General features: G+C 42.9%; 3 protein-coding genes and 1 pseudogene across 3 annotated transcripts in view; all 4 read right to left on the bottom strand.

The window, feature by feature from the left end:
- The window catches only part of snx25 (sorting nexin 25), a 128,399-nt gene extending 105,948 nt beyond the window's left edge, over window positions 1-22,451 (bottom strand). The window contains exons 1-3 of the mRNA XM_034092390.1: window positions 22,277-22,451; window positions 21,347-22,028; window positions 14,733-14,817 (exon numbers count right to left, since the gene is read on the bottom strand). Of these exons, the coding sequence (XP_033948281.1) occupies window positions 14,733-14,817; window positions 21,347-21,709 (448 nt within the window). The 5' untranslated portion in view covers window positions 21,710-22,028; window positions 22,277-22,451. The remainder of the gene's footprint in view (window positions 1-14,732; window positions 14,818-21,346; window positions 22,029-22,276) is intronic.
- A 1,683-nt stretch (window positions 22,452-24,134) lies between these two features.
- Window positions 24,135-31,237, bottom strand: fgl1 (fibrinogen-like 1). The gene is made up of 7 exons (XM_034093577.1): window positions 31,175-31,237; window positions 26,608-26,776; window positions 26,307-26,466; window positions 26,128-26,216; window positions 25,918-26,006; window positions 25,169-25,356; window positions 24,135-24,414 (listed from the first exon to the last, which is right to left on the bottom strand). Exons 1-7 carry the CDS (start codon window positions 31,235-31,237, stop codon window positions 24,216-24,218), a joined length of 957 nt encoding a protein of 318 aa, XP_033949468.1. The 3' UTR covers window positions 24,135-24,215.
- Window positions 31,238-59,271: 28,034 nt separating this feature from the next.
- On the bottom strand, window positions 59,272-169,862 carry LOC117453314 (cyclic nucleotide-gated cation channel-like). The gene is made up of 10 exons (XM_034092124.1): window positions 169,771-169,862; window positions 63,515-63,625; window positions 63,167-63,358; window positions 62,957-63,067; window positions 61,906-62,012; window positions 61,296-61,783; window positions 60,913-61,191; window positions 60,561-60,659; window positions 59,533-59,910; window positions 59,272-59,448 (listed from the first exon to the last, which is right to left on the bottom strand). Exons 1-10 carry the CDS (start codon window positions 169,857-169,859, stop codon window positions 59,272-59,274), a joined length of 2,031 nt encoding a protein of 676 aa, XP_033948015.1. The 5' UTR covers window positions 169,860-169,862.
- Window positions 169,863-216,834: 46,972 nt separating this feature from the next.
- On the bottom strand, window positions 216,835-260,238 carry LOC117453324 (plastin-3-like; annotated as a pseudogene).
- Between the last annotated feature and the right edge of the window lie 28,120 nt (window positions 260,239-288,358).

Raw genomic sequence — 288,358 nt, 5'->3', positions numbered from 1 at the left:
TAATAATGTAAATGTTTACACTTATTTCACAATATGCAGTATCATTTTTGTAATATTGTTGTGGTGTTTTTACACAGTACAGTAGACCGAAGTAAATTAACTTATACATTATTATGTATTATAATGTGTTGTATTATTAAGTAATATCATACACTAACCCAGCGTTTCTCAAAGTGTGGGGCGCAGAGATGTGATAGGTGGGTCGCGAATGGACGCGATGAACAGGAGATTATTAGTGTTTGCGGCGGCGGATGCGGCGGCGGATGCGGCGGCGGCGCTGTGAAAGTCCACGGTACACCTATGCCAGAACCAGCGGCCCACCAGCGGCCCACTAACGGCAGCGGCCCAACGGGAAAAGTCCTGAACCTCCTGATGGCCAATCCGAGCCTGCTCACACACACACACAACTGAAACCAAAGTCATTTGCAGACATATGTAAATATCTATCATACACACATGTGAAACGCTCTCACACACAGACACAACAGCGATCAATCAAGTAAGAAATCATCATTCCAATGTGTACTATAGGACAGTAAACGGGTTAAAAGGGGAGTGATTAGTAAAATATGCATAAATAAAAAAGAAAGAATGCTATATAGGTAACATAAGATAAGAATACACAAGTGTAAATTATTTGTTATTGGTTGTGATCATATTCTAAAGATGTTTGGATTATTGAAAAGTATACAGCTCCCTTTCATATGAGTGTTGAGAGATGTATCCATAAATTCATTTTGTGCTCAAAGTGCATGATCAGATTGATGCATTTAACTTCAACATTTTTAAAAAAATCATACATTTTCTTTTCACTGAAAACCGGTCCCACAGATCCAAACAGCACACAAAGGTTAAAGGTAAGCATATAATAATGTTAAAATGTGATAAATATATACACAGCAAAAAACAGAAAAAGAGGAGTAAAAGTAGCTCACGACTTGTTTTATTTTTTTAAAGAAGCTCTCATCCTAAAAAAGATTGGAGACCCCTGTTATAGAACGATATATTTGACAATTTTAAGCTTGGCCTACCATTTTATTGGAGCGGCAAGGAACAGGTGGGGCTTGAAAAGGCCCACCTGTTCAAAGTGGGGAATGCCAGAAAAAGATGGAGAACCACTGCACTAACCCCATTATAGCAGATGCCACATTGAATGGATGAACACATTTATGCATCAATAATTACAACGGAGTATTTCTAAATATAAGTTGTAAAAATACTTATATGTATTTAATACTTATAACATAATGATTAATTTTACTTTCAGATGATAATACTTTTCAATTGGGCAATTGACAATTTTGAATGCAGGACATTTACTTCTAACAAGTATTATTACCTAGGTAAATAATCGGAATACTTCTTCCACCTCTGATTTTGGACACCGTCACTGTTTTTAAAACTTTAATTAAAAGTTTGATATTTCCACAGACCCTTTCAGACCGGCAATGCTGGAGAACAGAGGGGGGATGGGAGAGTTTTGTCCCATTCCGATGGCCCATTACTGTAGATTTGAAACAAAGAGAGTCACAGCCCTGCGTTGATCACCTTAAGGCGAGACACCCCAGGTGAATAGGGTAATTTTTTTAACTTAAAAAGGTATCAGCTAGAATTTTCTCCAGTTAATTACTTAGAATAAGGCAATTGTTTTTTGTATTACAAGTTTTCTGAAATAGCATGTTTAAATATGCCAATTATCAATTATCTCACATTTCAGGAATCGAAATCTGAACTTTGGATAAAGCCAGGTTCAAAACTCTTGTTTCATTTTGTAGTCATATTAGTATCTAAGGCTTACAGAAGGGATATTGGATATCTCTTTTTATCACTCCATAAATCAGAAAATACTGTCAACAGCCCTAAAATATCATTTTTCGCCATGTTTTTAGGTATACAATGTTGTATAATTCAGGCTATGAATGATATATGAACAAACCCTTCTCTAAAAGCCTTCATAATATTGATAGGAATATAACTGGAAGGTTTGGTGTATGGACATGCTACTGAAGTTGAAATTTCAAACTCGGAGTAGGAGAAAAAACTCATTTTGAGAAAACGACCTTAAAAGATTGCAGTGAGGCGCTAGCTAAACCCTCCTGTTCTTTGGATGACAGCTTGCGCATCGACGCACTCCGTGAAGGTATTTCATGTTCTGGGTCATTTGTTTTTTGTATAACCTTGCTTCGTGCAAGTGACAATTGTTGTCGTCTTCTCTGTGAACGTTTTTTTCGCCGTTCTTTTGCCATTTTGAGATTTCAATTTCTAGCGGAAAGCTAACAAGGAAGTGTTTTAGCACACCACGTGACGCATCTGAATGAATCACGTGGTCAGAAATTGACACCAGCCAATGAGATTTCGTTTCTTGGTTTAAGACCCCTTTGTGCTTTCACGATTGGTTGCTGATACAAAGGAAATGACCATATTTGGATCCGATGAGATTGTGCAGGAGAGACGGAGCTTTCCAACGATATTTCTGTTGACATGGTACACACAGCGGTCGCGGTACTTTATGTTACGTTAGAATGCTAACTTTTGGTGAATTTAGGAGAAATCTACAGACGCAAATAGACAAACTATAGTAAAATAAACACTTAAATGTGTATTTTGTACGATTTCCTTCCAAAAGCCTGAAAGAAAACATGTTATAGAATCAAAATAGCACAAATGGAATAAATATAATTAATTATTATGAATACGTTAAGTCTTGTTCATTGTCTGCCTGCCCTTTCCAAATGGCTTCCAATGGAGCTTTCCTAGATGGTTTGGTGAAACAAACCATCTGAGTCAGGTTAGCAGTGGCGGCGCTTTTTTTAAAACGTCTTGTGAGTAATGTGCAGTACCGGAGTCCAACAGAGAGGCAGCCGCTGCGGGACAGTAGCCTGCGTACTGCGTAGCCTTCAGTCCCCTGAAGAAGAAGAAGTGATCCTTTCTAGTGCCTGACAAGTTTTAAGCTAATAGCCTATAAAGTTATGGATAATAGAAAGTTATTTTCATCGAAGCAGGCGCCACAAGCTGCAGCAGCAGCAGTATCAGCAGCTGACAACAATGTCATCACCAGCAGTGAAGAAATGGATGATGTTTCAGGTTTGTGAATCTTATTTGAAATGTTACTTTGCTGGTTTTCTAACGTTAAAGTGAATAACAGGCTAATGGTGATATCTGCACTCTGGCTGACTGAGTAACAAGTGAAAAAGAGTGATGTCACGTTAATGTTATAGCTAGTAAACATGGAGTAACCACACTATGTATGCCCTTATATGTTAGTATGTATACAGAACATGACTCAAAATTATCCTAAAATGTAACGTTAACCCTTCATACCTCAGTCTACTTTTAAGACACTAAAAGAAGAAAACAGGATTAGAAGAACGGAGTGAAGAACAGAGCTGTAAAAGACTGCAGAGGTGCCAGCCAGGATCACATGTAAGAGAATAAGATACATTTCATTTTACATATTAATTATATGGTTAATCTTAATTTTGTTTTATATTTTCTTCTTTCAGTGGATGTGAGGCATGTTCCCTGGATCAGTGATCTGAAGTGACTTCAACCAGCTGCTGACTGTATTTGAGTGTGTTAAGACATTAGTTTGCTTCATTAAAAGGGTGTTAATGAATAAGTGTTCTCCAGTGCCTTTTGTCCGCTTTAAGGTATTATTAAGGTAGGTTTAATTTTGCTCTCAAAGTGCACCAGATTGATGCTTTTAACTTCAATATTAAAAAAAAAAAAAAAAACCTAAAGGATGTTCGGTCCGTCCCCCAAAAATAGCACTTGCAGATGATTACCCCTGCACCAAACCCCCCGCTCAACAACTCCTGGGCTAAGCCCCGGATCTGCTAAATCCTAAATCCGCCACTGCAGGTTAGTAATCCTCCATCACATGTTTCACATCTATTACAGGGTGAATCTTAAACTGAGGCTTGACTTTAACCTGTTGAACACCATTCCCCCACCACCTGGGGGAAAAACACATCATCTGCAGGAAACAGCGTCTGAGGGCTTCTTAATATTTAATAAACTATGAATGTTTCATATCCATGTAACGGGAAGAAACTCAGCTAACTGATCTTTTTTTTTAATTAGCCACGAGCGAAAAAATGCTAACGGCGCTTGCACAGAAAACACAGTAGAACACATTATTACTTATCGTAACTGCAAATCCAACCCATCGATTAGCATCGTGATAGTACACAGAATCGATAGGTATCTATATCATCACTCACTTGGCGCTAGGTAGCCAAAACGGCAATAGGTCTTACCTGTGTTGTTGTCTGATCAAAAGTTGTCTTCAATGGCATTAAAATGATAAAAATGCTGCTGAAGGTTAATCCAATGTGTCTGTGTCACTTTGAAATGACTTCTGATAATCCATAAGCAATAAACCTACTTTTCCGTTTTCAGATTTCAGAGCGTGAGACAGCTTTCGCTCTGGGCAAAACTGCATGCGCATAGCCCCCACTTTTTTTTGGTAACGTTGGTGTGTATGTGGAAATTCCCCTTTGATTCTATTGGCTCTAACGGTTGAAAAGAGATGTCAATCACCAAAATCAACCAATGGGTTCCAGAGAAATGGCAAAAACGCCCATTTCCACCTAAATCACCCCAGAGGTGGAGTTTTTTTTGCTAAACCTCTCTAAAAAGGTCAAATGTCACTGTCATGTTTTGCATCAATCTTGATACAGGGTACTTATTATATGTTGTACTTTGGATTCCTAAGGCTTTTTGTCTACCATCTGATCATTCAAGGGTGGTTTTCACTATAAGTAAAAAATAATTTTTGGACGGACACTATAATTTACAGTTTTTTTACTATGTTCAATCTGAATTTTCTTTAAAATAAAAAACATCTATATTGATTCTGACTCTTCTACATCCAACTCACAGGTTTATCATTACTTTAAGAAAAAAGATTATTAATTGTCCCCTTTTAGAAGTGTAGTTATGGTCATTTGTTTTGGAAATGTCATTTTGAGACCTGAAAACAGGGATGGGGTTTAACAGGTTGCAACCCAACGGAAGTTTCATGTAAGTTTAGTTCTTTCACTCGAAGCTCTGGCTGTGGGGGTGCTAGAGATTTACCCAAGACCTTTTCCCTCTCTAACCTCTTGAGTTTTATTAGAGGGAAACGGTTTGTAGAGTGGCTTAGACAGGCCGGGGAGTGTTACAATTCGTAGACACAGCGTGCCTCCCTATCTCTCATCAATTTCCAACTAAGGCTCCAGTGGGGACTTTGTTCCCTGAGTGTGCCTCTTCACCTATGTTTCTTACTCTCTTACTTGCTACCCTTTGCCCTCAACTTATTCTAAGGGAGTGCTTGTTCGTCTGTCTGTCTGTGTCTGTGTATTCTCTTGTTTCGATTAACCCAGCCACATTTTTTCTTGTTTTGTGTCTATATCTACGCCGGGATCCGGAGTCGAGGCTGATCTTCTTGCTGTGGTCCTGGATCCTCTATCCTGAGTTCTGGATTAAGTCGTGGACTTCGGGTCGTGGCTAAACCTGTCTCTGCGGTCCTGCCTGGGTCTCGTCATGCTGCCTCCCTGAAGGCTCCCACAGGATTATAGTTGACATCTTCGTAGATTCATCTTCTTATTACAGACACATGCATTTCCTAACATTTGGTCTACCTATGCTGCAAAATGTATTATCTCTTCGATTTACACACGGCATCTATTGCATGTCTGTCCGTCCTGGGAGAGGGATCCCTCCTCTGTTGCTCTCCCTGAGGTTTCTCCCATTTTTCCCCTCTAAACTGTGGGTTTTTCTCCGGAAGTTTTTCCTTGTACGATGTGAGGGTCTAAGGATAGAGGGTGTTGTTTTTCTCATACTGATATTCTGAACAATCTGTGCTGTTGTATTTGCTGTAAAGTGTCTCTACTGTAGGCTATTTTTATTATATGTACAGCACTTTGGCTCGACCAAAAATCGTTTATAAATGTGCTATATAAATAAAATTTGATTTGATTTGATTTGATTAGAGATGGGAGCATGTTGATGCGACCTTCCTAGCCGGAGATATGGCCGCATTTTACAATAAACTTCCGTTGGGTCGCTTAAAAACAAATATCGCAAATCGAATCGCAATATTTGTCAGAAAAATCGCAATTCGAAATCGTGCAGCCCTAGTATGTATGGGTTAGTCCTGTGAGACTGGTGATCTGTCTGCTGGGTAGCCTCCAGCCCCGGACAATAAAGGGACCCACACACACACTTCACTAGTGTTGACATGCCTACGGAAGCGATTTGAATTAAGTATCTTGCCCAAGGACACTTATGTCGCTTTTCCACTGCAGTACGTAGGGTGGGGGATATGTGAAATACATTTGTAACTGATGACTCAGACAACATGTTGGGAAATAATCTTCTTTTATTTCCCTCAGGAACTGGGGTCCGAACAGCCCGTCCGAGCTGATCGGAGCGTCCAGCAAAAACCTTCCTGGCTGGCTCTGTAACCGCTGCTTGTTGCAACCAGAGGTGGCGCTGGATCTGAGTCATCCAGGCTGTGATCCTAGCCTGGGAGACTGCCACAGCTGTGCACAGCGTGAGTGCCGTGCTGGCCGCCTTAGCGATCTCCTCTGCCTCCTCTGTAGCTACGGTGGTGGACCGTTCGACCAACGTCACCACCGAGTTGGTCAGCAACGCGATGTTATTCACTGCTGCCGACGCCTGGAACGCACGTCCGGCGACCAAGTTGGCCTGCCTAACCCCGAAGAACGCCGTTAAGCTCGGTTCCAGAGCGGGTTCCATTTCATTTGTTTTTTGAATTCTATTTGAATTCTATATTCCTTGTATCTTTTTAAATTGACAATCATGTTTGTTGATCTGTAAAGCCCTTTGAGACGAATGCATTTTGTCATAATGGGCTTTATAAATAAAGTTTGAATTTAAATGTTGCTCTGAGGTATTAATTTTGGAAATGTTCAAACATGTAAATAAACCTCATCTAAATATTGACCAAAAATAATCATTGTTATAATTGTTGCCATCATCAAACAAGCCTTATGATAGGTATTCTGCTAAGCTAATGCAATGAACTAGGGTGCTTGATGTAAATCCATATATAGAGCACCGATCTAATCGGTTTATCACAATAATTGAAACAGCAGGTGTTGTCTGTGAACCTAATAATATCATGATAAACTGGCACCACACTACAAACAAAGACCTTTATAAAACACACGGGAGGAGCACATGTAATTACACACCCTGGGTGTAAATCCTGGAACCATCTGTCACTTGGCAGCCAGACATTGTGTGTGTGTGTGTGTGTGTGTGTGTGTGTGTGTGTGTGTGTGTGTGTGTGTGTGTGTGTGTGTGTGTGTGTGTGTGTGTGTGTGTGTGTGTGTGTGTGTGTGTGTGTGTGTGTGTGTGTGTGTGTGTGTGTGTGTGTGTTCTATTTCGTATATGGCTTCGCCATCTAAGGCTATCGCTATTGGGGTTATCCCTCTGCGCCCCCGCGCAGCACTGAAACACTTGTAGTCCACGCCCACCCGCTAGGTGGGCCCCACCCTCGGGCCTCCTTCCGGTATAAATAGGAAGGTGGCCCGGCAATCTGCTCCCTCCTTTCTTCAGCAACCAGCAGTACTGAAGCACAAGAAAGAAATCATGAGCAGCAATGATCGTATCCGCATGTGTCCTTCATGCAATACGGGATATATCATGAGCTACGATTTTCACCCGATATACGCATCCTGCCTGGGGCCAGAGCACGCGGACGCGGCTCTCAGCCAGCAGATCGCATGTTCACATTGTGTTCGTCTCCCATCATCCGACAGGAAGCAAAGGGCAGACGCTCTAGCTGCTGCGGGTGCGGAGGACGACTGGCCCATCCAGAACAGGGACAACAGCCTGTTTCTGGAGGCGAGTGGGGGCTGGAGTCGGACGACTCCTACCCTGTCTCCTTCCATGGCTCGCCGTGCGGCTCTCCCCTTCCCCCTCTTCCCCGGACGGGGGAGACGGGGTCGGAGCGAGAGTCAGAGGTGGCGGCCGAGCACGTGGTCCCCTTCTCCGTGGCCACGGCGCTACCGGCGTTGGGTGGCATTATGCTGGAGCTGCCGGAAATAATCGGCAAAGCAGCAGCATGCAGAGGCCTCCCCGTTCCCCGAGGACGGGAGAGGGTGGCTCTGGATGACATGGCTGGAGTATTTTCCCGGGTTCAGACAGGCAGGAGTGACCCGATCTGGCCACGCTTCCCCGCCATTAGGCGATACCAGGAAGGGGCAGCGGCGAACCCGAGGACCTTAAGGGCTCCGGTGGCCACCTTTGTTCCCTTCACTAAGGTGGAGGGGTTCACGGACGAGGTTTTTCCAACCACACCCGCTCTGGAACCGAGCTTAACGGCGTTCTTCGGGGTTAGGCAGGCCAACTTGGTCGCCGGACGTGCGTTCCAGGCGTCGGCAGCAGTGAATAACATCGCGTTGCTGACCAACTCGGTGGTGACGTTGGTCGAACGGTCCACCACCGTAGCTACAGAGGAGGCAGAGGAGATCGCTAAGGCGGCCAGCACGGCACTCACGCTGTGCACATCTGTGGCAGTCTCCCAGGCTAGGATCACAGCCTGGATGACTCGGATCCAGCGCCACCTCTGGTTGCAACAAGCAGCGGTTACAGAGCCAGCCAGGAAGGTTTTTGCTGGACGCTCCGATCAGCTCGGACGGGCTGTTCGGACCCCAGTTCCTGGCCATGGTTGAGTCCATGAAGGCGGCATCGGAGCAAGCGGAGGACATCCGCCAGCACGTTGGCTGGCTCCAGCCAGCGGTGAAGCAGCAACGGCTCCAGCGGCGGCAGCAGCAGCAGCCAACCCAGCGGCAGACGGACAGACACTCGCAGCAGCAACAGCCGAGGCGTCAGACTCGTCCGTCAGCGGCGGCTAGGGCACCGTCCCGCGCCTCCGGGGCACCGTCCCGCGCCTCCGGGGCACCGTCCCGCGCCTCCGGCCCCCCACCAGAGAAGGGGGGTAAGAAGGGAGTGAGGTACTCCCGTTCGGCGTCTGCTCCACGAGAGCCGCCGAAGAAACAAAGCCGGCCTTGACGGTTTGGGGGGGGGGAGCGTGAGGGAAATAAAAGAAGATTATTTCCCAACATGTTGTCTGAGTCATCAGTTACAAATGTATTTCACATATCCCCCACCCTGGGTGAACCAGCTGCCTATGACCTATCGGTTAATAGCCAGCAGGGTTCGTTACAAAAGCCTGCGCTATTTAATCTATCGATTAATAAGCTGCGGAGCACAGTAACTACACCAGCTGCCTCCAATCTGTTGATTAGTATGCAGCAGGATTCGCTGCAGAGGCCTGAGGGTTATGACTTTTCGGCTATTAAACCACAGACCTCGCGGCATTCCTCTGTCCGAGATATGCCACCTACACACGGTCACAATAAGCCCATGAGCGCCGTGGTAACGCCTCATGTGGATATCACTGCACACACCTCCATCCATCCTCTGAGCGTGTACGCGCGTCATGATGAGAGGCGGCGTGAAATGCAGCGTGTGGAGGTTTCCTCACAGCCCTTTCGCTCTAGGCCCATCTTGGGTTGCCTCACGGGCAGCGGCGAGGGCTCTGGCGTGGCTCGTCGTCATGACGACCACAACACATCTCGAGCATGTGCGCCCGCTCTCGGAGTGGCAGCGCGTGTGTCTGATGGACAGATGGATGAGCAGGCTGATCAGCAGAGGGTACACCCTGCAGTTCGCCTCCCCCCCCCACAATTCAACGGGATACAGGCCTGTCATCCCGAGAACAGTGTCTTGCGCTCCAAGCAGAGCTACGGGAAATCCTGTTGAAAGAGGCTATTTCCAGGGTTCCCCAAGAGGCAGAAAATCAGGGGTATTTCTCCCGCTATTTTCCTTTCCCGAAAAAGACGGGGGGAATGAGACCCATCCTCGACCTGTCAGCTTTCAACAAGGCAATAATGAAGAGGCCTTTTCAAATGCTGACGGTCAAAAAGGTGTTAGAGTGTGTTCACCAGGGAGACTGGTTCACCTCTATAGACGTAAAGGATGCATACTTCCATGTACCCATCGTCCCGCAACACAGGAAATTCCTGCGGTTTTCATTCCAAGGAATATCGTACCAGTACAACCGTCTGCCGTTCGGTTATTCCCTGGCTCCTCGCACTTTTTCAAAGTGTGTAGAGACGGCGCTACGGCCGCTACACAGAGGAGGGATGAGTACTATTTTACCTGGACGACCTGCTGCTGCTGGCTCGCTCCAGGGAGGAAGCGGCTTTACAGACGGTACAACTCATATCGCATCTATCAAAGCTGGGTTTCATAATAAACTGGAAAAAGAGCTGTCCTCTTCCCTCCCAGAGTATTGTTTACCTGGGGGTGGAATTGAACTCAGCCCGCATGAGAGCACGACTCTCACGGCAGAGAGTGGAGAAGCTGACAGCTCTCCTTCGACGTGTCACACCCCGCAGCGTGGTGAAGTCACTCTCCGTGATGCGGCTGCTCGGCATGATGGCAGCAGATCACGGGGTGATTCCCCTGGGTCTCCTGCACATGAGGAGACTGCAGAGGTGGTTCATCAGCATGCGCATCGACCCCGTACAACAGAAGAGGCTCATGGTGGTCATCCCTCTGTCCGTGGGTTCAGACTTAACCTACTGGAAAAGTCCCCACGTCCTGTCAGAGGGGGTAGCCCTGGGCAGAGTTACGTCACACACCTCGGTGTTCACAGACGCATCTCTCTCAGGGTGGGGAGGAACGTGCATGACGCAGGCAGAAGGAGGACAGTGGCCGGCTCACATGTCTTTCCACATAAATGTGCTGGAATTGATCTCCGTACGGAGAGTAATTCAACATTTTGCCCCATTGCTGCGGAATCAGCATGTGTTGATTCGCACAGACAACAGAGCCTACATCAATCGCCAGGGAGGTGTACGCTCAGCGCAGCTCCTGAACACAGCCAGGCGGCTGTTGATCTGGGAGCGCGCACACGTGCTCTCCATCAGAGCACTGCATGTGCCCGGAGAACTGAACAGAGGGGCAGACCTCATGTCCAGAGGAGGTCCTCGCCAGGGGGACTGGAGCCTCCATCCCGAGCTGACCGCCCAGGTTTGGAGCCGGGCGGAGGTGGATCTGTTCGCCGCACGCGGGAACGCGCAATGCGCGTTCTGGTTCTCCCTGTCAGCACTGGTTCACCCCCTCTGGGGGTGGATGCGTTCGCACATCGGCCATGGCCCAGGGGACTGCTGTACGCCTTCCCACCAGTCACCCACCATTCACCCACTGACGAAACGGTTTCTGCAAGGGGTACGAAGACTCAGACCGGTGTCACGCGCACTGGCGCCTCAGTGGGATTTGGCTTTGGTGTTACAAGCACTAAGCAAAGCCCCATTTGAACCTTTAGAGCAGGTTCCCCTCAACATGTTATCAGCCAAAGTAGTACTGCTTTTGGCTCTAACATCGGCGAAAAGGGTGAGTGATTTATCGGCTCTCTGTGGCCCCGTCATGCCTCCGGATCCAAGGGGATGGCAATTTCGGCTGTGTTACGCCCTAACCCAGCCTTTATGCCAAAGGTCATCACAAGATCTTTTAGGTCAAGAGTGATCACCCTGGACGGGTTTTTTCCGCCTCCTCATAAATCGGAGGAAGAAGCCACATCTCATCTCCTCTGTCCGGTGCGCGCGCTGGCCTGCTATGTGGCGCGCACGGCGGCATGGCGCCGTTCTCAGCGCCTGTTTGTGCATTATAGAGAGTGCTCGATCGGGCAACCTCTGTCTGCACAACGGCTGTCACACTGGCTGTGTGAGGCGGTGGCGCAGGCATATGTCTCCTCGGGGGTGGATCCCCCGGAGAATATCAAAGCGCACTCCACCAGAGGAATTTCCGCCTCCACGGCGTTGCACGGAGGAATGTCAGTGGAAGATATTTGCACGGCTGCATCTTGGTCTTCCCCCTGTTCATTTATTCAATTTTATTTGAGGGATGTCTCCCTTTCCTCTCTGACGCACCCTGTACTGGGTGTCCTGTCGGAGTGAGTGACGTCAGGGATCCAGCGGTGCGCCTCTCTCCTGCCTCTCGGCACACAGAGAGCGGCCCTTTTTTCCCTCGTATGAGAGGGATGTTCCCTTTACTCTGACACACTTCGTACGAAGTGTCTGGTCAGAGTGAGTGACGTCAGGGATCAAGCGGTGCGCTCTCCTACCTGTCTGACACACAGACAGCTGCTGTTCCCCCTCTATGAACGCAGGATAAGGTGGGACCTTCGTCTCTACTTTCTCACAGCGGCCGGTATGTATTGTTCCCAGCCTTCACCCCGTCGGGAAGATAGGCATGTTTTGCTATGTTCCAGGGACGGTGATGCGCCATTACGCATGGCACAACAGGCAGGGGGGTGTTATTGAGCAGGTGTGTCTGTGCTTCTAGTGCCGGGCGGACCCAGTGGGGCGCAGACTACATCATGCTTCGCCCTTAACCCAATAGCGATAGCCTTAGAGGGCGAAGCCATATACGAAATAGAACTGAGGTTACCTACTGTAACCCAGCTTCTATGAGTAATGGCGCAGCCCTCTAAGCGCTGGGCCCCAATGGCTCTACGAATAGCTGAAGAAAAGTTATATTGTATGGGAGCAGATTGCCGGGCCACCTTCCTATTTATACCGGAAGGAGGCCCGAGGGTGGGGCCCACCTAGCGGGTGGGCGTGGACTACAAGTGTTTCAGTGCTGCGCGGGGGCGCAGAGGGATAACCCAATAGCGATAGCCTTAGAGGGCTGCGCCATTACTCATAGAAGCTGGGTTACAGTAGGTAACCTCAGTTCATTGACCAGGACATTGAACAGTTGTAATCCACTATGAGAGGGATGACTGACACAAACAGAGCTCAATACGTCAGCAGTTTTCCCAAAAAACAGAAGTTAAGAGTCTCCAATAGTTTCACAAACTTTTCATGAAAGTCAGCTAAGACACTTTGAAAGCAAGACTGGTTTATGAGGAAAATAGAAAAACAAAAACTCCATTTGATTTGTATTTTGGTTAGAATATCTGGATTGTATATTTGTTTGTATTTGTATCAATCTTGTGTTATCGCATAAATGTGTATTTATTCAACTTCTTCCTTTTTGAATTCATTTAAGTGCTACACTCACAGATTAATTCATGTATTTCATGTGCTTTTTGTTAATTGACAGATTAATAGATATATTTTTTGTATTGGTGTTTTGTGTATTCAGTTCAAGGTTTAATTTTGTCAATAAAAGAATGTTGTAAAAAATTCCCTTTAATTGTTTTTATTATTCAAAAAGCATACTATTGTGTTTGAGAAGTTTACTAGAGCTGCACAAATGTTTATTTAACACTAGTAGTTGTGTAAATGCAGATGTCAACAACTTTAGCCCATTTAGCATATTCTCCTAATTTCCTGCAGCCCTAAACATTTTTGTATTTCTTTAATTCTATCAAAATGATAGAAAGGAACAACAGTGTAATAGACAGCATAGAAGAAGTGAGTTTCGAAAGACCTAAATTCAAACATTAAACCTTGTACAGAAGAACATATAAAAGGTTGTTTTTTTTAAAAGTGTGAGCAGTACATGTAATTTTACTTAAAGTTTGATTTCTCAAGTGATCTCAAATCGTCACGAGTGGAGTGCACCAGCTGGGCGTAAGACTGGGTGTAACTCTATGTCCGACGTAGAACCAAAGGTTAAGACCAAACTAAAGTTATGCCTAGTGCACCACTTAGATTTACAGTAAGCCCTGTATACGTTGCGCCTGGGTGTAACTTGTACGCCTAGTATGGAGCAGGCGTAAATCAGAACGACAGACTAATATCCATAGTAACGTAAAACAGGCAAGAAGGAAAATAACGATGGCAGTGAGTCTTGTTTACAGGTTTAATAACGAAAGGGCATTAAGACGAGAGAGTCGTCCGTGATCGAACAAACCCACTGGACATCTATTCGGACAGTGAGCTGATAGAGGTTTCGTTTCGGCAGACAAGCCCTTTTAGAATTAATCGAGGAGATCTCCCCTCAACTCCAGCATGGATCAGACAGAAACGCTGCGCTCTCCCCAAACTTGCAGGTGCTGATTACGTGTGCTGCTTGGCAACAATTACTGTTTCACGTGTGTTGACATGGACGCGCATCTTAAGACTAGGCGCAGACACGACCGTATCTAGTCAGGCTTGGAGCACTTGGTGTGAATTCAAATCACTAAGTCGAACGTAGCTAAGCCCGACCGTTAGAGTTAAGACCTACTTGTTTACGCCCAGCTGTTGCACTCCACTCCTGATGCTGGACTCAGTTTAGAAAAAAATAAACAGGAAAAAACTGCACTTTAAAATATAACTTAATAATAATAATAGATTTAATTTGTTAGCGCTTTTACAGGTGCTCAAAGACGCTTTACAGATATAGTGAAGGGAAAAGAAAAGGAAGGAACAACAAATAAATATATAGTTAAAGTTAAAGTCAAATAATACTTATAATACTTATAAAGTTATATCATTCTTTTACTTTTTGTATTGGTGCATCTTTGTTCAGGTCAATTCAGTTAAAGGAGAATGATTGCAAATTATTTCCTTTTTTTTGGAAAGATGTGCAGTAGATGTTTTTATGTTTATATTTCAATTGTTTCTTTAGTGTCCAAAGAATACTTTTATACAATGATTTAAAACCTGTAGCCCCGGAAAAAATCTCATGACAAATGTTCAACTGCATTTGCATTAACATGGCCATAAAATGGTCATAAAACACATAAGAAAAATATCTTTAAAGTGATGAATTACCTTCCTTCAGGGCTTTGTCCACATTGTGTGACACCACCACCCTCCTGCTTTGGCTGGACTCCTGAACCGGCACCAAAAAACGGGCCTGAAATACAACAAGATCACATCAATTATCATATCACAGAAGTTGACTAAAGCAGGGACAAAAAGGAAATATTGGGCAAAGGAGAAAGAGGAGATGGACAGCTGTGTGTCTAATAGAGTGGTGCAGGAATGAGTCCTTAAACCAGGAAATGAGTTAGCATTTTAGTAAGTAAGTATAACTTTATTTATATAGCACCCTTCTCAACACGAATGTACAAAGTGCTTTACATACAGTACACACTACAACTATAAAATGTAGAATAAAAGGCATAAAACACAGCAAGTAAAAGATAGGATAACATTTTTTAGCACTTGCAGTTCCCTTGTTTAGAAGTCAACGTTTCTTTTAAGGTGTTTTTGGTAAGATGCCTGAAATAAGATCTTTGGTTAACAGAAAAGAGATTTTAACGTTTTGTTCTACGACATAAAATACGTCAGTATGTAACCTCTTCGTGAATGTCAGATTCTATGTGTCATAAAAACAACAGTTGCTAACAAGTGGCTAAGAACATTAGCCGCCTTTAGCTTAGCGGTGGTGAAGTGAAGCCATGTGACCGTGTAGTTCTTTTTTAGCCTAACGTTAGCATTTTTATTTACTTTTACAAAATCACAAAGTAGATCCAAATGTGGACATTATCCTGCAGAACAAAATGTGTCTGAGCCTATTTTCTGCAATATTCCAAGATCCAACAGAGAAATACCATTGCTTTTTGTCAAGGAAGTGCTTGTGACGCTAACCGTTTTGGCTTACAAAAATACATCATCACTGCACGACTCTAAAAGCCTTAAAATTCTAAAAAAAGAAGGTAGGCAGCCAAAATGTATCACAGTGTATACTAGGGCTGCTCGATTATGGCAAAAATCATAATCTCGATTATTTGGGTCAATAATTGGGTCACGATTATCCATTTACTTTGAAAACATCCAGTTATTGAAAAGTATGTTTTTAACAGTTGATTACCCTGAACTTTAAGTATAATTCAACTGAAAAACCAACAAAAAAAATGTAATTAAAAAAAAAAAAAAAGAATTATCGTTTTATTTCGATTATGTTGTTTACATAATCGTTGCAAGCCAAATCGTAATTGCGATTAAAATACGATTAATTGAGCAGTCCTAGTGTATAACAACATGTGGACCAGGCGAATGCTTGTGACAATACTCCTCCGCTGTCAACATCAATAACTAATCGAAACTGAAAGGCAGCCTCTGGGTTGTGGCTGCCCATTAAGGCAAGCCACCAACCAGCAAGGACACAACAGCAGAATCAGCCTGAATCTGCGTGCGTCCGTGCGTCCGTCCGTCCGTCCGTCCGTCCGTCCGTCCGTCCGTCCGTCCGTCCGTCCGTCCGTGTGTGTGTGTGTGTGTGTGTGTGTGTGTGTGTGTCTAAATCCAGAAGCATGCATGACTCCATCTCATTTATTATAGAAGAACACAGTGAGGATCCAAAGGGAAGAGAGAAGATGAGGAGGGAGGAGGAGGAGGAGGAGGAGGAGGAGGAGGAGGAGGAGGAGGAGGAGGAGGAGGAGTGTAATCGAGCGGGGAAAGGATGAATCTTTGAGAGCAAAAATGAAAGCAAAATATCAACCTGTGTCTGTAACTGAAGTAAAGGTTTGATGCAGAAGTCTGGCGAGCCCTTGGAACATTATAATTAGCAGCAATTTTGTTTTCACTAGTGGAAATGTCATTTCGACACATCAACAGGTCATTTTGACATGTAGGAATGTTAATGAAAGATGGCTGTAAAACCATTTTGACATGACAAAATGTGTTTGACATTATGAAAACAAATAGTCATAGTTAGTCCTTTTTCATTTGTTAGAAGAATTATTACATATATGTACAATATAATAAATGAGGAAAGAGGGTTGTGACTAGTGAAAAATGTGATTTCCAAATTCCGATATCAACAATTACATTTTGTATACGTAGTCAAAATGACCTACTAATATTGGGTATGTACTTATGTACTGTCATTGTCATTAGTATAGATCAGGGGTTCCCAACCCCCGGTCCACGGACCGGTACCGGGCCGCGGAGGTGTTACTGCAGGGCCGTGAAATAGCTGTGAGTTTATCGTAATATTTGCAGAATTATAAATATATAAAACTATTTTATCATAATATTTTTTTCAAAAAGTGTTTAATGTTCGCACCTAACATTATGTTAGCATGTTCGCAGTCATTTATTTCATCCACTAGCCTAGTTAATCTTTCACCAGAAAACAGTTGAAAATGGCTTTTATGATGTTCCGAGGGATTCGGCGGCTCAGCCAGGTCTCAGCCTCTTGTGCGCACGAGAAAGTTACCGGTGCGCCAAGTAGGAAGAGGAGCGCACAGGAGACAACCGTTTAATTGCAGACTGTTATGTTTATGTGGGGAAATGGCAGTGCATACATTATTTGAGGTATATTTCAAACTCGGACTTCATTTTAAGGACATGTCGGCCAGGGGTGTAGAGCTATTTGTTTATTTTATTAGCTTTTCTTTTTAATGACTGATTTTAAATGCCATTTTCTTAATGTCTTTCATTTTTTTGTAAAGCACTTTGAATTGCCTTGTGTTGAAACGTGCTATATAAATAAACTTGCCTTGCCTTTGTTTAAGCACCGGATTGGCAAAACAGGAGAGTAAACCAGTCTGCCTTGATCTATGAATTCATGTCCGGGACTCTCACGGTATCTGCTGCCCACAGCTGTTTTATAGAAGGAAAACCTCCTTCACTTCATGAAATGGCTGCAGGCAGCATCAGGAGGCAGCAGGACGTGTAACTCCGCCTCTGAGAAGTGCAGCACCAGCGCGCCGAGAGCTGTGCCTTTTTACGCACCGCCTTCGCTGTGTTTACCTTCATCAGAACAGCGAGTGACTGCAGGCTGCTACGTGTTAACCACACACACCTCTACACACATCTCTACACACATCGAACTGCCTGATTACTCTCCCTTTTATTAGTTGTATGAAGGAGATGTCCAATCACCAAGGCGCATGATGTGTGTGTGCTCTGCTCAGCTCTGTGTTTGTGTCTGTCCGACACCGGCATTTGTTTTCAAATGACCATGAACAATAATTTACACACATCTGGCTAACTCCATAGGTAGCCTATATGCGGGTGTTCCCAAAATAAATTAGTTTAATCTTAATCTCGATGTAGTGCTAAATGCTGTCGGACGTGCACCGGAACGAACGTCACAATCATAATATCTTCTGAAAACAAATGCCAGTGTCACACAGACACACACACACACGCGCGCGCACACACACACACCTCCTTTATAATGCGCCTTCTCCTCGTTTTCCCAGCATTCACTGGATTATCTGTAAATCATACAAACAAAACCAAAACGTTGATTTACCTGTTTTCCCGTTTTGGTTTAAAAACTGAATAACGTCGGTTTTTTGGTTTTCCGTTTTTTTTTGGAAAAACCAAAAAACGACACCGGTTCTTTTTTAAACGTTGTTAATATGTTTTGGATGCATATTGTTCAGGGTTTCCCACACATAGACTATACTTGGGCAGGCCGCCCAGGTATATTAACGGCCGCCCAAGTATATTTCACGACTCATTTAGTTTTTTGTTTTTTTTATAATTTTTTAATAATTTTTTTTTTATATATCTTTTTTTTATTCGTCCGTGACCACGACGCCATCTGCGATCGATTAACTTGTGGACAATGATCCCTCGCTCCCTTGCACTGATCTCGCCTCCTTCTGGCCTGTTAAGTGACCTGCCTCACACAGGGTGACTGGCTGTCCACATGATGTGGCCTGCCGACATGGCCACTGTCATACAGATCATAAATCAAAGCCCTTGATTGGTCTCTGTGTGTCATTCAAGCTCGGGATAAGCTCAGCTCAGGTGAGGTAAAGGACTCTCTGAGTGTTTAGATAGTTAACTTAGTCTAAGTTCTCAGTGGGTCTCAAACGGTGTGGTCACCATTTATGTAAACACATATTTCCATTTGAGAGGGTAGTGATTGGTCTAATCGATAGCGAGGTGGGCTGAAGATCGGAAGGCTGTGAGTTCAAATCCCGCGAGGAACACCACCACTAGTGTGCCCTTGAGTAAGGCACTTAGCCCTTAGTTACTCCAGGGAGAATGTCCCTGTAATCGGTCATTATAAGTCGCTTTGGATAAAAGCGTCAGCTAAATGAAATGTAATGTGATTAGTAAAATATGCATGAATAAATAAATAAAAAGTTAACTGGGTGAAAAAAGGTAAGATACACTTTTAAAAGTTGTTGAGAGAAAACTAGTCTTTGCTGCTGCCTCAAAGAGGAGGAGAGGAGGGAGACAGGAGAGGCTGATTCAGGAGCACAGACACACTCACAACTATAAATGAACCAAAAATAAATTAATAAACAAGTTTCAGTGTTTTTTCCATATTGGAAATGGTATGGTATTGGTTATGGCCATGATTTTATGATTATTGAAATGTATACAGTTCTGTTTAATATAGGTGTTTCCATAGATCTAGTCTCTTTATTTTCCCCTCAAAATGCACCAGATTGATGCATTTAACTCCAAAATAAAAAATAAAATCTTACCGGGGGGGCATGCCCCTGGACCCCCCGGTTTTAAAGTAACCCATTTCCATGTGTGGGTAGTAGATTTAAACTATAGGGCTATCATTATGGGCCCTGCCTGTACCTGTTCACTCTGCCATCGCGTGAAGGGTCTGCTAACAAGTGACCAACTGAAAGGTTATAATGTTGTTGCACGTCACCTCACCTTTTCGGGCACCCCCCCCCCCCCCCCGCCCGCTGTCACCACTCGCCCAACTATATTTCAGATCTGTGGGAAACACTGTTGTTCTAGTATTTGTTCAGGCTTACACATACAATTAGCCTCTGTTGCTACCTGCTGGTGAATAAATATTAAAATCAGTTCAAATTGACAACCGGTCCGCGATTTTTTTTTTTAATGTATCTGCCGGTCCTTGGCACAATAAAGGTTGGGAACCCCTGGTATAGATTACATCTTCAGTATTTGCAATTGTATTTTAGATATGTTAAATGCAATTAAAGATCAAAAGGTTATTTTAACATGTCGGTATGTTAATTAAAGATAGCTGGAAAACTATTTTTACAGGTTACAAATATTTTCCCATTTAGAATGACATAAATAATGAAAAGTGATTTACTGATATCTTTAATTCACTTAAAGATATTAGGAGCTTTCTTTTGTATTGGTAAGAATAACAAATGAAGGATATCTACAATTGAATTTCAACATGTTGAAAAAGGGTTGTGACTAGAGGAAATTAGATTTTAGTTTCAGACTAACAATTGCCTTTTGAACATTAAGTTAACCAAGATAGCTTCATTTCAGATTATGTATTTACATCAATGAAGATATCTACAATTCCATATTATGATATCTGATATAACAAAATGAATTAAAGATATCTCAAACATAGTTGCGACTATTACAAAATGATTTCTCCACTAGTTATAATTTTGTTTAAAAAATGTGAAATACTAGATCTCTGTAATTGTATTTGACTAGTAATATTTGTAATGTGGCGCCCTATTTGACCTTTATAATTAGCAGAAATTGTGTTTCCCCTGTGGAAATGTCATTTTGACATCCCGACAGGTTACTTTGACCTGTCGGGATGTTTTTAAATAAAGATACTTTGTTGACATGGCAAGGGTTGTGACTGGTGGAAATGTCCTTTCCCATTTCATATAAACATGTGAATTTCTGATACATAATTAGAATATTAACGATAACTAGAAGGGCTGTTATAAAATGTAAAGTTATCAAAGGAAATGAAGATATCCAAGTCATAATTTGTACTAGTGAGATATTAAGTTAAAATTGTAATTTAATTATCTGAAATGCACTTCTTGATATCTGTTATTACATTCAATCTAGTACCATTTTGAGGCTAAGATTGTCAATACTTTTTTTTTTGTACCAGTCTTAATTGAATGTTATATATCTGGAATTCTATGTATGATAACTGCCAGAAAGAACAATAATAACATGTCACAATGGAAGTAGAGATGGCTGTAATTGCATTTGAATAGTCAATAATAAAAGTTCAATGGTTGTAATTAAAGTTGTAAATTAAATTATCTCTTTTATGGCTTCGAATAACTCTCTAAATCGATGGTTGAAAAGCATTACATCAAAATTGCAATTACTGCTTTGGAGATTGACAGTTTTCCATCCATCAATGGATTCCAGCATTTGGTTATAATTAATAATGCTAATATCTGTTTACAGTCCACATTTGATTAACTATTACAATAAGCAGTATTTAATTCTAACTCATATATTTTGTTGTATCTTATTGTATACATAGTACACTTATTCGAGCATTGTGTCATTTACACTATGTTGTGTCTTTTTGTGTGTGTTTAAAGTATATTGTATGTTTTAGTGTCAGACGAGGCTGGTGGCTATTGTACATATGCCAATAAAGCCTATGAATCTTTGACTCTAATGATATAAGACTGAGCCTAATCGAGAAAGAGTGCATTATCAACAGTTTAATGAATGGGTGTAGACTGCCAGGCTCTTACCATCAGCTTGTCGAAGAACTCCAGCCGTGCAGCAGACTGCCTCCTGCTCCTGTTGAAGCAGCTGACTTTGAGAGGACTCTTCCTGACCAGCAGAACAATACTCCCAGCCAGGAAGCACAGCAGGGCGAAGGACACATAGATGAACAACTTGAGGAAGAAGGAGGTGAGAGACAGGCCTCCCCATGCCAGTTGAAACACTACCGCCGCCACCACGCCCAGGCAGAATGCCGGGACGAACCGGAAAGAGGAGCCGAGAGAAGAAGAGGTGAGGGCGGCCGACATGGGCCCCTCTTCCCCTTCTCCTCCTCCGGTGCTGCTACTCCCTCCAGCCAGTGGTGTAATGGTAGTTGAGGGGGTGGGCATGCTGCGACCCCACCATCCATATATGTGTCACTGTTAGCGAGGCTGAAAAGTTGGAGTCTATACGCGAAGTCAGAGAGGTAGGTATACAGTCAAGATCTCCCTCGACTACAACACTGTGTCCAAGACGAGGCATCCCTGCTCTGACATCTCCTCTCCGACCCACGCCGTTATGTTTTCCACGCTTCTAGCATCGGCACCAGCACAGGCACGGAGCCCTGTCATCCACAACACGGTACCCTGGGCAGAAGAACAGGGCACCGGGAAAAAGGAGGAGGAGGAGGAGGAGACCCGGGGTGATAGCAGCAACATCCACCGTCACCTTGGAGACAAATAGGTGCAAGGGTAGCTTAGTGACTGTAGCTAACCAACTGAGCTAGCAGTAAACTGAACTAAGAAGGCAACATACGTTACTGTTACATGCTTTAAAACAGAACGATATATAAAATACAAGTAAGAAGCCGTGAATATTCTAAAACTGCTGTGCGGTTTGACTTGATATCAAACGCTAGCTACCTAGCTCGCTTGCTAAATAACCAATTGAACATCAGCTAATGTTAGCGTACTTACCTATTGTCGCAAAAGGTGTGCAATAACAACATTACAATCTGGTTGTCCTCTCTGTAATATGATGAATGGGAAGGTTTGCAATGGCAAAAAGTGTTACAATGACAAAATGTGCCAGGTTCAAAATTCCCAACAGATAAAAACAAGCAACTGTTATTCTCTTCGATCCCAACTGACTGACAATCTCTCGAACGTGAAAGGGTGTCAGCCAATCAGCGCGTGTGTTAACCAAGGACGGTGCGCCTGTTTATAAAACAGGACAGCCCGAATGGAAGGGCGGGGATCTAATGAAACGCTTGCTGTGCAGTACTTGAAATACAACCCACCGACTGGGCAACCAGGTATAATAATGAAGCGTACGACGAGATAAAGGATCAACAAGCCTGGTTACTCGATTTTTTTCTGGCAGGCATTAGATTAAATTGCTGTCTAGCATTTATAAAATAGTTTTTTTGTTTCAATGTTTCTTGAATTTTAAAATACTGTTTTTCACAGTAATGAATACGTATTATTCAGACATATTCACCTCAGGTATATTGAGCAGTAATTCTCTGGACATCAATAAAACATTACTTTTTTTACCTATCTCTATTTTGTACAACAATGAAAAAATTAAATATAAAAATATTGGCAAATTCCCTTTGAAGTATTACTTAATGTTCACAGAATGTAAAGGCCAGACAAAGGATTCATATGAAATGTTAAAGAAACTGTTTACTGGTTAACTGCCAAGAATACTACCACAATACTATTCTATTGTTTTATAATCAAATGAATGAATGGATTAAACAATAAGTCATACAATTATTATTTCAACAAATTGCATGACTTTGCTTTCTACACAATTGAAAGATATCAAAAGTCCATTAACATATTCTTAACCCTTTTTTTAAACAGGAATTGTCATTGTGGCATAAATCAGCCCAACTAATTGTTTATGGTAAAATTAGGCTTTTATTTTCATTAAGAAGATTTTGTTCTCCCCAAATCCTAAATAATTTGAGCATTGTATCCAGTCTCCATTTCAGCTTTCCTAAATGGTAACACATAATATGCAATACATAAAGTACACAAAATATTATGATTAATGGTGAGTAATAGTTATTCTTGACATTGTTATATTAACCTTATGTCAATTCTTCAAGGTGCTCATGCAAGCATTTGCGATAATTCACTGGACAAAACGATGTGTTTATTGGTTTTATTATGTGAAATATGGTAAAAATGCAAATGGGATGGATATAGCTGGATGTATGTTCACAATCAACATTGTTTGATAACAAGCACAATGTATACTGCAATTCTAAAAGATAGCTTTACCTGTAACATCGTGAAAAATAACAATACGTTATGTCTACCGTTCTTTGCTTTCATTCATATAATAGCATTCTTTTCATTCAACTGTTTGTGTGAACAACTTATGTATCATAACATTTGGGCCAATTTGCTGCTCCTATTATCATATATTGCTGTATAAAGAGAACACTTAAGTTCTTGTTACAGCCTTTTTCAATGACATGATAATGGTTGCTTTCACTTGCATTCAGTCCAATCATTCTGCCTCAATTTCCCTTTTATCCTGCAAAACAGACAGCTGTGTGTGCAAGTTACTTCCCCCTTACAACATTCATGTCTCTAAAACAGGCACACGGTTTCACAAGTCATCTTACAAGTATGTCGTGATATGAGCAACTATTTTCTATAAAGATGTTAGAATATTGTTAGCACAATGTTTCATTTAAACCATTTCAGAAATTTGTGTAATTGAATCTGTGGTTCATCTTGGCTACATTTACTCTTTTAGTTACAGCTACTCGACTCCATCCAGATAAACCAGGAAGCATATTTGTTAAAGGTGGGATTGTTAAGTACGGATTTGAGAGGTTTGCTTCGCTCCAAAAATAATCAAGCCATGTAGACTTTATATCTCCACATGTCTTATTTAGGAAGTTGGTCTGTGATGTACAGCATTGGGGTCGTCAATGGGATCCATTTTGAAGTCCATGGATCTCAGTTTCATGGAGCTTGTCTTCAGGGAGTACCACCATCCTCTCCAAGTGTACCAAACTACACCGTTGTCTGTCAAAGCACTGTAGTGCCCGTTGGGGTAGTACATTCCATTAAGATGGGCTGAGTGACACCTAGGGATTGATAAATGCAGAGGAAATATGTATATTTTTTTATTGAATGACTGTTATGGTGTTTTAACATCAAGCGTAAAGTGAGGTCCTTGCGCTCTGTCATTACGTGCCAATGCAGTCAATGCAATTATATGAATTTGTGTAAATTGAAAAATTTGCATTTTCACACTCTGACAAAAACTAAGTACATTTGCAATTCTTTGTGTCGGCCACACGGTACGCCTATGACCCTATGAATCAGAAATGGAGTAATACATGATGCCTCATATTGTACAGACGGTACAAAAAATGACCTTCTTTGAGGAAAGTAACCGAGTAAGTTGACTAGATGTTAAGTTTGGAATTTTTTTGTAACTTGATTCCATCTATCTGTTGTACTTCGAAACAGGTTATCAATAGCATAAGCCCACATTAGCCCAACAGATTTCAAAGATTAGATGTCTGGCTTGGTAGCAATTTAGATTCAACAGCCTATGTTTCCATGTGGTTGATAATGTGCTGAAATCCACCGCACAGAAATATGTATATGGCTGTATATATGTATGCTTCTTAATAAAAACATTTGAAACAGATAATGGCGCGAAATCCCGTAAAGAAGCATTGGTATTTACACAGAAGTATTTCCTTCTTCCTTTCTGGCGTGTCTTACACGTTAATTCATAAACTAAAATTGAAACCTGCGATACCAATATGAGGCATACAAACATTTGCTTTGCTTGCTTCATATGTGTATATCATATAATTAATCCCGTACTTGTTGAACCACCAGCCTCCATTGTCTTCCTGTGCGCAGTTTCCTTTGTAGTTATCGTTGTCCTGGTCGTGGGTGCTGAATTTGATACCCTGGTGACTGGCCCACTCTGACGCGCCTACCTGATAACTTCCAGATAAAGCATCTCCAGCTGTACCTACATAGGATCCAAAGGAAAGTCGATAGTGATCCTGCAGAAAGAGACAGATATGAAGATAGCTGGACCACTCGCGAATACAAAAAAAAGATTGACATTTTAGGAAAAAACACTTTAGACTCACGTTAGCTTACATCACAAACGCAATTGACTTCGATTATGTTTGTAACTTAAGTTCCGAAACAAGCGTACCTCCAAACAATTCCCTTTTTCCAAAACCTAACAAAGAAATATTGTTTTAAAACTGCAACCGTTTCACATTGTACGGGTAGGTGCAGTTGACCCCATCTAAAGCATTATAATGGGACTGATTACAACCCATTATGGCCATTTATGGGCTGATAAAAGTCAAAATGAGTGAGAAACTTAAGGAATTGCAATGTGGGCAATTCCTTTAAGCCTGTACGTAAGGGAGAAACAGGGAAACTGTTTTATTTAGCTAGATGAAAACAATGTGATTATATGCATCAAGTAGAAACTATACATGAGATGTAAACTTTCCTGAGCAGTGTCAAATATTTGCAGATTTTTTGCCCAAAAAATATAAATATTCTAACATAATTCTTTCTCTCTAAGTTTAGTGTTCAATCAACACCTTTTCATTGGCCACTTGGAAGTTCTTGTACTCTGCATAGCGCTGGTTACCATCAAAGTCTCCCAGGTTAATCCTCAGTGAATAATTTCCTGTAACAGACAAACGATTATATAAAAAAAAAAATACAATCTGCACAACGCTAATGATTTTTTTCATTGTTTTTGCCTTCAATCTTCAAACATCTTAATGCTTTTAAGAAGTGTAATTTACCTTGTGCGGTAATGTAATGCAGGTTATCATTTCCGAGCCAAAACTCTGCATCCTTGTCTCCAAAACCATCCTTATACTCTGCCCACGATCTGATAGACAGATATATCGACATATAGATACATAGATAGATATACTTTCCTGTGATTTCATTATTGTAGACTAACAGGTTTCAGACACACCTGTTAAAACTCTCTGTTCCATTGATCCGTCGCTGAATGACGGTCCAACCCCCTCTATCACTCATATCACAGTAGACTCTGAAAGGGAAAGGGCTGCCATGGGGTTTGATGGAGTAGAAACCACTGGATTCGCAGCCAGAACTAAAGAGCTGGGAGCAGTCTGACACGCACACAGAAAAACAGAAATATGCACTCAGTTTTTGTTACATCAAGTGAGTCCTGTTTCTGCAATGTGAGACCTGAAACGAGATAATTTAATTTATCAAATTATGTTTTCCAGTCCTGATGCTGTGGCCCTGACCTGTGTACTCGGTGTCCAGGCTTTGGTCCGGTCTGGCTTTGTCCTCTTTGCCAGGCTGGTTCGGCAGTTGCAGTCGGCGTAGGAGGGTTTCCTGTGTCTGAAGTTGGCCCTTCAGAAGCGTCTCTTGTTCCCGCAGACGAGCCACCTCCTCACGGCAACTGTCTGACGCCTACACACACATTTGTATCGCTTCATTTGTGAAGGTCTTCAATATTCATTGCCTAACTCCTAGACAAAATACTCATAAGTCAAAGAGTGAAACATAACTTTTTCTACTTTCTGCTTGTCTAAATCAAGTAACCATTATTTGATCTGTAAAATACTGTTGTTTTTTTGTTGAAAGTTGGATATCTTCACTTGTTAAAAATCGAATTTGGATATACAGCAAGTCAGCTGTTGTAAGCTATCAATCAGCATATAATAAAAGCTGTACATGTATATATATATTACCCTCAGAGCAGCAGCAAGCATTTCATGTTAATAACACTAAAGTGAACCCCAGCACTCTTACCCAAACGTATAAGGTCTAACCGGGTCTAACCCTAGAACATAAACTTTCAAAAATGTTGGTACATTTTGGGAAATATTATTATTTCTTGAAACGATTGACGTCACACTTAAATCTTGCCAGTAAAAAAAAAGTTACAGTGGCAGTTAGTTAGCTTAGTTAGCCAAACAGCTATCCTTTCAACAATGTAAGTTATTTAAGTCTGTATGAAAACCAAAGTGTTAACATTATGCGTCAGAGTCTTTGTTGGTAGCAGTGACTTTCAGTGACGATAAAATAAATTATTTGTTTATTTGTGAATTTAAGAGCTGCTCGGCTGGCAGATTTTAGACCTTTTCCTATAGGCACTACAACCCTGAAATTATGAAGATATTACACAGAGAAGATGTTTGTTAAAACGCAAATGTCCGAATCATTTGGACCGGACATCAAACAGACCTTTTTTTAATACCATCTTTATAGTATAAATACTGTGTGATGTCCGTTTGAGCCCATTAAATGGAAAAAATGTTGGTGATGACATTTCTACTATGGCAGTCACTAAGAAGAAATAGAAGAAAACAAACATCTGAGCTTGAAAAAGAAGGGTCATAAATATGAAGAAGGCAACGAAAATATCTAACCGGAGAGTTGGCAAGATTCCGTAACTTCGGTATGTAAGACCAGAAGTCGCAGTCTTTAGAGAAATTAAAGTACTAGGGACTAGGAACTAGGATGCTTACGACCAAACGATGCTTCCTGTACACTTTATCCGTACTCCTATTCTAAGCCAAAGACCGTGTTTCCAGGAAAGAAGAAGGCTTGTGCTACAGACAATTTAATGTTGTGAACTATGTTAGGGAATAATTTGCTTAGGTATTCAACCTTTGAAACAGTTCATCATTTTCTCCTTTCACTGTCTCTTTTCCCATTGCATAGGTCTACGGCCTTGGGTATTGCTGCTATCTCTCTTAAGGAGGGGCAGCTTGGGCGCATTGTTGTTGGCAGCTTATGACCGAGCACAAGCTGACATGAGATAGTAGAGGCTTCTCAATACTCAAATTTCCCCTCCTCGACTCCTCGACTCCTCGGTCCTCCGGTAGTGACCCGGAAATGAATTTCAGCGCGCCATTTTGAAGGACGTCTCATTTCTCTAAATGCACACCGAGGACCGAGCGTCGAGGAGGCTCTCTGGGGGAGCTATAACCGAGGATACACTGATGGTTCCTCCACGGCTCCTCCGCGGATGCATTTCCGGGAACGGTGAGGCGTGACGCACGGCCGGACTTATCTCAGCCAATGACAGCTCTGCATGCAACCCCTGGATATTATTTTAGAACCTGCTCTCATCGCAACGCGATGTTTACAGTGATAACAGCTGTGAGGTGCAGAAAGCAGAGCAGTGTGTAAAATATATATCACTCAGTATAACATGCCTACTCTCTTTATTTGCTTTAGTTTAGTAGATATCTACAAACAAAGAGTCGATATTTTTCTAAAACCATTTAGTGCTTCACATAATAAAATACACAACGGCTGTAGCCTGATTATGCTTTAGGAGCTGTAGGTGTGTGTGTGGTACAGTGTGTAGGTGTGTGTTGTACAGTGCGTAGATGCGGCGGACAGACGGGTCTCAGTTGGTTTGATGTCCTTACTTTTAATACTTGCAAATACAACTTTTGGCCCGTAATTTCAATTCCCCATTTCAGCGACTAGAGAGAGGGGGGGGGGGGGATATATCCAGTCTCTGATTGTGTTACGTTATTATGAGAGTGCTCTCATACTTTAAATTGCATATATGTATATAAATATATTTGTCTGTGTGTCCGCATCTGTAGCCTGTTATTGTCTCATTATACCGCACTCTCAATGAATTCAAAGTAAATATGTGGGGGAACAATGTTCAGCTGATCTAACAGAGATTATAAAATATGACAAAACACTGACAGCTGATGCAGCTGTTGCCATGTAATCATGAACGGACGTCGCTTTAATATGACCGCTCAGAGGAGAGGAGTTCTCATTTCTTGAAACGTCTGCTGCTTCCCCTCCTCTCTCCTCGGTTCCCCTCCTCGGTCCTCCGCTCGCATCTTCTGTGGGCGGGTCTAAGTATCGAGGAGGGGAGTCGAGGAGGGGAGTCGAGGAGGGGAAATTTGAGTATTGAGAAGCCTCTAGTTTATTGTTCAGGGACATCTAGAGGCCCTTCTTTTCTGGAACGTAGGTTCCCTGGCGCACATTATTTTCTATAGACGACAGCTCTAGTTAGATTCAGGGCCCAAATTAGTTTAGTCTTGCTGATAAAGAATGTTGATTATTACACTCCGAACTAGTTAAAACCTTGAACTACAGAAGAATTCTTCAGAATTGATTTGGCATCTCAACCTGTGTCAACTCGTGGCTCATGACAGGTCTGTTGAATTCTCCGGCCGAAGCTCCAAATAAACCGTCAGTGTTTGCCATCAAAGCTGCAGCTCTCCTCGTGTCTCTCTGAGTCCTGTTTCCAATTGCTTCAGAAGTTTCCCTCACAAACTACATGTGTGAAAGCGAAACTCCAGACAATGTGCAGACCTGAATGACGAATTTACTTTAGTTAAGTTTGGTCCACAGCAGGCTAGCTGTTTCCTGCTCTTTCCACTCTTCAATCTAAGCTAAGCTAGCTTCATGTGAGCTGTATTAATGTTGTCCTCTAACTCCAAGCAAGCAAATACATTTGCAAAATTGTTAAGCTACTCCTACAACCAGTCAAGTTGTTCACAGGTTCAAAATAACAAGAACATCCTGAATAAAACACAAATAAATCACACCTAGCATCAGGGCTAGTTTTTGGCATAGGCGCTCGCCTAGGGTGCATGGGGGGGGCGCTGCGCTGGTAGCTCTGGGAGGGGAAAAAACTATTTTTGACTGTTTGCGCTCATCCTAATTTTCGGCCTTGATGTAACAACATTCATAATTAAGTAAAGGTAACACCCTTTTCATCCCGGTTACACGTTTAATTTGCCCTGTACGATGGACGCTGTAAGTGATGAAAGTGGGGGATGTTGGCTTATCAGGCGCCCGCAGCTCACAGCCAAAGTGCAAGTGGGCATCCGAGAGAGAGAGAGAGAGAGAGAGAGAGAGAGAGAGAGAGAGAGAGAGAGAGAGAGAGAGAGAGAGAGAGAGAGAGAGAGAGAGAACGAACCGGTGCCGGTGCTTATTGTTGTTAGCTAATGGGTATAAGAAGATGTTCTACAAGAAGGTGGAGCGAGTCCTCTCCTGTCAGACTGAGAGGCTTTGATAACTACAGCTGAGTGAGGTAAAGGACTCTGAGTGTTTAGATAGTTATCTTTAGTCTAAGTTATCTCAGTGGGTCTTAAACGTTTTGATCACAATTTATGTAAACAAATATTTCCAAGACACACCTTTACATTTATTGGGATGAATAAAATCTCGCCTAGGGCAGCAAATTGGTCATTGTCAGGATATGGTTAACTACATGTATCACTATTGGAAAATAACAAGGTGAGTATTTAAATAGAAATGTAAATAGAAATGTGGACGAAGCTGGACGAGCTGTTTCCAGCTGTTTCCAATCTTTAGGCTAAGCTAAGCTAACCGACTACTGGTTCTAGCGTTATGTGAGCTGTATTATTTTGTTCTCTAACTCCCTGCAAACAAGCAAAAACATACATTTGCAAAATGTTTAAGCTACTCCTACAGCCAGTCAAGTTTTTCACAGGTTCAGAATAACAAGGACGCCCTGACAAACACAAAGATATCAAATCTACCATTGTCAGGATATGGTTAACTATCCCTAATGGGAAAAAACAGGATGTGCATTTAAATAGAAATTGAGCTTGTACATTGTAGTGTGAAAAGTAACACCATTCTATTAATCACTTTTATTGGAATAAGTCCTTCAACTTTCAAAAGGCTACACACAAATAAAGTAAATTCATGTGTCTCTAAAACGTCTCTTTCGAAATGTACTCAAAGTGATGATTAGACCATTCTGTACAGAGTGTTTTTGAACAATAACACAGATTTTAAAAAACCTGATACACATAACCATAGAAAAACTGATGTAACGTGCAGAGTACTTACAGATAGAGTTTGAGAGCAAGCTGCAATGACTATCAGTCCTGTGAGAAGCAACAAGCCTGCCATCCTTGTCAATATGGTACAGGAGTCAGGACTTCTAACTCAGTTGAATCCAGAGAATTTTTCGTTTTTTAAATGCTCACAGACCTGGTCGAACAGACCTGGTGGAACCCTGTGTCCAAGGGGAATGAAAAACAGACGAAATACCTGATTCTCTATAGTCATAAACTATACAAAATATGCAGGGAGAGTCTAAAACAGATGCACAAAAGGTAGAATCAGTTTGCAGGGATAATAATAATAGAATAAAAAAGAAGAAAGGTTTGGCATTGTTATATTAACAGAATGTAAAAAAACATATTCCTCTACACACATGTATTTGATCAAAGGAAACATTCTCAGCTGTTGCTTAACATCAGCAAATCTTTCTCCTTTTGTCTGTGATCAGCCATCTGTCCTCTCTTTTTCTCATTACTCTCATCTGTTCCCCTGCGGTCAGTTCTTTCATTTCCCTGCTCCTTCACGACCACTTATCCAGCTCTGAGTGTCATTAACAGACTTGAGTAGTCATTTTGTTGATGAGGTGCATTGTGTCTTTTCAAATAAACATCACAAGCAGCTAAATGCCAGTGAAGGTCAGCTCTGTGCAATGCAGGACCCATCTCAAGGGACCACAAAGGAATTTGAGTGAATAATTGTACTGTTGTCAAATAACTAGAAATGAAGAAAAGTTATGTGTCTTGTCAAAGAAAAGAAGACAATGTTTGTGTAGCCAGATATGGTCTGACTGTTTCCAGTCTTTGTATTATGTTAAGCTAAGCAGACCCTGGCTTGATAGTTACAGCACATTCACCTGAGCAGTAATCTAACCCAGCTAGCAGGGAACGTTCTCACAACTTTGGCTAACGTTACCTACAGGGTCTAATAATGTTTTAAAGAAAACGTTTTAATCTAATGTCAAATAACCTTTTGAGGATGTTTATCATTTTAAATAATATTCCTATATGGTTTAAGGTTAACTAAGACATAACGTTGTAACTGCAACATTCAGAGGATGTTTTGAGGATGTTATTGAGGCCTGAGATGACAGAACGTTTTTTATAAAATGTTCCTTTAATGTAATATGTTAACAAAGGTGGAACGTTTTGCCTGCAAAATGTTGAGGATGTTTTTTGGACGTTGTTGGGGTAACACATTACAGATGTTCTTTTATAAAACATTACCTCAATCAGAGTTGGGTGTAACGCGTTACTGTAATAATATTACATTGTCGGTAACGGAGTAGTGTAACGCGTTACTTTTATAATTCAGTAATCACACTACAGTTACTAACATTGCCCCGACACGCGTTACTTCGTTACTTTCTAAAATCAGTCATAATCAAACCTCAACAAACACCTGCAAAGAACACATGCTAAGGTGAAGCTAACGCACATAGCTGTTGTTTATTTATATCACACACGTAGTCTGTTCTTCTTCTCTGTTTTCCGGTTGTTGCCTGTCTTGAATGACGAATACAGACTACCGACGCCTGCTGGTAAGGAGAGTTATTGCCACTCACGCATGTGCAGTTCGTACGTGCTCGGCTGAAGTCTTTGCGGTGTGCTCCAGTCTGGCTCCAGTGCAACACATGGCCAACATGCAGGAGAACACGCTGACGCAACAGCGTGAGCAGAGATAGACTGCGCAAAATATACAGATAGCAGGAGACAGAGGACAGCCATGGTCAGATATGAAAACATTCAGGAGCTATCTGGATTAGTCTTATGGAATCAGTCGATCAATGGATCAGTCGACAATGGAAACTGAACTAAAGAGAACATTTAAAACTTTAGCAGTCTGCGTGATCTGCCTGCAGGGAGGGGCGGGCCGGCCCTGCGAGTAAAGTAACGAGTAAAGTAACGAATTACTTTATGTAGAGAGTAACGAAGTAGTGTAATATATTACTTTTTTTTAAAGTAATATGTAATATGTAATATATTACTTTTTTTTAGTAACTACCCCATCTCTGACCTCAATGTTACATGATAACAAAAGAAGAACATTTTCAAAGCAACATTCAGAAAATGTTTTAAGAGTGTTATTGAGGCTTGAGATGGCAGAACGTTTTTTATAAAACGTTCCTTTAATGTGATATGTTAACAAAGGTGCAACGTTTTGCCTGCAACATTCTAAGGATGTTTTTTGAACGTTGTTGGGGTAACATATTATAGATGTTCTTTTATAAAACATTCCGTCAATGTTACATGATAACAAAAGAAGAACATTTTCAAAGCAACATTCAGAAAATCAGGAGGTTATTGAGGCCTGAGATGACAGAACGTCAGGTAGGTTTTCAGGAGGTTACTCTTTTTTTTATAAAACGTTCCTGTGATGCGAAATATTAACACAGTCATCGTCAATGTCAGATTTATTTGTAGAGCGCAAACAGACCAGGTTTGTGCTTTATAACAAACAGAATTGAGCAGAAGTTGTCATAAAACACAGGTTGTTGCATTTGTTTGAAAAGGGTGTTTAAAAAAATCTGATGTCACCACATTTTCCTTTTGAAAAAAACAAACAAGCATGTAATTCATGATAAGCTGTAAGCAGATATTGCATGTTTGCGGAGGCATGTGTGAGTTCCCAGCTAGACATGTTTGGTTCTAAAAACATTCATTGTTCGAGGAATGTTTTCAGCGCAAGGTTTTATTTTGGTTCCCAGAATGTTCTTCTGAAAGGTCGGATAACAGGATAACTTTCTCTAAAAACCTTCTTAAAATGTTTTTGATAACATTGTTAGAACATTATGCCCTACTATTCTTAAAATGTTTTCAGCGGGACGTTTTATTTTGGTTCCCAGAATGTTCTTCTGAAAGGTAGGATAACGTTCTCTAAAAACATTCTTAAAATGTTTGGTGATAACCTTCTTAAGATGTTTTTGATAACATTGTTAGAACATTATGCCCTACTATTCTTAAAATGTTTTCAGCGGGACGTTTTATTTTGGTTCCCAGAATATTCTTCTGAAAGCCAGGTAGGATAATGTTCTCTAAAAACTTTTAAGATGTTTTTGATAACCTTCTTAAGATGTTTTTGATAACATTGTTAGAACTGTTAGGGAATAATTTTGTCTTTACTTAAGATATTTGACCTTTCGGCCTGTTGACATTTACGACGAAGCCTAAGTCTGTTATCTGTCTTAAGGAATGGGAAGCCTCAGCTATTGCTGACATTACCAGTTTTATGACCGGTCAACTCTCTGTCACAAGAGCCATAGAGTCAGATAAGTGATTCAGTGTCTCCAGGTGTTCACAGATACCTTCCCCCAATATGCTGATTAGCTCTCGGTAAACTAGTTAAAGGGTATACCAAGATGCGTGGCTGATCAGAATTGACATGGCAACCCACCCGTGCAGTCAGAACCTTTGACTGTGTGACATATATGACATATATAGCCTGTCTTTTGCTCTCGGGAGACACCAGCCACACTGCGGAGAAAACCCATCTCGGCCGCTTGTATCCGCGATCTCGTTCTTTTGGTCATGACCCATGACCCATGACCATAGGTGAGGGTAGGAACGAAAATGGCCCGGTAGACAGAGAGCTTTGCCTTCTGGCTCAGCTCCCTTTTCGTCACAACGGTGCGGTAAAGCGACTGCAGTACCGCTCCCGCTGCTCCGATTCTCCGGCCCATCTCACGCTCCAATGTTCCCTCACTCGAGAACAAGACCCCGAGATACTTGAACTCCTTCACTTGGGGTAAGGACTCATTCCCTACTTGGAGTGGACAGTCCATCGGTTTCCTGCTGAGAACCATGGCCTCAGATTTGGAGGTGCTGATCCTCATCCCAGCCGCTTCACACTCGGTTGCGAACCGATCCAGTGAGTGCTGAAGGTCGCAGACCGATGAAGCCATTAGAACCACATCATCTGCAAAAAGCAGTGGTGCAATCCTTAGTCCACCGAACTGCAGACCCCCTCCCCCACGACTACGCCTCGAAATCCGATCCATGTATATTACAAACAGGATTGCTGACAAAGCGCAGCCCTGGCGGAGGCCAACCCTCACTGGAAATGGATCCGACTTACTGCAGAGGACCCGGACACAGCTCTCGCTTTGGGAGTACAGAGATTGGATGGCCCTGAGTAGAGACCCCCTCACCCCATACTCCCGCAGCACCTCCCACAGTAACTCCCTGGGAACTCGGTCATACGCCTTCTCCAAGTCTACAAAACACATGTAGACCAGATAAGCGTACTCCCAGGCCCCCTCCAGGATCCTTGCGAGAGTAAAAAGCTGATCCGTCGTTCCACGACCAGGACGGAATCCGCATTGTTCCTCTTCAATCTGAGGTTCGACAATTGGCCTGACCCTCCTTTCGAGTACCTTAGAGTAAACTTTCCCGGGGAGGCTGAGTAGTGTGATGCTCCTGTAATTGGCACACACCCTCTGATCCCTCTTTTTAAAAAGGGGAACCACCACCCCGGTCTGCCACTCCTTCGGTACTGTTTCCGACTTCCACGCAACGTTGATGAGACGTGTCAACCATGACAGTCCCTCAACACCCAGAGCCTTCAGCATTTCTGGGCGCATCTCATCCACCCCCGGGGCTTTGCCACTGTGGAGTTGTTTGACGACCTCAGTGACCTCCCCCCGGGAGATTGGTGTTGATCCCCCGTCATACTCCAGCTCTGCCTCTAACATAGAGGGCGGAGTTGTCGGGTTCAGGAGTTCCTCAAAGTGTTCCTTCCAACGCCCTAACACTCCATCAGTTGAGGTCAACAACGTCCCATCCTTACTGTACACAGCTTGGATGGTTCCCTGCTTCCCCCTCCTGAGGTGTCGGACAGTTTTCCAGAACAACTTTGGTGCTGCCCGAAAGTCCTTCTCCATGTCTCCAAACTTCTCCCACACCCGCTGCTTTGCCTCGGCCACATATGAGGCTGCTGCCCTTCGGGCCTGTCGGTACCTTGCAACTGCCTCGGGAGTCCCCCGGGATAACAAATCCCTGAAGGCCTCCTTCTTCAGTCGGACGGCTTCCCTGACCACCGGTGTCCACCAGGAGGTTCGAGGGTTACCGCCCCTTGAGGCACCTAGGACCTTGAGACCACAGCTCCCCACCCCGGCTTCGGCAGTAGAGGCTTTGAACACCGACCACTCTGGTTCAATGTCCACAACCTCCACAGGAATGCCCGAAAAGCTCCGCCGGAGGTGTGAGTTGAAGGCCTCCTGAACTTGGGCCTCCTCCAGACGTTCCCAGTTCACCCGAACTACACGTTTGGGCTTACCAGGTCTATCCAGAGGCTTCCCCCGCCACTCGACCCAACTCACCACCAGATGTTGATCAGTTGACAACTCCGCCCCTCTCTTTACCCGAGTGTCCAAAACATACGGCCTCAGGTCCGATGATACGATAACGAAATCGATCATGGACCTTCTGCCTAGGGTGCTCTGGTACCACGTACACTTATGAGCATCCTTATGTTCGAACATGGTGTTTGTTATGGCCAATCCATGACTAGCACAGAAGTCCAGTAACAAACCACCACTCCGGTTCAGATCAGGGGGGCCGTTCCTCCCAATCACGCCCCTCCAAGTGTCTCCATCATTGCCCATATGTGCGTTGAAGTCTCCCAGCAAGATTAAAGAGTCCCCTTCAGGAGCCCCATACAGGACTCTTTCCAGGGTCTCCAAGAAGGCCGTATACTCTGAACTGCTGTTGGATGCATAAGCACACACAACAGTCAGAGTTTTCCCCCCCATAACCCGCAGGCGTAGGGAGGCGACCCTCTCGTCCACTGGGGTAAACTCCAACAACGAAGCACCTAACCGGGGACTTGTGAGTATCCCCACACCCGCCCGGCGCCTCACACCTTGAGAAACTCCGGAGAAGAATAGAGTCCAACCCCTATCCAGAAGTAAGGTTCCAGAGCTGACGCTGTGCGTAGAGGTGAGCCCAACCAGATCCAACTGGTAATGCTCCACCTCCCGCACAAGCTCCGGCTCCTTCCCCCCCAGAGAGGTGACGTTCCACGTCCCCAAAGCCAGCTTCTGTCGCCCGAGTCTGGTCCGTCGAGACCCTCCGCTTTCACTGCCACCCTTCTGGCAGCGCACCCGACCCCATCGCTGTTTCCCGTAGGTGGTGGGCCCGCGGGACGGAGAAGCGGAGGTGTTGCCCACGTTGCCTTTTCGGGCTGGGCCGGGCCAGGCTCCGTGGCAAGCCCGGCCACCAGACGCTCGCAGACGAGTCCTCCTTCTGGGCCTGGCTCCAGAAAGGGACCCCGGGCTTCCTCCGGGCCGGGTATCCTCACTTCTTGTGTCGTCTTTCATGAGGTCTTTTGAACCAATCTTAGTCTGGCCCCTTGCCTGAGACCAATTTGCCATGGGAGACCCTACCAGGAACACAAGGTTCCAGACAACACAGCCCCCAGGTTCATCAGGGCACACAAACCTCTCTATCACGGTAAGGTGCTGGTTCTTCAGATTTATGTCCATGCAAAAACCAAGGCCCAAGCTGCGGCCAAATTAAATGATGCAATGGTTCATGTAAATCAATGGCTTACTGACTCACAGCTATATCTGAATGTTAAGAAGACAGTCTGTATGTTTTTTAGCAATACCAACACTGTATCACACTGTGAACCCAAGGTCTATGTGTCTGGGGAGGTCATTCAAACAGTTACACATTTTAAATATCTAGGCATTATCCTTGACACTACTCTATCCTTCAAAAAACAAGTGAGAAAGGTAATGCAAATAACTAAATACAATTTAGCAAACTTTAGATATATAAGGAACTGTTTGACAACACCTGTAGCAAAACTCTACATGACTGCCATGATCCTTCCCCACCTAACATACTGTATGACCAGCTGGACCCAGGCGAATAGCACAACATTAAGGCCTATCCTGTCACTTCACAAACAAGCTCTCAAAGTGTTGGACAGAAAACCTAAGCTATACCACCATTGCAAAATCTTTTAAAACACACTGATGCATGTCTCATTTTTAAAATTGTAAACGGCAAGGAACCCCCACCACTCTGCACTTTTATACAGCAGAAAAACTCAAACAGCAGAACCACAAGGTCTACCCTAACGGAGCGTCCACACTACAGCTTCAAAAATAGCTTGGAGCTGGGCGTGTCTGGAGCTTGGGGATTTTATTCAAGCAACACGGCCAACAACCAATCACATGAATCTCCCGCCCCCGACATACAAAGCAAAAAACCCCGGGGATTGTATGGGAGCAATATATATATAAACTCCCCAAACAGGCGAAAACCTACCAGTTTCACCCACTGTCTCTGCCACCTCCCTCCATGCCTGGTTGCTCCGGTGTGTATCCCGGTAGGTGAAGAGGGTCTGGTCATACAAAACCGGGTGATTTGCTACAGCGATAGTTAGTTTCTCCTCCGACTTTTTTTGAAATATAGAAATGAACGGCGGGATATCTCTCCCAGCTTAGACGCGGTTTGATTGGCTACGGCTTCAGCTGTCAGATTTTGGGAAACGGGATTTGATTGGCTGGCGCTGGCTACTCCGGCGTCTCAGGCGACAGAAGTTGAACATTGTTCAACTTCTGTCGCCTGAGACGCCTGAGACGGACCGCTCTGCTACCCACAATTCAGTTCGGCGAAAAAGCGCGGCTACGTGACGTCACCCCATTGAAAGTGAATGGGCAGATTGGAGCTTTCGACGCTGTCGACGCTGTCGACGCTGTCGACGCTGTCGTGTATATGGGCCGTAAGAGGGGACTGTGTAGTCCCTCTTAGGTCCATTTCCTTTGGTAAACACTGTTTCTCTGTGAGGGCATCAACACTCTGGAACACAATACCAAAACAGATAAGGAATAACACCTCATACATTTAACCACAATCATAAGAACTGGCTTTTAAACAATCAAAAATGTGAACACTTTTAACTGTATCAAGGTATGATGATATTTCATCTGTTTGCATGTTTGTTTGTTCCTCTCTATTGTTGTACTGCTGTTCCTATTTATTGTTGTACTGCTATTTATTTATTGTTGTACTGATGTTGTCTGCTGTACTCTATTTAATTATGTTTTTATTTTCTAGTCTTGTTGTGGTCATTTAACATCTTGCCAAGGACAACAGTTGAAAATTAGCCTGCTGGCTAATACTGGCTCATTTACAGCAATGTGAATTAATGTGCACTGTCCTTTAAATAAATAAATAAACAAACAAACAAACAAACAAACAAACAAACAAACTAGTACCCAGTACTGGGAGAGAACCAGGCTGCAGCACCTGACTTTTCAACCCAGGAAATGTGTTTGAAAGGCGGGGGAAAGTGGTGTAAATAAAGGCAGAGTGTACCCAGAGAGCAGGCTGTGCAAAACCTGACTTTTTAAGGCAGAAATAAGTGTTTGAAAGGCGGGGAAAAGTTGTTTAAAATAGTATGATACTTCCAGGGCTCATCACCGCACTTTACAAGCCAGGGAAGGTGCCTGAATCCTGGGTAAACATTGTTTAATTGTTTAAGTGTTTTTAAATGTATGGAACATTGTTTTGTCACTTTCAAAACTCTCCCGTCATTGGCCGGATAAATGAGGTTGATTTTGTATTCAATCTGACCGTTAATATTCCAGTGAGACGAAGTAGGCCTACGTCACATGGTCGGAGGGATCACATGTTAATTTTGTCACAAAACCGGAGCATTCTCTTGCTTAAAGTAAGTATGTGGAAACAGAAATTGAAGTGTTAATTGCAGAAAACCTTTCAGTGGATTATGGAGTCTCCGAAAGATATTCAAAGTAAGTAATAGTAGGCTACTACTAATGCACCGCACTAAAGTAGTTGGAATTAGCAAGCTTACCATAACTGTACGGAAGCACAAAGAAGCAAGTACGAACAAATATTCTGGGGATCCATTTTTAAAGTAAGATCTAAATTGTTTTGGTTTTTTGTGTTTATGACTTAAGAACAGGTGATACAAAAGTTGTGTGAGGATAAAAGTTCACTGAGAAAAGAAAAAGAATTGTAGAAAAAAATTTACATTTAAAAAAAATGTAGCATTTTTTATGTTTTATATGTGCTTTCTATGGTTTTTAAAAAAGAACACTACTCTCTTTGTGACATTCATCAACAGACAGAATTCAATTAAAAAAGATATCCGATTAAACGTCTGTGATGCAGCAAACACAGGTGTCACACTGGCTGCCAGCATCAGACCCAACACAACGCTGATCCCCATGTCTGAAACACACACCTACATGCACACACATTCATACATACAGATATATACACATACACATATACGTCCAATATACTGATATATCAAACACAATAAACACAGGATCCTAATGAAGGGCAAAAAAACGAATTACCATTGTGTTCTATCTCTCATGATCTAATTTACAAAGATCAAACTGGGACCGGGAGATAAAGGGCAAACACTGAGAGAAAAGATTATCTACACACACTGTATCACACACTCCTAAAAAAGGGAAATGAGAACTAGATGCTAGGGATAGGGAAATAAACATGCACAATGCGGGGATCAGAGTGGGACATAACACAAAGACGATGTGAAAATAAGAGAAGCAGATTGTTTCTATCTTTTTTACACAGTGATTTAACACACTTTCCACGAGTTCCTTAAAAATCACTTCCTGAATTCTTGTCGTCATGTGATGTTGAACTTTGGTCCCTCGTCACTTACTGACATGGCTGCAGAGCACTAGCCACTAGGGGTGTAACGGTACACGTACCCGTACCGAAATTATTCGGTACGGGCCCTTCGGATCGGTACACGTGTGTACCGAAGTGTACCGAAGTGTACCGAACGAATATAACGTTAAACGTAAAAAATTGAGAACGTGAACAACTTCTTGGAAGTAATCTCAGGTGCTGCGTCGCAGCATTCAGAGTCATTTGCTCCCATTGTGTTCAACGCGTCAGAGCGAGCAAGTCATTTCATTGGACGAGCTGGTCAGAGGGATGCGTTCATATGTAGTCAGTAATTTGAGGAACTGTCGAAAATTAATGGCGAACGCAGATAAAGTTGAGCTCGAAAATCCTCCAGCATCATTGAAGTCTCTGGTTTGGGAACATTTTGGTTTCGCAGTTACGTACAAGGATGACGGACAAAGACAGGTGGACCAAACCAAAGCTGTTTGTCGGCATTGTTCAACTAACATTGGTTACGCGGCTGGCAATACATCAAACTTGCACACTCTTGAAAAGGCATCACCCGAACGTGAATATCACCGGTACCAAAAGAAAAAGACTGAAGTGTAAACCCAACTCCCGCTAGCATTTAGCCTCCACCACTCGCAAAAAGTTCAGACCGAGCCAAAGCTATGACAAACGCCAAATATCCTTATGTTGCCATGTTAGCAAAGCGCTACCTGGCTGTATCTGCTACCTCTGTCCCCAGCGAGAGGGTTTTCTCCACAGCAGGAGACATTGCTAGTGCCAGCTGATCTTCCCTTTCGGCAAGCAATGTGGAAAAGTTCATTTTTCTTTAAACAACATGAAAATACAATGACAAGCAAGTCCTAATGTCAAGCTGGCTGCTTAGGTACTAGTACAGTACAGTTCAAATACAGATAATTTCAGTTCATCGAAATGCTGCACCTTAATGTTCATTTGATTATATTTTGTATTTATTTGAGTGAATATTCACAGTTTAATAATAATTAAAAACCCAAAACTAATAGTTTATGTTTTGTGAGTACTTGTACAGTAAAGTTCAAATACAGATTATTTCAGTTCATCGAAATGCTGCACCTTAATGTTTATTTTATTATATTTTGTATTTATTTGAGTCAATACATTATTCACAGTTTAATAATAATAAAAAAATATATATATATATGTTTTGTTTTGTGAAAAAAAAATTCTGCTGTACCGAAAACGTACCGAACCGAACCGTGACCAAAAAACCGAGGTACGTACCGAACCGAAATGTTTGTGAACCGTTACACCCCTACTAGCCACATTAGAGGGAGTTGTTATGGAAATTCACATGTGTACACACACACACACACACACACACACACACACACACACACACACACACACACACACACACACACACACACACACACACACACACACACACACACACACACACACACACACACACACACACACACACACACACACACACACACACACACACACACACACACACACACACACACACACACACACACACACATACACTGATGTAGCGTTATTCAAAGTAATTAATTAATGCTCAAAATAAATGTTCCATTTAAGAGGTAGTATTTAATAGTATTTTCACGAATCTGCTGATACAGTATATTACTAACAACTAGAAAATGCATTTCCTGCTGAAAATGCGTGCAAATGCTGTAAACTGTGTACATTTGTTGCTGAATTTAGCTGAAAATGCAGAAAAAGCTGAATATGTTATTAGTTGAATGGTCTCTGTAGCTGCTTTTAGCTACAAAAACCAAGTAAGTGTGTTGCTGAACTGAAGCGGAGAAATGCAGAAAAGTGAAATGATTTGAATCAAAATTGTTAAAGCTCAAATGCATTGCAATGACTTTCTTGGAAACTTGAAAGTGAAATGTTAAACTGGAAGAGTAGGAAAAATAGTGAAGAAGTTTAATATTTAAAATAATTTTTTTTTAAAAAGGTATAAACAACTAAATGTATAGCCTCAATGTCCTGAAACAGCTGAATAATGTAATAGTTGAATGGTTTCTGCAGCTGAAAGTAGGCTGAAGGAGTTAGATATTAAATGTCCCATGTCATGGCCATTTCTACTGATCATAATTCCATTGTTGAGATCTACTATAATAGATTTATGCCGTGCAATTTTCCAAAATCACATTGGTTTCTCATACAGCATCTCTGTAAAGTATGTGTATTCACCAGTATTCACTCTCAGTCCTAAATGGCTTGTTGGAGCTCCCCCCCCCCCCTCCCTGTGAGGCCAGTGTGCTCTGATTGGTCGGGCTGCTCCCAGCTGCTGCGAACTGCTGCGAGGAGCATACAGGCTTCCGTGTTGTCGATACAGCGAGAACAAGCTAAACTCATCCTGAGCACACACAAACACTCACAGCCGAAGTAAAAACAATAAGTGTGGCTTGATATTGAGTAAGAAAAAGGTTTATAACGCTGTGAGCATGGGTCTGCGGAGAGCATGGGTCTGCGGAGAGCATTTCTCCGCGATCCAGTGGCGGTTCTACGGGGTGGCACGGGGTGGCAGCTGCCACCTCAGAGAAATGCCTTGCTCATCGGACATTTATGAGAGAAAATCTTTAATGTCCGAGTGCAAGTGAATGCAGCACAAGACAAGAGCCTTGTAACCCCTCCCCCGTCCCTGGCGCGAGCCTGGAAATATGATTGGCGGCGATTTCATTTGAACGGGGGGACAGCGCAAAACGAGAAGCATTTGGGTCCAAGTAGACGGAAGGAATGAGGTATTTGCAGTCTACAATGACAGAGAAGAGCCTGTCAAGTTTGGCTGTAATGCAAGGCAAGTTTATTTATATAGCACTTTTCTATACGCGACAATTCAAAGTGCTTTACAAAACAAATTAAAAGACTTTTTAGTAATACATACAGTAAAACCACATACATAATGGCATTTCACAACAGGCATTACAAAGCAAAGAGTCTACTAAAGATACAAGCATGGACAAGCTTTTCTAAGTCCTGTTGTGAAATTAGTTTTTTAATCCTCGATATGTTCTTCAGGCTGTACTCAGCATTGAATCAAAACGCACCATAGCTTTAAATCTTAATAAGTTTGTGAGGCGTTTTGCTGAACAAGATGGCAATCGCCGCATTCAGCTGTTATAGGCATGCCAACTTGATGCTCTGCTCACGGATGACTCGATGAGCATAATAAACTGTTAAGATGATGACCTTACGTCTGTAAATATATATTTTTTCTGCTCCCAAAAAACAGTTTTAAGTCCAAAGAAAGTCAAAAAACTTCACTGCCCAGCCAAAAGAAAGTAACCACTTTGATTTAACTAGGCCAGTAGGTAAGGGCTTTCCACTGGATTAAAAAATCCAGTGGAAAGCCCTTACCTACCTTACCTACTGATGCAGTTAGTCACTTCTTTAATGTTTGTTCTTTCTGATGTAAAGCCACGGTTGTAACTGTTTGCAATGAAGTTGTGGGGCGCTGAACTGTTCCTTTGAATCTTTTGATGTATGATAGTAATTACTTGTCTTTCAAATTTGAAGGAGGGTGAGCAAGCATCTTGAGGAACATTCATCATTAACTCCTCCAAAAAATATAGTTTATTTAATAATAACCAGTGTTGGGACTAACGCGTTACAAAGTAATGCGTTACTGTAATGCCGTTATTTTGGGCAGTAATTAGTACTCTAACGCATTATTTTTTAAATTCAGTAACTCAGTTACCATTACTACATGGTGCGTTACTCCGTTATTTTTTTTATATAGTCTCGGCTCTCAGACGTTGGTGAGCGGCGCCAACAGCGAGGCGAACAGAGATGAGAACTGTACTTAAGTACAGTACTTGAGAAAATGTACTTAGATACTTCCTTTGTCACATGCGGAGACGCGCTGTGGGCGTGTTTGTGTTTACTAACAAGACTATCATGGCGGCGGCGGAGCTCAAGTCGAGTTTCTCCGCCTGGAGATATTCTCACTATTTCACTTTTGTCGAGCACAAAGAAAAGAACGTTTTAGTTAAATGTAAGTTGTGTCTTGGCGGGTCAAATATTTTATCTACTGCCCAAAACAGCAATTCAAATCTGTTGAAACATCTGCAGAAACAACATGCTGGGACGAAGCTAGTAGCTAATGGCGCGTTTCCACTACACGGCCTCGCTCGTTAGGACTGGCTCGCTCGTTAGGACTGGCTCACTTTATGGCGCGTCTCCATTACAGTTTAGGAACTGGGGTAGTATCTATAGTAACGCAGTGTAAACAATAGCTCTAGCTAATGATATCTGCCTAGCTAGCTAGCATTCGGTGCTCCATACAAGCATGGGTTGTCGAACATAAATGTAAGGATAAAATAGACTTCTTTGTTAGAAGTGAGCTTTAGAACAGATAGGGACACAACAACGCTTTCAAGCAAATAACAGAGTGTTAGCAACAACTTACCATGCAGAGCCTCCAGTAACGCCGTTGCTGAGTCTAGACCTCCCTCCCTCCCAACGCTAGCCGGTCTATGGCCGTAAATGGTGTCCATTAGGTCAAACCACTTCCAGTTTTTCCTACTGGCACCACTCGTGTTGTTGTTGTTGTCCTTCACTACGCGATACTCACTCTTCATCTTTTTCAGTTTTTCCCTACACTGCAAGACAGTCCTCGAGTAACCGCTTCCGCACATCAGTGTAGAGACCTCCTGAAATACTTTCATATTGCGAGTTGTCCCGTCGAGCTCCCGCTGGATCTTGTCATCTGCAATAAAGTGTAGAAACGTCGTAACTTCCTCGGCGGACCACGGTGTGCTTTTCTTTGCCATTTTTGTTGATCCTCTGTTAACGACTTTCTTTATTGGAAGCAATTAGACCAACAAAACAACAGAGCAGTGTCACAGAGAACTTCCATTTTTCCCCGTCATTTTATCCCTTCCACAATCCCACAATCCCACCCAAAGGAGAACACTTCTCAGTACACAACATGTAAACAGTACAAAATACATACAACAAATACATAAGTATGGAAAAAATAAATTAAAATAAAATAAAAAAGGGGGGGGGGGGGGCTCAGTCGTCACAGTCAGGCAGGGATGTCAGAGATTCAATATGATTTAAGAAAGGTTCTCACGTTTTTTCAAAAGAACTTAATGAGCAGTTGAGGGAAAACCTAAGCTTTTCGAGTCTAATGGACAGTAACGTTTCTTTCACCCACCTACTATGAGATGGAGGTTGAGCGTGTTTCCAATTGAGGAGTATAAGTCGCCTGGCTAACAGGGTGGCAAAGGCTAGAACAGTCTGTATAACTTTAGAGGTGACAGGCTGCAGGGGGGCACCAAACAAGACCAAGAAAGGATCTGAAAGGATAGTAGTATTATATGCTGTGCTAAGAGTTTTGAAGACATCGGACCAGAATGTGGTGAGCCTAGGGCAGAGAAAGAACATATGGGAATGGTTGGCTGGGGATTGTTTGCACCTATTACAAGAGTCAGTTACATTGGGGTAAATCCGAGATAGCCTCAAGTTAGTGGAGTGAACTTTGTGCACCACTTTACACTGTAGGAGGCCGTGCCTTGCACAGATTGAAGAGGAGTGAACCAACCGTAAAACTTGTTGCCAATAATCATCGGGCAGTGTGATTCCAAGCTCCTGCTCCCAAGAATCCCTGGGGCTGGTTGCCGGGCTGTCAATAGCAGAACTGATAAGGCTGTAAATGCTAGAAATTAGCCGCTTTTGTTCGGGATCAAGCGCCACTAACAAGTCAACCAGGGTTTCTGGGGGACGACTCGGGAATTTGGGGTTCTGATTCTGGACAAAATGCCTTGTCTAGGCAGGTCGAATTTCTTCGAGAGCTCAGGGAAGGACATAAAAGTACCCTGGTTATAGAGGTCCCTAAATGTGGTTAACCCTTTGTCAAACCAAGTCCGAAAGGCCATATCGGTGCAAGAGGCCAGGAATAGGTGGTTATTTACAATGGGGGAGAGATCTGAGGCCCTATGGAGGCCTAGGCTCTTCCTAAATTGAATCCAAATTATAATGGTGTTAGTTACCACTGGATTTGAGGTGAAGTTGGAGGTAGACAGGGAGTTGGGAGCAAACCAGGGAGTGAAGAGAGAGTTAGACGATGCAAGTTCCATATCCACCCACGTGGGGCGTAAGCCGTCTGCAGCATTGTTAAACCAGTATAAAAGTTTATGAATATTACAGAACCAGTAATAGTGTAGGAGATTGGGCAATGCCAAGCCTCCAAGAGCCCTTGGGAGCTGTAGCACTGATCTTCTGATGCATGGATTTTTTTTGCCCCAGAGGAAAGAGCTTATTAGTTGATCGAGCAATTTGAAAAAAGACTTCTTAATAAGGATGGGGATATGTGAGAAAAGATATAGAAACTTGGGTAAAACAACCATTTTAACCAAATTAACACGACCCACTAGGGATAATGGGAATGCAGACAATCTGACAAAGTCCAGTTTACACCTCTCAAGGAGAGGCGAGAAATGTTTTGAGAAAAGGCGATCAATTGAGTCGGTAATATGCACCCCCAAATATTTAAACCCGTCTGTAGAATATTTGAAAGGGAAAAAAGCTGGGGGTATACTTTTAGCTGTAGAATTGATGGGGAAAACTTCGCTCTTGTCGAGGTTAAGTTTATAGCCTGAATAGGACCCACATTTGTCGAGGATATCTAGAACCACGGGAAGAGAGGCAGCTGGATTAGACATGTATAAAAGGAGGTCGTCGGCGTATAATGATAATTTATGAACTTTCCCAGCTCTGGTGATGCCCTCAAACCCACCCTCCTGACGCAGCCAGATTGCTAAAGGCTCAATAGCTATGGCAAATAAGAGGGGGGAGAGAGGGCAGCCCTGTCTGGTACCTCTATAAAGGGGAAATGGGGCAGACTGGAGACCGTTTGTGTGGACTGAGGCGACTGGGTAGGCATAAAGCAATTTGACCCAAGATATCAATTCTGAATTGAAACCAAATTTCTGCAACACAAAAAAAAGGAAGCTCCATTCCACCCTGTCGAAGGCCTTCCCCGCATCTAGTGAAATAATCAATTCCGGACTGCATGAACTAGAAGCCAATGATATTCAAGAGCCTCCTTGTGTTATGAAACGAGTGTCTTCCAAGTATGAAACCTGTTTGGTCAGTAGATATTATACTTGGTAGGACCCGTTGTAGGCGTTGGGCTAGGATCTTTGACAGGATCTTTAGGTCAACATTTAAGAGGGAGATGGGCCTATAGCTACCACACATAGCTGCCTCCCACCGACAGGGTGGGAGGCAGGCGGCCCTCAGCAAAAGACTCATTATACATTCTCTGGAGGGCTGGTGCAATTGTGCCAGGGAGTAACTTCAAAAATTCAACAGAAAACCCGCCAGGGCCTGGAGTTTTACCGTTCTGAAGTGACATAATTGCCTCCTGTACTTCCTTGATAAAGATCGGACTCCGACTCTCGCCTTTCTGCCTTCCTTAGGTTTGAGACATAGGAGATGATTTGGCCACGCATAAACGCCTTGCATGCTTCCCATAGCGTGCGTCTAGAGATCTCTGGAGAATCATTAGTATCAAAGAACAAGATCTGCTTATGGAGGAATTCTTTAAAGGAAGTGCGGGCTAGTAGGGAGGAGTTAAGTCTCCATTGTCTGGATGAGGGGACCCGACTAGTAAAGCTAATATCAATAGATACGGGGGCATAGTCTGAGATAACAATGCTATGGTAATCACATGAGTGGACCTCTGATCGAAAGTAATTATCCAAGAGAGAAAAATCTATCCGAGAGTACAAATGATGGACGTATGAAAAAAATGAAAAGGCTTCGACTGAATGGGATTTAGCTCTCCATGGGTCGAATTAACCTAAACTAGATTTATATGTGTCAAGGACTTTAGCTGACTTGGATAACGCCAGAGGCTTAGAGGAGGGGTTTTGAGTTAAATTGAAATCGCCGCCGATAATTAAGTAGTGGTCATCAACTTTAGGGAGTGAGGTGAAAAAACGTTTAATAAATGTATCATCATCCCATGTTGGAGCATAAGCACAGGCCATAACCACTGGCATACTACACAGTCTACCAGAAATAATTACAAATTGACCATTTGGGTCCTCAATGGAGTTTGATAACTCAAATGGAACATTCTTGTGTATAAGGATAGCCGCACCTCTTGCCCTAACTGGGAATTTAAAGTGAAATACATCCCTTATCCAAGGTCGCTTGAGAAGGCCAATCTCTGAGGAACGAAGGTGGGTTTCTTGTAAAAACAAAATATCACCCCTAAGTTGCTTTAAATTAGTCATTACCTTATTACGTTTGATGGGCTGGTTGGCACCCTTCAGGTTCCAGGAGATAAAGCGAAGATTCTTACCCTGAGTCATCATATCATAAGGAGACGAGGGGCACTAACTCTCCCATGGCTGATGTGACTCCCGAGCCAAAGGAAAAGGGGAGAAAGCAAAACAAAAACACATAACAAGAAAAACACACATACAAAAAAAAAAAATACAAAAAAAATAACAATAATCAACAACCCTCCCACCCCCATTCCCTTATACAAACCAAGCGCGACCACATCTTCACTCCCAACAGGGTATCCCTTTCTGCTTCCATAACCTACTCTTACTCAGAGGTCAACCAGTTAAACAATATGAAAAAAATAAATAAAAAATATCCGACATTTTAAAGAACATATATGATTACAGTGAAGCAACACCTCACCTTTAAACAAGCCGTCAATAAGTTTGCCTAAACAATTACCTCAAAAAACATCCCACTTAAGAAACTCTACTGCAGGATAGCATATCGCACAGAGATAAAAGCAAACAAAAAGAGGTAATAATAGTAATAATTAAATAAAGTGCCTGATATAGGATAGCCTAACCGTCTCATTGAAACAAACATAACATGTTTACCATCGTAATCAGAACAGAAAAAATGGTGATAAAATCACATGCGGCGACCACACCGTGCAATTGGAAGTAAACAAAGTCCCCATCGTAACAAAGAAAAATACATGGAGTCTATACACGTCGCTCCCGGAACATACTGAGAGTAAGCACAACTCACGCGCCGACCCGTTTCCATGGTCACCACGGCGCTCGTTCAAGGTGACCGCATAGCAGTGAGTCCACGGGGCAGCATGCAGTAGCAGGAGCAGACGGCTTCCTCCAAGCAGACGGAGGAATACAGTTTTTGGAGAAACCCTCAGTAGAGGGTGGCCGCCAGGAACACCATACTGCCCCCTACTCTTTGCCCATCACCCACTCGTTGTAGAATGCGTACGCGTCCTCCGGAGTCTCAAAAGTGAACGTTCCATCCTCAAACGAGACTTGCAAGCGAGCGGGGAAGAGAAGCCTAAATTTCACTCCTTTCTGGTAGAGGGCTTGCTTGATTTTGTTGAAATCAAGCAAGCAATGGTCAGCATTGAGGGGACGCAGGCGTGTTTTTCGCCGCTCTTCATGCCGACTCATAGCTCTTAGCCTCTGCCATCTTGCTATTAGCAAAACGAGCTCACCATCACGCTCTGCTATCAGTATAGTCTCCGTTCCGGATTTCTCCGACTGGGCTCCTCTCTGCCACACTCCCAGGACTATCCACGAACTCTCCCTCAAGTCCGGCCATTCCAACTGGGCTGTTTTTCATCACTGCTGCCGAGGTTCGAGGTCCGGTTTCTGCAGGGCTAATGGTGCTAGCTGCTAGATGGCTCGCCGCTCTTCTCGTGATGCTGCTCCATTACTCCACGCTGGAACTTTGTAACTTTTTCTACCACACTATCCCCGACTGCCTCGCCGTTATCAAATCCCTTGGGCTTCTGCGTCGTCCCCGCTACATACACAGGGCATCCAGATGCAAGTTTTCCTACTCCGAAACTCCTATCCCTGCCGTTGTTTCTGACAGACGGTCTGTCGCACGGCGATATCATCATCACAACAAACGACGTCATCCGACCAAACCTCCCGTTCGCTCTATCTACCTGAGGTCCCTGGCCTGTGCTGACAGTGTGCTGGTTTCTCCCCCCCCCCAGTAGCTATGAACAACTACGTGACATTTATGTTGCAGAATACCCGCTCCCTCAACAACAAAGCACTACTCATCCACGACATTATCACTGACAGAAGCATTGACATCCTATGCTTAACAGAGACATGGCAAAGTCAGCAGGACTTTGTGACACTCAATCAAGCTACACCCCCAGGCTATTTGTACATCCAGAAGCCCCGCTCCCTGGGTCGTGGCGGTGGATTGGCTGTTATCCACCGAGCTGGCATTCTGGTTCAAGAACTCCCAGTACCTACTACCACCTCATTTGAGTGTGTTGTCTTCGAACTGGCCGGGTCTGCTCCGCTCCAGGTTGCCCTCATTTACCGCCCACCTAAAGCTTCCACTACCTTCCTGTCTGAGCTGTCTGAGTTACTCACCTCTCTCTGCTCCATGTCTCCATCAACTTTCCTGCTCGGTGATTTTAACATCCACGTGGACTCCAGTAACTGCACATTCGCTGCTGAATTCCTCTCACTTTTGGACTGCTTTAGCATCAAGCAACATGTCCAGGGCCCCACCCACATCAAAGGCCACACGCTGGATCTGGTGTGCTCTACCGGCTCTCCGCCCCCCGACCTACAGCGCCTCGACCTGGCTGTATCTGACCATCACGCCATCCTCTTCACTGTTCCGGTCTCTCTGCCCAGGCAGCATCCCAAACGTACCATTACGTTTAGGAACATCAAGACTGTGAGTGCACCAGCCCTATCCGACCTGATAGCTACCCACATGGCCTCGGGTCCCTCCGACTCCACTGTGGATGGCCTGGTAGCCCACTACAACACTGCCCTATCCCTCAGTCTCAACGCTCTCGCCCCCATTAAAACACGGACTGTTTCTTTCACCCGCCCTGCCCCCTGGTTCACCACTGAACTCCGCCGTTTGAAGGCCTCTGGACGCCAGCTGGAGAGGCTCTCCAAAAAAACTGGCCTCACAGTCCACCTCCTGGCCTTTCTTGAGCATATAAAAACATACAAGGAAGCTCTCTCCCATGCCAAGACACACTAATACTCCCGTCTCATTGGTACTCAGCAAAGCAACCCCAGAAGACTGTTCTCCACCCTGACGCCCCCCAGCCCTCAGGGGCTCCCGATCTGTGCTCCAAATTTCTCGACTTCTTCCAGGCGAAAGTCGAGGACATCTATCGGCAGCTCCTGGTGACTGGCCCTTCCCCCCTACCTGCACCTCAGGCACCTGGTAACGCACCTCAAGCGCCGCGCCTCTCCCACTCCAACCTCTCCTCCTTCTCCCCTGTGGATGCTCTCCAAGTGGCCAAACTGGTCAGCTCGGCCAAGACCTGCACCTGCTCCCTGGACCCCATGCCCACAGCCCTGGTCAAGGACTGCCTACCCACCCTCTGTCCCTACATGGTGGTCATTATCAACGCTTCTCTGGCTTCTGGTATAGTCCCCACCAGCTTCAAAATGGCCTCAGTCACCCCCATACTCAAAAAACCTGGCCTGGACCCCGACGACCTCCAGAACCACCGGCCGATCTCCAACCTTCCCTTCGTCAGCAAAACTCTGGAAAGAGTGGTCGCCGTACAACTCCATCTGTACATGTCCAACCATGAGCTCTATGAGCCCTTCCAATCCGGCTTCAGACAGCAACACAGCACTGAGACCGCCCTCATCAAGATCACCAACGACCTCCTCATTGCTGCTGACTCTGGCCGCCTCAGCATCCTCATCCTCCTGGACCTCTCTGCAGCGTTTGACACCATCTCTCACAACATCCTCCTCACCCGCCTCTCAGACCTCCTGGGTGTCACTGGCACAGCGCTGTCCTGGTTGACATCCTACCTCCACAACAGGAAACAGTTTGTCTCCATCAGTGGCTCAAACTCACCCCCGGCCCCAGTCCACCACGGTGTACCCCAGGGCTCTGTACTTGGCCCCCTCCTGTTCACCATTTACATGCTCCCCCTCGGCCAGATCATCCGACATCATGGACTCAACTTCCACTGCTACGCTGATGATACCCAACTGTATCTCAGCACCACTCCATCCTCCCAGCTCCCCCCTCAGTCTCTCATCAACTGCCTGCATGACATCAAGACATGGATGTCTTCAAACTATCTGAAGCTGAACAGCAGTAAAACAGAGCTCATGGTTGTGGCACCCAAGGCCCTGCTCCAGAAGGTTGGTGACTTCGTCCTTGAGGTCGACGGCTGCTCCATCTCCCCATCTCCTGAAGCCCGCAACCTGGGTGTGATCCTCGACTCCACCCTTTCCTACCATTCCCATGTCAAATCAGTGACCAAATCGGCTTTCTACCACCTGCGGAACATTGCCAGACTCCGACCGTCACTCTCGGAGTCGGTTGCCGAGACCCTGGTGCATGCATTTGTCACCACCCGCTTGGACTACTGCAATGGTGTCCTGTTCGGGGTTCCCAACAAAACCCCGGACAGGCTCCAGTATGTCCAAAACTGTGCAGCTCGGGTCCTCACACACACAAAGCCGTGGCAGCACATCACTCCCACCCTCATCCACCTCCACTGGTTGCCGGTAAAGTTCCGCATAACTTATAAAGTCCTCCTCCTGACCTACAAGTCCCTCCATGCCCTTGCCCCCCAGTACCTATCGGACATCCTCCACCCACATGCCCCACCCCGGAACCTGCAGTCTTCAGACTCTGGCCTGCTCACCACCCCCCGCACCAAACTGAGAACCTTCGGGGACAGAGCCTTCAGTGTGGCAGCCCCCACCCTCTGGAACGCTCTCCCTGCGGAGATTTGCAACATCCCCACACTGGACACCTTCAAAAGGGCCCTCAAGACCCATCTGTTTATCTAGGCTTTCGGCCCTTAAATCGATCTGTTGTTTTGTCTGTCTGACCTTTGTTTGTTTTGTTTTGTTTGTGCTTGCCCTATTCCTGTAAAGCGACCTTGGGTCCCTTGAAAGGCGCTATAGAAATATCAGTTATTATTATTATTATTATTATTAAAGCAGCTCGTTTCTTTGCAGTGATGGCGCTGACGTCTGGGTACACTCGCAGCGAAGTGTCGCGGTACTTAAGCTCGTGTTGTCTGGTCCAACGAAGCACCTTCTCCCTCTCTTGAAAACGATGAAAGCATATCACCTGGGTCTACCTCCCGGTCCAGGTCTGGGAGCTCGTGAGCGATGTGCTCTCTCGAGCTCCGGGGGTTTGGAGAGGACATCGGGGCCGAGGCTTCCCATCAGCAGGTCGGATATGAACTCGGTCGGGTCCCGGCCTTTTTCACTGCCCTCGGGAATATTTATTATCCGGAGATTGACTCTACGGGACCGGTTCTCCATGTCGTCGAGGCCCGTTGCTTCTCCAGTTCAGAAACCAGCTGGCTCATTGAAAAGGTGTCCGGTATGTCGCTAGCGCCGGAGTTTGCAGCCGCCATTTTAGCAACTTTGCTAGCTAAGAGTCGCACCGCCACGAGTAACTGGGCAGTTCGGCGTATTGCTCGCTTTAGATTTAGAACCACTAATTTCACGACTGAATTGAAGTTATAACTGTAATCCGTCACTTTCCCGAATGAATTGTGGTGTTTACAGAGATATATTAAAGTTAAAGTGCAACCGGGAGACCTCCTCCGTGCGACTTTCTCCTACATCTTCACTTACGGAAGTCACAAAAATGCTGTTTATAAAAATGCTGTAAGCTTCGCTATATATATATATATATATATATGCAATTATACGATTATATTACGATTATATTACGCATATATTGCGACGCGTCACATATATTGCGACGATTCTCTCTGATCAATCAGCAGTCGAGAGTGACGTCACAGCCTGGTTGTTCCTGGCCCTAGAACCCCGATTTTATGGGGCCAGAAAAACTGTGAATTAGGACCCGCTAGCCGGTACTAGGCCAAGTGGAAACGAAACCAAAAGCGGGCCGCTGACGTCACAGCCCTCTTAAACGGGACTCCGCGCTGTAGTGGAAATGCGCCATAATACCACAGACCCAGACTCATCCGATGCCACTCCACCTAAGCAACAGCGGCTGGATTTTAACCGAGGGACTGCTTGCCAGGGAAAAGTTGATAAAGCCATTGCACGGTATGTTGTAGAACACATGCAGGCTATTTCTACTATTGCTATTTCTTGATCAACAGATTGTATTATTCTCCAATGCAATAACAGTACTGAAATTAAGGCTATAAGGGCATTCATGGGAGCCCTTTTTTTAAGTAACTAATGCGTTACTGTTCACAGTAACTGAGTTACTTTTGAAATGAAGTAACGAGTAATGGTAACTAGTTACTGGTTTTCAGTAACTAGCACAACACTGATAATAACACTGAAAATGTGAATCATAACAGTGATTGACAGCTGATAGGAATAATATGATTGTTAATAGTATCATATTAATTTAGACAAACATCGATGAGACAGTTAATTAATGTACTTATTGCAGCAGTCTGCATAGATTTGGTACCCCTTCTGGTCTAAGAGTGAGACAAACTCATTCAGTTATTGTTCAGTTAAAATTCATTAAATTAAGTCTGCCACCTTATATATTTATATTTAAGGCTTTACTGATGTGCCACAATAATGTCACCAAATGTTATTGAGTTAAAAATAAATATTGTGGCATTCCAAGTTAACATTGATTGATATGACTGCATTTAAATCAGCATATACTTCTGCCAGGGGATGCCACCCCTGAAATTCTCCTGCCGCCCTCTTGCCACCCTATGAATATTTTTCTAGATCCGCCCCTGCCACGATCCCAACGAAAAACGTTTACCCATTTAAACAGTCGTGGTAGATACCTTGTCCGACAATGAATACTTACAGGTTGTGTACCCGAATCTCCCGCTGGTCCAAACAAAGTAGGAACAGCATCGTTCTTCAGTGCCCTACGCTGTACGTATCCGGCATGAATCGCTGAAAGGTTTGGGAAGCTTTGTTTCGTGAAAGGCTGGCAGAGGGTGTGGCCTCTGGGTATCCCCACGTCAGAGTACCTAGGAAGAAAATGAGATATCTCCAACGAGGCGTTTTGGGGAGGTCTTTTCTGTGTTAGAGTTTTACTCCCTCCAGGGTGTACTTCGAGGGTTTTTGACTCTGCAGACCGTTTACATGCATACAAACCTTCATAACACACAAGGGGATGGGTAATAACCGGAAAAGCATGACATGGGACCTTTAAATGTAAGTAGCAGTGAATTAATGTTTACAAACACCTGTGTGTGTAAGCCCAGAGATCAAAGGTTACCATGGTGATGACGTTATTAAACACCTGTGTACGTGAGCCCAGAGATCAAAGGTTTCCATGGAGATGTGCAGTGCCCTCAAGAGGCATTTTGTTTAATATTTTTTCTTATTTATTTTTTTCAACGTAGAAGAGGTTTTGGAGTGTAGGGTTTGGGAATTATGGCTGGTTTAAAACATTTTTTTGGGCGAATTTCAAGCACTCCTCCACTCTGTTTTGAGATCAAAGCATTCTAGACTTAACGAGCTGCGCAATACACACTACACACATGTTACAATTTGAAGAAGGCCTCTTTACCAAGGTCTGAACTAATATCTCAAAAAGTATAAAAGATATGAAAATTTGAACAACAAGTTTTATAGCTGAAAGTATGTGTATGGAGTAGCATTTGGCGCACGCTGTAGTTAAAATAGGATTTGAAGGTTCCTCCCATTGAGTTCCATGTTAAAAAAGAGTTTAAAAAGCTGAATATTTCAAAAAGTATAACATATTTTGAAAAAGTTGAAAGTTTCCCATCATGTGTTGAAAAGGCTGAATATTTTTGATATTTGAATGGTTTCTGTAGCTGAAAGTAGGCTGAAGTTATTCGATGGCAAAATATTGGTTGAAATAATAATAATAATAAGAAGTAGATTAAAGATTTGAAGAACTATAGTAAACAGCATTCGCACTAATTCGAACCAATTAATGGTTTTAACAAGAAGTGAAAAGTATATAAAAAGAGACAGAAACCGTTTAAAAATATGAGAAAACTATTCAAATGTTTCCGTTTATATTACCATAATTTACTTGTTAGACATTTGTTCTAGTAGCATGAGACATTCTGATGAATAAATAGAAGAATCCACTGGACTTATGTTGTCAAGTTATAATGCTTTGATGCATCTAAGTACCACTTTTTGCCCGATATTTTGCCCCCTAGTGGAAAAATACATAATTTAAGACACCTGAGGCATGAGAAATTGTGTTCCATATAGGGTGACCAGGTCCCAACAAACCAAATGTGGGACAATGAGTATGCTTGTGTGGGACAATGTGGGACACCCTCTCAACAGCACCCTCCCCCCCCCCCCCCCTCCCCCGGAAAAAAATCTCTATTTCTATTCTGTTTCATTTGGTTTATTCAACAGCATCCAATAAACAATGACAGAAAGTGAAGTCAAAATGCAGTAACAATCTAGTATCTTAATAAAGAAAAGTAATCGAAAGGGATCGAAAGATAATCTTTCTCTCTCCATTGACTTCAATACATCATTTTTTCGAAATAAGGTCTGATGGAGCTCCCCCGGAAGGGGAGTGACTTCGCCACTCTATTGACTGACTTTCGTTGTTGTTGTTTGGCGGGGCCGTGGGGGGGTGTGAGTGAGTTACTCTCATTGGTTAACACTTGACCAGCATGCTTTCTCAACAGCCATTGGATAAATCTGATTTTAGAAAAGCGTTACTTGAAAATGCTGTATGCACATTTATGTACATACATTTTTGCGAATTAACCAGTTTAGCCGGTCACCCTAGTTCCATATAGGGTTGCAAAGGGGCGGAACATTTCCGGTAAATTTCCGGAAAGTTTCCATGGGAAGTTAAGCTGGGGAATTTTGGAAATATTCGATGCAAAATTAAACAAAAAAACATGACATTTCAACAGATATTTTATTTTATTTTTTTTAAGTAGAACAGAACAAGTTTTTATTATTGTATTGAACAATTGAACAGGAATGTTGAGTTAATTACTCATCCCCCCCAACCCCACTCATTAAAAAATTAACAAAAATGCACCCCCATCCAAAAATCCCCACAAAGTTCCATTCAAAATGTTAAATAAAAAGAGCCCTTCTCCCTCCAGTTTAAAAGTTGAGACACAAAGCAGTGATACATTTAGTAGCATTAGAATACATTAAACAGTACACAGATATGTTCTCATACTCCTTTGAAGAAATTGTGTAAACTTGTAAATGTTTGATTTAAAAAAGTTAAGTAACTAACGTAATACGTAAACGCACACAGTTATGTACATACATTTTTGCGAATTAACCAGTTTAGCCCTGAGCCTGTTTTTCAGGTCTCAGGTTCGAAAATGACATTCCCAGAACAAATGACCATATCTTCCCTTCTAAAAGGGTTAAATTAATAATCTTTTTTCTCAAAGTAATGATAAACCTGTGAGTTGGATGTAGAAGAGTCAGAATCAATATAGATGTTTTTTATTTTAAAGAAAATTCAGACATAGTAAAAAACTGTAAATTATAGTGTCCGTCCAAAGATTCTTTTTTACTTATAGTGAAAACTACCCTTGGATGATGGTAAGGTAGACTAAAAGCTTTAGGAATCTAAATTACAACATATAATAAGTACCCTGTATCAGAATTGATGCAAAACAAGTGACATTTGACATTTTTAGAGAGGTTTAGCAAAAAAAACTCCACCTCCGAGGTGATTTAGGTGGAAATGGGGGTTTTACCGTTTCTCTGGAACCCATTGGTCGATTTTGACCGTTAGAGCCAATATAATCAAAGGGGAATCTCCCCACTCACACACATGGTAAAACAAAAAGGTGGGGGCTTCGCACACACAGTTTTGCACCAGAGTGAACCTATCTCTCGCTCTGACATTTGAAAACCGAAAAGCAGGTTTATTGCTCATGGATTCATGGATCAGAAATAATTTCAAAGGGACACAGACACTTTGGATTAACCTATGGATTAACTTCAGCAGCGTTTTTATCGTTGTAATACCATTAAAGACCACTTTTGACCAGACTACGACACAGGTGAGCCATGTTAGCGTTTTTAGCTACCTAGCGCCATATGTTTTGATGTCTGTTCTTGTTATTATCTCCAAGAGTTCGTATAATTGAGTGATAATGAAGGGTACCCCTCGATTCTGTGTCACCTCACGATGTGAAACGATGGGTTGGATGTGCAGCAAAGATAAATAATAAGGTTTTGTGAGTGAATTTCGGTGCAGTCATCTGTTAGCATTTTTCGCTCGTTGCTAATTCAGAGGCTCAGCGTTAGCATTGTGGGGTTTAAAAAAAAAAAAAAAAAAGAAAAGATCAGTTAGATGAGTTACATGGATATAAAACATTCATAGTTTATTAAATGAATATACCCTCAGACACTTTCCTGCAAGATGTTGCAGGAGGGCCCCGGTACCGGGGTCTCTCGGGCTTAACAGGTTAACAAAAAACGCAGTAAGTATTTTGTGACATTCTTTGTTCTATTCCCACATATTTTCATAGTCTCTCTTTCAGAGCCGGATGTTGATTTCACTGCGCACACCGTCACCGAAAACACTCTCGTTTCCGTCTGACAGGAAGCCGCTGCCTGTGCACACTGTGGTGACGTTGGTTTCGAGGTTTGTGATCCGCTGTTTTAGTCGAAGCTGGGAAGAGTTGAACTCACTCTGCAGACGGGCCAAACACGTCTGAAAAACAAGGTAATTGTTAATAATCAGCAGTATTGTAGTGGCTGTAGCGTAGCATTAAACCTGCAGAAGTAGTAAACTGACCTGTAGCCGGTCCAGACTGGTTTCCAGCCTCTCCACCTTCTCTTCAAGCTCCTCCCCTGCAGACACATTCACTTCCTCCAGAAGCCCCTCCTTCTGCAGGATGTCCCGCCCCCTCTGCTCTAGCTGGGCCCTGGCATGGGGGAACTCCTGAAGCGCCTCCATCAGGTCTTGTTTTGAAAGGCAGAAGAGGTCTGAGTATCCCAGACTGCGGATGTTAGCCGTACGACGGTTCCCCATCTTGCTGCCGCTGATGTTCAAGATGCTGATTTCCCCGAAACAGCTTCCTGATGTCAGAACAGCAAACTGGGTGACTCCATCCTCCCCCACCACTGCCAGCTGGCCATCTTTAATGATGTACATCTCCTTACCCACATCACCCTTGGAAGAAAAAAAGGAGTGAGGATATATATCAGGACTTACAATACTGTCCTTTCAACAAAATGGCAGAGTAAGGCTGTTAATACTAGTGCTACACTTAGCACTACCGTATGTATCGCACATATATACATCAAAGAAGGTTGATTGTATAGATGTCTATGAGAAAATTACCCTACTTGTCACTTAATTTATCACGTCAGTAAACATTTTCATAATGAATGTATTGTCCAAAGCACTAGTTTCATGTCTTCTTTAATACAGCATGATGTTCATTTAGTAAGTTATGGTCCCACTTGGAGTTCAATATATGAAAAAGCAGGGTAGCTATCTTGTAATTGACAAGTCACTAACATTGTGTTGCCCAGTCTTGGTGCCCAGTTTTGGTTTTGTCTGTATTATCGTATTGCTTATGTAAACCTTTCACAGTAAGCTAGACAGTCAATCTCGAAAGAGCCCAATGATAAACTGCTCAATTTAACATGTGTACAGTTCAGTATTAAAAAAAAGTTGTGGTCTTTGTAGCAGCAGCTTATTATGGTATGACCACTGTACGGTAAACAGTCAATAGTTTAATACATTCAAGACAGTTCTACAGCAAAAGCAATTCATTGTATCTCTTTAGTACCAGTAGAGGTAAAGTGAATACTAACCTTCCTACAGATGTAGTCTCCAGGACTGAAAACCTGCGGTCGAAGTTTTAAAACAAGTTCTACGAGGAGACCTGCCTCACAGTCTTGGAAAATGCGCACCTTTATTCAAACATACATGGACACAACAATAATGTTGAGGAGCTTACACGTAATGATGGTGCAAAAATTAAAACAAAAATATTTAAATGACACTGTTAACCAATTCCAACAAATGACAATGCAGCATTTAAGACAACGTTGTGTTTTAGCCAAACTCTAAGAATGATACTGTGACCTTTTATGATACTCTCAACAGAAATACTACAGAAAAGAGGCTAATTGGAATTGTGTCACACTATCCAAGTGTCTTTACCTTCTTCAGTGTGTCCAGGTGAACATTAATAGCAATCTCAGCTCTCAGTTTATTGGGCAGGCTGTGCAGCACTTCCTGTTCATCTATTGTCTTTTGATTGGTCCAGAGGTAGTCAAACCAACGAATGACGCGCTGCTCTAGCACCTTGCTTACATGCCTGAATTGCATGTAGTGTTTCAAGGTGTCAACGCGGCTCTGAAAGGCTGCTCTTGTGGCGTTCATATTGGAGATCATGGCTCCAACATTACCCACAATGGAGGCAAAAATCAGAACACCAACCTAGGACAGAAATATTGGTATTAGCTGTATTGATGGACTGGAACAACTGGGATCTTTACAGTAAAAGGAATTTATGAATAATTTAAGGTAAGATATCGACTTACCAGAAAGTCAAAAATCAGAAACAAATATTCCTCATCTCTAACTGGAGGAGGAGTCTCTCCAATGGTGGTCAGCGTCAGAGTGGACCAGTACAGACAGTATATGTAACTTCTGGTCAGGGTGCCAAACTCCGGATCAGATGCATTGGGATAAACCCAAGAGTCAGATCCCAATCCAAGGACCTTGGAAAAGCTGTAGTATCCACAGGCGTTCCAGTGGATGATCACCAGGATGTACAGAACCAGCTTACAGATGCGGAAAGCGTTGGGGTAGCCCGTTCGTGTTTCTGTACGTTCAAACCACTCGAACAGACGTGACAGACGCAGCAGGCGGTTGAATCGAAGAAGAGGAGTATAGCTCATTCCAACAGCCAGGTACAGGAGGTCGGTTGGGAGGATGGAGCAAATGTCAAGCTTACACTGCAAGGTTTGAATGTAGGATTCTCTCAGACGCCGCATGTCTTTTACCATCAAGCCTTGATCCAAGAAACCTTTAAATACATTAGAAACACAAATAAACTAAAGCATTAGGGTATCAGTTAAAACAACAATCCAGAACAGAGTTTCTAATCAAAAATGTTTATGTAGTAATGGAAATTAGTCTTTTCAGTACCTGTGTGGAGACGAACAGCTATATCCAAGATATAGACTCCATCACAGACGTAGTCCAGTACCAGCCACACCATCACATTCCTCATCTGGAGCTCATCAAAACAGGCCCTACAAAAGTACATACATTTAGTGACTCTAGCAAACAAAGTAAATCACAGCAACAAGTACAATATTCACTCTATTCACTGTTTTGGTCCCTACCAATTCCTGTGGGATATACCTGGTTCTTAAGCTGCTGCTATACTATGTTCAATAGTTAGCCGCTAGCATTGTCTCTCGGCTATAAGGCGCCAAGCAGAAACTGTACAGTTATGCTCTTCTCCTAAAAACAAGCTGATCAGAGCATTAAGACTGATCCAAAACCATAGAATTGCAGGTAAGTATAAAAATATAACAAGAAGCTGAAAGAAGGTAAAATGTCCTGCAGAGCTGCGGCAAACTGCAGAGTCTGGGGATAATTATCTCATCAGAGGAGGTTATGTTCTTTGGTTTGGTGTGTCTGTCTGTTTGTTTAATTGACCAAACATTAAATATTTTGGGGCGGAGCCGAAACACCGGGCAATCGCGCACACTCATTTTTACTTGACTTTGGTTCACGTAGCGAGTTAAGACACAGCGGAAGTCTCCTTTGTCGACTATCTCTTTTTTTACGCTTTTATTTACGCAGTCATTTTGTTGATATAAAATATTAATTATTGCACCTTTAAATTATATTTTAGGAGCATGTGTGTGTCAGCCAGTTTGTATCAGAAGTGGTGCTTCTCACAGTTTGTTTTATAGCACTACTGTCTTTGCCAATTCCTCCTTCAAAGCCATACTAATGGATTTCTCACACCACAGACTGGCAAAAAAAAAGCCAACTGTTATCCCAAATTCAAGTGTCTGATCATCTTTTCAGAGATATTGAAATAATGACGTCCATGTTTTTCTGCATTACTGGAACTGTAATAGTTGTTATAGTATTTATAGTCAGTGGAATCTCTAAGAAAGATACACAGTAGTACTAGAACTGTGAAAGGTATCGTTGTATTGGCACGGTAATATTTCCCAACCTGACAACCAGTAGGGTCCAGTTATAAAAAACAGCAGCACCAATCACAATCAGCCAGTGGTAGTAGACGTCATCAGATGGTGATAAGACCTCCACTTTACACTTCCTCCTCCTGGCAGAGAAGAGAAAAAGAAAATTCAAAGGTTTAAGCATGTAAGTTTCAGGTAATGTTTTATTTTTAGGCATTTCAAAATATTTCTTGTTGTCTTACATGCGTCTGGAGCGTCTGATTTCATGATCTGCATCAGAGCCATTTTGGCTGTGGCTGAACCTGCTGGGCGGGGCTTGTTCGTCCGTGTTGGCGGGGCCTCTGAAACGCTCCAAGAAGGAATCGGGACGCTCCGTCTCTTCTGCCAAACTCTTATGGGCCCATTCTCTCAGAGTCATCACCATACTCACTATCCTGAAGACCAAATGTTACATTTATAGTAAATGGCACCAATAATCAAATATTTAACATTATCGCTCACAGGAAATAGATCAGATCTAAATACATCTATTTGAATATTTAAAAGACTGAACTTGTCAAATTCATCTTATGTGCTATCAGCTGTCCTACCTGGATAGAGCACCTCGCCCTTGCAAGGAATTCTGGGAATGAATGTCTCTTCTTTCAATGGCCGCCATTCTCTGAAGCTCCGAAGAAGTGTCATCACACATTGACTGTGCTCTACACATATAACAAACACATAGACATATATTATTTAGTGATAAGTATCTTCTTCTTCTTCTTCGCACAAGTAAACAATAACATAACTCGCCTTTTAGTGCTGCTTTAGTAACCACCGACTGCTTAGAAAATAAAAGTGGCTGCTTAGCGGCTAACTGCTAAGCTTTGTTCATTAGCTAGAGCTAACTTGTCTGTGTGCTGTTTGGTGCGGAGCAAGTAGCATACAGTTGTTTATCTGAGTTTTTTTTTGCTGAAAGCAGCTTCCTGCAGCTGTGGGTTTGATAACAGTTGTGAGACTGAACTAACAAAAGGTTTTGGGGCCATGAAACCAAGACATTGAGTTGAGCTCTGCAGAGCTAACGGAACCGTACATTCTGGTGGTATTCAATAGGTTTTGAAGTAACAACTATCAAATTACACATTTAGTTTTTCCTAATGCTAATATACATGAATTATTGGCATTCAATTTGAGATTAGAAAATGTCACCAGAATATTATAATTAAAAATATTTTACTTGGCTTTCCTACATAAAGCTTTAATTCTCCAAAGGGGAAATTTAAATTTAAAATGACATGTATTTTCTCATAGTAGCATCTCATAAACTTTCATACAATTGTTTTTTTTATCTCAAGTATCTGTAGTTCAGGCAACCCGGTATCACGGCAAGACGTGAACATGTGACGATTTACCATTCTGGGAGACGTGAATATGTCACGGTTTCGTCCCTTCAAACGTGACAGTTACACGATATTGTTAACATGGCCCAACCAGTGGAGAAATACCCAGAAGTGCCAAGCAAATGCTCTACCGCGCCTATTGGTCGGTTTTTATTGTCAAAATTAGATGTTTTTAATTTATCTTTGAATCCTCACACTCGATTTCGCCGATTTTCTTGTGGCCCTAGCTGGTCGACACCTCTTTTAGCAGAAACAAAGGCTACATTAATGTATTACATCGATATGAATCCCCTTCAAACGTGACAGTTACACGGTATTGTTAACATGGAGAAATACCCGGAAGTACCAAGCAAATGCTCTACCGCGCCTATTGGTCGGTTTTTATTGTCAAAATTAGATGTTTTTCATTTATTTTTTAATCGTCTGTGGAAATTGATGTGAGATATTGTACCAAAGAAGTGTGTTACACTTGAAATGGCAGAAAGTCTTGTTGCAATTTCCAGACATTAAAAGAGGTTCTTTGAGTCTCTCTGGTAATTATCAATAGTAGCAGTTAAGTGAATACTGTTCAAACAATACCTGTGTTTGTGTTTTATAGTGATTTCTCTGTTTTATCCTTTCATAAATGTGAGGACTAAAATGGCGATAGACAAAGGGCTGTTAAAAGTAAACTGGGTTTTATTGCCCTGTGGGGGATGTGGAGGTATGCAAGACAGGGTGCTTGGTGGGTAAGACTATATTCTGCTTAGGATCTCAAGCAGGACATGTTTCAGAGAAGTCTATATATCTTGAATAAGTATATGTGTGAGTTTATACATTCCTGTGTGTTAATAGTTGAAGGAACAAAAAGTACATTTTTCCTCTACCATATAGAGAGGTTTTTTATAGATTCCTGAAACAATGTTCCCTTTTTCTTAAAAGTAGATAAGCGCAATAGTCTTTTTCTTTGACTGTTTACCTGTAAAGAGTGTTTTAAGCTATTTGTGAAGAAGGAAGATGCAGAATTAATGGTGATTTCTGTTTTGAGTGTAAAGATTATCCCTGAGAATGTTTTTCTGGGTTAAACCATCGATAGGCTTTGCAAATTGGGAGGGATATTTCCCCTGATTTTTAATGAGGTGCATCCTGCAGGCCTTCCCAACACCTGTGGCTTTCAAAGCTGCCCGCGCAGATTCCCTGTGAGATAGCGTTTTGGTATCTCCCAAATGAAACTCCACCCCTTTGTTGGTTTTGGGACGTGCAACTGGTTGCTTCGTCCTCTCTTCGCACGCGGCCCGGACCGGGAGGTCGGGGCAGCCTGTGAACAAGGCCAGGAGTAGGCATACTCCTGACATTACTCATATGATATGGCTTTGTATGGTAATGTATTATATGGTATTACATTATTACCGTTTATGATTAAAACAGATTTTTGTTTAACCCTCGTCCTGGCTGTTTTGAGTGCTTCTTCTTTTAAAGCAAGCTCATTAGGAACGGCGCGGAGAAAAGTAGTACCAACTCCTTCAAAATGGCGACCCCGACAACGTCATGACGTGGAGACGTAAGGACGTGCCGACGCGGTGACGTCATGAGTGTTTTGTTTTGAGGAACACGGCAGCCAGCGGAAGAAGGGAGATGCCTGGAATAATATTTGACACATTTTAGAGTTGTCAAAGATATTTCCAGGTGTCATTTACGGTAAAGAGTGCAATGTAGATATTTAAATAACATAGGTAGGTAACGAAGGACTGCTTATATTGCATCGGTAGGTAACAAAGGACTACAGTAAAATGATGCAATGCATATATTATAATAGGTAGGTAACGATGGGCTACTGATATTGATAAAGCAACGGTTAGGAACCTCGGGGATATGCTACACGTGAAGCGACGAGAAATGTAAGACGATGGCGCAAGGCCCCGTTGGTTTTAGAGAAATCAAGTCGGCAATTTCAGTCGGGGAAGTCCAGTGGGTTTCATAAGAAATGATATCCACCCAGGACGAATCTGAATAATGCTTCTTCAGCTTCATAGGAAGCTGGAGTGTATTATATGTTATAAATCCAAGGGAGAGATACGCAAATTTCAAAAAGCCATTTTGAAACGAACGGAATCTCGTTCTCTTGTTCTGTGGGGTTATTAATCTAAAAAAGCTCGATAGACTGTACGGGGAATAATTTTCTCTGAATAATTACTAATAAGATAAGGGAGAAAAGTCAGATAAAGACATGCGAAGTCAGGCTGGAGGCGTGGGTTCGAGAAAGCCCCCACTTCACAGCTTTCCTCTGAAAAAGGAGGGAATAACATTGAAGATTAATAGATCAATGTGTCGTAGATATTTAAATAAATAAGAAACATTGCATTGTGAATTTCGTGGTATTTGTCATTTACTGAGAAGTTTACTTATATTTCAGAGGCATTTATTGCATACAGTATCGTTGAGGGAAAGTAATAATAGCTTTTGCTGAGTATATGAAGCAGGTTAAAGTTTGATTCAAATTGAACATAATAGTGGATTATTCCACCTAGTGTTTTTGTAATATCATTAGTAGACATTAATTGTGTTTGTAAGTTTATGAAGAAAGAGTAGAAAGTCAACGGGAGGTTGTTATAAGGTTGTCAGTCAGAATGAATCTGTTAAATGGTTACGCATGGCAGAGGTGTTGCACAAACACACAGGTGATTGATGAGGGGAAACTTGAGCCGGCAGCTGCAGGGCACAGGGAGGAAATAGAAAGACAAGTAGATGTTTTGAAGAGTTCAGAGAGAGTAAAACTTGTTTCTAAATAATGTCATATTGTTTTGTGAGTAAACATGAAATAAAAATATATTTACTAGATATAACAACAACATGCTTAACTAGGTTGACAGAAAACTGCTATTAATCAGTTTCAGCAGCTACTGTCATATCTGTGTTCTAAAGAGAACATATGTTGCATTTACAATTCATATTAAGGAAGTTCACAATTGATACCATTAAAGACCGTTTTGGATTAATAGGGCGTGTCTGTCAGACACTCGTGCTCAGATGGAATAAGGTGTTGAGATGTTCTCAAGAGTGGGAGTTTTCACAACGCTTTTTAGTTTGTATTGAGACAATTAAGTGATAAGGACAGAAAACTGTTCCGTGATGATTTCTTTAGGTTTGAGCTTTAGTAATGGAGATTACATTTTGTGAAGAAACCTTTCCAGCAAGTGTTCAAACATATATATTCATTAGATATGATCAGATTACTTGTTTTTCAATTATAGCGCTAAATACAGTTAGTTTTGTATTTTGTTACAGATCTAACCTGCTTGTAACACAACTTAGATAAACAATTTCAAAAAGAATAGAATAAGCAAGTGGTTAAAGGGGGTTTCCTGTCTGGCTCATTTGATTTAGAACTGAAGTAAGGAAGAATAGTGTTTTATGAGTCATTCATCATGGTTTCTAAAGATAAATCATCAGTTTGTAGGGACTTTGATGTAGAGATAGGATCATGGTGGAGAAGGAAGACCTTTTTTGGTTTCAAATTAAAGGGGATTTTAAAGATGAAGTTTATTTTTTCTGACTAATAATTTTAGAAGCAGGACTTCAACTAAACAAAAAAGATTTTACAAGGTGGTTTTACTATTTTTAATGGAGTAAAGAATCTGGGTAGACTACTGCCATTAATTTGTTTTAACATTCACATGTTTCAGCATTCCTGACCATATAGACACTCAGCCGTTTTATTTTGTAACCCTTTGGGGGAGAGATTTAAATTGAGTTTATCTCCAGTTGCTGATTTATTGTGATTACAGCGGCACTGGAAAGTTGTGCGCCACCTTTGGGTTGTACTCTGAATCAGTGTGTTGGTGAAGAGTTGCTCACTACAGAAACAGAAGAACTGTGCAAAGAACGCATCTGAGGAGGGTTTGACATTTTACGTGTACCTCGTTGCCAAGGCAACAGTGGTGGGAAGAGGAACAGCAGTTTTTGGGGATTCCTGCTGTGCAGAGGACAACGTGTGTCTGCGGATTGTAGCACATTGATCCAGAGGTGCCTTCCCCCTCAGGACATCCCAGTGCAAGAGTTTAATTGATCCTATTGACTACAGCTGCAGAGGACAACGCATCACTGACTGTTCACATTGTGACAAGATCTTGAGACAGGCTGGTCTCAGACGGTTCAGACTCTGAGGAAATTATGCGATGATTTGACAGCATAACTGTGCAAGAGTTTTCCAGAGGGTGGTGTACAACAATAACATTAGTGTTTGAGAGGGGAGGCTGATTGTTTAAACGATGGTCTGGAATACTGAAAAGATTAAAGTTTAATATTATTGGTTAGCAAACAAGACATCTGATTATTAGGTCACACATAATAATCTAGACATATAAACTAACTATGAGTAAAGGGATTAATGGAGTTCATATCCTGGGGAGGGTTAGTTATGTTGCGAATACTTCGCAGGGTATTTGCTAATGTATTTTGAAGAACAAATAACAAGGACAAAAGTCCAATTTTGTTTTGTTTTTAGATTAAATTGTCCATTACCAAAACTGTTCACCTTGTGTCTAGATTTGGAATTTGATGGTAAGGGAGTATTTAGGCTTATTTTTATACATCTGACATTTTAAAATATGTTGGCTAGTCACCAGATAGACATTGGTTAAGAACTTTTCTGAAGATTGAATATTTGTTCCATTTCTACATATTCCTATTTAAAAAGTAATTTTAGAGTAAAGAGGGCTGATGCTGACATGGGAAATAATGTGGGGCCTTCAATCACCCATTGTAAGGGTGCATATTATTGACGACCAATAGGGAGGAGGGGTCACTCGACCCACCCTGCAGTGGGTTTTTAAAATCTTACTTGCAGCTTCACAGGAAGCGCACGGCACCAGATTATGAGTTTAGAGGACTAGCGTCACCACCTCCTAATGGACATTCATTTAGTTAGTAATTAACTGACATTTAGAGATGTTAAAAAGTAAAAACATACCTACCATGAGGGATAATTCCTAAGTTCAGCTACAAACCATTGATGAAATTGCTTCTGTGTTTAGGTCCTTGATAGAGGAAGGAGTGAATGTTACATGTTCAGGACACCCAGTGTTCCACGCACGGTTAAAGACGTTAACATTGTTTTTTTAGGTATACCAGATACATGGGTATAGTGAGAGATGAAGAGCTACACAGGTCGTAGTAGAGGTTTGACTCAAGATAATAATTGTGTGCACAAGTTTCTGAATTACATCTATTAGACGTGTTGATATTGATTAGGTGTTAATGAACTGCAGTAGTAGTACAATAAGGAAGTGACATTTTTTGGCTAACACTTTTCAGGGAATTTGGGAAACCGCTGTTCCAATGAAAAGTTAGAGATATCTTGAACATTATAGTTTTAATTGTGAATTAATAAATGATGGCGCTCCATATATACAGATTTTTATAGACGGAGGATGCTGGCCTGTGCTGGAATATCGGAGTCTCTGCAGAGCACGACACATGGCCAAAAAGACTGAGACCAACTGACCTTTGACCCTGACCGACAGGGTAACTTGGGAAGGCACTCTCAATGACTGACTCTGAGGTGTACCTGACCAAACCTGACTTTACAACCTGACAGTGTGAGTGTGAGTGAGTGTATGTCTGCATCTGATCAGTGCAACTGCATGATTTAAAACAATGACTAATCAAGCATGTTTTTGGACTAACACATTCTTTTTGTGTGATAATAATGTGTGAAATGAGAGGTTTCCTAACATTGCACAAAAGGGGAAACCGTTTCTAATCTGCTTGATGATATTTCACTCCCACAGGAGGTGGCAGTTTGCAGAATGTGAAACTCAAACTATGACATTTGAGGATTCTGTTTCTTTTAGGACTGAAAGATGGAGAGAAACACTTCATTTCACTGAAGTGTTTACTGTGGAAATAATGGATGTCCATTTGGGAAAAATGTTTGGTATTGTCTTATAATCAATTATGACCTGAAGGTTTTCTTCCCATACAGGATTTTATTTACACATGAGTTAATGTGTAAAAAAGGGGGAGTGTAAACTTCACAATGTACATTTTTTTTTCATTTAGGGACTGAAAGGAACCTGCTGCTCCAACTCCATTGTTCAATCTGACCATTGATTGACAGTTTTAGAATTGACCTGCTCCATATTTGGGGATAACATACTGTTTGATGAATGTTGACATGTCTCTAATATTGATTGAGTTATAGCAGGTAACACAGATAAAGAATCAGTGTCCAAGGGGCTGCCAGAGAGATGTAAGTTCAGAATGGAATACTGAAGAAGCTGACCTGTGAGTAATGTGTCAACTAATGTTTCAACAGGTATTAAAGTAACTGAGGTTTGAAATGTAGAAAGAACATATTTACAGTTAAAGTTAAAACATAGTAATGTAATGAGACACAATGTAATTTAGACAACATCATGTAACTAGTCTGGTAAAGAAGTAAAAGCCATAGACTTTATTGTTTAGGTCATTATGGGGATATACATTTCATCTACATTTATAATAGAAAGACATTTGATGACAGTTGGTGGGAATTCTGTATTCATTTTTTCAGCGGGATAATATCTAAGCACTGACGGGTAAAAGCAGTATCACCAGGAAGCCATTCACTTTGTTAGTATCGTGATTTTGGTTGTTTTTGAATCCATAACATTAGTGTGTTTCTTTACCAGAAACATTAGCAGTTCAAATCATATTTAGATTTTTAATGGGATCTCAGGGATTTCATTTAAAGATAAACACAGATGCTTGTCAGAAATTCAGAGCTATTGAAATATGTTATTTAGTTTACCTAAAGATGTTGTGTTATGTTTTGCATGGGGCTTTTGTTGTTTTTGTGTTTAACTTGTTGTGTGCTCCTTTTACCCCTCACTACTCTGTCTTTCTGTCTCTGCAGGGCTGGTGTGTGACAGGGGGGCGTGGCTGGTTACTCCTGGCTGCAGATGAGGCACACCTGTCCCCACTCACTTGATTACCTGCTCTTTAAGAGCCTGACCCTCACCTCACTTCTCTGCCAGAGTATTTTTCATGCTGTCCCACGGTCCGGAGTGCCTTTCTGCAGCCTGGAGTCTGTTGTAGTTGGTTTAGGAGTTCTTTTTGAGTTTTGGTCGGAAACGTTTTTCCGCAGCTTTGTTTTTGGTTTACTACGGCCAGCCAAGCTCCCTGTCGTCAGTACCTGCCTTGGATTACCTTGTCTATTAAACTTTTTGAAACTTTATTTTTGTCAGTCTCTGCTTTGGGGTCCCAGTAGTATCTAAACGTCACAGAATACTCTGGCCAATATGGACCCCGCAGAGAATGAGAGACTCAGGGATGCGCTTGCTGCTCAAGGGGTAATGATAGGGCAACATGACAGAGCTCTGCAGAGAGTTATGGAAACGATTCAGGATTTAACCGCCGGTGTGACCAACATCGGAGGCCGTATGGAACAGGTCGCAGCACATCTCTCCACACTCCCGCCGACTGCCGATGCTCAAGCTACAGACCCTGCTCCTCCACCTCAAGCTGATCCGGAACGACAGCCCTGCAATCCTCGTGAGCCCTTTATCCCCACACCCGTCAGGTATTCAGGAGATTTAGGGTCTTGTAGTCAGTTCTTACACCAGTGTAGTCTTGTGTTTGAGCAACAGCCTTTCACTTATTCCACTGATAGAACTAGGGTTGCTTTCATCATGAGCCTACTGAGTGATAAAGCAGCAGCATGGGCCCTTGCCATATCTAACAGCAACTCGCCTATTAGTCAGTCTCTGTCGTTTTTTACTGCAGAGATGCGTAGAGTGTTTGATCATCCAGTGAGGGGGAAGGAGGCTGGTAAAAGACTCCTTTCACTCCACCAGGGTTCAGGCTCTGTTGCTGATTTTGCTATTGATTTCCGCATTCTTGCAGCTGAGAGCGGTTGGGATGACATGGCTTTGCTGGGAATTTTTTATAAGGGGCTTAATGATGAGTTAAAGGATGAACTAGCTGTTAGGGATGACACCTCCTCCTTAGAGGAGTTGATTTCTCTAGCGATACGACTAGATAACCGCCTCCGCGAGAGGCGTAGGGAGAGATCAGGAAAACATAGCTCCACCTCCTTTTCCCCTCCGTCCAAGTTTCCTAGTCGGCCGGCATTCTCTGGACCTTCTCGCCATCCTCCTGACTCCGGGCCTCCCAGACCTTCTCCAGATACCCAGGTCTCTCCCTTCTTTATGGAGGAGCCCATGTAGCTGGGAAGGATGACGCTTACTCCATCAGAACGTCAACGCCGCCTTCGTCAGAGACTCTGCTTCTACTGTGGCCAGGCTGGTCACGTCAGCGCCGGTTGTCCCTCTCTGCCAAAAGACATGGCTCATCAGCGACAGGGGGAGCACTGATGAGCCACACTTCTATCAACTCAGCCTCCTCCAACCGCATCCCAGTCAAAGGTACTATTTCCTGGTCTCAGAACTCTGTTCCGCTGCAGGTCTTGATTGATTCTGGTGCGGATGACAATTTCATTGACTCTGACTTTGTGATGCAGTCTAAACTTCCTTTTGAGCCTCTTCCAGAACCTAAGGATGTGTTTGCCTTAGATGGGAGACTCCTAGCCCAAGTTACTCACCGTACTGCTCCAGTTTCCCTCAAGATCTCTGGCAACCATCACGAGATAATCTCCCTGTACCTTATCCCCTCACCCATGTCGCCACTCGTTTTAGGTTTTCCGTGGTTGAAGCTCCATAACCCCCACATAGATTGGGCCAACTCGTCTATCATTAACTGGAGTTTATTCTGTCACTCTCATTGCTTACACTCTGCTGTACCCCCCACAGTTACTAGAGCACCAGACCCCCTCAAACCCATTGATCTCACCTCTGTACCCCCTGAATATCACAGTGTCAAGGAGGTTTTCAGCAAGGATCACGCCCTATCCTTGCCGCCTCACCGGCCCTACGATTGTGCCATAGATTTGCTCCCTGGCACCCCCTTTCCGTCTAGTAAACTGTACAATATCTCTAGGCCAGAGAAGGAGGCCATGGAGAGTTACATCTCTGACTCACTCGCTGCTGGGCTTATTCGCCCCTCTTCATCGCCTATGGGCGCAGGTTTCTTTTTTGTGGACAAGAAGGATAAGACCCTACGCCCTTGCATAGACTACAGAGGGCTTAATGAGATCACAGTCAAGAACAAGTACCCCCTTCCACTCATAGACTCAGCCTTTGTTCCCCTTCATGAAGCCACCATCTTCACTAAGTTGGATCTTCGCAATGCGTACCACTTGGTGAGAATAAGGGAGGGGGATGAGTGGAAGACTGCATTCAATACTCCCAGGGGACATTTTGAGTATTTAGTAATGCCTTTTGGGTTAACGAACGCACCTGGGGTTTTTCAAGCTATGATTAATGATGTATTGCGTGACATGTTAAACAGGTTTGTTTTTGTGTACCTTGATGACATCCTTATCTTCTCTCGCACTCTTCAGGAGCATGTCCAGCATGTTAGGCTGGTACTGCAGAGACTTCTTGAGAACAGACTGTACGTTAAGGCTGAGAAGTGCGAGTTTCATGCCTCTTCTGTGAGTTTCCTGGGTTTTATCGTCGACAAGGGACAATTAAGGACTGACCCCGCCAAGGTCCAAGCAGTGACCGAGTGGCCCACTCCCTCTAACAGGAAGCAATTGCAAAGGTTTCTGGGCTTTGCTAACTTTTATAGAAGGTTTATTCGGGACTATAGTAGGGTAGCAGTGCCTCTGACTAAACTCACCTCTGTCAAGTTGCCTTTTGAGTGGTCTCCTGCAGCTGAGGCAGCTTTTGTAAAACTGAAATGTCTGTTTGCCACTGCTCCTGTGCTCTCTCATTCTGATCCAGGGGTCCAGTTTGTGGTGGAGGTGGATGTCTCTGATTCTGGAGTGGGGGCAGTTTTATCCCAGCGTTCCCCCGCAGACCAGAAGCTCCACCCTTGTGCGTTCTTCTCTCGTCGGCTGACCCCTGCTGAGAGGAATTACGACGTTGGTAATCGGGAGTTGCTGGCAGTGGTTCTGGCCCTTCAAGAATGGAGGCACTGGCTGGAGGGAGCCAACCATCCTTTTATAGTATGGACGGACCATAAGAATTTGTCTTACCTTCGCTCTGCACGCAGGCTCAACTCACGCCAGGCTCGGTGGGCTCTCTTCCTGGGACGGTTCAACTTCACCTTGACCTACCGGCCTGGCTCCAGGAATGTGAAGGCTGACGCCTTGTCCCGGCAGTTCGCTTCCCCAGTGGAGGACTCAAGGGATGCAACCATTCTGTCATCTTCCTGTGTTGTGGGAGCAGCTAGATGGGAGATTGAAAGGGTGGTCCAGGAGGCCCAGGAGGACCATCCAGCGGCTCAGGATTGTCCACCAGACCGGCTGTTCGTTTCCCCCGATGTTAGATCTCCAGTGCTCCAGTGGGGACACACGTCCAAAGTTGCCTGCCATGCAGGTTTTCATCGGACCCTGGCTCTAATTCGACAATGCTTCTGGTGGCCCACTATGTCCGCAGACACGAAGGAGTATGTCTCAGCTTGTTCCGTCTGTGCCCGCAGCAAGGCCTCACATCAGGCCCCCGCTGGCCTTCTTCGCCCACTTCCCATTCCCCACCGGCCCTGGTCCCACATTGCGGTGGATTTTGTGACTGGTCTCCCACCATCAGACGGGAACGACACTATTCTGACCATCGTTGACCGTTTCTCTAAGGCTGTGCACTTTGTCCCCCTGCCTAAACTACCTTCTGCCCTCGAGACTGCCACTCTTCTCACCCAGCATGTTTTTAGGCTGCATGGTATCCCTCAGGATATTGTTTCAGACAGGGGTCCACAGTTTTCCTCCCAAGTTTGGAAGGCCTTTTGTCGGGCATTGGGGGCGGCGGCCAGTTTGTCCTCTGGGTACCATCCCCAAACCAATGGCCAGACGGAGCGGGCAAATCAGGACCTGGGAACGGCTCTTCGTTGTGTTGCCTCTCGAAACCCAGCCTCATGGTCTCTTCATCTGCCATGGGTTGAGTACGCCCACAACTCCCTGGTGTGCTCTGCCACAGGTATGTCACCCTTTATGGCTTCCAACGGCTTCCAACCTCCCCTTTTCCCGGTTCAAGAGAGAGAGGTGGCAGTTCCCTCAGTACAGGGGCATCTTTGGCGAGCCCGCAGAGTCTGGCGTGAAGCCCGGGCAGCTCTTACCCGCACCTCCGCCCGGAACCAGAGGATGGCGGATCGTCATCGACGACCAGCTCCGGATTACCAACCGGGCCAGAAGGTTTGGCTTTCCTCCCGTGACATCCCTCTTCAAACGGATTCTCGGAAACTCACTCCCAGGTACATTGGACCTTATGAGATAGAACGGGTCATCAATCCTAGTGTGGTTAGGCTTAAGTTGCCTCTTGCCTTGAAGGTGCACCGCACTTTTCATGTGTCACTCCTTAAGAGAGTTTCCTGCAGCCCTCTTTGCCCTCCAACCAAACCCCCTCCACCCCCCCGGCTCATCGACAACCACCCGGCCTTCACTGTACGGAGGTTGCTGAAGGTTCGAAGGTGGGGCCGTGGATACCAGTATTTAGTGGATTGGGTGGGGTATGGGCCAGAGGAGCGACAATGGGTTTCTCGCTCGCTGATTTTGGACCCAAAACTCTTGAGAGACTTTTATGTCCGTTTCCCGGATAGTCCTGGTAGGCCGCCAGGAGGCGTCCTTTGAGGGGGGGGGTACTGTTATGTTTTGCATGGGGCTTTTGTTGTTTTTGTGTTTAACTTGTTGTGTGCTCCTTTTACCCCTCACTACTCTGTCTTTCTGTCTCTGCAGGGCTGGTGTGTGACAGGGGGGCGTGGCTGGTTACTCCTGGCTGCAGATGAGGCACACCTGTCCCCACTCACTTGATTACCTGCTCTTTAAGAGCCTGACCCTCACCTCACTTCTCTGCCAGAGTATTTTTCATGCTGTCCCACGGTCCGGAGTGCCTTTCTGCAGCCTGGAGTCTGTTGTAGTTGGTTTAGGAGTTCTTTTTGAGTTTTGGTCGGAAACGTTTTTCCGCAGCTTTGTTTTTGGTTTACTACGGCCAGCGAAGCTCCCTGTCGTCAGTACCTGCCTTGGATTACCTTGTCTATTCAACTTTTTGAAACTTTATTTTTGTCAGTCTCTGCTTTGGGGTCCCAGTAGTATCTAAACGTCACATGTTGGGGTTCTTATTTAGTTGGCACAGTCCAAGTATTAAGATTCTGAAGCTGCACAGTTAATTTAGAAAACCTGTGCACAGACGTCTGTTGTTTTAAGACACCCCACCAACAGGCTCCAAGTGGCCACGCACTGGTGGGTCAAACAGCCGAGGGCCCCAGAGCCCGGAGCATAGGCTTGAGGGATTTGTATCAGATTTCTCCACACAGGTTGTTGACGCCAAAAGGGGGACCCGAGACGCAGGAGGCTGACTGTCAGCAGGACAAAGAGGATCAACCCCAGGCTCTCCGGCCCCGACCGAGTGACCCAGCGGACATCCCATGCCGTCCGCCTACAAGGAAAGGGGGACATCTGGTACCACTGGAGCCAGTGTGCGGCGGGGGAAAACACCTGCGAGGACCCTAGACGACATCAGGACGGATCTGGCTCTCGTCATGGAGGTCGACTCGGATGCTGTCATCAGCGGACTGGAGGACCTCGAGGACATCCATCCAGCAGTCGTCCCAGGAGGCATCATCATCGGACCGGAGAAGGAAGATCGGGAGGAAATCTATTCAGCATCGACTCGGAAGCCGCCATCAGCGAGCCGGAGGAGAAGGAAGACATCTCTCTAGCAGGCAGCCCAGAAGCCGCCGTCAGCGGATCGGGGGGACAAAGACACGGCAAGCCAGGACGACACAGGGGACTCCACTCTCCGCTGAAACAGGAGTGTGTGTTAAGTACAACAAGACGGTGTATGGAGCCAGCCAGGCCTGCCAAGCTATGGGCAGCCTCTACCATGACAGCTGCTTCACCTGCAGCGCCTGTAGTCGAAGGCTGAGAGGGAAGGCGTTCTACTATGACGCAGAAAGGGTTTTCTGTGAAGAGGACTTTCTGTACTCTGGGTTCCAGCAGACAAGTGCAACGCATGTGGACATCTGATCATGGACATGATCCTGCAGGCCCTGGGGAAGTCTTACCACCCCGGTTGTTTCCGCTGCGTCATCTGCAACGAGAGCCTGGACGGAGTGCCCTTCACTGTGGACACTGAGAATAAAATCTACGGTCTGAAAGACTACCACAGGGTCCTGGCGCCTAAATGTGCTGCGTGTAACCAGCCCATCCTGCCCTCAGAGAGGTCTGATGAAACCATTCGAGTTATATCCATGGACAAAGACTATCATGTGGGTGTTGTTGTGTGCCGTGCATCCGCTCATTATGTGTCAGACTAATCAGTTCCACCATTGAAGGAAAAGATGCTTCTCCCCCCCGTATGAAATGCCTCTGTTGGCCTATGTCTCGGAGGGAGAGGACGAGTATGGGGACTCAGCTTTTTGACATGTTTTGGTCTCCCTCTCCTTCTGCCATAAGAAATTGCTATGAAGGGCTGTTTCCAAATGTTTAAAGGGCTCTAAATATAATGTTGAGAGGAGTGACAATAAGTATGTTTCAAGTGCCTTGTGTAAGTTGCACTCTTTTTTAAGAGTGCAAAAGAGGGAATTGTGGAAATTGATGTGAGATATTGTACCAAAGAAGTGTGTTACACTTGAAATGGCAGAAAGTCTTGTTGCAATTTCCAGACATTAAAAGAGGTTCTTTGAGTCTCTCTGGTAATTATCAATAGTAGCAGTTAAGTGAATACTGTTCAAACAATACCTGTGTTTGTGTTTTATAGTGATTTCTCTGTTTTATCCTTTCATAAATGTGAGGACTAAAATGGCGATAGACAAAGGGCTGTTAAAAGTAAACTGGGTTTTATTGCCCTGTGGGGGATGTGGAGGTATGCAAGACAGGATGCTTGGTGGGGAAAGACTATATTCTGCTTAGGATCTCAAGCAGGACATGTTTCAGAGAAGTCTATATATCTTGAATAAGTATATGTGTGAGTTTATACATTCCTGTGTGTTAATAGTTGAAGGAACAAAAAGTACATTTTTCCTCTACCATATAGAGAGGTTTTTTATAGATTCCTGAAACAATGTTCCCTTTTTCTTAAAAGTAGATAAGCGCAATAGTCTTTTTCTTTGACTGTTTACCTGTTTATCAAAAGAGTGTTTTAAGCTATTTGTGAAGAAGGAAGTTGCAGAATTAATGGTGATTTCTGTTTTGAGTGTAAAGATTATCCCTGAGAATGTTTTTCTGGGTTAAACCATCGATAGGCTTTGCAAATTGGGAGGGACATTTCCCCTGATTTTTAATGAGGTGCATCCTGCAGGCCTTCCCAACACCTGTGGCTTTCAAAGCTGCCCGCGCAGATTCCCTGTGAGATAGCGTTTTGGTATCTCCCAAATGAAACTCCACCCCTTTGTTGGTTTTGGGACGTGCAACTGGTTGCTTCGTCCTCTCTTCTCGCGCGGCCCGAGTTCGGGGCAGCCTGTGAACAAGGCCAGGAGTAGGCATACTCCTGACATTACTCATATGATATGGCTTTGTATGGTAATGTATTATATGGTATTGCATTATTACCGTTTATGATTAAAACAGATTTTTGTTTAACCCTCGTCCTGGTTGTTTTGAGTGTTTCTTCTTTTAAAGCAAGCTCATTAGGAACGGCGCGGAGAAAAGTAGTCCAAAACTCCTTCACGTCACACTCGATTTTGCCAATTTTGTTGTGGCCCTAGCTGTTCGACACCTCTTTTAGCAGAAACAAAGGCTACATTAATGTATTACATCGATGTTAATCCATTTGTGTTGTTGTGGATATACCGGACGTGACATTGTGTGATCGCTTAGCAACTGAACTCCGTGAAAAATAAACACCACTAAGGTTCAAGGGTTTTTGTTATCAGATGCTAGCTACAGTGTAATTTTGGCATTTAAAATCTTAGATCCCGAGCTCCTCCAACAGTGCAACATAATATAAATAGGACATAATAAGAAAATAAATAAGATAAATAAAAAAAATAGTGCAAAATGCACCACTTTTGGTTCAAATTATGAAACCAGTAGATTCATTCATTTATTTATTTGTGTTGCCCCAGCTAAATCGATGTTAATCCATTTATGTGGTTGTGGAATTACTGTACGTTACGTTGTGCGAACGCGTAGTAAGTGAACACCATGCTACCGATTACTATCCGATGACCATGAACGCACCGGACATCGGCCACAACTTCCTCTCCATCTGACTTCGCCAAGCAAGTAATGTGCTGCACTGCATGCCTCCAATATTTTAATGTTTATTGCAAGTAAATCAGTTGTAGTTACATATTTTTTTAAAGGACGAGCTAGCTAAACACATATTAGCTTTACTTGACCGGAGATATAGTGCAGTGATGAGTCCTACAACCCGGAAGTGAGTTAGCATGAGTCAATGGGATTTCTCCATAGGATTTTGGAAAATAGCTCGAAATAAGATCTGTGGAAAACGAACCTGCTTGATAAATGCACGTTTTGTTCAGCCGGATAATCTCCACATATCTACCCTACTTTTATAATTTTCGAATCATAAATCTAATGGCCAGAAGCAAAATGCTAACGTTATGCTATAAACGAACTACAGACCATGGATGTATAATAGAGTGGCGAAGTCACGCCCATCTACTTCATGAGGTCCATGGGACCTTATTTCGGAAAAATAATGTATTGAAGTCAATGGAGAGAGAAAACTTATCTTTCGATCCCGTTTGAATTGTGCCATGATGTTTGTCAATCTTAAAAAATAATTTCCATGTCAAAGTCACAGTTTGTCGTAAAACTGTTGAAATATAAGACTATGAAAAATACGGAACTAGAAAGACTACAAATCCCAGAGTAAGTAAGTGATGTCACAATTGTTTTCCTCCACTAAGAGATAGCTAAGATCAGTGCCATATAGATATATAATCAGGGGTGCACATCACTTTTTTGCCCTGGTTCTCAAAGGAGCACCTGGAGATGTTGCTTGGTGCTCATCCTTAAAATGAAATAAACCGTAACTTTTGAGGGGGTCTTGACTTTATTTGCCAGACACACGGCACTGAACACACAGAGGTGAACAGAACCACACATGTAGAGGTGAAACACAAGACAACATAGCACGACCAGTAATCCTACAAGCTGTCATCACTATCCTGACTGTTCTCCTCACTGTCTTCCTCTCTGTCAGACATGGTAGCTGATGATGTAGGCCTACTACTTTCTCTCTGGTTGAGTCTGTGATTAGCTGCTTGTATCCACAACTCAACAGCTGGTTTTGGGTCGAAAGTCTCTGTTGTCATCTTCGACAAGTGGATATAATCAAATGTTATGACATTAGGGTCATGAAGATTGAGATCGCTACCCCTTTAAGAGAGGGGTGTGGTGCGTGCATGTGAGAGTGGGGATGGTAGAGCGAGAGTGAGCGAGCGGTAGATATATTTTCTGGAAATGAAACGCGGCAGCGGGAAAAAGCATAGGTCTGTGATGTATCTTGTGTAACGGAAGAACTAAATAAATACAACGACCTCCCAAGACAGGCTCGCCTCTCTCCAATGATTTCATAAAGTGGGTTATTGAATCCGAAGCGTGTTGCTTCTGCACTGGGAGACGACAGAGAGTCATCCCCCCCTGTTTCCTCGACCACGGTCTGGGAGCCGACAGGAAAGTTCAACATTGGCGACCACGAAGGGACTGTTCCTGTTCAACATAAAGACAATGGTGAGAACATAAACAGAGTAAATAAACGGTGGATTGCTACGAGCTAACAAGCTATTCCAACCTGTTCATGAGTCTAACTGCTACAGAGACACAGGTGGAATTTAAAATGGACAATGTTAATGAAAGAAATAAAGTGTTTGGACGTTTTAACCCTTTCATATGTGACAATGAGCCCAGTCGGCCGAGGTTTTCAAGCACCAACCCTTTTGCTCAAGACTGTGAAATACAAGGCCGAAACCCATGCGATCACGTGTATAGCCCCCATGCTCATGCCACGCCATCAAGGTTGCAGGACACGTATATGTCTGCTACTGTTTCAAACCCATTTACCCCTGAATATAGGGGATAATTCATAGATAGCACGCCAGTCCCTTATCCTCCATGCAAAAGGCTGTCACCAGAAGAAGAGCATAGTCAGACTATGCAATTAAAGTGCTATTCCCCCAAATATGAATGGCCAAAATCACGTGCACGCCAGCCTCGCCGTGCATACTGCCCGGATTCTTCAGAGGGTGAGGAGGACTGCGAACAGAGAGAAAGAGTCCCAATACTGCGCCCTGGTCAGTATGATGGCACAACACCTTGGAAAGAGTTCCTGCACAGGTTTGAGAGCTGCGCTGAAGCTAATTGTTGGTCAGAAAAGACTATGGCTATCCAATTGAAGTTTTGCCTTGTGGGTGCAGCAGCGGCAATTGTCCACAGAAATCCCAGGTCTTCACAGTGGGACTACCGCCACCTGCTGGAGGAACTAGAGACTGCATACGGCCCCTCTTCAGAGAATGCAGCAGCAGTGGCTATTGAATTAAGACAGCGTGTCCGCAAAACGGGTGAGGCTCTTCATGTTTTGAGGGATGACATTTATGGGAAAGTGTCTGTAGCCTACAGTAACAGGAATGAGACTGAGCAAGACGTGATAGACGTTGAAGTTTTCACTAATGCTCTGGGAGATGCAGAAATTATTCAAAAACTGTTGGAGCAGCGGCCTCAGACACTAGCCCAAGCCTATGACATTGCCCGCCGCCATGAAACCACCAAGCAGACTGCGCTTTATGTCACTAGCCGCATGCACCCAGGGGCACACATCATCACTGAGCGGAGGCCCCGTGCTGCTGTCATCAGGGAAGAGCAGAGGAGGAGCCAATTGAGACTGCAGCCACACTCCCAGGACCCAGATGGAAGCCTGAGCCTGCTAACTCCAGCCCATATCCCCTACACACCTTCTCCAACCCAAAATTCACACCCAGCAAACAAAAAGGCCATAAAGACCTTAACTGGGAGGAGATTCGTTGTCATAACTGTTCAGGATTAGGTCACATGAAGATAAATTGCTCCTCACCAAAGAAAACAACAAGAGCCCAAGTTTATTCAGCATTTCCTGAAATCACCTTAAAACACAAAATCAAGAAATGAGTATTCTCATGCTTATAAATGAACTGGAAGTGTGGGCTGTTTTGGACAGTGGTGCACGGAAAAGTGTGTTGGCTCTGCATCAGTACGAAGCTATTCACCCAGAGGTCCGGCCTCCTCTCCAGCAATCAGTTGTTACATCCGTTGTTGGTATCGGTCCAGGTGACATACCTGTACTCGGTGAGGCTAACTTCCCTGTCCAGATAAACCGACGCCAAGTTAGCATACACTTCTTGGTTGCTGACATAGCTTCAGGTGAAGCCCTTTAGGCCATCCATTCCTGGTCCAATCCAAAGCACGTCTTGACTATGGTACCAATCGTATGGTTCTGTTTGGTGAAGAGGTCCCATTCTTCAAGCCACCATCACGTGCAGTGAGAGTATCCCGGACTGTTATAGTGGAGCCTGGACGGGACTACATGGTGCCAGGCTACACACGTTATAAAGGACAAGCTAAAGGGGAAGTAATGCTTAGCCCCACCAAGGGTTTCGTTGAAAAACACAGACTGCTGGTAGCCCGAGCCCTTGTAGAAACTCAGCACTCTGGAACTGTGCCCCTCCGCATCTTCAATCCAGGAAACGCTCCCGTAACCATCAAGGAGGGGGCCATCGCAGCTGTTCTTCAACCATGTCGAAGCTGTACAGCCTGCAGCCACTACAGATCAGCCAGGGCAGACTGTCATTGGTCCCACGGTCCCAAAGCACCTGCAACAGCTCTACGCCCAGAGCTCTACTGAGCTGAAAGCTGAAGAGCAGCCCCAGCTTGCAAAGTTACTGCACACATATGGCAGTGTGTTCTCTACTGGCCCTGATGACCTCGGCCGCACTAGCCTGGTGCAGCATGACATCCTAACCAGGTCATGTGCCCCAGTCAAGCAAACGCCACGCCGTATGTCCTCAGAGAAGCAAGAAAGTGCCAACCAGCAGATACAACAGAGCATGGAGGGAGGACTGGCCCGCCGCAGTAACAGCAGCTGGGCGTCACCTATAGTTATGGTGCGCAAAAAGGTTATTATGTGAACAACCAATAACCTACCATAGCCAATAACAAATGAATGTAACTTATTTTATTTTTGTTGTTCATATCTTATTTTACCTTAACATGTATTTATTTATGCTTTTTTTTTATCTCTCCAGTTTTAAAGGATATTTTTTGTTACTGTCCTATAGTAGCCTATACATTGGAATGATTTCAAACCTGTTTATCCCAATAATTATAAAGTGCCTTGGAAATATGTGTTTACATAAATTGTGACCAAACCCTTTGAGACCCACTGAGATAACTTAGACTAAAGTGAACTATCTAAACACGCAGAGTCCTTTACCTCACTGAGCTGTAGTTATCAGCCTCTCAGTCTGACTGGAGAGGACTCTCCCTCCACATTATTGTAGAAACATCTTCTTCGTATATCCATTAGAGCAGCTAGCACCAGATTCTAATAACAACAGCGCCGGTACCGGTGCACCCTCCCTCTCTCCCACGCTCACTCGCACTTTGGCTGTGAGCTGCCGGCGCCAGATAAGCCAACATCCCCCATTTTCATCACTTACAGCGCCCATCGTACAGGGCAAATGAAACGTGTAACCGGGGTGAAAAGGGTGTTACATTTACTTAATTATGAATATTGTTACATCAAGGCCGAAAATAAGGATGAGCCCCAACGGTCAAAAATGTTTTTTTTCCCTCCCAGAGCTGCCAGCGCAGCGCCTCCCCAGATCTGGCGCCCTTGGCGAACATCTATAACGCCAGTGCTACGGGCCGGCCCTGAGTTCATATGCAACTCGCAAATATCTTTCTCTCTCTCCTCTCTCCTCTCTCCTCTCTCTCTCTCTCTTCTCTCTTCTCTCTTTTCTCATCTCCCTTCTCTCTCTCCTCTCTCTCTCTCAATGTTGGTACGCAAATGCGCCTTTTTTCAAATGACCCGGTGCTCTTTTTTTGGCGGAGGTGCGCATGCGCACCAGTTATGTGCAGCCCTGTATATAATCTATCTATATGGCGCTGGCTAAGATAAGATAACTTTAACAAGATGCCTGTGTACACCAGGTTGTTATCATACCAGCAATGGGTCTTGCTCGTTCTTTCGTTTCCCGTCTGATGAAAGGACCAGGGGCGTCATTTATAACGCCGTGCGTAGGATTCACGTGGGAAGGTTGCTTACTTAGTAGAAATCCAAAAAATAGGTACAGAAATGTTCCGACATTTTCCGATTCACCAAACATTGCGTACCGGCGAGGAAAGTGCGTACAGCACTTCCTACGCTGGTTTCCCTTTATAAATCACAATCGACTCGAAATGCGGTGCAGCTTTTGCGGGCTTCACGTAACGCCCATATTTGCCTATAAATAGTCAAAGAAACGCCCATTCATTCATTCATTCATTCATTCATTTTGACTGACTTTATGAAGCAGATCGCAGGAAATGACGACAGAACAGCTAAAAAAGACATCTCACACCGTGTCAGATTTTGGTTATTTTGGGGAGGTCGAGATAAATCATATTGTTTGGTGGATGCAGTTTGAACCAGAGTAGCAGCATGGAGGTCGGATCGTCACCAAAATAAATAAATAAGTGGTCCGAAAAAGTTTAATGACAAAAAAAATACGCATAGCCTTCCTCAGGCAGTGTGTTTGTACCGGGGACAAGAGACACCCCGTTAATGAGAAACTCTAAGAAATGATCGGGGAATCCCTCCGGAGTGGAGTCATGATGACTGGATCTGAATTATGTTTTTGTATTTTGTGGTTTGTGTCCCAGCTGTCGATCACCACCAGTTAAAGGAAATACAACTAATGTGTTGTGTTGTGTTATATTAGCTGTACAATTTACCACATATGGTGTTCTTAGTTTTCATACCTCCTGTGTTTTAAGAGCGACTTATCAAGTCTTGGCAAATGGCATAAAACACGATTAAATATGATAGTATATAAAACCATGCTCGTATCTACAACCTATAGAAATGCAAAACGGCGTCAGTTTAGACGTAATTCTGTCCTCCTGCTTACCACATCATTTATGAGAAAACATTTCATAAATTTTTAAATAACATATCCGTATTTATTTATTTCTCCAAGTTATGTTTTTGTGTGCACCGAGGAGTCTCAAACAGGCGTTTGTTAAATCATTTTAAGATTGACTTTAATCAATTTGTGAAAATGAATTCTTCATATATGATAAATAAGAGGTAACATTTTATTTATGGTATTATTTCCACACATTTCTCTCCATTCTTCCTTCTGCCAACGGTGTCGCAGTTTCTCGTCTCTCCATTGTTGTGCTTAGTGCGTACGCATGGGTTAGAGTTTTGCGTGGAGGACCGCACGTTTTCCCGTCAAGTTAGTATTTATAAATCGCAAACATTGCGTAGAAACTGACGGTACGCTATTTTTTGAGCGTATATCCCTTTTATAAATGAGGCCCCAGGAGTGGCTGGATCAAGTTAGCTACCTAGCTAGTAGCTAGCACGTTAGTTAGCATTACAGCCTTGTCATTTTTATTAGCCTTAATAATAATAATAATAATAATAATAATAATTAGTAACATTAAGTAACCCAAAATGTTAAACAGTAAGAGTAGTAGTCATATTTCGTGAACCCTTTGAAGAGTACTGTCACCCAGGGCTGCCAACATTTGAGTTTAGCTTGGAATGATTTTTTTTTTGGTGAACCGAAAAAAGAAACGTTCATGTGTACAGTGTTACAAATGAATTGAACATGTACAAACTAGGGTTTCCCATTAATGTACTGGGCGCTACAGTGGAATACTTACATACACAGTGTACCCGCGACTCTTACAATGAAGGCTCGATAATCAGCTCACAGTATAAACAATAGCATATAGGTGTAAGCAGAGGTAAAGTGCTATTTTATAAGTTGGGGGGGGGGTCCTCACCTCCTCTAGGGGGGTCCGGGGGCATGCTCCCCTTTTTTTAAATATTGAAATTAAATGTATCAACCTGGTGCACTTTGAGAGCAAAATGAATTTATGGCAAACAGATTTTCTTTTTTTTTATGGATATTTTACAAATCACTCACCTGTATTCGTGTTTTACTGTCATATAGTATTGCATAACTGTTTTTCATTTATTCTCATAAATTAGGGGTGGGGAACCTCCGGCCCCCGGACCGTATACAGCCCGCAAGACCATTTGGTACGGCCCTTGAGGTAATTTATAAACACGCAAAAAAGAAAAAAATTAAAGAAATCTAGACCGCAAAATAATTAAACAAGCGAGTACTTGTTTTTCCTGGCCAAGGTCAGGGTCCTTTAACACAACACGAGCCTAACGTGTCATCACGTGGTATATGTCTTGTCTGACAGGGGTGCAGTTCTGACGGAGAGCACCAGAACATCGCTCCGGGCCAACAATTGCAGTACCCATAAGGAGCCGTACCCATGCCGCAGTTTTTGCGTGGCTGTTTCTTTAGTTGAAAGCCCAGTGGCGATCTGTCATACTGATCATACTGTACAGTCAATAACTTTGTTGTTATTAGCATCTGGTTAGCTAGCTATGCTAAAGAATATAAGAAGCTTTTTCTACAACCAGTGAGGTAAAGGCACATCTTTATCTTAATCTCAGTAAGATGCACACTTATGGGTTACAACTAGGTGAAAAAATGATATGGCCTACTATAGCCTGGTCATATATCTAGTGCCACTAAAGTCCCGTTCAAGACCATTCGGGTCAATATAAATACAATTAATGCAAAGCTCCTTTATACTTGAAACAAAATACCTGTCTCCTCAGCAGATACAGTCTGCTCTGTCTCTTCTTGTAGATAGCAGCAGTGATCCGACCAGTCCAGTTTATTGTTCAGATGAAACACAAAGGTACTTGTTAGATTTCACAATCTCAATCCTAAATATTTATAATATTATTTCATGGGTTATATCTATTTGAAATGTGGTGTAGTAGTGTCCTTCATTGACATGAGTAATAATGACACAATATTGAAGCATTTGACTCCATGTTGCAAAAAGGGAAATCTTTTAATAAAACAAATAAACAAATCGGTATATTTTCACACACACACACACACACACACACACACACACACACACCACACACCATCACACACACACACACCACACACACACACACACACCACACACACACACACACACACACCACACACACACACACACACACACACACACACACAACACACACACACACCCCACTGAATTGACCGGCAGGCTCCCAGGTGTCTTCCCATTTTCTCCCACTGAAAAACACAATGAATAAAAACAACCATAAGATCATTGCATGTGCCACAAGATAATTTCATATGCATGGGTTATCAAAAAACAACAAATTACTTAGGGTCAGTTTTGTAGAAGCCTGATAGTAAAACTAGTTATGAAGTAATACATTTATTTATAACGCAACAGTCTAAAAAAAAGCTAACCAAAGAGCTGTTTCTCACCATGATGCGCAAGGTAGCCAGCAGACAATTACCTCTTTTCTTCCCTACACACGGGCACACACAACAGACAGTCAAAAACAAGTGTTAGCCATATCAGCGACTACGGGTAATGCATGCTGCTTCAGTGCTCTGTCAGTTTCAACATCTTACCTTCTCTACCCTTCTGTCTTTTATTCCGTTGTAGTTGAATATCTGCTGCCTTGAGCATTTTCTGCAGCCTGAAATGGTGCAAATAAGAAGTTATTAACAAATGAAGAAAAGGTTTGGACATCCTCCAGAAGAATATTTGATTAATGACTTTCATATAGGAAGAGAACATTAGCTAATCTGCACTGTGGCCTATTTGTGTCCAACTTCCTTTTTGTTTTATTTCATGAAACATCATTTCTAACCACCTTATATATAAAAGACAATTCATTGAGCAAACCTTTATGGTTTTTTATGGTTATTAAAAAGAGAGGGACTATGGAAACCTGGATCTGATACCTTGTCTGAAATGTGCGTAACTTGTGGTGTGCTAAAGGACTTGCGCGTGAATGGGAGAATACAGCTATTTATTTGTTCAGTAGGATGTACCACAAAAACAAAACATACCCTTAGTCCTCTTCTTCATCCCTTCACCTGTGGTACTGCTACACCCATTTGCTACAGAGGTAGCAACTATTGGAGAGGAGGAGCGCTCTGAGGGCAAACCTGTGACAGATGTAAGATAAGTTAAATGTAAGTGACGGTAGAGACTGGGGTATAGATAGCATCACAACCTCTGTGGGCTATAGATGATTTGTGCCCTTCATGTTCCTGATCTACTGAGTTCAAATATGGAGTATGTCAAAAATGTATATTTGAATCAACTTAAATAACTTTCATAATATATTTTGTTAGCGTCCTGCTGTGACTTTATGACAAATCACACCCTATTTATGGAAAGACGGTTTCCCTAAGATATCTGTGAATTGTGTTGTATTTTTATTTCTGTTGTATATGTAAAATGACCTTGGGTTCCTTGAAAGGTGCATTTAAATGACAAGTGCTATTATTATAAACCATGATGCCAGAGGGCAAATAACACTCAACACTCATTATTTAAAATGTAATGAATCACCCAAACAAAACACTAACCCTTCTACCTCTTCCCTGGCTGGGACGCAGCCGATGGTGAAGGGAGTGAATAGGTGCTTGCAGCTGGGACAGGGATGAGTGTCAGGGTGTACATCTCCTCGGATAGGTTTCCTACATAGAAGTAGAAAGAGTAGAATGGATGTACGCCATCTTCTTCAATGTACAGAACCTCCTATGTTACTGGAAATCGCGATGAACTATGCTGTGCTACCTACCAGAGGACTCGGTGGGGGTGTCTGCGGTGGCAATGACGACTTCTGAAAAAGAAAATGATACAATTTGTAAAACATACAAGTTGCTGTTAAAAGGGACAATGACTTTGAAGCTTACAAAAATAACACAAGTTTATATTACATCAAGGACAACCACTCAATGCACCATGCAAACATAATTTTACCACAGAAAAAGGACACATTGGTCTCTAACCCCACCAATAGGAATGTCCTCATAAGTGATAATAAAAGTAATGACATTAAGTTCTTAGGCATTATTTGACTCATTAGGCGTTCAACAAATGTCATTTGAATGGTCAGCTCCTGGCTGTTATAAAATCCTCATATAACGAAAATAGTCAGAAAAACAATAAGAAGAGTGTGTACAATAGACTTCTGCAATTACTTGATGTGGCTGGCAAGTTTTCCGCAGGAGGCTGTGGGGTTTCAGAGGCTGCTGCAGGCTCTGTATGACTCCAACCTATTAAAGAAAATAAGCTTTGGATAGCATCAACAACATCATGTAATTCACTAGTTCTCCCATTTGAATGCTTGATTTTAAGGAAGAGGTGGTAAGTTAATTGCTGTCAATTACCCCTATGGGCTCCTCCTAAACTTTATTAGAAAACGACATCTAATTGTCTAATTTCATTTCCAATTACATTATTGGTTAATTCTAAAAAAATGTAAGTTACAGTACTACCTACTTAATAATTTCTTTATTCACTTTAACAGACAACAATACCTTTCGCAACAAATTCAAATAACACCTCCATCCTTCGGAGGCAGGTGGAGGCATTGCTGCTGACATTGCACCTTTGCATCATTACTTCGCAGGTCCATTCCTTCTTTATTCCAGGCCGGGCTAGGAACAAGACGCCTCTGGCTCCAAGGGCCTGAAGTTTTTCCAGCTTCCAACAAACCAAAATATACATTATTTCAATGTTGTATCACCTGCAGTATTTTCTTTAGTCTTGTGCTTGGGGTAATTGTACACTCTAAAAACAAATGCCTTGGCTCAACAAAGAAAATCAACGCAACAGTTTGCATCGATGTTTATTGAGTTAAGACAACTTCTAATGAAATTGTCTTAAAGCAACAAAGTTATTTGAATTAGGGGAGAAGGCTTTTCTTCTACAATCAGAGGTGTTTTTAATTACCACTTACTTAATAATTGGTAGCATAAACACAAGTTTTGAAGTTGATTACTCAAAAGATTAAGTTGTTCCGACTAGTTTTACCACAGGAATTTTAAGTTGTATGTACTTAATTACCCTCATTCGGGATACAAGTTTTTATGTTGATTACTCCAAAAATTAAGTTGCTCCAACTTGTTTTACCGTATGATTTAAAAGGAATTTTAAGTTGTCTGTACTTAATTACCATCATTGTGAATTAGTGTTGCACGGTGTACCGATACTTGAAAGGTACCGCGATACCCTGCCGTTAAAAACGGTACGATTCCTCCGTTTCATTAGTATCGGTACTTTAAGAATGACGGGGAAAAGTACTCTAGTGAGAAAGCGCCGTTTTAATAAGAGCCGTGTGTGTTCAGCGCTCTGCTTCCACTCCCTGCACTGCAGCAGTGCCTGCAGTCCCTCCCCTCTCAAGCACGCTCTAAGTCCCTCCCCTCTCTCGTGCACGCGGCCACGCGCTAGCTGCCAGAGCATGTGAGAAAACGAGAAGCATGGCTGCAAGTGGGAGTGCAACTGCCGCTGCGCTTCGGCTTGTTGACAAAACAAGACGCCATAAGCTAAATTTGGAAGTATTTGAGCTATATCTCTGACAGTGAGGGCAAGCCTACGGACACCACAAGGCCTGTCTGTGAGAAATGTTTTAGATCCCTGCAAACCAAGGGAGCCAACACATCAAACTTGGCTAAGCACCTCGCCGACCGGCATCCAGAGCTGTTTAAAGAATTTAAAGACAGACAGGTTAGCGAATGTGATAGATAACATAATTACATCATGCTCAAGCCATGCCCTCAAATCTAAGTCAAACCAGTGTAATTTATTTTGTGACAAACGAGGCAATTAATGGCAATGATAACTGTCTAATATGGCTATCTTTTTAGCTAACTTACCAATGTGGCTAACATCTGCAATATACATTTTGTCAATAATTATTTATATTACTGTACTATTACATGTTAATAAAATATAAAAAAAATTATATTTTATAAAACAAAAAAGTTGTTTGAGATGATGCTTAATTGTATTTAATACGAATTATTGTCATTTATTTTGTTTATTGTTCTCATTGTTTAAAAGTGTGTGTTATGGTTATGGTTCTGGTGTGAAATAAAGCACAATAATTACATTTAAGACTGTTTCCCTTTTTTTAAGAAAAGTATCGAAAAAGAATCGGAATCGCAATTCTTGACTTGGTATCGGTATCGAAACCAAAATGTTGGTATCGTGACAACACTATTGTGAACACACGTTTTTAAGTTGACAACCATTTATAAATTAAGTTGCTCCAAATATATTGTATTCAATAGTTTTTTTTCTTAGCTTTTTCATGTTTTTGCCTGTAAAGAAATAAATTAATTGATTCCACAATAAAAATATTAGGCAATTCACTTTTTATTTTGAACTGCTGTTGTTTATTTCAACACATGATGTTTCAATCAGGAGAGAATTCATTTAGTTTGAACATTTATTGACACATGCCATATGATAAGGTGCATGAACACCTGAAATCACAGCTGACTGCAGGAGAGAGGAGAACCATTTTATAGTTTGGCTGCAGCACGTTGATTGGCTGCTGGAGAATGAGATGAAATGTAATAGGTTAAAGAGAACGCCTGTGATGAGCTGATTATATGCAGCTGCGGAGTGAATGTACACCTGGGTTGCGTTCCGATAATCAAAAAATCAGCTCCTAAATTCTAACCCTATCTCCTATTCCTTGACCTCTGAGTGAAACGTCACGAGGTTAAGGGATAGTGGATAGGAGAATTCAAAAGGACTTCGGAGAAGAGACTGCGGTACTTTTTAGAGAATCCAAATGCACTTTCACTATCCGACGTGTTTATGATGCGCCAGCGGACGTCATGAATGTGCATCTGCTGCTGTGGGGAAACTATGGAAACTACAGTTTTCTATACAGCGGACTACAACCAAGCCCCCAGGAAGTGCGCCGGACTCAGATGAAAATATTTGTGCTGGCCAAACGGTGGTACTACACTTCCGTTTGGTTGCCAGGCCCGGAAACACTTTTTCCCATTGACTTACATGGGGAAAGAGTGGTCTGTAAATCGTTGGATAATTTTTTTAAACTAAATAAACTACCCAGTATGAACAATTGTATAGCCCTTATTAAAAACATTCGTTCCTCAAGTTGTAATAATGTGCTAATAACGTTATTCTGAGAGTTATTTCCCTCTGCATTATGAACGCGCATCTAACCTACGGGACCGCGCCGCCCGGCACGTTCATGTTACGTGTCCCGACCATTCAGAGCTCACTGTACTCACAGGGAGGGTGGGGGCTGGAGCTATTGGAGCTACAACGAGCCGTTAAAGGCAGAGAGTGAAATTCAGTGAATACACGTAGTTTACAGAGATGCTGTTTGAGAAACCAATAGTGAGTTGCGTTTATCTTTACCCATGGATGCACAATAAGAACGGACCCATATCGTCTTACGGTCCGTCAAACACAGCAGCTTTAGACGAATCTTCCACCGCTTCCAACGCTTCTCTGCCCATTGACTTTGAATGGGGATGACGTCACTTTGCCTCGCTTTTCGCCGAACTGCATTGTGGGGGAGCGAAGCAAAGATTTCCAGGATTTCCAGGATTCAAAAGTTGAGCAATGTTCAACTTTTGAAGCGGAGCTGGAAGCGTCAGCCAATCAAACACGTTTATGCAAATCTGACAGTAGAAGCGCTAGCCAATCAAACCGCGTGTAAGCAGGGAGAACCAGACCGCAGTTCATTTCCTCATATTCCAAACGAGAAATTACGGTAGCAAATCACCCGGTTCTTTACGACCAGAACTATTAACGGGATACAAACCGGAGGAACCAGGCATGGAGGGAGGTGGCAGAGACAGTGGGTGAAACTGGTAGGTTTTCGCCTGTTTGGGGAGTTTATATATATATATATTTTCAAGATTTTTGAAAAGCTGCTGTGTGGACGTACCGTTACTGCCATCCCAAGGAGCTATAATAATGGATATATTGCACATGTTTGCTGTAATTCATTATCATACTACATGGGCTGTATGATTAAATCTTGTACCGTAAATGTTGTTGGGCGGCAGCTAGTGGAGTACTTCGTGACCACAGAGTGTGAACGTTGTGATCAGCTGTTTTAGCGCAGTTCTCCAGTGAAGGGGGGGGGGGGGGGGGGGAGTCTCCCTCCGCAGCCGGTTGGCGTAGTTTTGGCACAATTCCGTTGTACAGACCGACGTTAACAGCAGCCCTGTCTGTGCACACTGAGACCGACTCTGTCGTCCGGTGATCGGACCGCCTTCTGGAAAAGCTTCACAAGTACGTCGGTACGCAAATGCGCTTTGTGACACAAGTGACGGTACGCATTTCAGATTACGCACATAACCTGCGTACCAGTTAGTTATGTGCACCCCTGTACTACAGCAAAAGTATTCTCCGTCGGGACTTCCTGCAACAACACGACGCCGTTATCTTGATTCTGATTGGCCAGAAGACATTATCAAAGATGTTCTTTTGAGAAGTCGATCACTACGTGACAAAAGTTTTCAAAACCGTGGCTACTGAAATCAATCTTACTAACTGCTGTCTGTGCAATTTACTCCGTGCGAGTTGGCAGACTTTATTTTGCTTACTTTAACATCATTTTTCATGGTGGGGCTAAGCCATTTCTTGGTATGGGTGTAGCCTACCCCAGCCATACCCTGGCGCTGCCACTGGTGGCACGTATGGGGCGGGCCATTCTGCACATGCGTTAAATCGTTAAATATTTTAACGCAATTAATTCAAAAAATTAATTACCGCCGTTAACGCGATAATTTTGACAGCACTAATATATATATATATATATATATATTAGGGCTGTCAGTCGATTAAAATATTTAATCGCGATTAATCGCATGATTGTCCATAGTTAATCGCGATTAATCGCAATTAATCGCACATTTTTTATCTGTTCTAAATGTACCTTAGAGGAATATTTTTCCAGTTTTTAATACTCTTATCAACATATGAGTGGACAAATATGCTTTATGCTAATGTTTATTATCATTTGAACAATGACAAATATTCTCATGAATATTAAACACAACAACCTCTGAACATTACAAATATTCGCCTCAATTCAACCTGAAACTCTCTCATACAATACAAATGGTGTGTGTGTGTGTGTGTGTGCGTGCGTGTATATATGTGTGTATATGTGCGTGTGTGTATATGTGTGTGTGTGGTGTGTGTGTGTGTGTGTGTGTGTGTGTGTGTGTGTGTGTGTGTGTGTGTGTGTGTGTGTGTGTGTGTGTGTGTGTGTGTGTGGTGTGTGTGTGTGTGTGGTGTGTGTGTGTGGGTGTGTGTGTGTGTGTGTGTGTGTGTGTGTGTGTGTTTTTGTGGATCGTTGGAGCTATGTGCAACTCCAGGCATATGCTCGAACGGGAGCTGCCTGGCGCTGCAATCATGTTGCTGCAATCATGAGTGTGCTGACTTCTCCTACAATGTCCCGCTGTCTGGCTTCCTGCATCAAGTCAAGTGATCGGCGCAGTTGTGGCGAAATGTCGCTCCTCTGTTTTCATTTAAACAGCTCCTTATATCCGTGTAGCGCAGCTAGCTAGCACCAGATGCTAACAACAACAACAATTGCACGTAAGGTCTCTCTCTCGCTCGCTCGGGCCACATTACACACACCCTCCCGGTCTTCCCGATGGCCAGTCGGTGCCTGCCGGTGAGCGTGGAAGTGTGGGTCTGCCACAAGCGGGCGGCAGGAGCGGGGCTGTCAGCAGATGGGTATTTTAAATTCGATGCGCTCTGAAACTACGGGGCGGCCGAGGGAAAAAAAATACACATGCGTTAATCGCGTTAAAATAATTAGTGGCGTTAATTTCTTTTGCGTTAACGCGTTATTAACGCGTTAACTTGACAGCCCTAATATATATATATACAGTGCAATCATTCTTTCATGCTAAATAGAGCCTCTGTTGCCTGGATATCACTAGATCCTGTTACAGCGTAATATAAGTACATAACGATTGATGATCACATTAGCATAATGACTAGCTGGCCACTAGCTGCTAACTGCCGCCTCGTTAATATCAAATCCATTATAATAACAAATCATTACCATGCTATCATGAACGTGCAGTGCTGTTACGTGTACGCAAATTGACGTGCTTGATGTGAACGAGCATTTTGGTTAAAATTGCGCATGCGCTATGAGCGCACATACGGGGTACTTCTCAGCATGCTGGTAATCTGTGACGTTTCGCTCTCTCAAAAGTTGGGGCCATTTTATCATCATGCGCTAATGAGCAACTCTCATAGGAATGAATGAGGCCCGCGTCCCACGCTGTATCCAGTTCTTATTATACATCCATGACTACAACATGGATGTATAATAAGAAGGATGGACTTCTGTAAACTCATCTAGAGACTCTGCACCGTGCTCTGATGCTGTTGCTTTGCTTTATGAACGTGGACAACAGAGAAACATATTCTTCACGACCAAAGTTGGAATTGAAATAAAAAAGGAAAGTGAAACTTATGCTCGTCACCCTCTCCCTCCAGTCCACATTAATACAAATTATCCCAATACGTATGATTGTATGAACTATGAAAATATCTTAAAATCAATACAAATGTATTTATTATAAACGTTAGTCCTTAACATCTATCACTGTGGATATCACCATTCAAACATCTTTTAAAAGTTGAACAAACCCCACACAGCTCAGTAAAGACTGAAATGTTGACTTCATTTGATCATTTCAGTAAAAACTAATGTTCATATTTCTCTTTTTGATTATAATACTGATGAACGTTCAGAACAAAGCACTTTGGCAACTTACCACATACGTTTTAAAATGCTTAATAAGCACCGTAACGTTCATGATATAATTTCTCGGTCATAATCGGTTGTTTCCGTGAACGGCCGACTGTTGAGTGACGGCAAATGCTGCGGCTGCAATGCATTGTGGGGCAGCATTTGTGCTGAGCTTCATTTAAATCTTGAAAAAAAAGATAAATAACACAAATTTAAATTGCCCCACAAATAATAAATAAACACATTAGCCATATTACCATGGGGACACAGCAAATACATGCTGCCATCACAACGAAGTTAGAGGCCTTTGCATATTTAAAACCAGTGCCAAATATGTAAAATCTGTAAAGTTTTTGTAAAACTACAGAAACAAACTTTCAATGGCCACCAATCTGCAGATCATACACATCAATTTTACAAAAGATGTAACAAAGATGTTTACACTGCCGACAGTCATTATTTCAAACAGTATGAACACATTTAACGCAGAATGCTTGCTCATTCATTTGTTTCCCTCGACCACGATGGTTGCCACCGTATGGTCAGATCCTGGGGTGGACCGGTCACTAATGAAGGCGATATTCATGTCCTTTTGAAGCACATTAAATAATAGGTTAGCGCATAAGAGATAATGAATTAGGTAATTGCATACTTTTTAAACTGTCACTCTTAGCGATTTCAGAGCCATTATTACCAGCTGCTAAAGCAACGCTGGTCTTGTTTTCACCTATTGAGTCTGCATGTGTGTGTCGTCATGGCAATGTGGTCCTGAAGACACACAGAGGTGCTTTTGAGTACTTTGCCTAGTGTTTAAATACATGTGAACATATTTTGTCAATCACAACCGTGGAAGTTTTAGTGTACCTTCTCATCTTTTTTGCAGGTTCCATACACTATTTGAACTGGTTAAGTGAAAAGCAGAAGCCACTTTTCAAATGTTACACAATCCTTTTCCCATGCCATTGCTGTCAACACCTATCCATGCTGAACGTTGCTAAGATATTATTGATTGCGGTGTGGCCAAAAGTGCAATATGCTTCACTATGTAACTGACAGAGAGCAGTGCTTTTGTCCTGTGCCCATGGATTTTATTTTATTTCAAGATTTTTAATTACGCCGCTAAACTCCTTGAAAAGGTCCTCTTCCTTTTCTCCATGGTACACGACAAGGCAGCGGATGGCTATAGTTCTCTGCGTACTTCAATTGTATTGTGCTATTTTTGAAAAAGGAAAAAAAGAGAAATGACCTAAATGAATATATTCTGAATGGGAGACTGCCAACAACTTGCATTTCAATGACAACTTTAAATAACGATCCTACCTCAAGAAGCATGTCCTTGATCTGCTTAACCAAGATTTATTTTTAATAAAAAGCTATATCACAATAGTAACCAAAGTATTTTTACTCTCACAGTAGCCTCTACTACTTTGTATCCTCTCACAGAACTATTCACAGTTCAAAGGCTGCTAATGTTGCCTATACAGTGCAACTACAAGGCTAGCTACTGTATTTGAGTGACAAAAGATGACACTCACCTTAAAATGTCCTTTGTATATTTCTATTTGTCTTAAAGGTGACATGTCATGCTTTTCCGGTTATTGCCCGTCCCCTTGTGTGTTATGAAGGTTTTTATGCATGTAAACGGTCTGCAGAGTCAAAACCCTCAAAGTACACCCTGTAGGGAGTAAAACTCTAAAACAGAAAATACCTCCCCAAAACGCCTCGTTGGAGATACGTCACTGTCCATTTGATTCTTCCGGGTACATCATGATGTCATGTCGTCCCCGGAATGAAATGGACCAATCCGTGGAGCCGTTACATTACGTCCGCGGAGCCGTTACGTTAAGCCCCCGCTGATTGGTCCAAATGGACCAATCCACGGACTTCCTCACACACTCAGTGCATGCAGCTCTGCTGATTTCTCCTCCCTGGCTGCAGGCTGATAACAGACAGTTGGGATCGCGGCGAAATTCTCTCGGCAGACCCATTCTCACAGCGTTTATCAACCTTTTTCTTACTCAATATCAAGCCACACTTATTGTTTTTACTTCGGCTGTGACTTTGTGTATGCTCAGGGTGAGTTTGGCTGTGTTTGGCTGTGTATCGCTAAACAAGGATACCACACCTCCACGGAGCTTAGCGCGATTCACAACGTCCCGACCAATCAGAGCACACTGTGCTCACAGGGAGGGGGGGAGAGCTGCAACGAGCCGTTTAGTGGAGAGAGTGAATACACATACTTTACACAGATGCTGTATGCGAAACCAATGTGAGTTTGGAAAATTGAACAGTATAAATCTATTCTAGTAGACCACAACAATGGAATTATGATCAGTGGAAATGGTCATGACATGTGACCTTTAACTATCAGAACTTGTCCAGGCATGTTAAGTGGGAGTGGACTTGAAATCCTTAACTCAAGGTGTAGAACAATTAAGTTATCAAGCCAATTGCATTACTTACTACAACTTGAATTTAGTTTTAAGTCAATTAATGCAGAAATCAGAGTTCAAATTACACACAATATGTGACCCGCTCTATCGAAATCAGTCGGAAGTCGCAACGGCTCATTTCAAAATAAACATGGATTTGGGTGTTTTGTTTGATTTTAAACAAACAAAGTCTTGGCTTTCAGAATATGAAACTTTTATTTCCAAACTCACACGATAACTACATTCTTTAAGTTTGTAAAGGAAAGATGACAGGCAATCTGCTCTTCCGCAGCGCCGCCCCCCCCTCCCTCCGGCTGACATTATGAATGTAAGTGTAGAGTAACCATAAATAACACGGCAGGGTCCGTTACAGTTTGTTTTCATCTGATTTCAATTAAACAAAGTCTTGGCTTTCAGAATATTAAACTTATTTCGGCAAATTCAGATGATAAATACAACTTTGAAGCTTGCATAATTACAAGCGGAGAACGGAGTAACTTAACGTCACAGCAGGCTTAACAACAGCCGGTGTTTCTCGTGAGGGTTTTCCCCGGGAAACAAACGCATTACACACAAACGCAAAATTACACAAACACACACACACACTCGCGAGCTTCCCCCAGACCAGTAATCCAAACGAAAATATCTTCCCTCCGTAGTATTTTGATCATTTGCTCAGCTAATCAATCAGATTGATGGAATCCAGAGAAGAGGAAACTTTGAAGGCCTTTTTCTAAAAATGAGGACTCGGTAACAGTCATTATATAATGTGACATATTTCGCTTAATATTTGGAGTACAAAAACAATCCTGATATCATTAGAAAGCTAGGAATCTCCTCTTTCCAGCAGTGTATACAACTCAAAATGTGTCTTCGGGTCAATGCGACTGATTTCGATAGAGTAGGTCGCATATTAAGTTGATGTAATTACCAACATTATTACGTCAACACAACTTATAAATGAATGTGTGCAACTTAAAATGTTTATCTAAATCAATTAACTCACATTTTTATCTTGCAACCATGCATTTAATTAAGTGGAGGTGAAAGGTCGCCTGAATTCGTTTTTAGAGTGTACTACTAGAAGGTGAGTATTCACTTGGATGCCTTACAAGTATACTAGATGTTCTGCTGTTGCGCACAGGCTCAATCACAGTGTTGAGATAATATCTCTATCTCTAAAGTACACTGTGGAGTATTTATAGTGGTTCTATAAGATATAATTGATTATGGTATTCATAATTAGGTTTCCATTAGTGTATAATCACCTATAACTATTTTTTGTTGTGATTAGCTTAGAATAAGCCCTTCATATATACACTGAACAAAAATATAAATGCAACACTTTTGTTTTTGCTCCCATTTTTCATGAGATGAACTCAAAGATCTAAAACATTTTCTATATACACAAAATAACCATTTCTGTCAAATATTGTTCACAAATCTGAAAAAATCTGTGATCGTGAGCACTTCTCCTTTGCCGAGATAATCCATCCCACCTCACAGGTGTGGCATATCAAGATGCTGATTAGACAGCATGATTATTGCACAGGTGTGCCTTAGGCTGGCCACAATAAAAGTCCACTCTAAAATGTTCAGTTTTATCACACAGCACAATGCCACAGATGTCGCAAGTTTTGAGGGAGCGTGCAATTGGCATGCTGACAGCAGGAATGTCCACCGGAGCTGTTGCCCGTGAATTGAATGTTCATTTCTCTACCATAAGCCGTCTCCAAAGGCGTTTCAGAGATTTTGGCAGTACATCCAACCGCAGACCACACCAGCCCAGGACTTCCACATCCAGCATGTTCACCTCCAAGATCGTCTGAGACCAGCCACTCGGACAGCTGCTGCAACAATCGGTTTGCATAACCAAAGAATTTCTGCACAAACTGTCAGAAACCGTCTCAGGGAAGCTCATCTGCATGCTCGTCGTCCTCATCGAGGTCTCGACCTGACTCCGGTTCGTTGTCGTAACCGACTTGAGTGGGCAAATGCTCACATTCAATGGCGTCTGGCACGTTGGAGAGGTGTTCAGGCAGGGCCTCTCAGCTGATTGCGTGAAGTGTACAACAGCGTGAAGTACTCATCTTCCAGCTAAAAAAGCATTCAAATAGCGGATTCAAAAACTGAAGAAGTCAGTGTGCATCTTGACCGGGTGGCGACAATACCTATTGACGCAGCAACCACTGTAAGTAATATTCTTGTTTAATTAGACTTCTCTATTTCATTTATTCTACTCTGTATAATTGTTCTGTAGTTATTGTAGCTAAAACGGCGCTTTTGAGAGATTTTAAATCTCAGATCTGATCACGTGAACCTGTTACACAGGGCTCAGTAGGCAATCAAGCCTGCATTAAAATAGGCAGGGCCTCTCAGCTGTCGCCCATCAGCTGTAGAGAGTTAACTAATTAGAGGGGCGTGGCACCACAGCTGTGAGAACTCAGCAATCAGGCGTCCATTTAGGTAGCTCTTTCCTTGAGCGTCAGCTTCAGCGTCAGACAGCCGAAGACTGACAAAGACATTGGAGTCCTGCTGGAGTAAGACTGACAAAGACATTGGAGTCCTGCGGGAGTCACGAGGGTGGCAAAGAGGAGGCAAATCCTACTCTGATTGAGCTAAGTATTGCTGGTGTCTTATTTTTCTTTTCGTTAGCTTTCTAGCCCCTCATGCTATAATCATGTGTATTTTCTCCATTCCTGTTCATGTGTCTTCTCGCAATTATCACTGGCCCCGTGTATCTCCTAATCGCTATAACCGGCCTGCTCTCGTCTATCCCACGTGCTCCACTGACATCCAACATCTAGTTTCAGGCGGCCTGTGGAACTGCCAGTCAGCTGTTCCTAAGGCTGACTTCATCTCTGGCTACGCCTCCCTGCAGACCCTGGATTTCCTTGCTCTCACTGAGACCTGGATTACTCCATTCAACACATCCACCCCAGCAGCTCTCTCCACAGCATATTCCTTCTCCCATACACCCAGACTCACTGGCAGAGGAGGTGGCACTGGTCTCCTGCTCTCTCCCAAATGGAGCTTTTCCCTCTTCAAGCTACCTAACTTCACTCCTTCCACCTTTGAATTCCATGCCGTCGCAGTAACCCATCCTATACAATTAACCATTGTTGTTCTCTACCGTACACCAGGCGCCTTGGGGGACTTCTTGGAGGAATTGGATAATCTCCTATCACACATCCCTGAAACTGGCCCTCCCGCTGTACTTCTCGGAGACTTCAACCTCCAGACGGGGAAGATAGATGAACTAACATCTCTGTTAACCGCCTTTGCTTTCTCACTGTCTCCGTCCCCACCAACTCATAAAGCTGGCAATGTCCTTGATCTCATATTCTCAAGGAACTGCGCTACTTCTAACCTCTCTGTAAACCCGCTCCACACATCCGATCACTTCTTCATTTCATTCTCTCTACCCCTTTCCAAACATAACAAACTCATCTCTTCTCATCCTGCACCTGTCCGCCGTAACCTCCGTAACCTCCGTTCCCTCTCCCCCTCTACCTTTGCCTCATCGGTGCTCTCAGCCCTCCCTTCCTTTGAGACTTTCCAACTCCTGCCTCCAAACTCTGCTGCAGAAACTCTCCTCTCTACTCTCTCATCCTCTCTGGACTCTCTCTGTCCTCTCACATCTCGGCAGGCTCGTCAGTCCCCTCCTGCTCCCTGGCTAAATGACGCACTGCGTGCTAATAGAACCGTCCTTAGGGCAGCAGAGCGGAAATGGTGGAAATCCAAACACCGCAACGACCTCCTAACCTATCAGGCTCTCCTCTCCTCTTTCTCTGCTTCGATCTCTCAGGCAAAAAGCACATTCTTTCAAGATAAGATCCAATCTTCCTATTCCAATCCTAAAAAACTATTTTCCATCTTCTCCACCCTCTTGGCCCCTCCCAAAGCCCCTCCCCCTCCTCACTTCTGTCAAGCGACTTTGTTAACCACAAAAAGTTGATGATATTTGCTCTTCTTTTTCTGACTCACCTTTACTCACCGATGGGTCACCAGACCCTCCTTCCACCCGCACACTAACCTCCTTTTCCCGTCTCTCGCCAAGTGGGGTTCTTACCCTCATTACCTCTGCCCGCCCTACCACCTGTCCTCTGGACCCTATCCCTTCAAACCTCCTTCAGACTATCGCTCCTGATATTCTACCGTTTCTCACCCATTTCATCAACACTTCTCTAACTTCTGGTCACTTTCCAAACAGTCTCAAGGAGGCAAGAGTAAACCCTCTCCTAAAGAAACCCCACTCTCAACCCGTCTGATGTTATAAACTACAGGCCTGTCTCTCTACTCCCCGTTCCTGTCCTAAAACACTTGAACGCGCTTGTCTTTAAACAACTCTCCTGTTATCTCCATCAGAAACAACCTCTGGATCCGCACCAGTCTGGTTTCAAGGGCAGGTCACTCCACAGAAACTGCTCTCATTGCTGTCACTGAGGAACTGCACACTGCCAAGCAGCATCCCCTCTCCTCTGTCATCATCCTGTTGGACCTGTCTGCTGCATTCGACACGGTGAACCATCAGATCCTCCTTCGCACTCTCCAAGAACTTGAAGTTTCAGGCTCTGCACTTTCCCTCCTCACCTCATACCTCAAAGACCGTACCTAAGGGTAACTTGGAGAGGGTCCGAGTCCGACCCTTGTCAATTAACTACAGGGGTCCCTCAGGGCTCTGTTCTTGGTCCCCTACCCTTTTCCCTGTACACAAACTCGCTCGGATCTGTCATTAGCCCGCATGGTTTTTCATACCACTGCTACGCTGACGACACCCAATTAATTCTGTCCTTTCCCCGCTCCAGAGACCCAGGTCCGTCGCACGCATCTCTGCTTGTTTAGCTGACATCTCTCAGTGGATGTCTGATCATCACCTCAAGCTCAACTTTGACAAGACTGAACTGCTTTTCCTTCTGGGAAAAGATTGTCCCACTCTTGACCTGACTATCAACATCGGCACCTCTGTTGTTTCCCAGACTGCAAGGAATCTGGGTGTGATCCTAGATAACAACCTGTTCCTTCACTGCAAACATCGCTGCTACAAACCCTTGGCTGCAGATACACGCTTTACAACATCAGGAAGATACGTCCCCAGCGGACCCAGAAAGCGACGCAGCTTCTGGTCCAGGCTTTCGTCACCTCACGCCTAGACTACTGCAACTCCCTCCTGGCTGGTCTACCTGCATGTGCCATTCGACCTCTGCAGCTCATCCAGAATGCAGCGGCTCTTCTGGTCTTCAACCTTCCTAAATGTTCCCACCCCACGCCGCTCCTCCGCTCCCTTCATTGGCTTCCGGTAACTGCTAGAATTCACTTCAAGACACTGGTACTTGCGTACCATGCTGCAAATGGATCTGGCCCTTCCTACATCCAGGACATGGTTAAATTGTACACCCCAGCGCGTGCTCTACGCTCTGCATCAGCCAAACAACTCGCTGCACCCTCGCTGCGAGGAGGACCCAAGTTCCCATCAGCAAAAACACGTGGGTTTGCTATCCTGGCTCCAAAATGGTGGAATGAGCTCCCCATTGACATCAGGACAGCAGAAAGCTTACACACCTTCCGGCGCAGACTGAAAACTCATCTCTTTCGACTCCACCTCGAGCGATAGAATTACTAACAAAGAACTGCTAACGGAGCACTTATATACTAATAAAGGACTGGTTTATATAGCCAGTTGAGTAGCACTTGAAATGCTTGGCTCTATGAAACCTGATGTACTTATATGATTCTGTTTTCTTCAAGGTTGTGTCTTCCTGGTCGAATGTACTTATTGTAAGTCGCTTTGGATAAAAGCGTCAGCTAAATGCAATGTAATAATGTAATGTGTTCTCTTCACGAATGAATCCCGGTTTTCGCTGTTCAGGGCATGATGGCAGACAGCGTGTGTGGCGTCGTGTGGGTGAGCGGTTTTCTGATGTCAATGTTGTGAATCGAGTGGGGTTATGGTATGGGCAGGCATATGTTATGGACGACGAACACAGGTGCATTTTATTGATGGCATTGTGAATGCACAGAGATACCGTTGCGAGATCCTGAGGCCCATTGTTGTGCCTTTCATCCACGACTATCACCTCATGTTGCAGCATGATAATGCACGGCCCCATGTTGCAAGGATCTGTACACAATTCCTAGAGGCTGAAAACATCCCAGTTCTTGCATGGCCAGCATACTCACCGGACATGTCACCCATTGAGCATGTTTGGGATGCTCTGGATCGGCGTATACGACAGCGTGTTCCAGTTCCTGCCAATATCCAGCAACTTCGCACAGTCATTGAAGAGGAGTGGACCAACATTCCACAGGCCACAATCAACAACCTGATCAACTCTATGCGAAGGAGATGTGTTGCACTGCGTGAGGCAAATGGTGGTCACACCAGATACTGACTGGTTTTCGGACCCCCCAGACCCCCCAATAAAGCAAAACTGCACGTTTCAGAGTGGCCTTTTATTGTGGCCAGCCTAAGGCACACCTGTGCAATAATCATGCTGTCTAATCAGCATCTTGATATGCCACACCTGTGAGGTGGGATGGATTATCTCGGCAAAGGAGAAGTGCTCACTATCACAGATTTTTTCAGATTTGTGAACAATATTTGAGAGAAATGGTTATTTTGTGTATATAGAAAATGTTTTAGATCTTTGAGTTCATCTCATGAAAAATGGGAGCAAAAACAAAAGTGTTGCATTTATATTTTTGTTCAGTATAGGGAGCCGGTCTCTTTCACTCTCTTCTCTTTGCTGTGTTACTACAGTACTTCAATCGGAAGAAAAAAAACACTGGGTCTAGAGAACGCCTTTCATGTTGTTATGGCAATGGATGGCCATTGCCATCGTGTTTTGTACACGCTTATAAAGGGAGAGGTACTCAGTTGGTTGCAATTTAGAAACCTCACTATTACACAGTGTACCTTTCAATCACATTGAATCAAATTCAGCGATGATTTGCCAAAGTTAAATAAACATAACTTATCCCTGTGTCTACAGTAGTTGTATTGACAGGGAGCAGACACACTGATGAAAATGTCTATTTCGAATGTAAGTTTAATTGGATAAATGATTAAATAGTGCAAATGTATTTAGCTGTGTTCTGACACAGTGCTTTAAAACTTGAATGCACATATAGTCACATTTTGTTTGGAGCGCACAGTTCATGCAGGTCTTGACATTTGCATAATGTGCACCAGCTCAAAGCCCATTTCTACCTAGGGCTTTGAGCAGCAGATTTGTATTACGCAATTATGATCAGATATGGTCAGATATTACATTTCTGTATCAAATGTAAATATTTTTTCAAAGTACAGGGCTGTTATTAATTATGCATGCAGGCCAACAAAAAAAAAAGTCCATCACATACCACCAATGCAGCTTGATCCCTCAGGTTGGATGAAGTTGTATTCTTTTTTGTGCCTGGACCCAGGTGTTTGCTTTCGTATCAAACTTGTCCATTCGTTTGCTAAGGCGCAGTTTGCGGGGCTGCACCGCCTTGCAGAATTTGCAAGTTTTGCATGCCACATTCAGTGACATGCAGCAGCTTGAGCATTGCCTCGAAGTGGAACCTGGTCCTGGCATTCTTTTGGAGATAAAGACAAATAAAAGACAAGGCCATTTAAAACTGGGTTTCACATTCAGAATGCAATCAAATACAAATATTGACTAATTTTCCTTTGTATAGTTTTTTTTCCACTGTAAGTCCCTCCTCAAGCTACAACAAAAACTGTATCCTGTTTAGAATAGAATAAAAACACTTGCATTTTTATTTAATTTGAGTAAATTAATTTAGTATCAATGCAATAATACAATACAATACAACTTTATTTATAAAGCACTTTAAACCTCCAGACCAAAGTGCTGTACAGGCAAATAGATAAAACAGAGCATACAAAAAAGTAACACAGCTCAGCTCACACACCATAAAACAAGTACAAGTAAAAACAAAAAACAATTTAAATGCAAAAAAGCAACACTGCGAAAGATGTTGAAACGCCAAATGTTAAAACGCTAAGGAGAAGAGGTGGGTTTTAAGAAGCGATTTAAAAGCAGGTAGTGTGGAGGCCTGTCTGATCTCCAGGGGCAGAGCGTTCCACAGTTTGGGAGCCGCTACAGAGAAGCAACGGTCCTGAAAATATATGATAATGTTAATCTGTTGAAATCCTATATATAAAATTGTTTTTATAATATAATCTAGAATGATAGCAGTACTACAGTAATACGCTGCAACGTCGTCTACTGTGATACCAGCTCGAAGACCATTTTTAATTTCCCTGTAAGTGTTGCATAACAAAGACATAAATATATGACACTGTTAGTCGATTGTAATGCTATATATAAATCGTGAAAAGTTTAAGTTCTTACCTGTGGGCACAACTACCCCCGTGTGTGTGTGTGTGTGTGTGTGTGTGTGTGTGTGTGTGTGTGTGTGTGTGTGTGTGTGTGTGTGTGTGTGTGTGTGTGTGTGTGTGTGTGTGTGTGTGTGTGTGTGTGTGTGTGTGTGTGTGTGTGTGTGTGTGTGTGTGTGTGTGTGTGTGTGTGTGTGTGTGCGTGCGTATAAAAGAGAAAGTGGTAAAGAGACAGAGATGAAGATGGTAAAAATAGGGAGAAGACAGGAAGAAATGTAGGGAATATAGCTCTGAGGAAGGAGAAGAGAAGAAATAGAAAAAGGCTCTTAAAAGTGCTGTTTGATCTTGCTTTGGTTTGGAATCTGTTGAAGGAAAAAAATACAGTGACCACTTTAGAATGCATGACAATTTACAATCTCACATATCATCAATAAGCTTTAACATTGGGGGTAATTTACGAGTTAAAGCACTAATCAATCAGGGGCGGACTGGAACAAGGACAGCTCTGAACGTTTTGTCCTAAATAGGACCACAACAATCAGCGTGAGGTAACAGTCTGTAGATGGTTGTCATGACATTTCTTCACAATACTATTAGTTGCCACTGTATGCAAGTATGACAGCCACAATAGGCATTTTTCCAAGCTTTGTATATACAGTGCCAAAAGTATTTAACTCAACATTTTCTTACATTAACTTTTTTTCCAACACAGCATTTACATTGTTAGCAGTTATGTTTTGGTGTACTTCTAAAAGGTAATTGTTCTAAAGGTTGTTATTATACATCCATGGTCTGTAGTTCGTTTATAGCATAACGTTAGCATTTTGCTTCTGGCCATTAGATTTATGATTAGAAAATTATAAAAGTAGGGTAGATATGTGGAGATTAACCGGCTGAACAAAACCTGCATTTATCAAGCAGGTTCGTTTTCCACAGATCTTATTTCGAGCTATTTTCCAAAATCCTATGGAGAAATCCCATTAGAGGTTTCTCAATACTCTAATTTCCCCTCCTCGACTCCTTTCCTCGACTCCTATCCTCGATACTTAGTCCCGCCCACAGGAGATGCGAGCGGAGGACTGAGGAGGGGAACCGAGGAGAGAGGAGGGGAAGCAGCAGGCGGTTAGAGAAATGAGAACTCCTCTCCTCTGAGCGGTCATTTTAAAGAGACGTCCATCAATGATGGCAGGAGGCACAGCAGCCCTCTGTCTGATGGACAGATGTGTTCATGGCGACTTATATTTACTTTGATTCATTGACAGTGCGGTATAATGAGACAATAACAGGCTACAGATGCGGACATATACACACACGTATTTATATAAATATATACAATTTAGAATCAAACAAGTATGAGAGCACTCTCATTATAACATAACACAATCAGAGACTGGATATATCCCCCCCCCTTCTCTCTCTCTCTTGTCGCTGAAATGAGGACTTGAAATTACGGGCCAAAAGTTGTATTTACAAGTATTAAAAGTAAGCATAGGACACCAAACCAACTGAGACCCGTCTGTCCGCCGCATCTACGCACTGTCTAACACACACACAGCTCCTAAAGCATAATCATGCTACAGCCGTTGTGTATTTTATTATGTGAAGCACTAAATGGTCTCTCTGTAAACATCGCGTAGCGATGAAAGCAGTTTCTAAAATAATATCAAGGGGATGCATGCGGAGCTGTCATTGGCTGAGATAAGTCCGGCCGTGCGTAACGCCTCCACCGTTCCCAGAAATGCGTCCGCGGAGGAGCCGTGGAGGACCCATCAGTGTCTCCTCGGTTAGAGCTCCTCCAGAGAGCCTCCTCGATGCTCGGTGTGCATTTAGAGAAATTAGATGTCCTTCAACATGGCACGCTGAAATCCATTTCCGGGTCACTACCGGAGGACCGAGGAGTCGAGGAAGGGAAATTAGAGTATTGAGAAACCTCTATAGACTCTGAGACGAGGGAACCAATAGTTGTAAAATGCCAACTCACTTCCGGGTTGTAGGACTCATTACTGCACAATGGCCCTTTCTCATTTAATTAAATCCCCCTCCTCGACTCCTCAGTCCTCCGGTAGTGACCCGGAAATGAAATTTAGCACGCCATGTTGAAGGACATCTCATTTCTCTAAATGCACTTCGAGGACCGAGCATCGAGGAGGCTCTCTGGAGGAGCTATAACCGAGGATACACTGATGGGTCCTCCACGGCTCCTTCGCGGATGCATTTCCAGGAACAGAGATGTTTCAAAGTCGTGACGCACGGCCGGACTTATCTCAGCCAATGACAGCTCTGCATGCATCCCCTGGATATTATTTTATTAACTGCTTTCATCTCGATGCGATGTTTACAGAGAGAACAGCTGTGAGGTCTGTGCAGAAAGCAGAGCAGTGTGTATAATATATATCACTCAGTATAACAGGCCTACTCTCTTTATTTGCTTTAGTTTAGTAGATATCTACAAACAAAGAGTCGATATTTTTCTAAAACCATTCAGTGCTTCACATAATAAAATACACAACGGCTGTAGCCTGATTATGCTTTTGGAGCTGTAGGTGCGTGTGTGTGGTGTACTGTAGGTGTGTGTGTGTGGTACAGTGTATGCGTAGATGCAGCGGACAGACAGGTTTCAGTTGGTTTGGTGTCCTCTGCTTACTTTTAATACTTGTAAATAAAACTTTTGGCCCGTAATTTACTTTGCTCATTGTAGCGACCAGAGAGGGGGGGGGGGGGTATATCCAGTCTCTGATAGTGTTACGTTATTATGAGAGTGCTCTGTTTGATTCTGATATTGTATATATTTATATGAATATATACATATTACATATACATATACATGTGTGTGTGTGTGTGTGTGTGTCCGCATCTGTAGCCTGTTATTGTCTCATCATACCGCACTGTGAATGAATTAAAAGTAAGTCATCATGAACACATCTGTCCATCAGACAGAGTGCTGCTGTGCCTCCTGTCATCATTAATGGACGTCTCTTTAAAATGACCACTCAGAGGAGAGGAGTTCTCATTTCTCTAACCGCCTGCTGCTTCCCCTCCTCTCTCCTCGGCTCCCCTCCTCGGCTCCTCCGCTCGCATCTCCTGTGGGCGGGACTAAGTCTCGAGGATAGGAGCCGAGGAGGGGAGTTAGAGAAATGAGAAAGGGCCTATATCTCTGGTCAAGTAAAGCTAATGTGTAAAGCTAGCTCGTGCTTTAAAAAAATATGTAATAAACATGCAATAAACATTAAAATATTGGAGGCATGCGGTGCAGCACATTACTTGCTTGGCGAAGTCAGACAGAGAGGAAGTTGTAGCCGATGTCCGGTGCGTTCATGGTCATCGGATAGTAATCAGTAGCATGGTGTTCACTTACTACGCGATCCCACAACGTAACGTACAGTAATTCCACAACCACATAAATGGATTAACATCGATTTAGCTGGGGCAACACAAATAAATAAATGAATGAATCTACTGGTTTCATAATTTGAACCACAAGTGGTGCATTTTGCACTATTTTTGATTTATCTTTATTTATTTTCTTATTATGTCCTATTTATATTATGTTGCAGGAACTCGGGATCTAAGATTTTAAATGCGAAAATTACACTGTAGCTAGCATCTGATAACAAAAACCCTTGAATCTTAGTGGTGTTTATTTTTCACAGAGGCTGAAGCAGTGTTGTAGTCAAGTCACCAATTCACGAGTCCAAGTCACCCTCGAGTCACCACTCTTCGAGTCCGAGTCCAAGTCCGAGTCACCAAGGGAGAGTCGTAGTCGAGTCCGAGTCCAAGTCCGAGTCACCCAAGGAGTGTCCAAGTCGAGTCCGAGTCATCATTACCTGTGTTCGAGTCCGAGTCCAATTCCGAGTCACTTAAGAAGAGTCCAAGTCAAGTCCTAGTCACAAGTCTTCATGTATTAATCTTCGTGGATATATGTTTTGAAATGTAGCTGCTCCTCTACATTGCTGTTATCCTGTCTATTCAACTGCTGTGAAGCGAATTTGGCTACAATTATTGTAATAGGTGCTATACAAATATAAAGCTTATTTCTAATATTAATATTATTATTATATATAAATAAACTATATTTAAAATGAGTTACCTTTTAGAGAAGTGATTATATTTGTATGCCAATATTTTCCTATGGTAAAGTTTTCGTTTTGCACTTTTATTTTGATAGTAATAAGATCGGGACTCTTATTTTGAAGGAACTTTTACGGGTTAAATCAGTTTACAGATAAAGATGTATCCCCAGAAAGCACATGGCTACTTAGCATGCAAAATGACGTCATTCTGCATGTTAAGTATGTGCTTTCGTTATCGGCTGAATCTTTATTTATTGATTAGATCACGTTACTCTGATGATAGTGTTCAAGACAGCCTATATGTCTGAACTCGATCCTTAGAGTAATGTGTTACGGAGCCTTCTCTTCTATATTGTTTCCACATAACGAGCATTTTGCGCTGCTCTTTTCCAATGTGGAAGCAGAATGTGTGAAAGCATACAGCATGATTCGGGGTGTGTCTGTAGACATCTCTAGACTGGAATAGCGGGGCCCAGTATGTGAACTCGCCATACAGAATAGAGGACATCAGACTCCAGAGAAAATGTGCTCGAGTCCGAGTCCAAGTCGGAGCGTTAATGTACGAGTCATCGTGGGGGGGGGGGGAATTCACGAGTCCGAGTCCGAGTCCAAGTCATCCTGTGCGAGAATTCACGAGTCCAAGTCCGAGTCGCGTCAATCAGTGCGCGAGTACGAGTCGAGAGTCCCGAAAATCGGCACTCTAGTCCGACTCGAGTCCGAGTCCAGGACTCGAGTACTCCATCTCTGGGCTGAAGTAGAATAGTCCATTTAGTGTTACGGTGTGTGAAGCAGGCAGGACCCAAATGCAGATATAAACTGAAAAACTCCTTTATTTCAAGGCTAGGCGCAGATACAGTAAACAAAGACAACACAGAACACTCACCGAAGAACTAGTCATGACACAAGACGAACCGACAAAAAAACCCAGAACTTAAATACACCCAAGACTAATCACACAAACAAGACACAGGTGAGGAGGGAGGAGAAAACACAGGGACACCAGGTGAACACAATCGGGTAAATTAGACACACCAGGGAAACTATCGACAGGGAACCACAGACAGATTTAAACAAGACACAACGCAGACAGAAACAGGCAAGACAGGAGGTGAAGACCTTTCAAAATAAAACATGAAACGAAAGACAGAAAAAGACAAGACAAAATACAATACAGACAGATCGTTACATTTAGCTTAGGAACTTTCCTAACGGAGTGAAATGACCCGGAAGTCCCTCAGTGGCAGCCATGATAAGTGCCGTTCGAATTCTCTAGATCAGTGGTTCCCAACCTTTTTTGAGTACTGTACCCCCAAAGCATTTCAAGCCAACCTAAAGTACCCCCTACTACGCAATCAATCGTGGTGATCCCCAGGATATATTTAATAGTCTATATATTGTGGCAGACTGTGTGTGTGTGTGTGTGTGTGTGTGTGTGTGTGTGTGTGTGTGTGTGTGTGTGTGTGTGTGTGTGTGTGTGTGTGTGTGTGTGTGTGTGTGTGTGTGTGTGTGTGTGTGTGTGTGTGTGTGTGTGTGTGTGACCCAATGCGACAATTAATGTGACACTTAAATCATATTCAATCATAACTAATCATATACATTATAATAGCCATTGTTTAAAGACTTTTTAAAAAAAAGTAAGGTATCTCACCAATTAATGTGACACTTGAGCCTGTTTCTCCCTCATCAGTTTTGTGAGTCTGGGGGAGATTGTTGCAACAGCTGTGACCAGGTTATTCTCCAAGTTGAGTCTGTTCCTGTGTTTAGTCTTGATGGCGGAGAATGTCACCTCACACAGGTATGTGGACCCAAAAGGCAACAGTTCATTCAGGGCATGTTTCCCCAATTCAGGATACTCCTTCTCCACACCACACCAGAACTGTGTCAGTGGTGTGCTTGAGTACCTCATCTTCAGGCTCCTATCTGAAGACACATCTATGAGGTCTTCTTGCAGTCTGGCGGGAATGCTGCTGTTAATGCACGTCACAAATGGATTACGCACCCAGTCCAGTGTGGATGACTTGTTGTCAATATCAGGGAAGTAGGAGTTGAACTCATTCTTGAGCTTGGACAAATGTGTGTGTACTATTTTCACAATTGGAGCTCTGTCACATTCACCAGTAGCAATGTATGCGTTCAGCTGCAGGAAACAACTTGTATCCCCTTTTTCACATTTGCTCTGCCAGAGCTTGATCTTCTCCATGAATCCACACACTTTGTCATACAAGCTAAGAACATTTGTGTCTTTACCTTGAAGAGAGAGATTCAGCTGGTTGAGTTTGCTGAAAATATCAGAGAGGTATCCCAGCCGAGCTACCCAGTCAGCGTCGTCGAACATAGCCACAAGTGGGTGGGTGTGCTCCGACAGAAATGCCCTCACTTCATTGCGTAGCTCGAACAGCCACTTCTTCCCTCGGGATAACCAGCGGACGTCAGTGTGAAGCAGGAGCTGTTTATGTTCTGACCCACCGTCTTCACAAAGTGACTGAAACAGTCTATGATTCAAAGGCCTGGACTGTATGAAGTTGATCCCTTTTATGGCATCATTCAAAACTTGACCCCGGCCGTGTTTGTTTGTTCTTCATGCTTATATATCGGACTATTGTAACTCGCTCTGCGGTTGAAACAGACGGTGCATGAATGCGGTTTTGCGGTAAGTGAAAATCGAGTACTTTATTTATGTGTTAATGATTTTAATCAGCTACTTAATTAATGTTAAGGCTTGGTTTAGCGTGTAAGCGAGTGGTAGCTACATCGGTGCTAACAATGCTAATCGTAGCCTCCAAGTTAAAATCATAGACTGTATATAGGTTCAAACGAAATAGACAAGTGTTAAGCGTTAAGTGGGATAATACTGTAGAACAAACGGCTTCTGTTTGAGGTTGATAAAATAAGGTCATCCTTGTAACTTAGAGAGATATTTTATTATGTAGGTAGGAACTGTATGCATCGCTAAGGTTCATTTAAATTGGCTTTGCTCAAGTATGTAGACAAGCTAATGTCGAAGTAGTGTATGTGAAATCAACCTCACAATAAGATGTGTTTATATTACAATTATTAATGTCATATTTCAAGATGATTACTTAGATATTACAATATACAGATGTAGAGCTTCGTTTCAGACGCCTACCCGTGCGGGTCCGTGATCGGCACGGGGTGGGCCCCTGCTGAAAAGGAAAACCCCCCCACAGGACTTGAAACGCCCCCTTGATAAATACATTTAATTATAATGAAACCAGCTGCAATGGATCATGGATCCACCAGGGGGAGCCGTGAAAAGCTGCCACACTGGAACTCATGTGAAATAAACAGCTGATCTACAGGTATCTGATATAGTGGATATTTGTTAACATCCATATGTCACGGATAGGATCATATTCTATGCTAAATAAGAGACATGTAATCATTTACTAAACATCACCATGTTTTTATTTAACAAAATAATGTTTAATTCACGTTGGCGTAAGTACTAAACCATCGCTATGTTTTTAGATCAGGAAATGCATCCAGACTCAAACAAACGATTTTCAATCATCATCCTCACTATCATTTAATGTATCATATGTTCGCGAGTTGAAATGAATGCACTAAATTTAATCCACGTGAGTTTACAACAACAAAAATAATCGCTTTGTTTTTATATCACATCCGACCGGAGGAAAATGCAGCGGCTCTCACTACCGATCATCCTGATTGTCATAGTCTGCTCCATCATTCACCAGTAGTTTTCCATTCACCTGTCTCACCTGTTTTCCACACCCACTCGTTAACTCACTCTCTTTCGCTTCTGCCAGTATTTAAACTCGCACCTGACACACACTCTTTGCCAGATTGTACTTTGCCTCATGCTTGTCTCTCCCGCGTTCAACACTAGATTGCCTACCCGGTTCCGACCCTGCCTGTCCCCGACCTGCCTGCTCTGCCTGTTTCCTGATCCTGCCTGTCCCTCGACTATCCTGCCTGGCCTGTTATCCGACCCTGCCTGTATCCACGCTGACCGCCTCGCTTACTCCCTGACCCTCTGCCTGTCCCTGACTCACCTTCTGCCCGCTGTCCTCCGGTGCGTTATACTGCCCGGTTGGTATTCCTCCGATCCAGTGGAATCTCCAATAAAGGATATTACCAATTCTCCTTGGTTTCTCGAGTGCTGCATTTGGGTTCTCCTTAAGACTGTGACAGAACAATCTGGCCAGAACATGGACCCAGCGCACTCCTCTTCACCAAGAGACCGTTTCGAGAGAGTTGAGGACGCTCTCCAGAGGCAGGAAGCCTCGATAGCCGCCCTGGCCACCGAGGCTCATCATGCTACATCTTCACATGACCAGACGCTAACCTATTTAGCTGCGCAGCTACAGCAGCTAACGGCTACTGTGCAGCAGCTAGTGGCAGGAGTGGCCGCTCCAGCGCCTCTTCCTATGCCGTCGACACCCGCTTCTGCATCACCTCTGATGGGATTTACCCCGGAGCCTCGGGTGGGAACTCCGGAGCGCTACGCCGGGGAACCGGAGGGCTGCAGCCCGTTTCTTACGAACTGTTCTATCCTGTTTGCACTGCAGCCACACACTTTCGCTTCTGAAGCTGCTCGTGTGGCGTTCACGGTCAATCATTTGACTGGGAAAGCCCGACTGTGGGGCACAGCGAAATGGGAGCAACAAACACCCGCCTGCTCTTCGTTCCCCGCTTTTTCTGCGGAGCTGCGCAAGGTGTTTGGACCCGTGTCTGTGGGTCCAGACGCTGCAGGAGGACTATTGAACCTGAGCCAGGGTAATGGATCTATAGTGGATTATGCCATTGAGTTTCGCACCCGGAGCCGCCTCAGCAACTGGAATTCTGCAGCCCAGTGTGACGCCTATCTGCGTGGGTTGGCGGATTACATCAAAGATGAGCTTGTGTCGTTTGATTTGCCCAATTCACTGGATGGGTTGATTGAACTGACTTCCCGCATGGATCGGCGCATCCAGACACGGAGACGGGAGCGACGATCGGCGGAAGTTCAACATGCCTGGGCGCCCCGACGTCCGAGTTTGGCTGCGACTCCTCACCTCACTCCAGAGCCGCAACCAGGGGGGGATGAGCCCATGCAGGTGGGTCGCACCAACCTCACTTTGGAGGAACGTGAGCATCGCAGACGTCGTAACCTGTGTCTCTACTGCGGCCGGACCGGCCATTTCGTTTCTCACTGCCCGGTAAAAGGCAAGGCTCAGCAGTAATGGGGAACATACTGGTGAGCCAAACCCCTGGATTTGTTCCCACTCAGAGACCATTGAGCCACGCCAGGTTGCTATTGCCGGATAGCTCTCAGGCTCTTGCAGTTTTTATTGACTCTGGTTCGGACGCGAGTATTATGGATGAAGAGCTTATGCTGCAGTTGGGTATAGACCGGGTTCCCTTATCTCGCCCAGTTCCAGCCAACACCTTAGACGGTCACCTGCTGGGGACAGTGACTCATCAGACTGTACCGTTCACATGCTCCTGTCTGGGAACCATCACGAGACTATTCAGTTTCATGTTCTCCGGTCTCCACATATCCCGCTTATCCTGGGTTACCCATGGCTCCGCCGCCACAACCCTAACATTGACTGGGAGACGGGAGCCATTTTGGGATGGAGCCCCTCTTGTCATCAGATCTGTCTGAAACAGGCTGCCGCGCCTCAACGCTCGGGGAACCCCAGCCAAGTTCTGGATGTTACAGGAGTTCCACCGGAATATCTGGACTTCAAGGAAGTATTCAGCAAGTCGAGGGCTACTTCCCTACCACCACACCGGCCCTACGACTGTGCCATCGACCTGCATCCCGGCACCAGCCCTCCCAGGGGTCGATTGTACTCCCTGTCTGCTCCGGAAAGAGTTTCCATGGAGACTTATATCAATGACGCTCTGGCGGCTGGGATTATTCGCCCGTCCTCATCACCTGCTGGCGCAGGGTTCTTCTTTGTAGAGAAGAAAGACAAGACCCTAAGGCCCTGTATCGACTTTCGGGGTCTTAATAACATTACAATCAAGAATCGATACCCACTGCCTCTTATCTCTTCTGCATTTGAGTTGTTGCAGGGAGCAACCATATTCACGAAGCTGGACTTGCGTAACGCGTACCACTTGGTACGTATTCGCGAGGGGGATGAGTGGAAGACCGCCTTCAACACCACCTCGGGGCACTACGAGTACCTAGTCATGCCTTTTGGGCTTACCAACGCCCCTGCAGTATTCCAGGCGTTGGTAAATGATGTGCTCCGAGACATGTTGGACCGACACGTGTTTGTTTACTTGGATGACATCCTGATCTTTTCCAAGACACTGAAAGAACACGTGCACCACGTCCAGGCGGTTCTCAGGAGATTACTCGAGAACTCGCTGTTTGTTAAAACGGAGAAGTGCGAGTTTCACACATCCTCTGTCTCTTTTCTGGGATACATCGTGGGACAAGGGAGCATCGAGATGGATCCTGCCAAGGTTGATGCAGTCACTTCCTGGCCGGTTCCAGATTCCCGGAAGCGGCTACAACAGTTCCTCGGGTTCGCCAACTTCTACCGGAGGTTCATTCGTGGATACAGTACCTTGGCCGCTCCTCTCACAGCCCTGACCTCCTCTAAGGTCATGTTCCAGTGGTCCTCCTCGGCTGAGGAGGCATTCCAGAACCTTAAGGCGAGGTTCACCTCCGGCCCCATCCTCCGAGTACCCGATCCTGTAAGACAGTTTGTTTTGGAGGTGGATGCTTCTGATATGGGGGTGGGAGCCATCCTGTCTCAGCGAGCAATGGACAGCCAAAAACTCCATCCCTGTGCTTTCTTTTCAAAGCGTTTGACTCCAGCGGAAAGGAATTATGATGTGGGAGACCGGGAGCTGCTAGCAGTGAAGTTGGCTCTGGAGGAGTGGCGTCACTGGCTCGAGGGGACCAGTCAACCTTTCCTGGTGTGGACCGACCACAAGAATTTGGAGTACATCCGGTCGGCCCGCAGACTGAATTCCCGACAGGCTAGATGGGCCCTTTTCTTCACTAGGTTCAATTTCTCCCTCTCCTACCGCCCTGGTTCTCGGAACATTAAGGCTGACGCTCTTTCTCGTCAGTTTGGAGAGGGAGGTAACATTCCCAGGGGCTTGGACACCATCCTTCCGACTTCTCAGCTCGTCGCCGCCCTCATCTGGGAGGTGGAGGAGAGGGTCAAGGCTGCCCAGCAGGACCAGCCGGGACCCAGTGCCTGTCCTCCGAACCGCCTGTTCGTTCCGCAGACGTTGAGGTCTGATGTTCTCCAGTTGGCTCATAACTCCAGACTCACCTGCCATCCTGGGATCCAACGCACATGGGAGGTAGTCCAGCAAAGGTTCTGGTGGGCAACACTTAAGGAGGACACCAGGGAATTTGTTAATGCCTGCCCCGTTTGCAATCAGAACAAGTCTTCTCACCAAGCTCCTGCTGGTCTCCTACGACCTCTGCCTATCCCTCATCGCCCCTGGTCTCACATTTCTTTGGACTTTGTTACTGGTCTGCCACCGTCCAACGGACACACTGCCATCTTGACGGTGGTAGACCGATTCAGTAAGATGGCTCATTTTGTGCCGATACCCAAGCTCCCCTCAGCTAAAGAGACGGCAGAGCTGGTCCTGCTCCATGTGTTCCGGCTCCATGGGCTGCCTACTGATGTGGTTTCCGATCGTGGTCCTCAATTTACCTCGGTGTTCTGGAGGGAATTCTGCACGCTCCTTGGGGCCACGGTCAGTCTGTCATCCGGTTTCCATCCGCAGTCCAACGGTCAGACAGAAAGAAAGAACCAGGAGATGGAGACAACCTTACGATGTATAGTCTCCAAGAACCCAGCGGCCTGGGCTAAACAGCTGCTCTGGGTCGAGTACGCCCACAACACTCTGGTCAGTTCGGCCACCAAGCTGTCCCCATTTCAGTGTGCTTACGGGCTTCAACCCCCTCTGTTTCCGGCCCTGGAGAGGGAGGTTACCTGTCCGTCCGTCCAGGCTTTCATCCGTCGTTGTCGACAGACCTGGAATCAAGCCCGGAGAACTCTCGTCTGTTCGGCCAACCGGTACGCCTCCTCTGCCAACCGCCGACGTTCTGAAGCACCTGTCTACCAGGTGGGCCAAAAGGTATGGCTTTCCTCCCGGGATATTCCTTTACGGGTGGATTCAAAGAAACTTGCACCTAAATTCATTGGACCGTTTGAGATTGTCAGAATAATCAATCCCGCAGCAGTAAGGCTAAGACTGCCTCGGACTCTGCGGATCCATCCCACCTTCCACGTTTCCAGGATCAAACCTGTCCGAGAGAGTGCCTTGGTTCCTGCGATCCCTCCCCCACCACCCCCCCGGATGATTGACGGCGGGCCTACGTACACTCTCCGACGACTTCTTTGTTCCCGTCGCAGAGGAAGAGGAGTCCAGTACCTGGTGGACTGGAAGGGTTACGGCCCTGAGGAGAGGTGTTGGGTTCCAGCTCGTCATGTGTTGGACCCCCGGCTCATCAGGGAGTTCCATCGGCGTAATCCCGAGCAACCGTCTAAGACCGTCACGTTGACGGGCAGAGACACAGGGAGAGTCTCTCCTCTTACCGTCAGCTCGTCAGAGGAGGACAGCGAGGGGCAGGCTTCTGATGAAGATGCAGATTCCCACAGGGGGCAGGAGAGGGAGGCGGAAAGAACTTTTTCAGATGAGTACTAATCCCACCTCCCACCTTCATCTGTAGATTAGCATTTAGGGACGTCAGGAGCCGTCCATTAAGGGGGGGGGGTTCTTTCATAGTCTGCTCCATCATTCACCAGTAGTTTTCCATTCACCTGTCTCACCTGTTTTCCACACCCACTCGTTAACTCACTCTCTTTCGCTTCTGCCAGTATTTAAACTCGCACCTGACACACACTCTTTGCCAGATTGTACTTTGCCTCATGCTTGTCTCTCCCGCGTTCAACACTAGATTGCCTACCCGGTTCCGACCCTGCCTGTCCCCGACCTGCCTGCTCTGCCTGTTTCCTGATCCTGCCTGTCCCTCGACTATCCTGCCTGGCCTGTTATCCGACCCTGCCTGTATCCACGCTGACCGCCTCGCTTACTCCCTGACCCTCTGCCTGTCCCTGACTCACCTTCTGCCCGCTGTCCTCCGGTGCGTTATACTGCCCGGTTGGTATTCCTCCGATCCAGTGGAATCTCCAATAAAGGATATTACCAATTCTCCTTGGTTTCTCGAGTGCTGCATTTGGGTTCTCCTTAAGACTGTGACACTGATCCCACGGGCAAACAATAATATGTACAGTGTTAATAGTTTACTGTATAATAACTGTAGTTTAGTGTCTAATATTACTGGGGATTTCGGAATGGTACTGGATTTTGATTTATTGTATCGGCTTCATATCGCAATATATTCCCGAAGTCTGAAATGCAAAAATGTCCCACATTAGGGCAATTCACCCTACATTTAATCATTCAAACAAAATCATATTTCGTTTCTTTTTAACTAAATAAATGTGGTTTAATCCACATAATTTACTGTGTTAATTGTGTACTGTAGTATTGTGCACATTACTTTGCGCTGCTTGTTGCACCTGGTTAGAAGCTACACTGCATTTCGTTGTCTCAGTAGGCCTACCTGCAACATGTGCAATAACAATAAAGTTGAATCTAATCTTGAGCAGGAACACATGTATTTAGGCTACTTAGTACATATCTGACATAAACGATTAAACACATTTGTGCATTCTTTAAACCGAGTCAAGCCGAGTCCGGAGGTGGCGGCACATTAAAGTGTGCACCTGATTGTTTAACTTGAAGGTGCCTGATGACATTTAATCATTCAAACAAAATCATATTTAGTTTATTTTTAACGAAATAAATGTGGTTTAATCCACATAATTTAGGCCTACTGTGTTAATTGTTTACTGTAGTATTGTTTAACTTGAAGGTGCCTGATGCAGAGTCCTGCACGGGTCTGATTTTCAAGACCCGCTCCCGCCCCGCGACGTGCAATACCGAACCCGCCCCGCTACCCGCACATATTGCCAATTAGTCCCGCAACCCGACCCGACCCGTCGGCACAAGATCTGCAACCCGACCCGAACCCGCATAGCCTAGCCTATATATGAGTAGTGAAAAAGTGCAATTATTAACACATGCAGTTGCATATTTGTCTCAAAAAGCATGGGATGTTGGTTCTTTTCTCCATCTAGGATGACACCAAAAGCCTCCCAGACGTTGGATTTCGCTCTTGAGGAAGTGTTATTGAAAATGCTGTATTCTCCACTAGCTTTCACCTCAGCCATTTCGAATGTGGCGCGCACAGCAGCAGATTGATGCGCTGCAGAGGTTATGATTATGCACGGTCCCGCGGGGGAGAAGTCTGAGGATTTAAACATTAAATTAAATTATTATTATTTTAATATATTTATTATGCAATACCCGCGACCCGACCCGCATCATCTTTGTTTTACCCAGAACCGAACCCGGAAAAAAGCGTTTGAAAAAATACCACCCGCGAATCACCTTTTTTGCGGGTCACCCGATGCAGGACTCTGGCCTGATGTGAACATTTCCAGAAGAACTCTAGCTTGAATGGCCTTTGTATGTGTATACAGTAGGCCTACAGTATAGCCCAACCATGTACACCTTCCTTTTTTCCCGTCCAAAGTTTGAATTGGATAAAGGTAATGGTTATCGATGGTGCTTTTATAGCCTATTGTATAATAACTGTGTGATTTATATTGCTTTTCAAATGCATATATGGCCACCCATTTACACGGCTCTTCCCGTCAAGAATATGAATAGAACTTAGTTAGATCACTTTACATTTCTGCAAATTAATTTTTAATCACACACGTCTCCCCACGTCTCCCCGTCCCGAAAATGATAAATAAAATAAAAAGAGGAAACAATTTTCAAGTTCAGTTTTCAACGTTTTATTTAAAATAACTGACATAACAGACACCATACTGTCGGCCTATCTGCTGCGGAAACCAGGACGAGCTATTTCGGGATCTGTTTTTCGGGGACTTCTCAGTCTCTCATTTACCCGGCTGCTGATGTTATGCCACTGGTCAATGTTCAGATTTGGGAACCAATTGGAAACATAGGACTCAATCTTTTTCAACCTCTTGACGGGAAAAAAGGAAGGTGTAAATGGTTGAATGATGAATAAACAGTGAGGAGGGGTACAGTATGAATACACTAGATATACACAGCAGCCCAGCCTGTGAGCAGTATGAACACCAATGAGCGCTCAGCTCGAGATACCAGCGAGTCGAGAGAGAGAATGATATCTGCATTTTCTCTTTTGGTTTGATTAGGACTCATCCTGGGGATTGTGTTTACAAACATTGACCAGACCGTTCACCAGCCCCCACCCCCCATGTTGCCTATGCTGTCCTGTGTTGCGAACTCTTTGTTTAAAACGAATTGGCCATCGGAATGTGTGGAGGAAGGGTCACATTCCACAGCTCTCCCCCCCCCCCCACTCTGTAGGTTTTTCTTTGCATATTTCTATGCCGTAATTCATACTGGTCCTCTCACGCACATACATTCTCCTTACAGTATACATACATAGGCTATATGAGTCCGTGTATCTACGGACCATTTGTTTTTCTTTATTAAAAAAGTAAAAGAGGAGCGTCTGAGAGGCGTTTTTGCCCTTTTGCTTTTTACCTTACTAAATTGTCTAATGGTCAGTGGAGCAAGGGGGGGGGGGCGCGAAACTCGCGGAAGTGATTTCAAAACAAAAAGCACTCGTTTGCGGAACAAAGAAAACGGCCAAGACACACATTGAGTCCAGAAAATGAATGTTATTAAGGGCTGTAAATATAATAAGCCTGTGTCTAAAATTGACAACAGGCTTATTATATTTACAGCCCTTAAGATACACTTTTGTGTTTAACAGCTGACCATCATGACATACTTTGTTTTAGTAGATTTCGCATGAGAGCAAAATGTATAAATATGAGCATTAAATTATATGAATATGAGCACAAAATGCATGAATGTGTGAGTGACAATATATGAATGTGTGCATTGAATTATGATAATATGACAGCAAAATGTATGAATGTGTGAGTGTAAATATATACGTGTGTGAGAGTGAAAATGTATGTAAAAGGAGAATATATGTGTGCAAGAGTGAAAATGTATGTATGTAAAAGGAGAATATATGTGTGTAAGAGTGAAAATGTATGTATGTAAAAGGAGAATATATGTGTGTAAGAGTGAAAATATGCTGCATTTTGAATGTCCGATAGTCCACCATTTTCACCGGAAATATCAAACATTTAATAAAAGTGAAAAACAATGAACAAGACGTATTCATCATAATTAATTATATTTATTTCGTATGGATGTAGGATTTTTGACTTTGTTTAGAGCAGTGATCATCTACTATATGAACATTTTGGACCCAAAATCACAAAAAAAAAAAACGTAAAAACAGATTTTGAAAATGATATTATTTTTCATATAGGTAACACAAACATACACAACGAAACCATTTAAAAGCTGGAAATATATACATGGGATGTCACTATGATAATGTGAAAGTTTGATTGAGGTAGCATGGGATTTCATTCTGATAAGGCAAAAGTGTTATTATAAATATAATACAAATATATATATATACACATTATGTACAACAATCTGTTTTTTCTGTCTTTATCTGTGCCACGCTTCAAAGTGGTTTCTGTCAACTATGACACAGAGGTCAACATCACAGGTTCCTCCTCCTCCATGTCAAAAAACAAGCTTAAAGCTTGACTCACGTTCAGAGTTCTCTTCATCATAGTTGAGTCTTCAAAACTCTAAATCTATCTAACTATATCTAAATTCTCAATGTTTGTCTGTCACTTTACTTCAATCGCGGTCTCCCGCCGCCTCTCTCCATTTCCCGCCGTCTCTCTTCGGTTCCCGCCGTCCCTCTTCGTCTCTTTTCGTCTCGTTTCGTATCACTCCGTTTACCTGATTACCTCACCCCCTCCCTCGTAAATACATCCTGTTGAGCAGGATCTACAGTTTCCAGTATTTTCCGTTTCGTAAAAGGATAAAATACGGCGAAGATAGTAAAATATGTGCTTCCATTATTCATACTTCTGAAATATATGTGTATTAACTTTATATCATCGTATGTCCGTGTTTATTGGGTATTTTTGCATGAAACAAAGACTGGCATATAGTTTCAAGCCAGTACTTTCGACAGAAATACACATATACATCCTGTTGAGCAGAATCTACAGTTTCCAGTATTTTCCGTTTCGTAAAATGATCAAATGCGGCGAAGATATTCAAATATGTGCTTCGATTATTCATACTTCTGAAATATATCTGTATTAACTTTATATCATCGTATGTCCGTGTTTATTGGGTATTTTTACATGAAACAAAGACTGGCATATAGTTTCAAGCCAGTTCTTTCGACATAAATACACATATACATCCTGTTGAGCAGGATCTACAGTTTCCAGTATTTTCCGTTTCGTAAAATGATAAAATGCGGCGAAGATATTAAAATATGTGCTTCCATTATTCATACTTCTGAAATATATCTGTATTAACTTTATATCATCGTATGTCCGTGTTTATTGGGTATGTGTGCATGAAACAAAGACTGGCATATAGTTTCAAGCCATTACTTTCGACAGAAATACACATATACATCCTGTTGAGCAGGATCTACAGTTTCCAGTATTTTCCGTTTCGTAAAATGATCAAATGCGGCGAAGATATTCAAATATGTGCTTCCATTTTTCATACTTTTGGAATGTATTAACTTTATATCATCGTATCTCCGTGTTTACTGGGTCTTTTTGCATGAAACAAAGACTGGGATATAGTTTAAAGCCAGTACTTTCGACAGAAACACACAGCAATGTTGTTTGGACTGTTGTTTTTATGCGGCACCGGCTTGAACAGGTCATGTGATCTGATCACGCCGGCGTGACGGTCGACTCCAAAGGGTTAATATTAAATACATATAAGTATTTTTACAACTTGTATTTAGAAATACTCCGTTGTAATTATTGATGCACACATGTGTTCATCCATTCAATATGGCATCTGCTATAATGGGGTTAATGTATGATATTACTTAATAATACAATACATTATAATATATGATATGATAATTACATTTTAGTTTTATTCATTTCTTATTTCATAGTTTCTCATTATTATTATTTTTATTATTATTATTATCTTATTTTTGATTTTATTAATCTGTGTGAATCTGTGCTGTCCTGTTTTTCACTCTTACCCTGTTGCTGTTTGAACTACTGAATTTCCCCACGGGATTAATAAAGGTCCATCTTATCTTATCTTAATGTATAAGTTGATTTACTTCAATCTACTGTACTGTGTAAAAACACCCCAACAATATTACAAGAAATATACTGCATAAAGCAAACTATATACTTTATTTGATCTAAAATATTGATGTTTCTACAACACCCAACTGTCTTTGTGTATTTTGTGAATGAAGCGTCATCTCATGGTTAAATCCTGTAATTGAACAAATGGGGAAATTGGGCAACGCCCTCTAGCAATTTGGCAACACCCCCAGCCACTGGCATCCACTGGGCTTTTGACTGGGACACACCCATGTGAGTCCTATCTGGGGTGCTCCATCTGTATCTTCTCAAATGGAAGACCAACACAGACCACATCTACAAAAAAGCCAACCAAAGGCTATTCTTTGTGAGGAAACAACTCCTAATCCAGTTCTACACAGCCATCATCCAAAGCATCCTCACACAGGTGATTTTTGATGCTTTATTGATGATACGTTGAAGTTTATTCCGGGAGAGGTTGTCTGAACTGCTGTACCAGACTGTGATGGATGCATCACAGTCTGGTACAGCCGTTCAGACAACCTCTCCCGGAATAAACTTCAACGTATCATCAATAAAGCATCAAAAATCACCTGCAGTCCCCTTCCATCACTCGAATCACTTCACCACCAACAAACTGTCACAAGGGCAAAGAAAATCATTTCTGACCCCTCCCACCCAGATCACCATGTCTTCCAACTTCTGCCCTCAGGGAGGCGCTATATGTCACTGTCCACCAAAACCGCCCGCTTCAAAAACAGCTTCTTCCCCTTTGCAATACGGACACTAAATGGACTCTAAATAACCCCAATGAACAATAACAATCCACCACACCTTGAACTTTATGTTATGATATGTAGTTGCCCTGTGCTGTGTGTTGTACTTTTTATTGTCTGTTTATTGTATGTTGAATTGTATGGAACACGCTGTAATACTCTGCACTGAACACTAATTCCACCAGCCTGGCTGTGTGGTCATTAAAGATTCTAATCTAATCTAAACTGGAGTTCATTATTGAGTTTACACGTTAACGTCACAGTCATCTGAAGAACGAACCCAAACCTTGTTGTTTTTATTAATTGCATTACCAAATGGGTATCAAATAAACAGTAAGCATTGGTAACCCAACTTCCAAAGTTACAGTAAAATAAAAAGGACCCTGACTCGGACAATACACAATCCAACATGTTCAACAGAAGATAATCAGTTATATTGTTTGTACACATGGTACTTTACATATATATATATATCTGTTTGTTTAAGATGTCCAGGTGATGCAGACAGGCTGGACCAGAGAGTGAGAGACAGAACTGGACTCCTCACAGCAGTGAACTTCAGCACAGGTACAAACACTCTTTTGTTCATACTGTACAAAGAATCAAGAAAGATATTGGTTTAAATGAATGAAGTATTGACTTGAATACACTGATATACATTCCATTAAACAATACTAAATACTAGATCACCTACACATCAGTTATGTTGAGGGTTTTTTCCATGCAAAAAGTTACATTTAGATATTTAGAAATATGACTGTGTCAGCTTTCTAATTTAATGTATTGAAGGCAAAGATATTTAACACATAGTGAGAACTGCTACTATTTATCTCTCAATATTGTCTGAATGAACGTGGTAAAAGTTATTATTTCAGTGAGACAAGAGAGCAAGCTTCTACAGTTGCACTACGTTTTGATAACAGTTCAATATTATTTTGATAATAACATATATTTCAATGTTGATGAACTTCATACTGTTCATTCATAATCTGATTGTCTTTGTAACTCACTGTTGAAATTAAAAAAAAACATTATAATTACAAAATAATGATATCTACAGCCCCTAAACACACAAACACATCGCTTTCAAAAATAACACACTTGTTCTGCAATAATATGTTTTATGTTTCCTGTCATTTTTGTTTGGAAAGGACATGCCTGAAAGACACGACTCAAAATGTTCTCCTTCTCTGAGGGTCAAGAAGAACATCCAAGAGGAACATTAAAAGCTGATGTTATGAGATTTTAAGACCAGTACAGGACATTCACTAAGAAACTACTTTTATTGTGAAAACACAGTCAGCTGATCGAATGCACCTACATCTACACTCCATCAGCTGATTATTTATATTTGCCTCTTTATGAGCTTCACAAAACTTGTGCCTTGTACCGCAGAGTTTGCAACGTCACAAATAAATGGGGCCAATCTTCAGTCAGATGTGAATGTGTAATCTAACATTTTCAGTAAGAATAATGGACGAAAGGAGTGCAAATACAATTTATTGAAATGTGAACCAAAAGTTAATCAAACATGTTTTAAATAAAAAGCACATACGGACAGAAGGTGTAAACCTATTAAATGTATAAGTAAACACATTTAGTCAAATAAAGAGACAGACTATGCCTGTGCAGTTGGTATCAGCTATACCCAGCATGGGCTCCTCCATCAGGCCTGGTCCTCCTCGCTGAGGAAAGACCCTCAGTCCTCTTCAAACCAACAGACAGGATGTCCATCACACGGAGCTTTCTCCCTGAAGTCTCAGCAGCTCTCTGGACACCACGCTGTCTCAATCCGTCCACACTGAATATGAGAGGGGAAAAATGAAAATAATAAATGCTTTAGACAATAAGAAATATAAAGTTGACTGTTGAGTTGCTCAGTTCTTTTAGATTGTCAATACTATTACTGTATAACTAATATATCAGGTTAAGAGGCACCTTCAAATAAAGATTGGTCTTTAAATACATTTTGTATTTTTAATTGTTTGTCTAAAGTCAAGGATCTAGAACTGGTACTTAGTTTGAATGATACAGTCTGGTTATTATGCTGTTTGGAGGAGGCCTCACAGGTAAGAGCACTAACTAGCTACCATCACATGTACCTTAGCTTGACTTAAATGTATTAAACGTATAGTTAAGTGATATCAAAATATAAATAACTAATGTCATGCAAACATATTAATATTTGCTTGATTCCAGTGTTGAATTTAGCACAATTGCATACGGGATTTTAAGATTCTGAAGTATTATGCTAAAAACTCAATAACTTAGATTATTATTTATAGTTGTGCTGAATAGTTTCATGTCCGCTTACCTTAGAAAGGTAAAATGCCACGGCAGTGTGCAGGTGGGGAGCATGTTAGCTTAGCTTGGTAGCTTCAGCTAGCTCTGGAACTTCCAGCTCGGTGGCAGCAGGTCCCGCCTCGGCTCCGCCTCTTTGCCCTTATTTGGAGCAGGCGGGAGTTGAACTCTGACGTCACTGTCGAGCCGTTAGTGGCCGACTCCGCCCACTAAGGCGCCCAGTGGCGATCTGCTCATCTCTCATCGAAATAATATGCTACAAAGGGACGGACTGGCCATCTGTGTGTTGAACCTTCCTGTCGGCTCCCAGACCATTCTTTCACACACAGTGACGTCACGAGCTACCCACAATGCATCGCGCGCCATATATATATATAAATACGCCATTTTCCTGGAGGTGCAAATATCCTGGAGGTGCAAATATAAACAGCTAGCTAACGTAGCCAGGCAGAGCGCACTAGGTTTTTTTTCTGAATTAACGACCGAAGAAATCGCTGCATGTCTTCGGATTACATCTCTGGAATTGCAGATATATGGAAAAACGACCCTCGAAAGTGGCCTTCGTCGATTTTGGCTGCATCTACGTCTAATTTCTGGAAACACCAGGTGAATACCCCACATGTCACAATAATATTATCATGCCATTGCATATATGTGGTATTTTAGAGTTGACTAGATATTGATTAAGGCAATAGACTCAGATTCAGTACAGGAAGCTTAGCAACACCTAGACGGTGTACGGCTAAACCCTCGGCCTGCTTGCACCTCGCGTAAAATGGCGGATACCGGAAGTACGGTGTCGCCCTCGGCCCAATACTTCACGCATGTGTGTGTGAAAGAATAGTCGAGGAGGCAGAAGCAACAAGCTTCAGGTTCAATAACCCACTTTAGCTTAAATGACTGGAGAGAGGCGAGCTCTTCTTGGGAGGCCGTTGCATTTATTTAGCTGTTCTTCTGTTTCACAAAATACATCACAGACCTCTGTTTTTCTGCTTCCTCGTTTCACTTCCAGAAACATACACACGTTCTCTCCATAGGTTCTCTCACTGTCGCTCTACCATCCACAAACACACATGCACAAGCCACACCCCTCTCTCTCTTAAAGGGACAGCGATCTCATCTCACTCTGCATGACCCTAATATCATAACATGTGTGCTCTGGAGAATCACAGAACGGACGATCGTCCTTATTATTTTGCCGTTTAAACCAATTATTTAAATGTGTTTGTTAAATTCGGCATCATATAAGTTGCGCTGACAGGTCCACACACTGCTTCCCCGCAGCGAGGCTCCCCCGCCCTCCTGCTGATAGTTGACGAGCGTCAAGCTCCTCAAAAAAAATACCGTGCATGATTACAAAAATAATCTTAGTACAATAAGTTAAATAGAAAACACAATTTTATATAAAATATTCCTAGAACCACATATAAACATGTCAAATTGGTGTATTTTATAGTTTTGCATAATATATCATTTTACTTCAGTTGAAAAACTCCTTTAAAAAATCAGTTTAAATTTGTTTTCTTTTTTCATGCATAAAATGAAAATATCCTTAGTTTGTTGTAAAGGAGTTAATAAATCACACACTGAGTGAACATCACTATATTGGAATTATTTGTATAGGCTTTTTCGATCAAACATTTTCGGGGTCGGTCAGGGGGTACTTGGCTGAGAAAATGTTTCAAAGGGGGTACATGACTGAAAAAATTTGAGAAGCAGTGATCTAGAGAATTCAAACGGCACTTATCCCGGCTGCCACTGAGGGACTTCCAGGTCATTTCACTCCGTTAGGAAGGTTCCTAAGCTAAATGGACTATTCGACTTCAGCCCATGTCCTTTAGAATTCTCCTATCCACTATCCCTTAACCCCGTGACGTTTCACTCAGAGGTCAAGGAATAGACTATAGGGTTGGACGTTAGGATCTGATTTTTGGATTATCCGACCGCAACCGGAGTTCAGTTGCTAAGTGATCACACAACGTCACGTCCGGTATTTCCACAACAACACAAATGGATTAACATCGATGTAATACATTAATGTAGCCTTTGTTTCTGCTAAAAGAGGTGTCGACCAGCTAGGGCCACAACAAAATCGGCAAAATCGAGTGTGACGATTAAAAAATAAATTAAAAACATCTAATGTTGACAATAAAAACCGACCAATAGGCCCGGTAGACCATTTGGTTGGCACTTCCGGGTATTTCTCCATGTTAACAATACCGTGTAGCTGTCACATTTGAAGGGGATTAACATCGATGTAATACATTAATGTAGCCTTTGTTTCTGCTGAAAGAGGTGTCCACTAGCTAGGGCCACAAGAAAATCAGCGAAATCGAGTGTGAGGATTAAAAAAGAAATTAAAAACATCTAATTTTGATAATAAAAACCGACCAATAGCGGTAGAGCCTTTGCTTGGCACTTCCGGGTATTTATCCACTGGTTGGACCATGTTAACAATACCGTGTAACCTGGCCAACTTGGGGGCCCAAGCGACATTGTGAGATGAGGCCCCCCCCCCCAACCGACAGGAGTGAAACACATTTTTTTTTAAACAAAGTAGGCTACTTTGCAAATATAATTCCTGTATATTATTATTATCAACACAGTTACCTTTTTATAGAGTGAGGTAAATGGTGAATGTGCATGTATGTCATTCACTATGCGTTTACAGGTGAATACGTCTGCATTTCCTGCCAAATACTAGCCTCAAAAAGATTAAAATATGATTAATGAAAATAAACTACTTCTACTAATAATTGTTAAAGAATATTTTAATGTGATCTGTGCATTTGGAGACTTTTAGTCTTTTCTCCTTTGTGTCCTGTTTGTAATTTGAACAGGGCAAAGGTCAAGAGGCTCTGCCTTTCCTGTGGGGGAAGTGTGGACCATGCACGTTGGCCTTAACAGGCCGTTCTTTGTTTTCAACATGTCTGGTACTAATTAGGGAAAGCACGCGGTTATCAGCTCCTCCCTTTTAGAGGTGCTTCCTGCCATTTTGTCCTCAGTGTTGCCAGGGTCTTTCAATGATTGAGATACCTTGTAAATGCTCCGGCCGTTTGACTCTCAATAAACTCCAGTGTTTGATTAAGCGGATTCCAGCTTCCATTATTTCACTGCATTGCTGAACAGAAGTTTCTTCACAAATTGGCGTCACGAACAGCATACCAAAAGATCTTCAGAGACTGGTAAGTGTAAATTTATAGTTTGAGATTGCCTTACCAGGATCGAGCATTTTGTAATCCAGTAAATATTGATTGATTAAACAACACTAAATAAAATGTTAGTGTTTTCTTCAAACTCAGACTCTCTGCTGCGGCTGTACCTCAAAGACAAAACAATTGTCTGATGATCTTTGTTGAACAAGGTCTGATTGTCCTGTACTTGTACAATGTGGGGTATTTTTTAAATACTTTACTAAAACACATTCAATATTATGTTAGACACAAGTTAGTTATTACTCACATATCAAAGTCTTTTCATCTGCAAGATGGAAGAATAGCTGGGTGCTGCCTGGAGAGACTGATGAGAGGGACACAGGCTGGCTTCAGCAGCTTTCCACACAAAGCCATCACATCTTCTCTTCCATAGTCCTCACTGTCCACTGGTGCTCTGTCAAAAGAGTGAACATCACAGCTGTCATGTTAACCCTTTGTTACACAACATACAACCAACATGTGTCAAAAGTGACCCGAATTAGTTTAATTGTAAATGTCTTTGCAATAAATTACTTGAACCATTCAGGATTCCAGGTATTCCTCTATTAACCTGTTTTGGATCAACACCAATTCTAATTTTTATTTTTATTTTTCCCTTTCTTACTTTTTGAATAAAAATCATGTTTGTATCACTACTCTTCTAATGCACAACATGGGTCAAACATTACCCGTATTATTTTGCTATGTTATTTCATGCATGGCTGAGTGTTTCTTTACTATACATTTTCAAAAATAATTAATTTTAGCAGTGATTTGGACCAAGCATGTATGATGTAGTAATACAAAAAGTATTTTGGTTCACACAGTGTGACATTAGCTAGTCGTGTTAGCTTGTAATATATAGAGCAGAGCTAACTAGCAAGTCAGCCGAACGTTAGCGGTTAGCTGTTTATGCTATGCTAGCTGTTGGCTACTGAACATTAACCAACTAGATTCCGCTGTAAGAAAGCTGTGAAACTTGAAATTAAACTTGGCGACAACACTGTGACACCCCGCTGCATGTTTACGTGTAATTCTCCCGTGTTGGAGACGAGAGGGTGGGGGGTGCAGCACTGCAATAAACTGTAAGCTAACGTTAGCAGCCACCTGGTACGCCAGGTTTCCCGGGCGCAACATCTTGCAAGAAACAGCATCTCAGGGCTTCTTAACATTTAACAACCTATTAATGATGCATAGGCCTACCAACTTAACGGGAAGAAACTCAGCTAACTAGAAGAAGAAACGTAACCTTAAATAAAAAATAAAACATTCACAAACTAATGATTATCTAAATACATATTTAACTCCATTACAGTTGCAGGACTCACCATATCTCAAGTCTTCTGTTCTTTGTTGACATCCCGATGCTCATATTTAACGTGTAGATGTAAAACGATCCCGATATTAATCCATAAACTCCTGCAGCAGACACACAGACAGCTGTATCGCGCTCGACGAAGGAGACCCGCTCAAACTGACGTGGATGTTTCAAATGTGAACGACAGGCGCGGACAGTTCTCATTGGCAGGTTTCTTCGATTACGTTTATATTAACCAATCAGGAGTGTTGTGGACTCATTCCAAACATGCCTGACTTGTCTGCCGTGTTTTGGCTGAATTCTATTTCAAGTGCCGTAGCTCTGGCTGCCGGCCAGAATCCGAAAACCATACATCAGGGGTCTTCAACTAAAATTCAACGAGGTCCAGTTAGAGAAAATGTCCCCATGCAAAGGTCCGGAACATCAAAATGTCTAACTTGCTTCATGAATTAGTGTGAAATATATTGAAGTGACCTGTAACTTTATCAACGTCTGCATGTAATCAACAACTGACTGCCAATCAAATAAAGAAAGTACAAAAACAACAATATTTATTGTAAATTAACATTACTTAAATACTGTGGATATGTGTAATGTTCCTCTCGGGCTGCATTTACAAATAAAATAGAGAAAATAAATAAAATAGCTTTTGAAAATATGTGCATCTTAAAAGTGCTTAATTTTAGATAAATCAAATAAAGTGTAGCAGCAGCTTGAGTTTCCCTTTTTCTTTGTTAACCGTTTCAGATCATGACTTAACAGTTTCAGCCGATTATAGAACAACATCAGTCTTTACACATCATAACAATTGAACAGTTTTAAAGTTTCTCTTTCTTTCTCTCTTATATTGCAGTCCCTCACTCACTTTTTTAAGATTCAGTGTGAGGATTGAGCTCGAGCTTGTCCTGCCAGGAGTTTGTAAATCTGGGCTGAAATGGTGTCAGGGCCATTCTCATACACATGCAGGTGCTCATTGGTTACAGTGATGCAAACACAGGTATGGTGAAAAAAGAGAGAACTATTCGAAGCAGAAAAGAAACAGAGTAATATACCATCTGACAAAGGCCTGTGCTATAATGCTTCAATTAACTGGCTATTCTACTCAGATCAATAGGAGACAGAGATGTTATAAATCAAGGGTTTTTATTATTATTTACAGCAGGGGTGGTGGGGACCTTTTTCCTTTCAATTTTTACAACATCCTCCGAGGGCCGTACAAATTATTGAACTCAACCTCGGCTTAAAAAAACTAAAATCACAGCCCATTCATTTCGCCTTTCTTTCATGCTGTGCAAAGAAAAAGCAACCTCTTAATCCAGATATCTCACCATGACTCACGCATGCATGCATGTGCACGGTGTGACATGACCACCAACACAGAAAGATATGGACACAAGATGTGTGCAAATGTATTTAGTATCCTATTCATGTGAACATGATTTAAGTGGAGGGGGGACCTAACCTCCTCTAGGGGGGTCCGGGGGCGTGCTCCCCCGGGAAGATTTTTTTTAAATATTGAAGTTAAAAGCATCAATCTGGTACACTTTGAGAGCAACATGAAGAGATCTATGGATACATCACTCAACACCCATATGAAACAGAACTGCATATTTTTCTTTTTGGATATTTTACAAATCACTCCCCTTTTAAACTCTATTCTTGTTATTTTTAACAACTTTTTTGTTACTGTCATATAGTATTTTATACCTGTTTTTCATTTAGTCTCATTAATAACTATATTGATCATATCAAGGTGTGCCTTAACCTCACTGAGCTGAGGTTATTTGAGCCTCTCAGGAGAGAGCTCTCTTCCACCTGGTTGTAGAAAAGCTCTTTAAATTCGTTAACATAGCTAGCTAACCAGATGCTAATAACAACAGATCGCCACTGTGCTTACAACTAAAGACACAGCCACGCAAACACTGCGGCATGTATACGGCTCCTTATGGGTACTGCAATATTTTAAGGGCTGGAGCGGCGTTCCAGTGCTCTCTGTCAGCACTCCTTTCAGACGAGACATATACCACGTGAAGACACGTTACGCTTGTGTTGTGTTCAAGGAACCTGTCCTTGGCCAGGAAAAACAGGTACTCGCTTGTTTAATTATTTTTGCGGTCTAGATTTCTTCTTCTTTTTTGAAGTGAGAAGTTGTCTGTCAGTCGGACTGAAGGACGGACTCCCCCCCCCTCACCCCCAAAACGAAAACTCTTCGGTTCTCCACAAATTACACAAGTCACCCAAATCAGCGTTAAAAAAGCGGGAGGCGCCGAAAAATCCCCTATTAATGTATTGATTATAGCTCCAGGTCCGTATAGGTCGGCGTCTGGGTCCGGATCCGGACCGCGGTCCGCCTGTTGCCGACCCCTGGCCTAGAGGCTGCTTTTGATGTTAAATCAGAGAACATGTCCAGAATTAAGGAAAGACACGGAAAGGAAGTTGCAGCCATTGCGAAATCAGTTATGTACGATTGGCTGAAAAGACAAGGGAAATCTCCCAGCACAGCTCAGCTAATTTCCATTCTAACAGACGCTGGGCTGCTGGAGGAAAAGCAGGCTGTAGCTCTCTGTACACAAATAATTCCCGCGATAGGACTCTCAAATCCTGTTGCAAGAAACTCCGATGATGATCTGTTAATGACAGCTGCAGCTATCATGAATCAAAATGGGTTGACATATCAGGCAGGACAGTATAGACAACAAGAAAGTGAGCAGCAGGAACACAGTGCAGCGGACAGTGGAGAGGAAATGTCAGACAGCAGCCCATTACAAACCCCCACTTCTAGTTCCGCAACAAAAATGTTATACAATCCAAACACGCCGTACGGCAGCAGTTTTAAAAAGTATGTCCCGCATAGAATTATCACGAGACTGCAAACATCTCAGAATAATAATTCTGCTGAAGCTGTGACCGCACCGAAAATTCTGATAGGAGAAGTTCCAGTTTATAAGCCTTGGACACCCGCTGAGGTCATGGATGTCACTAATCACGCTCCCAGTCCCACTAAAAGCCCAGATGAGTATCTGTCGTGGTTGACTAATGTCTGCTCAGTTTATAACTGTTTGGTTCATGATGTTAAACAGCTGATAATCCTAACATACAAGGCAGATTGGCCCACGTGCAGGGACGAGTTTAAATTCCCTGACTGTACGCCTGCAGGTGACTGGCCTCCGACACAGACGCGTGATATGTGGATCCAGACCGTAGCTGCTGTGGCGATTAGAACATGCGCTAATACTCACACAGATTTTTCGCAAGTGACGGCTTGCGTACAGAACCCAACAGAAACTGTCCCAGAATTTCTCCAGCGTTTCATGACAGTGTGGGATAATAATGCGGGCATTAAAAGGGAGGGCAATGATTTGTTCGCCATACAGAGTTTGTTACATAATTTAATCCCTGAAACAGCTCAAGCCTATATGATGGCTACAGGGTTGGGTTGTAACGGAATACATGTAACGGCGTTACGTAATCAGAATACAAAAATCAAGTAACTGTATTCAGCTCGCGTTACATTTGAAAAACGAGTAATCTGATTACAGTTACTTTCGTAAACCTGAAGTAAATACATTTTGGATTACTTATTGGAATTATTGGTGGAAAGATTTCCTCTCAACATTTAATATTCATTACTAGTAGGTACAGCCGAATCATCACAGCGCACAAAACCTATTACCGCCGCAGATGGACCAAAAAAGCGTTTGAAAAAAATCGCGGGTCCGCTCAGTGGAACAATAACAACGAAACATGGAGGAACAAAAGTCTGCGTTTAAATCGTGTGTGTGTGTGTGTGTGTGTATATATAGGTGTGTGTGGTTAAAACACATCAGCCTGCGGTCGCTCTTTAGCCTTACTAATGATTATTTCTGAAAGTATACACAGTGAAGGCGGTGCGTGAAAGGCGGTGCGTGAAAGGCGGTGCGTGAAAGGCGGTGCGTGAAAGGCACTGCGCGGCGCGCTCGTCTTCTCAGAGGCTGAGTTAACCCTCCCGCTGCCTCCTGGTGCTGCAGAGATTTCATGAAGTGAAGGAGGTTTTCCTTCTATAAATCAGCTGTGGGCAGCAAATACTGTGAGTGTCCCGGACATGAATTCATAGATCAAGGCAGACTGGTGCACACACTCTCCTGTTTTGCCGATCCGGTGCTTAAACAAATATAGATACACCCCTGGCCGAAATGTCCTTAAAATGAAGTCCGAGTTCGACATTTTAATTAATGTCCTGCCAACACTGGCAGGACAGAAGGCGACACGCCCGTTCTAAACCCTGTCCCTCACTCCTCACATCCCAAGCTGCATCCCCAAAACGTGTATTATGTTGTTACATCGTTTCAGATGTGATGTTTCAGTTGTGCTCTTGATAAGCCATTAAAACAGTAAAAACACGTTCAGTTTCCTTTTGCTTTTTGTGTCTCCTGTTCACCAAAACATACCCAGGAAAAAGAAAGTAATCCAAAAGTAATTTAAAAGTAATCTGATTACGTTTTTTTTTTACTGATTACTTTTTTAAGACACGTAACTGTATTCGGATTACTTTCAGAGCCATGTAATCAGTAATCAGTAACTGATTACATTTACAAAGTAACCCTCCCAACCCTGGATGGCTACTCCGGACTGGCAAGTTAAAACCTGGACACTTACAATAGCCACAATGCGCGCGTTGCATAGAAGTCAGATATTTCTGACCCCCAGAATTGCCCAGCTGATGCAAAGGTTGCCTCAAAATACACAGGCTTATCAGAGTGTGGATAACTCCCAGCAGTTTCAGGGACAAACCGCACACAGCAGTATCAAAATCAGGGAAGATCACAGGGTTATCAAGACAAGGGCAGACAGCAGCAGAACAAACATTCCAAAAAGTTGATGCCATGTCATGTTTGCGGTGCAACGGACCACTGGGCGGGGCAGTGCGAAAGACGGTGGGGAGCGCAGCAGAATACACAATCCTTGCCTGCTCTCCCCCAGCCCCCCCGACTGCGGTCAAGCCAGCCTCCACTTGGGAAAACACAGTCAAGCCAGCCCGCACGTGATATTGGGGTGCGCGAATATTAGAAGCATTACGGTAAAATCCCAGCTCTTACTCGGTCAATAACAAAAGCACCTATAAAAACAAACCAAACATATTAAATTAAGAAATATGTACTATATAATGTGATCAATAATTATTTAAAACAAACTACGTATAACTACCACGAGTAAATGTAAAATGTAAGGAGTTTCAAAATAAAAGTCCTTTGAAATCTCATATTGAAATCTCATATATGAGCTATCAGCCCTGTGTTTAGATAAGAATAAAACGAAATCTCTCCCTGATGCTGCAGGGTGATAGAAGGACAGCCCATCTACTCACCCAGAAAAAATCAGGACATTCTGATGTGGAGTTTCAAAATAAAAGACCTTTGAAATCTCATATATGAGCTATCAGCCCTGTGTTTAGATAAGAATAAACGAAATCTCTCCCTGATGCAAGACTCATCTCACTGCAGGGTGATAGAAGGACACCCTATCTACTCACCCATAAAAAATCAGGACATTCTGATGTGGAGTTTCAAAATAAAAGACCTTTGAAATCCCATATATGAGCTATCAGCCCTGTGTTTAGATAAGAATAAAACGAAATCTCTCCCTGATCCAAGACTCATCTCACTGCAGGGTGATAGAAGGACACCCCATCTACTCACCCAGAAAAGATCAGGACATTCTGATGTGGAGTTTCAAAATAAAAGACCTTTGAAATCCCATATATGAACTATCAGCCCTGTGTTTAGATAAGAATAAAACGAAATCTCTCCCTGATGCAAGACTCATCTCACTGCAGGGTGATAGAAGGACAGCCCATCTACTCACCCAGAAGAAATCAGGACATTCTGATGTGGAGTTTCAAAATAAAAGACCTTTGAAATCCCATATATGAGCTATCAGCCCTGTGTTTAGATAAGAATAAAACGAAATCTCTCCCTGATCCAAGACTCATCTCACTGCAGGGTGATAGAAGGACACCCCATCTACTCACCCAGAAAAAATCAGGACATTCTGATATGGAGTTTCAAAATAAAAGACCTTTGAAATCCCATATATGAGCTATCAGCCCTGTGTTTAGATAAGAATAAAACGAAATCTCTCCCTGATGCTGCAGGGTTATAGAAGGACAGCCCATCTACTCACCCAGAAAAAATCAGGACATTCTGATGTGGAGTTTCAAAATAAAAGACCTTTGAAATCCCATATATGAGCTATCAGCCCTGTGTTTAGATAAGAATAAAACGAAATCTCTTCCTGATGCAAGACTCATCTCACTGCAGGGTGATAGAAGGACAGCCCATATACTCACCCAGAAAACATCAGGACATTCTGATGTGGAGTTTCAAAATAAAAGACCTTTGAAATCCCATATATGAGCTATCAGCCCTGTGTTTAGATAAGAATAAAACGAAATCTCTCCCTGATGCAAGACTCATCTCACTGCAGGGTGATAGAAGGACAGCCCATCTACTCACCCAGAAGAAATCAGGACATTCTGATGTGGAGTTTCAAAATAAAAGACCTTTGAAATCCCATATATGAGCTATCAGCCCTGTGTTTAGATAAGAATAAAACGAAATCTCTCCCTGATCCAAGACTCATCTCACTGCAGGGTGATAGAAGGACACCCCATCTACTCACCCAGAGAAAATCAGGACATTCTGATGTGGAGTTTCAAAATAAAAGACCTTTGAAATCCCATATATGAGCTATCAGTCCTGTGTTTAGATAAGAATAAAACGAAATCTCTCCCTGATGCAAGACTCATCTCACTGCAGGGTGATAGAAGGACAGCCCATCTACTCACCCAGAAGAAATCAGGACATTCTGATGTGGAGTTTCAAAATAAAAGACCTTTGAAATCCCATATATGAGCTATCAGCCCTGTGTTTAGATAAGAATAAAACTAAATCTCTCCCTGATGCAAGACTCATCTCACTGCAGGGTGATAGAAGGACAGCCCATCTACTCACCCAGAAGAAATCAGGACATTCTGATGTGGAGTTTCAAAATAAAAGACCTTTGAAATCCCATATATGAGCTATCAGCCCTGTGTTTAGATAAGAATAAAACGAAATCTCTCCCTGATCCAAGACTCATCTCACTTCAGGGTGATAGAAGCACAGCCCATCTACTCACCCAGAAAAAATCAGGACATTCTGATGTGGAGTTTCAAAATAAAAGACCTTTGAAATCCCATATATGAGCTATCAGCCCTGTGTTTAGATAAGAATAAAACGAAATCTCTCCCTGATGCAAGACTCATCTCACTGCAGGGTGATAGAAGGACAGCCCATCTACTCACCCAGAGAAATCAGGACATTCTGATGTGGAGTTTTCAAAATAAAGACCTTTGAAATCCCATATATGAGCTATCAGCCCTGTGTTTAGATAAGAATAAAACGAAATCTCTCCCTGATGCTGCAGGGTGATGGAAGGACAGCCCATCTACTCACCCAGAAGAAATCAGGACATTCTGATGTGGAGTTTCAAAATAAAAGACCTTTGAAATCCCATATATGAGCTATCAGCCCTGTGTTTAGATAAGAATAAAACGAAATCTCTCCCTGATCCAAGACTCATCTCACTTCAGGGTGATAGAAGGACAGCCCATCTACTCACCCAGAATAAATCAGGACATTCTGATGTGGAGTTTCAAAATAAAAGACCTTTGAAATCCCATATATGAGCTATCAGCCCTGTGTTTAGATAAGAATAAAACGAAATCTCTCCCTGATGCCAAGACTCATCTCACTGCAGGGTGATAGAAGGACAGCCCATCTACTCACCCAGAAGAAATCAGGACATTCTGATGTGGAGTTTCAAAATAAAAGACCTTTGAAATCCCATATATGAGCTATCAGCCCTGTGTTTAGATAAGAATAAAACGAAATCTCTCCCTGATCCAAGACTCATCTCACTGCAAGGTGATAGAAGGACAGCCCATCTACTCACCCAGAAGAAATCAGGACATTCTGATGTGGAGTTTCAAATAAAAGACCTTTGAAATCCATATATGAGCTATCAGCCCTGTGTTTAGATAAGAATAAAACGAAATCTCTCCCTGATCCAAGACTCATCTCACTGCAGGGTGATAGAAGGACCACCCCATCTACTCACCTAGAAAAAATCAGGACATTCTGATATGGAGTTTCAAAATAAAAGACCTTTGAAATCCCATATATGAGCTATCAGCCCTGTGTTTAGATAAGAATAAAACGAATCTCTCCCTGATGCTGCAGGGTGATAGAAGGACAGCCCATCTACTCACCCAGAAAAATCAGGACATTCTGATGTGGAGTTTCAAAATAAAAGACCTTTGAAATCCCATATATGAGCTATCAGCCCTGTGTTTAGATAAGAATACAACGAAATCTTCCCTGATCCAAGACTCATCTCACTGCAGGTGATAGAAGGACACCCCCATCTACTCACCCAGAAAAAATCAGGACATTCTGATGTGGAGTTTCAAAATAAAGACCTTTGAAATCCCATATAGGAGCTATCAGCCCCTGTGTTTAGATAAGAATAAAACGAATCTCTCCCTGATGCCAAGACTCATCTCACTGCAGGGGTGATAGAAGGACAGCCCATCTACTCACCCAGAAAAAATCAGGACATTCTGATGTGGAGTTTTCAAAATAAAAGGACCTTTGAAATCCCATATATGAGCTATCAGCCCTGTGTTTAGATAAGAATAAAACGAAATCTCTCCCTGATGCAAGACTCATCTCACTGCAGGGTGATAGAAGGACAGCCCATCTACTCACCCAGAAGAAATCAGGGAGGACATTCTGATGTGGAGTTTCAAAATAAAAGACCTTTGAAAATCCCATATATGAGCTATCAGCCCTTGTGTTTAGATAAGAATAAAACGAAATCTCTCCCTGATGCCAAGACTCATCTCACTTGCAGGGTGATAGAAGGACAGCCCATCTACTCACCCAGAAAAAATCAGGACATTCTGATGTGGAGTTTCAAAATAAAAGGACCTTTGAAAATCCCATATATGAGCTATCAGCCCTGTGGTTTAGATAAGAATAAAACGAAATCTCTCCCTGATCCAGACTCATCTCACTTCAGGGTGATAGAAGGACAGCCATCTACTCACCCAGAAAAAATCAGGACATTCTGATGTGGAGTTTCAAAATAAAAGACCTTTTGAAATCCCATATATGAGCTATCAGCCCTGTGTTTAGATAAGAATAAAACGAAATCTCTCCCTGATGCAAGACTCATCTCACTGCAGGGGTGATAGAAGGACAGCCCATCTACTCACCCAGAAAAATCAGGACATTCTGATGTGGAGTTTCAAAATAAAGACCTTTGAAATCCATATATGAGCTATCAGCCCTGTGTTTAGATAAGAATAAAACGAAATCTCTCCCTGATGCAAGACTCATCTTACTGCAGGGTGATAGAAGGACCGCCCATCTACTCACCCAGAAACAATCAGGACATTCTGATGTGGAGTTTCAAAATAAAAGACCTTTGAAATCCCATATATGAGCTATCAGCCCTGTGTTTAGATAAGAATAAACGAAATCTCTCCCTGATGCAAGACTCATCTCACTGCAGGGTGATAGAAGGACAGCCCATCTACTCACCCAGACAAAATCAGGACATTCTGATGTGGAGTTTCAAAATAAAAGACCTTTGAAATCCCATATATGAGCTATCAGCCCTGTGTTTAGATAAGAATAAAACGAAATCTCTCCCTGATGCAAGACTCATCTCACTGCAGGGTGATACACAGGGCTGATAGCTCATATATGAGATTTCAATATGAGATTTCAAAGGACTTTTATTTTGAAACTCCTTACATTTTACACTTACTCTTGGTAGTTATACGTAGTTGTTTTAAATAATTATTGATCACATTATATAGTACATATTTCTTAATTTAATATGTTTGGTTTGTTTTTATAGGTGCTTTTGTTGACCGAATAAGCGCTGGGATTTTACCGTAATGCTTCTAATATTCGCGCACCCCAATATCACGTGCGGGCTGGCTTGACTGTGTTTTCCCAAGTGGAGGCTGGCTTGACCGCAGTCCCCCCCGCCATCCTGCATTATTGCCCCCCCCCTTCCCTTACCAGTCACTACGACAGGTAGGCTCAACAGGGGCAACACAGTCAGCAAAGTCAATTTAATAGACGATAGTGTGAGGAATTGGGCAGTATCTCCTTCTCCTTTTTTCTGTTTGTTTGTCTATCTGTTTGTCTGTCTTCCTGGCTGGGCGTGGTTGACCTACTTTCCGTTTTCCGCCAACTCACCTCCGCTCCTGTTTCTCATCATCACTGATTACCACTACTCACCTGCTGCTGCTTAAAACTCCGGTTCGATCATCAGACTTCGCCAGTTCTTCGTATACTCACAGTGGTAAACTCCAGTTCCGGCTGACTAGTATTGCTAGTCTTTTTGTATACTCTTCCAGTTGGATTTTTCATATACTAATCCTGTTCTGTTTTGTGCCTGTTCCAGATACTCCATATTCCATTCCGTCCTGCCTGCCACGTCCAGCCCAACCTCCGTCTCAGCCCTGCTCCACGTTCTTCCCACTCTGTTGAGAGTCTACTTTGTCTCCTGCCTGTTTTTTGAGGAACGTAAATAAATCCAGTTTTTTTACACTACACCTAAGTCTCCGTCCCAAGTGTTCTTGCATAGCGGGTTCAAGTTTTGAGTCTCTTTACGAGGAGCGTAACAGAAGAACTGGCCAAGAATGAACCCCGCAGGATCCGGAGCGGATTCTACCCCAATCCTTCATGCCCTGTCTAGTCAGGGCTCCCTCCTGGGTGAACACGAAAGCTCATCCGAGCGTTGGTGGAGAGTAACCGGTCCATGGCTCATCATGTCTCCGAGTTGGCGTGCCAGATCTCCGCTCTCACTACCTCGACGGTAGCATTTCAGGCTACTCCCAGTCCAGCCCCTTTGCCCCTCCTCGCCAGGATTTTCCTATCACCGATCCTGAGCCATTTCACGGAGATGTGGAGAAATGCAGAGGTTTTTTGTTCCAATGTAACAAGGTTTTTCGCCAGCGTCCTGTTGCATTTGCTGCTGAAGCAACGAGGATTAATTTTGTTTTGGGGTTGCTCCGCGGGAGAGCTTTAACCTGGGCAGAGGCTTTAAACTCTTCGGTGGATTTTGACACTCTACGTTTTGAGGCCTTCTCTGATCGGTTCTCAGCTGTTTTTGATCATCCCAACTCCTCTGGCTCCGCCGAGAATAAGCTGCTTAGCCTGCAACAAGGAAGCCGGACAGTGGCTGATTACTCCATCGAGTTTCACACACTCGCTGCAGAGGCTCGATGGGACGAGGCGGCTCTCAAGGCGGTGTTTTTAAGAGGATTAAGGGACCAGCTTCGGGACGAATTGGCAGCACGAGACGTTCCAGCGGATCTCTCAGAGCTGATCTCCTTAGTGTCTCGTTTGGACGGTCGTCTGCGGGAGCGCCGAGCTGAGCGAACACGGAGGGATTCACCAGTGTCACTCAGTAAGCCCAGTTTTTCTTCCTACTCTGCTCACTCGGTGTCTAGACCTCCCTCTTTTCCCCCGTCGTCCAGTGTGCGCACCTCTTCTCAGGAGGAGCCCATGCAACTGGGTCGTGCTAGACTTTCTCTGGAGGAGCGTCAGCGCCGGATAGGTGCAGGCCAATGCCTGTATTGTGGAAAGACTGGGCATAGCATTCCCAACTGCCCAGTACGGCCAAACTGGGAGGCTCGTCACATCACAGACCTCTGTTTTTCTGCTTCCTCGTTTCACTTCCAGAAACATACACACGTTCTCTCCATAGGTTCTCTCACTGTCGCTCTACCATCCACAAACACACATGCACAAGCCACACCCCTCTCTCTCTTAAAGGGACAGCGATCTCATCTCACTCTGCATGACCCTAATATCATAACATGTGTGCTCTGGAGAATCACAGAACGGACGATCGTCCTTATTATTTTGCCGTTTAAACCAATTATTTAAATGTGTTTGTTAAATTCGGCATCATATAAGTTGCGCTGACAGGTCCACACACTGCTCCCCGCAGCGAGGCTCCCCCCGCCCTCCTGCTGATAGTTGACGAGCGTCAAGCTCCTCAAAAAAAATACCGTGCATGATTACAAAAATAATCTTAGTACAATAAGTTAAATAGAAAACACAATTTTATATAAAATTTCCTAGAACCACATATAAACATGTCAAATTGGTGTATTTTATAGTTTTGCATATATATCATTTTACTTCAGTTGAAAAACTCCTTTAAAAAATCAGTTTAAATTTGTTTTCTTTTTTCATGCATAAAATGAAAATATCCTTAGTTTGTTGTAAAGGAGTTAATAAATCACACACTGAGTGAACATCACTATATTGGAATTATTTGTATAGGCTTTTTCGATCAAACATTTTCGGGGTCGGTCAGGGGGTACTTGGCTGAGAAAATGTTTCAAAGGGGGTACATGACTGAAAAAATTTGAGAAGCAGTGATCTAGAGAATTCAAACGGCACTTATCCCGGCTGCCACTGAGGGACTTCCAGGTCATTTCACTCCGTTAGGAAGGTTCCTAAGCTAAATGGGACTATTCGACTTCAGCCCATGTCCTTTAGAATTCTCCTATCCACTATCCCTTAACCCCGTGACGTTTCACTCAGAGGTCAAGGAATAGACTATAGGGTTGGACGTTAGGATCTGATTTTTGGATTATCCGACCGCAACCGGAGTTCAGTTGCTAAGTGATCACACAACGTCACGTCCGGTATTTCACAACAACACAAATGGATTAACATCGATGTAATACATTAATGTAGCCTTTGTTTCTGCTAAAGAGGTGTCGACCAGCTAGGGCCACAACAAAATCGCAAATCGAGTGTGACGATTAAAAATAAATTAAAAAACATCTAATGTTGACAATAAAAAACCGACCAATAGGCCCGGTAGACCATTTGGTTGGCACTTCCGGGTATTTCTCCATGTTAACAATACCGTGTAGCTGTCACATTTGAAGGGGATTAACATCGATGTAATACATTAATGTAGCCTTTGTTTCTGCTGAAAGAGGTGTCCACTAGCTAGGGCCACAAGAAAATCAGCGAAATCGAGTGTGAGGATTAAAAAAGAAATTAAAAACATCTAATTTTGATAATAAAAACCGACCAATAGCGGTAGAGGCCTTTGCTTGGCACTTCCGGGTATTTATCCACTGGTTGGACCATGTTAACAATACCGTGTAACCTGGCCAACTTGGGGGCCCAAGCGACATTGTGAGATGAGGCCCCCCCCCCCCACCGACAGGAGTGAAACACATTTTTTTTTAAACAAAGTAGGCTACTTTGCAAATATAATTCCTGTATATTATTATTATCAACACAGTTACCTTTTTATAGAGTGAGGTAAATGGTGAATGTGCATGTATGTCATTCACTATGCGTTTACAGGTGAATACGTCTGCATTTCCTGCCAAATACTAGCCTCAAAAAGATAAAATATGATTAATGAAAATAAACTACTTCTACTAATAATTGTTAAAGAATATTTTAATGTGATCTGTGCATTTGGAGACTTTTAGTCTTTTCTCCTTTGTGTCCTGTTTGTAATTTGAACAGGGCAAAGGTCAAGAGGCTCTGCCTTTCCTGTGGGGGAAGTGTGGACCATGCACGTTGGCCTTAACAGGCCGTTCTTTGTTTTCAACATGTCTGGTACTAATTAGGGAAAGCACGCGGTTATCAGCTCCTCCATTTTAGAGGTGCTTCCTGCCATTTGTCCTCAGTGTTGCCAGGGTCTTTCAATGATTGAGATACCTTGTAAATGCTCCGGCCGTTTGACTCTCAATAAACTCCAGTGTTTGATTAAGCGGATTCCAGCTTCCATTATTTCACTGCATTGCTGAACAGAAGTTTCTTCACAAATTGGCGTCACGAACAGCATACCAAAAGATCTTCAGAGACTGGTAAGTGTAAATTTATAGTTTGAGATTGCCTTACCAGGATCGAGCATTTTGTAATCCAGTAAATATTGATTGATTAAACAACACTAAATAAAATGTTAGTGTTTTCTTCAAACTCAGACTCTCTGCTGCGGCTGTACCTCAAAGACAAAACAATTGTCTGATGATCTTTGTTTGAACAAGGTCTGATTGTCCTGTACTTGTACAATGTGGGGTATTTTTTTAAATACTTACTAAAAACACATTCAATATTATGTTAGACACAAGTTAGTTATTACTCACATATCAAAGTCTTTTCATCTGCAAGATGGAAGAATAGCTGGGTGCTGCCTGGAGAGACTGATGAGAGGGACACAGGCTGGCTTCAGCAGCTTTCCACACAAAGCCATCACATCTTCTCTTCCATAGTCCTCACTGTCCACTGGTGCTCTGTCAAAAGAGTGAACATCACAGCTGTCATGTTAACCCTTTGTTACACAACATACAACCAACATGTGTCAAAAGTGACCCGAATTAGTTTAATTGTAAATGTCTTTGCAATAAATTACTTGAACCATTCAGGATTCCAGGTATTCCTCTATTAACCTGTTTTGGATCAACACCAATTCTAATTTTTATTTTTCCCTTTCTTACTTTTTGAATAAAAATCATGTTTGTATCACTACTCTTCTAATGCACAACATGGGTCAAACATTACCCGTATTATTTTGCTATGTTATTTCATGCATGGCTGAGTGTTTCTTTACTATACATTTTCAAAAATAATTAATTTTAGCAGTGATTTGGACCAAGCATGTATGATGTAGTAATACAAAAAGTATTTTGGTTCACACAGTGTGACATTAGCTAGTCGTGTTAGCTTGTAATATATAGAGCAGAGCTAACTAGCAAGTCAGCCGAACGTTAGCGGTTAGCTGTTTATGCTATGCTAGCTGTTGGCTACTGAACATTAACCAACTAGATTCCGCTGTAAGAAAGCTGTGAAACTTGAAATTAAACTTGGCGACAACACTGTGACACCCCCGCTGCATGTTTACGTGTAATTCTCCCGTGTTGGAGACGAGAGGGTGGGGGGGTGCAGCACTGCAATAAACTGTAAGCTAACGTTAGCAGCCACCTGGTACGCCAGGTTTCCCGGGCGCAACATCTTGCAAGAAACAGCATCTCAGGGCTTCTTAACATTTAACAACCTATTAATGATGCATAGGCCTACCAACTTAACGGGAAGAAACTCAGCTAACTAGAAGAAGAAACGTAACCTTAAATAAAAAATAAAACATTCACAAACTAATGATTATCTAAATACATATTTAACTCCATTACAGTTGCAGGACTCACCATATCTCAAGTCTTCTGTTCTTTGTTGACATCCCGATGCTCATATTTAACGTGTAGATGTAAAACGATCCCGATATTAATCCATAAACTCCTGCAGCAGACACACAGACAGCTGTATCGCGCTCGACGAAGGAGACCCGCTCAAACTGACGTGGATGTTTCAAATGTGAACGACAGGCGCGGACAGTTCTCATTGGCAGGTTTCTTCGATTACGTTTATATTAACCAATCAGGAGTGTTGTGGACTCATTCCAAACATGCCTGACTTGTCTGCCGTGTTTTGGCTGAATTCTATTTCAAGTGCCGTAGCTCTGGCTGCCGGCCAGAATCCGAAAACCATACATCAGGGGTCTTCAACTAAAATTCAACGAGGTCCAGTTAGAGAAAATGTCCCCATGCAAGGTCCGGAACATCAAAATGTCTAACTTGCTTCATGAATTAGTGTGAAATATATTGAAGTGACCTGTAACTTTATCAACGTCTGCATGTAATCAACAACTGACTGCCAATCAAATAAAGAAAGTACAAAAACAACAATATTTATTGTAAATTAACATTACTTAAATACTGTGGATATGTGTAATGTTCCTCTCGGGCTGCATTTACAAATAAAATAGAGAAAATAAATAAAATAGCTTTTGAAAATATGTGCATCTTAAAAGTGCTTAATTTTAGATAAATCAAATAAAGTGTAGCAGCAGCTTTGAGTTTCCCTTTTTCTCTTTGTTAACCGTTTCAGATCATGACTTAACAGTTTCAGCCGATTATAGAACAACATCAGTCTTTACACATCATAACAATTGAACAGTTTTAAAGTTTCTCTTTCTTTCTCTCTTATATTGCAGTCCCTCACTCACTTTTTTAAGATTCAGTGTGAGGATTGAGCTCGAGCTTGTCCTGCCAGGAGTTTGTAAATCTGGGCTGAAATGGTGTCAGGGCCATTCTCATACACATGCAGGTGCTCATTGGTTACAGTGATGCAAACACAGGTATGGTGAAAAAAGAGAGAACTATTCGAAGCAGAAAAGAAACAGAGTAATATACCATCTGACAAAGGCCTGTGCTATAATGCCTTCAATTAACTGGCTATTCTACTCAGATCAATAGGAGACAGAGATGTTATAAATCAAGGGTTTTTATTATTATTTACAGCAGGGGTGGTGGGGACCTTTTTCCTTTCAATTTTTACAAACATCCTCCGAGGGCCGTACAAATTATTGAACTCAACCTCGGCTTAAAAAAACTAAAATCACAGCCCATTCATTTCGCCTTTCTTTCATGCTGTGCAAAGAAAAAGCAACCTCTTAATCCAGATATCTCACCATGACTCACGCATGCATGCATGTGCACGGTGTGACATGACCACCAACACAGAAAGATATGGACACAAGATGTGTGCAAATGTATTTAGTATCCTATTCATGTGAACATGATTTAAGTGGAGGGGGGACCTACCTCCTCTAGGGGGGTCCGGGGGCGTGCTCCCCCGGGAAGATTTTTTTTAAATATTGAAGTTAAAAGCATCAATCTGGTACACTTTGAGAGCAACATGAAGAGATCTATGGATACATCACTCAACACCCATATGAAACAGAACTGCATATTTTTCTTTTTGGATATTTTACAAATCACTCCCCTTTTAAACTCTATTCTTGTTATTTTTAACAACTTTTTTGTTACTGTCATATAGTATTTTATACCTGTTTTTCATTTAGTCTCATTAATAACTATATTGATCATATCAAGGTGTGCCTTAACCTCACTGAGCTGAGGTTATTTGAGCCTCTCAGGAGGAGAGCTCTCTTCCACCTGGTTGTAGAAAAGCTCTTTAAATTCGTTAACATAGCTAGCTAACCAGATGCTAATAACAACAGATCGCCACTGTGCTTACAACTAAAGACACAGCCACGCAAACACTGCGGCATGTATACGGCTCCTTATGGGTACTGCAATATTTTAAGGGCTGGAGCGGCGTTCCAGTGCTCTCTGTCAGCACTCCTTTCAGACGAGACATATACCACGTGAAGACACGTTACGCTTGTGTTGTGTTCAAGGAACCTGTCCTTGGCCAGGAAAAACAGGTACTCGCTTGTTTAATTATTTTTGCGGTCTAGATTTCTTCTTCTTTTTTGAAGTGAGAAGTTGTCTGTCAGTCGGACTGAAGGACGGACTCCCCCCCCCCTCACCCCCAAAACGAAAACTCTTCGGTTCTCCACAAATTACACAAGTCACCCAAATCAGCGTTAAAAAAGCGGGAGGCGCCGAAAAATCCCCTATTAATGTATTGATTATAGCTCCAGGTCCGTATAGGTCGGCGTCTGGGTCCGGATCCGGACCGCGGTCCGCCTGTTGCCGACCCCTGGCCTAGAGGCTGCTTTTGATGTTAAATCAGAGAACATGTCCAGAATTAAGGAAAGACACGGAAAGGAAGTTGCAGCCATTGCGAAATCAGTTATGTACGATTGGCTGAAAAGACAAGGGAAATCTCCCAGCACAGCTCAGCTAATTTCCATTCTAACAGACGCTGGGCTGCTGGAGAAAAGCAGGCTGTAGCTCTCTGTACACAAATAATTCCCGCGATAGGACTCTCAAATCCTGTTGCAAGAAACTCCGATGATGATCTGTTAATGACAGCTGCAGCTATCATGAATCAAAATGGGTTGACATATCAGGCAGGACAGTATAGACAACAAGAAAGTGAGCAGCAGGAACACAGTGCAGCGGACAGTGGAGAGGAAATGTCAGACAGCAGCCCATTACAAACCCCCACTTCTAGTTCCGCAACAAAAATGTTATACAATCCAAACACGCCGTACGGCAGCAGTTTTAAAAAGTATGTCCCGCATAGAATTATCACGAGACTGCAAACATCTCAGAATAATAATTCTGCTGAAGCTGTGACCGCACCGAAAATTCTGATAGGAGAAGTTCCAGTTTATAAGCCTTGGACACCCGCTGAGGTCATGGATGTCACTAATCACGCTCCCAGTCCCACTAAAAGCCCAGATGAGTATCTGTCGTGGTTGACTAATGTCTGCTCAGTTTATAACTGTTTGGTTCATGATGTTAAACAGCTGATAATCCTAACATACAAGGCAGATTGGCCCACGTGCAGGGACGAGTTTAAATTCCCTGACTGTACGCCTGCAGGTGACTGGCCTCCGACACAGACGCGTGATATGTGGATCCAGACCGTAGCTGCTGTGGCGATTAGAACATGCGCTAATACTCACACAGATTTTTCGCAAGTGACGGCTTGCGTACAGAACCCAACAGAAACTGTCCCAGAATTTCTCCAGCGTTTCATGACAGTGTGGGATAATAATGCGGGCATTAAAAGGGAGGGCAATGATTTGTTCGCCATACAGAGTTTGTTACATAATTTAATCCCTGAAACAGCTCAAGCCTATATGATGGCTACAGGGTTGGGTTGTAACGGAATACATGTAACGGCGTTACGTAATCAGAATACAAAAATCAAGTAACTGTATTCAGCTCGCGTTACATTTGAAAAACGAGTAATCTGATTACAGTTACTTTCGTAAACCTGAAGTAAATACATTTTGGATTACTTATTGGAATTATTGGTGGAAAGATTTCCTCACAACATTTAATATTCATTACTAGTAGGTACAGCCGAATCATCACAGCGCACAAAACCTATTACCGCCGCAGATGGGCCAAAAAAAGCGTTTGAAAAAAAATCGCGGGTCCGCTCAGTGAACAATAACAACGAAACATGGAGGAACAAAAGTCTGCGTGTTAAATCGTGTGTGTGTGTGTGTGTGTGTATATATAGGTGTGTGTGGTTAAAACACATCAGCCTGCGGTCGCTCTTTAGCCTTACTAATGATTATTTCTGAAAGTATACACAGTGAAGGCGGTGCGTGAAAGGCGGTGCGTGAAAGGCGGTGCGTGAAAGGCGGTGCGTGAAAGGCACTGCGCGGCGCGCTCGTCTTCTCAGAGGCTGAGTTAACCCTCCCGCTGCCTCCTGGTGCTGCAGAGATTTCATGAAGTGAAGGAGGTTTTCCTTCTATAAATCAACTGTGGGCAGCAAATACTGTGAGTGTCCCGGACATGAATTCATAGATCAAGGCAGACTGGTGCACACACTCTCCTGTTTTGCCGATCCGGTGCTTAAACAAATATAGATACACCCCTGGCCGAAATGTCCTTAAAATGAAGTCCGAGTTCGACATTTTAATTAATGTCCTGCCAACACTGGCAGGACAGAAGGCGACACGCCCGTTCTAAACCCTGTCCCTCACTCCTCACATCCCAAGCTGCATCCCCAAAACGTGTATTATGTTGTTACATCGTTTCAGATGTGATGTTTCAGTTGTGCTCTTGATAAGCCATTAAAACAGTAAAAACACGTTCAGTTTCCTTTTGCTTTTTGTGTCTCCTGTTCACCAAAACATACCCAGGAAAAAGAAAGTAATCCAAAAGTAATTTAAAAGTAATCTGATTACGTTTTTTTTTTACTGATTACTTTTTTAAGACACGTAACTGTATTCGGATTACTTTCAGAGCCATGTAATCAGTAATCAGTAACTGATTACATTTACAAAGTAACCCTCCCAACCCTGGATGGCTACTCCGGACTGGCAAGTTAAAACCTGGACACTTACAATAGCCACAATGCGCGCGTTGCATAGAAGTCAGATATTTCTGACCCCCAGAATTGCCCAGCTGATGCAAAGGTTGCCTCAAATACACAGGCTTATCAGAGTGTGGATAACTCCCAGCAGTTTCAGGGACAAACCGCACACAGCAGTATCAAATCAGGGAAGATCACAGGGTTATCAAGACAAGGGCAGACAGCAGCAGAACAAACATTCCAAAAAGTTGATGCCATGTCATGTTTGCGGTGCAACGGACCACTGGGCGGGGCAGTGCGAAAGACGGTGGGGAGCGCAGCAGAATACACAATCCTTGCCTGCTCTCCCCCAGCCCCCCCGACTGCGGTCAAGCCAGCCTCCACTTGGGAAAACACAGTCAAGCCAGCCCGCACGTGATATTGGGGTGCGCGAATATTAGAAGCATTACGGTAAAATCCCAGCTCTTACTCGGTCAATAACAAAAGCACCTATAAAAACAAACCAAACATATTAAATTAAGAAATATGTACTATATAATGTGATCAATAATTATTTAAAACAAACTACGTATAACTACCACGAGTAAATGTAAAATGTAAGGAGTTTCAAAATAAAAGTCCTTTGAAATCTCATATTGAAATCTCATATATGAGCTATCAGCCCTGTGTTTAGATAAGAATAAAACGAAATCTCTCCCTGATGCTGCAGGGTGATAGAAGGACAGCCCATCTACTCACCCAGAAAAAATCAGGACATTCTGATGTGGAGTTTCAAAATAAAAGACCTTTGAAATCTCATATATGAGCTATCAGCCCTGTGTTTAGATAAGAATAAACGAAATCTCTCCCTGATGCAAGACTCATCTCACTGCAGGGTGATAGAAGGACACCCTATCTACTCACCCATAAAAAATCAGGACATTCTGATGTGGAGTTTCAAAATAAAAGACCTTTGAAATCCCATATATGAGCTATCAGCCCTGTGTTTAGATAAGAATAAAACGAAATCTCTCCCTGATCCAAGACTCATCTCACTGCAGGGTGATAGAAGGACACCCCATCTACTCACCCAGAAAAGATCAGGACATTCTGATGTGGAGTTTCAAAATAAAGACCTTTGAAATCCCATATATGAAGCTATCAGCCCTGTGTTTAGATAAGAATAAACGAAATCTCTCCCTGATGCAAGACTCATCTCACTGCAGGGTGATAGAAGGACACCCCATCTACTCACCCAGAAGAAAATCAGGACATTCTGATGTGGAGTTTCAAAATAAAAGACCTTTGAAATCCCATATATGAGCTATCAGCCCTGTGTTTAGATAAGAATAAAACGAAATCTCTCCCTGATGCAAGACTCATCTCACTGCAGGGTGATAGAAGGACAGCCCATCTACTCACCCAGAAGAAATCAGGACATTCTGATGTGGAGTTCAAAATAAAAGACCTTGAATCCCATATATGAGCTATCAGCCCTGTGTTTAGATAAGAATAAAACGAAATCTCTCCCTGATGCAAGACTCATCTCACTGCAGGGTGATAGAAGGACACCCCATCTACTCACCCAGAAGAAATCAGGACATTCTGATTGTGGAGTTTCAAAATAAAAGACCTTTGAAATCCATATATGAGCTATTCAGCCCTGTGTTTAGATAAGAATAAAACGAAATCTCTCCCTGATCCAAGACTCATCTCACTTTCGGGTTGATAGAAGCACAGCCCATCTACCATCCCAGAAAAAATCAGGACATTCTGATGTGGAGTTTCAAAATAATAAGACCTTTGACATCCCATATATGAGCTATCAGCCCTGTGTTTAGATAAGAATAAAACGAAATCTCTCCCTGATGGCAAGACTCATCTCACTGCAGGTGATAGAAGGACAGCCCATCTACTCACCCAGAAGAAATCAGGACATTCTGATGTGGAGTTTCAAAATAAAAGACCTTTGAAATCCACTATATGAGCTATCAGCCCTGTGTTTAGATAAGAATATAAAACGAAATCTCTCCCTGATGCTTTGCAGGGTGATGCAGGAAGAGGCCCATCTACTACCAGAAGAAATCAGGACATTCTGATGTGGAGTTTCAAAATAAAAAGACCTTTGAAATCCCCATATATGAGCTATCAGCCCTGTGTTTAGATAAGAATAAAACGAAATCTCTCCCTGATCCAAGACTCATCTCACTTCAGGGTGATAGAAGGACAGCCCATCTACTCACCCAGATAAAATCAGGACATTCTGATGTGGAGTTTCAAAATAAAAGACCTTTGAAATCCCATATATGAGCTATCAGCCCTGTGTTTAGATAAGAATAAAACGAAATCTCTCCCTGATGCAAGACTCATCTCACTGCAGGGTGATAGAAGGACAGCCCATCTACTCACCCAGAAGAAATCAGGACATTCTGATGTGGAGTTTCAAAATAAAAGACCTTTGAAATCCCATATATGAGCTATCAGCCCTGTGTTTAGATAAGAATAAAACGAAATCTCTCCCTGATCCAAGACTCATCTCACTGCAAGGTGATAGAAGGACAGCCCATCTACTCACCCAGAAGAAATCAGGACATTCTGATGTGGAGTTTCAAAATAAAAGACCTTTGAAATCCCATATATGAGCTATCAGCCCTGTGTTTAGATAAGAATAAAACGAAATCTCTCCCTGATCCAAGACTCATCTCACTGCAGGGTGATAGAAGGACACCCCATCTACTCACCTAGAAAAAATCAGGACATTCTGATATGGAGTTTCAAAATAAAAGACCTTTGAAATCCCATATATGAGCTATCAGCCCTGTGTTTAGATAAGAATAAAACGAAATCTCTCCCTGATGCTGCAGGGTGATAGAAGGACAGCCCATCTACTCACCCAGAAAAAAATCAGGACATTCTGATGTGGAGTTTCAAAATAAAAGACCTTTGAAATCCCATATATGAGCTATCAGCCCTGTGTTTAGATAAGAATACAACGAAATCTCTCCCTGATCCAAGACTCATCTCACTGCAGGGTGATAGAAGGACACCCATCTACTCACCCAGAAAAAATCAGGACATTCTGATGTGGAGTTTCAAAATAAAAGACCTTTGAAATCCCATATATGAGCTATCAGCCCTGTGTTTAGATAAGAATAAAACGAAATCTCTCCCTGATCCAAGACTCATCTCACTGCAGGGTGATAGAAGGACACCCCATCTACTCACCCAGAAAAAATCAGGACATTCTGATGTGGAGTTTCAAAATAAAAGACCTTTGAAATCCATATATGAGCTATCAGCCCTGTGTTTAGATAAGAATAAAACGAAATCTCTCCCTGATGCAAGACTCATCTCACTGCAGGGTGATAGAAGGACAGCCCATCTACTCACCCAGAAGAAATCAGGACATTCTGATGTGGAGTTTCAAAATAAAAGACCTTTGAAATCCCATATATGAGCTATCAGCCCTGTGTTTAGATAAGAATAAAACGAAATCTCTCCCTGATCCAAGACTCATCTCACTGCAGGGTGATAGAAGGACACCCCATCTACTCACCCAGAAAAAATCAGGACATTCTGATGTGGAGTTTCAAAATAAAAGACCTTTGAAATCCCATATATGAGCTATCAGCCCTGTGTTTAGATAAGAATAAAACGAAATCTCTCCCTGATGCAAGACTCATCTCACTGCAGGGTGATAGAAGGACAGCCCATCTACTCACCCAGAAGAAATCAGGACATTCTGATGTGGAGTTTCAAAATAAAGACCTTTGAAATCCCATATATGAGCTATCAGCCCTGTGTTTAGATAAGAATAAAACGAAATCTCTCCCTGATCCAAGACTCATCTCACTTCAGGGTGATAGAAGGACAGCCCATCTACTCACCCAGAAAAAATCAGGACATTCTGATGTGGAGTTTCAAAATAAAAGACCTTTGAAATCCCATATATGAGCTATCAGCCCTGTGTTTAGATAAGAATAAAACGAAATCTCTCCCTGATGCAAGACTCATCTCACTGCAGGGTGATAGAAGGACAGCCCATCTACTCACCCAGAACAAATCAGGACATTCTGATGTGGAGTTTCAAAATAAAAGACCTTTGAAATCCCATATATGAGCTATCAGCCCTGTGTTTAGATAAGAATAAAACGAAATCTCTCCCTGATGCAAGACTCATCTCACTGCAGGGTGATAGAAGGACAGCCCATCTACTCACCCAGAAACAATCAGGACATTCTGATGTGGAGTTTCAAAATAAAAGACCTTTGAAATCCCATATATGAGCTATCAGCCCTGTGTTTAGATAAGAATAAAACGAAATCTCTCCCTGATGCAAGACTCATCTCACTGCAGGGTGATAGAAGGACAGCCCATCTACTCACCCAGACAAAATCAGGACATTCTGATGTGGAGTTTCAAAATAAAATACCTTTGAAATCCCATATATGAGCTATCAGCCCTGTGTTTAGATAAGAATAAAACGAAATCTCTCCCTGATGCAAGACTCATCTCACTTCAGGGTGATAGAAGGACAGCCCATCTACTCACCCAGAAAAAATCAGGACATTCTGATGTGGAGTTTCAAAATAAAAGACCTTTGAAATCCCATATATGAACTATCAGCCCTGTGTTTAGATAAGAATAAAACGAAATCTCTCCCTGATGCAAGACTCATCTCACTGCAGGGTGATAGAAGGACAGCCCATCTACTCACCCAGAAGAAATCAGGACATTCTGATGTGGAGTTTCAAAATAAAAGACCTTGAAATCCCATATATGAGCTATCAGCCCTGTGTTTAGATAAGAATAAAACGAAATCTCTCCCTGATGCAAGACTCATCTCACTGCAGGGTGATAGAAGGACAGCCCATCTACTCACCCAGAAACAATCAGGACATTCTGATGTGGAGTTTCAAAATAAAAGACCTTTGAAATCCCATATATGAGCTATCAGCCCTGTGTTTAGATAAGAATAAAACGAAATCTCTCCCTGATGCAAGACTCATCTCACTGCAGGGTGATAGAAGGACAGCCCATCTACTCACCCAGACAAAATCAGGACATTCTGATGTGGAGTTTCAAAATAAAATACCTTTGAAATCCCATATATGAGCTATCAGCCCTGTGTTTAGATAAGAATAAAACGAAATCTCTCCCTGATGCAAGACTCATCTCACTGCAGGGTGATACACAGGGCTGATAGCTCATATATGAGATTTCAATATGAGATTTCAAAGGACTTTTATTTTGAAACTCCTTACATTTTACATTTACTCTTGGTAGTTATACGTAGTTTGTTTTAAATAATTATTGATCACATTATATAGTACATATTTCTTAATTTAATATGTTTGGTTTGTTTTTATAGGTGCTTTTGTTATTGACCGAATAAGCGCTGGGATTTTACCGTAATGCTTCTAATATTCGCGCACCCCAATATCACGTGCGGGCTGGCTTGACTGTGTTTTCCCAAGTGGAGGCTGGCTTGACCGCAGTCCCCCCCGCCATCCTGCATTATTGCCCCCCCCCTTCCCTTACCAGTCACTACGACAGGTAGGCTCAACAGGGGCAACACAGTCAGCAAAGTCAATTTAATAGACGATAGTGTGAGGAATTGCAGTATCTCCTTCTCCTTTTTTCTGTTTGTTTGTCTATCTGTTTGTCTGTCTTCCTGGCTGGGCGTGGTTGACCTACTTTCCGTTTTCCGCCAACTCACCTCCGCTCCTGTTTCTCATCATCACTGATTACCACTACTCACCTGCTGCTGCTTAAAACTCCGGTTCGATCATCAGACTTCGCCAGTTCTTCGTATACTCACAGTGGTAAACTCCAGTTCCGGCTGACTAGTATTGCTAGTCTTTTTGTATACTCTTCCAGTTGGATTTTTCATATACTAATCCTGTTCTGTTTTGTGCCTGTTCCAGATACTCCATATTCCATTCCGTCCTGCCTGCCACGTCCAGCCCAACCTCCGTCTCAGCCCTGCTCCACGTTCTTCCCACTCTGTTGAGAGTCTACTTTGTCTCCTGCCTGTTTTTTGAGGAACGTAAATAAATCCAGTTTTTTTTTACACTACACCTAAGTCTCCGTCCCAAGTGTTCTTGCATAGCGGGTTCAAGTTTTGAGTCTCTTTACGAGGAGCGTAACAGAAGAACTGGCCAAGAATGAACCCCGCAGGATCCGGAGCGGATTCTACCCCAATCCTTCATGCCCTGTCTAGTCTCCCTCCTGGGTGAACACGAGAAGCTCATCCGAGCGTTGGTGGAGAGTAACCGGTCCATGGCTCATCATGTCTCCGAGTTGGCGTGCCAGATCTCCGCTCTCACTACCTCGACGGTAGCATTTCAGGCCACTCCCAGTCCAGCCCCTTTGCCCCCTCCTCGCCAGGATTTTCCTATCACCGATCCTGAGTCATTTCACGGAGATGTGGAGAAATGCAGAGGTTTTTTGTTCCAATGTAACAAGGTTTTTCGCCAGCGTCCTGTTGCATTTGCTGCTGAAGCAACGAGGATTAATTTTGTTTTGGGGTTGCTCCGCGGGAGAGCTTTAACCTGGGCAGAGGCTTTAAACTCTTCGGTGGATTTTGACACTCTACGTTTTGAGGCCTTCTCTGATCGGTTCTCAGCTGTTTTTGATCATCCCAACTCCTCTGGCTCCGCCGAGAATAAGCTGCTTAGCCTGCAACAAGGAAGCCGGACAGTGGCTGATTACTCCATCGAGTTTCACACACTCGCTGCAGAGGCTCGATGGGACGAGGCGGCTCTCAAGGCGGTGTTTTTTAAGAGGATTAAGGGACCAGCTTCGGGACGAATTGGCAGCACGAGACGTTCCAGCGGATCTCTCAGAGCTGATCTCCTTAGTGTCTCGTTTGGACGGTCGTCTGCGGGAGCGCCGAGCTGAGCGAACACGGAGGGATTCACCAGTGTCACTCAGTAAGCCCAGTTTTTCTTCCTACTCTGCTCACTCGGTGTCTAGACCTCCCTCTTTTCCCCCGTCGTCCAGTGTGCGCACCTCTTCTCAGGAGGAGCCCATGCAACTGGGTCGTGCTAGACTTTCTCTGGAGGAGCGTCAGCGCCGGATAGGTGCAGGCCAATGCCTGTATTGTGGAAAGACTGGGCATAGCATTCCCAACTGCCCAGTACGGCCAAACTGGGAGGCTCGTCAGTAAGATTGGGGGTCCTGACGAGTCCACAGCAATCATCTCTAACCCCATCCTTGACTCGTTTTCTTATTTCCGCCAAGCTCTGTGTTAGTTCTATGACATTGCCTCTCCAGGCTCTCATTGATTCTGGTGCGGAGGATAGCTTTTTGGACCAGGAGCTAGCTGAACAGCTGGGACTCTGCTTGGAGCCGCTAGAGGAACCGTTAACTGCCTATGCTCTAAATCAGGGGTGGGGAACCTTTTTCCTCTGAAGGGCCATTTCAATGTTTTCAACATCCTCCGAGGGCCATACAAATTATTGACCTCTGCTTAAAAATCACAGCACATGCATTTGGCCTTTCTTTCATGCTGTGCAAAGAAAAAGCAACCTCTTAATCCAGATATCTCACCATGACTCGCGCATGCATTCACGTGCACGGTGTGGCATGACCACCAAACAGAAAGATATGGACACAAGATGTGTGCAAAATGTATTTAGTTTCCTATCCATGTGGACATGATTTCAGGGGGGGGGACCTAACCTCCTCTAGTGCCCCTTTCAAACCAGCGCCTTTTCAGCTCCTGCTCGGAGCTAGAGCCTGAAAAGCACCGGGTTTTCCAGTTCACACCGGAGCTGCGCCGGCTCTTAGCTCCGGAATCCGCTTCATTTCCAGCTCCAAAAAATTATCGGTCCAGGAGGGTCTGGGGGCTTGCTCCCCCGGGAAGACTTTTTTTTTAAATATTGAAGTTGAAAGCATCAATCTGGTGCACTTTGAGAGCAAAATGAAGAGATCTATGGAAACATCTCTCAGCACCCAGATGAAACAGAACTGTAAGCAGATTTACTTTTTCTTTATGGATATTTTACAAATCACTCTCCTTTCAAAATGTATTCTTGTTTATTAATAACAACTTTTTTTTACTGTCATATAGTATTTTATACCGGTTTACTTTATTCTCTTGTTTTTTGATAACTATAATGATCATATAAAGATGTGCCTTTACCTCACTGGTTGGAGAAAAAGCTTCTTATATTCGTTAGCATAGCTAGCTAACCAGATGCTAATAACAACACAGTTATTGACTGTATGATCAGAATGACAGATGAACAGATCGCGACTGGGTTTACAACTAAAGACACAGCCACGCAAAAACTGCGGCATGTGTAGCCTACGGACTTATGGGTATACTGCAATTATTTGAAGTCCCGGAGTGGCGTTCTGGTGCTCTCCGTCAGCACTGCACCCCTGTCAGACGAGACATATACCACGTGATGACACGTTAGGCTCGTGTTGTGTTCAATGTGACCATGACCGTTGCCAGGAAAAACAGGCACTTGCTTGTTTAATTATTTTGCGGTCTAGATTTCTTTAATTTTTTTTCTTTTTTGCGTGTGTTTATAAATTACCTCGAGGGCCACACCAAATGGTCTCGCGGGCCGTATACGGCCCGGGGGCCGGAGGTTCCCCACCCCTGCTCTAAATGGACAAATCATCTCCTCAGTCACAGCACAGTCACCCCTTGTGACTTTAATCACCTCCGGAAACCACCGTGAACTTATCCAGTTTAAGGTAATATCCTCTCCTTCTACACCTCTGGTTTTGGGTTACCCGTGGCTACGTACTCACAACCCACACATTGATTGGGCAAAGGGAAGGATTATTGAATGGGATCAGCACTGTCTCGCTAACTGCCTGTGTTCTGCCATACCTTCAACTTCTGTTTCCCCAAATCCTGTTGTCTGCCCTGATGCATCTGTAGATTTGACTGGTGTTCCTACTACTTACCACGACCTGCGTTGGGTCTTCAGCAAAGAGAGGGCTCTCTCTCTTCCTCCCCACCGACCCTACGACTGCCCTATTGATCTGCTCTCTGGAGCTCCTCTACCCTCCAGCCGCCTCTACAATCTGTCCCGTCCTGAGAGGGAGGCTATGGAGCTTTATATCACGGACTCTGTAGCTGCTGGTATTATTCGTCCCTCCTCTTCTCCTGTGGGTGCCGGGTTCTTCTTTGTAGGCAAGAAGGATAAGTCGCTACGACCTTGCATAGACTTTCGGGGGTTAAACAATATCACGGTCAAGAACAAGTACCCATTACCCCTTCTCACCTCAGCTTTTGAACCTCTCCAAGAGGCAACCCTGTTCACCAAGCTTGACCTTCGAAATGCCTATCATCTGATCCGCATCCGCCAGGGGGATGAATGGAAGACAGCGTTTAACACTCCATTGGGCCATTTTGAATATCTGGTCATGCCTTTTGGTCACACTAACGCCCCAGCAGTTTTCCAGTCTATGATCAATGATGTCTTGCGTGACTTCCTTAACCGCTTTGTCTTTGTCTACTTAGACGACATCCTGATTTTCTCCAGGAATCAGGAGGAACACGAGAACCATGTCCGCATGGTCCTACAGAGACTGCTGGAGAACAAGCTCTATGTTAAGGCGGAGAAGTGCGAGTTCCACCAGAACCGGATCAGCTTCCTGGGCTACATCATCAGTCAGGGCAAGGTGGAGGCAGACCCTGGAAAGATCAAGGCAGTGGTGGAGTGGCCAGTCCCAACTACAAGGAGGGAGCTCCAGAGGTTTCTGGGATTTGCCAACTTTTACCGTCGCTTCATCCGGAACTTCAGTAAAGTAGCTGCACCTCTCTCCAGACTCACCTCCGTCAACATCACGTTCTGTTGGACTCCAGAGGCTAACAGAGCTTTCATTAAACTCAAGTCCTTGTTCACCTCAGCTCCCATCCTTATTCAGCCAGACACAGAGAAGCAGTTTGTTGTGGAGGTGGACGCGTCTGATACTGAAGTAGGAGCAGTTTTGTCTCAGATGGCTGGTCCTGATAACATCCTCCATCCCTGTGCTTTTTTTTCACGTCGCCTCTCTCCTGCGGAGCGCAATTATGATGTTGGTAACAGGGAGCTTCTGGCTGTTAAGTTGGCACTAGAGGAGTGGAGACACTGGCTCGAAGGCAGCAAGCAGCCTTTCCTGGTCTGGACGGACCACAAGAATCTCTCCTACATCCAGTCGGCGAAGCGACTGAATTCCCGACAGGCCAGATGGGCTCTGTTCTTCTGTCGCTTCGACTTTTGCCTCACCTTCCGCCCTGGCTCCAGGAATGTAAAACCCGATGCTCTGTCTAGGCTATACTCTCCTGACTCTCCTGATCCTCCAGATGCTTCAATCCTTCCCAAGAGTTGTGTAGTAGGCGCCCTCTCTTGGGAGATTAATAACACCATCCTGGAGGCATTGAGAGAGCAACCAGATCCAGGCAATGGTTCTCCGAACCGTCGGTTTGTTCCTGATGCTGCCCGCTCCAAGGTTCTACAGTGGGTCCACAATTCCCGGTTCTCAATCCATCCCGGAGTAAACCACACTCTTTCTTTCCTGAAGAGACATTTCTGGTGGCCAACGATCAACAGGGACACTCTGGAGTAGGGTAGAGGCCTACCCTACCAGAAAAGAAGACGCTAGAACAGTTGTAAAGTGTCTTCTCAAAGATGTTGTTCCTAGATTTGGTGTGCCCACAGGAATTAACAGTGACAGAGGTCCAGCATTCGTTTCTAAGATAACCCAGAGTCTAGCTACAGTGTTAGGGTTCAAATGGCAATTGCATGTTGCCTATCACCCACAGAGCTCAGGCCAGGTTGAGAGAATGAACTTGACTATAAAGGAGAAACTCACTAAAACAATGTTTACCACAGGACTAAAATGGGTAGACGCGCTGCCGCTAGTTCTGTGCTCCATTAGAAGTACACCAAATGCAACGACAGGGCTTAGCCCACACGAAGTATTGATGGGAAGGGTAATGTTCGCAGGATCTAGCCCCCCAGTAACACCCCACAAACTCACTCTTTTGTGGACAGATGATTACATGACTAACTATGTCAAATATCTAACTGACATGTTGAGAAAGTTTCACAGGCAAGTGGCTGACAGGCTCCCCCAGCCTGGAGAGGAGCCCACCCACCCCTTTCAGATTGGTGATAATGTACTAATCAAATCTCTTGAAAAAGATGCTCTGTCTCCCAGGTGGAAAGGTCCTTTCCAGGTGTTATAGTGACCAGAACAGCCCTGAGAGTACAAGGGAGACCGGAATGGATTCACGCTTCCAGATGTCGTCTCTCTCCTCTACCGGATGCTGGCGTGTGAAGGCAGTCATCATCATCGTCATTCTGGGTCTTCTGTACCTGGCCAAGGACGCCCTGCTAGATGAAGCTGTGGAAATCCCAACGATAGGTGGCGAGAGATCTCGCCCGTTTGAGGGAGAAAATAAGGTGCTCTTATCTAAGAGCGCAGACGACTTGACCACTCAGGGCCCAGACCCTGAGGGCAAAACGACACCAATGGGCAAATCAGTGCATAGCGACAAGGACAGGTTGTATCCAATCACCACACAGACATTCAGTATGGTGCGAGAGACACAAAGAGAGAGAAAAGGAGGAAGAATCAGGAGGATTGTCTCCCTCCCTGATCATAAATCAGAGACTGTTTCTTTTAACTGTCCACTGTCAATATGTGATTCATCTAACTTATTGTATTTCCTGTGTCCTTAGTTTACTCAACATGGGAGATATATCCAAGAGACCAGTACCATGGGGACGGGGTCGCATCAGAGGGGGTAAGAATAGCTCTCAACACCATTGAAGAAATGCCCCCAGAACTGTGGTGTAGCACTGTAGAACAGTTTAAGACACTGATAAAGGATAAAGCAACATGTAGAGTGAGGAAACCAGATTACCAGGTTCCCAATCCAGGTGCTACTGCATGCAAAATGTCTGGACCAGATAGAAAAACAAATGTTCTATCCACTCCACTTAAACACTCAAGAGGTGATGTAGATTTTTCAAAAAAGGCCTTAATCACTCCTTTTAAAACGAACTAAAACTAATTCTGCAGTAAGTTTAATGTTAGACTACGCGCATGAACACAATATTAGCAACTGTTGGCTGTGCCAAAATATGCCAGAATCTATGCATTCTCCTATGTTTAGCCCAATTCCTTTCACGAAAGCTGACTATGATTTTGTGAGCTGGAATGACATAGCATCCAGAATTAGCGATGAGGCTGAGGACTGTTACACCCCTTCCTACCCAATGGACTCTGAGAAACCGTTACAGTACGAGGGTCTAGTCTCTCTCATTGTTGATACAGTAAATAAAAATTACCTGCCTGACGGTTTCAAACGATTGATGTTTTTAAAACTAATATATGTGAAGAAATACATTAACCTAGCTTTTGAATACAGATTCCAGTTAGCTCTGGCGCAAACTAATTTTTCGGTTAATTCCACAAGTCCAACATGCACAAAACAACTACACATGGCATCTTTGTTAGTTGAAGCTTTAGTAACAGTTGTACCCTGGTTTGGCTCCAGAACAGTGGACTCCGTTGAGGTTAAAATACATGACTGTACACAACCAATACCCCTAGGCAATCCCCCTACACGTGACTGTTCAATATATGTTCCCCCAATTGTAGTACATGAATGGAAGAATGTGTCCATCTGTTTCCAGAATGAAGCAGGATCTCACACCTCTCCAGATGTGGGACACAGCGACTGTAATACCATAGTGAGGGTAAAATTTGCCAGAATTCCCCTCCCACAGAGAGTTTACTTAGTTTGTGGGGACCGAGCCTATGGCTGTGTGCCCTTTGACATTTTTTATGGCACCTGTTATCTAGCCTACCTAATTCCTTTAATCCGTAAAGTAGAGGCTAATGAGATTGCAGTGATACTTCCCTCTCTACACAGGAACAGCAGGTCCATTACAAAAGGACAACAGATAGCGAGCCTATTTTTGCCTTGGTACGGCATTTATGTTAGTCAGCAGGAAATCATGGCATTATCCAAAGTAGTGGAAAATCATCTAAATGTATCTAACACAGCAATGTTAGCTGAACACAAAGAATTGCAGGAAGTTAGGACAGTAGCACTACAGAATCGCATGGCGCTGGACCTCCTCTTAGCTGCGCAGGGGGGCACATGTAAAGTGATTGGAACTGAGTGCTGCTCTTTTGTCTCTGATGCGACGCCTGAAGTTATGGATATGGTTCATGATACTGCTAACGGGATAAAAGAATTGCATGAAATTCATGGGTTTACATTTGGGGATGTGGAACCCTTGGATCCTGGGGAGCGGGGTTGGTTAAATTTGTTGTTACTGTTTCAGTGTTTATCTTGGTTGTGCTAATCCTAGTGATTTGTTTGATCACTGTAGTTAAATTAGCCATACGCAGGGTTGCCAAGACTGCCCTCCAGGCCCCACAGAGGCTAGTGGGGTATTCAACTGTAGATGACACAATGTTGATGTACGACGCCGAGCTTCCAGACCCATGGGTCTCCATCGCAGTTTCTGCACCATGGGTACCCCCATTCAGCGATTGATAAATTGATTAAAGTTGACACTCAGAATAAAGAATAGATGTTTTGATTTTTCCTTTAATAAAGAACAGATGTTTTGATTTTTCCTTGAATAAAGAACAGATGTTTTGATTTTTCCTTGAATAAAGAACAGATGTTTTGATTTTTCCTTCCTCAGGTTGTTACAATAAAATGTCTGATTTTTCCTTTTCAGATTTTGAACAAATGTATTGAATAAAATGTATGTACTACTAAGTGCCTTACACTTGAATAAGCGTACTGAAGTAAAACGTAAAGTAATGTTAAAGATTGAGGACACTGTAGCTTTACAGATTGATCGATTCATCACTGTGAATGTATACCTTAACTGGGAATTTTAGCTGGATCTCTCATGATTCTGATTTTATACCTCAATTGGATTTCTTATAATCCTAAATTCTAATTGTGTTTTTAATAAGTAATTGCCTTGAAGTAAATCTTTGAGATGTAAGCTGATTTTGAATTTGTGTTTGATGAATGAGATTAACTGAGTGATAAATGATAAAAGATCTTGTTTTTGAAACATATATTTTACTATTATATTTTTGTATTGCATGTGTGTTATTATTGTGCTTTTTGACAAAAGATATCAAACACTGAAGAGAGATGATTTTTCTATTGTGGTTGTCTGTATCAACCATTGTGGTTGAATGTTTCAATCTTATTCTGCTTTTGATGTAATTAATGTAATAGGAACCCACACAACTCTGAGGACGTTTTATTTGATTTAAGTAGTGAAATATTCTTAGACTAATGTTAATTGGTTATCAATACATTGATAAAAAGAAAGGATCTGTTAAAGAATATTTTAATGTGATCTGTGCATTTGGAGACTTTTAGTATTTTCTCCTTTGTGCCCTGTTTGTAATTTGAACAGGGCAAAGGTCAAGAAGCTCTGCCTTTCCTGTGGGGGAAGTGTGGACCATGCACGTTGGCATTAACAGGCCGTTCTTTGTTTTCAACATGTCTGGTACTAATTAGGGAAAGCACGCAGTTATCAGCTCCTCCCTTTTAACATATAGAGGTGCTTCCTGCCATTTTGTCCTCAGTGTTGCCAGGGTCTTTCAATGATTGAGATACCTTGTAAATGCTCCGGCCGTTTGACTCTCAATAAACTCCAGTGTTTGATTAAGCGGATTCCAGCTTCCATTCTTTCACTGCATTGCTGAACAGAAGTTTCTTCACAATAATCATAATCAATTCAATAATATAAATACTATATTATTTTATTATAATATAGTTGTAATATAGTCAAGACAAAACATGCTTATGACATGCTCAAAAACTGATATTTCTTAAATCTGTATTCAAATTTAGTTCCCTCTATCAGCAATGTATCAACAACTACACACACATTTCTATCAGTATTTCTCTGTGTTGTGGTTGACATGATGATGACTGTTAGGAGTTAAGGGGAGAGGCTGAGCATCACCATGAAATGTGCAAATTGACATAAAAATGAATAAAAGGGGGGAAAATGCTCCATGTTTTTTAGGCTGTAAACTTTGACTGTTATGTAAGCCAACTAGACAGACAGTGTATCACTCTTCCTCTTGTACATTAGCAGATACAAAGCATAACATACTTGAATGAATGGTAAATAAAGAATGCTGGAAATAACTGCATCTCCATTAGCCTATGCAGAGACTGCCTTCTTCATGTCGTGAATTGCAGCTGATATGAATATGGCAATTGGCAATTTGTCTTATACAACATTCGCAAGTTGTACATTTGACTCATACAATAACCCACCTTTGAGTGATGCTCTAGTTTCTTCATGTTTTGTTTTTTTACCCTCTTGCTTGCCTCTTGCTTGAAACTGTCTTTTCACCGACATCTCTTCACCTGCACTAGTGGCCGTATCCAAGCCGTGATTGGTCAGATGTCGATTCATTGCAACGGTGTCGGGTTACAGACGTGCTCCCCTTGTAACCTCTCACTCTCGCGGGGGGTGCGCGGAGAACTGAGCGGAGAACTGAGCGGAGAACTGCGCACCAGTAGCTTGGCGTGGGAAAAAAATTAGGGGAAGCCAATAATACGTCCTTTCTTTTGGGTCGGAGGTGTGGTGGTCAATGTATAACGTAACCAGATGAGTGATTACAGCACCCGGTATCATTTTACACACATGTGTATCATACAGATGCAGGACATACACACGCCTGTTATCTAACCGACAGGCACTCTCCAGCCGAAACTCTAATCACTTTTTAATCACAATTAATTCACAAACTAAATCAGGAGACCTTTCACGTCCGATTCGCTCCTTTTTCCCTCGCTGCACACAGCTCCAGTTTGGGCATTGGCCTGTCATCAGATTTTATTTGTTGTTGCTGCTGTAATGGAAGTTTAGTACAATTATTTTTTGATTAAATACTCCAAATCTCCACCCTCCATAATTGCACTTGCTTCAGTTGCTTGCTACTTTCTAACGGCGGTGAGAGTGGTGCAGTGATGCTATCTATCTTCTATCGATTAGATTTATGATTTGAAAATTATAAAAGTAGGGTAGACATGTGGATAATATCCGACTGAACAAAACGTGCATTTATCTAACAGGTTCGGTTTCCACTGACCTTATTTCGAGCTATTTTCCAAAATCCTATGGAGAAATCCCATTGCTTTTTTGTCGAGGGAAACCGAGCGCAGCTTACTTCCGGGTTTTACGACGCGTCACTGCACCACTAAGTTAATGCGATTTGATTGGATTGTGAGGCAAGGGAAGCCAGCCGCCTCTGGCTTCCCTTGGCATGGCCCTGACTAATCACAGGTTGGCAGGGGCATGACGTGAGCCTTGTCTGATTGGTCAATCCCTCCATTTTCTTTCACCAAGGGAAGCCAATTTTGGCTGGCCTCCTCTCGCAACAGAGAGTGCAATCTACTGTTTCGCCATAACATCTAGAGGAGCGCTGTTTCACTCTTTGTAAAATACTCAATGAGAATGGAGGAGAGACGGGCCGGCAGCAACACACAACAAAGAATTTCCGAAACTAAACGAAGTATTTTTATTTATTTATTAAAATTATAACTACAATCTGAAAAAACAGGGGAAGCCTGGCTTCCCTTGGCCTCCAGGAGAAAACGTCACTGCTGCGCACAGCAGCTGAGGCCCTCTGGGCGGGGCCCCCTGCGCAAGGCGGAGCCCCATGCAGCCTGCGTGATTGGCCTGTAGGGAGGGGCGGCCCTGCGTGTAACTGTCACGTTTGAAGGGACGAAACCGTGACACATTCACATCTCTCAGCATGGTAAATCGTCACATGTTCACGTCTTGCCGTGATACCGGGTTGAGTTCAGGACGAGTAAGCTAACACACAACTCGATTTACGAATATCTGTACTATAAAAATGTGTGTAAGGTGTGTGTGTGGGTGTGTGTGCGTGTGTGTGTGTGTGTGTGTGTGTGTGTGTGCGTGCGTGCGTGCGTGCGTGCGTGTGTGTGTGTGTGTGTGTGTGTGTGTGTGTGTGTGTGTGTGTGTGTGTGTACCTGCTGAGTGTGCTGTCAGCTCGCTCACTCTCGTCCTCTGTCCATGTTTTCACAGAAAGCCTGTGTGAATCTTGCACTGGACCTGTCATCCTGCGCACAGCAAGTCTCAATTAATTTCCATTCTCACCACTGACAGACATGCCGACATAAAATTACAAACTAAAACTAAAACGTCAACTGAACATACACAAACACTCTCATAACATACATGGATAAATGCAAAAAAATGCAAGCTACCAAACATACATTTACATTACAGAGGCTCACGCTGACTGCCAAACACACAATCAACTCACTAAGCAACACACACTAATGCAATGATGGACCCACAGTCAGAAAAGGAAGGTCATCCAGTATGAGGTCATCCCATATTAGGCATCACCATGGAAACCACATAGCATAGCAACAAGCTGTAAAGTAATTATGACAACACATCATAAGAGGGAGAAACAGAGAGATGTTCGAAGTCAACAAACCTGATAAATGTCCAGATATCCCAACGTTAGCTCATCAATCCCTCAGTTATGTTCACGTCTGTGTTTCATCTGCAACCCATCTCTATCCATTTAGTGAGATTCATGAGACATTAATCATGAAGGACTGACAAATATGAAGGATTGGATGGGTGATGGAGAGAACAAAAGCAACCTATCAAAGGGAAGATCACATGGCTAACGACAAAAGCATGCTTTAAATTGCAAATTGTGTGTTGTGTGTGTTGCTGTTCACCAGAGAGCTCATCTATATTCAAGAAGCTTGTTTGAAGTGGCTTCGGAAACACAAGTGTGTCTTTGTGTCCATGTATTCTCCTGATTACTGAAAGAGGTGTGCTTTTATACACACACCTGCCCACGTGAAATTGAGACATGTTTTATTAAGGTTACTAGAAATAGAACGGATCTAGGTAAGAGAAGTTAAGATCCAAATATATTGTATTGACAGATAGAAGATGGATGGATCCGGATAGAGAAAATCTTGGTAGGAAATGATCATTTTTGGGTTGAAGATGACCGGAAATGGGTAGAGGACACCAAATCTTCATAGATACAGAAGTTTTCTGGGTAGAAAAGGCAAGATTTAGGTAGAAAAAGATTGTATCTGGGTATAATTAGACCTGATCCGGGTCCTAACAAGACCGTATCTGGGTAAAAAAAGGCAAAGGTTTTGGTAGATAACACCGTATATTGGTAGAAAAAGGATGTTATCTAGGTAGAAAGGGTCAGATTTGGGTTAATAAAGACTGGATCTTGGTAGAAAGAGACAGATTTTGGTTAAAAAATACTGGATGGCGATTCCAAGATGGCGGTGCGCTAGACAGACGTGTTTCTTTCTCCTCCACACAATCGTATTAATCCTGATATAAAACCAAAAACTAACAACTACGACAAAGTGAGCAATACATTTGCTAAGAATACCCTGATGCCCACAAAAAAATCCATTAGAGGTTGCGGAAAAGCCCAATCTAAAATAGATTTTAGCCCGTCCATACAGGGTGAAGAACCTACAGCTAATGCTAACACAATGGCAGATGGGAATTTTGGGAACGCCGGAGATTAAGTAACAAGAAACTTGCCAATTCTCGAGGCTATCAAAGACCTAAAAACATACTTCTCCAGACTCCAACAGACAGGATGGAAGGTTTTAAACCTGATGTTTATAAGCTTCTTAGTTTTTGCAACAGTCTGTAAATATACACAACTTTATAATAAAATGCACACATTTACCTTTTTCTAGACTAAACACGGGTATGCTCCTAAGTAAAAAACATATGAGGTTATCATGAGGTTGTTAACATCGCAGTTTATCAGTGGATGTTTGCTGGAACTACTTGTAAACAGTGTGTTTCCTGACGGACACACACAGCGTTGAGACCGGTCAGGTAGAGACCGGTCTCAAGTCAGCACCGATGCAGACTCGCTGTTTGAGCAGTGGCGTTTTCTCCTGGAGGCCAAGGGAAGCCAGGCTTCCCCTGTTTTTTCAGATTGTAGTTATAATTTTAATAAATAAATAAAAAATACTTCGTTTAGTTTCGGAAATTCTTTGTTGTGTGTTGCTGCCGGCCCGTCTCTCCCCCATTCTCATTGAGTATTTTACAAAGAGTGAAACAGCGCCCCTCTAGATGTTATGGTGAAACAGTAGGTTGCACTCTCTGTTGCGAGAGTAGGCCAGCCGAAATTGGCTTCCCTTGGTGAACAAAAATGGAGGGATTGACCAATCAGACAAGGCTCACGTCATGCCCTGCCAACCTGTGATTAGTCAGGGCCATGCCAAGGGAAGCCAGAGGCGGCTGGCTTCCCTTGCCTCACAATCCAATAAAGTCACATCAATTTAAGAGGTTTCTCAATTCTTAAATGTCCCCTCCTTGACTCCCCCCCTCGACTCCTATCCTCGATACTTAGTCCCGCCCACAGGAGATGCGAGCGGAGGACTGAGGAGGGGAACCGAGGAGAGAGGAGGGGAAGCAGCAGGCGGTTAGAGAAATGAGAACTCCTCTCCTCTGAGCGGTCATTTTAAAGAGAAGTCCATTAATGATGACAGGAGGCACAGCAGCCCTCTGTCTGATGGACAGATGTGTTCATGATGACTTATATATTTACTTTGATTCATTGACAGTGCGGTATAATGAGACAATAACAGGCTACAGATGCGGACACACACACACACACACACACATATATTTATATAAATATATACAATTTCAGAATCAAATAAGTCAAATCAAATCAAGTTTTATTTATATAGCACATTTATAAACGATTTTTGGTCGAGCCAAAGTGCTGACCTAAGTATGAGAGCACTCTCATAATAACGTAACACAATCAGAGACTGGATATATCCACCCCCCTCTCTCTGGTCGCTGAAATGGGGAATTGAAATTACGGGCCAAAAGTTGTATTTACAAGTATTAAAAGTAAGCATAGGACACCAAACCAACTGAGACCCGTCTGTCCGCCGCATCTACGCACCCACCTTCACACTGTACCACATACACACCTACACACTGTACCACACAGACACCTACACACTGTACCACAAACGCACCTACAGCTCGTAAAGCATAATCAGGCTACAGCCGTTGTGTATTTTATTATGTGAAGCACTAAATGGTCTTAGAAAAATATCGACTCTTTGTTTGTAGATATCTACTAAACTAAAGCAAATAAAGAGAGTAGGCCTGTTATACTGAGTCATTTATATTACTGCTCTGCTTTCTGCATGGACCTCACAGCTGTTCTCTCTGGAAACGTCGCAACGCGATGAAAGCAGTTTCTAAAATAATATCCAGGGGATGCATGCAGAGCTGTCATTGGCTGAGATAAGTCCGGCCGTGCGTCACGCCTCCACCGTTCCCGGAAATGCATCCGCGGAGGACCCGTGGAGGAACCATCAGTGTATCCTCGGTTATAGCTCAGTAGTAATAATGATCCCGCTTCAATCACATTAGTATGCATGACAAGTGACAGGTGGCCCGCCCCCAATTATGAAAATGAGCTAAGTCCCGCCTCCCTTTGTTCGAGATCCTTTTTTCGAGATCCTTTGATGTGAGGGGTGAGGTGTCATCACACGTAGGTGTGAAATGCCCCCCTGTGTAGCGCCTTTGTTGTCTAATCCTTTGATGTGAGGGTTGAGGTGTTATAACAGGTAGGTGTGAAATGCCCCCCTGTGTAGCGCCTTTGTTGTCTAATCCTTTGATGTGTTGATTAAGGCAGTCTCTTTGAAGTTATGCTGTCTGGCCCCTGTCCCCTCACAGCCCTTTGTTGTCTAATCCTTTGATGTGAGGATTGAGGTATTATAACAGGTAGGTGTGATTTCACACAGGTGTGTTATAAGCCTCTGATGTTAATCTAGGTGTTGATTAAGGCAGTCTCTTTGAAGTTATGCGTGAGACTGTCTGGCCCCTGTCCCCTCACAGCCCTTTGTTGTCTAATCTAATTAGCCTTTGATGTCTGTTCTTTGATGTGAGGGTTGAGGTGTTATAACAGGCAGGTGTGATTTCACACCGGTGTGTTATAAGCCTCTGATGTTAATCTAGGTGTCACTTTGAAGTTATGCGTGAGACTGTCTAGCCCCCGCCCCCTCACAGCCCAGGCCTCTCCCCCTTTCTCCACCCCTTCCTGTCACACGATATGAGGCCAGCAGAAAGAAAGAAATCCATGCAGACTAAATAAAAAGCCAGTCATTTCCACTCATCAAGTCACCTTTCAAAAAAATAAAAATGGCCAAGAGACGCATCGATATGGGTTTAATCAGCGAGACGCCTGTGACAACTTACCGCCATCCGTCCGGAGCGCCAATCAAGAAACGGATGCAGCATCTGTGCCGGGTTCAGATGCCTCCAGCCGAAGATCTGTGCACAAACTTATCTCGTGCCCTCATTGGTCATGTGTCTTGGAGGAGGGGCTCTGTAAGGAAGTGGCAGATTTTTTCCGGTTGTGTACTTTCAAATTATAGCTCACTCGAGCTGGTTTCTCCAAAATGACCTACCCCACCTTTAAGAACAATTAACACACACACACACACAAACACAAACACACACACACACACACACACACACACACACACACACACACACGCACAAGAGAGAAAGTATATAAAACGTTATTTTGGATATTTTACACATCAGCATAAAAAAATAAAAACATATTTGATTTAAAAAATAAGCTAGATATAAACACATACAGTTTTAAATACATACTCACTTTCCACAGGGAATTAATCATATGGGGTTCCACCAAAAGAGTTAATCTTCTCTAATATTCCGATTCGTATTTGGTTCAGACTTTCCTGAACTGAGACACACACAAAAAAAAAAAAAAAGATTTGATTAAAAATCTACACCACATTATTTGTACATAGAGGGGTACTTTTCCCAAAGCTTCTAAATCATTACGAGCCATACTGCTGTTACAAAATAAAATACAACAGATGCACAGAGGGTGTTTAACACACACCAAGCAGCATTAAATAATTACATGATATTATAAAATAAAATAAAAAGTACTTACCAGGGATTTTCAAGATCAGATACATGTCAAGAAAATGCATAGAAGAGGTATGGTGCTGGCTCATTAGCCCTCTCACTCTTCTTAGAATGATCCTGTGCAATTTTTAAAGTTGAACTCCTATCCCCTTATAAACCAAAATAACAATAGCCCTTAATTAACACTAATCTTTTTTTTTTTTTAAACTTACATCTAATTTAGAGAGGACAACTAAAAGTCGAAGGTGACTGTTTTAAACTAATTCCACCACATATATATCTTATTTTAACCTTATAATGAATTTACTTTAAAGAGTCCTCTCCTGCTGATATTCAGGTATGTGTCTGCATATGGTATCTCTGCTTTAAAGAGTCCTTTGTCCAGGTGATTAACGGTGCTTCTTTTGTCCCCCCACAGAGTGAAACTCTGCCCTTGCATTGATCTTCAGTAGACAAAGCCTTGTATGTTTGTAAATGAATATTTTTATTTACCCTCACACTGTTGATTCTATGTATTTTAAGTGTTTACAGCTTTTCTTTGTTCACAAGCCCTACAACTAAAGAGAACATCCTTAGTTATCACTATTAAAACCTAAATAAGATCCATCCATCCATCCATCTTCTCCCGCTTATCCGTGGTCGAGTCGCGGGGGTAGCAGTTCCAGCAGAGAGCCCCAAACTTTCTTTTCCCTGGCGACCTCAACCAGCTCTGACTGAGGGATCCCAAGGCGCTCCCAGGCCAGCGAAGAGATATAATCCCTCCACCTGGTCCTAGGTCTACCCCTTGGTCTCTTCCCAGCTGGACGTGCCTGGAACACCTCCCTAGGGAGGCGCCCAGGTGGCATCCTAACTAGGTGCCCGAACCACCTCAACTGGCTCCTTTCGACGCGAAGGAGGAGCGGCTCAACTCCGAGTCCCTCCCTGATGACCGAACTTCTCACCTTATCCCTAAGGGAGACACCAGCCACCCTGCGGAGAAAACCCATCTCGGCCGCTTGTATCCGCGATCTCGTTCTTTCGGTCATGACCCATCCTTCATGACCATAGGTGAGGGTAGGAACGAAAATGGCCCGGTAGACAGAGAGCTTTGCCTTCTGGCTCAGCTCCCTTTTCGTCACAACGGTGCGATAAAGCGACTGCAGTACCGCTCCCGCTGCTCCGATTCTCCGCCCCATCTCACGCTCCATTGTTCCCTCACTCGAGAACAAGAACCCGAGATACTTGAACTCCTTCACTTGGGGTAAGGACTCATTCCCTACTTGGAGTGGACAGTCCATCGGTTTCCTGCTGAGAACCATGGCCTCAGATTTGGAGGTGCTGATCCTCATCCCAGCCGCTTCACACTCGGTTGCGAACCGATCCAGTGAGTGCTGAAGGTCGCAGACCGATGAAGCCATTAGAACCACATCATCTGCAAACAGCAGTGGTGCAATCCTTAGTCCACCGAACTGCAGACCCCCTCCCCCATGACTACGCCTCGAAATCCGATCCATGTATATTACAAACAGGATTGGTGACAAAGCGCAGCCCTGGCGGAGGCCAACCCTCACCGGAAATGGGTCCGACTTACTGCCGAGGACCCGGACACAGCTCTCGCTTTGGGAGTACAGAGATTGGATGGCCCTGAGTAGAGATCCCCTCACCCCATACTCCCGCAGCACCTCCCACAGTAACTCCCTGGGAACTCGGTCATACACCTTCTCCAAGTCTACAAAACACATGTAGACCGGATAAGCGTACTACCAGGCCCCCTCCAGATAGTGGGGGGTGGAAATAGATGAAAAAAGAAATCCATGCAGACTAAATAAAAAGCCAGTCGTTTCCACTCATCAAGTCACCTTTCAAAAAAATTAAAATGGCCAAGAGACGCATCGATATGGGTTTAATCAGCGAGACGCCTGTGATAACTTACCGCCATCCGTCCGGAGCGCCAATCAAGAAACGGATGCAGCATCTGTGCCGGGTTCAGACGCCTCCAGCCGAAGATCTGTGCACAAACTTATCTCGTGCCCTCATTGGTCATGTGTCTTGGAGGAGGGGCTCTGTAAGGAAGTGGTAGATTTTTTCCGGTTCTGTACTTTCAAATTATAGCTCACTCGAGCTGGTTTCTCCAAAATGACCTACCCCACCTTTAAGAACAATTAACACACACACAAACACACACACACACACACACACGCACACGAGAGTAAGTATATAAAACGTTATTTTGGATATTTTACACATCAGCATAAAAAAATAAAAACATATTTGATTTAAAAAATAAGCTAGATATAAACACATACAGTTTTAAATGCATACTCACTTTCGGCGGAGGCCAACCCCAGGATCCTTGCGAGAGTAAAAAGCTGATCCGTCGTTCCACGACCAGGACGGAATGCGCATTGTTCCTCCTCAATCTGAGGTTCGACAATCGGCCTAAATAAGATATTTTTTAAATTAATATGAATACCCTCTTTGCAAACAGAGACTTCCTTGGAGTTAACAGTTTCACAAAAACTTAAAAAGAAACATCCTTAGCAAGCACAAATCATATTAAAAAACTAATCTAATTTCGAGAGGACAATAACGTTTTTTAGGTGTCTTAGTGAGTGAAAATTAGATTAACATCCCAGGCTTAAATCAACCCTCACATCACAGGACAACTCCAGCGTGCGTGTGTGTGTGTGTGTGTGTGTGTGTGTGTGTGTGTGTGTGTGTGTGTGTGTGTGTGTGTGTGTGTGTGTGTGTGTGTGTGTGTGTGTGTGTGTGTGTGTGTGTGTGTGTGTGTGTGTGTGTGTGGTGTGTGTGTGTGTGTGTGTGTGTGTGTGTGTGTGTGTGTGTGTGTGTGTGTGTGTGTGTGTGTGTGTGTTAATTGTTCTTAAAGGTGGGGTAGGTCATTTTGGAGAAACCAGCTCGAGTGAGCTATAATTTGAAAGTACACAACCGGAAAAAATCTGCCACTTCCTTACAGAGCCCCTCCTCCAAGACACATGAACGCGCGCGCACATGACCAATGAGGGCACGAGATAAGTTTGTGCACAGATCTTCGGCTGGAGGCGTATGAACCCGGCACAGATGCTGCATCCGTTTCTTGATTGGCGCTCCGGACGGATGGCGGTAAGTTGGCACAGACGTCTCGCTGATTAAACCCATATTGATGCGTCTCTTGGCCATTTTTATTTTTTTGAAAGGTGACTTGATGAGTGGAAACGACTGGCTTTTTATTTAGTCTGCATGGATTTCTTTTTTCATCTATTTCCACCCCCCACTATCTGCTGGCCTCATATCGTGTGACAGGAAGGGGTGGAGAAAGGGGGAGAGGCCTGGGCTGTGAGAGGGCGGGGGCTAGACAGTCTCACGCATAACTTCAAAGAGTCACCTAGATTAACATCAGAGGCTTATAACACACCGGTGTGAAATCACACCTGCCTGTTATAACACTTCAACCAAAGGACAGACATCAAAGGCTAATTAGATTAGACAACAAAGGGCTGTGAGGGGACAGGGGCCAGACAGTCTCACGCATAACTTCAAAGAGACTGCCTTAATCAACACCTAGATTAACATCAGAGGCTTATAACACACCGGTGTGAAATCACACCTACCTGTTATAACACTTCAACCCTCACATCAACGAATTAGACAACAAAGGGCTGTGAGGGGACAGGGGCCAGACAGCATAACTTCAAAGAGACTGCCTTAATCAACACATCAAAGGATTAGACAACAAAGACGCTACACAGGGGGGCATTTCACACCTACCTGTTATAACACATCAACACTCACATCAAAGGATTAGACAACAAAGGCGCTACACAGGGGGGCATTTCACACCTACGTGTGATGACACCTCACCCCTCACATCAAAGGATCTCGAACAAAGGGAGGCGGGACTTAGCTAATTAGCATAATTGTACCCCTCACATCAAAGGATGTTGAACAAAGGGAGGCGGGACTTAGCTCATTTGCATAATTAGGGGCGGGCCATCTGTCACTTTTCATGCATACTAATGTGATTGAAGCGGGATCATTATTACTACTTAGCTCCTCATCGACGCTCGATCCTCGGTCCTCCTTTAGAGAAATTAGATGTCCTTCAAAATGGCGCGCTGAAATTAATTTCTGAGTGAAACGTCACAGGGTTAAGGAATAGTGGATAGGAGAATTCAAAAGGATTTAGGAGAAGAGACTGTGGTACTTTAGAGAATCCGACTGTACTTTCACTATCCGACGTGTTTATGATGCGCCAGCGGACGTCATAAATGTGCATCTGCTGCTGTGGGGAAACAATGGTTTTTTATACAGCGGACTACAACATGGATGTTTAAAAAGAACGACGGACTACTGTAAACTCATCTAGATACTCTGCACCGTGCTCTGATGCTGTTGTTTTATGCTTTATGAACGTGGACAACAGAGAAACATATTCTTCATGACCAAAGTTGGAATTTAAATAAAAAAGGAAAGTGAAACTTATGCTCGTCGTCACCCTCTCCCTCCGGTCCACATTAATACAAATCATCCCAATACGTAGCCTATGATTGTATGAACTATGAAAATATCTTAAAATCAATACAGATGTATTTATTATAGGGCTGTCAAACGATTAAAAATTGTAATCAGATTAATCACAGTTTAAAAATTAATTAATCATGATTAATCACCATTCGAACTATGTCCAAAATATGCCATTTATTTATGTATATTGTTGTGGGAATGGAAAGATAAATGAAAGAAGGCGGATATATCCATTTAACATACAGTATCTATGTTTATTATAACATTTTTCTGCATGTCAAAATGAAAGACAACCCACACACCTATCAATCATCAAACCGTGGGGTCTTAATTCATTACGTGTTGATTTCTATCAACGGGGGAGTACTTCAGGAAAGTCGACAGAGGGGGGGGGGGGGCTAGTGGAGTACTTCGTGACCACAGAGTGTGAACGTTGTGATCATTTTTAGCGCAGTTCTCCAGTGAAGGGGGGAGTCTCCCTCCGCCGGTTGGCGTAGTTTTGGCACAGTTCCGTTGTACAGACCGACGTTAACAGCAGCCCTGTCTGTGCACACGGAGACCGACTCTGTCGTCCGGTGATCTAACCGCCTTCTGGAAAAGCTTCACAAGTACGTCGGTACGCAAATGCGCTTTGTGACACAAGTGACGCATTTCAGATTACGCACATAACCTGCATACCAGTTATGTCACAATCTTAAGGAGAACCCAAATGCAGCACTCGAGAAACCAAGGAGAATTGGTAATATACTTTATTGGAGATTCCACTGGATCGGAGGAATACCAACCGGGCAGTATAACGCACCGGAGGACAGCGGGCAGAAGGTGAGTCAGGGACAGGCAGAGGGTCAGGGAGTAAGCGAGGCGGTCAGCGTGGATACAGGCAGGGTCGGATAACAGGCCAGGCAGGATAGTCGAGCGACAGGCAGGATCAGGAAACAGGCAGAGCAGGCAGGTCGGGGACAGGCAGGGTCGGAACCGGGTAGGCAATCTAGTGTTGACCGCGGGAGAGACAAGCATGAGGCAAAGTACAATCTGGCAAAGAGTGTGTGTAAGGTGCGGGTTTAAATACTGGCAGAAGCTAATGGGTGCAGAAGAGAAAGAGAGTGAGTTAACGAGTGGGTGTGGAAAACAGGTGAGACAGGTGAATGGAAAACTACTGGTGAATGATGGAGCAGACTATGACAAGTTATGTGCACCCCTGTACCAGAGCCATATTATTACTATTATATGGCTCTGCCCTGTACTACAGCAAAAGTATTCTCCGTCGGGACTTCCTGCAACAACACCACGCCGTTATCAAAGATGTTCTATTGAGAAGACGATCACTACGTGACAAAAGTTTTCAAAACCGTGGCTACTGAAATCAATCTTACTAACTGCTGTCTGTGCAATTTACTCCGCGCGAGTTGGCAGACTTTATTTTGCTTACTTTAACATAATTGTTCATGGTGGGGCTAAGCCATTTCTTGGTGGGTGTAGCCTACCCCAGCCACACCCTGGCGCTGCCACTGGTGGCACGTATGGGGCGGGCCATTCTGCACATGCGTTAAATGCGTTAAATATTTTAACGCAATTAATTCAAAAAATTAATTACCGCCGTTAACGCGATAATTTGACAGCACTAATTTATTATAAACGTAAGTCCTTAACATCTATCAGTGTGTATATCACCATTCAAACATCTTTTAAAAGTTGAAAAACCCCACACAGCTCAGTAAATACTGTGAAATGCTGACTTTATGTGATCATTTCAGTAAAAACTAACGTTCATATTTCTCTTTTTGATTATAATAACTGATGAACGTTCAAAACAAAGCACTTTGGCAACTTACCACATACGTTTTAAAATGCTTAATAAACACCGTAACTTTCATGATATCATTTCTCAGTCATAATCGGTTGTTTCCGTGAACGGCCGACGGTTGTGTGACGGCAAATGCTGCGGCTGCAAGGCATTGTGGGGCAGCATTTTGTCCTCTCCTTTCGTCAAGGGAGGTCCAGTGGTTCCTAAGCTAAAGGAGGTTATAAAGGAAGTTTGAAACCTCCTTTCCTATCATCTAGAGCCGTGGTCACCAACCTTTTTAAGCCCAAGATCACCGACCTCGGCCTAGGTGCAGAAAAGAAAGAGAGTGAGTTAACAAGTGGGTGTGGAAAACAGGTGAGACAGGTGAATGGAAAACTACTGGTGAATGATGGAGCAGACTATGACAGAACCCCCCCCCCCTTAATGGACGGCTCCTGATGTCCCTAAATGCTAATCTACAGATGAGGGTGGGAGGTGGGATTAATACTCATCTGAAAAAGTTCCTTCGGCCTCCCTCTCCTGCCCCCTGTGGGAATCTGCATCCTCATCAGAAGCCTGCCCCTCGCTGTCCTCCTCTGAAGAGCTGACGGTAAGAGGAGAGACTCTCCCTGTGTCTCTGCCCATCGACGTGACGGTCTTAGATGGTTGCTCGGGATTACGCCGATGGAACTCCCTGATGAGCCGGGGGTCCAACACATGACGAGCTGGAACCCAAGACCTCTCCTCAGGGCCGTAACCCTTCCAGTCCACCAGGTACTGGACTCCTCTTCCTCTGCGACGGGAACGAAGAAGTCGTCGGAGAGTGTACGTAGGCCCGCCGTCAATCATCCGGGGGGGTGGTGGGGGAGGGACCGCAGGAACCAAGGCACTCTCTCGGACAGGTTTGATCCTGGAAACATGGAAAGTGGGATGGATCCGCAGAGTCCGAGGCAGTCTTAGCCTTACAGCTGCAGGATTGATTATCCTGACAATCTCAAACGGTCCAATGAATTTAGGTGCAAGTTTCTTCGAATCCACCCGTAAAGGAATATCCCGGTAGGAAAGCCATACCTTTTGGCAGGTGCTTCGGAACGTCGGCGGTTGGCAGAGGAGGCGTACCGGTTGGCCGAACAGACGAGAGTTCTCCGGGCTTGATTCCAGGTCCGTCGACAACGACGGATGAAAGCCTGGACGGACGGACAGGTAACCTCCCTCTCCAGGGCCGGAAACAGAGGGGGTTGAAGCCCGTAAGCACACTGAAATGGGGACAGCTTGGTGGCCGAACTGACCAGAGTGTTGTGGGCGTACTCGACCCAGAGCAGCTGTTTAGCCCAGGCCGCTGGGTTCTTGGAGACTATACAGCGTAAGGTCGTTTCCATCTCCTGGTTCTTTCTTTCTGTCTGACCGTTGGATTGCGGATGGAAACCGGATGACAGACTAACCGTGGCCCCAAGGAGCGTGCAGAATTCCCTCCAGAACACCGAGGTATATTGAGGACCACGATCGGAAACCACATCAGTAGGCAGCCCATGGAGCCGGAACACATGGAGCAGGACCAGCTCCGCCGTCTCTTTAGCTGAGGGGAGCTTGGGTATCGGCACAAAATGAGCCATCTTACTGAATCGGTCTACCACCGTCAAGATGGCAGTGTGTCCGTTGGACGGTGGCAGACCAGTAACAAAGTCCAGAGAAATGTGAGACCAGGGGCGATGAGGGATAGGCAGAGGTCGTAGGAGACCAGCAGGAGCTTGGTGAGAAGACTTGTTCTGATTGCAAACGGGGCAGGCATTAACAAATTCCCTGGTGTCCTCCTTAAGTGCTGCCCACCAGAACCTTTGCTGGACTACCTCCCATGTGCGTTGGATCCCAGGATGGCAGGTGAGTCTGGAGTTATGAGCCAACTGGAGAACATCAGACCTCAACGTCTGCGGAACGAACAGGCGGTTCGGAGGACAGGCACTGGGTCCCGGCTGGTCCTGCTGGGCGGCCTTGACCCTCTCCTCCACCTCCCAGATGAGGGCGGCGACGAGCTGAGAAGTCGGAAGGATGGTGTCCAAGCCCCTGGGAATGTTACCTCCCTCTCCAAACTGACGAGAAAGAGCGTCAGCCTTAATGTTCCGAGAACCAGGGCGGTAGGAGAGGGAGAAATTGAACCGAGTGAAGAAAAGGGCTCATCTAGCCTGTCGGGAATTCAGTCTGCGGGCCGACCAGATATACTCCAAATTCTTGTGGTCGGTCCACACCAGGAAAGGTTGACTGGTCCCCTCGAGCCAGTGACGCCACTCCTCCAGAGCCAACTTCACTGCTAGCAGCTCCGGGTTTCCCACATCATAATTTCTTTCCGCTGGAGTCAAACGCTTTGAAAAGAAAGCACAGGGATGGAGTTTTTGGCTGTCCATTGCTCGCTGAGACAGGATGGCTCCCACCCCCATATCAGAAGCATCCACCTCCAAAACAAACTGTCTTACAGGATCGGGTACTCGGAGGATGGGGGCGGAGGTGAACCTGGCCTTAAGGTTCTGGAATGCCTCCTCAGCCGAGGAGGACCACTGGAACATAACCTTAGAGGAGGTCAGGGCTGTGAGAGGAGCGGCCAAGGTACTGTATCCACGAATGAACCTCCGGTAGAAGTTAGCGAACCCGAGGGACTGTTGTAGCCACTTCCGGGAATCTGGAACTGGCCAGGAAGTGACTGCATCAACCTTGGAAGGATCCATCTCGATGCTCCCTTGTCCCACGATGTATCCCAGAAAAGAGACAGAGGATGTGTGAAACTCGCACTTCTCCGTTTTAACAAACAGCGAGTTCTCGAGCAATCTCCTGAGAACCGCCTGGACGTGGTGCACGTGTTCTTTCAGCGTCTTGGAAAAGATCAGGATGTCATCCAAGTAAACAAACACGTGTCGGTCCAACATGTCTCGGAGCACGTCATTTACCAACGCCTGGAATACTGCAGGGGCGTTGGTAAGCCCAAAAGGCATGACTAGGTACTCGTAGTGCCCCGAGGTGGTGTTGAAGGCTGTCTTCCACTCATCCCCCTCGCGAATACGTACCAAGTGGTACGTGTTACGCAAGTCCAGCTTAGTGAATATGGTTGCTCCCTGCAACAACTCAAATGCAGAAGAGATAAGAGGCAGTGGGTATCGATTCTTGATCGTAATGTCATTAAGACCCCGAAAGTCGATACAGGGCCTTAGGGTCTTGTCTTTCTTCTCTACAAAGAAGAACCCTGCGCCAGCAGGTGATGAGGACGGGCGAATAATCCCAGCCACCAGAGTGTCATTGATATAAGTCTCCATGGAAACTCTTTCCGGACCAGACAGGGAGTACAATCGACCCCTGGGAGGGCTGGTGCCGGGATGCAGGTCGATGGCACAGTCGTAGGGCCAGTGTGGTGGTAGGGAAGTAGCCCTCGACTTGCTGAATACTTCCTTGAAGTCCAGATATTCCGTTGGAACTCCTGTAACATCCAGAACTTGGCTGGGGTTCCCCGAGCGTTGAGGCGCGGCAGCCTGTTTCAGACAGATCTGATGACAAGAGGGGCTCCATCCCAAAATGGCTCTCGTTTCCCAGTCAATGTTAGGGTTGTGGCGGCGGAGCCATGGGTAACCCAGGATAAGCGGGATATGTGGAGACCGGAGAACATGAAACTGAATAGTCTCGTGATGATTCCCAGACAGGAGCATGTGAACGGGTACAGTCTGATGAGTCACTGTCCCCAGCAGGTGACCGTCTAAGGCGTTGGCTGGAACTGGGCGAGATAAGGGAACCCGGTCTATTCCCAACTGCAGCATAAGCTCTTCATCCATAATACTCGCGTCCGAACCAGAGTCAATAAAAACTGCAAGAGCCTGAGAGCTATCCGCTAATAGCAACCTGGCGTGGCTCAATGGTCTCTGAGTGGGAACAAATCCAGGGGTTTGGCTCACCAGTATGTTCCCCATTACTGCTGAGCCTTGCCTTTTACCGGGCAGTGAGAAACAAAATGGCCGGCCCGGTAGAGACACAGGTTACGACGTCTGCGATGCTCACGTTCCTCCAAAGTGAGGTTGGTGTGACCCACTTGCATGGGCTCATCCCCCCCTGGTTGCGGCTCTGGAGTGAGGTGAGGAGTCGCAGCCAAACTCGGACGTCGGTGCGCCCAGGTATGTTGAACTTCCGCCGATCGTCGCTCCCGTCTCCGTGTCTGGATGCGCCGATCCATGCGGGAAGTCAGTTCAATCAACCCATCCAGTGAATTGGGCAGATCAAACGACACCAGCTCGTCTTTAATGTAATCCGCCAACCCACGCAGATAGGCGTCACACTGGGCTGCAGAATTCCAGTTGCTGAGGCGGCTCCGGGTGCGAAACTCAATGGCATAATCCACTATAGATCCATTACCCTGGCTCAGGTTCAAAAGTCCTCCTGCAGCGTCTGGACCCACAGACACGGGTCCAAACACCTTGCGCAGCTCCGCAGAAAAAGCGGGGAACGAAGAGCAGGCGGGTGTTTGTTGCTCCCATTCCGCTGTGCTCCACAGTCGGGCTTTCCCAGTCAAATGATTGACCGTGAACGCCACACGAGCACGGGCATAGGAAGAGGCGCTGGAGTGGCCACTCCTGCCACTAGCTGCTGCACCGTAGCCGTTAGCTGCTGTAGCTGCGCAGCTAAATAGGTTAGCGTCTGGTCCTGTGAAGATGTAGCATGATGAGCCTCGGTGGCCAGGATGGCTATCGAGGCTTCCTGCCTCTGGAGAGCGTCCTTAACTCTCTCAAAACGGTCTCTTGGTGAAGAGGAGTGCGCTGGGTCCATGTTCTGGCCAGATTGTTCTGTCACAATCTTAAGGAGAACCCAAATGCAGCACTCGAGAAACCAAGGAGAATTGGTAATATACTTTATTGGAGATTCCACTGGATCGGAGGAATTTCAACCGGGCAGTATAACGCACCGGAGGACAGCGGGCAGAAAGTGAGTCAGGGACAGGCAGAGGGTCAGGGAGTAAGCGAGGCGGTCAGCGTGGATACAGGCAGGGTCGGATAACAGGCCAGGCAGGATAGTCGAGCGACAGGCAGGATCAGGAAACAGGCAGAGCAGGCAGGTCGGGGACAGGCAGGGTCGGAACCGGGTAGGCAATCTAGTGTTGAACGCGGAAGAGACAAGCATGAGGCAAAGTACAATCTGGCAAAGAGTGTGTGTAAGGTGCGGGTTTAAATACTGGCAGAAGCTAATGGGTGCAGAAGAGAAAGAGAGTGAGTTAACGAGTGGGTGTGGAAAACAGGTGAGACAGGTGAATGGAAAACTACTGGTGAATGATGGAGCAGACTATGACAAGTTATGTGCACCCCTGTACCAGAGCCATATTATTACTATTATATGGCTCTGCCCTGTACTACAGCAAAAGTATTCTCCGTCGGGACTTCCTGCAACAACACCACGCCGTTATCAAAGATGTTCTATTGAGAAGACGATCACTACGTGACAAAAGTTTTCAAAACCGTGGCTACTGAAATCAATCTTACTAACTGCTGTCTGTGCAATTTACTCCGCGCGAGTTGGCAGACTTTATTTTGCTTACTTTAACATAATTGTTCATGGTGGGGCTAAGCCATTTCTTGGTGGGTGTAGCCTACCCCAGCCACACCCTGGCGCTGCCACTGGTGGCACGTATGGGGCGGGCCATTCTGCACATGCGTTAAATGCGTTAAATATTTTAACGCAATTAATTCAAAAAATTAATTACCGCCGTTAACGCGATAATTTTGACAGCACTAATTTATTATAAACGTAAGTCCTTAACATCTATCAGTGTGTATATCACCATTCAAACATCTTTTAAAAGTTGAAAAACCCCACACAGCTCAGTAAATACTGTGAAATGCTGACTTTATGTGATCATTTCAGTAAAAACTAACGTTCATATTTCTCTTTTTGATTATAATAACTGATGAACGTTCAAAACAAAGCACTTTGGCAACTTACCACATACGTTTTAAAATGCTTAATAAACACCGTAACTTTCATGATATCATTTCTCAGTCATAATCGGTTGTTTCCGTGAACGGCCGACGGTTGTGTGACGGCAAATGCTGCGGCTGCAAGGCATTGTGGGGCAGCATTTTGTCCTCTCCTTTCGTCAAGGGAGGTCCAGTGGTTCCTAAGCTAAAGGAGGTTATAAAGGAAGTTTGAAACCTCCTTTCCTATCATCTAGAGCCGTGGTCACCAACCTTTTTAAGCCCAAGATCACCGACCTCGGCCTAGGTGAAAGGCGAGATCTACCTATTGCAGAATTGAGTGAAAAAGACGGCCCAGACAGTGCTTCCAGTTTGAGGCCTTTTATATAGGCTAATTGCATCTGAATTACTGTTACAATGAAGGCTCCATAATCAGCTCACGGCATATAGGCAGGGGTAAAGTGCTATTTTTTATGAGTGGGGGGCGGACCTCACCTCCTCTAGGGGGGTCCTCACCTCCTCTAGGGAGGTCCGGGGGGGTGCTCCCCCGGGAAGATTTTTTTTTTTAAATATTGAAGTTGAAAGCATCAACCTGGTGCACTTTGAGAGCAACATGAAGAGTTTTCAGTGCCGTTACGTTGTTGTTGGTGTTTGACATTTTCTCTGTCCCGACTCCCGAGTCACCAGCCTCTCGTTAGCTTACTCGTTAGGGTCTTTTATCTGGACCCTGAGTCTGTAATAAAGTTTTCATTCATTCATTCATTACTGCTACTATTAGACACTGCGCCCTGCCCACTCTGTTGCCAGATTTGAGAGAAATAAGCAACCAGGTCTATGAAAACAAGCCCAAAAGAAGCAACACATACATTATGTTGTGTAATTTTAAACAAAAACTAAGGCCTCAGGATGACTTTAAGACGTGAACATGGTCATTTTTGTTTTGTAACATTAAATAAAATAATAAAAATATATTTTTTTTAAATTATAATAATTCCTGATCCCCGATTTTTTTCTCCCGATTTCGATCACTTGAAAATCATGGTCTTATGTGTGTTCATTCTCTTTTTTGTCCTCCAGACAGATGGACATACTAACAATAATTTTTGAAGATTTTTGATGTTATTTCTTGTGATTTTTTTTTATAAAAAGTTATAAATAAGCATGTTAAATGTAAAATCAGTCTTTTGTTGACCCAAATATAATAAATATAACCACCTTTAACCAAAATTAAAGACATTTTTAAAATTCATTGCAAAAACACATTGATTCTAATTGGGGTCATTTTTGACCCCACTCATGGAAGAGTGTAGGTATTGGTCGTTCATGCATCCAAGGGTTAACTTAATCGATCGTTTTAAAACTCTTGATCACGGCAACTGCCTGACGTTGTAATCACACGTTACTACGTCTCTTAGCGACTGTAACTCCACAGTTGCCTACACTCTTTTCGGGTTTGCTAACGGTAGCTACTTTAGCTTGATAGCTAGCCATGGCTCTTTCCTCACCCTCGGGTGTTATTTCCTGCTCTTCCTGTCTCATGTTTGGTTACTTCCCGGCCTCCTTTACTGGTAAGGATACATGTGTTAAATGTAGTATAGTTGTTAGGTTGGAGGCGGGAATCATAGCCATAGAAGCCCGGCGCCGCATCTTAGAAAGTAACTCAGCTACAGTAAAGCCCATGTTAGCCAATGCGGACCGGCCAATGGTAGCTCCTCTTAGCTGTCCCCCGGCAACCCCCGAGCAGCAGGGAGACTGGGTGACTGTTCAGAAGAGGCATAACACGAAACCCGCAGGTCCCCACCAACCCGTTCACGTATCTAACAGATATTCCCCACTCAGCGAGACACCCGCTGAGAAGCCAACTCTGGTTATTGGTAGCTCTATTATGAGACACGTGAAATTAATGACCGAAGCCTCCACAGTCACATGCATTCCGGGGGCCAGAGCGGGCGACGTTGAGGCGCATCTTAAACTGCTGGCTAAAAATAAACGTAAATACAGTAGGATTGTTATTCACGTCGGTGGTAATGATGTTAGTTTACGCCAATCAGAATGCACCAAACGTAATGTGGAGTCGGTGTGTAGTTATGCTAAAACAATGTCGGACACCGTAATCTTCTCTGGTCCCCTCCCCAATCTGATCAATGATGACATGTATAGCCGCATGTCATCATTTCAGCGCTGGTTGTCTTGGTGGTGCGCAGCAAACAATGTGGGCTTCGTAAATAATTGGACAGCCTTCTGGGGAAAACCTGGTCTGATTAAGAGAGACGGCATTCATCCTACTTTGGAAGGTGCAGATCTCATTTCGGCAAACATTTCAGGGCTTTGTGGACGTAATCCATGACAAACTGGAGTTGAGACCAGGAGGCGGAGTCGCAGTCTTACACGCTTCTCTGCGCTCTCTCCTAGGCAGTCATCCATAGGAATCCCGAACCCAATAAAATACCCAATATTAGCGGTGTGTGTGTCTGCCCAAGGACAATTTAAGGTAAAACCTAATAGAGGTGTCATACATAATAACCTAATAAAAGTAAATGTAACAACTACTACAGTGCTACAAAACAGGAAGATTAAATGTGGTCTCTTAAACATAAGATCTCTAGCATCTAAAGCAATATTGGTAAATGATTTAATATCAGATTATAATATTGATATATGCTGTCTCACTGAAACTTGGCTGAGACATGAAGAATATGTCAGCATAAATGAGGCCACTCCACCCAGCCATATCAACACTCATATTGCTCGAGGCACGGGCCGAGGAGGTGGAGCCCTACAAAGCCCTTAATGGGCAGGCGCCATCTTACCTTAAAGAACTCATTATACCCTACTGTCCTACTAGGGCATTGCGTTCCAAGAATGCAGGGTTGTTGGTTGTTCCTAGAATCTCTAAAAGTACAATGGGAGCCAGAGCCTTTTCTTATCAAGCTCCACATTTGTGGAATCAGCTTCCAGTTTGTGTTCGGTCGGCAGACACCCTATCCGTTTTTAAGAGTGCGCTTAAGACCTTCCTTTTTGATAAAGCTTATAGTTAGGGCTGATTAGATTCAGCCCCTAGTTTTGCTGATATAGGCTTAGTTTGTTGGGGGACATCTTACTTCTTCCTTCTCTCTGTCTATACCTGTGTACTCTCATGTTCCGATTAACCCAGCTTCCCCAAATTTCTTTCTTTTTGGTGTCTATATACGCCGGGATCCGGAGTCATGGATGATCCTGCGGTCCTGTGTCCTGGATCGCGAGCCCTGGATCGCGAGTCGTGGCTGTGGTCCTGGATCATCGGTCCTGGATGGATATCCTCGTGGATTCATCTTCCTATTATACACACATGCATTTCCAAACATTTGGACTACCTATGTTGCAAATGTATTATCTTTTCAATTTACACACGGCATCTATTGCACGTCTGTCCGTCCTGGGAGAGGGATCCCTCCTCTGTTGCTCTCCCTGAGGTTTCTCCCATTTTTCCCTTTAAACTGGGTTTTCTTCGGAAGTTTTTCCTTGTACGATGTGAGGGTCTAAGGACAGAGGGTGTCGTATTGTCATACTGATATTCTGTACACACTGTGAAGACCACTGAGACAAATGTAACATTTGTGATATTGGGCTATATAAATAAACATTGATTGATTGATTGATTGATTGATTGATTGATTGATTGATTGATTGATTGATTGATTGATTGATTGATTGATTGATTGATTGATTGAATGCAATTCCTGAATAAATTGCTAGTGGGAATGCTTTATGCTGAAAAGCTGACGCTAAACTGCTATGCTGAAATGTAATGTGTAAGAAGAAAGTGAAGAATTTAGATTGAAATGATACATGAACACTGGGGGCTTGAATGTGTGATGAGAGAAGAAAAGAAAGTAAAAAGGCTTGGAAAAGCAGCAGAATATTTGAACTGCAAACTTCTGAACTAACTTGATGGCGAATGATCTGTCGCCATGCCAACGGCATTTGATGACACCCCATAATATGCTTAGATGCGTTGATGGCTGCTTCGTTACCAAACCTGTGAAGTTTTGGGGCGTTTGGAGCAGTTTCACTGAAGTTATGAGACAACTGTGTTTCATGGGGAGCATTGTGTTGCCGTGGCAACGGCATTTGAAGAAATCTCAAAACTGTCCCCAAGATGTCTTTACAGCTGGACTGTTGAAGTCTGCTGCATGTCAGTTGGAGTGATGATTTGAAGAAATCTCAAAACTGTCCCGAAGATGTCTTCACAGCTGGACTGTTGAAGTCAGCTGCATGTCAGTTGGAGTGATGACATCATCGTGTTCTATTACACAGGTGTTTATATTTGAGCTAATGAGGTGTGCAGAGATCACAGGTTCTGAATGAGAGATAAACCTCTTACATGTGAACGTTTTGTGGAAGAACCGTAACAGATATCTGTGAAATTTCAAAACGTGAAGCATGTCAAGGAAGTTGAGTATCTGAAGTGTAATTTTTGTGTAGTTTCGGGTTTTTAGCAGTTTAACTAAAGGTGTGCGGCTGCTACCGTGAGGAAATATCTACTTGAAATTACAATGGGCTTTAATGGAGGAATGTTGAACGTTTTTGTCACTTCATGCCCTCAAGAGGCATTTTGTTGAATTGTTTTGCTTAATTATTTGTCATTTTTCAAGCTAGGAGATGTTTTCCTACGTTTGTCATGAAAAAGTATGTCTCAGGAATGTAGGGTTTGGGAATTATGGCAATTTAAAAAAAATGTATGAAGGAAAATGTCAAGATTTCCTACCCTCTAGCTTTGACATCACGCACTCTAGTTAATGTTAAGATCTGAAGAAAACCTCTAAAACAAGGTCTAAACCAACCTGATCTCACCAGAATGCGTGACTCCACCACGACTCCTTAACACCGCATTGCGTGGTGGTGTCACGAACTTTGTTACATTTACGTGTCTGCACCACGCAAACAACCCCAATGTAAAGTGAATGAGGCTCCTTTGTCGTGGTGCACACACGCATTTCTACAACGTCCCGCAGTGAGCTTTTATTCTATACAACATTTTTAAAATCTACTTTATAGCTTGTAGTAACTCACGGGAGGCTTCTTTTATTTTATTTGTATTCATAATAATTTTTATTTTTCGACAGAATGTATTATGGTGCATTAGTTACGAATTTTTGTTCAGAACATTATATTCCGATTTGATCATGTCCCCTTTATTGTATTACGGAGAGCAATGTGAGCATCCATTCCCATTGGATAACGCAGGATTTTACACCCGGAAGTAAGTATTCTCTGTCGATTGATTTTACAGTGCTATCTGCACTACTCATCAACTAAAAAACACAGATTATCCTTGTTGATTACACAACATTGATTGGTTTAAATTGTGTACAATGCTTTTGTAATTTTCCCCTTCGATTCGGAGAAACAAACATTTGTTCAGTTTAGGATGGCCGAAGACACTACACTACCCAGAATCCTCAGCTATCGTTTGGGACTACACCATGTGCTTTGCTTGACAATGTTGAAGTTTACGCTGAGCGACAAACAGCATTTTGAAATGGAATTAAACCCATCGACGGCACACTATTCAAAACAGGAATCGAACGTCTCCTAGTGCAAAAAATAGTGCAAGTCAATACAAAAAGAAAAAAAGTGAAATAGTGCAATAAGAGTCTATACAAGTGATTGGAATATGATATATTAGACAAATACTTTCTAAGTAGCAGCCAGATGAATGTTATGGATGTTATTTCAAAGTTCAGGTGTTTAATAGTCTTATGGCCTGTGGGATGAAACTGTCCCTGAGTCTGGTGGTTTTGGTCCGGATGTAAGATAAGATAATAAGATAAGATGGTACTTTATTGATCCCAATTTGAGACATTGTTTTTGTTGCAGCAGCATAAAAGACAAGGCATTTTACAATAAAACAAAACCACAAATAAACAAGAATAGAAAGAAAAGAAAAGAAAATAGAAAATATACATGTTGAAATAGAAAATATACATGTAGATATTATATATGCAAATATACATATTCAAAAATATATGATAATGGAATATGGAATATCAAATATTGAACAGATTATATATGTGTACAATGTACAGCGAGGTTGTATTAGAGAAACTATGGAGCAGAGAGTTCTCTTCCAGCCAGAGGTGATTTGTTGTCCAGAGTTATTGCAGTGGGCAGGAATGTGTTCCTGTATCGGTCCTTGTGACAGCGGAGCTGCAGCAGTCTGTTGGAGAAGGAGCTCCGTTGACTGTCCAGCTGCAGGTGGAGAGGATGGGTGGGTTATCCATCATGGACAACAGCCTGTTCAGTGTCCTCCTCTCCACCTTCAAAGGGGTCTAGCTTGATCAGACCGCAGCAAAGAAGAGTGCACTGGCCACAACAGACTAGAAGATCTCCAGCATCTTGCTGCACACGTGGAAGGATCTCAGCTTCCTCAGAAAATAGAGTCTGCTCATCCCCTTCTTGTACACAGCGTCAGTGTTGATCCTCCAGTTCAGCCCATAAGTGCACTCCCAGGTACTGTAGTCCTCCACAACAGCCACATCCTCTCCTAGAATGCGGCTGTTGTGCCAGATGGCAGCAGACAGAACAGTTTGTGGCTGGGGTGATGGGGGTCTTTTATAATCCTGAGGGCTTTCTTTAAGGTTAACCAGGTATTTTTACTCCACTACATTTATTTTAGTTACGTTACAAATTCTGATTAATGATGTGAAATATAATCAACCCTTAAAGCAGACTTTAGTTACACCTGAGTAAAATTCAGGGAAGGTGATTGTCAAGTGCCAACAATCAGGAGAGATATTTGATTGGAGGACTGACTTATCTAAAGCCAGTTGAGTAGCACTTGAAATGTTTTTGCTCTATGAAGCCTGATGTACTTTATGATTCTGTTTTCTTCAAGCTTGTATTTTGTTGGTCGAACGCACTTATTGTAAGTCGCTTTGGATAAAAGCGTCAGCTAAATGCAATGTAATGTAATGTAATGATTGTTGGTGCTTGAGAAGACTAAATATTTATCTGCAGATCCCTATAAAGTATATACATTACTCGTTATTCTCTACAAATAGTTAATTAAAAACTGTATATAATTGCTATTTTGGACATCCCTTTTCAAGATTTCAATATTAATCTAAACGTGTAATAACGTGCTTTAACCAGTAGGTGGTTTGGGTTAATAATCTGTCAAATTTACAGTGTTAACAAAATAAAATATACTGCTGTTTCTGGTTTAGTTTACGACGGATATATTTAGTTATTGTTTTGATATTTGTAACACAAAAGCGATGGAAAAACCCTACAGCAACACAGAAAAGATGGTCTTAACATGAGTAGTTAATAAAAAACAATAATATCAAAACAAATTATTACTACTAACTTTATTGTGAAATTAAAACAGAACGGTAAAAGAATAGTTTCCGGTCTATTCTGAGCCAGATCTCTGTAGATAAATACAAATACAGAACTACGACAGATGTGTAATATTTAATGCAGCCAAACCATTTATTACAATGCATTCATGTGATGACTTTCAAAGAGTAAAGCAAGCACTGCTGAATAAAGTATGATTTATCTTTTACGAAACGTTTTTTTCATATGGAATGCAGTCAACCAATCACAGAGCTTGAGGCAAAGCAGAATTTGCTGAGGATTCTGGGTAGTGTAGTGTCTTCGGCCATCCTAAACTGAACAAATATGTGTTTCTCCGAATCGAAGGGGGAAATTACAAAAGCATTGTACACAATTTAAACCAACCAATGTTGTGTAATCAACAAGGATAATCTGGTGTTTTTGAGTTGATGAGTCGTGCAGATATCACTATAAAATCAATCGACACTAAAGAGTATACTTACTTCCGGGTGTAAAATCCTGTGTTATCCAATGGGAATGGACGCTCACATTGCTCTCCGTAATACAATAAAGGGGACATTATCAAATCGGAATATAATGTTCTTTTAAAAAACGTTAACTAAAGGGAACAATCTATTTGACACAGCTGAAGCTCTGGCCTTCCTTAAAAACTAACTAATTTAATAAAAATCACAGTTGTATTACACACAATGCACTGTTTTTTGAGACCAAAAATTCGTAACTAATGCACCATAATACATTCTGACGAAAAATAAAAATTATTATGAATACAAATAAAATAAAAGAAGCCTCCCGTGAGTTACTACAAGCTATAAAGTAGATTTTAAAAACGTTTTATAGAATAAAAGCTCACTGCAGGACGTTGTAGAAATGCGTGTGTGCACCACGACAAAAGAGCCTCATTCACTTTACATTGGGGTTGTTTGCGTGGTGCCGACACGTAATTGTAACAAAGTTCGTGACTCCACCACGCAATGCGGTGATTCGTGGTGGAGTCACGCATTCTGGTGAGATCAGGTTAGTCTAAACAATGTTTAATATCTATAAAAGTAAGAATCAGATTTAAAAGTTGTTTTACACGAATAATGTCAGAAAGATGTGTAACATTTTAAAGTTAGAATGAGGTTTCTGAGTGAAAGTATGAATGAACAGTTAGCAGTTGAAGTCGCATGAAGATTTGTTGAAGTTGAAGAATTTCTCCATTGACTTCAATGGTTAAAAATGTGATGTATGCAGCATCTGATATTTAAGAAGTGTGTTACATTTGAAATGGCAGAAAGTCTTGTTGCAATTTACAGATATTAAAAGAGGTCCCTTGAGTTTCTCTGGTAATTATCAATAGTAGCAGTTAAGTGAATACTGTTCAAACAATACTTGTGTTTGTGTTTTATATTGATTTTTCTGTTTTATCCTTTCATAAAGGTGAGGACTAAAATGGCTCTAAAAAAGGGCTGTTTAGAGTAAACAGGGTTTTATTGCCCTGTGGGGGAGGTTTATGTATGCAGGACATGGTGCTAGGTGGGGGAAGAGTATATTCTGCTTAAGATCTCTAGCATGTCATGTTTCAGGGAAGTCTACATATCTTGAATAGTATATGTGTGGGTTTAATTACTTTATATTCTGTGTAACCAGAAGTTGGAGATATGAGAGGTGAAATATTTGTGTTATCTTTGGAAGCAAAGAAATATCCTTTAAGACACATCTGAGGTCTCTGGAATGTGGGGGGGGTGTGTGTGTGTGTGTGTGTGTGTGTGTGTGTGTGTGTGGAGGTTGAGTAAACTCCACCCCTTCCTGTATCTGTTGGTATGAAAGCCTATTCAGCTTTTTGTTCTATCTCTCCTCTCGCGCCGCCCGGACCGGAAGGTCGTGGCAGCCCGTGAACAAGGGCCAGGAGTAGGCATACTGCTGACATTACGCATTTGATATGATATGGCTTTGTATGGTAATGTATTGATTGTATTGCATTGTTATATTACCATTAAAATAGATTATTGTTTTAACGGATACTTGTATGTTCTGGACTCCTTCCTGTATGATAACCAGCTTGTTAGGGACGCGCGGAGATTTGGAATGCGGACCAGTTGTCCCATAAAATCTCTATCATGTATTATGGGATGTATCTCTGGAATTATAAAAGTTATGAATGAGAAAAATATTAGCCATCGATTCCCGACCGAGCTGAACGTTTTGATGTTTGAAAGGAGTTTCTGCGATGTTCAATGCGGGAGGAGAAGAGGGCCAAAATAAGTCGGCGGAATAATAATAATAAACTTTTCGTGCGTAGAATAACAGTTAGTTGGAATGCTGTTAACAGCATTCCCACTAAAAAAGAGAAATATGAACGTGTGGTGACCACCTATTAATACACTGGGTTACAGAACTCACACACGGAACTACAGTTGGGGGTATTGTTCCCACACGGACATGTTATGTGTTTACTAAATATGTTGTGTGCCGTCCTGGATTCTCTCTCTTCTTCCCAGACTGCAACCGGACAACAGCTCTTAAATAAAGTTCCCTTTTGCACCTTCATTGCACCGCCTCTGACTCCCTATCTCTCGGCACTACACTGGTGACCCTGACAAGTCTCGAGAAGTCTCCGGGACGGACCCGAACACAGCAAAAGGAACTCAAGGTTCTTTCTCGAAATGCCGGGGATTTTTTGGAATGGTCCGTGGCTGCCTCCGGCACGCGGACTGAGGCTCGGTGTGCGCCCCGCAGAAGAGCTGGGGACGTTGCTCGCCATTCCTGCATCAGCCTTCCATCCAACAGGGGGACGATGCACGACCTGCTGGGTCGACCAGCAACCCGATTACTACCTCGTGGGCTTGTTTCTTCGGGGCGTGCGGCTGCATGTCCCGGCTGCGGGAGCTGACGACGACTAGCTGCTAACCACGAGGGGCTAACGACGGCTAGCACCTACCCATGGCTGCCGGCTAGCGGCTAACGGCTAGCTGTTAACGGCTGTCAACGTATTTCTGTTAACATCTGACTGTTAACACATTTTTTTCCTGTCTGGCCTCTCCTGCCTTCGGGAATATCCAGACGCCACTCGCGTTTTCATCGGCAGCTGGGTGGCGCACTCCTGGACCCCGTCTCGCCTCGACAGTTCCGGAAGTCGCCCATGCTGCCGTCAGCCCGTGGGTGGCGCGCTCCGAGACCCTGTCTGGCCTCTCCTGCCTTCCGGGGATATCCAGACGCCACTCACGTTTTCATCGGCGCCTGGGTGGCGCACTCCTGGACCCCGTCTCGCTTCGACAGTTCCGGACGTCGCCCATGCTCCATCGGCCCATGGGTGGCGCGCTCCGGGACCCTGTCTGGCCTCTCATCTGTCCATGGCTCCTTCCTCCCGGGGAGACTGCTCCTGCCTCCCGGGGATACCTCAAGGCTTGCCGAAGATTTTGTGCCCGCCGCCTCTGTGCGTTTGCCTACGGCCGGGTTGCTCTCCTGCTTCCCGGGGATACCTCAACGCCTGCTGAGGACCTCGTGCCCACCGCCGCTGTGCGTCTGCCTGCGGCCGGGTTGCGCTCCTTCCTCCCGGGGAGACTGCTCCTGCCTCCCTGGGATTCCGCTCCGTTCTTCCGGAGATTTCATGCCGGTCGCCCTCGTTAGGGCCCCTACCCTCTCTTGCTGCCCCCTTTCGTGGCCCATTCCATGGCCCGGTCCTCACCTGCGACCCCGCCCTCCTCGGCCCCTGTGGTGCTTCCTCCAAGGACGCGAGGATTTTTTTTTTTGCCATGTTTGAATTCAGGGGGGGCTTGTGTGGTGACCACCTATTAATACACTGGGTTACAGAATTCACACACGGAACTACAGTTGGGGGTATTGTTCCCACACGGACATGTTATGTGTTTACTATGTTGTGTGCCCTCCTGGTTTCTCTCTCTTCTTCCCGGACTGCAACCGGACAACAGCTCTTAAATAAAGTTCCCTTTTGCACCTTCATTGCACCACCTCTGACTCCCTATCTCTCGGCACTACAAACGTTTTTACTGAAATGATCAAATAAGGTCAACATTTCACAGTCTTTACTGAGCTGTGTGGGGTTTGTTAAACTTTTAAAAGATGTTTGAATGGTGATATACACAGTGATAGATGTTAAAGACTAACGTTTATAATAAATACATTTGTATTTATTTTAAGATCTTTAGTTCATACAATCATACGTATTGGGATCATTTGTATTAATGTGGACCGGAGGGAGAGGGTGACGACTCTGACAGCATAAGTTTCACTTTCCTTAAGTTTCACCAGCTTTTTTTACTAGAATGAAGAAAATGTTTACTAATTGTATATGGAATAACAGACGCTCCAGGCTCCGTTTGTCTCTCTTGTACTTGCCTTATGATAGAGGAGGATTACAGTTCCCTAACATGTTGTGGTATTACTGGGCAGCTCAGCTGAGAACATTGATGTTTTATTACACACACTGTAAAATATTACCATGATTTCACAATATTTAGCTGTAATATTTTACAATAAATTACTGTTTTACCACTTTACAGTCTTTACCTGTGATGTTCACAATATATATAATATATATAATTTGAATTTCACAGTGAAATCAATGCAGGCACAGTTAATTACTGTGAATGTACAGGATAAATGATTACCAGGATTTCACAACATGTTCACAGTACAATACTGTATTCAGACCATCCTCTGTGATAACACAACAAATTAAGTGATTTTCTTGCTTTTACCGCTCTTGCTTAGCTTTAAATACTAATTTATTTCTTTGGTGCAGGTTTTACTTAAATTGAAAGTGCACCGCTGCATGTGCCTTAAAATAAACTATGCAACATATAAATCTATGTAAAATTGAAATTGGTGTCTTGGCTTATTGTTTTCAGGTGCTTCCTGGGCATTAACCCCAAGACGGGCTCGAAAGCCAAAAAGAGGCATGGCAATTTAAACCCCCATGTCAGCACATTCTTCAGAAAATTGTTGACTTCGAGTGGATGTCTGTGTAAACATGTGCTCCCCTCCTTGTTTTCTTTTCTGTCTCCCTGCTGCTCAGGTGCACCAAGGCCCTTTCTCATTTCTCGAACTCCCCTCCTTGACTCCCCTCCTCAACTCCTATCCTCGATACTTAGTCGCGCCCACAGGAGATGCGAGCGGAGGAGCCGAGGAGGGGAACCGAGGAGAGAGGAGGGGAAGCAGCAGGCGGTTAGAGAAATGAGAACTCCTCTCCTCTGAGCGGTCATTTTAAAGAGACGTCCATTAATGATGACAGAAGGCACAGCAGCCCTCTGTCTGATGGACAGATGTGTTCATGATGACTTATATATTTACTTTGATTCATTCACAGTGCGGTATAATGAGACAATAACAGGCTACAGATGCGGACACGCACACACACATATATATGTATATATTTATATAAATATATACAATTTCAGAATCAAACAGAGCACTCTCATAATAACGTAACACTATCAGAGACTGGATATATCCCCCCCCCTGTCCCCTCTGGTCGCTACAATGAGGGAAATAAATTACGGGCCAAAAGTTGTATTTACAAGTATTAAAAGTAAGCAGAGGACACCAAACCAACTGAGACCTGTCTGTCCGCTGCATCTACGCACACACTGTACCACACACACCTACACCACACACACACGCACATACAGCTCCTAAAACAGGCTACAGCCGTTGTGTATTTTATTGTGAAGCACTAAATGGTTTTAGAAAAATATCGACTCTTTGTTTGTAGATATCTACTAAACTAAAGCAAATAAAGAGAGTAGGCCTGTTATACTGAGTGATATATATTATACACACTGCTCTGCTCACAGCTGTTCTCACTGTAAACATCGCGTACCGATGAAAGCAGTTAATAAAATAATATCCAGGGGATGCATGCAGAGCTGTCATTGGCTGAGATAAGTCCGGCCGTGGGTCACGACTCTTTGAAACATCTCTGTTGCCGGAAATGCATCCACGAAAGAGCCGTGGAGGACCGTGGAGGACCCATCAGTGTATCCTCGGTTATAGCTCCTCCAGAGAGCCTCCTCGACGCTCGGTCCTCGAAGTGCATTTAGAGAAATGAGATGTCCTTCAACATGGCGCGCTAAAATTCATTTCCGGGTCACTACCGGAGGACCGAGGAGTCGAGGAGTCGAGGAGGGGGATTTGATGAAATGAGAAAGGGCCCTGGTCTGCCCCTGGCTCCGCCTCTGCCCAGGTGCACCTGGTCTGCCCCTGGCTCCGCCTCTGCCCAGTGTGAGAGAAATATTTTGTTTAGTGTTTGTACCAGAGTGCATTTTGGTGTTTCACATGGGTCTGCCATAACTTAGAGCAGGGGGTTATAGGTTAAAGGGTTAAAGGTTCCGCTTTCCTGTTGGGGGACTGTGACTAACTGCCAGAGGACTTTAACAGACTGTCTTTGTCTCTGAATCCATGTGTTTGTAATTATTGATCAGAAGACGCGCGAACAGAGGCCCCTCCCGGAATCCTCTGGTAGATTGTCTGCACAAAACAACCACACATGGCATCTTTGCTGGTTGAAGCTTTGGTAACAGTTGTGCCCTGGTTTGGCTCCAGAACAGTGGACTCCGTTGAGGTTAAAATACATGATTGCACGAAACCAATACCCTTAGGCAATCCCCCTACACGTGACTGTTCAATATATATTCCCCCAATTGTAGTACATGAATGGAAGAATGTGTCCATCTGTTTCCAGAATGAAGCAGGATCTCACACCTCTCCGGATGTGGGACACAGCGACTGTAATACCATAGTGAGGGTAACATTAGCCAGAATTCCCCTCCCACAGAGAGTTTACTTAGTTTGTGGCGACCGGGCTTATGGCTGCGTACCATATGACGTTTTTTATGGCACCTGTTATCTAGCCTACCTAATTCCTTTAATCCGTAAAGTAGAGGCAAATGAGATTGCAGCGATACTTCCCTCTCTACACAGGAACAGCAGGTCCATTACAAAAGGACAACAGGTAGCGAGCCTACTTTTGCCCTGGTACGGCATTTATGTTAGTCAGCAGGAGATCATGGCATTATCCAAAGTAGTGGAACATCATCTAAATGTATCAAGTATCGCGATGTTAGCGGAACATAAAGAATTGCAGGAAGTTAGGACGGTAGCACTACAGAGCTGGACCTCCTCTTAGCTGCCCAGGGGGGCGCATGTAAAGTAATTGGTGCGGAGTGCTGTTCCTTTGTCTCTGACGCCACACCTGAAGTTACGGATATGGTCCAGGACACAGCTAAGGGGATAAAAGAATTGCATGAAACTCATGGGTTTACACTTGGGGATTTAAGCGGAACTCTTGGGTCCTGGGGAGCGGGGTTGGTTAAATTTGTTGTTACTGTTGCAGTGTTTATCTTGGTTGTGCTAATCCTAGTGACCTGTTTGATCACTGTAATTAAATTAGCCATACGCAGGGTTGCCAAAACTACCCTCCAGGCCCCACAGAGGCTGGTGGGGTACTCTACTGTAGATGACACAATGTTGATGTACGACGCCGAGCTTCCAGACCCATGGGTCTCCGTGGCAGTTCCGGTACCTTGGGTACCTCCTTTCAGCGATTGATAAATTGATTAAAGTTGACACTCAGAATAAAGAATAAATGTTTTGACTTTTCCTTTCTCAGGTTGTTAAGAATAAATGTTTTGACTTTTCCTTTCTCAGGTTGTTTTCAATAAAATGTCTGACTTCTCCTTTTCAGATTTTTGAACAAATGTATTTGAATAAAATGTATGTAGTAAAGTGCCTTACTCTTGAATAAGTGTATTGAAGTAAACGTAAAGTAATGCTAAAAATGGAGGACACTGTAGCTTTACAGATTACAAATTGATCGATTCATCACTGTGAATTTATACCTTAACTGTGAATTTTTAACTGAATCCCTATTGATTCTGATTTTATACCTCAATTGGATTTCTTATAATCCTACATTCTAATCGTGTTTTAATAAGTAATTGCCTTGAAGTAAATCTTTAAAGATGTAAGCTGAATTTGAATTTGTGTTTGATGAATGAGATTAACTGAGGGATAAATGATAAAAGATCTTGTTTTTGAAACATATATTTTATTATTATATTTTTGTATTGCAGGTGTGTTATTATTGTGCTTTTTGACAAAAGAAATCAAACACTGAAGAAAGATGATTTTTCTATTATGGTTGTCTGTATCAACCATTGTGATTGGCTGTTCCAATCTTATTCTGTTTTTGATGTGATTAATGTAATGAGGAATCCACCCAACTCTGAGGACGTTTTATTTGATTCAAGTAGTGACTGAAAATATTCTTAGACTAATGTTAATTGGTTATCAATGAATTGATAAAAGCGTGGATCTGTGAGAGAAATATTTTGTTTAGTGTTTGTACCAGAGTGCATTTTGGTGTTTCACATGGGTCTGCCATAACTTAGAGCAGGGGGTTATAGGTTAAAGGGTTAAAGGTTCCGCTTTCCTGTTGGGGGACTGTGACTAACTGCCAGAGGACTTTAACAGACTGTCTTTGTCTCTGAATCCATGTGTTTGTAATTATTGATCAGAAGACGCGCGAACAGAGGCCCCTCCCGGAATCCTCTGGTAGATTGTCTGTGTTTTCTGTGCAATGCTTTAGTGAGTTTGGGGTTTCCTCAAAGCATGTTGTGTAAATGTCTTGAGCTCACTCACGGCCGTTGGCTCTCATTAAACTCAGTGTTTTGATATAAAGCGGACTCCAGCCTCCATTTCTTCCATCAACATTGCTGAAAAGAAAATCTCTCTCACATATTGGCGTCACGGAACAGGCACCTTCAGATCTTTGAAACACTGGTGAGTACATTTCTATTTTGAGATTGACTCGCCAGCGTTTGAGATCAACGGTGTATTAAAATTACCTGAGAGAACTGAGCTGCTGCATTTTTTTTGGGTTTCTCTACTCATTTACATCTGGAGGCTAATCATAACCTCGGGAATCGGTGTCAAAGGGGACATGGTCCTGGCCAATTTCCCCGTGTTTGTTGCTGGGACAGATGTCTACGAGCAAGCACGGCCTATGTGAAAACTATGAGAATATTTGGGGCTAATGATAACCTAGGAATATCGAATTTCATCGATCTCCTCTGTGTGTGCTTCTTGGAATTAACTCACCAGGCAATTACACAGAACAAATATTCAGAGAAGCTTTTAAGAGATGTACCAGCAAAGTGGATATTCTGAATTAGAAGCAATGTCGCAAGATTTGTATTTAAACAAATCGCCGAATTTAGGAGTTTTCAGAGGATAAATTGCCTAAATCAACAGCATTTCTGCTGAGGTGCCGATTCTCCGCCCCCTGGGGAGAGCTGCACGTAGAAAAAAGGAGCATACAGCATTATCCGCGATTATTATCACTTTTGAACTAAAGAAAGTGGTCAATCTGTGGTTTGAGAATGTATGAATTGCTGAATTTGGCTGTGTTGCTGCTGATACACGAGAATTATGAGTACAGAAGGCTCTCATAATTAATAACCCCTCTGAAAGTCTCCCTAATTCGGATTAAAATAGGCTGGAAGAGTTTTTGTCAGGCTGAGTTGTTGAGAGTTTTTATGTTTGTTTGTCTAATTGCAGTGTTTGTTTTATTGTACTAACCGTTAAACATGGGTAATACTGTCTCCGCAAACGGGTCCGTTGGTAAGCGGGACAATATTTCACGCACCAAGACACTTACAAAGAATCCTATTACAGACAGCCACTACACGCACATGTTTTCCCCTAATATGCCGTCAGGAATTGTCGGAAGAAGCTTGGATTGGACTAAAGTTATGCCGTTCACATCGTTACTTTGTGAGCACTCACAACAGAATAGTCAAAAAGGACAGTTTATGTTTGATTGGCCGTTAACGGGCACTTTTGACATGATGGTGCTGTGGCAAGCGTTCAAATTAATTGAACAGGAGGCGAATTGCTCCTGGGATGCAACGTACATGAAGGACTGCGTTAAAGCTTGGATGACTATTGCAGAAAAAAGAGGTTATGATGAGCGGAAAAATGAAAAGTCAGGCACCGAGCGAGGCTCCATTGAACTCAAAGCTTTGATTGATCGAGTTTCTAAATGCGCAGCTACTTGTCATTTGCTTAGCCTAGAGGCTGTTTTTGATGTTAAATCAGAAAACATGTCCAGAATTAAACAAAGACACGGAAAAGACGTCACAGCCATTGCGAAATCAGTCATGTACGATTGGCTGAAAAGACAAGGCAAATCTCCCAGCACAGCTCAATTAATTTCCATTTTAACGGACACGGGGCTGCTGGAGGGGAAGCAGGCTGTGTCTCTCTGCACACAAATGATTCCCGCGATAGGACTCTCAAATTCCGGGGCAAGAAACTCCGAGGACGATTTATTAATATCAGCTGCAGCTATCATGAATAAAAATCGTTTGACATATCAGGAAGGACAGTATAGAGAAAGGGAGCAGCAGGAACACAGTGCAGCGGACAGTGAAGAGGAAACGCCAGAGAGCAGCCCATTACACACGCCGGCCTCTGGCTCCGCAACGAACATGTTACACACTCCAAACACGCCGTACGGCACCAGTTTTAAGAACTATGTCCCTCATAGAATTATCACAAGACTGCAAACATCTCAGGATAATAATTCTACTGGAGCTATGACAGCACCGAAAATACTGATAGGAGATGTTCCAGTTTATAAGCCTTGGACACCCGCTGAGGTTATGGATGTCACTAATCACGCTCCAAGTCCGACTAAAAGCCCAGATGAGTATCTGTCGTGGTTGACTAATGTCTGCTCAGTTTATAACTGTTTGGTTCATGATGTTAAACAGCTGATAATCCTAACATATAAAGCAGATTGGTCGACGTGTAAAGAGGAATTCAAATTCCCTGCCTGTACGCCTGCGGGTGACTGGCCTGCGACACAGACACGGGATATGTGGATCGAAACGATAGCTGCTATTGCAGTCAAAGCATGCGCCAAAACTCACACAGATTTTTCACTGGTGACGGCTTGCGTACAGAACCCAACAGAAATAGTCCCAGACTTTCTCCAGCGCTTTATGACAGCCTGGGATCATAATGCGGGCATTAAAAGAGAGGGCAATGATTTGTTCGCCATACAGACTTTGTTGCATAATTTAATCCCTGAAACAGCTCAGGCGTATATGATGGCTACCCCAGATTGGCAAACTAAAACATGGAAATCAACCCTCGCAGTAATACGCACGTTGTACAAAAATCAGATATTTCTGACCCCCAGAATTGCGCAAAAGTTGCCTCCAAATACACAGGCTTATCAGAGTGCGGATAACTCCCAGCAGTTTCAGGGACAACATCGCACACAGCAGTATCAAAATCAGAGACAGCAGCAGAATAGAAATCCCAGAAAGGTGATGCCGTGTCACGTCTGTGGCGCAACAGATCACTGGGCAGGACAATGCGGACGGCGCTGGCAACCACAGCAGGACGCACAACCTTTGCCTGCTCTTCCCCAGCCCCCTCGCCAACACCCTGCATTACTGCCCCCCCCTCCCCTGACCAGTCAAGATGTCAGGCAGGCTCAACAGGGGCAAAACGGTCAGCAAAGTCAATTTAATAGACGATAGAGATGCCATGAAGAAGAAATAGGGTCAAATTCACAGCATTTCCCCATTCAAGCAGCAACAATTCGCCTTTCCAATAGCCCGCGTGAAGATCCGATTATGCCCGTTGATTTCAGTGGTAAAGCGGTAGACATTTTGATTGACAGTGGAGCAACATTATCAGCTGTGCGTACGAAAGAAAAAGTGTGTGAAGCAACCAATAATTTTGTCACAACAATGGGAGTTTCTGGCATTCCTATGTCAGAGCCCGTTTCAGAGAAAACTGATATTTCAATTGAAGGATCACATGTCCAACACTCTTTCATTATTTCAGATGGAAGTCCTATTAATCTAATGGGCAGAGATTTGCTTTGTAAATTACAAGCAACAATACATTGCACTCCAGACGGATTGTTTTTGACTATTCCTGACAGCAAAGTCTATCAAGCTGTCCAATTCATTCAATCATCTCAGGACAACCTTTATTGTTGATCATTTCCAGATTTCAACATGATTTCTGTTTTCTCAACAACAGGAATTCAGAAAATTGCTAGCATTTCCCCGGCGTGTGCCTCTTTAATGTCCCTTATGAGGCCTGTATTGAATTGTCACTGCACAGCTGCTTTTAACCCATCAGACGACTATGCACTATCAATAAGAGGTTTTTGCAACAGCTCAGATCAATTACAATGTGAAAACTTTATGTTTATTGGACCCCAGGGGTGCGCATTGCCCCTAAGGCTCACAACCAAACAAGAGGCTCTTTATGCTGCAGACACGATTCCTCACCTCGCAATAGGGGTCACTTCAGGAAGTGACCCTGAAGAAGTGGGGGTCATGGCAGCTCACTGCCATGCTCTGCTGAGAGCTACAAAGGCTTCTCACACACACACACACGATCTGATTAACCTAGGGGAGGAGCATTACATGCTGCGTCTCTCTGAGCAACCTTCTCTCCCTCAAAGCACATTCCTTCATTTACAGCCACCTGAATCCACACAATATGGACCACCTTCAGATTTTTCTGAGGTTCCGGCCACATTATGGGCTAAACACAAGAATCATGTGGGGTTTGTTTGCTCAGCCCCTCCACACAGAGTCACACTTAAAGCCAATGCCAGATTGCCAGCTATCAGACAGTACAATTTACCCCATAGAGCCATTTTGGGAATTGAAGGAGTTATCCAGTCTCTGCTCGATCAAGGCGTATTAAGATATACAAGTAGTCCTTGTAACACTCCCATATTGCCAATTCCCAAGCACAATCGCCCTGATGAGTGGCGTTTTGTCCAAGATTTGCAAGCTATTAACGCTATTGTCATTCCGACAGCTCCCATAGTGCCTGACACTAATTCAATTCTTGCATCCTTGCCATCAGATTCAAAATTTTACACAGTAATTGATTTGTGTTCAGCATTTTTCTCTGTTCCTCTGCATCCAGACAGCCAGTATCTGTTTGCATTTACTTTTAAAGGTAAACAAATCACATACACGCGCCTCCCACAGGGGTACGTCGAGTCGCCTACTGTGTACGCAGCAGCGGTTAAGAGAGATCTGGACACTTTGGTCCTTACAGGAGGTAGTACCTTGCTTCAGTACGCCGATGACCTGTTGCTGGCTTCTCCCAACATGGACGCATGTCGCATCGACTCCATTCTGCTCATGAAAAGACTTTCTGAATGCGGACACAGAGCATCCCTGGCTAAGTTGCAGTACTGCCAGACTGAGGTCACATACCTGGGTCACATTCTAAGGGATGGACACCGACTCCTCTCGCCAGCAAGGATTTGCCTTTTGAACAAAGTGGCACCACCCCGCACAAAGAAAGACATGCTGTCTTTTTTGGGCATGGCTAACTATTGCAGACACTGGATATGCGAGTACGCTGCAATGGACTCTGTCTTGCGTGCTGCCACTCTGCAGGCTGCTCCTAACATTGTTCAATGGTCTGAGGACATGCACACAGCTTTTCAGGACTTAAAGAGAGCCCTGACATCAGCTCCGGCCCTGGGGCTCCCTGATTACCATCAGCCGTTTCACCTGCATGTCCATGAGAAGGGGGGCTTTGCAACGGGCATTTTGGTGCAGAAGCATGGCTCTAATTTCCGGCCTGTTGCATACTACTCATCTCGACTCTCCCCTGTGGTACTTGGTATGCCGTCATGTCTGCGAGCAGTAGCCGCAGTTGCAATTGTTATCAAACAATCCTCTCCCATTGTACTGGCCAGTGACTGTGTAGTACATGCCCCACATGCAGTTTTGCATATTCTGAACACCTCTGCTACTCAGCATATGACAGCAGCAAGGCGATCTGGTTATGAAGCAATAATTCTTTCAAGCCCACACATCACACTTAAACGCTCTCCCCCTCTAAACCCAGCTACGCTGGTGCCAATTCCAGATTTTGAAATCACACATGACTGTGTCACAACGATTGACATATCTTCTTCCCCCAGAACTGATATGTTGCAAACTCCTATCCCTAATTCAGATATGATTCTATACACAGACGGGTCTGCGAGCAGGCCGTCTGACACAGTACACTTAGCAGGCTATGCTGTTGTAAATGACTGGGAAGTTTTAGAAAGCCGGGCCTTGCCAAATGGCACGTCGGCTCAGGCTGCAGACGTACACGCTGAGGGCGTGTATTTTGGCTAAAGACAGAGTTGCAACCATTTTCACAGACTCCAGGTATGCATTTGGTGTGTGCCATGATTTTGGTGTCTTGTGGAAAATGCGCGGTTTCTTAACATCGGCCGGTAAGCCTATTCAACATCATGCGTTAGTAGCTCAGCTATTAGACGCTATCATGCTCCCTACACAGCTAGCAGTGGTTAAGTGCGCTGCTCACACAAATTCTGATGATCCTATTTCGCGTGGAAATGCGTTAGCCGACACCGCGGCTAAACAAGCAGCAGTTTCCTCCTCTTCTATGGTGCTCCAATGCCCCTTGACACAACCCGCAGAACCCATTTCTTTGCCTTCCTTTAATGATGTCGCGGACATGCAAGCCCGCGCTGATGTTAGGGAGAAAGATTTATGGCTAAGACGAGGTTGTACACTTGACGCTGAGTCCAGCTTGTGGCTCCACCCAGAGGGACGGATGGTCTGTCCACGTTCGTTCCTCCATGTTTTGGCACATGTTGCACATGGCAAATCACATGTAGGAAAAGGAGGGATGAATGGGATTATAAAGTCCCAATGGTTTGCTCCAGGCATCACACTAGCTACACAGACCCTTGTAGACAGATGCATGATATGCCAGCAGACAAGAAGAAGAAGTGGTCAAATTCAGCATGAACACTTACCGCCCCCCTCGGGGCCCTTTGTAAATATGAAAATTGACTTTTCACATATGCCACCATGCCAAGGATTCAAATATCTTTTGGTAATAGTGTGCCAGTTCTCCAAATGGGTAGAGGCCTACCCTACCAGAAAAGAAGACGCTAGAACAGTTGTAAAGTGTCTTCTCAAAGATGTTATTCCTAGATTTGGTGTGCCCACAGGAATTAACAGTGACAGAGGTCCAGCATTCATTTCGAAGATAACCCAGAGTCTAGCTACAGTGTTAGGGTTCAAATGGCAATTGCATGTTCCCTATCACCCACAGAGCTCAGGCCAGGTTGAGAGAATGAACTTGACTATAAAGGAGAAACTCACTAAAACAATGTTGACCACAGGACTAAAATGGGTAGACGCGCTGCCGCTAGTTCTGTGCTCCATCAGAAGCTCACCAAATGCAACGACAGGGCTTAGCCCACACGAGGTATTGATGGGAAGGGTAATGTTCGCAGGATCTAGCCCCCCAGTAACACCCCACAAACTCACTCTTTTGTGGACAGAGGATTACATGACTAACTATGTCAAATATCTAACTGACATGTTGAGAAAGTTTCACAGGCAGGTGGCTGACAGGCTTCCCCAGCCGGGAGAGGAGCCCACCCACCCCTTTCAGATTGGTGATAATGTACTAATCAAATCTCTTGAAAAAGATGCTCTGTCTCCCAGGTGGAAAGGTCCTTTCCAGGTGTTAATAGTGACCAGAACAGCGCTGAGGGTACAAGGGAGACCGGAGTGGATTCACGCTACAAGATGTCGTCTCTCCCCTCTACCGGATGCTGGCGTGTGAAGACAGTCATCATCATCGTCATGCTGGGTCTTCTGTACCTGGCCAAGGTCACCCTGCTAGATGGAGCTGTGGAAATCCCAACGACAGGTGGCGAGGGATCTCGCCCGTCTGAGGAAGAAAATAAGGTGCTCTTATCTACGAGCGCAGACGACTTGACCACTCAGGGCCCAGACCCTGAGGGCAAAACGACACCAACGGGCAAATCAGTGCCTAGCGACAAGGACAGGTTGTATCCAATCACCACACAGACACTCAGTATGGTGCGAGAGACACAACGAGAAAGAAAAGGAGGAAGAATCAGGAGGATTGTCTCCCTCCCTGATCACAAATCAAAGACTATTTCTTTTAACTGTCCAGCTTCAATATGTGATTCATCTAACTGTATTATTGTATTTTATGTGTCCTCAGTTTGGTCAACATGGGAGTTATATCCAATGGACCAGTACCGTGCGGACGGAGTGGCGTCGGAAGGGGTGAGAATGGCACTCGACACCATTGAAAACATGCCCCCAGAACTGTGGTGTAGCACTAGAGAGCAGTATAAGGCAATGATAAGGGATGAAGTAACATGTAGAGATAGGAAACCAGCTTACCAGGTTTCCGATCCAGGTGCTGCTGTGTGCGACCTGTCTGGACCAGAGAAAAAAACAAATGTTCCATCCACTCCACGTAAACACTCAGGAGGTGAGGTAGATTTTTCAAAAAAGGCCTTAATTACTCCTTTTAAACAAACTAAAACTAATTCTGCAGTAAACTTAATGATAGACTACGCCCATGAACGTAATATTAGTAACTGTTGGCTATGCCAAAATATGCCAGAATCCATGCATTCTCCTATGTTTAGCCCAATTCCTTTTGCAAGAGCAGACTACAAATTAATCAGCTGGAACGACATTTACTCTAGGATTAGCGATGAGGCTGAGGACTGCTACACTCCGTCATACCCAACAGACTCTGATAAACCGTTACAGTACAAGGGTCTAGTCTCTCTCATTGTTGAGACAGTAAATACAAATTATCTGCCTGACGGTTTCAAACGATTGATGTTTTTAAAACTAATATATGTGAAGAAATACATTAACCTAGCTTTTGAATACAGATTCCAGTTAGCTCTGGTACAAACTAATTGTTCGGTTAATTCCACAAGCCCAACATGCACAAAACAACCACACATGGCATCTTTGCTGGTTGAAGCTTTGGTAACAGTTGTGCCCTGGTTTGGCTCCAGAACAGTGGACTCCGTTGAGGTTAAAATACATGATTGCACGAAACCAATACCCTTAGGCAATCCCCCTACACGTGACTGTTCAATATATATTCCCCCAATTGTAGTACATGAATGGAAGAATGTGTCCATCTGTTTCCAGAATGAAGCAGGATCTCACACCTCTCCGGATGTGGGACACAGCGACTGTAATACCATAGTGAGGGTAACATTAGCCAGAATTCCCCTCCCACAGAGAGTTTACTTAGTTTGTGGCGACTGGGCTTATGGCTGCGTACCATATGACGTTTTTTATGGCACCTGTTATCTAGCCTACCTAATTCCTTTAATCCGTAAAGTAGAGGCAAATGAGATTGCAGCGATACTTCCCTCTCTACACAGGAACAGCAGGTCCATTACAAAAGGACAACAGGTAGCGAGCCTACTTTTGCCCTGGTACGGCATTTATGTTAGTCAGCAGGAAATCATGGCATTATCCAAAGTAGTGGAACATCATCTAAATGTATCAAGTATCGCGATGTTAGCGGAACATAAAGAATTGCAGGAAGTTAGGACGGTAGCACTACAGAATCGCATGGCGCTGGACCTCCTCTTAGCTGCCCAGGGGGGCGCATGTAAAGTAATTGGTGCGGAGTGCTGTTCCTTTGTCTCTGACGCCACACCTGAAGTTACGGATATGGTCCAGGACACAGCTAAGGGGATAAAAGAATTGCATGAAACTCATGGGTTTACACTTGGGGATTTAAGCGGAACTCTTGGGTCCTGGGGAGCGGGGTTGGTTAAATGTGTTGTTACTGTTGCAGTGTTTATCTTGGTTGTGCTAATCCTAGTGACCTGTTTGATCACTGTAATTAAATTAGCCATACGCAGGGTTGCCAAAACTACCCTCCAGGCCCCACAGAGGCTGGTGGGGTACTCTACTGTAGATGACACAATGTTGATGTACGACGCCGAGCTTCCAGACCCATGGGTCTCCGTGGCAGTTCCGGTACCTTGGGTACCTCCTTTCAGCGATTGATAAATTGATTAAAGTTGACACTCAGACTAAAGAATAAATGTTTTGACTTTTCCTTTCTCAGGTTGTTAAGAATAAATGTTTTGACTTTTCCTTTCTCAGGTTGTTTTCAATAAAATGTCTGACTTCTCCTTTTCAGATTTTTGAACAAATGTATTTGAATAAAATGTATGTAGTAAAGTGCCTTACTCTTGAATAAGTGTATTGAAGTAAACGTAAAGTAATGCTAAAAATGGAGGACACTGTAGCTTTACAGATTACAGATTGATCGATTCATCACTGTGAATTTATACCTTAACTGTGAATTTTTAACTGAATCCCTATTGATTCTGATTTTATACCTCAATTGGATTTCTTATAATCCTACATTCTAATCGTGTTTTAATAAGTAATTGCCTTGAAGTAAATCTTTAAAGATGTAAGCTGAATTTGAATTTGTGTTTGATGAATGAGATTAACTGAGGGATAAATGATAAAAGATCTTGTTTTTGAAACATATATTTTATTATTATATTTTTGTATTGCATGTGTGTTATTATTGTGCTTTTTGACAAAAGAAATCAAACACTGAAGAAAGATGATTTTTCTATTATGGTTGTCTGTATCAACCATTGTGATTGGCTGTTCCAATCTTATTCTGTTTTTGATGTGATTAATGTAATGAGGAATCCACCCAACTCTGAGGACGTTTTATTTGATTCAAGTAGTGACTGAAAATATTCTTAGACTAATGTTAATTGGCTATCAATGAATTGATAAAAGCGTGGATCTGTGAGAGAAATATTTTGTTTAGTGTTTGTACCAGAGTGCATTTTGGTGTTTCACATGGGTCTGCCATAACTTAGAGCAGGGGGTTATAGGTTAAAGGGTTAAAGGTTCCGCTTTCCTGTTGGGGGACTGTGACTAACTGCCAGAGGACTTTAACAGACTGTCTTTGTCTCTGAATCCATGTGTTTGTAATTATTGATCAGAAGACGCGCGAACAGAGGCCCCTCCCGGAATCCTCTGGTAGATTGTCTGTGTTTTCTGTGCAATGCTTTAGTGAGTTTGGGGTTTCCTCAAAGCATGTTGTGTAAATGTCTTGAGCTCACTCACGGCCGTTGGCTCTCATTAAACTCAGTGTTTTGATATAAAGCGGACTCCAGCCTCCATTTCTTCCATCAACATTGCTGAAAAGAAAATCTCTCTCACACCCAGGTGTTCCAAATTCCACTCAGCCGTGTATATATAAAGAGAAGCTGGAGGAGAAGGATGTCTCGCCTATCCTAACGCCGGGAGACCCTCTCCTTACCTCTTCATTTTGAGCTGTAGGCCATATTTTTGCAGATGTGTTTATGTTTAGCCTGGAGGACCTGGTAGTCCAGTTTTCGCAGCTTTATTGTGTTTCTCATAGGGTTTATAATTGATTTATGGTCAGGGGGGAGCTCTGGGTCCTACGGCCTGTGGTGTGGCTGGCTCGGTGTTCCCTCCTTCTGTTTGTTCCTTTTGGCCAGTCCTCCAGACCTCTTTTTGTTTCCCGTTTCGCTTGTGTGAGCAAACGGCTGATTATCAATAAATGCTCGTTAATACCAAGTACCGGTTATTGCGTGTATTCTTTCATGTTGTGGGTCTCAGCACGAGCCACTATCGCGGAGTAGAGGTTGGGGCCGTAACAACATGTCCAAGACACTGTGAAATGCACTTTGCACTTCAATGGAGTAATAACAAGTTAAAATGGGCATTTCCTTTGTTTTTCTTTGTTGGTTGAGCTGATTGAATTGTGTTATGGTAAAATCCCAGTTAACTAGTCAGATTTACAATATAATATCGTATTATTTACATTTCTATATTTACAGTAAATTACTGGCTACTGTGTTGCATTACTTCTACAGTAAAAGTGTGAAAATACAAGTAATTACTGTAATTTATGTACAGCAAGGTACCATAATACCACAGCTCTGTACTGCTATATCACAGTCATTCCATGGGCATGGCAACTGTAAAGTCACAGTATTCAGTCGTTCTTTTATTCTAATTTACTGTAAAATATCTACAGTAAACTACTGTGAAATATTTACAGTCAATTACTGTGAAATCCATGCAACTAGTAGCCAGTAATTTACTGTAATTTTACAGCCAAACATTTTACAGTGCAGAGGAGAGGCCTCCGGCGTTGAGGGATGTTGAGTCTTGCTCCTTAAAGCTCCCATTTCCCACTTATCAATATTCTGACAACCCTAAAAACCTTAAAAAAAACTACACCTAACCCTATAGTTAAAAATACGATTGGTGTCTGGCATTCAAAAATATATGAACGAACCTTCTTCTCTCTCCTGGTTTAGCCCGATCTGGGGAAATACTCGTTTTGCGCCAGGGAATGCTGATGGGGTTTTTAGACTATGGGCTGAAAAGGGGGTGGGACAGTTAAAAGACATGTTTGGAAGTTATAATGGGAACTTTTTATCATTTGAGGAACTTTCAGTAAATACGATATCCCTCGTAAGCATTTTTTTAAATATCTGCAACTCAGGAGCTTTGTTGGAGCGAATCAGGATCGACTCATGCTGGCCCCTCCTCTGTCTATATTGGATAAAGTTTTAATTAAAAAACCCTTTGGGAAGGGCATCATATCTGAATTCTATGATCTCCTGCTGGCGTTCTCCCCAGAATCCTCGAACTCTAGACTGGAAAACTGACTTACAGGAAGATCTAACATTGGAACATTGGAACAGTGGTGTAAGGTGGCCCAAACACAGATGGGTAATACGCGTCTAAAGCTTCTGCAATACAATTGGCCAATGAGAGTGTATATTACACCAGAAAAAAACTGAATACATTTAATGCTAATATCCCAGACACGTGCACCAGATGTGGGGAAGAAAAAGGCACATTATTCCATTGTCTATGGGTATGTCCAAGAATAAAGGAATTCTGGGAAGAGATTAGGGGTAACAGTACAGAATATTTTATTGATCAGCTTAAAGCTGGAACCAAAAATGTTCCTACTTGGCCTATATCCGGATGGACATAACATACAGCGTTATGAACAAGTTTGTATAGATATCTGTTTATTACAAGCAAAAAGAGTGATTGCCTTAACATGGAAAAAGTTGGGCAAACCTAGTATTGCACAGTGGTTTAGGGAACTTTCTCTATGTCTGCCTTTAGAAAAAATCACTTACATTCTCAAAAACAAACAAGAACTGTTCCAGAAGGTCTGGGGACGTTTTATACATTATACCAAGAACAACGACCTATCTCAATTTCTGAACGAACATGGGGCAGGATAATATGTTATAATATGTTAAAATGTAAATTACTGTGATAGCCTCTGCAGAAATAGGGTCCTATTGCTGGAAAACTGGATGGTTGCCGATGTATTAAAGTGCCCTTGTTGTATGTACCAATTTAATTTAGTGTTGTTATTTTTTCTTTAATGTAATGTAGTTGTCCTGTGTATATGTATGTATTGCTTTTGGCTCTATGTCTTCGTCCTATGTATGTGATTTTTTTGTATGCTGAAAATCAATAAACATATTGATAAAAAAAAAGACTGGATCTTGGTAGAATAGGGCCAGATCTGGATAGAAAACATCTGTATCCCTGAGAAATAAGGACAAATCTGGATATAATAACACTGTATCTGGGTAAAAAGGGTCGTATATTGGTAAAAAAATACTAGATCTGGGTGGAAGACAACTGTAACTTGGAGGAATTAGAATGGATCTTGGTAAAATAAAGACCATATTTGGGTTAAAGAGGTCATATCTTAGTAGAATTAGACTGGATCTTGGTAAAAATAAGACTATATATTGTTAGAATAAGACTGTATCTACATGGAAAGAGGAAGAGTTTTTTTTTCCGAAAATATAGGATCTTGTAATCATAGGACAGTATTTATGTAGAAAAAGCAAGATTTTGGTTGACAAATTATAGATCTGGGTAGAAGACGACAGCATCTTGGAGGAAATAGAATGGATGTCGGTAAAATGTAAACGATAATGCCAGATCTTGGAAGAATAAGACTAGATCTTGGTAGAATAAGAACACATCTGGGTAGAAAAGGCCAGATCTTTGTAGAAAAAGCCTGGATCTGGGTTTAAGATTGAATGGCACAAATAATTGGTGGATTAGAGCCAGGACACATCCCTTAAACTCAACAGCTGCCTCTTAAGACTGCTAATATCCACACCACCATCATTATGTCATATCAGCCACACTGTTGACATGGCAACAGCCTTCTTTCCTTTATCAACCCAGCCGTTGTCTCTGTTGCTGCTCAGCACAGCGGGCTGATTCTGCCTAGCAGCCCATATTTACCACATACATTGGTGTATAGCAAAAAAGGTAAGGCAGATTGTAGTGGAGATATTGAAGTATGTAAAATACTGTTTTGATCACATTAAAATAAAAAACTTGAAAAACAATGGCTGAGGCAATTCTCATTCTCTCTAATTGAGAAGTTCTGGATTAATCTGTAAATTGTAAAAACCTTTTTTTAATTATGGTATACTTTGAAGTAAATCTACAGTCCATTATAACTCTAATATTGAATTATCAAGTCGCCCTCAAGACAAAAAAGTGACACAAATGAACAAACATGTATGGAACAATTATTTTATTGAACATAATCGATATGTTCAAACATACTGAGTATTAAAAGTATTGCTATCATGTGAAGCAACATTTATGCCAACAGTGGCTTTCCAGAGGGCCAATCGAAAATGTATACAAGAACAAAGTGGAATGTGAACATCAGCAGCATCAAACCTGGATCACTTTTTAACATATCCACAAATGGACCCGCGACATTAGGACAACAATATTTGTCAGCAACAAACACATGTTCCCTGACATTTTAAACATGGACCAGTTTTAACAGCTCATGGAAATGTAGATGTTCTCTTCTGTTATAATGTCTTGTATTGAGTTCATATTTAGCAGTAGCAGCTTTGACAAGTTAGAAATGCAATGTCCACAATGTAGAAAATAAATTCTCACTAATTATCAAATCAACTGTTTTAGGGTTTAAGGGAATTTTGAAGGTGCAAATAATGCAATTTTAAGGGTTCTTATGCATTTGTTTTAACAATTTAATACCCCCGGATTTGTTGTTTCATAATATACTGAGTTAAAGATCTTCCAGTGTGAAAACATTGCACTTCATATTATCCTGCACAGCTTTGGGAGTATAAAAAAAAGGCCAAAAGGTATTCATTAAAGAATATCATTTTATGGCTTAGGTTCATTTAATGCTCATTTGGTGGTTTGGCTGGCACATTTGGAGATACAGCAGGACGATCATGAGCTGTGACACATGGGGAGATTAAAGGCAATGCAGCCGGGGAAATGTTAGTCCTGTCAGTACAGTTTAAGAAATAACATTAATAGGAGAAACAAATAAAATAATGTACAGGGCTGCGAGGTCTAAGTGATTATTGTCTTAAAATCCCCATGTGACACTGCCTTTGCATAACAAAAAAAACCTTAATGTATTCATTTATTTCATGGACAGAATTACCCCTCAACAGGGTCATAGCGGGGCAGGAGTCCCTCCCAGAATGCACTGCGCAGACCCAGTCTAGACAAACACATTCACACTTATGTTCATAACTATGAGCAGTACTCTTTTAATGTGGCACTACTAATCAGTTAAAGCAAAACTGAGATTCATAAAAAAACTCATATTTACCAGGTAGCTGTTATAGAAGTCTCAACTTTCTGCAAAATTCCACAACCATTTTGAAAATTGAAAGTCCTTTGGAGCCAAAACATGATCATTATTGTTTGTGTCAACATACACAGGTGTCATTATTGATTATTGACAACGGAATTCACAAAAGATGACTAAAGTGATACTTCTATTTTGGCTTAATGCAGAATAACCGCTTTAAAAAACTAAACAACACAGCTCATCTCTTCATGTCTAATCCAGTCACACAGGCAAAATGTCAGTGTGTATATTTGTGTGTGTGTGTGTGTGTGTGTGTGTGTGTGTGTGTGTGTGTGTGTGTGTGTGTGTGTGTGTGTGTGTGTGTGTGTGTATGTGTGTGTGTGTGTGTGTGTGTGTGTGTGTGTGTGTGTGTGTGTGTGTGTGTGTGTGTGTGTGTGTGTGTGTGTGTGTGTGTGTGTGTGCGCGTGTGCACGTGTGTGCGTGTGTGTCCTTTAAGCCCTCTTCATGCCTCGCCCCATCAGGCAGGCGAAGATGGTCATCACCATTTTCTGGTTGATCTCCACCAGGTCGTCAGGCAGGGCGTACACTTTAGCTCCAATCTTCCTCGCCATGGAAACGGCATACCTGGTGCAGGAAAGGGTCATAGTTAGGATCGCTATGGCAACAAATTATATCTGTGACATTCATTGTATTATCTTGTTACTTGTATTTGCAGCAAATGCATGTTAGATGTACCATGTGAGCTTTCAAAGTTACAGCCACTGAAAAGTAAAAAGAGTGCTGACTTCTGACTCGTTTCTCTCCTATCCATCATTTTTTATTTTGGTAATTTTTTTTATTTTATATTATTATTTTAAATGTTTGTTTCTCTTTATAGTTAACATCTTTTTGATAGTGTTCCAATCGCAAAATACAATCTTATATATTTTATATTATCGGTTTTATATCTGTGAATACACAATAATTATATATGTTTTAATCACCTTTATATAATGGAAATGAGACACAACAATATAAAAATGAACATATCTGGGAAATTGTGTTTCAATCTAGCCTTTCTTCTGTGTTTTGGACCTATCATTTAATAATCACTTCTTTAAGCTAAAATATTTTTATTTTGAGTATTTCAAAAATCCTGAGCACAGGTATATATATTATATATATATATATATATATATATATATTATATATATATATTTTTTAGTTTCCTATGTTTTATTTTATCCATACATAGTATGCACTAAATAATATCCCACTGCAGGCTGAAGGTTTTTTCACAGATCTAATGTGAAGCTTAAACCCAGCCACAGTCAGAGGAAAGCAGGCGGCGGTTACTTGGCGTTGTTGAGTTGGTCTTCCGCTGACAGAGTTCCTGTTTGAACCAGTTCAAAGTTCACACTGGACGGCTGGATGGCATCGATCAGTTCCAGAACCGGCATGCTGGTACCGATGGATTTATCCTACACACACACACACACACACACACACACACACACACACACACACACACACACACACACACACACACACACACACACACACACACACACACACACACACACACACACACACACACACACACACACACACACACAGGTCACACACACAGGTCACACTTGTATACTCCACATAATGACAAATACACTCAAAACAACTAGGCTGTTAACAGAGCACTACTGTTTCTTTAAAATAAAACTGTGAACAATTTCATTATTTTTGGTAAACAAAGAGCTGTGTTTTTTCACAGTCTCTGACATGTCAATAATCAGGTTGTGATGCATTACATCAAACACATAATACAGTAGCATTAACACTAGTAGAAACCAAAGAAAGAAGCATTGCAAACGTGACAGACCTGATTACTCTGGTGGAAAAAATTGAACTATAATTTTACAATTTTCAAGCCAGGACTTTGTATCTAAAGTGTGATGGAAAAGAATGCTAAAGGGTCTGTGAATGTGTTCTAGCTTGACTGTTTACTTCGGACTTATTATAAGCCAAATGTACCCTAAGAAGGGCTACAGTAGATATTAAAGTAAAACTGACCCTAAAGCTTTTGATAGAGGAACTCTTGCCGGCCTCAGCCAGCGTCTTGTTGACCCATGAAATGATCAACTCATCTCCCGCTACTTCTCCTTCTCCCAGGTCCTCCAGAACATTTAACGTGTACCTGCAGGGATTATAAGAGCATACATTAGAATATCAGCAATCAAATAAAATCATACTTTTGGTGAAGTATGGAGCTTGGGGTAAAATCATTTACTGAAATAGTTAGGGACTTTATTACAGTACAACATTTGATAATATCTAGCTGTAACTGATGTAGAAGGAGAAACTCATTTTGGCTGGTAACCTAACAATTCTGTACGTTGTATAAGTTATATGAAAAAAATCGTACAAAATCAATGCTACATTTGCCATAAACCCGATTGCTTTCTATCACAAAGCGGAGTATTTCTGAGTGAGGTTGTTTTCTCTATGGCATCACTAAAAGGAATTAACATGTTGGAAGTGATAGCCTTTCAGCGCCCTCTACCTGCTTCAGGCTGTATAGCAACTCAAATCTTTAGAGTCTGAAAGTGGGTTTTTTTCTAGTTTCTGGTGATTTTCTAAAATAATGTCAATAAGCACGTGAAAAAGTGAAGTTTCACAGTTGAGAGATTAAATCACCTCCTCATCAGCTGCCACACCAGAGCCAGAGTGAGAGTTGGATTTCCATCGTACAGGTCCTGTCCTCCAATTCCCACCAGAGAGAAACCAGCCTTCGTCTTTCCCAGCTCCACAGCATAGGCACAGTTTTCCCTCTGTTGGACACACACACACACACACACACACACACACACACACACACACACACACACACACACACACACACACCACACACACACACACACACACACACACACCACACACACACGGTCTGTATGTTTCGGGAAATGACTATATCACCTTTTCTAAATTATATCAGACACACTTTATGTAGTGGCTCCTGCTTTAGAGTAACTTAGGGTATTTGAACCTCCCTGTCCCAACCATAATATGTAATTGGAACATAACCATATTTAATTAGATCGGAATCGTTTTTAATGTATTGACTCTAACCCTTGTTTACATTGTTGGTTCACAAGGGAAGTCAAGAGGACGGAAACTTCGAACCTACTCTGGACTGTTTTTTCTAAGCTAATGTGAGGGATAAGATGTTGTCCCGGGGATGGTAGAAATACAATTTTTAGGATTGCACTCAAAAGACAGACTTTTTCCTGATTGTGATTAAGTTAGCATTAGCTGTTAGCAGCTGGTGAACAGATTACGTAATGGTGCGTTCAAGCTCTCTCCAGTTAAAGTTGATACTCCGTGAAGGTTAATTAAAACATTATCATGACATGTACAATTGTAATCTTTAGAGGAGAACCTTTTTCAACAAAATAAAATAGATATTAGAGAGGAAATCAACTAAAAACAGTATGCAAACAAAAATCAAGGATTTAGTTTGAAGCACATGGGATATATTGTTTTGTTTTTTTATCAAGACTTCCCTAATCATACAAGTTATACAATATCTGTAAACATGTATGATACATTCACTTTAATAATACATTTTGAGGATGAATCATTCATACTTCATTTAATTGTATCCTGACTTCAGTAGGAGTTTGAAGGTAGTATGTACGTGTACCTTCTTTAAATGTCCTCCTCCTACTCCCTTGAATGGAGGCAAGTTGACTCTGTCCCAATCCACTGGCACCTTAATCCTTTCATAAAGCTGGAGGATCACCATGGCATCCATCAGATCCCTGCATTATAACACACATGCATGCATTTAAACAGTGACAGTCAACACAAAGCTAAAGTCCCTTCACACAGAGGGGTACTGACCCGTAGATATGGTGGACATGAGGATTCACTCCCAGAGAGTTCATCCAGTTCCTGAAGGTTCTCTCCTCTCTGGTCTCACCTTCAGAGATGATATAAGGACTCGACTCAGGGCTGCACAGGAAGTTTTATTTACTTCATGAAGGAGCCATGGATGTATAAAGAGAACTGGATACAGTGTTGGAGGCGGGACCCTGGTGAATCCTAAGAAAGTTTCTCAGTGGTGGCATGAAGCCCAAAATGGCCTGAACTCAAGAGAGCAATAGTAACTGTGTCGGGCCCCATAGAGCATGCGCACTTGTGATTTGCTTAAACCTCACCTCCAATACGCAGTATCAATTATACACTGATTTACAGACGTCTCTTTCCCAATGTAAGTCAATGGCAAAGCGTATTTTTAGGCCCAACGAAATCACGGAAGTTGTAGTACCACGGTTTGGCTAATACAAAAATTTGCTTTCTGAGGGCTTGGCTTTTCCCATTGACTTAAATTGGGAAAGAGATGTCTGTAAATCAGCATATATATAATTTTTTTTATTAAACAACCCCTTGTCAGCCCTTATATAAATTATTAGAGTTATTTTCCCTCTCCATTGATTTGACTGAGCCTAGTGATGAAGCGATTGGAGGCGAGGCTTAGCGAAAATGAGGTGCATTATGGGCCCAAAAACCCTGGATGATCAGGATTAATGTTCTCAAGTCAGGCCATTTTGGCTTCAGGCGTCACTGAGAAACTTCAAAGGCATGAACGATGCCCAGCCTCCAAGCTGAGTCCAGTTCTCTACACCTCCATGGATTGACGTGAGTAATGTATCAGTGCGAGGGAGGATTATCGTCCATGCTTACCCTCCAGATTCCATTCCTGGTTCTCTGGTTTGGTGAGAGCCGGGTGTGTTGTTTGAAGAGCGTGGCTACGAAGGCCATGTTGAGCTTTGAGTTCCCGCTCACGACATCAGTTGCCGTCACAAACTGTCTGCAGCCGAGGCGTCGGCTGTTTCAGCATACACTCCGCTCTCTTACTGAGGTCCTTCTCCTGGAGACCACACACACATGTATATTGGGTTGGGTAAAACTGGCATTGGCATGCATGACATCCATTTGAGTTAGAGTTAGGGTTAGAACATCGTAACATTGTAAAACACTTTCTGTGGCCATGTTTGTTTTCTCCTAATGGTCTGAGTAATTAAAGACTAATTCAAATATAAAAGATACATTAATTAACATACATACAGTATTAGACTTTGCTTCTTTAAGATGAAAACTTGCATATATACATAAACGAATGGCTCAACAACTTACATAAACACCACTCATGTCGATCTCATCCGTGGATGGAACGTCCTCTTGGGTGCCGTCTCGGAGCAATCTGCTCGAGCAGGTGGAAGTACGCCCTTGGAGTCCTGAATAACAGATACACAAACTCAGTGAGATGAGACAAAATACTAAAGATATTTAGTTCATAATTAACTAAAATCCTAACACAAAGACAATGGCAGAAAAAAACAAGATATGGACACAGGTGAGACCCTGAGAGTTTCAGTGGGGGTTTCGCGCTGCAGATAGCATATTTTTGTAGGCTTACCAGGAAGTTAGCTTCACACTGGTTCCCTCAACAAAAGACAATATGATTTCTCAATTGGAATTTTGATTATTTCAGAAAATAAGCTTTCAAACTAAAGATTATGATACTGTTTCTTCAGAAGGATGATTTTTTGAAGCTGAGATTAAATCGGCAGAAGTTTACAGCTAAAATCCGAACTAAACCAGGGTCCAATTACTTTAATTTCACCACGAATAAGCTGGCAACTTGTAAAATTATTTCACACGCTGATGTCTTCTATGCACGATGTCCTTTAATGTCAATGTTGACAACATCGGTAGATTCAATTAACCACCTTTTAGGTCTAAGCTATTAGGCTCGTTTGAGATGAGCGAGACCGACGCAGACCTGCGCAATTGCGACAGCCGTCTTGCTAGTGTGTTGCATGATGGTTAGTAATTAGGCTTGTTTGAGATGAGCTGCGGCTCGCCTCGAACAGTAGATGAGAATAGCCGATTGCAGCCGGGGGAGGTCTCAAAAAGCTTGCCTGTAGTCGGACAGCTCGGAGTCGGCTTGACTCGGTTTGCATTTATAAAGAATGCACACGTGTTTTTAATCGTTAATTTCAGATATGTACTGAGTAAATACATTTGTTCCTGCTCAAGATTAGATTCAACTTTATTGTTATGCAACATATTACAGGTACTGAGACAACGAAATGCAGTTTAGCTTCTAACCAGGAGTGCAAAAAGCAGTAAAGTGAAAAGTAATGTGCACAATCTACAGAATAAATATAGAATGAATTGAATGATGAATAAACAGTGAGGGGTATGAATACACTAGATGTACACAGTAGCCTGTGAGCAGTATGAACAGTATTAACAGTGTGTATGAATATGCTAAGATATATAAAGTATGAAAACGGTAAGCAGTGCAAGTATAGTATAAAATATATAGATATTAATTTCATGATGATTGGTGGAATTGTGGACAATGATGAAAAATGGGAATGGACCAGTGGCGACGTAAAACTGACACAAAACCACTAATACACTTTTGCGGAGGCCAATTGGAGAGTTTTCATCACCGCATGGGTCAAAACCACCAATGAGCGCTCAGCTCGATATAACAGCGAGTCGTTTCCCATCAAGCATTTCGCTTCTGCAGCTCGTGGAGAGAAACCTGCTCCACCTCGCTCTCAAGTAGGGTTGGGTATCGTTTGAATTTCCACGATTCTGATTCCGATTCCGATTCTACTTTCGATTCCGGTTCTTAACGGTTCTCACATTCCTACTCTTTGAGGGGCAGGATAAAAAAATGATACATGCTTCTTCCAACAAAAAAATGACATTTATTCGAGAAACTTTTACACAGGTTAGTTTACAGTAATATTCACATTAATCAGTCTGTTTATATTCACTGCTATGTAACTGTAACCCTGAGAACCACTGAAGCTACAACAGTGCAACAGTCCAACTTTAAAGAACAGTTCTTGTTGAGAAAAAAAAAGCATATCTGCCTTCTCAGGCATACCTGGAAGAAATGTTTGAACATTTTTAAAGTAAAATTCTTCAATCTGGTGCACTTTAAGCAGAATTACTAGAGACTAGGGGGTACAACTCCAAACACCCATATGAAAAAGATCGGTTTACCATTTTAATAATTAAATAAGTATGTGAACACAACCTACCATAGCCAATAACAAATACATGTAATGTATTTTATTTTGTTGTTCATTCATATTCTTATTTTACTATTTTATTTATGCATATGTTTTTATCTCTCCAGTTTAAAACGATATGTCTGGTTTACTGTCTATAGTATACATTGGAATGATTTCAAACCTGTTTTATCCCAATAATTATAAAGGAGTGCCTTGGAAATATGTGTTTACATTAAATTGTGATCAAAACGTTTGAGACCCACTGAGATAACTTAGACTAAAGTGAACTATCTAAACACTCAGAGTCCTTTACCTCACTGAGCCTCTCAGTCTGACTGGAGAGGACTCTCCCTCCACATCATTGTAGAAACATCTTCTTCTTCCGTTAGAGCAGCTAGCACCAGATGCTATTAACAAGTTACAACAGCGCGTACCGGTGCACCCTCCCTTTCTCCCACGCTCGCTCCACGCTCACTCGCACTTTGGCTGTGAGCTAAGATAAGCCAAACATTCCCCCACTTTCATCACTTACAGCGCCCATCGTACAGGCAAATGAAAAGTGTAACCGGGGTGAAAAGGGTGTTACATTTACTTAATTATGAATGTTGTTACATCAAGGCCGAAAATTAGGATGAGCCCCAACGGTCAAAACATTTTTTTTTTTCTCCCAGAGCTGTCAGCGCTAGCGCCTCCACAGATTCTGGCGCCATGGCGAACATGGTTACGCTGTAGGAAGTGTAGGTACCAACGCTACATTTCCCCCCCCCGCCGCAGTCATACAGTAGGCTACGGAGAGCGGCGAGAAACATTTCCTCAGGCATCGGAACCGAAATTCACATGTCTAAATGATGCCGTTGGAATCTAAATGTTGGAACCGGTTCCGAACCGGATTCCGGTTCTCGGTACCCCAACCCTACTCTCAAGGCTGCCGGCTTCTTTGTCCCGTGAGATTTCAACGTCTCATGTAGTCGAGCCTCCAGAGCAAGTCGGACAAATTTGCTAACCATCATGCAACGCACTAGCAAGACGGCGGTCGCAATTGCGCAGGTCTGCGTCGGTCTCGCTCATCTCAAAACAAGCCTACTTTGTCCGACTGCATTTCGTTGTCTCAGTACCTGTAATCTGTGCAATAACAATAAAGTTGAATCTAATCTTGAGCAGAACCAAATTATTTACTTGGTACATATCTGACGTTAACGATTTGTGCATTCTTTATAAATGCAAACCGAGTCAAGTCGACTCCGAGCTGTCCGACTACAGGCAAGCTTTTTGAGACCTCCCCCCGGCTGCAATCGGCTATTCTCGTCTACTTTCGAGGCGAGCCGCAGCTCAATTCTCAACAAACCTATTTACTCTGAAACAAGGTAACTGGAAGTGCTAAAGTGCCAACAAAATGTCCAGGTTTTAAGGACTCATTCCTGCACCAGGCTTGGTGGTGAGAGGTTCAGACATTTCCTTACCTTAATATCTCCGGAAAAGTTGGATATGGACATTCCGACTTTCTTTTAGGTGGAAGTTGGCCCAGCGCAGCAGCAGCTCCTCAGGACTGAGCTTCATCAAGTCCTCCAGACTCTCCCCTTCCTCCAACAGCGCCGCTATCGCTGCACATGGAAAAAACAAGCATGGGTCTGGTTAACACTCTACGCCAATAATTAACATTTCTTTGCTATAAGTTTTGAATTTAATGCCACAAATGTTTCATGTTGACTGATTTTGTCATTTGCAGTTTTTCTGTTTTGGCACATTACTTTTAGCTTTGTGTCAACAGGCTAGTGTGACTGTGTGTTTGTACACACCTTCGTTGCGGCTCAGCTCTATATCAGCGAAACAGTCCGATCTTGATAATCTGCCAGAGCAGTCCGAGCACCAGGTGAGGTTTCCCCTCCTTCAGATCCTGAGCTCCGATGTTCACTACTTGGCAGCCGATGGCCGAGGCGGAATTCAAAGCCAGGTTCAGATTCTCCTGATGGACGACAGACGCCAAAATATGTGTCACATTCATGGAAGTAATGTAAAATCAGTGATGTAGTTTTAGACATAAAGGTGGCATCACCATAATAAATGATTTGAAAATTGCTTTCATTGTTCTATATCTTTTAACAGCCACAATATGCTACTGTATCCCACATTTGATAGTTGAATAGTTTTCAAAGATACATGCAATGAAGTTAAATCACACTAAAAACAACATAAGCAGTGGAAAATCTAGTTAAGCAACTAACTAACCTGTGTGGTGAAAGCTGTGAGTTTCTTCTTGTTGATGGTTCTCTCATCAATGGTGTCAGCAACAGAGAGGTTGATGAGTTTGCTGCAAAAACAACATGAGAGAAAAACATATGAGCATAATAGTCTGGTACAAAGCCTCAAAATCAGACTGAAAAGTGGGTAAAGGTAACGGACAAGGCCCCGTCGATTAAGAATACACTTTTTTTAAAGGATGGATCACAACAAGTAATACGAAAGTGATGCGTTAGTGTTATTGATAGAGTTTGGGCAGGGACATCTTAAAGGAGAGCTATCATATTTGAATAATATATTGTAGGGCCATACCTATATACGGTATATTTATACGTTTTCTTTTTCAAAATACCAAACAGATCATGCCTCATTTCGCAATATTTGCTCTCCTCCACCCCTGGTCTTTGCATGCACTGCTGCTGAACACTAGGGCTGTGCATCTTCACTGGTCTCACGATTCGATTCGATTACGATTATCCTGTCAACGATTCGATTCGGTTCGATATCCCGGTGCATCACGGTGCATCACGATTCATACCAATGCGTTGCATCCTCAATTTTCTATATTACTGCACATGGCTTATTTTCATCAATGCATACATGCAGTAAATACATATGAACTCTCTTTTTATTATTTAGAAAGTGCTTCAGAAATCAATTACATAAATGTCTTGACATTAATTTATAACCAAAATAAATGAATTGTATAGGTCTAGCCTCCGTGTGTGAAGTTGTTCCATTCTCAATGTCCTGAATTTGGCATCACACACAGGACTTGAGTCTGAACACAGCAGACAACAGGAGTATTTACAACAGCATATACAAACAAAAATACTGCATGTGGGTGCACACTTACATTCTCTGTCTTACTGTTACATAAATCCCATGAATGTATGAGATTAAATTAGCTTCATTATATCTCAGTGATTAAGTGAATAACAACGTTTCTATCGGGTCACTATCAGCCTGTCACTCATTATTTTCAGGGAGGGGGCGGGGCTTGGAGTAACGGAGAGGAGACGGTGATCGCGGAAGCTTTTTTCCTCCTGCCTTCACAAACTTTACACACGTATATATCGTCTGCAAATTGCTAGAGGACATTCATACTTTGCAATCCAAGACTTAATTAAATCCACCAAAACCTGACATGATTGTAACGCGATTATTTTTGAAAAACATAAATCCCTCCCTGTGTCTCTGAGCCGCAGCGACATGCACGGAGTGATTCAGAGCGGGTCCTGCTGTTGTCGGTTCTGGACTGGTGTTTCTTGTGTTGGTGGATAAGCAGACTGCTCAGTGTTGCTGTGCCGCTGTCACGTATGTTCCCTGATCTCTGCGTCACCGACCGATTTGATATTAAAGTGACAGAAAAAAACGTTATAGTAAAGCCGCGGCCGGAAAATCAGGAAGCAACGTTACTACTCTATAACCGATTATCTTCCGTCACTGCATCGAGACCGAATCGTCCACGTCCGCATCGCAATGCATCGTAGAAACGATTATTTTCAACACCCCTACTGAACACACCCCCTGCAAAGGAGGGGGCCGAGTTACGAGTGTCATGTTACCATGCTGTTACCATGCCATGGCAACCTCTCATTCCCCTGATTGGTGGAGAGTTGGCCATATAGGCGGAGCTCCTCGTCACTGACGTCAGACTATTTTCAAATCTGTATCAGTCTGTATCAGATCCGTTGCAGCCCAGTTTTTAGAGATTTGGGGTATGGAAGAAAAGAGAGAGGGTTGTGTTTTCTGACACATGGTGAGTTCCCTGACACACCGGGGACACATATTCATGTATAAAATACGTACAAAGGTACATTTTGCATGATAGGTCCCCTTTAAGGTTTACCAGAGTATGACGCCATCTGACACTGCTTTGAACAGAGCTTCAGTCTCTGGGTCGATGGGCAGGACGTGGTTACAGTCAGGATCTTCCGCCAGAGAAGAGTTGATGTAGTTGGCGAAGGCGTAGCGTTCCTGCTCTGAAATACAGTTCAGTTAAGAGTCAGATCCCTTCTGTCATGATATTGGACAGTGTACACTAACATATCATTCTATTAGTTTAAGTGTAGCTTTACTAACCAGAGATTGAGTGCTGAGTTCCTTCACTAGAGATCTCGCTGGTGCCCCCGATGGCCAGGATGCCTTCTTTCTTGTTCAGAGCTTTCCTGAAACCCATGGCCATGCGGTCGTCCTTCAAATCCCCGAAAATCTGCAAGCAAACACAACTGAGTCAATTTAATTGTGGTTACATTTTTTGAGATACTGATTAAGAGAGTTACTCTTCCGAATCAGTATGTTTTTTTCTTCTGCACCCTTTGATAAACAACATGGGTCAAAAGTGACCCAAGTGAGTTTTAATTGTAAATATCTTTGCAGCAAATTACTTTAACAATTCAAAATGCCAGGTATTCCTCAATTAACTTGTTATGATCATCACAACTTCTTACTTTCAGGTTTCCTTTCTTAATTTTTGAATAAAAATCATTTTTGTATCACTACCCTTCTAAGGGACAACATGGGAAAAAAATTACCCGTATTGACCGACAATGTGTTTAGCTATATTTTTGAAAATCAATTTATTGAATCATTTAATATTCCAAGTATTCATTTACTATCTTGTTTTCGATCACCACACATCATTATTTTCATTCTCCCTTTCTTAATTTAGGAACTAAAACTGGTTTTCTATTTCTACATCAGGTTTACATACATGGGTCAAAAATGACCCATGTATGCAAGTGTGATAAAAATGAAAAAAATACATATTATAATAATACTTTTGTTATAAATAATAATTTTAGCAGTGATTTGGACCAAACATGTATTCACTCTGGAATTTGATAGGAAGCTTTTATTTGTAAACGATTGCAGTTAGGAACATGTTAACCGTGGTCAACTTTTCCCACGTCAAACTTGTCACAACTCAACAGGCTGCTTTTGCACGACTGATTCATGTAAGTCTAATTTTACACTTCTTTTAACTAAGGAGATATTTGATATCTTGTGAAAGATAACTGTACATAATATTTGAACATTACCTGACCTTGTCATCCATTACTAGTGAGGAAGAGAGTTCATTTGATGTCAAATTACACAGGAGGAACTGGCCAAATGCTGCTAGTGTACGATATTATTATATATCACAATGGACAACTTCTTCACCAGTATCCTTCTGGCTGAGAAGCTCCTTGAGAAGAACCTGACCATTGTTGTGACTCTTCGCCAGAACAAGCCGGACATACCACCTGTCATGAAGCCATCCAAATTGAGGGAGAAGCATAGCTCAGAATCTGGATTCAGTGGCAACATGACCATGGTGAGCTATGTGGCTGAGGCGCATAGTGTATAAAAGTGGCCAAAGCTCTGCTGACTCAATAACTGCAGGGGTTTGCATAGCTTGTGTATCAAAGGAGGCCCATTTCTTTTTCAAAATACAGATGCGTATGATAATATGCTTTTTCCTGAGCTCTGCTAAATCCAATTGCAAAGTATAATTTGGTTAGGTTTGGTCCACTGCGGGCATTATACACGGAAAGCGGCAGTTTATGTGGTCTGGTTAATAAACCACTTTAATTCCAGAAAATATCACAGTTTTCTTTTTATAAATGTGCAACTTTAATCTTAGAAAAAGATTAAGTTTTATAGCAGATTATCAAAATGATTTTTGCTGTTTTGCTCAAGTTTTCAAACCTCATACATTAAGACCCTTTTTGTCAGAAGTAGCATTCCCCCACAGTTGATTTACCGCTTAATCACCCCTTCAAGTACCCCTTCATCAAAACTATGATATCATGTTCCAAACATTCAAACAATAATACACTGGATATTTACTATTAATGATATAGAAGTGGATATTGTAAAAATAATGTTCCCTTCAATTGACCTAGAACAGCGTTTCTCAAAGTGTGGGGCGCGCCCCACTGGTGATAGGTGGGTCGTGAATGGACGCGATGAACGGGAGATTATTATTATTTTTTAAATAAATGTTTTAAATAAATGTCGAACCTTGGTCCTCGCGGGCGGGAGTGTTCTGTTACAGCCGGAGACTCGCAACGGGTGTTTGCGGTGGCGGATGCGGCGCTGTGAAAGTCCACCTATGCCAGAGCCAGCGGCCCACCGAAGGCAGCAGCCACACACACAGGGGCGGAGCTTCCTACAGGCGATATAGGTGGTTGCCTAGAGCGCCTCCCAGAGGGGGGCGCCAAAAATTGGACCCAAAAAAAAACAAAAACTTTTTTTTTTTTACTTTTACTTTTTTTACCCCTCTATATCTGCAACCATTATTCTTACATACAAAAACAATATTCTAACATAAGGGGAAATTAGCCAAAAATCTAAAACGGTCGGTCGGTCTAAGAGCCTCGGCTTTAGGTGTTCACAGTCAGAACATGCTTGAGCGCTGTGCATTGATGGGTATCGGTCAAGTGTTTATAAAATTAAGCGTTGAGGAAAGAAAGACTAACGTTAGAGAACTATGAAGAGGCAAAAGCCATCCGGGGCGCAGTATAAAAACAGAAGAAAAGAAGAAGAGAAACGTGCCAAGGTGAAAGGTTTTGTATTTATTTGTTTGTTTATTTAGCATATTATATTTTGATTATTTGATATGTGTAACATATTTTACATTTCTTCTTAATTTTCTTTGAAAGCAAATTTGCACATTCTTTTATTGTTTGTTATTGTTGTTGTTATTATTATTGTTTGTTAGCTAAGTTGTTTGTTTTAATTCTTTAGTGTGCACTTTACATTTATTCTTAGCTCTTGTTCTTGCTTTTAATAAATAAAGGTGCAGTACTGTCACAGCAGGATTTGGAAAAACTTGTCCATGCTTTTATCTTCAGTAGACTGGACTACTGTAATGGTGTCTTTGCAGGTCTCACTAAAAAATCTATTAGAAAGCTGCAGCTAATTCAGAACGCCGCTGCTCGAGTCCTCACTAACACTAAGAAAGTGGATCACATCACTCCTGTTCTGAAGTCTTTACACTGGCTTCCAACAAAATAAGTTACCATAGCTATGCAAATTACATTTCTGACCTCCTGCTAAATTATGAACCATCCAGAACTCTCAAGTCGTCAGGGACTGGTCAGCTTCCTGTCCCCAGAGTTAGAACTAAACCTGGAGAAGCAGCGTTCAGTTATTATGCTCCAAGTATCTGGAACAAACTCCCAGAAACCTGCAGGTCCGCTGCAACTCTGACTACTTTTAAATCCAGCAAGAAGACTTTTCTTTTTGTCGCTGCTTTTAATTGAACTATTCATATCTTAGACTGCACTGTAACTTTTATCCATGTATTTTTTCTTAATGTCTTTCATTTTTTGTTTTTCTTTTAATGTTTCTTTTATTATCTTTTACTGTTTTTAAATGCCTTTATCTGAATGTCTTTCATTTTTGTAAAGCACCTTGAATTGCCTGGTGCTGAAAGGTGCTATATAAATAAACTTGCCTTGCCTTGCCTTGCCTTCCTGTGTGTCAAAGAATAGATTTCAAAATACTGCTGCTGGTTTATAAAGCATTGAATGGTTTAGGCCCAAAATACATGTCTGACCTCCTGCTAAATTATGAACCATCCAGATCTCTCAGGTCTTCAGGGACTGGTCAGCTTTCTGTCCCCTGAGACAGAACTAAACATGGTAAAGCAGCGTTTAGTTATTATGCTCCAATTATCTGTAACAAACTCCCAGAAACCTGCAGGTCCGCTGCAACTCTGACTACTTTTAAATCCAGGCTGAAGACTTTTCTTTTTGTCGCTGCTTTTAATTGATTCACATCTTAAACTGCACTGTAACCTTTATCTTTTAATGTTTCTTTTATTATCTTTTCTTTTTAATGATTGATTTTAAATGCCATTTTCTTAATGTCTTTCGTTTTTTGTAAAGCACTTTGAATTGCCTTGTGTTGAAAGGTGCTATATAAATAAACTTGCCTTGCCTTGCCTTACTTTACTGTATAACTGTTAAGATGTTTTGATTTTTTTTGGGGGGGGGGGCGCAGTGGTGAAGCTCGCCTAGGGCACCAAATGTGCTAGGTCCGCCCCTGCACACACACACACACACACACACACACACACACACACACACACACACACACACACGTTGCAGTCGGGAAGAAAAGCAATGTGGAGCGGCACCTCACCACTTCATCATAAAGGAGTTTAACCGTGACACTTTTCGAAATCCCGTTTGTGTCCCCCCACTTTACAAATATGTTTATTATTATTTTTTAACGCAAGCCGTCATCGCCACGGAGGACCACACAGCTTCTGTGAGCGAGCGAGACAGAGAAAGAAAGCGAGAGAGCACACCTTTATCTATTTAATATATTGTGAAGAATAAAGTAAGAAATCATTCCAATAGGCAGGGTTGGGTTGTAACGGAATACATGTAACGGCGTTACGTAATCAGAATACAAAAATTGTATTCAGCTGGCGTTACATTTGAAAAACGAGTAATCTGAGTACCTACAGTTACTTTCGTAAACCTGAAGTGAATACATTTTGGAATACTTATTGGAATTATTGGTGGAAAAGTTTCCTCACAAAATGTAATATTCATTACCGGCAGAACTGTGTGCACACTGTACATCGCTGCAGCATGTCTGTGAGCGAGAGACAGATGCAGCGTGTCTGTGAGGCCCCGCCCCCGCACGCAGATGAGAGAGAGAGAGATCTCTTTTAAAATATATTGAAAGTTAGAAACGGAGATGATTAGATAAAATGTGCAAGATAACGTTTATGTAGCATTTCTTTATTGTCGAAATTATGACATTTATAACGGGATCAAATCAAAGTGAATGGCCTGCTGCTGCTGAATGCATGACTGGAAACAGTTTTAAAAGTTATTACATAGTTTCAGATAATAATAATAATAATAATAATAATAATAATAATGATAATTCATTGTATTTAGGGGCACCTTTCAAAGCACCCAAGGACACCTTACAATTCATAACATATTCTAAGGAAAGGTTTTAAGACAGTACAAAGAATGCAGTGTGATGTTTTTTATGTGTGTTGCAAATGAGAGAGCTGTCCAGAATGACACCAAGATGTTGTGTTTGAGTTCTTGATAAGCCATTAAAACAGTAAAATACGTGTCTCCTGTTCACCAAAACATACCCATCTGTTATGGAAAAAGAAAAAGTATTCTAAAAGTCATCGGAATACGTTCGGATTACTTTCAGAGCCATGTATTCAGTATTCAGTAACTGATTACATTTACAAAGTAACCCTCCCAACCCTGAATATAGGACAGTGGAAAAAGAAAAAAACATTTTAAAAGGGGAGTGATTAGTAAAATATGCATAAATAAAAAGAAAGAATGCTAACTAGGTAACATAAGATAAGAATAAACAAGTTCAAAAGATTTGTTATTGGTTGTGATCATATTCTAAAGATGTTTGGAAAGTATACAGCTCCCTTTCGTCTGAGTGTTGAGAGCTGTATCCATAAATTCATCTGGTGCTCAAAGAGATTGATGCATTTAACTTCAACATTTAAAATAAAGCAGGTTAAAATAATTAAATTGCATACATGTTCTTTTAGTAAACACTGAAAACGGGTCCCACAGACCCAAACAGCACACAAAGGTTAAAGGTAAGCATATCATAATGTTAAAATGTGCTATATACACTGCAAAAAACAAAAAAGAGAGGAGTAAAAGTAGCCCCCGACAGGTGGGGCTTGAAAAGGCACACCTGTTCAAAGTGGGGAATGGCAGAAAAAGTTTGAGAACCACTGACCTAGAACTACAGTTAAAAGTGTAACCATATATCCTTAAAGTGGACCTATCATGCTATTTGTAGGCAATAGCATATGTCTCAGATATATACAAATATATAAAAAACATGTCTATGAAGTGTTTTGCTCAAAATACCAAACAGATCACCCATTCTAGCCATGCCTCATATCCCTCTATTTCACTTCCTGTTTCAAAAGTGCTGATTTGGGGTATAAAGCGTTAAAAAAAAGGAGGGGGCTGAGCTCATGCGGGAGATTCTCCCGGCAGATTCTGCGGTGATGAAACGCCATATCATGGATTATCAAGGATTATTTCTGAAACATTATGCAGCTCAAAGGCTTTCTCTCTTGCCGGTTATACCACAAGGTGAGTTCCTTTTTATTTCCTGTTTCTTCACACACATGCTCTATCCAGTACAGGTTAGCTCTGAGTGTTAGCGATGCTAATGTAATGCATATTACGTCCAAAACAGTCGGGCATTGTTTCTGATAGCAACGTTTCTGATAGGGCCGTGGGTGTAAAGCCAGCCTATATTTCTGATATTATATTGTGCAAGAGCACATGCACAAACCCACATTCACTCGCAATTTTTACAGGCTCCCACTACCTGTTAGCATCTGGCATCTGTTAGCATCTAGCTCTCCTGCTTACAAACATTTAGCCGTCCCTGCTTATACAAGTAGTAGTTTTAGTTGTCTGCGATCTGCGGAGGCCCACCTGTCGAGTACGGCTGTGCTGAGGTATTTCCCCCCCCGGAGACGTCTCGAAGAGACGGAGCGGCTCCACCTGTTGCTGCCTGCGATCTGCGATCTACGGAGGCCTGCTCGTCGCGAAGAGACGGAGCGGCTCCACCTGTTGCTGCCTGCGATCTTTCTCTAGGTCGTCCTCAGACGAGCCCTCCATCATCACTTCCAGTCATCCTGGTTCTCCATACATCTGGCCAGTTCACCATCCGCTGGAAGTATAGGATTTGGGATGACTTTGTTCTTCATGGTTGGCTTTACTATGCTGATTAAGGACTGGGGGGAGCAACTCCTCTCAGTCCTGGTTTTTAGTTCTCCTAGATGGGTTGCCTTCCATGGCTATGAGCCCCATCTGCCCCTTCTATTTGCCCATAGCTGGGGAGCAGTTTTTAGGGAACACCTCGGTAGCACTTGGTCCTTCCGGGACTTGAACTGGTGACCTTCCAGTTGCCAAGCCAAGTCCCTATGGACTTCGCCACCACCGCCCTAGATCTGCAATCTCCACCGCCCTAGATCTGCAATCTACGGAGGCCTGCTCCCACCTGTAGAGTACAGCTGTACTGGAGAGGTATTTACCCCGGAGTCGTCGCGGAGAGACGGAGTGGATCCACGTTTTCGGGCTTGGCCTGCTTTCCACCTGTCCTGGTTCTGCTGTTGCAGAGGCCTGCTTTCACCCCGGGGATACCACGGAGGGACCGGAGCGCTTCCACACTGCTGCTTTCGCCTGTCTTTTGCTGCTGTGCTGATTTGCTTCAGGAACATCGCGGATACTGTGTGCTGGTCTGGGAAAATGGCCCATATCGGGATTCTGTTGTGCCTGTTAACTGTTTTGGACTATGAGAAGATCTCTAGTCATTCTGAGAAGTGGGCATCCCCTGCAAAGGTTCGGATGTGTTGCACAAACAATTACCGGTTGCCTTGTCACAGAAAATCTGCTCAACTCTTTATTATCAGGGAGTACCAAGAAGTCAGTCAAGTCGCTTCAGCTGATTCAAAATGCTGCAGCTCGTGTACTAACCAGAGTTAGGAAAAGGGACCACATTACTCCTGTTCTGGCTCCCTATAGAACACAGGATAGAATTTAAAATTCTTCTTCTCGCCTACAAAGCCCTTAATGGGCAGGCGCCATCTTACCTTAAAGAACTCATTATACCCTACTGTCCTACTAGGGCATTGCGTTCCAAGAATGCAGGGTTGTTGGTTGTTCCTAGAATCTCTAAAAGTACAATGGGAGCCAGAGCCTTTTCTTATCATTTCATTTCAAACCTTTATTTAACCAGATTGGTCCCATTGAGATCATAGATCTCTTTTTCAAGGGAGACCTGCAGCATATAGGTTCCACATGAAACATAAAACAATAAAGGACATTATACATTATATTTACAGGATAGTTATAGACATTTACAAGTGCCCATTGTATCAGCAAGCATTTCATTTAGCCTAGCTTTAAAAACATGCAGAGGAATGAGATTGCTCAGTTTCAATTATTGCTGAAGATTGTTCCAAGCAAGTGGAGCTGCGCACATAAAAGCTGTCTTACCTAAGACAGTCCTTGCTCTTGGCACATCTAACAAGACTACATCATGTGACCTCAGACAATAGCTGCTTGCAACTCTCTGTGTTATCAGAGAGCAGATATAATACGGGAGTTTACCCAACAAAGCTTTATAGATAAACGTGTACCAATGACTGAGCCTCCGTACAGAGAGTGATGGTAAACCTGCCTTGGTATACAGTGTACAGTGATGTGTAAGCGCTTTACAATTTGTGACAGAGCACAGAGCACTGTGATACGCAGCATCCAATTTGCTCAGGTAATTGGCAGGTGCATTCATATACAACAAATCACCATAGTCCAGCACAGGTAAAAAGGTCACAGTGGCCTTTTCCTGGCCTCAAGCGAGAAACAGGACTTGTTTCTGAAAAAGAACCCTAGCCTAACCCTCAGTTTTTTAAGCAGGTTATTGACATGAAGTTTAAAAGAGAGACAATCATCAAGCCAGATACCAAGGTATTTGTAACAGGCAACAACTTCAAGTTTTGTTCCTTGCGTAGTTACAATATCTAAAACAGGCTCTGGTGTCTTTTTAGCTTTTGAAAAGAGCATTACCTTGGTTTTATCCACATTTAAAAGAAGCTTTAATTCAGAGAGCTGAGTCTGAATAGTGTTAAAAACAGCTTGTAATTTAACAACAGCCTCTTTAATGGAGGGACCTGCACAATACATCACAGTATCATCCGCATAAAAATGTAAAGTAGCTTCATCCACATTATCACCTACACTGTTAATATATATGGAGAATAAAAGTGGTCCTAAAACAGAACCTTGTGGTACACCATTAGAAATGTTTAACCATTCAGAAGACAGTCCATCAAAATGAACACATTGGGACCTTTCAGAGAGGTAGTTCACAAACCACCCCACTGCATTGCTGGATATGCCAATACTGAGTAGCCTCTGCTTTAAAATGCGATGATCAACGGTGTCAAATGCTTTGGAAAGGTCAATAAACAGAGCTGCACAACTCTGCTTATTATCTAAAATAGTAGTAATGTCATTTACCACTTTCATTGTCGCAGTGATGGTGCTGTGTTTCTTTCTGAATCCTGACTGATGTTTAGACAGGATATCATTTATACATAAAAACTCCTTTACTTGTTCACTCACTAAGCGTTCGAGCACCTTAGCCAGAACTGACAATTTAGAGATTGGCCTATAGTTATTTAAAATAGTTGCCTCCCCTCCTTTCAGTAAAGGCAAGACATAAGCAGACTTCCATACTTTTGGAATTGTGTTCGTGCTGAGGGAGAGGTTAAAAAGAGAAGTAAAAGGTGGAGCAATAAAATCTGCAGCTATCTTTAAAAAGAAAGGTTCTACATTGTCCGGGCCAGCCGGTTTCCTAGGATCTAACTTGGATAATGCTTCATGAACAATACCAATAGTTAAAGGAGTAAAACTGAAAGGGTTTTCCAGACCACATTGTTCAGAGTCAAGGATTGGAGCGTTCACAGGAGCCACACAGCCAAACAGAGAGCCACAAGACACAAAATGCTCATTAAAGCAATTTAGCATAGTTGCCCTGTCTGATATAGTGCCAGATGCTGTGGTAAGGCACGGAGGTAGCTCATTTGGGATATCACCAGTGGAAATCGATTTTATGGCTTTCCAAAATTTCCTAGGATTATTCAGGTTTTCTGTGGTAACCGACAAATAGTACTTTGATTTAGCACTTTTTATTTGAGATGTGAAGCTATTTCTTAGCTGCCTAAAACGTAGCCATTCTACCTCTGAGCCTGATTTCCTAGCCTTAGCCCAAGCATTATTTCTCTCATGAAGGAGACTGGACAGCTCAGCAGAAAACCAGGGATTGTTTCGTCCCTTCACTCTAAATGTACGCAGAGGTGCATGTCTATCTATAATTTTCATAAAACCAAGATAGAAATAAGACCATGCAGTTTCTACATCAGCACACAAATTGATTCTACCCCAATCAAAATCAAACAGATCATGTAAAATACCCTGCTCCACAAAGTGTTTTTTGTCTCTCTTTGTGATGATACGTGGTTTAACCTTTTGGACCTTAGTGTCCCTAATTGTGGCTACAACACAGTGGTCACTCACATCATTAGCAAATACTCCCACAGATGAGTATTTATGTGGAACATTTGTTAAAATTAGATCAATTAAGGAGGATTTATTTGGGGACTTAATATTTGGGCGAGTAGGACTGTCTATAATCTGGGTAAAATTCAAAGAGGTACACAGGTTTTTAAAATCCTCTGACACAGAAGTTAACCAGTCCCAATTAAAATCACCAAGCAGCACTATTTCCTTGTAGGAAAGTTGTGATAACAGTTTTGCCAATGACGATAAAGAGTCCTTGACAGCCGAAGGGGCCCTGTAGCAGCCCACCACCATGAGCTGTTTACTAACAGATTTGGAAACCATATTAGTTACACACAACTTATTTTTCACATAAATGGCAACGCCACCACCTTTTTTAGGCCGGTCAGTACGATATACACTGTAACCATTTATGTAAATGTCAGAGGCCAAAATGGATTTATCTAGCCACGTTTCTGATAAGACAATGACATCAGCATCAGTCGAACTCGCCCCAATACGGACAAAATCTAATTTAGATAACAGACTACGCACATTTAAATGAATTAAACCTAGCCCAGATCTAGATATAAAATCAGCAGGAGTAGCTATTTGACTAATACTGCTCGGTGGACCTGGATTTGGCTGTACATTTCCTGATAGTAACAACAATAAAAATACCAAGCACCTTTTCCTCTTAATCAACACACATACATTGTCAGCTGTTCTAGAGTCACCAGCAAACTTCGCGAAAGTGAGATTAGAGTTTAAAAAACAATTCTGAAGGACCATCGTGGCAGGCATGTGAGAAAGACAAACATTTTCAGAAATGAATGTCCGCGACAGTGCAACCAGCAATTGTTTGTGCAACACCTCTGAAACTGTACAGGGGATGTCCACTGCGGGCGGCAGAACATACCCGAATCCAGTAGATTGTTCAGGACGACTAGCGATCTTCTCCTTGTCCAGCACAGCCAAGAAAAGGCACACAGAAACACGACACCCGCCATTCTCTCAGTCCAGCACAACAGTATCCACGCTGTTCCCGGAGCAAGGTGGAACCAGGCCTCAGCTATAGCAGCACAGCAGAGTAGAGAAGGTAATCCCACCGCGTTACACCGGCTATTTAATCCACTTTACATCTCCGCCGGTAGCACAGGCGCGGAGAGGAGCGGCGATACGCGGTGTGAGGAGCGGCGAGAAGGGCGGCGAGAGGAGAGCCGGGACCACACTTCCGACTCTTTATCTCTGCAAGAGTTGCTCCCTCTCGTGCTAAATCCACTCGGCGGGCAAAAGTAGGATCCCAGAAGTGATTCGCCCAGTGTGGAGTGGCTCCTGAAACCCTTCCCGGCGTGCCTTTAGTGGAACTCGGGTCCGCTGTGGTGGATGAGGTTGAACGTGGCTCTCATCCGGAACTCAGCAAAGGTGGATCACGTCTCAGCGCTGACGGCGTGTAACTTGTTCCTCAGGTGAGTTTCAGAGCACGAGCAGCAGCTGTGATGAGCAATCAAGCTCCACATTTGTGGAATCAGCTTCCAGTTTGTGTTCGGGCGGCAGACACCCTATCCGTTTTTAAGAGTGCGCTTAAGACCTTCCTTTTTGATAAAGCTTATAGTTAGGGCTGATTAGATTCAGCCCCTAGTTTTGCTGGGTTTCATCCGCTTAGTTTGTCTGGGGACATCTTACTTCTTCCTTCTCTCTGTCTATACCTGTGTACTCTCATGTTCCGATTAACCCAGCTTCCCCAAATGTCTTTCTTTTTGGTGTCTATATACGCCGGGATCCGGAGTCATGGATGATCCTGCGGTCCTGTGTCCTGGATCGCGAGCCCTGGATCGCGAGTCGTGGCTGTGGTCCTGGATCATCGGTCCTGGATGGATATCCTCGTGGATTCATCTTCCTATTATACACACATGCATTTCCAAACATTTGGACTACCTATGTTGCAAATGTATTATCTTTTCAATTTACACACGGCATCTATTGCACGTCTGTCCGTCCTGGGAGAGGGATCCCTCCTCTGCTCTCCCTGAGGTTTCTCTAATTTTTCCCTTTAAACTGGGTTTTCTTCGGAAGTTTTTCCTTGTACGATGTGAGGGTCTAAGGACAGAGGGTGTCGTATTGTCATACTGATATTCTGTACACACTGTGAAGACCACTGAGACAAATGTAACATTTGTGATATTGGGCTATATAAATAAACATTGATTGATTGATTGATTAATCGACAAAATATGTTTGTCTTTTTTGTTTTCCTGCGATGATGGTTCTTCAGGACTGCTTCTTAAGCTCAAATCACACTCTCGCTGACTTTTCCGGTGTTTCTAAAGTAGATGACAATGTATGTGTGTCGATTAAGAGATGCCTGGTTTTTTTGTTGCTATTACTGTCAGGAAATGTATAACCTAACCCTGGTCCGCCCAGTAGTAGTCAGATCGCTACTCCTGCTGATATTAAAGCTAGGTCTGGGTTGGGTTTCATCGACTTGAATATGCGCAGTCTGTTAGGTAAACTAGATTTTGTCCGCATTTGGGCAAGCTCAACTGACGCTGACGCCATTGTTTTATCAGAAACATGGCTAAATAAATCTATTTTGGCCTCTGACATTGCCTTAAATGGTTATAATGTGTATCGTTCCGACCGGCCTAATAAAGGTGGTGGCGTTGCCATTTATGTTAAGAATAAGTTCAGTGTATCCACATTAGTTTCCAAATCGATCAGTAAGCAATTCTAATTTTTAGCCTTAAATATAGAAGTGGCAAAGGGGCAACAGGTCATGGTGGTGGGCTGTTACAGACCCCCCTCAGCTGTCAAGGACTCCTTGTCTTTGCTAGCAAATCTTTTATCGCAGCTAGACTACAAAGAAATAGTGCTACTTGGAGATTTTAACTGGGACTGGTTAACTACAGTATCAGAGAATTTTAAAAACCTTTGTATCTCTTTAAATGTTACTCAGATTGTTGACAGTCCTACTCGCCCTAACATTAAGTCCCCTAATAAATCCTCCCTAATTGATCTCATTTTAACTAATGTTCCCTATAAATACTCATCTGTAGTGTATTTGCGAATGATGTGAGTGACCACTGTGCTGTAGCCACAATTAGGGACACTAAGGTCCAAAAGGTTAAACCTCGTATTATTATTAAGAGAGACATAAAACATTTTGTGGAGCAGGGTTTTGTTCATGATCTGTTTGGGTTTGATTGGGGAAAAAATCGATCTGTGTGCTGATGTAGAAACCGCATGGTCTTATTTTTATCTTGGTTTTATGGAGATCATTGATAGACATGCACCCCTGCGTACATTTAGAGTAAAGGGATGAGACAATCCTTGGTTTTCTGCTGAACTGTCTAGTCTCCTTCATGAGAGAAACAAGGCCTGGGCAAAGGCTAGGAAATAAGGCTCAGAGGTAGAATGGCTGCGTTTTAGGCAGCTAAGAAATAGCTTCACTTCACATGTCAAAAGTGCTAAGTCGAAGTACTATTTGTCAGTTACCACAGAAAACCTAAATAATCCTAGGAAATTTTGGAAAGCCATAAAATCGATATCCACCGGTGAGATCCGTAATGAGCTACCTCCGTGCCTTACCACAGCATCTGGCACTATATCGGACAGAGCCACCATGTTAAATTGCTTTAATAAGCATTTTGTGTCCTGTGGTTCTCTGTTTGATTCTGTTTCTAACTCTGCTTCTGTGAACACTCCAATCCGTGACTCTGAACAATGTGGTCTGGAAAACTCTTTCAGTTTTACTCCTTTTACTGTTAATGTTGTTCATGAAGCCTTAACCAAGTTAGATCCTAAGAAACCGGCTGGCCCGGACAACGTAGAACCTTTCTTTTTAAAGATAGCTGCAGATTGTATTGCTCTTCCTCTCACTACTCTTTTTAACCTCTCCCTCAACACAAATGCAATTCCAGAAGTATGGAAGTCAGCTTATGTCTTGCCTTTACTAAAAGGAGGGGAGGGAACTATTTTAAATAACTATTGGCCAATCTCTAAATTGTCAGTTCTGGCGAAGGTGCTCGAACGTCTAGTTAGTGAACAAGTAAAGAGTTTTTATGTAAAAATAATATCCTGTCTAAACATCAGTCAGGCTTCAGAAAGCAACATAGCACCATCACTGCAACAATGAAAGTGGTGAATGACATTACGAGTATTTTAGATAATAAGCAGAGTTGTGCAGCTCTATTTATTGACTTTTCCAAAGCGTTTGATACCGTCGATCATCGCATCTTAAAGCAGAGGCTACTCAGTATAGGCATATCCAGCCATGCAGTGGGGTAGTTTGTGAACTACCTCTCTGAAAGGTCCCAATGTGTTCACTTTGATGGGCTGTCTTCTGAGTGGTTAAACATTGCTAATGGTGTTCCTCAAGGTTCTGTTTTAGGTCCACTTTTATTCTCCATATATATCAACAGTTTAGGTGAAAATGTGAATGAAGCTACTTTACATTTTTATGCGGACGATACCGTTATGTACTGTGCAGGTCCCTCCATTAAGGAGGCTGGTGTTAAATTACAGGCTGTTTTTAACATTATTCAGACTCAGCTTCTTTTAAATGTTGATACAACCAAGGTAATGCTATTTTCAAAAGCTAAAAAGACACCAGAGCCTGTTTTAGATATTGTTACTATGCAAGGACAAGTACTTGAAGTGGTTACCTGTTATAAATACCTAGGTATCTGGCTTGATGATTGTCTTACTTTTAAACTTCATGTCAATAACCTGCTTAAAAAGCTGAGGGTTAGACTAGGTTTCTTTTTCAGAAACAAGTCTTGTTTCTCATTTGAAGCCAGGAAAAGGCTAGTCACTGTGACCTTTTTACCTGTGCTCCAGCACCTGCCTATTGCCTAAACAAGTTAGATGCCGCCTATCACAGCGCACTGAGATTTGTCACAAAATGTAAAGCACTTACTCATCACTGTACCCTGTATACCCAGGCAGGTTTGCCATCACTTACTGTACGGAGGCTTAGTCATTGGTACACGTTTATTATAAAGCTTTGTTGGGTAAACTCCCGTATTATATCTGCTCTCTGATAACACAGAGAGTTGCAAGCAGATATTGTCTGAGATCGCATGATGTAGTATTGTTAGATGTGCCAAGAGCAAGGACCTATCATGCATTTTGTTTAAGATAACAATTTAAAAATGTTTTGCATTATATTAATACATTTTTATTGTGTTTACGAATGTTTTTTCAGCCATCTAGCAGCTGTTTTTAGCTATCTTTTCAATATGTATTCAATGTAATCTCAGAGAATGTCTGAGTTTATGCCTTGTGTATTTGTGAGGTATTTCTCGCAATTGTATAATTTTTATTTCAAAGAAAATCCCAGCTTTATTATCATAAATGTACAACTTTAATCTTGGACATTTCTAGTTTTTTAGGAAAATATTGACCCCAACCCCCAAGCTAGCTTTTTTTTATTCACCTAACAGCCATCAAGAATTGACTTTATTCAGTCAAACCTTTATTTATTAGTTAATCAGTTGGTTGGTCGTTTGTTCGTTTGTTCGTTCGGTCGGTCGGTCAGTTAGTTAGATAGTTAGTGTTACCTACAGCCGTGAACTCTTCGAGGTTGATGCGGCTGTCGTTGTCTCGGTCGAGCTTCTGAAGCAGTTCTCTGATCTGGTATCCAGGCAGAGAGCTGCCCACCTCCCGGAAGAGTTCCCCAAGCTCGGAGGCGCAGATGTACCCATTACCATCCACATCTAGAAGGAAGGGAAAATTGTGATATTTTTGTTGGAGCCCATCAGGATATAGTATCTGTTTTGTATTGACCATTTCTACATTTGCTAATCTAAACACAATGACTGGACTGGATTGCATGTTTGCCTTTCTTCTGTTCAAATTGACATGCGTTCACACTTGTTTACAGTGGAGGATTTACCGAAGCCCTAAGGCGAATGACAAAAAAAATAATCATGGTAATCCGTTTTCTAAGTTTGATGTAAATTGTTTCCTCTCCTGAAACTGGAGGAAACAATTTACATCAAACTTAGAACATTTTCATCCTATTAATTAGCTTTACATCAAACAATTTACATGAAATTTACATCAAACTTAGAAAATGTTTATCCTATTAATTAGCTACCTAAAAAAAAAAAGGGAAAAACATTTTCCTTTTTTTATCGATGAAATAGGTAGCTATGAAGGAACAAGGCAAATATATATTAATAGGATGAAAATACATGTTTAGCCAATAGAAATGACAGAAATGTAACATAACTTGCCAACTTACAAAACATGAACGTTTTTAGTCAAATACTAGGTAGTGGTTCAGCCTAGTTTTTGTACTTGAGTCATAAACACAGGAGAGAAATCAATTGAGATCAGACTTTTAAAAAAAAAGAATCACCAGAATCATTTTTGCTATTTGCCTCTTAGGGCTTCCGTATGGCAAATACTTTACACACAAATACCCAGTTTACTGACTAGTTAGCTTAAAATAACTACTACTCAACACATAAAGACTTAAAGGTAGGGTAGGTAAGAATGGAGAAACCAACTCGAGTAAGCTAGAATTTGAAAGTACACAACCGAAAAAAATCTGCCCCTTCCTTCAGACTTCCTTACAGAGCCCATCCTCCAACACACACAAACGCGCACATGACCAATGAGGGCATGAGATAAGTTTGTGCACAAGATGGAGGCTGACAGGCAGGTAGGCCATCCAGTTATTTTAGCCGGGCCGGCTCAGATAATTGGACTTGCTTTTTACAGCGCCACGGCTTCCACAGATGAAATATTTGTATATATTTATTGTCAAAGCATTTAATTTATTCATTGCTATCGGGATGTTAAGAGCATTCCATGGAATATAACAAAAAGTGTTTCTGAACCCTACCCTACCTTGTCATGCTTTTCCGGTTACTACCCGTCCCCTTGTGTGTTATGAAGGTTGTTATGCATGTAAACCATGTAAACGGTCTGCATAGTCAAAAACCCTCGAAGTACACCCTGAAGGGAGTAAAACTCTAACACAGAAAAGACCTCCCCAAAACGCCTCGTTGGAGATTTCTCATTTACTTCCTGGGTATCACTACGTAGGGATACCCAGTAGCCACGCCCAGAGCTTCCCAAACCTTTCAGCGATTCATGCCGGATATGTACAGCGTAGGGCACTGAAGAACGATGTTGTTCCTACTTTGTTTGGACCAGCGGGAGATTCGGGTACACAACCTGTAAGTATTCATTGTTGTTTGTGTATTTATGATGTTTAAAACAAACAAGGTATCTACCACTACTGTTTAAATGGGTAAACGTTTTTCGGACTGCTAAGTAGGGATCGCGGAGAAATGCTCTCCGCAGACCCATTCTCAGCGTTATAAACCTTTTTCTTACTCAATATCAAGCCACACTTATTGTTTTTACTTCGGCTGTGAGTGTTTGTGTGTGCTCATGATGAGTTTCGCTTGTTCTCGCTGTATTTGTTTCGCCGACACGGAAGCCCTGTCTGCTCCTCACAGCAGCTGCACGTCGCTTGACCAATCAGAGCACACTGGGCTTACAGGGAGGGGGGGGGAGAGCTCTAACAAGCCGTTTAGGACAGAGTGAATACCGGTGAATACACGTACTTTACAGAGATGCTGTATGAGAAACCAATGTGAGTTTGGAAAATTGCACAGTATAAATCTATTTTAGTATACCTCAACAATGGAATTATGATCAGTAGAAATGGCCATGACATGGGACCTTTAAATAAGAGGCTAAATGCAGCAGACAGTTAACTTAGCTTAGCATAAAGACTGTAATTGATTCTGTCTAAGGAAACGTAATTAGCTTACCAGCACCCTTTAAACTCATAGGTTAGCAAATGTTATATCACTTGTTAAACTGTACATAAACAAAGTTAATCAAATCTAATTCGCATTTTAAGGCTTTTTATTTACCTTAGAACAAAGCCAAGCTAGCTGTGTCCAGTGTTTATGCTAAGCTAAGTTGATTACTAATTTTAGCATAAACAAATACACGAGTTGTATTAATCTTCTAATCAGCAAGAAAACTCCAAAACATACTTTCCAAAATATCAAACTATTACATTAAGCCATAACTTAAAAGTAGGGTATCAAAAGTTTCATTTCATTCTTCTCCCATGACAAACATCTGTCCATCAGATGGAGCACCAAAAATGTATATGAACATGTGTTTGTCAGGTGCTTTACTCCACTTCAAACATTACTGACCAATTCATCTTTATGTCTACAATTTACCCACACGCATTTTTACTCACCCACTTTCTGGAAGCCCTCCTTGATCTCCTCCATCTCCTCAGCGCTGACTTTTCCTGACATGCTGACACCTATAAAACGACACGGCAGCTGAAGTTATGTTCTGCAATACATTTGGAACTCATTACAATTTGAACTCATTAAACATAACACACATATTAAAGCAGATTTTTTTATTAATCTATTTACCATTACATGCTTTAATCAGCCTGAAGTATAGCTATTTGTACTTACGCAAAATAAATGGAAGTTTGATCTATTAAACAAAAAAAGAAATTTTGCAAAACGGTTACATCAGCTTAGAGACCCTTATAAGTACTTATCGATGTATGTAGATAACTTCAGGGTTATATTAGTCTGTAATGGAGGGTGAAGACGTTTGTAATTTAGCTTATGTAGATGGCTACTTACATATGAGGTAACAGCAGTATACCAGTATCAGTATTTAGATATTACCAACCAAACCATTACATTTTTGATTGATCTTGGAAAAGGATTTCTGCTATCTAGGCTAGCTGTTTTTATCTATCTTATTATTAAACCATTTATTCAACATTTGTAATTTAAACCATTTAGCCATTACCAAAATAACTATTTTAGCCATTGAGCCATTACCTCTAACTATCAATTTCTGCCATCTAGACACTTGTTTCTTTTTAGCTATCTAATTATAAAATGTAATTATTCATTGCTTTTATCTATATTGGTCATTTAGCAGTTAGTTTTATACATGTTATACATTGGCATATAGCTAGCTGTTTCTTTATAGCGATTGGATTATTTAACTAATTTTCAATTCTTTTTTTAGCTAATAGAACCATTTCATTGTTATTTGCTTATGTTTTCAACTATTCTGCTCAGTTACCAATCGTACAGACACTTACTATTTATTTGTATGGTTAAAATGTGTATGAGATACTCCCAAATGCCATTGTACCCCCAGGAAACTGCAGAAGACCGCCTGGGGTACCACTACCCCTGGCTGGGGAAAACATCAAGAGCAATGTGTGTTTTCTAGAAAAAGATCTCGGTAGTCAGGTAATCCACCGACCTCACTGGGAACAGTTTCTGCCAAAGTATTAACACCAACTGTCTATCTCTGTCTGTACTTTGGTTCACCTCATTTCTATCTCATTAAAGATTATTGGAAGTGTTCTGTAGATAACTGACCCTTAAATATTCCCAAATATGCTAATGAATTTAATTAGCTGAATATATACATGTTAGCATGCAAAACCCTTTAGAAACAGATCAATACAATTAGATCTTAGGCTAGGATGACGTTTTTTGAATACAGAAATGGGGCTCTAAAGTAGCATGGCAGCTAAATGTATCACACAGTACATCATGTAATGTTATAGAAAATATCAGCCAAGTGAACTTCGTCTGTGTATGATTCAATCAGAGGGAGAGCTTTCTGCTGCAGAGAACAGAGCACTGTAACTGCCTGAGAATAGACTAGATGGCAACTTGATGAATGACCTCCACAGAGAATCAATACGAGCATAAGAAGCCAAAGATATAATGGGAAAATATTAGGGATGCACGATATTGTTTTTTTTAAAACCGATACCGATAACTCCCTGCTTCTCAAGACCGATACCGATAACAAAAAAAAATGTACGCCACTAATTATTTTAACGCGATTAACGCATGTGTATTTTTTTTCCTTGGCCGCCCTGTAGTTTCAGAGCGCATCGAGTTTAAAATACCCTACAAGCTGATGCTGACAGCCCCGCTGATGCTGACAGCCCCGCTCCTGCCGCCCGCTTGTGACAGACCACACTTCCACGCTCACCGGCAGGCACCGACTGGCCATCTGGAGGATCGGGAGGGTGTGTGTATGTGTGGCCCGAGCGAGCGAGAGAGAGGCTGCTTCTCAGGTCGATTAAATGAAATCCTTGCTTCCCTCACTTGCGTCGTTTCCCTGCGTTTAGTCCCTCCCACCAGGGAAGCATGGAGGGACGCAAGGAAACCACGAGAAGCAGGGAAATGAGTTTTAAGAGCAATGGGACGTGTTGTCACTACCCGATCCGTACCCCTGCCCGATCGGTAATGCGCATGTGCGAGATGGTCCGCCATATTGGACAGCTCCGGACGGCAACCCAAGATGGACACTTGACACAGTGGCTTTTAGCAAAGCTCAAAAAGAAAAACCGAGAGAGATGAGTTATTGTTAATACAACGTGACTTCACTATTATTAAACAACTCTTTTAATTGGGTTCTTTTATTTGGGGTTAAGTACATTGTCAGAATAAGTGAGAAATTAATTTAACTTCTGTTAGACAGCCATATGCCATACATGTTTGCACACATTCACAGTAAATATTTATTCAGTATGACAGCTGTCTAACAGAAGTTAAATCCACTTGTACTTAACCCCAAATAAAAGAACCCAATAAAAAGAGTTGTTAAATAATAGTGAAGTCACGTTGTAATAACAATAACTCATCTCTCTCGGTTTTTCTTTTTGAGCTTTGCTAAAAGCCACTGTGTCAAGTGTCCATCTTGGGTTGCCGTCCGGACTTCCGGACCATCTCGCACATGCGCAGTACCGATCGGGCAGGGGGACGGATCGGGTAGTGACAGGACGTCCTTTCCTCCGGAGCGCCACGTGAAGCGACGTCCGTTTGTGATGACGCTGCACAGCTGTTCGTCTGGCAGCAGCCAGCTCTGTACCCGTTATTTCCACAATCACCCCCGCCTCTGTTAGTGCACATTTACTGACATAAACATTAGTATCATCTGTTGTAGATCCAAATACATGAAATAAAATAAGAAGTCATTCTCAAAAAAGATAAACGCCATTCTTAAAATGTATTTAAACGAACAATAGTTTGATTAATATTGATTGAGTGCACAATAGGAATACAATTCCCGTGCGGTTCATGTATTTTCTTCACTCCGCTGGGGTATTGCTCTCATGTCAAGAAGCATCAGATCAGTGCATGCACTGCCTCGTCCAATCAGTGAGCGATACACAGTAAGGGGGCGGGGTGAGTATCTGAGGATTTCATCGGAGGATGGTCGGGTGGTTCCTCGGTTATCGCTCCTCCATGATCGCTCCTCGCTCCTCGCTCCTCGGTCCTCCGGCAGAAATAAGAGCCATGGGACGGTACTCAAGATGGCGCAGGCAAATCAACTTCCGGTGAGACCGAGGACCGAGGAGCGAGGAAATGAAAATAGTCTACCAGAGAAGCAGCCAGAGACCTTACGTGCATTGTTGTTGTTAGCATCTGGTGCTAGCTAGCTGGAGATGGGTCTAGCTCGTCTAGCTGCAGACCGCAGCAAGGAGGCGGATCGTATAGGGGCGGATCGTATAGGGGCGGATCGTATAGGGGCGTTTCCTAACTTTTTTTATCCAATAGAATAATGACACTCAGCAGAAATACATACTGTAGGTGGCAGTAATACAATTTAAGGGATTCCAGCTGCTTTTATAAATCCTTGCAGAAGAATTCATTCGTTCTAGTGATGGGAATTCCGGCTCTTCTTGGTGAGCCGGATCATTTGGCTCGGCTCACCAAGAAGAGCCGGCTCTTTCTGCTCCCAAAGGGCTCTTCAGTTTACCACATATTATACCTTTTAATTAAATCAAATGTAGCCCTGTTTTGACTAATGATTTATATGTGTACACATATATCACTTAAATTATTCAATACATCCTTTGTACTGAAGTATTCAAAAGTAAAAATTACATGTTTAATATAAATTATTTGCTGTGGCCAATTGTTTTCATTGCATTTACAGATAACTCTCTGATACCACCAATGAATGCATTGACTTGCTTGTAGAACCACGCTACACAAAACAGATAGCAACACCTATAAAAACTATTTTAAAAAAGGGGCTACTGTATCAACCTATATAAAGTATATAAATATAGTTTTTCTCCCTGCAGGAGAGGGGAGCAAGCTTTGAGATCAGCTGCTAGGCTGCAGCAGGGAGAAGAGGGGGACAAAAAGAGATCTCCGTCCTCCGTGTTTTATTCTTATAGAAGTAAGAAGAGAAGTAATGGGGCAGAAACCCTCCTTTTTACGCAGCGGTCCAGACGTAGACATCAAACAGCAACACATATTCAGTTGCCAGTTACTTTTGGCATTAGGGCAGGGATATCTAGATACTTTCCAAGGTTTGACATAATGAATTGTGCTACTTTTAAAGCAAGCAACGATGTTTTGAAATCTGTAATCAAAAAGCTCCTCAAAAACACTATAGAAGCAGTTCCTGCCGTTGTTACGTTAGTTCAAACAGTAACAACGGACTACTTTTCTTAGCGGATGCATGTCAATTTAAATCAATACATAAAAACTATTTTTTAAATCAATAAAATCTTTTTCTAAATCCATAAAAGCATTTCAATTATTATTGGGAGACATGTCGTTACTTTGTTGAGAATCTGGCCATGTGTAATAAGCGGGATAATGTCCACATTGCACATTGCATAATGTACCTTCATGCCGATCTAGATCCCTCCGCAAAAACAAAAAACGGCTCGTTCGCGGGCGAGAGCCGGCTCCCGTCATTCACTATAGGATCCGCCCCTATACGATCCGCCCCTATACGATCCGCCTCCTTGCTGCGGTCTGCAGCCAGACTAAAAAAAAACAGAGGAGCGACATTTCGCCACAACTGCGCCGAGCACTTGACTTTATGCAGGAAGCCAGACAGTGGGACATTAGGCGCATTCACACTGCGGTACTTTTCCCACAAAGGTTCATGCGAACTCTTTAGTTCGCATGAACTAAGTACAGATCGCGTTCACACCGGAAAAAGTCCCTGGGGGTGGATTAGGCAAATGAAGCCGCTGACGTCACTTCTTCTTCTTCTGCTTTGGGCTTACTGGCAGGCCGCAAACCACTTCACGGCGTATACTGCCACCCAAAGTCCCCGGCCGGAAGTCCCCGGAGTTGGGGACTGGCTTCAGTAGAAGCAGATCCATCTAATAGGGCTCTGAGTAGAAGCTGCTGGGAGTCCCAGCAGCTTCTGAGTAAATCGCCAGAACGCCGACACCTCCTCATCTCCACCGCTCCCATGTTTTATTTTGTGTTGCCATAAATTACTCTCTCTGCGTTTCTGCGCAGGGCTAATGCTAATAATGCTAATGTGAGGATAATAAAATGGCGGCTTCACAAAACTTTTTGGGAGTTTTACGGGGCGTAGTTTGCAATCCGCCCAGCCAATCAGAAATATAGCTCTTTTCTCACACCAGCGCTTTTCCCTTTCTAGCTCCGAGCGGGAGCTTTTCTGATTCAGCTCCGGTTTCCCTTTTCAGCTCCCGCTCTGTTCACACAGCCCACTGGCGCCCCAGAGCTGCCCCTGCTGCGTCATGACGTCACCGTTTACATCGCTGATTTTCTCCCCAACGGCAGCCATTACGGCGCTCACAACAACAACAACGGGGAACTGCGTCGGGTCGATGATCGTGTTGCTTTTAATCACACGAAGCCAGAATAAATTGAATAACGACTTCTCCAACCGTATACGTTGCTCCAGAGTGCCGTGGTTCATTGTTTATTAATGTGTTTCTGCAGCATTTACCGACCGCTGCAGTGCTGCTCTTCCACAGGAGTTTATTCTCCCGTTAGCTCCCGGTTAGCTCACACTGCAGCGGCCGCTCTAAAGTATTCACTGTCCGACTCACACAAGCAGCTGATGCATATCCCCAGTTCCCCTTAGCCTAAGTGAATGTGTGTCAGTCTGAATTGACGCTGTTTGGTATCACAACGCTGTTATGAAAGTTTCTCTGGTATAAAACGGGTGATGTTAGCATAGCAACCGAAGCTAAACTGACTACTTGCATCCGATAGCTGCAATAATACGGATGGTCAAAGTAAGGTACAAATAAACAGAATCACACGAAGCCTGGTTAGTGTTGCCTGACTTTATAAAGTGTGTTTATAAGCACTACTGCTTGTAGGCAGGCATAACAGTCGACCCATGTTCAGGGGAGGTGGGTTTAGTTTCCTGCACGCCTCGACGTAAGAGAGACGTAAGCGACGCCACCTCTTAGCTCCGAAGCTCTTGCCTCTAGACCGACAATTTTTTGGAGCTGGAAGTGAACCCGATTCCGGAGCTAAGAGCCGGCGCCGCTGCGGTGTGAACAGGAAAAACCGGCACTTTTCAGGCTCCAGCTCCGAGCCGGAGCTGAAAAAGCGCTGGTGTGAAAGGGGCACTAAAGCAGGGACTTTCGAGGGGGTAAAAAGTAGTGATGTTACGTATTGTGCCGAGGCTTCGGAGCGTGTGTCGAAGCTTTTTGTGAAGCATGTTTCGAGGCTTGTATCGTTTTGGGCCAGTGACGTCATCGATGACAAACGAAGCCTCGCTGCCTGTCGATACCACGTGACTGCTTCACGAAGCGATTCAGATCGGTTGAACCGTTGAACCCATGGATGGTTGAACCACAGTGCTGATATTACCCATGCCATGGATGTATTTATAAGAACCATATTACCCCTCCTGTACCCGGGCCCGGTGACACGATGGAATTAAGAGAGCTCAGACCCTCACTTATATAGAGGTCAGAACATGTCATAAGTATAAATAGATACAAGCATAAATAAATGTAGGAATAAAAACATGAATAAATATGTTGCAGTGTTTTCAGAGAGATTCAGCGTGTGTGCTCAGCTGGAAAGCAGTTGACTCATGACCGCAGGGTCCCTGGTTCAACGACTGAACAATACGTCTTTTTTGTTGTTTATAAAAGCTACAGCTAAATGAGATAATGTAGTTAATAAATGTATTCTTTGATATGGTTTAGCCTTTCTCAGGCTACAACATGGTTAAGTTTACGAATATTATTAAGGAATACAAATCCCTCTTTGCAATGTTTACCAGCCTCCTTAGGCTTTTCAATCACAATCATTCAACTGGAATAAAAACAATATTGTTAACATGAAAATATGATTTAATGTTCGTTGTTTAGAGTTATTCTAAGGCTTTACTCATTGGGAACTCGGTATGAGATGTTGAGATGTCCAATCTGCCTGTTTTACACACTTTTACCAGCAGGGGGGTTTGTGTTCAAATGAAGCCCATGATGAAGCCTCATGAGATGAACCCTTTTGCGAACCAATTGGCTGGAAAGCTTCAAAGCTTCATAAGGCTTCATCTCGCCATCACTAGTAAAAAGGTTCGCATGAACTAATTTTAGTACCGGCTTTTTTTGGTGTGAACGCGATCATGAACTAAGTTCGCATGAACCTTTGTGGGAAAAGTACCGCAGTGTGAATGCGCCTATTGTACGAAAAGTCAGCACACTCCGCACGGATATTGCGCAACATGATTGCAGCGTCCAGGCAGCTCCGGTTCGAGCATATGCCTTGAGTTGCACATAGCTCCAACGCCCGTGCGTGCACACACACACTTTGTATTGTATTATTGTCTTCGTACGCTTTTAACACACCATCGTAGCGATGGCGATGTTTCAGGTGACTGATCAGGTTCGAAGTATTAGGGAGCACTGGATTTGTGAAGAACTCCCCTCTTCCTAAACCACTAATACCACAGTACTGGCAAAACGGGAGGAGCCGAGTGAAAAACAAGCGCCCCTCATCCCAATCCACTCACACCGCAGTATTTTTTTCTTATTTTTTACCCAAAAAATATATTGTATATTATCGGGGCTATTAATACTGGTATCGGGTTTATCGGGATGATGGCATAATTCCTAATATCGGACCGATAATTATCGTGCATCCCTAGAAAATATGAAGGCATCTAACGTCAAAAATCATATAGAACAGACTTGATCATCTAATATAGTTATATCTTCCCATCAATTAAAAGATTTGATGATGAATCCAAATCAAACTAAGAGAGATCAATGTTTTGTTTCCTCTCTTGTATTAGTCTTACAGCTGTACATTTTAAGCAATATTAGCCAGAAATTCCTCTTAAATTGTTGCTTCTGAAAGTTTCTAAATCACCTTTTTACTTTAAGTTCAATCAAGGTCCCTCTCTGGGTGTCCTAAAAAAAGCTCACGTGCCATGCTCGAATTACATCGCTGGCAAATAAACAAATAGGCTATTCCTCAGCACAAACATGCAAATATAGTGTTTGCTTAGTCAGAAACGCACAGATACAGGCAGCGGCCACTAATGTCTCTAAAAACCATGTCTGTTTGAGGCTATAATGGTATAATATAACACTGGTGGTCAGATTATACATGGCTTAACGTCAGTTATTACATGGCTTAGTTGAATACTCGATTCTGATTGGTCAATTCAGAACACGTGACACGTTGTTAATACCGAACAGACAGACCGCTGTCAAGGACTTATTGACCGTTGTTAAGGACGCTCACATCTTCAGAAAGAAGTCCGGTCGATTGAACTGTATACAGTTGGGCCGAAAAGCAAACTGCATGCAGTTTGCTTTTGGAACTGGGACAAGAAAAACAGCGGAGAAGTAACGGGGCAGAAACCCTCCTTTTTACGCAGCGGTCCAGACATAGACATCAAACGGCGACACATATTCACTTGCCAGTTACTTTGTCATTAGGGCAGGGATATCTAGATACTTTCCAATGTTTGACATCATGAATTGTGCTACTTTTAAAGCAAGGAGCGATGTTTTCAAATCTTTTTCAAAGCTCCTCAAAAACGCAAGCAGGTCCTACCGTTGGCTTTTCAAACTGACAAGAGACGCTCTCACTGTTTTTCAAATGTAACAGTTTGAAAAGCAAGCAAACTGTCTGATTGTCTTTAGTTTTCCGCTGTCGTGTGATAGCAACATGGAGGATTTTAACATTCATTTTAATATATTTGGAGAGCACAGTAATTTGGAGTAATAGTTAGTGGCTGATGAGTCCCTAGTGAAGAAAAGAAAAAGACAAGAGGGACAAGAAAACAGCGGAGAAGTAACGGGCAGAAACCCTCCTTTTTACGCAGCGGTCCAGACATATACATCAAATGGCAAAACATACAGTGTGCAGTTACTTTGGCATCAGGGCAGGGATATCGAGATACTTTCCAAGGTTTGACATCATGAATTGTGCTACTTTTAAAGCAAGCAGCGATGTTTTCAAATCTGTAATCAGAAAGCTCCTCAAAAACGCTATCGAAGCAGTTCCTGCCGTTGCTACGTTAGTTCAAACAGTAACATCGGACTATTTTTCTTCGCGGATGCATGTCAATTTAAATCAATACATACAACTATTTTTTAAATCAATAAAATCATTTTCTAAATCCATAAAAGCATTTCAATTAATATTGGGAGTCATAACGTTACTTTGTTGAGAATGTGGCCATGTAATAAGCGGGATAATGTGCAGCGACTTGGTCATTATGGGGAAAAGAACACCTTCATGCCGATCTAGATCCCTCCGCTTCGCGTCGGGCTCCTGATCAGCCTGTCGGTGTTCTTTTCCCCATAATGACCGCGTCGCAGCACATTATCCCTTACTTATATTGCAGAGGTTTTTGAATAATGACTGGAAAGGTATTCTCTTATATGCAAAACATTCCTGTTTACACAACAGGGTTCATACACTTTTTCACTAATGATTTTCAATGACTTTTCCATGACTTCTCCATGACCTTTACCTCATTTTCCATGACCAAAAAATTACTCTTTCTCAGTGGTAACACTGAAAATGGTTTATTTTAACATGGAACAGGAAAACAAGGTATGCATAATGAAACATGTTGTGCCTATCTAAAACATAGCTTCAACAGCTATAGCAACTAAAATCTCTCACCAGCAAAATACCTCGTCAGTTAAATGCAATTTTACATTTCATTACTATACGATACAGTATTTATTATCATTATAGTATTACTATTTCGGCGATTAGATACAATATAAATTATATTTGATGCAACTTTAGTTACATTTCCATGACTTTTCCAAAACTTTGAGAAGAAAAAAAATGGAGCACATTGTGAGGCTTTTTGAATGTATTTCCAGTACATACGAAAATTAACTAAATTAGGTTTATCATCTTTAAAGATTTTTAGGTGTATTTGCAATTAATACAATCTGATCTTTTTTAGTGTTAAATAATTGGATTACAGAAAAAATACATTCTTACTGCCACCAGATGTCCCTACTTGAGGAAGAACAGACATTGGTTTTAAGGGTTGTCCAATGTTTTATGGGTACATTTTTTAAAGTAGATAAAAAATGTAAAAGGTGGGTTTGTGCCAAAATTAATCAGAAAATCACGCCAAATGTGTTCAATAAAATAATATGAGCATGTTTAGGAAATACTGAAAAGATATCTTGATGTGAAAATGGAAGCTAATAAAGTTAACAAATAAAGTATTCTCTGTCCTATCAAACGTACACCAAATTGAAAAAAAAATCAGTCATCAATTCCTAGTTAAAGGCAAATCATGATACTGCATTATCTCCAGATGTGGATTCTGAGGATGCATGACTGAAGAAGTGTATTTAACCTACAGGAATCCTGATGGATCCTGACACACACACACACGCACACACACGCACACACACACACACACGCACACAATGTCTAGAGTGCAGTTCATATCTCCATGCATCCAGACACATTTCTGCTGCTGTCTGCCGCTAACACATTGTTATTAATTTCCTATTAGGAAACTGCAACCTTCAGATGTTTGGAAACAACCGTAAAGCGTGATATTCAAACTTAAGTGATCACGTAGTATTTTAAACAATAATCTGTAAACGCTAACTGCAGGTAGATCCTTGTTTTCACTTGGTCTACACACAATAAAGCACATTAGCCTAGCTGCATGAGCTGCTTCATAATAAATGCTATCTTAGTGCATATTTTAAATATGCCAAATAGTATTCATCAAATATTGATATACATTCATAAAATGGTAATAAGAAAATAAATAAAACATGCACAAATGCATTTGCACACGAGACTAACATTTATTCAGCATTCAATGGAACTATTGTGTGTGAAGAAAATAGCATTTAGAATGTTCAAATTAGCTTTTGTCCTATAACTCACAAATACTGCTTTACTGTGAGCATCTTTTTATTCAATATTCTCAAATATAATTGTCTGAATAACAGAAGACACGCTGTGCCGCAGTGAGTTATAAATCATTGTTCTGCTCTGTTAGTTAAGCTAACACAAGACTTCCCCCTGAGTCATGAGAAAACGCCCTAAACGCTGTTTCTCTCTTACCTGAAGTCCGCTGGTCCAATTCAGTACAATCACCCGGGTAAATGAATCCCTATGTTGGCCTCTCTCTGCTCCTCTGTCCCGTTTTCTTCAGCTGACACCGCCCGGTAGAGAGAACCGCTCCGCCCCTCCGCGGCGCCCCTTGCCTACGAACACACCCTCATCTCCTTCCTGCTGTCATGTCCGACCACTTAGCAAGAAAACATAGACAGTGCAGATGTAATACAGTGTCTTCGAGTGGGTAACATTGGCGTATGTTTAGCGTTTGTTTTAACTGAACAAAATAATAAAAAGGAAACAAAAAATGGTGAAACAGTTTTGCTCACTGATATCTCAATTAGCTAAATGGCTAAAAACCATCGTTATTAGAAAGTGCAACTTCAAAAGTGGACACGTTTCCCTTTACAGATACAATTAGAAATATAATGAAGTATTGTTAATATTAGTGTATAAATATTTCACTGAGAAATGTATCATTTTGTACTGAATAAAAAAACCTTTCCCACCTGCAGTAAGCCGTAAGTAATATGTCTTTATTCAAGTGCTAAGGAAAACAGGATATTGTTTTTAATTTAAGAAAAAAGGGGGAACAATAAAGCTTCAACCAAAAAATCTATGGGAGTTTTATTATTTGTGTAGTTTATTTGTGTTGTTCATAACGGTACAATAAACATTTGTATTCGCTAGCTAAATTCAAGTTGCTATTCCCGCTAACTGAAGGTCTGTTGGCGGAGCAGCCGACTGCTCTCTACTGCCGAAGATGCTTTCTAGTATTTAGAGTGTGCTAGCTAGTTAACTCATGTCTCATTTCTGTTCTGTTAAACAGTAATTCAGTCAAATTCAGTGCCCCATTTTGCTTTTTTCCAAGTAATTCATTAGGGACACTAAGTGAAAACGTTTCTTTCGAGAACACCAACGGTTAGCAAAAGTAGCTTATTTATATTTTTTATTCACCCACTTATTTTTGTTCTGAACGAGCTGCTTAGTGCAAGTTGTTTGTGTTATTTTATTCATTAAACAGACAGTAACTTTATTGTTAACATTTATTTGATCAATGTTTCATTGAATAACGTTTTCTTGTCACTCAGACCTACCCATCTGCCTCTTTATGAACTGTATTGCTAAATACTGTTTGACTCACAGGATGTTCAGCTCAAGTGTGTAACACACTTAAGTCATACAAGCTGCTAATGTAGTGACTAATTAAATAAACTGTTTAGTTGCAAAATAATAAAACATTACTTGTGAAAAATCAAAAATGTATTACCTACATATTGTACACAAAAGCTCACTCTACACCAAGCAATTTAATGCATTTTGTCTTGAGATAATAAAATAAAATCACTAACACCAAGGTAAGGTTAGGTATTTGTGCTCAAATGGTGATTACTGATAAATCATTCTCCAAACACGCGTTATCAGCGGGCGTAACTTTATGAACTGTCAGAGCACTGCAGCTGCTACCAGTCTCTACATGCAGGAATTCCTCTTTTCTCCCTCCTCCTCTCATTCCTCCTCCACTCTTACCTTTCCTTCCTTTCCCTCCCTCTGTTGTCCCTTCCCTCTCGTCTCGCGTCTCTCTGTCTCTGCAGTGATGTGCTGAATCTTGTCTCGAGTAAATTCCTCCAAAAACCAGTAAGATCTTTCCAGAAGGCATTGACTTTTCTGTTCGCCACCCTATTTGTTCTGGTTCTAAAAAAAGATAGTGAATGAATGACTCTATGGAGACTACTTCCACTTCTTTTATACATTCTTTGGTTCAGGGTCGATTATTTTTTAAATCAAGTTGCTTAAAGTATAATTAAAAAAGCAAATATTTGTAAATGACTAAAATAATGTGATAAAATATGTAATTGAAACAGAAATCACAGTTGATGATTTGTGTTCCTATGTGAATACCACAACAGAAGGATATTGGGTTCTATTTCCAGTGGCGTTTCTATATGTACAAAAGTGGTGGGGCACAAAAAACGTAGATGTCTATATATAAGCTTCTGCAGTGAGCTTCATGGCTGGTGAGGCACTGGCACTGACTCTTCAGGTTTACAAATATTATATTTTTGACCTAAATCAAAATATTATATTATTTTCAACAAAAAAAGATTTCTGATGCTTCGATTAATTTTAAACAGACAGTTAAACAAAAGGATACCCAAAAATGTAATTTTATTATTTAAATATTGAATTGTTCTCTCTTAGTAAGATCCCATTTTCAATAAAACTGCGGTCTTACCTTGACTTGAAGATGAAGTCCATTTGCCTATCCCTCTGGACAAAAATCTCTATTACTTTTTTGTAAAAGTCCTCCTTATCTTAACAGGTACGTTTCCCACAGATCTTATTTGGAGCTATTTTCTAAAATCCTATGGAGAAATCCCATTGCTTTTTTGTGGAGGGAACCCATGCGCAGCTTACTTCCGGGTTTTAGGACGCGTCTCTCGTCTCCTCTTCACACACCACACTTTTCGCGGCACACGTACTTACAGCCAATCAGCTCTGAATTATGTGAGATGACGTATGGTGGGGATGGCAGCTCATTGCTCCCATAGATATATAAACACTAGATGGCTCATGGCCAGCAGCGCGGATGAGTCATCTAGTGTTTATACACTGAGCAAAAATATAAATGCAACACTTTTGTTTTTGCTCCCATTTTTCATGAGATGAACTCAAAGATCTAAAACATTTTCTATATACACAAAATAACCATTTCTCTCAAATATTGTTCACAAATCTGAAAAAATCTGTGATAGTGAGCACTTCTCCTTTGCCGAGATAATCCATCCCACCTCACAGGTGTGGCATATCAAGATGCTGATTAGACAGCATGATTATTGCACAGGTGTGCCTTAGGCTGGCCACAATAAAAGGCCACTCTAAAATGTTCAGTTTTATCACACAGCACAATGCCACAGATATCGCAAGTTTTGAGGGAGCGTGCAATTGGCATGCTGACAGCAGGAATGACAGCGTTAGCATTTCTCCCCCGGGCATAAATTGTGTATTATAGAATGATCACACCGGTGACAGTACTCTTCAAAGGGTTCACGAAATATGACTACTACTACTCTTACTGTTTAACATGTTGGGTTACTTGATGTTACTTCATATTAAGGCTAATAAAAATGACAAGGTTGTAATGCTAACTAACGTGCTAGCTACTAGCTAGGTAGCTAACTTGATCCAGCAACTCCTGGTCCTTTCATCAGATGGGAAGCGAAAGAACGAGCAAGACCCATTGCTGGTATGATAACAACCTGGTACTAACCACACATGCATCTAGTTAAAGTTATCTTATCTTAGCCAGCGCCATATAGATAGATTATATATCTATATGGCGCTGATTGTAGCTGTCTCTTAGTGGAGAAAAACAATTGTGACATCACTTACGCGACTCTGGGATTTGTAGTCTTTCTAGTTGCGTATTTTTCTAACCCTAACCCATATTTCAACAGTTTTACGACAAACTGTGACTTTTTAGACATGGAAATTATTGTTTAAGATTGACAAACATCATAGGCCTATGTGTAATTCATGGAACAATTCAAACGGGATCAAAAGATACATTTTCTCTCTCCATTGACTTCAATAGATAATTTTTCCGAAATAAGGTCCCATGTACCGGAAGTAGATGGGCGTGACTTCGCCACTCTATGGTCATTATTTTTTTGCCGCACACATTAAATAGGACAATACTCTGAGCATGCCCAGTGTAGTTTTTACAGTTACCGTTCACTTAGACAGTGAGAGGGAGGGGCATGATCTGGTTTTGTCCCACATGGCTCTAGTTCAATAGACACACACTGTAGACACTAATGAGAAGAACACAGACTAAAACAGCAATGTACAGGCGAATCAGATGATTAAACATGATCTTAAGGCGAGACACGGCAGGCAAAAACATCGTTTTTCAAGTACTGGTCAATTTTGAGATTTTGTGCTATTTTGATTCTATAACATGTTTTCTGTCAGGCTTTTGGAAGGAAAACGTACAAAATACACATTTAAGTGTTTATTTTACTATAGTTTATCTATTTGCGTCTGTAGATTTCTCCTAAATTCACCAAAAGTTAGCATTCTAACGTAACATAAAGTACCGCGACCGCTGTGTGCACCATGTCATCAGAGGTATCACTGGAAAGCTCTGTCTCTCCTGCACAATCTCAACGGATCCAAATATGGTCATTTCCTTTGTATCAGCAACCAATCGTGAAAGCACAAAGTGGTCTTAAACCAAGCAACGCAATCTCATTGGCTGGTGTCAATTTCTGACAACGTGATTCGTTCAGATGCGTCACGTGGTGTGCTAAAACACTTCCTGGTTAGCTTTCCACTAGAAATTGAAATCTCAAAATGGCAAAAGAACGGCGAAAAAAACGTTCACAGAGAAGACGACAACAATTGTCACTTGCACGAAGCAAGGTTATACAAAAAACAAATGAAATACCTTCACGGAGTGCGTCGAGCCGCAAACTGTCATCCAAAGAACAGGAGGGTTTAGCTAGCGCCTCACTGCAATCTTTAAAGGGAGGAAATCCTCATGACACGCATTTTTAAATAATTATCATCCGATAAAACATACCAGTCTCTGCCAGTCTTTTTAAAAAAATGTTTTATCCGATGGCGTTATCAGTGATTTTAAGCTGATTAATTACCGAAATAACATCAACCCTATGGGCGGCGCCATTTTGACGGGTCACATGACTTATTTTACCGGAAGTGACGTGAACTATGCGTTTGGTATCGAGGACAAATTGACGTATGTGCCAGAGTTCCCGTTAGAATATTTTTTCGCAGGTCAACATGTCCGTTAAAATTTAAATCTTCCGGACAAAATGAGAAAAGTGCCGGTCAAAGGTCTTCTTTGTTATTTATTGTGCTTTAAAACAAATTGATATGATTCGATATTAAACAAATTAATCATAGTAGATTAACTATTCAAAAGTGTACAGTTATTTATAATAACACGGGAATAATAAACGGAGTACTCTCTCCTTCTCCTGACAGCCCGTCAGTATCATGCAGCTCGCGGATCAGTAATGAGTGACCCGACAGTAAAACTAAACTTATCTATAGTTTAGGTAGTTTGAGAGGTCATTAAAATAGCTATGTGTGATATTCTAACCTGAAGTGTGTGTTTTGTTCCGCTCACCGCTGCAGGTGATTATGCAGAGCTGCGTGTCAACTCGTCAGCAGCAGCTGATCTCTCTCTCCCGCCAGATTAGACTTTACTCGCGTTTATGTCCATATCGATCAGATCTAGCTAGTTCTAGCTAATGATAGGACTACCTGCTTATTAAAAGACACCTAAACAATAAGCGTCTCTTTTGTCTGTCACATAAGTGGCGCAAGTTGCGCAACTGATGCGGTATTGCGCTAAACGGAAATTATTTTGAACGGACACTTTGACTGTGCTGTTCTCAATACAGCTTTTTCTAACACCACAGTGTCGAATTCCCTGTGTAAACATATGCAATCCAAGTCGTCTGAGAACAGTTTCTTTTCAAGCTCTTCAAGCTCATGACAACATATTATATGTTCATAAGAGGATTGTCCATGTTGACAAAGTGAACGCATAGATGACGTCACGACCTAGTTTTTCGGATCATGTGACTACTGAAAATGGCCAAAATGGCAGCTGCCTGACAGAATATACAGGTTTTGATAAAAAAGAGCTATAAAATCATTATATACCGGGGAATATCGCAGATTTCTTCAGGGTATGGTTTAAACATAATGTTTCACTAAATACTGAAGTTTTTATTAACTATCTAATGACTGGAGCCTTCCTTTAAAGGTCGTTTTCTCAAAATGAGTTTTTTCTCCTACTCCGAGTTCGAAATGTCAACTTCAGTAGCACGTAGATACACCAAACCTTCCAGTTACATTCCTATCAATATTATGAAGACTTTTACAGAAGGGTTTGTTCATATAGCATTCATAGCCTGAATTATACAACATTGTATACCTAAAAACATGGTGAAAATTGATATTTTAGGGCTGTTGACAGTATTTTCTGATTTATGGAGTGATAAAAAGAGATATCCAAAATCCCTTCTGTAAAAGCCTTAGATACTAATATGACTACAAAATGAAACAAGAATTTTGAACCTGGCTTTATCCAAAGTTCAGATTTCGATTCCTGAAATGTGTTAAAATATGTGCATGTTTAATGAGATAATGGATAATTTGAAATGCTATTTCAGAAAACTTGTAATACAAAAAACAATTGCCTTATTGTAAGTAATTAACTGGAGACATTTCTATCTGATACTTTTAAGTTAAGAAAAATTACCCTATTCACCTGGGGTGTCTCGCCTTAAAGGTGGGGTAGGTAAGTTTGAGAAACCGGCTCGAGATCGCTAGAATTTGAAAATACACAGCCGGAGAAAATCTGCCACTTCCTTATAGAGCCCCTCCTCCAACACACACGAACGCGCACATGACCAATGAGGGCACGAGAGAAGTTTGTGCCCCGATGGAAGGCTGACAGGCAGGTAGGCCTTTTTCAGTATTACGGCTTCTACAGATGAAATTTTTTTATGGATTTTTTGTCAAAGCACTTAAAATATTCATTGCTATCGGGATGTTAAGAGCATTCCATGGAATATAACAAAAAGTGTATCTCGAGCCGGTTTCTGAAACTTACCTACCCCACCTTTAAAATATATATATATTGGTTTTTTTGCATTTTGTTGTAATCATTATTTTTAATACTTTCTGCTGACACTAGATGGGGCTGCCCCTAATCAATCAATCAATGTGTATTTATATAGCCCAATATCACAAATATTACATTTGTCTCAGTGGTCTTCACAGTTTGTACAGAATATCAGTAGGACAATACGACACCCTCTGTCCTTTGACCCTCACATCGTACAAGGAAAAAATTGCAGAGAAAACCCCACACAATGACCAGTCGCCACTGTCTATTTCGTATATGGCTTCGCCCTCTAAGGCTATCGCTATTGGGCACCCGCGCAGCACTAAAACCAGGGCCGTTTCTAGCTTTTTGGGGGCCCTATGCAAGATGCTGTTTGGGGGCCCTAGTTTTTTAACTACAATGATTCTGAAGCCTTTAAGATGATCTGTGGAGATGCATCTGTTACACTTTAATAGGAAAAGAGGCTAATTTCACGAAAACCAAGCAATTGAAAATGACAAAAAATTATATTAAAAAGGTAAACAATAAGGCTCCTCTATGTCAATAAATGCAAGAGATGCAGCATTTTCTCAACAATGTTTAATTTACATTTTTCACTCATTGGCTGACAGCCCAACGATGATTTGGACTTTATTACCCCAAAAACACAAGCCACAGCTTTGCTATCATTGCAGTTTAGTCGTGTTTATATCCTACATTGGATTTTTGGTATCCGCGTACCAGGTCCACTTTAGAAAACACCAGCGTACCGGCCAGATGTGCTGAAAAGTCTTGAATGTGCGGCACCGGGTAGCGGTCAGATGTCGTGGCGTCGTTGAGGCGGCGGTAATCCCCGCACGGGCGCCAACCTCCATTCGGCTTGGGAACGGCGTGCAGAGGAGACTGTCAGACCGGTGGACGATACCCAGGCATTCCATGGTTGAAAACTCCGCCCTCGCTACTGCAAGCTTAGAAGGGTTCAACCGCCGGGCCCTGGCATAGACTGGGGGACTCTCGGTGGTGACGTGGTGCTCCACATTACATTACATTACATTACATTACATTGCATTTAGCTGACGCTTTTATTCAAAGCGACTTACAATAAGTGCGTTCGAGCAACAAGATACAAACTTGAAGAAAACTGAATTATATAAGTACATCAGGTTTCATAGAGCTAAAACATTTCAAGTGCTACTCAACTGGCTTTAGATAAGCCAGTCCTTTATTAGTATATAAGTGCTTTGTTAGTAATTCTATTGCTTGAAGTGGAGTCGAAAGAGATGAGTTTTCAGTCAGCGCCGGAAGATGTGCAAGCTATCTGCTGTCCTGATTTCAATGGGGAGCTCATTCCACCATTTTGGAGCCAGGATAGCAAACCCACGTGTTTTTGCTGATGGGAACTTGGGTCCCCCTCGCAGTGCGGGTGCAGCGAGCTGTTTGGCTGATTCAGAGGGGAGTGCACGTGCTGGGGTGTACAGTTTAACCATGTCCTGGATGTAGGAAGGGCCAGATCCATTCGCAGCATGGTACGCAAGTACCATTGTCTTGAAGTGGATTCTAGCAGTTACCGGAAGCCAGTGAAGGGAGCGGAGAAGCGGCGTGGTGTGGGAAAATGTAGGAAGGTTGAAGACCAGACGAGCCGCTGCATTCTGGATGAGCTGCAGAGGTCGGATGGCACATGCAGGTAGACCAGCCAGGAGGGAGCTGCAGTAGTCTAGGCATGAGATCACGAGAGCCTGGGCCAGAACCTGCGTCGCTTTCTGGGTCAGGTGGGGACGTATCCTCCTGATGTTGTAAAGCGTGTATCTGCAGCAGCGGGTTGTAGCAGCGATGTTTGCAGTGAAGGACAGTTTGTTATCTAGGGTCACACCCAGATTCCTTGCAGTCTGAGTCGGGGAAACAATAGAGGTGCCGATGTTGATTGTCAGGGCAAGAGTGGGACAATCTTTTCCCGGAAGGAAAAGCAGTTCAGTCTTGTCAAGGTTGAGCTTGAGGTGGTGAGCAGACATCCACTGAGAGATGTTCGCTAGACAAGCAGAGATGCGTGCGACGACCTGGGTCTCTGAGCGGGGAAAGGACAGAATTAATTGGGTGTCGTCAGCGTAGCAGTGGTATGAAAAACCATGCGGGCTAATGACAGATCCGAGCGAGTTTGTGTACAGGGAGAAGAGGAGGGGACCAAGAACAGAGCCCTGAGTGACCCCTGTAGTTAATTGAGAAGGGTCGGACTCGGACCCTCTCCAAGTTACCCTGTAGGTACGGTCTTTGAGGTATGAGGTGAGGAGGGAAAGTGCAGAGCCTGAAACTCCAAGTTCTTGGAGAGTGCGAAGGAGGATCTGATGATTCACTGTGTCGAATGCAGCAGACAGGTCCAAAAGGATGATGACAGAGGAGAGGGAGGCTGCTTTAGTCATGTGCAGTTCCTCAGAGACAGCAGTTTCTGTTGAGTGACCTGCCTTGAAACCAGACTGGTGCGGATCCAGAAGGTTGTTCTGATGGAGATGACAGGAGAGTTGTTTAAAGACAGCGCGTTCAAGTGTTTTAGACAGGAACGGGAGGAGAGAGACAGGCCTGTAGTTTATAACATCGGACGGGTTGAGAGTGGGTTTCTTTAGGAGAGGGTTTACTCTTGCCTCCACCCCATGCTTTGTGGTGAGCGCGGAGAAGGTGGGTCGCGTCAGGTCTGGAAATTCAGCCAACAGCCGGCCCGACAGCCCGTCGTACGCCGCCTTGCCAAGTGTACACACGAGGAAGGAAAACGTCAAGGCATCAACCAAGCTTTTATTTTTAACGTCCACCAGGAGTCATAAAAAATCTGCCCCGAGGAGGGGAAAAGAAATGTCTGCCGTCACAAAATCTCAGTTGAACCGCTGTCCTCCAATACACAAACACATAGGCCTCACGCCGTATGTGCGAATGGGGCCGCCATTAGCAGTCGTCAACCGCGGTCCGTGTCTCCCACGAGCGACGTCTTCCCTCGACGCAGGAAGCACACTCCGTTGAGCGCCTGTGTCACAGAGAAACAAGCTTCCTGAGACTCTGTTGCTGACGAAGAGAAGCCTGCTCGTGCCGCTAACGCTCAGGGCCACTACTGAGCGCCGGCTCCCCCGTTTCCCGGAGGTTTGCCACTGCAGGGAGCGACACACTTCTTCGCCCTGGCCCTGAACCGCGTATGGTAAAGACACTCTCATGTGTCCCCACGCCTGCTTGGTACCGTCGTGGCTCCGTAATGGACGTGTTGGCTAGCGCCGTCTGAACCCGGGAAGGCAATTGGCGCAGGCACGTCTCCATAAACAAAATCCGGGGGTCTTCCCCCCCTAGCAGATTCAGCATTTTTTCCATGAGCTGAGATGGCTTGCTGTCTCCTAGGCTTTGAATGTCAAGATCAAGAATCTGGCGGGCCCTCTCCTTAGCAGATAAGCTAAATGTCTTAAGGAGAAGGGCCTTAATCGCCTCATATTTGCCATGGCGTGGGGGGTCTACGATAAATCCCACCAACCTGGATGACGTGGAGCTTCCCATCGCTGCTACCACATGAAAATATTGCAGGTCCCCGTCACGGACTTGCCGGCAGGCAAAGAGTGCCTCCACGTGTGCGAACCACGCCGCAGCAGCATGCTCCCAAAACTTCGGCAGTTTAACATCGCGATCAGCCATGTTCATTAAGTCTTCGGAAACTTTCACGAAAATGTCAGGGTCACCAGTGTAGAGCCGATGAAAGGGAGTCAGAGGCGGTGTGTTCAGTATGGAACTCCACACTTTATTATCCATTAATCAAGACAAGGTAAGTACATGTGCTGCTCTGTATGACAAGCTAGCAGGAATGACACCAAACCCCGGTACCCTCACTAACGGGTCCGGGTTGCAACACAATAATCCCAACGGTGAATTATGTCCCATAACGTGTCACCATACAATGCTATTTTCTATTTAGAATGAAGACTTCAGAATCTTAAAATCCCTTGACGTTTTTATGCAATTGTGCTAAATTCAACACTGGAATCAAGCAAATATGAATATGTTTGCATGACATTAGTTATTTATATTTTGCCATCACTTAATTATATGTTTAATACATTTAAGTCAAGCTAAGGTACATGTGATGGTAGCTAGTTAGTACTCTTACCTGTGATGCCTCGTCCAAATAGCATAATAACCAGACTCAACCCAGAAAATGTGGGCATTGTCTTTTTGGATAAAGCTGGACTAAAACAGCATTTAAAGATATGTATTGTTAAATTACCTACGTTTTGCAAGACACTTTGCAGATTATTATCATCTGATATTTAAGAAGTGTGTTACATTTGAAATGGCAGAAAGTCTTGTTGCAATTTCCAGATATTAAAAGAGGTCCCTTGAGTTTCTCTTGAGTAATTATCAATAGTAGCAGTTAAGTGAATACTGTTCAAACAATACCTGTGTTTGTGTTTTATATTGATTTCTCTGTTTTATCCTTTCATAAATGTGAGGACTAAAATGGCTATAAACAAGGGCTGGTTTGAGTAAACAGGGTTTTATTGCTCTGTGGGGGAGGTGTAGGTATGCAGGACAGGTGTGGTGGTTGCATTCTCCAGCCACCTTCCTTGTGTGTGTGTTTTCCCTTTCCCTGTCTGTGTGGGCGTGGTGCCTGTCACTCCTGGCTCCCGGCTCAAATCTCCACCAGCTGCAAACAGTTGAGCACTCTCCTCTGCGACACACCTGATTCCCATCAGCCATTACGGATGGTATATCAGCAGAGGCTCCACAACCTGTCAGCGCCAGATCGTTGTTAAACCCCAGTGGTAAAACTCTTAGCCTTCTCAGCCTTCTTAAAGTATAGTGACTATTTTCGCTACACCTGAATATATTCTTACCTGTTCTTCTTGTGCTCCAGGATTACGCTTCAGTGGATTACGTTCCAGTGGATTAAAACTCCGGAGGATACTCTTCAATGGATTACGCTTCAGTGGATACTCTCCAGCCGGATTATCTCCTCCAAATAAAACCTTTGTAACACACTGCATTGTCCTGCGTTTGGGTTCTCTCAGATAACCGTAACAGAACGATCTGGCCAGTATGGACCCAGCGGACACCGGCTACCAGGCCAAAACTACGGACGAACTCTGCCAAGCCCTGGCCAGTCAAGGCGCTCTCGTGGGGCATCATGATACAGTTCTCCGTGAGGCATTGGAGACTCTCCGGAACCTCTCCGTTAATGTGCAAAGAATCGGCACGCAGGTAGAACTGCTCACTTCACAGGCTTTTCCTCCGCAGCACGCTGCACAGCCGACAGCTGTCATTCCCACACCTGAACGATACGCTGGAGATTTGGGTAATTGTAGATCCTTTTTGTTCCAGTGTACGTTAGTTTTTGAGCAGCAGCCTAGTACTTATCACACAGATGGGGCTAGGATAGCATATGTAATGAGCCTGTTGAGGGGGAGGGCTTTAGATTGGGCTACAGCTGTTAGGGAGAGCCAGCCATACATTTGCTGGTCATATGATACTTTCATTTCCGAAATGAAAAAAGTTTTTGATCACCCGGTACGGGGGAGGGATGCTGCTAGGCGCCTTCTTTCTCTCCGGCAGGGCTCCCGTAGTGTAGCCGAATTTTCAGTGGAGTTTAGAACAGTGGCTTCCGACTCACGCTGGAATAACGAGTCACTACAGGATGCTTTTCTTCAGGGGCTGAACGAAGCAATTAAAGACGAGCTAGCGGCTAGGGATGATCCAGGTAGCTTGGATAATTTAATAGCCACAGCCATTAAGATAATCGCCTCAGAGAGAGACGTAGGGATAGGACTAGCCGTCACTCCAATCCCAGCGACTTCTCACTTGATCCCCAAATTGGAACCGCCACTACCCCTATTCCCCGATCTTTCCCGACTCCTTACTCAGCCTCATCCCATGGAGATGAGCCCATGCAAGTGGGAAGGGCCCGCCTCTCACCATCTGAGCGTGCTAGAAGGATCCATGCTGGGGAATGTGTTTATTGCAGCCAAACCAGTCATCTCGTTTCCTCCTGTCCTAGTCTGCCAAAAGGTCAGGCTCGTCAGTAGCTGTGGGGATTCTGGCGAGCCCTTCCTCCTCTCTCAACCCCCGACCCAGAACGCAGCTAGAAGCCATGCTTTGCTGCAACCAACAGTCCCTACCCCTGCTCGCCTTAGTGGACTCGGGGGCGGATGAGAATTTTTTGGACATTGACATTGCAGCTCAGGCAGGAATTTCCTGCGAAGTGTTAGATTCACCTCTTAGTGCTAATGCTCTAAATGGAAAATTCCTGGCCCAAGTCACTCACCGCACCAAGCCAGTAAACCTCATTCTGTCTGGAAACCATCGTGAGTTTATTCAGTTTCACCTAATTTCCTCACCTCAGGCCCCCATAGTGTTGGGCCATCCCTGGTTAAGAACTCACAACCCCCAGATTGATTGGGTAACTGGCAAGATCATTAGTTGGAGTTATTTTTGCTTATCCTCATAGGAGAGGTGTTCAGTAAACAGCGAGCTCTTTCTCTTCCTCCTCATCGACCCTACGACTGTCCCATTGACCTCCTTCCTGGGGCCCCTCTGCCTTCCTCACGTCTGTTCAACCTATCTCGCCCTGAGCGAAAATCCATGGAAAATTACATCCATGACTCCCTGACTGCTGGTGTCATTCGGCCATCCTCCTCCCCGGTCGGTGCTGGGTTTTTCTTCGTCTCCAAGAAGGACCGCTCACTGCGGCCCTGCATTGATTACAGGGGTCTCAATGCCATTACTGTAAAAAACAAATACCCACTACCCCTCATTAACTCCGCCTTTGAACCCCTCCAGGAAGCCACCATTTTTTCCAAACTGGACCTCCGCAATGCCTACCACCTCGTCAGAATCCGAGAAGGGGACGAGTGGAAGACGGCCTTTAACACACCACTCGGTCACTTCGAGTATCTGGTGATGCCTTTTGGACTGACGAATGCCCCTGCAGTCTTTCAGTCAATGGTGAACGATGTGCTCCGTGACCTCCTCAACCGATCAGTCTTTGTCTACCTGGATGACATCCTCATATTCTCTCGTAACAAGGAGGAGCACATTATCCATGTCAGGCAGGTGCTGCAGAGACTCCGGGAGAACAGACTCTTTGTAAAGGCGGAGACATGCGAATTCCATGTCAACACAGTCTCATTCCTGGGCTACATCGTTGAGGAAGGAAAGCTTAGGTCCGACCCTGAGAAGATCCAAGCGGTGGTGGGGTGGCCCAAACCAACCTCAGTCAAACTGCTTCAACAGTTTCTTGGTTTCGCCAATTTCTATCGGCGCTTCATCAGGGACTACAGCAGAGTGGCGGGTCCTTTAACCAGACTCACTTCCCCCACAACTGGCTTTTCCTGGACCCCAGAGTGTGATGCAGCCTTTTCAGAGCTAAAGAGACTCTTCACCACTGCCCCTGTGCTCATCCACCCTGATTCCTCTCGCCAGTTCGTTGTGGAGGTCGATGCCTCCAACACCGGGGTAGGAGCAGTTCTTTCCCAGCGCTCGGAACGAGACCAAAAATTGCATCCTTGTGCATTTTTCTCTCGCCGCCTCACCCCAGCTGAAAAGAACTATGACGTGGGTAACAGAGAGCTGCTGGCTGTCAAACTTGCCCTAGAGGAGTGGAGGCACTGGCTGGAGGGAGCTGAACTCCCTTTTATTGTATGGACGGACCACAAGAACCTGGCGTACATCCAATCTGCCAAGCGCCTTAACTCCCGTCAGGCTCGATGGGCCCTGTATTTCGGCCGCTTCTCATTCACCCTCACCTACTGTCCAGGGTCACGGAACCTCAAGCCCTGACGCCCTCTCTCGCCAGTTCGCTTCCGATGGACCAGCTGCCAGTCCAGACACTATCCTGCCTGCCTCCTGCGTGGTGGGGGCTGTTACCTTGGAGATTGAGTCATTGGTCAGGGAGGCCCAGCGAGCGCAGCCTAGCCCAGGTAACTGCCCAGCTAATTGTCTTTTTGTGCCTACCCCTGTTCGCTCCAAGGTCCTGCAGTGGGCACACACCTCTCGTTTCTCATGTCATCCTGGTGTCCATCGCACACTGTTCGTTCTCAAACAACGCTTCTGGTGGCCTTCCATGGCTCAAGACACCAGGGCCTTTGTTGCTGCCTGTACAGTGTGTGCCCGCGCCAAGTCCTCCCACCAGCCTCCCGCTGGCCTGCTTCGCCCACTGCCAGTACCTAGTCACCCTTGGTCGCATGTGGCATTGGATTTTGTTACTGGACTTCCACTTTCACAAGGAAATACCATCATCCTAACTATTGTGGACAGATTCTCAAAGACGGTACACTTTGTGGCTCTTTCCAAACTTCCCACTGCCCGAGAGACTGCAGATCTTCTGGTCAACCATGTAGTTCGACTTCATGGGATCCCCACCGACAACGTCTCTGACCGGGGCCCCCAGTTCATTTCCCACGTTTGGAAGGCCTTCTGTCAGGCTCTGGGAGCATCGGTGAGCCTGTCATCTGGCTATCATCCTCAGACGAACGGGCAAACAGAACGGGCCAACCAGGATCTGGGGTCGGCCCTTCGTTGTGTGGCTTTCAAGAACCCTTCGTCATGGGTCCCACATCTGCCATGGATCGAGTATGCCCACAACTCCCTGCCAAGTGCAGCCACAGGTATTTCACCTTTTCATTGTGCCATGGGTTTCCAACCACCTCTGTTTCCAGCCCAGGAAGAGGAAGTTGCTGTTCCCTCCGTTCAGACCCACCTTCGTCGCTGTTGTAAGGTGTGGAGGGACACCCGAGCAGCCCTGCTCCGCTCCGCTGCCCGCAACCGCCTCATCGCAGACCGCCACAGGACCCAGGCCCCCAACTACTTACCAGGTCAGAGTGTTTGGCTTTCGTCCAAAGATCTCCCACTCAAGACAGAGTCAAAGAAACTTACCCCACGGTATGTCGGCCACTTCATCATCGACTCCATTATTAATCCATCTGCAGTCAAACTCAAACTTCCCTCACACATGAAGGTTCATCCAACATTTCATGTATCTCTGTTGAAACCTGTTGCCAGCAGTCCTTTGTCTCCTCCAGTGAGTGTTCCCCCACCCCCCCGCATCATCAATAATCATCCAACGTACACCGTCAGGCGATTGTTGGACGTTCGTCGCCGTGGAAGGGGATTCCAATATCTGGTGGATTGGGAGGGCTATGGTCTAGAGGAGAGGTGTTGGGTTCCCCGGCGAGACATCGTGGGCGCATCTCTGATACGGGACTTCCACCGGGATAACCCTGGAAGACCTGGTAAACCTGGTAGACCGCCTGGAGGCGTCCCTTAAGGGGGGGGTACTGTGGTGGTTGCATTCTCCAGCCACCTTCCTTGTGTGTGTGTTTTCCCTTTCCCTGTCTGTGTGGGCGTGGTGCCTGTCATTCCTGGCTCCCGGCTCAAATCTCCACCAGCTGCAAACAGTTGAGCACTCTCCTCTGTGACACACCTGATTCCCATCAGCCATTACGGATGGTATATCAGCAGAGGCTCCACAACCTGTCAGCGCCAGATCGTTGTTAAACCCCAGTGGTAAAACTCTTAGCCTTCTCAGCCTTCTTAAAGTATAGTGACTATTTTCGCTACACCTGAATATATTCTTACCTGTTCTTCTTGTGCTCCAGGATTACGCTTCAGTGGATTACGTTCCAGTGGATTAAAACTCCGGAGGATACTCTTCAGTGGATTACGCTTCAGTGGATACTCTCCAGCCGGATTATCTCCTCCAAATAAAACCTTTGTAACACACTGTCGTGTCCTGCGTTTGGGTTCTCTCAGATAACCGTAACAACAGGGGGCTGGGTGGATGAGAGTATATTCTGCTTAAGATCTCTAGCATGTCATGTTTCAGGGAAGTCTACATATCTTGAATAGTACATGTGTGGGTTTAATTACTTTGTATTAATAATAAGCAGTCTGTGTGACCAGAAGTTGGAGATATGAGAGATGAAATCTTTGTTATCTTTGTGAGCAAGACCCAACTGTGGTCTCTGGAATGTGGGGGGATGTGTGTGTGGAGGCTGCAGAAATATGAGACAGTGAATGCCAGAGGTGTTTGTTTGAGATGACCGGAAAAGACGACCCGTTAAACTCCACCCCTTCCTGTCTGTGTTGGTATTGAGAGCCTGTTCATCCTTTTGTTCTGCCTCTCTTCTCGCGCTGCCCAGACCGGAGGGTCGAAGCAGCACGTGAACAAGGCCAGGAGTAGGCATATTCCTGACATTATGCATATGATATGATGCATATGGCTTTGTATGGTATGGTATGGTAATGTATTATATTGTATTGCATTATTACGTTTTATAATTAAAACAGATTATTGTTTAACCCTCGTCCTGGTTGTTTTGAGTGTTCCTTCTTTTGAAGCAAACTCATGGGAACGGCGCGGAGAAGTGCTATCTGCTCCATCAACTTGAAGTAAGTATAATATATAAATGTATAGATACCACACTCAAACTTTTTCCGATTGATAACTTACATTAAGCCTTTTTTTCTTGCTGCAAGTTTCCAAAAAGTGTATTTTCTGATGCTAGCTTTTAGGGAATTTAGGAGATAACTACAGAGACAAATAAAGTCTTTGTTTGGATGTTTTCTTTTTTTCTGAACGAATACGTTATGGAAGCACAAAAAACAGAACTCTCAGAATTTACCAGTTCCAAAAACAGCCTGTAGTTTTTCACCAAAGGTTAATAGCAGTGGAATACTAAGTGGTTTTCAAAGAGATTAAATGATAACTATGATGTCAGACTGAAAGCCAATAGGATCGGAGGTCTGGAGAAATGTAATGTTTTGCTTTTTCCTGTGTGTGGGATTTTCAGTGTTGGCTGATAATGATTCTGTCAATCACCATGAAGTATTGTCATGCGGGCAGAATGTGCTGGAATATATAACGTTTGACTCAAATGTCAATCTTCTTTTTCTCAAAAGATATACAATAACCTCTAAAGAGTTTAAATAATAAAGTCCCTATTTCCTCCATCACCATCTCTTTCTGCTCCTTCCTCCTAACACTATTACTTGTCTATCATCTTCCCTCCTCCTCCCTCTTTCCTCTTTTCTCAAAATTAAAGCATAGTAAAGTAGAGTGTGTTTTAGGGTCACATCAGGTAATAAATGTTAGAAAGCAACAGGTGGTAGAGGTATAGAGGTTGACGAGAAAGCATTAGAGGATGTCTCGTCAACCCTTCCTGTGTTTTTGAAAAGGTTTGACCTGTGACCTCCTCTATATTCATGTTGCATAAAGGAGTGGAGAAAGGAATGCTTGTGACCGGCTACTTCCACACTTGTTTTCACACAAACTATTTTGGGATGTGTTTGCATTTCATCCAGAGTTAATCAAACTCCCTGTTGTTGTTGTTTGTCCTTTCTTTTTAATAAGGTGAGACGCTACAGGCATAAGCAAGTTTTTTCATGCAGTTTCTTTTCATCTTCAGTCTAGTTAAATGACTCGTGTTGGTCTATTTGTGTCTGTATACATTTCTCTTAAATTCACCAAAAGAAGGCATACAATTATGGCTCATTTGCATTATGATACATTTGCATTTTGTCAGAGAAAAAACATACTAGGAAATTGTATACTCATATATTTTATATAAACCATTAATCTCCACTCCAGTTGCACTTACTTACACAAGATCATTTGTATTCCTATCTTCTTAAGGGTTCTACAGAGGGGTGTTCATATATTAATGATAATCCTGATTTATATGACGTTACACCCCAAACCATGATAAAAATAGATTATTATTATGTTGAAAGTATTTTACTAATGGTCAAGTGATGCTTATGCTAATTGTTATGTTCATATTTGTATGTTGTGCCTCTACTGTGACATGTTTATATGCTTTAATGTTCAAAAGCTCTTTATTTTTCTCATACTGCCTGTGCTGCAGCACCTATTTTCACCCTCTGTCTGAAACCAGAGTCCAGTTTGCTCTGATTGGTTAGTTGGCCGGCTCTGTTAATTGGTCCACCACTAAGAGATGTCCTGCCCCCTGAGTGTGCCGGAGAGAAACTCCCTCTGGAGGGAACACAGGCATTTTAGCCTATCTCCATGGAGAAAGGCCATGACCGTGAAAAAAGAGAATGTCAAAAAGCTGAACGCAGGTGGTGAAAAACAAATCTCCTGGTTCACTTTGAAATCTATAAAGAGAGACTTGGCCTATATAATTTGGAATTGAAAAACGCACGACAATCGTTCTTCTCTGACATCATTACCAAAAACAAAAACAACGCACGTGCCTTGTTTGCTACCGTCGACAGACTAACTAACCCCCCAGTGTCAGTAGCCTGTGCAATGATTTTGCCTCCTTTTTCACTGATAAAATTCAGAAAATCAGACAAGCAGTCAGTGCCTCTGCATCAGGAACAGCAAATGTGGTGTCTCTGTGTCCACTTAACATCAATTCAAACACCATGACACAATTCCATCAGATTAATGATAAAAACCTAGAGGACATTATACAACTTCTGAAGTCCTCCTCCTGCTGCCTTGATATTATTCCAACAGGATTTTTCAAAGATGTTTTGCCTTGCATGGCCTCAGATCTACTTCATATAGTAAACAAATCTCTTCACTCAGGTATTTTTCCACAGGCCCTGAAAACTGCAGTCATTAAACCGCTCTTAAAAAAGAATAATCTAGATGCTTCAGTAATGAACAATTAGAGGCCCATATAAAACCTCCCATTTCTAGGTCAAATCATTGAAAAAGTTGTTTTTCAACAGTTGAGTAATTTCTTGCATTTAAATAACTGTTTTGATGTGTTCCAGTCAGGCTTTCGTCCAAACCACAGCACTGAGACTGCTCTTGTAAAGGTCTTTAATGACATCCACTTAAACACAGACAGTGGCAGAACTTCAGTGTTAGTATTATTAGATCTCAGTGCTGCGTTTGACACTGTTGACCACAGCATATTACTAGACCGACTGGAAAATTGGGTGGGACTTTCGGAAACAGTTCTAAATTGGTTTGAATCCTACTTAAAGGACAGAAACAACTTTGTTTCTATAGGTAAATACACATCTGAGTTGACAAATATGACATGTGGGGTACCTCAAGGCTCCATCTTGGGGCCTCTTCTCTTTAACGTCTACATGCTACCACTGGCTCAGATAATGAAGAACAACAAAATAAGTTACCATAGCTATGCGGATGACACACACATTTACGTAACAATTTCACCAGGAGACTATGCTCCAATTCAAACACTGAGTAAGTGTATTGAACAAATCAATGACTGGATGTGTCAGAACTTTCTCCAATTAAACAAAGATAAAACTGAGGTAATGGTTTTTGGAGCCAAGGCAGAACGTATAAAAGTTAGCACTGAGCTTCAGTCTGCAATTTTCAAAACAACAGATAAAGCCAGAAATCTAGGTGTAGTCATGGACTCTGACCTGAGTTTCAACAGTCACATTAAAACAGTTACTAAATCAGCCTACTATCACCTAACGAATATATCTAGGATTAAAAGACTAATGTCACAGCAGGATTTGGAAAAACTTGTCCATGCTTTTATCTTCAGTAGACTGGACTACTGCAATGGTGTCTTCACAGGTCTCACTAAAAAATCTATTAGAAAGCTGCAGCTGATTCAGAACGCCGCTGCTCGAGTCCTCACTAACACTAAGAAAGTGGATCACATCACTCCTGTTCTGAAGTCTTTACACTGGCTTCCTGTGTGTCAAAGAATAGATTTCAAAATACTGCTGCTGGTTTATAAAGCTTTGAATGGTTTAGGCCCAAAATACATTTCTGACCTCCTGCTAAATTATGAACCATCCAGATCTCTCAGGTCTTCAGGGACTGGTCAGCTTTCTGTCCCCAGAGTCAGAACTAAACATGGTAAAGCAGCGTTCAGTTATTATGCTCCAAATATCTGGAACAAACTCCCAGAAACCTGCAGGTCCGCTGCAACTCTTACTACTTTTAAATCCAGGCTGAAGACTTTTCTTTTTGTCGCTGCTTTTAATTGAACTATTCATATCTTAGACTGCACTGTAACTTTTATCCATGTATTTTTTCTTTTAATGTTTATTTTATTAGCTTTTCTTTTTAATGACTGATTTTAAATGCCATTTTCTTAATGTCTTTCATTTTTTGTAAAGCACTTTGAATTGCCTTGTGTTGAAAAGTGCTATATAAATAAACTTGCCTTGCCTTTGCAGACCATTTACATGCACACAAACCTATATCACACACTACAGGAAAACCCCAAAAACCATAATAGGGTCCCTGTAACTACACCTGTTATACTACAACACATATGAGTGACCTGCAAGTATTGTCAACAAATAAAAAAAGATTATAATGATAAATACAAAAAATCCTAAATATGATTAATAGAACATTTTAGAATACTTCTTCCTTATCCAGAGGTAGAGAAAAAAATACATGTCGGCAGTTTAATAATTGGAGCGTGTGTGAGCATGTTAGAGTTTCTAAATGTGCGAGGGAAGGTTTGTGTGTGTTCCCACGGTCTGGGCAATGAGAAAACTTGGTTCTTGTGTCAGATTGTGTGCTAAGTTTGAAAAGCAATACTGCAGTGTATCAAGGAGTATGTGAGTGTGTGTGGCTTCAGACCATCTGGAAAACAATTCCCCAAACCACACCCTTCTTCCCGGCTCCCGTCACTCACCTTAGCCCATTTGTCCTTATAAGGTCATACCTGCAGCTCGGCTGGTGATTGGACGGAAAAAACACACATTTTGATTAAAGCACACACAGAGGCTGGCAAACCCACACCCCCACAGACTGCTTGATACTAATCTTATCTATGTATGCTTGTATACTGAGTGTGACTGCTTCTAATAATGCCATTGAATTAACACAATAACTATATTTGACTGTGTATTTCATTCTCAATAATTGTGATCGATATTCCTTTCTAAAGCAAGCTTGGTTGTGATTTTAAAGACTGGAGTGGTACAAAACATTTTTTTTTTTAAAACAATAATAGTCAGGAGTTATAAAGTTGTGTCACACGCACACACACACTTCTGGAACCTGTCCTTTCTAGACATGCTGCTAATAAAATCCTGCAAAAACACACAGTGCATACCTGACTCTGCACACACAAACACTGTTTGTTTATGTGTTTTCAGAACCTGGAGGACTGTTTCAATAAAAATGGGATGCTGAGATGTCCCAAAAAAAATTCCAGATGCAGCCATTTGAGGAAGTGTCTTATCAGGGACAACAGGAAGTTGCTTAGAGAAATTAGCCTCTGTGTATCTCCCCCAGGCCACATTTTTTATGGCCATGGATTCTGCAGAAAATAAAAATCCTTTATCTGTCATTTTACTGGGAATTTCTCACCCACGTTTTGCCAAGTTAAAAATAATCATTAATGCATAAAAAGTGGGAAAGAAACTGTAATATCTAACAAGTTGTTGTATTGAGTTGTTGACTGGAGAAACAGCAACCTCAAGCGGTCAAACAAAGCATTACAGGAGGTTTGGATTATGTTGTGACATAACGTTTATTAACACACAGATAATGAAACACACTATGAAATTGTGAGATGTTTGTATCAATGGATGGGCTCAGAGGTCTCCTTCAGCCTGAGGACTCTCCTGTCGACTCCAGCTCAGATAAAACGGCTCTGGATGAGACGGGAATAAAGTGATCAAAAAAGCAATCCGAATCATAAAAACATATGATTTTTGTCTGTGTACTGTCTAGAAATGTTTTAAATAAATTCAAATAAATAATCCATCATTGTTAAAATGGCCGATGTTGCTCCTCCTCCTCCTCCTCCTCCTCCTCCTCCTCCTCCTCCTCCTCCTCCTCCTCCTCCTCCTCACCTCTGCTCCTCGGTCAGATCTAACTCAGCCAGGGTTCTCTTGGCCAATTTGGGTGTAGCAGACAGACAGAAGGCTGCAGACAGCTGGACCAGCTCCACGGCTCTCTGAGAGGAACCATCGCTGCAGCACACCGACAGGAAGTCCTCCAGCAGCGGCTCTCTGCAGGGGAACACGGCAGGAAGTCAGAGCATGAACCAGGGCAGGACGATTTGGAGAGAATCACAACATCACTATCCATGGATTCTGTGTCCATATTGTACGGTTGACCATTGATGCTCCCACAACACTTTTAGATCATGAGAATTTTGATAAATAATGATCAGTTATTCACAATATTACATCACTTGACGGTAATGCAGCCTTTAATATATATGTCTGTCTGCTTGTTATTTTTATTTCTTCTTTTTAATGGGACACTTGACTAATGTAAAGCACTTGTGCCATTTACAAAATCTAACCTTTATCACAGCCTTATGACAAATATGTTTTTTTCTATGTGTAATAATAACCATTTAGAGGTTATTCGCAAATGTATATTATTTTCCATGATGGTATTTTTCAAAAATGTAAATGACCAGTATATATCTGTTGTTATATGTACATTGATGCCATACATTGGCGCTCTGTGGTCACACACACGATGTACACTGAAAGACATTTGAAATATTGACTTAAATTAATGTATTATGTAAACAGATGACTCATAATTCTAATAGGTTAATAGGCAATAATATTAAGTACTATTGCTTTCAACTAACCTGACTTTAATTAAAGTCAATGTTGAACATTTTCAGTTTAAAGAGATGTTCCCCTTTCTAAATCAGACTTCTGTGTTTATATTTGTTGAAGTGACTCACTTTGGAACTCTGTTCTTGGATTTGAAGAGCTTCAGCGTCTCCCTGCAGACACAGAGAGAAAAGAGAAGTCCATTTACAATCCTCAGTGATGCAAACACAGGTATGGTGAAAAAAGAGAGAACTATTCGAAGCAGAAAAGAACCAGCGTAATATACCATCTGACAAAGGCCTGTGCTATAATGCTTCAATTAACTGGCTATTCTTTATAATATACTCAGATCAATAGGAGACAGAGATGTTAAGTTATAAATCAAGGGTTTTTATTATTATTTACAGCAGGGGTGGGGAACCTTTTTCCTTTCAATTTTTAACAACATCCTCCGAGGGCCGTACAAATTATTGAACTCAACCTCTGCTTAAAAAAACTAAAATCACAGCCCATTCATTTGGCCTTTCTTTCATGCTGTGCAAAGAAAAAGCAACCTCTTAATCCAGATATCTCACCATGACTCACGCATGCATGCATGCATGTGCACGGTTATGGCATGACCACCAAAACAGAAAGATATGGACACAAGATGTGTGCAAATGTATTTAGTATCCTATCCATGTGAACATGAGAGGGGGGGACCTAACTATTGAAGTTAAAAGCATCAATCTGGTGCACTTTGAGAGCAACATTAAGAGATCTATACATCTATACATCTTTCAACACCCATATGAAACAGAACTGTAAGCAGATTTCTCTTTTTGGATATTTTACAAATGACTCCCCTTTTAAACTCTATTCTTGTTATTTTTAACAACTTTTTTGTTACTGTCATATAGTATTTTATACCTGTTTTTCAATTTAGTCTCTAATGTCTCATTAATAACTATAATGATCATATCAAGGTGAGGGATCGAGGCCGATACCGATACCGATTATTAGTAATCAAGGAGACCGATAACCGATATTTGGAACCGATATACATTTGCAGTAAAATCAGAAAATCTTGGTGTCAAAACACAACTTCTTTGAAATGCATTTAAGCATATATTATGTTTAATGAACTTTTAAACATCTTACAACTGGTTTCCTCTATGTGCCCTTTTCTTTAATGCAGCCATCTGCAATGAGTTGGAGAGAGAGACAAGAAGTGGGGCTGCAGGCTGACATGCTGAACTAACAATAATGCTTAATTTATTATATCTGTCTATCTAGCATAAAATCCCAATAAACTGCTAGCAACTGCAAAACACTAGTGCTAGCTAATGTTTTGCAAACTATTAAAAGTGAGGCTATTACAGTAGACCTAACGTCTAATATTTTGCTAACATTTGCTAGATACATGTTGGCTAGCTAATGAGCTTCACATATCAACCTGAAAAACTGCGAGGCTCCACTCGCAGCCCCCCCCCCCCCCACCCGCACAACAGTTACTCCGCTGCGAGACGCTGCACGCACCCCCAACTCTGACTGACTTCCTGCGTCCCTGTGTAACTGATAGAATTGGATCATAAAATGGTGGTGTTTTTGCAACTTCAGCATAGGGGATTGGGATGTGTATTGAACTTCGGTTTAAACACATGTATAGGCGCATTCACACCGCAGTACTTTTCTCACAAAGGTTCATGAGAACTTAGTTCATGAGAACTCTTTAGTTCTCATGAACTAAGTACAGATCGCGTTCACACCGGAATAAGTCCCTGGGGGAGGATTAGGCAAATAAAGCCGCTGATGTCACTTCTTCTTCTTCTGCTTTGGGTTTACTGGCAGGCCGCAAACCACTTCACGGCGTTTACTGCCGCCCAAAGTCCCCGGCCGGAAGTCCCCGGAGTTGGGACTGTCACTACCCGATCCGTCCCCCTGCCCGATCGGTACTGCGCATGTGCGGGATGGTCCGCCATATTGGACAAGTCCGGACGGCAACCCAAGATGGACACTTGACACAGTGGCTTTTAGCAAAGCTCAAAAGGAAAACTCGAGAGAGATGAGTTATTGTTATTACAACGTGACTTCACTATTATTTAACAACTCTTTTTATTGGGTTCTTTTATTTGGGGTTAAGTACATTGTCAGAATAAGTGAGGAATGAATTTAACTTCTGTTAGACAGCCATATGCCATACATTTTTGCATACATTCACAGTAAATATGTATTCAGTATGATAGCTGTCTAACAGAAGTTAAATCCATTTCTCACTTATTCTGACAATGTACTTGACCCCAAATAAAAGAACCCAATAAAAAGAGTTGTTAAATAATAGTGAAGTCACGTTGTAATAACAATAACTCATCTCTCTCGAGTTTTCTTTTTGAGCTTTGCTAAAAGCCACTGTGTCAAGTGTCCATCTTGCGTTGCCGTCCGGACTTCCGGACCATTTCGCACATGCGCAGTACCGATCAGGCAGGGGGACGGATCGGGTAGTGACAGGGACCAAGCCCCCAGGAAGTGCGCCGGAGTCTGATGAGAATATTCGTGCTGGTCAAACGGCGGTACTACACTTCCTTTTGGTTGCTGGGCCCGGAAACACTTTTTCCCATTGACTTACATGGGGAAAGAGTGGTCTGTAACTCGTTGGATAATTTTTTTTTCATCTAAATAAACTACCCAGTATGAACGTTTGTATAGCCCTTATTAAAAACATTCGTTCCTCAAGTTGTAAAAATGTGCTAATAACGTTATTCTGAGAGTTATTTCCCTCTGCATTATGAACGCGCATCTAACCCACGGGACCGCGCCGCCCGGCACGTTCATGTTACGTGTTCAGTACTACATGAGTTTCTCTTTACCCATGGATGCACAATAAGAACGGACCCATATCGCCTTACTGCCAGCCCACGGAGCTGAAATAATGGATATATTGCACATGTTTGCTGTAATTCATCATTTGTAAAATATTATACTACATGGGCTGTATGATGTAAATCTCGTACCGTAAATGTTGTATTAAATAAAGTTAATATTACTGACGTAGATTAACGTTCCTGTAGCTTCTTATTGCACTTGCAATTGTTTTAGTTACTTGTGGGCTACTTAACATGAATAATCACAGTTACTATCCTTCTACTCCATCACATTTCAAAGATGGAGGCAATAGGCTATTGTTATTTTAACTCCACCACAGTAATCCATCATCAGCTTTACTTTTTAGATAAAGTTTTAACTCACAATTGATCATAACAGGCTTCAACATATACATTTTTATATATTACCAAGGGATTTCATGTACAACCCACACAAGTATCATGCTAAATGAAGCTCTGTTGCTTGGATATCACTAGATCCTGATGTCAGCGTAATATAAAAGTACATAACAATTGATGTGTAATTTAGCATAATTTACTAGCTAGCCGCTAGCTGCTAACTGCCGCCTCGTTAATATAAATTCAGTACCATGCTGTCATCAGCGTGAGAAAAAGTTTTTAGAGAGTACTTGTCCATGGACAAGTGAGTTTGGAAATGTACTTGTCCGAATACATTTTTCACTTGTCCAGAATGGACAAAAATTGGGGCCCCTGGAATCTTCTTCTTCGCCATCGTATCTTACATTTTCCCACGGTTTTTACGGCACCGCTAACGTAAGTGAGCGGTAACATTTTACTGCATTACACATAGGGTTGGGTATCGTTTGGATTTTAACGATTCCGGTTCTGCTTTTCGATTCCGGTTATTTTCGGTTCTCGATTCCGGTTCTTTGAGAGGGTAAAAATAAGTCCCATGACAAACTGGGAGAAAAATATATTTATGAAAACATTAAGTCAAATCTGTATTCCTATTTACAAATCACTTCATACTGTTTAATTTCTTACGGTTATTGAATACAATTATATAAAAATAATCTCTGCATTGTTTAGTTAGTTCTAAGTGGTGCAGTTTGAGAATGTACAATTGGCCCAGTCTCCTCTGATGTTACACTGCAACCTGCCTGTGAGACAGAGTCCAACCACACATGTCCAACACATAGGACTAATACTAATAATAATAATAATAATACATTATATTTATAGCCTATAGGCCTAGCGCTTTTCTACAACTCAAAGACGCTTGCACGCTTACACATGTCCTACAATACACATGCTGCAGCTGCTCACTGTTTGTAAAAGTAAATAAATAGTATTTTCATTTCAATAATGTACTGTCTATACCCTGCTTCATAAACAATACTGACATCCCTGTGCTCCTCCGAGTCTGGGGGTCCGGGGATGTGAGGACAGCGCGACGACACAGACAGGGAGGCTGCTTCACTTCATAAAGGAAATGGCGGTCAATAGTAACAACATAGGAGCTAAAACGCTTAATAACCTTCATTACATGTTAGAGAAAGAACATAAGAAAGTTTGACAAAGATGAGGCTGTTAAACGGGCAGCAGATCTGCTGTGTGTAGAGAGAGAGAGAGAGAGAGCCGCAGAGCTGCACCGTGCAGCAATCAGCTGATACGGAGCATAGAGAGAGAGAGCTGCAGTCCGCGGGGCTCGGCCTCGCCTCCTGTCCTCACAACTCTTATTAATCCCGGGACCGGACAATTGTTATTTGTTCCTACACGGAACAGAGTTTTGCTTCCCAACCCTGCCACTGTGCTACACTTCCCGCCCCGCCCCGCCCCCGTCTAACAGTACAGAAAGCGGCGAGATGCATTTCCTTAGGAATCGACAAGCAGAACCGAAACTAACACTTCTAAACGAACAATGGCGGACACGTACAATTTGCGAATGAGTTCTGCCTTTTGTAAACTGAATTTATCTATAATTTGTCAATAAATCAGGGCGAAAAACGTCACTTGTCCGCCGGACAAGTCAATTGAAAGATCTACTTGTCCGATATTGTAAATAACACGTCCCGGACGGTGGGACGTGTACTTTTTCGCACACTGGTCATGAACGCGCAGTGCTGTTACGTGTACGCAAATTCACGCGCTTAATGTGAACGAGCCTTTTGGGCGGTGTGGTTAAAGTTGCGCATGCTCTATGAGTGCACATACGGGTACTTCTCAGGCATGCCGGGTAATCTGTGACGTTTCGCTCTCTCAAAAGTTGGGCCATTTTGTCATCATGCGCTAATGAGCAACTCTCATAGGAATGAATGAGGCCCCGCTTCCCACGCTGTATCCAGTTCTTATTATACATCCATGGTTGGGACTCCCAGCAGCTTCTACTGAAGCCTTCCGAGTAAATCGCCAGAACGCCGACACCTCCTCATCTCCACTGCTCCCATGTTTTATTTTGTGTTGCCATAAGTTAGTCTCTCTGCGTTTCTGCGCTGGGCTAATGCTAATAATGCTAATGCGAGGATAATAAAATGGCGGCTTCACAAAACTTTTTGGGAGTTTTACGGGGCGTGGTTTGCAATCCGCCCAGCCAATCAGAAATATAGCTCTTTTCTCACAAGAGAGCCACACGAAAGTCCCTGCTCTCTAGTGCCACTTTCACACCAGCGCTTTTTCAGCTCCGGCTCGGAGCTGGAGCCTGAAAAGCGCCGGTTTTTCCTGTTCACACCGCAGCGGCGCCGGTTCTTAGCTCCGGAATCGGGTTCACTTCCAGCTCCAAAAAATTGTCGGTCTAGAGGCAAGCGCTTCGGAGCTAAGAGGTGGCCTCGCTTACGTCTCTTACGTCGAGGCGGGCAGGAAACTAAACCCACTTCCCCTGAACATGGGTCGACTGTTATGCCTGCCTACAAGCAGTAGTGCTTATAAACACACTTTATAAAGTCAGGCAACACTAACCAGGCTTCGTGTGATTCTGTTTATTTGTACCTTACTTTGACCATCCGTTCACTGTTATCGATTGTGGAGAGAGGCAGACGTGTTGTTTTGTATTATTGCAGCTATCGGATGCAAGTAGTCAGTTTAGCTTCGGTTGCTATGCTAACATCACCCGTTTTATACCAGAGAAACTTTCATAACAGCGTTGTGATACCAACCAGCGTCAATTCAGACTGACACACATTCACTTAGGCTAAGGGGAACTGGGGATATGCATCAGCTGCTTGTGTGAGTCGGACAGTGAATACTTTAGAACGGCCGCTGCAGTGTGAGCTAACCGGGAGCTAACGGGAGAATAAACTCCTGTGAAAGAGCAGCACTGCAGCGGTCGGTAAATCCTGCAGAAACACATTAATAAACAATGAACCACGGCACTCTGGAGCAAAGTATAAGGTTGGAGAAGTCGTTATTCAATTTATTCTGGCTTCGTGTGATTAAAAGCAACACGATCATCGACCCGACGCAGTTCCCCGTTGTTGTTGTGAGCGCCGTAATGGCTGCCGTTGGGGAGCAAATCAGCGATGTTTAACGGTGACGTCATGACGCAGCAGGGGCAGCTCTGGGGCGCCAGTGGGCGGTGTGAACAGAGTGGGAGCTGAAAAGGGAAACCGGAGCTGAATCAGAAAAGCTCCCGCTCGGAGCTAGAAAGGGAAAAGCGCTGGTGTGAAAGCCGCATAGCAGGGTCTTTCGTGGGGATAAAAAGGTTCTCATGAACTAATTTTAGTACCGGCTCTTTTTGGTGTGAAC

The sequence above is a fragment of the Pseudochaenichthys georgianus genome, chromosome 10 (assembly GCF_902827115.2).
Source record: "Pseudochaenichthys georgianus chromosome 10, fPseGeo1.2, whole genome shotgun sequence".
Classification (NCBI taxonomy): domain Eukaryota; kingdom Metazoa; phylum Chordata; class Actinopteri; order Perciformes; family Channichthyidae; genus Pseudochaenichthys; species Pseudochaenichthys georgianus.
The sequence above is the reverse complement of the archived record's forward strand: the minus strand, read 5'-3'. Positions and strand labels throughout refer to the sequence as shown.

Coding starts and splice junctions, on each gene's coding strand:
- fgl1 (XM_034093577.1), bottom strand. CDS start 31,237: ATGGCAGGCTTGTTGCTTCTCACAGGACTGATAGTCATTGCAGCTTGC. Junction 26,777..31,174: donor CTTGCTCTCAAACTCTATCT/GTAAGTACTCTG, acceptor ATGTGTGTGTAG/GCGTCAGACAGTTGCCGTGA. Junction 26,217..26,306: donor GGAACAGAGAGTTTTAACAG/GTGTGTCTGAAA, acceptor TCTGTCTATCAG/ATCGTGGGCAGAGTATAAGG.
- LOC117453314 (XM_034092124.1), bottom strand. CDS start 169,859: ATGACAGGTCCAGTGCAAGATTCACACAGGCTTTCTGTGAAAACATGG. Junction 63,626..169,770: donor GCTGACAGCACACTCAGCAG/GTACACACACAC, acceptor TTATATGTGTAG/AGCACAGTCAATGTGTGATG. Junction 62,013..62,956: donor TGGACCCTACTGGTTGTCAG/GTTGGGAAATAT, acceptor GTACTTTTGTAG/GGCCTGTTTTGATGAGCTCC.